Source organism: Schistocerca nitens, chromosome 6, assembly GCF_023898315.1.
Source record: "Schistocerca nitens isolate TAMUIC-IGC-003100 chromosome 6, iqSchNite1.1, whole genome shotgun sequence".
Lineage (NCBI taxonomy): Eukaryota > Metazoa > Arthropoda > Insecta > Orthoptera > Acrididae > Schistocerca > Schistocerca nitens.
The window spans coordinates 45,426,033-45,669,825 of NC_064619.1; the positions used below are offsets into that span (position 1 = coordinate 45,426,033).

Genomic DNA, 243,793 nt, shown 5'->3' on the forward strand with positions numbered 1-243,793 from the left:
CGCTATAAGTGTGCGTAAAGGGTTCACCAGAGCAACACCTTCCGTCTGTTCATAGAACTCTTCGTTCCATTTTAAAGACGTGGTTGTGAGGCAATATTTAAACAGTTCTGCAGCATCGGGAGGAAAAATCCGCTTCAGCTGGTGCAACGCTTTGGGTACAGTAAATAGCGACACCACATCAGAACTATGTCCTCCGGCTGTACCACTATGCGCCGGCCGGGGTGGCCGAGCGGTTCTAGGCGCTACAGTCTGGAACCGCGCGACCGCTACGGTCGCAGGTTCGAATCCTGCCTCGGGCATGGATGTGTGTGATGTCCTTAGGTTAGTTAGGTTTAAGTAGTTCTAAGTTCTAGGGGACTGATGACCTCAGATGTTAAGTCCCATAGAGCTCAGAGCCATTTTTTTGTACCACTATGCCGTTTAATTTACTGATAAAATGTGCCGAATTCTTGAGATACGAACCCTATCATCCCACATACGGTCGTAAAAATGTTGTCAAGAGCTTGGCAATCGAATAGGTGGGCGAACCTATAGCACTCACTATAGGCCTTAGAGGAACATATTATTTGTGCAACTTCGGCAATCCATAAAGCCTTGGTGCTAGCGCAACTGAATTGAGCAGACTTTTCTGGACGCTCTGTTCGATAAAAGACTTCTTTATCAACCGCGTAACAGTTGTAATAAGTTTGTCAGTGGGGTCTTTACTTAGTTTCTTATGTATTTGCCGGTCTGTTTGTTGTTGTTGTGGTCTTCAGTCCTGAGACTGGTTTGATGCAGCTCTCCATGCTACTCTATCCTGTGCAAGCTTCTTCATCTCCCAGTACCTACTGCAACCTACATCCTTCTGAATCTGCTTAGTGTATTGATCTCTTGGTCTCCCTCTACGATTTTTACCCTCCACGCTGCCCTCCAATGCTAAATTTGTGATTCCTTGATGCCTCAAAACATGTCCTACCAACCGATCCCTTCTTCTAGTCAAGTTGTGCCACAAACTTCTCTTCTCCCCAATCCTATTCAATACCTCCTCATTAGTTACGCGATCTACCCACCTTATCTTCAGCATTCTTCTGTAGCACCACATTTCGAAAGCTTCTATTCTGTTCTTGTCCAAACTGGTTATCGTCCATGTTTCACTTCCATACATGGCTACACTCCGTACAAATACTTTCAGAAACGGCTTCCTGACAAATTTATACTAGATGTTAACAAATTTCTCTTCTTCAGAAACGATTTCCTTGCCATTGCCAGTCTACATTTTATATCCTCTCTACTTCGACCATCGTCAGTTATTTTACTCCCTAAACAGCAAAACTCCTTTACTACTTTAAGTGTCTCATTTCCTAATCTAATCCCCTCAGCATCACCCGATTTAATTTGACTACATTCCATTATCCTCGGTTTGCTTTTGTTGATGTTCATCTTATATCCTCCTTTCAAGACACTGTCCACTCCGTTCAACTGCTCTTCCAAGTCCTTTGCTGTCTCTGACAGACTTACAATGTCATCGGCGAACCTCAAAGTTTTTATTTCTTCTCCATGAATTTTAATACCTACTCCGAATTTTTCTTTTGTTTCCTTTACTGCTTGCTCAATATACAGATTGAATAACATCGGGGAGAATTTGCCGGTCTAATAAGCTGTTAATCTTACTGTAATAGTCGGTCACATTAAAACGACCGTTGCATTTCCCTCGTCAGCGTGTAGAATGATAACACTACCGTCCTCAGGCAGGCGTTTTAAGGCAATCCTCTCACCCGCAGTTGAATTAGTTTTTGGAGATATTCAAAATGTCCTTCGCAGTTTAAAGTGAAACCCGTTCGACCACGGAATAATAGTTCGCAATATTTTATGAACTGTGACAACTCAGGCTGTGAAATTTCACATGTCACGGACGTCGACGTCGTTCGCAATATTTTATGAACTGTGACAACTCAGGCTGTGAAATTTCACATCTCACGGACGTCGACGTCGACAGCCTCCTGCCAAGTGAGTTTTGTCTGTGAAGCAGAGGGTACCGGTGCTTGAGCCTCGCGTGTGCTTTGTTGGTTGCGTGTGCGGATGAAGCTTCTGGGGCTGTCAGCCTCTGCGCACACAGCTACAGGGGCTTCCCTCCATGTTGCATCAAAACTATAACAAATTTACCATTTTACAGTGAAACTGTGACAAGCTGCTTTCCATGTTACAGCAGAACTGCAACAGCTTGCCCGAAACCTTATCAAGTTGCCCTCGATCTACAATCTTCCAGTGACCTACATTTACTCCTTTTAGAAGTGTCAATAAGTGAGCTACATGCATTTTAATATGTAATACAGACAATGTAGATGTGGAAATATTTGATTTTTCATTGTGCCTGCAAAGCCTGATATAAAAATTGAACCATGAACTTCACAGTTATTCTTTTGCCTACAAATTAAATCAAGAGTGCCAAGACGTATTTTTTAATGTTAAAGAACAGTAAAGTTATGATGGTAGTTATGTGTTTTGTACTCTAAAGCTTACATATTTTGAGAAATAATGCCGTTTCATTGTGATGCAAATTCGAATCTTCGTTGGCGACCAGAGATGTGTAATGGCCGTTGCAGACTGCAATAAGGAACCAGTGTGTGTGTGTGTGTATGTGTGGGCGCGCACGCGCGCGCTCGTGTGTGTGTGTGTGTGTTTGCATTTTAGTACCCAAAATTTTACTTATTTCAATAAATAATTTTATTTTTATCCTGAAGGTTGTATTTTTAAACGTTTCATTTCTGTCTCGTTGCACCTATGCTTTTGACTATGTTTCAGCACTATCTTGATCCACTAGTGTCTTTGGTTATGTTGTATGTAAACATTTCGTATTATGAAGGTCATCTTGTGTATAGCCAAAATAAGTAATTTAAGTGTTACAATACAAGAAAGATCTCATTAAATCACCTCTTTCCTTCCCTCATAAAATGATTTTTATCAGTTTCCTTTGTCATTTAGCTACCGGTATTTTGTGTGTTTCTAGATTGTGTATTTTGACTAGATTGTTAGTATTATTTGGTAATATTTGATTGTGGGAAATACAACACGTAAATATTTTAAACAGGTTTGGTACCTTGGTTCTGGTCCGTTAATATTGTAACTTCCTTGGAAAGTTCGGTTTGTACAAATCCTCAAGTAAGTGTAGTTAAACGAAAATAAAATGGACTATTAATGTGTTAATAACATGATCATGGGTAATTGAAGAAACAATGCAGTTGATCGGTGAATGAGGAGAGTGCCAAAATGTTGAGAGAAATTCACGAATAGAGAAATACAAGACGCTAATGAATGAAATAAATAGAAAGTGCTGAGAAGCTAAGGCGAAATGGCTGCAGGAAAAATGTGAAGAAATCGAGAAAGAAATGATTCTGGGAAGGACTGACTCACCATATAGGAAAGTCAAAACATCTTTCTGTGAAATAAAAATCAAGGGCCTTGACATTAAGCGTGTATTGGAAATTCTTCTGTTAAATACAGAGGGAAGAACGAATGGTTGGGAAGAGTACACTGACGGCCTCTATGAGGGGGAGGACTTGCCTCATCACGTGATAGAGGAAGAAACGGGAGTCGACAGGGAAGGGATAAAGGATCCAGTATTAAAAAGAGAATTTAAAAGAGATTTGGGAGACTTAAGATCAGATAGAGGAGAAGGGATAGATAATACCCCATCGGAATTCCTAAAATTGTTGGGCTAAGTGGCAACAAAATGACGGTTCACGCAGACTTTCAGAACAAAATCATCCAAAAAATTCCAAATATACCAAGAGCCAATAAGTGCAGATTAACAGGCGATGCATCCAAGTTGCTGAAAAAAGTAATATTTAGAAGAATGGAAAATAAAATTGGTGATCTGCTAGACAACGATTAGTTTGGCTCCAGGAAAGGTAAAGGCACGAGAAAGCAGTTCTGACGTTGCGGTTGATAACGGAAGCAAGACTAAAGGAAAATCAAGACAAGTTCGTGGGGTTTGTCGATCTGAAAAAGCATTCGACATTCTAAAATAGTGCAACATGTTCGAAATTCTGAGAAAAATAGGGGTAAGTTGTAGAGGAAGACGGGTAATACACAAAGAGCAAAACAGAAAACAATAACAGTGGAAGACCAAGAACGAAGTGCTGTGATTATAAAGCGTGTAAGACAGGGATGTGGCCTTCCGCCCGTACTGTGCAAACTATACATCGAAGATGCAATGACGGAAACAAAAGAAATGTTGAAGAGTGGGATTAAATTTCAGCGTGAAAGAATATCAATGGTAAGATTCGCTGAGGGCATTGCCATCTTCAGTGAAAGTGAAGAAGAGTTACAATACATGTCATAGAGAATCAAGTCTAATGAGTGCACGATATGGACTGAGAATAAATAAGAAAAGACGAAAGTAATGAGAAACAGCAGAAGCGAGAGCGCCGAGAAACTTAACATTATAATTAGTGATCACGAAGTAGATGAATTAAGGAATTCTACTACATAGCGGAAAAATATTCGTGAGAGACGGGACTAGGACGACATAAGAAGCAGATAAGCACAGGGAAGAAGGGAATTCCTGGCCAAGAGAAATCTACTAGAGTCAAACATAGGTCTTAATATGAGGAAGAAATTTTTGGGAATGTTCATTTGGAGCACAGTATTATGCGGTAGTCAAGCACAAACTGTGGGAAAAAAGGGACGAAAGAGAACCGAAGCATTTGAAATGTGGTGTTGCAGAATTATGTTGAAAATCAGGTGGACTGATAAAGTAAGGACGGAGGTGTGGCGGTTTTTGCGTATCATCAGCATGGACAAATGCAATGCATATGGATGATAAGATACTCTATGGTATTCTGCGGTTTGAATTCACTCTGTATTTTAGCAGTTGCATTGATTTGATTTTGTAAATGATACTGACAATATTATACACATGTATAATGCATTATTCATGCTACAAATTCTCTCGGATAATTATTTTGTTCAAATTGCACAAGAATTCCACCTGACATAATGTAATAATGTTGACTGTAAGTTGTGTTCATATCACTAAAATTACAGATCGTACATCAGAGCTTTTATAATTTTTGTCTTCGCTGGATTTAATTATTCTTAGTAAATTGATCATGAAAAGGAACCACAGAATACCACCCGCACACAACACTGACGTATGCTACCAGAAATATTTTTCTCTGCGATTCGTGCGTAGTTTAATTTTGGCCTCATACATCAGTAATGAAATCTTGTTCAACAATAAATACCGTCAGCACTGTTCTTAGAAAATGCAGTCTGATTCGATTAATTTTTTCTTTTATAAATAGAGTTCAGTACCACCGGTGCACATTTATTTCTTACACGTCGGAATATTGTTCGCAGTTTCAAGTAATTTAAATTTGCCGCTGTGATAAAAGTTCAGATGGCGGCCAACAAAAGATAGAGGATTTCTTTTTTAATTAAGATTTTCCTTTGCTCAATAAATAATTAATCATTTAAATTGATGCCACCAATAAAAATTATTAAATTGTTTTGCAAATTAGTTTAACACAAACCCATGCTATTTTCAACTAGAAGTACAGACGAAGTTGCTATATGATCGCAACCAGGAATGGCTGCGCTTCTTGCAGCTATGATAAAACAATTAATACAAAATTATAATTAAAAGAGGAAGTGATTTTTCAATAATTAATCATAAATAGTTTTAACGCATTTGGCTCTATCTGTTTTTTACCAGCAAATGAACATAAAAGTACAATAATTTTACATGAAATGTTTTTCATTCAACAGACCTGAAATCGATTCGCGTCTTACGTCAGCGACGTACATCAGAAGAAGCAGACAAAGGGATACAAAACAAAACAAAAGAATGACATAGATTAACAAAGACTGTGAGACAAATATTGTCTCTGTTTTACATAATAATCATCTTTTTAAGAAATAATTACATAATTGAATGAATATTATTGAGTTACGTAATTTTCCACACGTTCATATTCCACTCGTAATATATATATATATATATATATATATATATATATATATATATATATATATATATATATCGTGGATGTTATAGAGGGTGTTGCAGAATCTGCGAGGAAAGAATATATGGAAAACACTGAAAAGAAGAAGGGCAGGACGACAGGACGTTTGTTACGACATCTGGGAATAACTTCCGTGCTACCAGAGGGGTCTGTAGAGGTTAAAAATAACTTCCAAAGTGCGAGAGGGAGTTGCAGGGAGTAAAAACTGTAGAGGAAGACAGAGACTGGAATACGTCCAACAAATAATTGAGGACGTAGACAGCAAGCGCTGGTCTGAGACATAAAGGGTGGCACGGGGGAGGAGTTTGCTGTGTGTCGCATCTAACCGGTCAGAAGATTGATGAGCAAAAAATTGCATTGATTAAATTTTTCCAGCGTACAGCATTATCCATGAACTTCTACCCCCCCCCCCCCAAATAGTGCTTGCTGAAGTGAAGCATTACTGGAAAAATGTAAAAACTTTAGATGGTGTCAGTTCCATCTATAAACCATCATATTTACGTATTATAGTATGGGGACACCGTTGTCGCAAACTGACATAAAAATTATGTTGTAGTTGATTGGGTGGGTGGGTGTTGATGATACAGTTTTTTGTTTTTTGATAATAACAAGAAATAAAATAGGCATAAACAACATATTTTTCTACGCATTTTAATTGCAGAATTAACACTGTGAAATTAGAAATCATCACAGAATAATTTAGATGTGACAAATATTTAATTTGAGGGTCCAATGTGCGTTAGAGCAAGCGTAGGTCTAGAAATGGTATTAACTACAATCTTCCAGTAGCTAGTAGTAATTCAGGCTTTCTATTTCCTCGTATGATGTCATTTCTGCTACTGCCATCGTTGTATGTGAAATACTTTGAAATTACAAAACAATGTTCAGTGTTAAAATTAAACCTATGATCTGATTAGGCATGGGTTTTAATATTAACACTGGGGATTGTTTCGTAAGTGCAAAGTACTTGATATCTGAAGACAGCTGTTGCCTAGACGGTGTGACAAATAAAGGAATTTACTTACGGGTCAAGACGGTTTTATTCACAAAAAATTCATAATAATCCAGGACTGATATAGGAAATTTATTTCTTTTATTATTGTTTGTCTGTGTGCTTGCCCGCTTAGCATAGTATTTTAGTCAACATTTTCTTTGTGTAGTTATAGTCTCGGTCAGATCTATTTTGGTATATCATCTCATTAGGCCTAAACATGGACTGTCAACTGCCTGTAAAGCATATTATTTTTAGCTACATGTTTTGTGTAACTATTTAAGCATGAAAATAACATTCGGATACTAGCTCTGGAAGTTCACTAGCATGTGCTAAGGCCGGTATTACACTATCAAATTTCTTTGTCAAAGATTTGATCAAAGATGTGATCAAATATTCGATCAAATATATTTGACAAAGATCTTTTACGTAGCGCTAGAAGGGGTATTACACTGTCATGACATTTTTCGTCAAATTTCAAGATGGCTGACAACAAGAACTTGTTATTAACTGCAGCAGTTGCATGTACCACAACTGCGCTGTGTACACATGCGGAATAGAAGTGGGAGAAAAAGGAAACATACGAGGGTGAAGCCGTGGGTTTTACGACTACACGATAAAAGCATTCAACAAAACTTGTTACGTGAGCTTATAGTGGAGGACGTCAAGTCGTACATCAATTACTTAAGAGTGGATGGGCATACATTTCTGTATGTGTTCAGTGAAGTGTATCCTCATATCACAAAGCACAATATTCACTTAAGAACTGCTACATCTGCAGAAGACAGGCTCACTGTAACACTCCGATCCCTTGCTACAGGAGAGGGTTAGGTTAGGATAGGTTAGGTCAGGTCAGGTCAGGTCTCCAATCTTCTTAATCTATTTTTGTATTCAGGGTGCCTCAAGTTGTAAAGCGCCTCATCAGCTTCATACATCTCTATTAATTTTGTAGTTGTCGGCAAACACTAATTGTATTTACCGGTAATGTTTATAAAAACACTACAGACGACAGAGCGCTGCAGCGATGCTAGTGCTCCATGAGGTAACATGTCACATTGCAGTGAACAGAAGACAAGCGACTTCTTTGATCAAATCTACAGCGAGGTCCTAGATTTGATCAAATATTGGACGATATTTGACAAAGTTCCCTATTACACCATCAAATATCTTTGATAAAGATTTTTGTCAAAGATATTTGACAAAGAAATTTGATAGTGTAATACCGGCCTAAGCAATAATTGTGACCGGTGTGTGTGTGTGTGTGTGTGTGTGTGTGTGTGTGTGTTTTTTTTTTTTTTTTTTGCTGACGTTATTTAGATGTGGAAGTACTGTTTTGGACAAATACAGTTGAACATGGTAAAGGAAATTCAGATTGTTCAGATATTTCTGAGTATGGTCAAGATGGCTGCTCTGGGGCTGCATTGTGATTGGCTGATTCATTTCAATGGCCTTTAAAATATTGGGATGAGGTTTGTTTTTTCGTTTTAATGGCTTCTAGCATTCCAAGAAAAGAGGCATGTCTTCTGTGAATGTGAATGACGTCATAGCTAAGGCGGGTATGTTGCCACGTGACAGATAAGGTAGCCTTGGCTTGCTAGGGCCTTACATTGTGGAGTCGTTACCTTTGCAGGTAGACAACCCGCCATAGCTTTTTCAGTTGACGTTAGTGGTGTCACAAGGTGCAGTACTGCATTTCAGTAACCGTACATATTACTATTTGTGTGAACAGCTACGCTCAGTGTGTGTTCTATGCTAACATACTATCATAAATTTTACGAAGGGAGGGAAGGTGGATGGATTATGTCCTCTTCTTTCTGTGAAGGAGCATCATAACCGATACTATTGATATATAAGTTGTACAGTAATACAATTGTAACAGTCTTTATGCACAATTTGCAATAATAAAATAAAATGACATGATGCACAGTTATCAGCTTCCTTCTTAAAGACAGAACCATTAGACATTTTAAGATGAAATGATAAACTATGCAACTTCACATGACACTACCTTCACCCACGTTAGTATGACACCATATGTCATAAAAATACAGATCGAGTCTCCTTTAGACTTCAGAAATGGAAAAGTCAAGAGAGATCCTCTGAATAAAAGTGTCAAAAGTACGAAGATGAAACGTAAAATATATAAAAAATTGTATCAAGTATAAGGAATGTATAAAGACCTAAAACTAGAGGCTTATGAGGTTAACGACTTGGAGTAGTTTCTCTCGATTCTGTGTTCGTACATACATTACGTACTATCGACGTATAATTTTCTCCAGTTGCGCAATTTATATAACACCTCTTATCCATAGTTTTCAACAAAACTGAAGAAAAGTAGTCTACGGATCCTCAACTTTCTTCTTAAAGACAAAGCCACTGGGAGTACTAAACTATAACCATAAACAATGCAGCTACCATTTTCCTTTCTTCCAGTTAGCTGGTAATAAACACAGGTCAAGTTCAAGGCTGAGGAAACTGTTTGCAACTAAATCGCTTCAATCATACTTAACACAAACCAATGTGTTTCGAGAGACATTTCATCCTTCATCCTTTACTCATGCTGATGACGGAAGCACTGTCTCTCTAAACGTGTTGTTCATCTGTTTATTTTGAAAAATGGATAATGTGGATTCGATCTTTGTGATGTATGTACGTTAATCATTCTCTTTCAACCAAATATATTTATATACAGGGTGAATTATCTAAAAGTTGCACAGTAAATATTGCGGAAATGGAAAATGCTGTTGATGTGTGGTTTTCACAGAATGGGTTGGTAGGCAGGGGCTCGTATTGTTAGCAAGTCAACAGATTGTAATAATACTTAGGAAGTGTATTTTTTGTGCGAACATACCTTTTATAAATTGAACCATGCCTATTGACATTAAAAAACTAAAAGTACGGTAGGTTAGAATTTCAGTGTTGTTTGTTGCAATAGCCTAGTTTGAGTCGTTTTCGAGACGTCGTATTGTGCGAAGTTTCCATACCGACTCTTATTTGTGCCATTCAGTCTGCGTAGTTGCTAGGTACGTCTACATCTACATCTACATGGATAATCTGCAAATCACGTTCAAGTGCCTGGCAGAGGGTTCATCGAACCACCTTCACAATTCTCTATTATTCCAATCTCGTATAGCGCGCGGAAAAAATGAACACCTATATCTTTCCGTACGAGCTCTCATTTCCCTTATTTTATCGTGGTGATCGTTCCACCCTATGTAGGTCAGTGTCAATAAAATATTTTCGCATTCGGAGGAGGAAGTTGGTGATTGGAATTTCGTGAGAAGATTCCGTCGCAACGAAAGAAAAGAAAGGCGTTTTGCCTTTCTTTTAATGATTTCCAGCCCAAATCCTGTATCATTTCTGTGACACTCTCTCCCATATTTCGCGATAATACAAAACGTGCTGTCTTTCTTTGAACTTTTTCGATGTACTCCGTCAGTCCTACCTGGTAAGGATCCCACACCGCGCAGCAGTATTCTAAAAGAGGACGTAGAAGCGTAGTGCAGGCAGTCTCCTTAGTAGGTCTGTTACATTTTCTAAGTGTCCCGCCAATAAAACGCAGCCTTTGGTTAGCCTTTCCAACAACGTTTCCTATGTGTTCTTTCCAATTTAAGTTGTTCGTAATTGTAATACCTAGGTATTTAGCTGAATTTACGGCTTTTAGATTAGACTGATTTATCGTGTAACCGAAGTTTAACGAGTGCCTTTTAGCACTCATGTAGATGACTCACACTTTTCGTTATTTAGGGTCAACTGCCACTTTTCGCACCATTCAGATATTTTTTTCTAAATCGTTTTGCAGTTTGTTTTGATCTTCTGATGACTTTATTAGTCGATAAACGACAGCGCGTCACCTGCAAACAACCGAAGACGGCTGCTCAGATTGTCTCAATCGTTTATATCGATAAGGAACAGCAAAAGGCCGATAACACTACCTTGGGGAATGCCTGGGGTACGATCTTACTATATTTGTTTACAATTTGCTTGAATACATTGCGGCTTGTTAGTCAGTTAATGTCTGAGAGTCTAAGGATTTACCAATGAAGAAGCAGCTGACGGGCTCATGGTATCTGGAGAGTGTAGGAAGAATGCTGTTCGTTCTTGTACAGTATACGCGGCAAGAGACCCCAATAGAAGTCAGCCATATCGGCAATTATTTATCGACCTTTTAACCAGTTTCGTGAAAGTGGTAGTGTAAGACCTAGACAAGGTAAACGGGATATTAGTGTTCCTGCTCCTATTGCAGTTGATCCGCTCGTTAGCTCCCGCGCAATCGCACAAGGAAGTGTCTTGAGTCAGGCAAGTGCCCTATGCTTTCTCTCGACGTAGGTTCCATCCCTACCACATCTCTCTCCGTCAAAAGCTGCTTGGAAACGATTATGAGAACCGCGTTAACTTCTGTACATGGGCATTAAGACAGGATACTTCAGATGTATCTTGTATCTTGTTTAGAGATGAACCATGTTTACCAATCACTGGCCAGATAAACTGCCAAAACATGCGCTGTTTGTCTGTTGACAACCCCAGTTGACTTCGTCAGATGGGGTCAGCATCAGCGAAGAGTAAATGTGGCGTGTGGGATACAGAGTCATCAGCTCATAGACCCTTTTTCCATAAACGAAACACCAGTTTCGCAACCTCCTAACAGCCTATCTACCACGGATGCTAGAAGACGTTCCTCTGCAGAATAGGAGGAACCGATGGTACCAACATGATGGCTGTCCAGCCCATAGAGCACGAAGTACTACAAGATGTCTTCACGAATTGTTTCTTCATCGTTGGACTGGACACAGAGGACCTGTACCTTGGCCGACCCGTTCTGAGGATTTGACGCTTGAGGACATTTTTCTCTGGGATATCTGAAATATGCTGTCTAAAAGGACATACCTACTACATCCGATGATATGCAACAACATATGACTGCAGCCTGCTCGGATACCAGGTAGCCGGCCGGTGTGGCCTAGCGGTTCTAGGCGCTTCAGTCGGGAACCGCACGACCGCTACGATCGCAGGTTCGAATCCTGTCTCGGGCATGGCTGTGTGTGATGTCCTTAGGTTAGTTAGCTTTAAGTAGTTCTAAGTTGTAGGGGACTGATGACCTCAGATGTTAAATCCCATAGTGCTCAGAGCCATTTGAACCGTTTTTATTGGATACCAGGTGTAGACGTACGAAACCGGAATTTCCCTATAGATGGTGCTATACGTCCGTGGCGGGCCCGTGAGAGAGCGTCTGCAGTGCCTTCTGCTTCCTGTAAAGGCCGACGACAAATGTCAACTTAAAGTCACCCTAGTTCCATACATTGGTATCAATTTAAAACTCGCAAACATGTCGAGTTTTGCGCCTACGAACTACGATTTGCGGACAGCACTGATTTTCTGTTATCATTTGAAGAAAACAGCTGCAGAATCACACAGAATGCTTGTCGAAGCTTTCGGCGAACACGCTCTTCTGAAAACACAGTGTTTCGAGTGGTTTAAAAAATTAAAAAGTGGTGATTTTGAGGTGAGAAACGACGTGTGCGGGAAACCACCGAAAAAGTTCCAAGATAACGAATTGCAGGGCTTATTGGATGAAGATGATACTCGAACTCAAGAGGAACTCGCGGAACAATTGAATGCGACGCAGAAAGCCGTTTCTCTTCGGTTCAAAGCTATGGGAAAGGTGCAGAAAGTGGGAAAATACACTCCTGGAAATGGAAAAAAGAACACATTGACACCGGTGTGTCAGACCCACCATACTTGCTCCGGACACTGCGAGAGGGCTGTACAAGCAATGATCACACGCACGGCACAGCGGACACACCAGGAACCGCGGTGTTGGCCGTCGAATGGCGCTAGCTGCGCAGCATTTGTGCACCGCCGCCGTCAGTGTCAGCCAGTTTGCCGTGGCATACGGAGCTCCATCGCAGTCTTTAACACTGGTAGCATGCCGCGACAGCGTGGACGTGAACCGTATGTGCAGTTGACGGACTTTGAGCGAGGGCGTATAGTGGGCATGCGGGAGGCCGGGTGGACGTACCGCCGAATTGCTCAACACGTGGGGCGTGAGGTCTCCACAGTACATCGATGTTGTCGCCAGTGGTCGGCGGAAGGTGCACGTGCCCGTCGACCTGGGACCGGACCGCAGCGACGCACGGATGCACGCCAAGACCGTAGGATCCTACGCAGTGCCGTAGGGGACCGCACCGCCACTTCCCAGCAAATTAGGGACACTGTTGCTCCTGGGGTATCGGCGAGGACCATTCGCAACCGTCTCCATGAAGCTGGGCTACGGTCCCGCACACCGTTAGGCCGTCTCCCGCTCACGCCCCAACATCGTGCAGCCCGCCTCCAGTGGTGTCGCGACAGGCGTGAATGGAGGGACGAATGGAGACGTGTCGTCTTCAGCGATGAGAGTCGCTTCTGCCTTGGTGCCAATGATGGTCGTATGCGTGTTTGGCGCCGTGCAGGTGAGCGCCACAATCAGGACTGCATACGACCGAGGCACACAGGGCCAACACCCGGCATCATGGTGTGGGGAGCGATCTCCTACACTGGCCGTACACCACTGGTGATCGTCGAGGGGACACTGAATAGTGCACGGTACATCCAAACCGTCATCGAACCCATCGTTCTACCATTCCTAGACCGGCAAGGGAACTTGCTGTTCCAACAGGACAATGCACGTCCGCATGTATCCCGTGCCACCCAACGTGCTCTAGAAGGTGTAAGTCAACTACCCTGGCCAGCAAGATCTCCGGATCTGTCCCCCATTGAGCATGTTTGGGACTGGATGAAGCGTCGTCTCACGCGGTCTGCACGTCCAGCACGAACGCTGGTCCAACTGAGGCGCCAGGTGGAAATGGCATGGCAAGCCGTTCCACAGGACTACATCCAGCATCTCTACGATCGTCTCCATGGGAGAATAGCAGCCTGCATTGCTGCGAAAGGTGGATATACACTGTACTAGTGCCGACATTGTGCATGCTCTGTTGCCTGTGTCTATGTGCCTGTGGTTCTGTCAGTGTGATCATGTGATGTATCTGACCCCAGGAATGTGTCAATAAAGTTTCCCTTTCCTGGGACAATGAATTCACGGTGTTCTTATTTCAATTTCCAGGAGTGTAGGTTCGGCATGAACTGAATGAAAGACAGCAAGCAAATAGAAAGAAGTGAAATGCTGCTCGCCAGATACAAAAGAAAGTCGTTTCTCCGTCGAATAGTGACAGGTGATAAAAAATGGATCCTACGCATTGTAAATCATTGGTGAATCCAGGCAAACCAGCGACATCCACTGCAAGACCATATCGCATTGGAAAGAAGATAATGTTCTCTGTTTGGTGGGATCAGAAGGGTGTCATCTATTATGAGATGCTAAAACTCGTTGAAACCATTATCACTGATCACTGCCAACAGCAAATGATCCATTTAAAGCGAGCATTACGTGAAAAACGACCGGAATATGGAAAAAAGCAACGCAGAGTCATATTGCTCCATGATAACGCCCCATCACACACAGCAAAACGGCTCAGGGAAACGATTGAGGCGTTCAGTCGGGAAATACTACGGCTTGCGGCATATTCTCCAGACTTGGCTCCGTCCGATTATCATCTATTTGCATCACTGGGACACGCTTTCGCTGAAAAACGCTTCGATTCGTATGAAAATGTACGAAAATGGCGCGCTGACTGGTTCGCTTTTATGGCGTGGCATTCACAGCCTGCCGGAGACGTCGGAGAAATGTATAAATAGTGAATGAGATTATTTTAAATAAAATGTTGTTTACCAGTTTCTAACAGCAGACGTGTAATTATTGCAACCTAATTCCGGTTTCACACTTCTACACCGCGTATCTCCGCTGAAACTCTAGCACGTGTGCAGCAGTCATCCCATGGCAGGCTGGAAGCGTGCATTGCCGCTGGCCGGCCGAAGTGGCCGAGCGGTTCTAGGCGCTTCAGTCTGGAACCGCGCGACCGCTACGGTCGCAGGTTCGAATCCTGCCTCGGGCATGGATGTGTGTGATGTCCTTAGGTTAGTTAGGTTTAAGTCATTCTAGGTTCTAGGGGACTGATGACCTCAGAAGTTAAGTCCCATAGTGCTCAGAGCCATGTTTTATTACAATCTGTTTATTGGCTGACAGTACAAGCCTCTGATTACCAATGCAATCTCTGAAATCCGCACATCATAGCACTTTCCTTCTCCGCAATATTTGTGGTGCAAGTTTTAGAAGATTGACGAATTGAGTTATTATTATTTTTATTTTTGTTTTTAATTTATCTGATTATTTGTTTTCTTGGTTACAGCATGAATGTGTTTAAATATTTATTCAAAAAACGTTGTCATTCTTGTGCTAATTGTATGTCTGGTAAGAAAACACAAAGAATGAAAAAATTATTTGAAATTGTTTCCAGTGAAATTCCTGTAGTTTATCTTGATTCAAATCAATTGCAAGCGCCAATGTTCGAAACACTGATCCGCTATGCGCGGGTTGCTGCGAAATTATTGCCAGTGCATGAAATCTTCAGCAGTGTAAATGACGTTTCTTTCCTGAGTGAGATTCATACGAATAAATGAAGGGCTTTTTTCAATAGTGGTACAAGTCCATTACCTCCACTTTTCTCTCTATAATACTTCTGACATTAATGATCCAAACAAATAGAAAGAAAGGTTCATCTCTAGCAAGAAGCCATATGCTTGAATATTTCTGGTATCTCAACTGCAGATTTTTCAGCGGTCATTTAACTTTAGGACTCTGTATTTCAGAATGAACAAAAGTGGACTTGCACCACTATTGAAATAAGCCCTTCAAATGTCACTGTAGGAAACCTGCCTTCACGAGATACCATACACAGGTTGTGAGCGTGTGGGTGCTATTCTGTCATTCTGCGCAACGGATTAATCTGAGATGTACCCTTTACCCTGTGGCTCCTGCAAGATGCAATTTCCACCCCCACACTACTACAGAAGTCAGAAAGACGCTCCTAACGTTCTAAAGAGAAATGCCTCAAAAACTTTCAGCAATAAATATCTTCTGAAGTCGTCCGCTGTAAGGAAATGACACGCCTTGATGAAGTCAAGGACTCCTATTCGCTCCTAGTCTAACTATTGGCGTGGTACACCGATCAGATAACCAGTCCACAGCGATCTCTGTCCGTTCACACTGCACAATAAGTGTGGCGGCCAACACAGTGAACAACGCTTAATCACAAGGACTCAATATAGCGTCGCACTCCGATTCGCTCTCGACAGAGGCGCTCTCCCAGTGAAGTACTGAAGAGAGACTTGTTCCTCGCTCTTTGAGTACACGTACGAGCGCGCACGCTCTCGTTACGTGTTCTCGCTCCAAGAGCGACAACAGAATGGCGCCTCTGCACGCCAGACGTGAAGGGGTATATCTTTCGGTCTCTTCCATTACTCCTTCAGCTCAAGGCGTCAGAAATATCGTCTGCCAATCAGCATTGCTCTTCTAAAACGGGAGAATGACGTTTCGTTTAAGGCGACCAATCCGGAAATCTGTAGCATCGGCGTTTGGCGTTTGCTGTCTCCCTGTGAAAATCTCTGAAACTGCGTGCTATATTTGTAAAGAATGCGTTGGCTGGGCGCTCCCTCACAATGTAGCGGAATTTGCTTTTAAGCCGAACACCGGGTCGTCCTTTCACTCGGGCAAACACTATCTGCTCTACGGGCGGTCGCCGGCCGACGTAGATAGGTTGCGACTGGCCTCCTGGCGTGCGGATGCTCTCCCGAACTAAAAGCTTTAGTAACTATCGTGTCTTGAATGTGTGTGTGTACGCCAGCCTCGAGTATTTCAACCTCGGTGCGCAATTTATTCGTTATTTGCATGTCGTTTACATGAATTCATACACTGACTTTATCTTATCGAGTTTGGGTTAGAACGAAGCGTCTTGATGTGTGGAATATGATTGTGAGGGCGGAATATGTAAGAAATGAAGGTCAGGAGACCACGACGTCTTACAAGGTATGTTATGTAATAAATATATGATACTTGTAGTGAAACTCGTCTGTAATTTTACGATTAATATACTGTCATTGTATCCCATATGGCGGTAATCCTGTATTCGTATGCTATTTTGCCTTGGAGGCGGAGACTACATACTTGAGATAGACCTCCCAGTTGATGTGATGTGAGTCAACGTAGTATCCAAGCACCTTCCCAAATGTATTAAGCACTTTTTCAGTTCTTCCATTGGTTGTGGATGGACAGAACTTGTAGTTAACTTCTTCACCTTCCATAATTTACACATTTCCTTGAATAGATCTCACATGAAGTTCGCTGCCCGGTCTGTTACTATTGTTTCAGGCACTTCAGACTTCAATATCCAATTATTCACAAGTGCTTGTGCCACTGTTGCTGCCTGATGGTTTGGCATTGCGACCAGTTCTATGTATCTTGGAAAATGATCTGTGATTGTGAGTACAAACTTATCCCCTGCAGGTGTTTTATTGAATGTACCTAAAACATCAATCCCCAGAAACTCAAATGGTGCTAATGCTTTAGATAATCTGTGAAATGATGCTCTTCTTCGACGCAGATTTCCTCTCTCTGCACAGTGTATGCAATTCTGCACGTACTGGTTTGCGTGCGTCTGTCTATTCCTCCATAATACCCTTCTGCTACTCTTCCGTTGGTACACTACTGGCCATTAAAATTGCTACAACAAGAAGAAATGCTGATGATAAACGGGTATTCATTGGACAAATATATTATACTAGAACTGACATGTGATTACATTTTCACACAATTTGTGGGCATAGATCCTGAGAAATCAGTATCCAGGTCAACCACCTCTGGCCGTAATAACGGCCTTGAGACGCCTGGGCATTGAGTCAAACAGAGCTTGGACGGCGTGTACAGGTACAGCTGCCCATGCAGCTTCAACACGATACCACAGTTCATCAAGAGTACTGACTGGCCTATTGTGACGAGCCAGTTGCTCGGCCAGCATTGACCAGACGTTTTCAGTTGATGAGAGGTCTGGGGAATGTGCTGGCCAGGGCAGCAGTCGAACATTTTCTGTATCCAGAAGCGCCCGTACAGGACCTGCAACATGCGGTCGTGAATTATCCTGCTGAAATGTAGGGTTTCGCAGGGATCGAATGAAGGGTAGAGCCACGGGTCGTAACGTCCACTGTTCAAAGTGCCGTCAATGCGAACAAGAGGTGACCGAGACGTGTAACCAGTGGCGCCCCATACCATCACGCCGGGTGATACGCCAGTATGGCGATGACGAATACACGCTTCCAATGTGCGTTCACCGCGATGTCGCCAAACGCCGATGCGACCATCAAGATGCTGTAAACAGAACCTGGATTCATCCGAAAAAATGACGGTTTGCCATTCGTGCACCCAGGTTCGTCGTTGAGTACACCAACGCAGGCGCTCCTGTCGGTAATGCAGCGTCAAGGGTAACCGCAGCCATGGTCTCCGAGCTGATAGTTCATGCTGCTGCAAACGTCGTCGAACTGTTTGTGCAGATTGTTGTTGTCTTGCAAACTTCTCCATCTGTTGGTTCAGGGATCGAGACGTGGCTGCACGATCCGTTACAGCCATGCGGATAAGATGCCTGTCATCTCGACTGCTAGTGATACGAGGCCGTTGGGATCCAGCACGGCGTTCCGTATTACCCTCCTGTACCCACCGATTCCATATTCTGCTAACAGTCATTGGATCTCGACCAACGCGAGCAGCATTGTCGCGACACGATAAACCGCAATCGCGATAGGCTACAATCCGACCTTTATCAAAGTCGGTAACGTGTTGGTACGCATTTCTCCTCCTTACACGAGGCATCACAACAACGTTTCACCAGGCAACGCCGTTCAATTACTGTTTGTATATGAGAAATCGATTGGAAACTTTCCTCATGTGAGCACGTTGTAGGTGTCGCCACCGCCGCCAACCTTGTGTGAATGCTCTGAAAAGCTAATCATTTGCATATCACAGCATCTTCTTCCTGTCGGTTAAATTTCGCGTCTGTAGCACGTCATCTTCCTGTCGTAGCAATTTTAATGGCCAGTAGTGTATATGAGGGATTCAGCCCGAAGCACAGCAGCAGATACTTATACAAATGAAATGAAACAATTTGAGAAATTTACTGGTCTCATACAGACATGATTTCATGTATATAGATTGGAGAGTTCCAAACCACCCCCCCCCCCCCCCCCACTTCTTGGTAAACATTTTCACTCACCTTTTCAGGCTATACACGTAAAATCATATAATCATTTGTTTATTGTACATGTACATAAGATCTACCTTTTTGTCTTAAATTGTACGTACATGAACCCAAGTCCGCTGCTTCAATTGGTTTTCCTTATTGCGATGTAGAAAATGACCCGGCAGCATCACATTTTGATGCTGGTAGCGACGCAAATACACGCAGAAGATATCGTAAGTTTGTGCAGTAGTTCTTGTCACAAATATCAAAAACCAATATAAGATTAGCTGTGAAGACAGACTTTTCTTAATGACACAATTTCTCACACCATAACGTGTAATCTGCTTAAAGTTCGTTTTGCGATACCCTATTCAAAAACTAAACTTTCGGTTCGGATAGTTTATCGGAATTCTCGTAACGGCAGTTAGTGGGTACATCTACAGCTACATGGATACTCTGCAAATCACATTTAAGTGCCTGGCAGAGGGTTCATCGAACCACCTTCACAATTCTCTGTTATTACAATCTCGTACAGAGCCCAGAAAGAACGAACACCTGTATCTTCCCGTACGAGCTCTAATTTCCCTTATTTTATCGTGGTGATCGTTTCTCCCTATGTAGGTCGGTGTCAACAAAATATTTTCGCATTCGGAGGAGAAAGTTGGTCATTGGAATTTCGTGAGAAGATTCCGTCACATCGAAAAACGCCTTTCTTTTAATGATGTCCAGCCCAAATCCTGTATCATTTCTGTGACACTCTCTCCCATATTTCGCGATAATACAAAACGTGCTGCCTTTCTTTGAACTTTTTCGATGTACTCCGTCAGTCCTATCTGGTAAGGATCCCACACCGCGCAGCAGTATATTAAAAGAGGGCGGACAAGTGTAGTGTAGGCAGTTTCCTTAGTAGATCTGTTTGTTACATTTTCCAAGTGTCCTGCCAATCAAACACAGTCTTTGGTTAGCCTTCCCCACAACTAGGATAGATGTTTATCAGTGGAATCTCTGCCGAAAGAGCACAATGCTGGTGCACGCATGAGTGTTTTGGAGCACACCGTTCATCATACACTCCTGGCCATTAAAATTGCTACACCACGTATATGACGTGCTACAGACGCGAAATTTAATCGACAGGAAGAAGATGCTGTGATATGCAAATGATTAGCTTTTCAGAGCATTCAAACAAGGATGGCGCCGGTGGCGACACCTACAACGTGCTGACATGAGGAAAGTTTCCAACAGATTTCTCATATCCAGACAAAAGTCTATGTCCACCAATCCAATAGTGTGACATGTTTATTCTTTACACAAACAGCAGTTGACCGGCGTTGCCTGTGAAACGTTGTTGTGATGCCTCGTGTAAGGAGGAGAAATGCGTACCATCACGTTTCCGACTTTGATAAAGGTCGGATTGTAGCCTATCGCGATTGTGGTTTATCGTATCGCGACATTGCTGTTCGCGTTAGTCGTGATCCAATTACTCTTAGCACAATATGGAATCGGTGGGTTCAGGAGGGTAATACGGAACGCCGTGCTGGATCCCAACGGCTTCGTATCACTAGCCGTTGAGATGACAGGTATCCTATCCACATGGCTGTAACGGATCGTGCAGCCACGTCTCGATCCCTGAGTCAACATCTGCACGAACAGTTCGACGACGTTTCCAGCAGCATGGACCATCAGCTCGGGGACCATGGCTGCGGTTACCCTTGAGGCTGCATCGCAGACAGGAGGGCCTGCGATGGTGTACTCAACGACGAATCTGGGTGCACGAATGGCAAAACATCATTTTTCGGATGAATCCAGGTTCTGTTTACAGCATCATGATGGTCGCATCCGTGTTTGGCGATATCGCGGTGAACGCACATTGGAAGTGTGTATTCGTCATCGCCATACTGGCGTATCCCCCTGCATGATGGTATGGGGTGCCATTGGTTACAGGTCTCGGTCACCTCTTGTTCACATTGACAGCAGTTTGAACAGTGGACGTTACATTTCAGATGTGTTACGACCCAGGGCTCTACCCTCCATTCGATCCCTGCGAAACCCTACATTTCAGCAAGATAATGCACGACCGCATGTTGCAGGTACTGTAGGACATTTCTGGATACAGAAAATGTTCGACTGCTGCCCTGGCCAGCACATTCTCCAGATCTCTCCCCAATTGGAAACGTCTGGTCAATGGTAGCCGAGCAACTGGCTCGTCACAATACGCCAGTCACAACTCTTGATGAACTGTGGTATGTGCTGAAGCTGCAATGGCACATGTACCTCTACACACCATCCAAGCTCTGTTTGACTCAATGCCCAGGCGTATCAAGGCCGTTATTACGGCCAGAGGTGGTTGTTCTGGGTACAGATTTCTCAGGATCTATGCACGCAAATTAAGTGAAAATGTAATCACATGTCAGTTCTAGTATAATATATTTGTCCAATGAATACCCGTTTATCATCTGCATTTGTTCTTGGTGTAGCAATTTTAATGGCCAGTAGTGTACTTCGTTGAACATGGAGCTCCGCAGCAGACCGCCCGTACGTGTTAGCATGTTAACCCAACGACATCGTCAATTACGACTGCAGTGGGCACGGTACCATCGGAATTCGACCATCGGTCAAGGGAAACGTGTCGGCTCTTGGGGTGAATTACATTTTTGCTATACTAGGTCGATGGTCGTCTCCACGAACGCCGTCATCGAGGTGAATGGAGGCTCTAAACACGCAGCGCGCCACGAACGCGACTAGTGAGAGCAGTATTCTGCTGTGAGTGACATTCCTGCGCTTGAAACTTCCTGGCAAATTAAAACTGTGTGGCGAACCGAGACTCGAACTCGGGACCTTAGCAGGAGAGCTTCTGTAAAGTTTGGAAGGTAGGAGACGGGGTACTGGCAGAAGTAAAGCTGCGAGGAGGGGGCGTGAGTCGTGTTTGGGTAGCTCAGTGGTAGAGAACTTGCCCGCGAAAGGTAAAGGTCCCGAGTTCGAGTCTCGGTCTGGCACACAGTTTTAATTTGCCAGGAAGTTTAATACCAGCGCACACTCCGCTGCAGAGTGAAAATCTCATTCCTGCGCTTAGTTGGAGCCTGTGGGAGTGGTCTAAGAGACGCTGACAGCTGCGACCATCTGCATCCCCACATGCTTGATGTCTTCCCCCACGGCGATGTCATCTTTCAGCTGTATAAAAATCCGTGTCTCAACGACCAAATTTGCCTAATGTAAATCGTATTGAACCCCTATGGATCGCTGGAAGGGCGCCTCAGACCACTCGGCTACTCCGTGTGGCCTTGCCTATTTAATTTAATATTTTGATACTATATATATTGAAGCAGAGTGTCAACATTTTTCAGTCTTTGTTCGATTTTTACGTTTATTAATGGAAATAATAGGAACAAAAAACCGAAAATCGATTATTTCAGAAACCGATTATTTTCAGAGGTTTTAACAGTCAGGTTAAATTGGCGTGGAAAAAGACCGATATCAACGAAAACCGGTTATTTCAGTGATTACTGGCATTGTGGGTGGCAGTTTGAATCCTTGTGGAGGTAACGGTCTGTGTGCGTGGGTTTTCGGTAAACCGTGTGGCCCAGGCTACCGTCTTCTTTCTTGAAGCCCAGCACATCGAGCGAATTTAATCTTTCGCCTGTGTCCTCCTCCTTGGTAAACTGATTCTTCGGATTGATCACGCTCATGTGTTTGTGAAAACGATCCAGTTCCTCCCTGCCATGCCGCCACAAAACAAACGTATCATCCACGCAACGGAACCAAATATTCGGTTTCTTGTTCGCAGTTTCCAATGCCTGCTCCTCGAATTTTTCCATAAAGAAGTTCGCTATAAGTGTGCGTAAAGGGTTCCCCAGAGCAACACCTTCCGTCTGTTCATAGAACTCTTCGTTCCATTTTAAAGACGTGGTTGTGAGGCAATATTTAAACAGTTCTGCAGCATCGGGAGGAAACATCCTATTCATCTGCATTAATTTACATTTATCTATATTTAGAGCTTGCTGCCATTCTTTACACCAATCACAAGTTCTGTCCAAGTCATCTTGTATCCTACTACAGTCACTCAACGACGACACCTTCCCGTACACCACAGCATCATCGGCAAACAGCCGCACATTGCTATCCACTCTATCCCAAAGATCATTTACGTAGATAGAAAACAACAGCGGACCTACCACACTTCCCTGAGGCACTCCAGATGATACCCGCACCTACGATGAACACTCATCATCGAGGACAACGTACTGGGTTCTATTACTTGAGAAATCCATAACGACATTCTGCCCGTTTGGATCTGGGTCTGCTGTACGTGCCCTCTTCCGTGTTGGCAGGAGACTGGGCGACTTTTCTCGACGGTGCCCTGCATGCTGTATGTGGCGGCCGAGGACGTGCCGCTGGCAGGTGGCCGGTACACCGCAGCCCGAGGCACCACGGTGCTGATCGCCTACTACCTGATGCACCGCCACCCCAGGCTCTTCCCGGAGCCGCTCAAGTTCGACCCCGGCCGGTTCCTGGAGGGCGGCAGCGCCGAGTACAGAAAAGCCTACAGCTACATCCCATTCGGCATCGGTTCTCGCAAGTGCGTGGGAGAGCGGTACGCGGTTCTGCAGATGAAGGTCATCCTGGCGACGGTTCTGCGCCGCTACCGTATACTGCCGGGAACGAGCAGGGAGGAGCTGGAAGACAGTGTGATTTCAATAACATCCCAACCAGTCACTTGGTTTACAGTTACTTTCATCCCACGAGATAACATTCCTTCCAATTCGGTCTGAGAGAAGACTGCTGGAAAAGTTATTTAGCTGCAAACTTTCAGTTGTGCTTAAAAGTTTCACAGTCGATTCATACTGGACGTCAGCGGAACGGAAGGTGACACCCCTGTAGAAGGATGGTGTTTTCACACTAGACGGAACAGGAATATGATATGACAGTGCCTGTATTATTCTGAATTATGCTGCAAAGTTCTACATCTACATCCATACTCCGCAAGCCACCCGACGATGTGTGGCGGAGGGTACTTTGAGTACCTCTATCGGTTCTCGCTTCTATTCCAGTCTCGTATTGTTCGCGGAAAGAAAGACTGTCGGTATGCCTCTTTGTTGGCTCTAATCTTTCTGATTTTATCCTCATGGTCTCTCCGTGAGATATACGTAGGAGGGAGCAATATACAGGGTGTCCACAATGAGACCCCAACATTTGAACTCAGAAAATCTGATAGGAAACACAATTTATTGACGAACAAAAACAGGGAACACATACAGCAGCTCATCAAGTTTTCATACACAGGTTGACGGTTCAGTACACTTGAACATGGGCGCCACGGGTAGCGCGAAGAATATCAAGTCTATAATTGATTTCGCGCCATGTGTTGCGGAGCATCTGTTCTGTGACAGAGTTGATGAAAATTCTTATGCACTGTTTCAAGTCTTGCAGGTCCTTTACTGGTGTAGCGGTAGCGTATACCCGGTCTTTTACATAACCCCACAAGAAAAAATCGAGGCGGGTTACGTCGGGCGAACGTGGCGGCCAAGGAATTGGACCTCCACGGCCAATCCATCGTTGCGGGAATGTGTCATTCAAAAATTTTCGGACATCAAGGCTCCAATGGGGTGGTGCACCGTCCTGTTGAAACATCACATTTGGCTGCAGGTCTGTTATCTGTGGCACGGCAAATTGTTCCAACATGTCCAGGTAGATGGCTCCATCCACAGTCGGCTCCTGAAAGAAAAACGGCCCAACAAGCGATTTATCATCAAACCACACCACACATTAACTTTCGGACTGTCGCGCATGTGTTACCTAGGTGCATGTGGGTTTTCGGACCCCCAGATGCGCACATTGTTACGATTGACAGCCGCTGACACGTGAAAGGTTGCCTCGTCAGTAAACATCACGCGTGATAAAAATGTCTCGTCGGCAGCAATGCGACCTAACATGACACATGCAAATTCTTCTCGCTTTGGTCGATCATCAGGCTTGATTTCTTGCACAACCTGCACTTTATATGCGTACAAACGTAATCGCTGATGAAGCACTTTGTGCACTGTTGAACGTTTCATACGAAGTTCTCGTGCTGCCTGTCGCACTGACTTGTGTGGACTTTGTTCGAATGACGGCCGCACTTGTTCCACATGATGTTCGCTGATCCCAGACTTACCACCACCATGTCCTTTCGCAACACTCCCAGTAGCCAAAAACTGATCACACCACTTCCTTAGAGTCTTTAACGACGGGGGCGCTTTGTTGTAAACTCGACGAAAGTTTCTTTGCACTTGGGTCGCCGATTTTGTCTCTGCATACCACCAGAGCACTTGTGCACGCTCCTTCATATCCTCCATTTTGCTAAAACAATTGATTGCAGCTCCACTACGTCCACTTGGCGTATCAGTTTTGCACTCCACTAGCTTGTTGAGTTGCTCTGTCTGCCTCTTCAGGATTCACAGGTCCACCATCTGAAATGAGAAAGATATAGGATATTAAAATGTTGGAGTCTCATTGTGGATACCCTGCACTGCTTGACTCCTCGGTGAAGGTATGTTCTCGAAGCTTCAACAAAAGCCCGTACCGAGCTACTGAGCGTCTCTCCTGCAGAATCTTCCACTGGAGTTTATCTATCATCTCCGCTTTCGCGATTACTAAATGATCCTGTAACGAAGCGCGCTGCTCTCCGTTGGATTTTCTCCATCTCTTGTATCAACCCTATCTGGTACGGATCCCACACCGGTGAGCAGTATTCAAGCAGTGGGCGAACAAGTGTACTGTACCCTACTTCCTTTTTTTTCGGACTGCGTTTCCTTAGGATTCTTCCAATGAATCTCAGCCTGGCATCTGCTTTACCGACGGTTAATTTTGTATGCTCATACCATTTTAGATCACTCCTAATGCCTTCTCCCAGATAATTTATGGAATTAACTGCTTCCAGTTGCTGACCTGCTATATTGTGGCTAAATGATAAAGGATCTTTCTTTCTATGTATCCGTAGCACATTCACGCGGCTACATTTAGATTCAGTTGCCATTCCCTGCACCATGCGTCAATTCGTTGCAGATCCTCCTGCATTTCAGTACAATTTGCCATTATAACAACATCTCGATATACTACAGCATCATCCGAAAAAAGCCTCAGTGAACTTCCGATGTTATCCGCAAGGTCATTTGTATATATTGTGGGTAGCAACGGTCCTACGACAGTCCCCTGCGGCACACCTGAAATCACTCTTACTTCGGAAGACTTCTTTCCATTGAGAATGACATGCTGCGTTCTGTTGTCTAGGAACTCTTCAATCCAATCACACAAATGGTCTGGTAGTCCATACGCTTTTACTTTGTTCATTAAACAACTGTGGGGAAGTGTATCGAACGCCTTCCGGAAGTCAAAAAACACAGCATCTACCTGGGAACCCGTGTCTATGGCCCTCCGAGACTCGTGGACGAACAGTTCGAGCTGGTTTTCACATGATCGTCTTTTTCGAAACCCGTGCTGATTCCTACAGAGTAGATTTCTTTGGACGTGAAAGCATGTCCAAAGGAATAGGCACTGTGGCGACTACAACCGTTATGAAATACATTAATTTTGATCGAAATGGCGAATATGGACAATAATTTCCTTCAAAATGGATTGACGACAATGAAAATTTGTGCCGGAACGCGATTCGAACCCGGATTTCCCGCTTATCGCCTTACCATATCGTCATCCATGCGTGAGTCACTGCCAGACCCAAACTTCCGTGTGTCGTCAGCCACGTGTCCACAACCTGTACTCGTACATCTATTATATGTATATTCGGGTGAATGTGAGACATGTTACTTGAAGGCCGGTTGCCCGATGTCGGTGGATAAATACGATATTGCAGTGCCTGTGTTACTGTGAATTACGATGCGAAGCTCCTTTGGACACGCATGCATGTCCGAAGGAAAAGACACTGCAGCGTCTACAGCCGTTATGAAATACAGCAAACGTATTCGCAGTTGTGAAGAAATTTTGTAACCTATTTGGATTAACACAGGCACTTCAATATCGTATTTATCTGCCGTCACCCACCAAGCGACTTTCAAGTAGCACGTCTCACCTGTATGAGAATACACATAATGGATGCACAAGTACTCGTTGGTGACGTATGGAAAATTGGGTCTGGCCATGAATCGTGCACAGATAGCCAAATGATAAGGCGATCGCTCGCTATAGGCGAGAAATCCGGGTTCGAGTCGTGTTGTGGTACAAATATTCACTGTCGTCATTCCATTCTACAGCTCATCGTTGTCCATATTCGCATTCGCTTAGCACAATTACGAACAGTGAAAGTATGTTTATTACATATCGTGCGTGATACAAAACGACTGAATATAGTACCAGAATTAAAGACGTAGTTCTTTGTAATCTTGCTCCCTCCACAGCAAACAACAGAGCGCTTGAATTAATGCTACTTGCTCATGTGGTGGTGACACACATTCGCAATAGATAACTACTGATGATCGTTATATTTGGCTGTGCGGTGGTACTAGTTATTTACTGTGTGTTATGGAAGCGCGCGTGCGCTCGCACTCAGGCGCGCGCGTTTGTGTGTGTGCATTTTGTCTTTCTGTGTATGATGTACTATGGTTCTTGCTCAGACCAGCCCCACCACCAAGGTTCTAAATTGCTTTATGCAGCGCTCCATCATTGCATTTGTGTCTTGGAAATAACTGAGTGTCCACCTGTCAAAATATCGGTAGTGGTCGAAGACGTCACCGGATTGCATTCTCGCAAATCGTTTGAACGCTTTATACATTGAGAGAATCTGAAGTCTCAGAGTGGTAAAGTTTATTAAGGGCCAAAGGAAAATTCATAGCCGGTCAGGGTGACGGAGCGGTTCTAGGCGCTACAGTCTGGAACCGCGCGACCGCTACGGTCGCAGGTTCGAATCCTGCCTCGAGCCTTGATGTGTGTGATGTCCTCAGGTTAGTTAGGGTTAAGTAGTTCTAAGTTCTAGGGGACTGATGACCTCAGAAGTTAAGTCCCATAGTGCTCAGAGCCATTTGAACCATTTTTTAAAATTCATAACTTGTTTTCTTAACACGATTTGTACAATAAACTACCGAGAAATGAAACAGTAAGAAATCGTCAGAACTGAGATGCCCGCGACGACATTCTTGAATAAATGCTTCACGGATTTGTTTTCATGTCAGATTTGTGTAGAATTTCAAGCTTTCGGGTACTGGCTGTGTCGTCATCGTTATAAGTTACTGCTAGGCTGCGTTGTACTTTATTTAGTTCAGAGACGGCCAAGAATTCGGCTCACTAGCCGTGCTCTAAAACTGAAAGTGTGCCGTATTTGAACTGCAGTGCAGTCCCACTGCATATGACTTTGTTTTATATTTCATATTTCACAACAACATACATCACAGCAAAACAAATTTTCAGTATTATTTAAGTGTTACCAGCAGGCTCAAGACATAGCATAATTCTTACCCGTTACAAACTTTACGGACAGACACAGACAATTTCACAGATGTTCACACTCAACCTGCCACATAGTCGTGACTTATTTTGTTGTGTTATTGGAAAAAGGCCTTTCAAAAAAATATGTCTATCGAAATATTGTTGCACTTTCGCAACTTCATTATAGAGATATGGAAACCTCTACCCGAGGACAGCAACGTAGACATCCTGGACAGTTTAACGTAAAGGGATTTGTCATTAAAACGGGAATTACCCTGTCAGTCAATGGTGGCTTTGAGCACTACGGGACTTAACATCTATGGTCATCAGTCCCGTAGAACGTAGAACTACTTAAACCTAACTAACCTAAGGACAGCACACAACACCCAGCCATCACGAGGCAGAGAAAATCCCTGACCCCGCCGGGAATCGAACCCGAGAACCCGGGCGTGGGAAGCGAGAACGCTACCGCACGACCACGAGATGCGGGCCCCTGTCAGTCGATCAGTTACATATGCACATGCACAAGCGCGCTATGAACTGAAATGGCGGACGGTCCTGCAAACAGATGTAAGATTGGTAGTGTCCTCAAAACTATTAGGAAACTGTCCTTATAATTCTTTCAAGGCTACAATGATTTCATTAAATCTCCCCTCTCCTTTAGTAGCAGTGGGCTTAGGGATCTGTACTGTGTTTCTCAGAATCTCTCCCTTCTACACTGAAGAGCCAAAGAAACTAGTACACTTCTCTAATATCGTGTAGGGCCCCCGCGAGCACGCAAAAGTGCTGCAACACAACGTGGCATGGACTCGACTAATGCCTTAAGTAGTGCAGGACAGAACTGACGCCACGAATCCTGCGGGACTGTCCATAAATCTGTAAGAGTGAAGGGGTGGAGATCTCTTCTGAAGAGCACATTGCAAGGCATCCCAGATACGCTCAATAATGTTCATGTCTGGGGAGTTTGGTGGCCAGCGGAAGTGTTTAAACTCAAAAGAGTGTTCCTGGAGTCACTTTGTAGCAATCTTGGACTTGTAGGGTGTCGGATTGTCCTGCTGGAATTGCCCAAGTCCGTCGGAATGCACAATGAACATGAATGGATGCAGGTGATTAGACATGATCTAACGTACGTGTCCCCATCAGAGTCGTATCTAGACCTATCAGAGGTCTATTATCACTCCAACTGCACACGCCCCACACCATTGCAAAGTCTTCAGCAGCGTGAACAGTCCCCTGCTGATATGCAGGTTCCATGGATTCATGAGGTTGTCTCCATACACGTGCACGTCAGTCCACTCGATACAATTTGGAACGAGACTCGTCCGACCAGACAACATGTTTCCAGTTGTAAGGAGTGTATCAGAAATCTCCATTACATAAAACTATATATCCAACTTTACCAAATTCTTTGCATTGTGTAAGCACTCAATTATCGATGGTGACAATCTGAGGGTGAAACATGGGAGCGCGATTCTAAGCATTGTTGTGAGACGAGGTCTGCCTGCGAAAGTGAACGGGTAGTGTCGGTCGAGAGCTCGGAGACAGAAGACGTGTCACGCTGCCCTCACGTCGGTGATGTCAGAACTCAAGGCCTGACTTCATTTATATAGCCAGGAGAGGTTTAGATGGCTTAACTACGCTTGAAAATGGAATTCAAGGTAAAATTTGCAAGCATAAAGCAAAAGCAATTGCAGTATTAGGCTCGTGATTGTTAGACCGAATTTGCAGTAATCTCATGTGTTGCTTGTCAGTGAAAGAAGCCTCCTTATCCTCCGAATAATAATAATTATTCTCCACATCGAAGTAATATAATGTGGTTTTTAAATGTTAATGCAGTTTTGAAATTGAAATAATTTGTTAATCTGGCACTCAGCCATTATTGACACATATGCCAATTGCCATTGTCATTATTAACACTTGTTCATGATGATTCTGAAGTTTTAAATAGACTTAATTAATGAAATCCCTTCTCAAAAATTATTTAGTAGTTAACAGGACCCAAGCAAACTTCTTTTTATTAAATTCGTTCCTAGTAACAATAAACTTTAGCCGCTGCTGCTGCATGCTGCTGCGAATTGCTGTAAACCACATGGAAGAAGGCAGTCATCTAAAGAGGTGAGAGCAAAACTCAGGGCCAAAACAGAGAAACAGACACACCACAAAACGTCAAGTACTCTAATCCAGAAAATTCCATTGCTCAAGTTCAAAAAAGTAGTCAGATAGCTTAGGTACTCATTGTCACAGGTTAATTTGTTCCTGTAGTTTTTCATATTCAAATACACAGTCAGGCAGCTTATCCAAATGTTAGTTATAAGTTTGTCATGTAACGATCTGTTGACGGCTTAAATGACAGTGAAACTGACACTCATACAACACGCACTCAGTGTTATGCAGGTTAGATTCCGTTTACTGATAGGTCAGGTTGCTTATCGAGTCTAGTTTTACAGACGAGTATGTCTGCTAATTCAGCAAAAAGTGCTTCTTGATGTACAGAACAATGAATCCCGTCTGTTGAGCACTGTAATTTTTTACCCTTTCATTGTCAAGCGCATCGGTAAATTCTCTCTGGATGGTATTGTGATATTGTTCCATTGCAAATTTGCAGTGCACGTCACAGATGCGACTGCATAATACATATAGAGATTTCTCATCCCTCTCTTCTGTCATTCCCATTCATTTTTAAAGATTTGTCTCAATAGATCGCTTGACTGAATTTTTGGGAACAGATACTGGACGTGTTATTGTGCTTCATACCAAGAACAAATAGCGAAGGGTAAACAGCGCTGACATCACGATTCTGCAGAACTGAAGAGAATCGTGCCAACGGAAAAATGCTACCCCGCAATATTAATGAAATATCGCGCTGTAACGAGTTCTTTCGAGAAGGAACGAGCTAAGAGCAAACGGGTCGAACCTTGGCCCACACGTGGCCCGCACACCCGGGCTGCGTGAAGTTCGGTACGCTGTGGCCTACCGTATGCCATATAGTATGGCAATATGTCACCGATCTTCCCTATACCACCAGACATTATGTACAGGGTTTTGATGGGACAACATTGGTTCCGATGCTGATTTCTTTAGATGCTATTAACTTAGATTATTTCTCTGCAGCACGAAGCAGAAACGCACAGAAATCCACCACTGAACGAAACTAGTATCGCTACCGAAGTTATTTCATTACGTCTTACACTACGTCAAACGTTTTTTTTTCCTTTACCAGTGCAAAAAGTTTCACTGGTGGAACTACTTTCACCTAAAAAATATTTTTACTGATGTAAGTTAGTATTTACGCATGGTTTAGGCCTTTTCCTTGTCTCAGTATTGTATTGTAAAATGTAATTGTTCCCAAGAAACATTAACGTTGACGTTCCGTTCAGTGCCATTCCGCTGACGACCTGTGTGAATGCTGCCATTTGAAATCTGTTGTGTAATGTTTCAATGTTCCGTTCCATTCCGTCAACTGTGAATCGAGATTTACCCGATTGTTTTGCAGTAAGGAATGAGTCTCCAAATTGAAATACAGCTAAGTAATGTGCAAGACAAGTTTATTTATGCCTCCCCTACTCTTGGACAGATTGGTGTCAGTGCGCTGCCCGAAAAAAAAGACGTTTTTCCATACCCATATTGTCCGCAGCTCGTGGTCGTGCGGTAGCGTTCTCGCTTCCCGCGCCCGGGTTCCCGGGTTCGATTCCCGGCGGGGTCAGGGATTTTCCCTGCCTCGTGATGACTGGGTGTTGTGTGATGTCGTTAGATTAGTTAGGTTTAAGTAGTTCTAAGTTCTAGGGGACTGATGACCATAGATATTAAGTCCCATAGTGCTCAGAGCCATTTGAACCATTTTCATACCCATATTGCTAAAAGAGCAAGAAAAAAATTATTTATTTAACCTGGCAAGATTAGGGCATTCTATATATTTACATTAGATCCATTACAATATTTGCAAACTGCCATCACATAACAACGCAAAGCAAGTAACAGAATTTATATTATTTCATGGCAAGTACAACAGTAAAGACAAATTCTAAGCAAGCAGATTTAAATGAAGTGGCTAGTAACAATGGACACGAGGGAAGGAGTGGAGGGTGGAGGCACAGAAGAAAGCGATTGAAAAAATATGTAGATCGAAAGAAGTTTTGCATCAGCTCAGTTCCGAGAGCGGAATGAAAACCACACATTGCTTGTTGTACCACCATACAGCGAGACCTTCAGAGGTGGTGGTCCAGATTGCTTTAATACCCAGTAGCACGTCTTCTTGCATTGATGCATGCAAGTATTCGTCGTTCCATACTATCCACAATTTCATCAAGGCACTATTGGTCCAGATTGACCCACTCTTCAGCGGCGATTCGGCGTAGATCCCTTAGAGTGGATGGTGGGCCACGTCGTCCGTAAACGGCCTTTTTCAATCTATCCCAGGCATGTTCGATATGGTTCATGTCTGGAGAACATGCTGGCCACTCTAGACGAGTGATGTCGTTATACTGATGGAAGTCATTCACAAGACGGGGGCACGAATTGTCGTCCATGAAGACGAAAGCCTTGCCAATATGCTGCCAATATGGTTGCACTATTGGTCGGATGATTGCATTTACGTATGGTACAGCCGTTACGGCGCCTTCCATGACCACCAGCGGCGTACGTCTGCCCCACATAATGCCACCCTAAAACAGCAGGGAACCTCCATCTTGCAGCACCCGCTGGACAGAGTGTCTAAGGCGTTCAGCCTGACAGGGTTGCCTCCAAACACGTCTCCGACGATTGTCTGGTTGAAGGCATATGCGGCACTCATCGGTGAAGAGAACGTGATGCCAATCCTGAGCGGTCCATTCGGCATGTTGTTGGTCCCATCATGGTTGCAAAGATGGACCTCACCATGGAAATCGGGAATGAAGTTGCGTATCATGCAGCCTATTGCGCACAGTTTGAGTCGTAAAACGACGTCCTGTGGCTGTACAAAAGCATTATTGAACATGATGGCGTTGCTGTCAGTGTTCCGCCGAGTCATAATCCCTAGGTAGCGGTTATCCACTGGATTAGTACCCTTGGGCGGCCTGAGCGAGGCATGTCAACGACAGTTCTGTCTCTCTGTATCTCCTCCATGTCCGACCAACATCGCTTTGCTTCACTCCAAGACGCCTGGACAACTCCCTTGTTGAGGGCCCTTCCTGCCACAAAGTAACAATGCCTACGCGATCGAACCACGGTATTGACCGTCTAGGCATGGTTGAACTACAGACACGAGCCGTGTACCTCCTTCCTGGTTGGATGACTGGAAATGATCGGCTGTCTACCCCCTCCGTCTAATAGGAGCTGCTCATGCATGGTTGTTTACGTTTTTTTTGGGGGGGGGGGGGTTAGTGACATCTCTGAACAGTCAAAGGGACTGTGTCTGTGATACAATATCCACAGTGAACGTCTATCTTCAGGAGTTCTGGGAACCAGAGTGATGCAAAACTTTTTTTAATGTGTGTAAGTGCACCTGACGGAAGATGGGCGCATTTAAATTACTTTCTGACAGCCGAGAAGCGTTATTTTTTGGGTGATTGATATTCTGTTTGCAGCAGGTAGCGTTGTACCTGCTTCTTCAAAACAATACGGCATGGAAATTTGCACAGAACTCGTGCTAGCTTGTTCCAGAGTTGGACAGCACCAACAGAGAGGGAGTTTGCTAATGCTCTTGTTTTATGAACGGGCACGGCCATGATGAGTAAGACCTTATGTTTCGGTTATAATGATATGACATACTTTATCTCTGATGCGAAGTACTGGGGTGCACGCACATCAGGAAACCATTAAAGTAGACGTTGGTAAACGTTGGCCCAAATACTATATAAAGTAAGATTAGTGAAAGCAATAAAACTAATACAAAACCTGGAGTCGTTAATACACTTTTTTCCAGAATGGTTCAAATGTAGACCGCCATGCAGGTCATGTCATACGACTTTGGTATCCTAACAGGCAGGCAGACAACAGTCTACAGACCACTATGCAGCACTCTTGGATAGTTGAGTACCATAATTTAAAATGATCTTGCTCTTCGATTCCCATGAAGTAATGATTGTCATATTTAGAGACTGAGACAAGCACGAACTAGAATCTTAACGAACATTGCATCTTTTAGAAAATTACCCTCAAAGTGTAGCATAGATTTGGGGCGAAGTGGTATTCTGGCTGTGGGCTGTGCCGGCTGGAACTGATTTTACAAATAATTTTACTAAACATAACATACCCTTTTTGATAACTGGCAAATAGTAACATAAATCAATTGAATTTGTAGCCCTATCTTTTTTTTTCAATTTTTGGTTACATGCAAATATGATCCTGGAATATGCCCTAAATAAGATGTCCCCTTCTATACAAAGCTCAGATACATCAAATTACATCATCTGACTACACTTTTTAAAGTAACAGAAGAAGAGACGAAAAGCAGTAGCTTACTTTGCGCAACGTATGATTTTGGGCATAAGGAGACGCTTGACAGTTCCATGAATGTAGTAAGTTGTGAAAAGCACAAAAACTAGCATCATTAATGGGTAAGTGAGCCACCTTCTAGCTAAGTTAACGTGCAGAGGACGTGTTTGGACGAGACTGTTAGCCTAATCGTTCGACGAGAGTCAGCGTTCAATGCAACACGTTTCATTTTCTCGGCCAATTTCGGTAGGATGCGGAATTTCTTATTGGACATGCTGGAATATTCCCGCTTCAGCCCCTGTAGTTTATCCCCGATGTTATTCAATCTCTATATTGAGCAAGCAGTAAAGGAAACAAAAGAAAAATCCGGAGTAGGAATTAAAATCCATGGAGAAGAAATAAAAACTATGAGGTTCGCCGATGACATTGTAATTCTGTCAGAGACAGCAAAGGACCTGGAAGAGCAGTTGAACGGAATGGTCAGTGTCTTGAAAGGAGGCTATAAGATGAACATCAACAAAAGCAAAACGAGGATAATGGAATGTAGTCGAATTAAGACGGGTGATGCTGCGGGAATTAGATTAGGAAATGACATGCTTAAAGTAGTAAATGAGTTTTGCTATTTTGGGAGCAAAATAACTGATGATGGTCGAAGTAGAGAGGATATAAAATGTAGACTGGCAATGGCAAGGAAATCGTTTCTGAAGAAGAGAAATTTGTTAACATCGAGTATAGATTTAAGTGTCAGGAAGTCGTTTCTGAAAGTATTTGTATGGAGTGTAGCCATGTATGGAAGTGAAACGTGGACGATAAATAGTTTAGACAAGAAGAGAATAGAAGCTTTCGAAATGTGGTGCTACAGAAGAATGCTGAAATCTAATCTTCAGCAAATGAGGAGGTATTGAATAGAATTGTGGTGGAGTTTATGGCACAACTTGACTAGAAGAAGGGATCGGTTGGTAGGACATGTTCTGAGGCATCAAGGGATCACCAATTTGGTATTGGAGGGCAGTGTGGAGGGTAAAAATCGTAGAGGGAGGCTAGGAGATGAATACACTAAGCAGCTTCAGAAGGATGTAGGTTTCAGTAGTTACTGGGAGGTGAAGAAGCTTGCACAGGACAGAGTAGCATGGAGAGCTGCATCAAACCAGTCTCTGGACTGAAGACCACCACAACAACAGTTTGTTGAAGTTGCGGTAGGTGGCAGCACTACAAGTTGTCTTCAAAATAGTGTTCTTAACGGAGCTGCGTTAGAAGCAGAAATCGGTCACTGAGTTTCTTTTGGTGGAAAACCAAAGCATCCCAGATACTCACAGGCACTTGCAGAATGTCTACGGAGAACTGGCAGTGAACAAAAGTATTCTGAGTCGTTGGTTGAGGCGTCTGTCATCATCGCAGCAAGGTCGCTCAAACCTGTCAGAGATCCCGAGTGCCGGCCAGCCGCACGCAGCTGTGACTCTATCAGTGTTGGAACGTGCGGACACTCTCCTTCGAAGTGATCGATGGATCACAGTCAAACACCTCGCTGCTTAACTGGGCGTCTCTGTTGACAGTGCTGACACACTCTTTCACCAGTTGGTGTACTCACAGACCATAAAGAGGGTCTGTTACGATACTGATCGTGACAATTTTTTGGACCAGCGAATGATGCACCCTGCTGGAGGCAGAATGTGGTTGATGGAGAGATTATTGATGCTCCGACGTCGAGCAGTAGAGTGGTACCAAGTGGGGGTACTGGCTCTCCCGATATGGTGGCGTAAGGCTATCGCACTGAACGGCGATTATGTCGAAAAACTGGATTTTGTAGCAAGAAGAATGAGGAGAAATATGGTGTACAGGAATCCCGAATAAAATCAACCTGCTTCCTAAAAAAAAATGTTTTGCCTTACTTACTGAAAGCCCCTGGTACTTAGAAGTCTGAAATTTGAAGACACAAGGGAATCACGTCATACCTGAGTTGGCGAAGGAAGATCCAAGAGAGTTAAAGCGGACTTGCACAGCCAGCAGACTGTATAAACATCAAAAGGATTCCTCCTGTTCTGTGATGTGACTGCCTTTTGCCTTGTATCAAGGAATTTTTATAGCTGAGAGTTATCCGTTACACAAATACAGAGCTTAACATTATCTACTTGCCCCAGAGTGTCAAATCGTTTAGAGTTCCATGAATATTAATTGAGTATTAGCTCCAGTTTCTATCCTAAGGGGAAAACTGCCCATTAGAAATTTAATTAGTGAACTCCAGATCAACTTATGAGGGACTGCACATGACTGAACACTTGAAATAATTTACTCTCAGAGGGTATTTGAGGCTATATTTTGCAGGAGGAGGGAAGCTGTGCAGGTATGCACCTTGTGGCGAAGCTTAACGAACTAAGAAGCTGCATAATGAACATTTATGTAACAGATGGAGCACATTCCTGAAACTACACTTATATGAAAGATACATAAAAATACTTAACTTATGGTTCCATAGAAGCAAACGACAATGACGTACAGATTATTATCCGTCAGCGTAGATTTCTGGACTAAGTAAACGCAACATCGACGTGCAATTACTCATAAAAAACTCAAACTCACAGAGTAATCGAAATCTTCCATTAAAAATTGAATCGTCAAACCAGCTTGCGACTTTCAGCGCAAAGAATCGTGGAAGTTAACTGGGCACATGATACATGAAGTGAATCGTGAATAAATAAGAACCAGGTTCAGTCCCATCTGAATTTATATAAATCGGCACTAAACTCATTATTTGTGAGAATCCTATACTGCTCTAATCAACTGAGATTAATCATTATAGAGAATCCTAACTCAAACTGAACTAACTCTGATTCAATAATTACAGTTCACATGTGCACGGAAGCAGCACGCCATGGCTACTTGACTACGGAGCAATGAGTCGACTTGTTCGCGCTGCAGTCACTTCTATTCAAAAACCAAACTACCTCACCTCTGCGTGCAGACAGCGAAAATATTTCGTGGGAGCGCACTGACGAACCAAAAGACAAATTTTTCACGAGTCCCACGCGTTTCTTCCTGTCAAAACACAGGAGAGGAAGCGCCTGGTTCCTGCAGCCTAAAATTGTGCACCGGTTTAACCGCTGAAAATATGAAGACTCTGTCCCTACTCTTGAATTCGAAGTGACCAATCGCGAGACCGCACTTCTAGGGTCGTGCAGCCGAGTCTGGCCACCACAGCTGGCTCCAAAGATTACGTTCGACTGCTGCTGCGAAGTTAAGCTGAGAATTTCCACCTGAATTTACCCAGTTGCTTGCATTTGCAGTTACGTCCATATTTATTCGAAACGAGTGGTCACCCATGTTTAGGACAGGTAGCTGCAGAAACACGTTGAGCTGTCTGTTGTGTCGGCTACTGTGGGAGTCAGTACCGACACAAACAGGGAAAGAGGGAAGTTGCGATGGCTGGTGGCAGGAATCCACAATCACCTGTAAAAAACACCTTCTAATTATTGGGAGAGTTTACTTTTAAAAAGAAAAGAACCATTACTTAACTTGATTCCTGTACTTCCTGTGCCTCCTGCATACAAGTTCTTCGCTCCCTATTACTACTCGCAGAATGCAGATTAAACAACATCTCCCTATTACTCAGTACTGATGCTCTCGAAGTCTGCGACTGAAATGGGCCGACCAACAGTGTGCGGCGGTTGTACCACCGTCGACAATAGGCACTCACCTCTGTCTTGCTGGAGGTGTGGCGCTGCCCGCTATCTCCACAGCCGCACGAGTCACCGCCTTCTCGATGCTGTTTCGTGGCGCTGCGCTAGCCGGGTGCAGTCGCTGCTTTAAGACTGCCCACTATCAACTGCAACTACGTTGCGAATAAACATTTTCAACTTAAGTTGCCGGTGTGATCTTCCTGCTAGGCATGGGAAGTGTGAACAAAAGCGGTCAGAGAAAAAAATACTGAACTTGATCGAACAAAACGACACAAATACATGAGAAAAGGACAAACTGACGTCTTTCTATAAGTTACGGCTCAATGCACACTAGTGTGTACGAAAACGATAAAGAACTGAGGACGTAGAATCACTCACTGTAAAAACGTTTACAATAATATTCGCTTGCACAATGTATTTTTGATTATGCAAAGCTCGTCGCAATTAATTTCAAAAACTGATACAGAGAAAAGTGTGCGATAGATTAGATTAGATTAGATTAATACTAGTTCCATGGATCATGAATACGATATTTCGTAATGATGTGGAACGAGTCGAATTTTCCAATACATGACATAATTAGGTTAATTTAACAACATACTTAAGTTAATATAACAACTTTATTTTATTGTGTTTTTTTGTTTTTCTTTATTTTTTATTTTTATTTTTTAATTTTTTTATTTTTAATTTTTTTATATTTTTTGTTTTTTTTCTTAATTTATATCTAAAAATTCCTCTATGGAGTAGAAGGAGTTGTCATTCAGAAATTCTTTTAATTTCTTCTTAAATACTTGTTGGTTATCTGTCAGACTTTTGATACTATTTGGTAAGTGACCAAAGACTTTAGTGCCAGTATAATTCACCCCTATCTGTGCCAAAGTTAGATTTAATCTTGAATAGTGAAGATCATCCTTTCTCCTAGTATTGTAGTTATGCACACTGCTATTACTTTTGAATTGGGTTTGGTTGTTAATAACAAATTTCATAAGAGAGTATATATACTGAGAAGCTACTGTGAATATCCCTAGATCCTTAAATAAATGTCTGCAGGATGATCTTGGGTGGACTCCAGCTATTATTCTGATTACACGCTTTTGTGCAATAAATACTTTATTCCTCAGTGATGAATTACCCCAAAATATGATGCCATATGAAAGCAATGAGTGAAAATAGGCGTAGTAAGCTAATTTACTAAGATGTTTATCACCAAAATTTGCAATGACCCTTATTGCATAAGTAGCTGAACTCAAACGTTTCAGCAGATCATCAATGTGTTTCTTCCAATTTAATCTCTCATCAATGGACACACCTAAAAATTTGCAATATTCTACCTTAGCTATATGCTTCTGATTAAGGTCTATATTTATTAATGGTGTCATACCATTCACTGTACGGAACTGTATGTACTGTGTCTTATCAAAATTCAGTGAGAGTCCGTTTACAAGGAACCACTTAGTAATTTTCTGAAAGACAGTATTGACAATTTCATCAGTTAATTCTTGTTTGTCAGGTGTGATTACTATACTTGTATCATCAGCAAAGAGAACTAACTTTGCCTCTTCATGAATATAGAATGGCAAGTCATTAATATATAATAAGAACAACAAAGGACCCAAGACTGACCCTTGTGGAACCCCATTCTTGATAGTTCCCCAGTTTGAGGAATGTGGTGATCTTTGCATGTTACGAGAACTACTTATTTCTACTTTCTGCACTCTTCCAGTTAGGTACGAATTAAACCATTTGTGCACTGTCCCACTCATGCCACAATACTTGAGCTTGTCTAGCAGAATTTCATGATTTACACAATCAAAAGCCTTTGAGAGATCACAAAAAATCCCAATGGGTGGTGTTCGGTTATTCAGATCATTCAAAATTTGACTGGTGAAAGCATATATGGCATTTTCTGTTGAAAAACCTTTCTGGAAACCAAACTGACATTTTGTTAGTACTTCATTTTTACAGATATGTGAAGCTACTCTTGAATACATTACTTTCTCAAAAATTTTGGATAAAGCTGTTAGAAGGGAGATTGGACGGTAATTGTTGACATCAGATCTATCCCCCTTTTTATGCAAAGGTATAACAATAGCATATTTCAGTCTATCAGGGAAAATGCCCTGTTCCAGAGAGCTATTACACAGGTGGCTGAGAATCTTACTTATCTGTTGAGAACAAGCTTTTAGTATTTTGCTGGAAATGCCATCAATTCCATGTGAGTTTTTGCTTTTAAGCAAGTTTATTATTTTCCTAATTTCAGAGGGAGAAGTGGGTGAGATTTCAATTGTATCAAATTGCATAGGTATGGCCTCTTCCATTAACAGCCTAGCATCTTCTAATGAACACCTGGATCCTACTATATCCACAACATTTAGAAAATGATTATTAAAAATATTTTCAACTTCTGACTTTTTGTTCGTAAAGTTTTCATTCAATTTGATGGTAATACTGTCTTCCTCTGCTCTTGGTTGACCTGTTTCTCTTTTAATAATATTCCAAATTGTTTTAATTTTATTATCAGAGTTGCTGATTTCAGACATGATACACATACTCCTGGATTTTTAATAACTTTTCTTAATATAACACAGTAGTTTTTATAATTTTTGATAGTTTCTGGGTCACTACTCTTTCTTGCTGTCAGATACATTTCCCTTTTCCGGTTACAAGATATTTTTATACCCTTAGTAAGCCATGGTTTGTTACAAGGTTTCTTACGAGTATATTTAACTATTTTCTTGGGGAAGCAGTTTTCAAATGCATTTACAAAAATGTCATGAAATAAATTATATTTTAAATTGGCATCAGGTTCACGGTACACCTCATCCCAGTCTAACTGCTGTAGGCTTTCCCTGAAATTTGCAATTGTTAAATCGTTGACTGAACGTACTACTTTGGAGGACTGTTTAGTATTTCTGAATGGAGCTATGTCATATATTGTAACTAGCTGTGCACCATGATCAGAAAGACCATTCTCAACAGGCTGAGCATTTTTCTGGTTAAACTTATCTTGGTCTATAAAGAAGTTATCTATCAGTGAGCTGCTGTCCTTTACCACCCGAGTAGGAAAATCAATAACAGGTGTCAAATTGAAAGAACCGAGTAATACTTCAAGGTCATTTTTCCTATTACCCTCTTTCAGAGAATCTACATTGAAGTCCCCACAAATAATAATTTGCTTCCCCCTGTCTGACAGATAGCACAACAAGGAGTCCAAATATTTCAGAAATAGACGAAAATTTCCTGATGGGGACCTATATACAGTTACAATTATAAATGTGCCTTTATTTAATTTAAGCTCACAGGCACATGCTTCTATATGTTTCTCTACACACAACTTTTTTGTTTCTATACTTTTTGCACAATGATAACTTTTGACATATATGGCAACTCCTCCTTTCTCCATATTTTCTCTCATTACATGTGCAGAGAGCTTATATCCACTTACATTTAACTTATCCATATCAGTAACAATGTGATGCTCAGACAGGCATAGTATAGCTATTTCATTCTCAGCTTCTAAATCTTCTAAACAAACCAGAAGCTCATCTACTTTATTCTTTAAACTCCCAATATTTTGATGAAATATACTTACATTATTTTTAATTATACTTTTATGAGAACCTTTCCTTATTCTAACATTTGCAGTACTCTCCTGTCTGAGTTTCTCATTGTGCTTAGGCCTAGTTCCTATACCAGTGGTCACACGGTGTTCAGAGAGGCAGATTATGTCAACTGGGTTGGGTGACTTTAATTCATCAATGCAATTACCTAGGACTGAGATACAACTTGGTGGAGATAAAATTTCTGGTGATTGGTGAAAATTTATAATTGATAGCTGTGATTGGTGATCCAATGTGCTAGAATTATGCTGTTTAATTTCTTTCCTAAACTGAAGATTTGTTTCAATCCTGACCTCTCGTAGAACTTGACATCTTTCTGTCTTACCTATCCTAAAAAAGGTGCTGCTCCAACACCTGTAACCACTGGTATTTTACCATTCATGGCAGTGCCTCCCCCCCTTAAATTTCCTGCTATTACCCCAGCCAGTTTCCCCTTCCCTTTCCTGTTGAGATGTAGGCCGTGCCTGGTATAGTCCCACCTACTGAGATAATCAACAGGAACCACACCAATATGAGCCCCCGCACCCGACCCAAGCAGCCGTTCCAACTCCAAATTAACTCTACCAACAGAAGAGCTCAAATGAGGTCGGTCATGGCGTCTCAGGACAGATACAAATTCAACATTGGTGTGTCTCGATAATAACGTCCCAGTAAACATAGGTCCCATAAAGAGCCTTTGGCGAGATAACTACACGTTTGCGGTTATGAGGCGCCACTGATTTCGCATAAAGTATTGTCTGGGCTGTTACAAAGGAGTCGCGAATATACAGTATGTGACTAAAGTTTTATCTAATTGGGCTCAGATTTCGTACGTGTCCCTTTCACAGAATTAGAGAATGTGGTAGATGTATCATGAGGCCGTATCAATTTTTTCTGGTGCTGATGTAACACGACATCTAACGCATCAACATGTTCAAAGATACGTCAGTCACGCAGAGTGTTTACTTATGCAACCCACATCACATGACGTCAATCCTCTAGATTTTTCTGTCTGCAGTCATCTCAAAAGTGAGGTGTACAGAACTCCCCTTCATAATGCTGAACAGCTGGAGCCGCGATCTGTAGAGTCTTGTCAAGATTTACGAGATGATCCGGGGTTCTTTGAAAGAATTCGTAGCTCACTGAAGAGTCTAATGCACTATTCCATCCAAATTCGAGGACACTATGTTGAACCCCTCCTTTAACTGGTCCCAAGGTACAGCAACTTGTAACATGTAACGTGCTGATGAAGTGCTGCACTCTTTTGTAAGGTAGGCATTGCCTAAAATATGGGCCCAGCTATTAGAAACTTAAAAGAAAACTTTATGCACTCCAATACTTTTGTATTAAGTAGCACAAATGTTTACAATGAAGTCAGAGGTGTTTCGTAACCACACACTCGCAGCCGGCCGGATTGGCCGAGCGGTTAAAGGCGCTACAGTCTGGAACCGCACGACCGTTACGGTCGCAGGTTCGAATCCTGCCTCGGGCATGGATGTGTGTGATGTCCTTAGGTTAGTTAGGTTTAAGTAGTTCTAAGTTCTAGGGGACTTATGACCACAGCAGTTGAGTCCCATAGTGCTCAGAGCCATTTGAACCATTTGAACCACACACTCGCAATTATTTCACAACACGGCAGTTTTCGGGACCCATCTTCACTGGTATGTTTTTGCTTCTAGTATCGTATATTGTCATCCATGTTAGTTTTCGATACTAATTGTGATACACACTGTAGAAGCGTAAGACACCCTGTCCATTTTACAGAGCTGCAGCTGACGTCGACTATGCAAATGAGACAAAATTTAAACATTACCAAGCGATGAATGTAGTACAGAGCCTTTCGTTCGAGGCTGATAATCTACACCGCACTAATATTCTCTCTCCTTGTTCCATCCAAGAAGAAATATTTCGACGAGATTTTCGTCGAACAGAAATGCCAGAACTGCAGTTCATCCCAGTAACTTCCGTAATCCATTTACCTGGTTTCCTGTTTCCCCTAGTATTTCTCGACAAGCGTGCTGACTATCCTTCAGCTTTTTAGTTATATTTGCATTAAAAGCGCACAGTAATAATCTAACATCTCTAACTTCATGCAGTTGTGTGTAGAAGCTAGTATGATTTTGTACTTCATTAACTATATGTTATTATTCTACTATATGTATAGTTGTGTGTAAATATTAGTACGATTTTGAAATTTAGTTACCTATTATTTTGCTACTCCCCTTACATAGTAACTGTGTAATGTATTCATCTACGTATAGTTGTGTATAGAAGTTAGTGTGATTGTGTAATTTAGTGTCGTAGTCTTTTGCTACGGTAAGCCGCGTTTTGACCGATTTTCAGATTCAAATGTGATTATCATGACTCTTCCTTTAATTTCCGTGATATTTATGATGGTGAACGTAGGGGCTTGTATGAGAGGATTACGTCCTAATTAGTACAGCACATTTTTTAACGTGCAGAGGAAGCAATGGAAAAAATAATTTATTATTTTAGCTGGTCGAAGTTAGCATGAATTTGGAGATACGTTGACCAGCCTATACTTCCACCACAACTATCAACTACCATTCCATTTGTGGTCAATATTTTAAAAACACCATGAAGCTTTGGCCACCCGAAAGAAATAGTGACCTTAAGTTCCCTTGAGTGCTTTATTAAGCCTCATAAAAGAAAAACCTAGTATGGCACATAAATCAAACAGCATGATCCATCATCAACATGAAAGATATTAGGATGGAGCACCACATGCATAGCTCCAAATCTAATTGAGCATAATACCTTCAATTTCATCCGCCTTGAACCTAAATCCTTATTTCAAAACATCCGGAGGAGTTAGAAGATAGGTTCCGTACCTGTTCATCTATCGAGTCAGTATCTGACTCTTGTGGTCAAGCAAACGTCATTCCTTGCTTCTGGAGATATTTGACACACTGTTCATTTATCGAGTCAGTATCTGGCTCTTGTGGTCAAGCAAACGTCATTCCTTGCTTCTGGAGATATTTGACACACTGTTCATTTATCGAGTCAGTATCTGGCTCTTGTGGTCAAGCAAACGTCATTCCTTGCTTCTGGAGATATTTGACACACTGTTCATTTATCGAGTCAGTATCTGGCTCTTGTGGTCAAGCAAACGTCATTCCTTGCTTCTGGAGATATTTGACACACTGTTCATTTATCGAGTCAGTATCTGGCTCTTGTGGTCAAGCAAACGTCATTCCTTGCTTCTGGAGATATTTGACACTATACGTTACACGTGAATCACTGCGTCATCCACAACAACTTGAGGATGTCAAGTTAAACACCTTTCAGCCGTCAATTTTCAACCTTTTCCTAATAAAGTAAGGTTGCAAATCGATGGCTGAAAGGTGTTTAACTTGAAATCCTCAATCGAACAGCCGAGTCCCGCGACCATCGCTAAAAAGAAGGACATACAGAGACAACTTGAAATTTGAGCAGTATATGACTGACATTTGTTTTTCTTGGTTGTAGGCACATTAACAATTACAAATGAGCCTTTGCCTATATGCTAGAGGTTAATGTTTGTATTCTTTAATTCCACACTGGCATTGGCTTCAACACTGTTTAATAAATTGTGTATCTGTAATCCTGGAGTAACAATGAACACTGGTCAAAGTAACCCCAAAACAGGGAAATCATGCACGTGACCTCAGAAATCGAACTTCTGGCAGATATTCCGTACACATGTGAAGAAAAAACTAATCAGTGGTCTGTTTTGAGAATTAATCGAGTAACATACATGACGTAGTTGAAAACAGCGCCGGCTTTGCAGATAAATGACGTCGGTGGATTTTTCGCAAGCAGATTTTAACACTTTCTCCAGTATGCAATTATAAATCGCAACAGGTTGGCTAATTGCTTTGCAAAAAGTAGGCACTACATGGTGCCATCTAGTTTATATTGATAGAATTTTACCACCAAACGGTATATACTAAAAACCAAACGGAGAATCAGCAGAGTACTGTAAAGGTTTTGGTGTGTGAGTGGTGAAAGTAACCATGGTGGTCAAAGTACACCCTGAATGAGATTTTCACTCTGCAGCGGAATGTGCGCTGATATGAAACTTCCTGGCAGATTAAAACTGTGTGCCGGACCGAGACTCGAACTCGGGGCCTTTGCCTTTCGCGGGCAAGTGCTCTACCAACTGAGTCTCGGTCCAGCACACAGATTTAATCTGCCAGGAAGTTTCATATCAGCGCACACTCCGCTGCAGAGTGAAAATCTCATTCTGGAAACATCCCCCAGGCTGTGGCTAAGCCATGTCTCTGCAGTATCCTTTCTTTCAGGAGTGCTAGTTCTGCAAGGTTCGCAGAAGAGCTTCTCTAAAGTGTGGAAGGTAGGAGACGAAGTACTGGTGGAAGTAAAGCTGTGAGGACGGCGCGTGAGTCGTGCTTGGGTAGCTCAGTTGGTAGAGCACTTGCCCGCGAAAGGCAAAGGTCCCGAGTTCGAGTCTCGGTCGGGCACACAGTTTTAATCTGCCAGGAAGTTTCAAAGTACACCCTGTTTACGGTTACGTCATTTTCTTTATTTTTAAGCAGATCATCTGACGTGTTAAGAAGTTAAGTGTGCGTACAGAAGATTGGTGGAAGGAGGTCGCTAACGGATGGTATCGCTGTTGGCAGCTTTCAGCTGCGAAAGCGAAGTGTAAACGGCTGTAGGCGAAAGAGTAGCCGTCTATGAATCTGCGCCACCACTGAGGCGTTACCATAGAGACGTTCAAAAAATTACGCGAAGCAGCCGCGTCAAGCGTACTGCAGGAAACTTCTTTGGTCGACTCTGCTATAGTATACGAAAATTACTGCATTCTTCTCGGTGTGTTCATTGAACATAATTTTGTCGCATTATATATGTCGCATTTATATGTTTCGCACCTCTACGTTATGCACTTTTCCGATTTTGCAAGCAATGTTAGCCCACTTTCACATTTTCCAGGTATACGTTTCCACATTTTTATTCTATTATTTTTATTCGGGAGGAAGACAGTTCAAATCAGCGCCCGGCCATCCTAATTTAGGTTTTCCGTGATTTCCCCAAATCGCTTCAGGCAAATTCCAGGATCGTTCCCTTTAAAAGGCACAGCCAACGTCCTTCCCAATTCTTCATTAATCTGCTGGGACCGATGATTTCGCTGTTTGGTCCCCTCACCTGAATCAATTAACCAACGAAAGAGTGATATGCAATTGCAGCTGACGGTAGTGTGAGCAGGAACAGAGTACATTGAGCGAAACTAAATTTGTTTTTGCAAGAGGTGAACCAAGGGGTGAAGTCAGTTAATCTTTTTAGTGTAATTTCCAATTTTTGTGCATGATAAAATGATGAGATCACCACTGAAACGCCCTGCTAAACCCGCAGGACAAGACAGGTAGTTGGAATTGTGGAAAGGGGCCAAAATGAGCGGCTGTCAGTTGCACTCAAACACATAAAGCTTTATTTATTTGACCAAACATTACAGTACAAATTCTTGAGCTTAGTTATCGGCTGAACACGCCACACTATCTTATGCCTTAAGGGCAGAACAACTTTAATTAAAAAAAAAAACGGCTAAAGCCATTAACTCAAAATTCAGAGGCCAAAGACAATATTTAGAAGGCAGCAGGCCTCACGTTAAGAAAGTTCTGTAATTCGGCTGAGGGCCCAAAAATCTAACACTTGAAAAGTAACAACTTTAATTTAAAGATGGCTGAAGGCCCATGATTTACGACTCAAAAAAAAAAAAAAAAAAAAAAAAAAAAAAGGCACAAGGGCTTATCTTCAGTTAGGCTGAAGGCCCCAAAGTCTGATGCTCGAAAAAACAAAGATCCTTAATTCTGGTTCAAATGGCTCTGAGCACTATGGGACATAACTTCTGAGGTCATCAGTCCCCTAGAACTTAGACCTACTTAAACCTAACTAACCTAAGGACATCACCCACATCCATGCCCGAAGCAGGATTCGAACCTGCGACAGTAACGGATCCTTAATTTTAAAACGGCTGAAGGCACATGACTTAAAACACAACTAAAATAATTTTTAGCAGGCAGAAGGCCAAAGGCTTTATCTTTAAACAATATATTAACCAGGCTGAAGGCCCCTAACAATCTAACACTTGACAAGCAAGGAACTCTAATTTTAAAACGGCTGAAGGCTCTAGAATTAAAACACAACCTAAATAATTTTTGATAGGCAGAAGGCCCAAGGCTTTATCTTTAAACATTATATTAATCAGGCTGAAGGCCCAAACAATCTAACACCTGACAAACAAGAAACTTTTAATTTTAAAACGGCTGAAGGCCCATGACTCAAAACATAACTAAAATAATTTTTAGTAGGCAGAAGGCCCAAGGCTTTATCCTTAGAAAAAAATATTTTAATCAGACCGGAGGCCCAAACAATCTAACACTTGACAAGCAAGGAAATTTAACTTTAAAGCGCCTGCAGGCCCATGACTTAAAACACCACTAACAACAATTCAACTACAATTCAAAACCATCGGCTATGTGCCATACAAATACACACAACAGAAAATAAGAAAAGACAGTGCAGCTAACGGCGCTCAGAAGTTTTGGGGGTCGGCCAGCACTTGAAATATTAACGATCACTTAGGTGAGACAGGCAGTCAGCCCAACTAATCTCGATCCGACGACAACCCAACCAACAGACAGTCAACGGACCTACTGACAAGGTAACTTGCGCTCCACTCGACCAGCACACAACCAGGAGTTCAATGCAAAACGTAAAAGGCATGGACGCCCACAACCAAGCATACATTAAGCTGTCAGACTACACACCGTGCTGTACAGCGACAATACGGTGAGGAAAGGACAGTGCCTGAATTTAGGTCAATGGGCAGGGCAGGTTGCCGGAACGTTAACGGCCACACGGCAGAAAAATCCGCTGGTGCACTTCAATTGCAAATAACCAAATAAAGTTAGACTCCACCGGGCGGTGGATAAACCTGCGCCAACTCGAACACACATGTTGTTGCTCACGGGAATGTCCCAACGGTCAGCAACGAGAAACAGACGCACAATGTGAACAGTCTTGACTTGCTGATAAATTAAATCCAAACCCAACTTTCGTGTCCAGGGTCGGTGAGCCACAGACCTCGTAGCAATGGGTACAGACTCACACACTCCGAAACTGCGGAGAGACCACCAGCGGGCCCAGCCAAACTACGTCCCACGGAGATTTCCTCGCTGCTCCCTGCCGACCGACCGATTAGCACACATCAGGACGGAGACAGCAGTAAAATAACTGACCAGTCAACATCACAAGCTACACGCAGTTTCACGAACACTTGCACGAAGGACTAGACAATACTAATGGCAGCAACTGTGCAATAACAAGGATGAATCACAAGTCGGCACACGCAGACAACCCATAAGCGATCGCCGGCCAACATACACATCGGCCGACAAGATGACCGACCGACGACCAACCAAGGTGGTCCACACTCAAGTGATATGTATCGGCAACCGTCGGGCGAGTCATGGCTGTCTGGACCCCACTGCAGCCGCACCCTGACTGAACTTCACCCGTGTCCTAAGTCAAACACTGCCAGGTCCGAACTGCACTGCAACCGCCTCCCAACTCACTAGCAGATCCGAACTGACTCCCAGCACACGACAACCGGGAAGTAATAGCAGTTAGCAAAGATAATATGCCAGGGCTTATATCGATAAATGCCGCTGCTGCCACTCACGGGCAGGCAAGACGGCAACTCAGTGACACCAGTAATTGAAATTAACATAACGAGGTGGTAGTACAGTAAAAATAGGATGTCAAATGAGATATGGTAGGAACACGAGCCACACATGGCTCAGCCACAAAACAAAAGATGTCTTTCCATTCAGGACAAAATAAACAAAACTGAAAGAGTGTAAGAAGTCCTAGTGAATCCAAAGTGAGCAACACTAAGCATTCCAAAATCCCATTGCTACCTTAACTGCAAAGAAACACAGGTAATATCTAGTACTTCTAGCAGAAAATAAATAAGGTGAGGCTTCAGAATATTTGATGCATATAAATTAGGAGAGATCTGGAGCACATTTAACCCTCTAATTATGTATCTCTCAACACATGAACTAATACCACTTTCTTCCTATTAACCAGGGTGGCTTCTGTCCCAATTTCTGCTCTGATGACCAGCTTCTGCACCTCATCCATCACATATCCCGTCAAGTCAACTCCTGTAAACGTACTATTTTTATCTCTCTCGGCCTAGAAAAGACCTACGACGGTGTATGGCATTTCGGTCATCTTTTCAAGCTCTGGGCACTCGCATTTCCAATTAACTATGTCCGCCTTGTTGCATCCTTCCTCTCCAGTCATCCTCCATTGCCACTATTAACAACACCAATTCCCATACCTTCTATCCCACTGCAGGAGTGCCCCAAGGCTCTATCCTTTCTCCTCTCCTTTATCTCCTCTACACTGCTGACGTACCTAAACCACCTCCACCATTGAGGCTGCTTCAGTATGCTGATATCACCGCTTTTCTCACCGTCTACCCTACACTCCAGAAAACCCAACGATCCTCCAAAATCTGACACAAGCTGGTTACCTCCTGGTGTAACCAATGGCTCTTCAAGAGCAACCCCTCCAAAACCCAAGCAATTATCATAGGGTTAACCACTGGCACCTCCCAGCTCCATAACTTCTACCTCACAATTTACAACCGTCCTATCCAGATAACTAACACACTAAAATATCTTGGCCTTGCCTTCAACTGGGAATCTCACCTAGTAACCATCCAACAGAAATCCCACAAGAGACTGAAACTACTAACAGGCTGAACTTAGAGGTTACACCCCTCCACTGTGCTCCAGTCCTACAGAACCATGACCAAGCCCATCCTATGCTATGCAAAAGTTGCATGGATCTCTTTGCTACCAGACATGCACTCTGGCTTACTTCCTCCATGTTTTTACCCACCCCCATCCAGATACTCTACAATTACATCAAATTCCCACCCCTTCTCACCCACATGGAACACCTCTGCATCTCCTATATTGTCCACAAATTAAATTCCAATCACCCCATTGCCTCCCCTCTGATCACCAATCCTGGTGTACTATCCCAATGCAACTTCAGCCTACTCCCTCTCCCTGACAACGAGACCTGCCCTGAAGTTTATCCCTCTTCCCAGCCTTAACTCTTCCCACCTATTCCATTGCAAATTAGGGCTGCTCTCTCCTTTTCTTTTAAAACCACTGTCCTTCCCACACAACACACCACTCATCACCCTCTGTCTCTCCAACTGACTATATTTCCCACTACCCACCTCAGCTCCTACCACTCATCTTCACAGTTTTTCATATCTGACAGACCCCTGTCTTCCTACCCACACCCCTCAACCCTCGGGACTGTGCTCTTTCCTCTAGCAATACCTCTCACCCTATTGCAGGTCCCTCAGTTTTTAAGTGAAAGAGCAGTACTTCACTGTTTTTTCAGAATTTCACTTTTGTGAAATGTTTTTAAAATGTATATATTTCCGTTTTTTAACTGTCCATCTTTGATTTTTAATTTAAAACAGGAAAAACCTCAAGGCCTTTTTTTATTTTCTCATTGAACAGTTTTTTTTTATTTGGTTGGCTGAAGAGCAGAAAATTGTACTGCTGACACCCCACCCCCGCCCATATGGGACGAGAGGGATGAAAGAACAATAAAGGAAGAAAAAGCACGTTTACTCTCTGACGCCTTCACCATCCCAGAAGACCCCCACTGTAATTACTCCTTATTGTCGACAGTCCATGACCATACCAATACCTCCGCACCACCCATTGCTTCTGGCTACCAGTACCTCGACAACTTCTGACAGACAGAGCTCTAAACTCTAATGACAAGATACTCAACAGATACTCCACCACACACGGAACACACTCCCAGTCGCAGCTGCATCACCCACAGAAACTTGAAAGACTGACTGCTCTCCATCCTGGAAATCCTAGTCACCTTCACAATACAATCCTACAAAAGGGTTCATATCCTGAGCCACAGAAAACCTCTCGAATGTTCCTCTCCCTCAAACCTAATAAACTTGCCTCTGACACCTCCTCTTACCGTCCCACCAGCCAGTCCTCCGCTTTTAGCAAGATCTTTGAGTCAACCATATCCCTCTGTATGTGTAAACACATACAAGAACACCTACCCATTTCTGTCCATCAATGTGGCTTCCTTCCCAGGTTTTCCTCTGATGACCAACTCCTGCACCTTACTCATACCCTATCACTCCCAATCACTAACCGCAAATTCACCATACTTTTCTCCCTCGATTTTGAAAACGCTTATGTCCATGTATGGCATTCTGGACTGCTCTTTAAACTGCAGACTTACACACTTCCCATAAATTATGTCCACCTCATCACCCCCTATCTCTCTAACTGCCCATCTTATGTCACTGTCAATCTCGATATCTTCCATCCCACGGCAAATGTGTCCAAAGTGTCTGCCCTCTCGCCTCTCCTGTGTGCTCTCTACATTGCTGATATGCCAAAGCCTAAGCCTCCTTTCGCTGTTCATCTCATTCAGTATGCTGATGGCGCCACCTTCCTTGCCCTCTACCCTACTCTCTAGACATTCCAACGATCCCTCCAGTCCATCTCAATCAGGTCATGTCCTGATGGAATCAGTGTCTCCGCAAAATCAATCCTACCAAAACCCAGGCAATAATTATAGGCCAAACAGCCTACAGTTCCGCCCCCAGGACTTTTACCTTACCGATACGACCGTCATATCCAGTTAACTAACACACTAAAATACCTCAGACTAACACTTGAACCATTCAACAGAAAGCCCATAACAGACTAAAATTACTGAAACTACTAACCAGCCGAACATGGGTATTGCACGCTTCCACAACTCTCCACACCTCTAAAGCCCTGATCCGAACCATCTTCTTCTATGCCAATGTGGCATGGACATCTGCTCCTTCCTCCTTTTATCACACCCAACATATCCTTGAATACCATGCACTCTGCCTAGCCTTTCAGATCTGCTTACCTTCCACCACCAGCATTCACAAACGAATTATAAAATTCTCCAGTGTACCTTCCATCTTGAACATATCCTAGTATCCTATGTTACTTGTAAACTTGACAGTTCCCACCCCCCAGTTTCCTGCCCTTCGCACTGATCCTGGTACTTTGCTGCGCCTCTACCATGAGATTCCACCAACACTATACCTCCACATCTTCCACATCCTTTCCCAAAGAAACTTTAGTCTCCTTCCCTTACCTGACCATGAAATCCACTCTGATGCAACCCCATCTAGGAGGTCCCAACTACCCTTCCCTGCCAGGGCTCCCTTCCCCTTCAATCCTCTCCACCCACTTCCTATGTATTGGTCCGGAACTGCATCCCTCTCCATTCTTCTCCCGTGCCTTGTCGAAACATCCACCCACGCAAACCCACTCCTATACACTACCTTTAAATACTGTGTTCCCATAATACTCTTATCCCTGGCAGTCTACATCCACTTATTTCCTCACTCGTCTACATATCTATTTCAACTTTCTAAGTAGTCACCGGATTGGCCTTTTCGTTTTACTTTGTGTAACTGTCTATCTGTTTTTATATGTTAGTCTGCGACATTCATTTTACATTCATCTGTGTGTGTATGGTAACCATTCACCAAACCAACCTTTTATATTTTAACTTATGCAAGCGACGATTTGTCTTTGGCTGAAAGGTGGCAAATTGTATCCACTGACAGTCCACCCCCTGCCCATATGAGGAGGAAGGGATGAAATAACAACAAAGAAAAAAAGAGCATGTTCTGACCTTTGTGTTTGGAAGTATATCACGTTTTTCGCGTTTCAAATGATGTTCAAATGGTTCAAATGGCTCTGAGCACTATGGGACTTAACATCTATGGTCATCAGTCCCATAGAACTTAGAGCTACTTAAACCTAACTAACCTAATGACATCACACAACACCCAGTCATCACGATGATCAAATGATGTCCTAACGCGCTAGAAGTACTAGAATAGGTATACTCTCCAATTATCTAACTAGGGGAGAAAATCTCTGGCTGATTTACTAATGTAAAAGCAGTCACAGTTCCTGCATTGTATCTTATGCACTCCAGGTTTACCAGACGTATTAAGTTCTTCTGCCCGACATCATGTCTCAAATGCGTGTATGTTTTCCATTGCATGTTGAAGGAAACATTAATTTTCTCCTTTTTTTATTTTTTAAGACGTTAGCATTTTTTTCGCAATGGGGGACAAGTTAGTAAGTGCATGCTCCATACTAATCGGCGCAGGGTTACACCGCAGGGTTACGTATTTTCCTAATTGCTTAGTTACTATTTTAGTTACTATGAATTTCAAATGTAACTTTTGTTGTCTATCTGTTTTTAGTCTTTTATGACTTAACATTGCAAGCATTGATTCTGTTCAGAAGCTGTCCTAATTTACAACTTGTCACTCTTGTTACCTTTGGCGATGCTTAGCTAATATCTTCTTAATTGACATTTGTGTCATCAATTTGATTCGACACTAACCATTGTGCAATTCTGTCGTGTTAGATGGTTTTACGTTTAGTAGTTGATAATACTCTGTAACGCCTTAACTATGTACGCAGTTGTGGTCCTTGTGGCTTGACGTTAGGCCAGTGCATTAGAAATGGCCTTGTTCGTCTTGTGTTGTACGTACGTCGACATAGACAATGTAATTCCTATGATTCTTTGGTTCCTACTTTTAGCATTTACTCTGACGCAATCTTGTGGCTACTCGGTCATCACTGCTGGTATTATGTTTATTTTATTCGCTGATTATATGGATGATACAATATGTATCTCATTTCATGGCACTGTGACCTTATTACTTATACTTGGCCCTGGTAAGCAACATTTCCTGTTGTTAAGTTGGGTTCAGCATAAGAGCATCTTAACGGTATTATTATAGCGTGGCCTGCAGTTTCAACAATCTACCTGTCAATTTATTCTCTGTCATTTATTGTCTGTCCTTCCTTTTACTTTATGACAGTACCTCGTCTAACACACGAGAAATCCAATCTGTTACTTTTGCCTACATTGTAATTAGTTTTCAGACAATTTTTTTCTATGCATAAATTGTAATTTGTATGATGCAATGTCTCATTTTGTGCCCACATTGTAATAGTTATGAACAAAAGTCACATTCCAGAATAATATTTTCACTCTGCAGCGGAATGTGCGCTGATATGAAACTTCCTGGCAGATTAAAACTGTGTGCCGGACCGAGACTCGAACTCGGGACCTTTGTCTTACGCGGGCAAGTGCTCTACCAGTTGAGCTACCCAAGCACGACTCACGCCCCGTCCTCACAGCTTTACTTCTGCCAGTACCTCGTCTCCTACCTTCCAAACTTAACAGAAGCTCTCCTGCGAACCTTGCAGAACTAGCACTCCTGAAAGAAAGGATATAGCGGAGACATGGCTTAACCACAGCCTGGGGGATGTTTCCAGAATGAGATTTTCACTCTGCAGCGGAATGTGCGCTGATATGAAACTTCCTGGCAGATTAAAACTGTGTGCTGGACCGAGACTCAGTTGGTAGAGCACTTGCCCGCGAAAGGCAAAGGCTCCGAGTTCGAGTCTTGGTCCGGCACACAGTTTTAATCTGCCAGGAAGTTTCATAAGTCACATTATTTCTGTGTTTTACAATTTGCATGCTGTTATAGTTTACTTCATAATTGATAACTGCTCTATGTTTAATAATTGAACTTCGTTATATTTATATTCTGTGTATTAAGTATTTTTTAAAATACTATGCCTGCATGGTTCCTGCGTGGTTTTCAAATTGTGTACCACACAATCGATGTTCTGTGTATCACCTCCTATTGGTTGCATTTTTCCAAAGTCTTTAATGTGATCTATTAGTGGCCAAGGCCGTCTGATGATGGCAGTTGTTTTTCTCACCATTAGTTGTCTATGTACTTTCAGTCTGACACTGAGCTTCATATACATACGAGCTATTTACAGAACCTCATGTGTACGCTGCTGTATGACTGCATGGCTCGTTCTTGTATTTCTTTGTAAGTGTCGATGCAACGGCTGACCACTGTGTGTGCAATTGTCCTGCGGCATTTCACATTGTAATACCTTCGTTTTCTTTCTAAAACAACTATCAATAAATTTAACTGCGACCAAATCATTAAGTGCCAATTTTGAATAGTCGGATACCCCATAGATGTAAGCTTTTATATATCAAGTGAAGAAAACGGTACTCTTTACCCGAAATGTAGATGGTTCAGATAAATTGCGACAACTAGTGATTGGGAAGTCAACGAAGCCTTTATGCTCCCAGAGAGTAAAATCATATCCCACCGAGATTAGTAACATGGCATAGATTACAACCTCCTTCGAGAGTCACCGCAAAGCTTGGTGTCCACATGCAGCATGAGAAGAGAAATCCAGTTTGCTTCTGGACAATTGTTCGACTCGTCCCCAGGCACTATAGTTGAGCAACATAGAACTGGTATTTTTACCAGAAAACTGCAACAGACATCTTAGCCCCTAGACTGCCACAATGAAAACCACACGGAAAAAAGGGGTTAAGTCCATTTTTTAGATTTTTCAGGAGAGCAATTTTAAAGTTTAAAACGTTACAGTTTCTTTGGTTACTGAAATATGCTTTTGCAATTTATAAAGTACATTCAACGTCCTTTTCTTGAGGATTCCTTAAAAGTGGAAAAAATATATTTTTAAAAATCGGACTCTATATATCTTTTTATCTGATTGTTTATTTTTTAATTTCTTTGTATAATGCATTAATTATATTGTAAAAGTCGGAATGTAATGTGATACTGGGATGATACTTCACCATAAAACTTCCCTCTAACTCCTTTGACAAAGGTCTATTCATCTTATAGTCTAGTCATTATTGTACAGGATGTTAATGACAAATCAGGTTTAAGGACCAATACTGTTTATCAATATTCTGTTTTTATTTTCACTCAACTCATGCAAATTATTATGATTATGTCTCAACTTTTGTATCTTTAAATCACCTGGTATACAACTACCAGTAATTAATCAATAAATGGTTACAACACATGCATTAAAAATATAGTTAATAGGACGTAATTTCAGCTATCAGCATAAATCACAGTTTTTATAACCCACAGTCTTCATTTCTCACTTTTTACTTATTACGAACAAATAACACAAAACGTGTCTGTAAATTCACTACTGGAAAAGAATATTTGTATAGCATTCTTGGGCCCTGTGTCACAGAACACCTTCAGTTCTTTCAGATCACTATACTTCTCCTTGATGATAGGTAGCAGTCCTGAAACATCGGACATGCGACCTCTTATTAGCATGGTATGTCAGTAGGTTTGTTATAATAAAGTGAAACCTGCTGTTTCACACACTGACACGATCTAGTTTCATTTAATTATTGTGACTGAAGTCTTTTAGCACCCTACCTTCGTAACAGGATGAAGGGAACAAAACCCTCCTTCTGCAAGTTCTGGTTCCTCTTCCATTCGTCCTGCAGGAGCTGTAACAACTGATGTGATCCAAGATCCATTGTAAATGTCACGATGTATGATAAGCCGTGGATGGTGACGTTCTATCTTCACTTCCTTAATAATTCGGAATGGGAAATGACATTTTTGTCGGTATCTTGGTTGCAAGAAATCAGTCCAGTCACGTGTCATTGAGCCATGAGCTTCAACAACCTGAAAAGAAGTGGGTTTCGGACGTGCATTTTTAATTATGTCTGTCCAGTCCTTTGGGGGCTCAGCTTTCGTTATACATCTGATGAGGCCCATGTCTTTGTCGCTTTCCAGGTATGAATGTCCTCTTTCTGGGAATGTCCTACGAATTGATTCAAATCGCTTTGCATGATGGACAAGATAATGGATGAACGTCGAAAGGGTATAATTTTTGTTTTGACCACCACATGATTCACAGAATATTTCCAAATTTTTAATCTCAGGATCCAAAACGAGGTAACATAATGATTCAGGAAAGTAGCACCTTCGTTTGAACCTTTCTTCCCTACAGTTTCAGGATATATAGAAAACACTGCATTACTGTCTGAGAGTCGATGCGTGTTAAATAGACCTAAAGAAAGCTGTCACTTATAACATAATGTGTTGGTGCTGATGTTTTCACATGGAAGAATGGTTGCAAATCCATACATATTGATTCTGTGTTTGTAAACTTTCTGTTTCTCTGTCGAGATTGTCTTTTCGCTGATTGAATGCATCATCTTTACGGTGGTGCAGTTCATATTTTATCTTCTCTCTCTCAATATTACTTTGAACGTCTGATCTTTCCTTTCCCTCTATTACATCTGTGAGTTGTGCCTCCAGAGCTTTGAAAGTAACAGAAAACATATTACAAATACTGCAGGTATCACTTCAAAGGAAACCGAATGAGATATTAAATTTTGTATTAAATATTTTACCATAAGTTTCATATGATGTGCAACAAGTAGATGTGTCTCTTGAAACATATTGAACATCTTCTTGATTGTGAGTTCTTCAGGAAAATACTGTTTCTGTGTTTTATTTATGCTGTAAGGACTGGATCGTCCTTTAAATGACTTGATGTGAGCGCAGATGTTTAGCTCTGTTTCTGTTGAAAGTTAATGAACTTGGTTTCTATGTTTTGGACTCGCATTCGGGAGGACAATGGTTCAATCCTGCATCTGGCCATCCTGATTTAGGTTTTCCATGATTTCCCCAAATCGCTCCAGGTAAATACCGGGATGGTTTCTTTGAAAGGGCACTGCTGAATTCCTTCCCCATCTGTTCCTAATCCGTTGAGACCAATGACCTTGCTGGTTTGTCTCCTCCCCCAAACAACCCAATCTATGATAGTTTCTAATCTTTTCTTTGAAATACCATTCAGTGATGTAAAGGCCTTTTGAGAAACAGACAATTCTGTCGCAGTAATGTCTCTCATTATTCTGAACTTATAATGAAATGTATAATCACGCTAAGTAGCTACTGTCTCATCTCTCCGAGGCCTTCGGCATTGTACATTGTCAACAAAAATCAGTCCTGTCAGGTGATAGTTTTGCTCATTCAGTCCTTCTGCAAACTGAAATTAGATATTAATGTAGATTTCTCTGCATCAGGTAGCAAATCAGTACAATTCTTCTTGCAGTTACAATGCTCTCCTATTTATGTGACATTGTCCTTAGCTTTTTAGATACTTCAGATTGCCAACCATTGCTCTGTCAGTTTCTAGACTTACCGCTGCAGCTTGACTCTGGATATTCCATCACCAGTTGAAACACCGACCTCAGTTGGATTTTACACGAAATGCAATTCTATCTACCACACCACAAAACGATGAAGCGATTGTCAAGGCTGCTCTATGTTAGCACAAATCACGGCACGAAATTCATTTATACCACAGCACAAAGTAAAGAAGCTAAAGTAAAACTGCTCCGTGTTAGCTTCGATAATACGTAAGAAAGATCAACAATGACACTGCATTTAACAGAGTCAACAATGAGACTTCCATAAAAGCAGACAAAAAATCAATACAGCTCAGAAATCCGCACCTGCCGGATTTCACCGTTTCTGTCCGTGTATAGGACGGACTTGACCCGTTTTCTCCATGTATCTGGCTACAACTCGGTGACTATACCCATCATATTCATTTAAGCTCACCCAACTGAAAGTCCATCTGATGAGCTTCATAATGATACCACTAACTCATTTTCGTGAGATTTGGACTTAGCTCCTTCTTTCCATTTAGTCTTCAAATGTAAAGTACAGACTTGCTGGGTTATTCATAACAGTGAACTCTTGTTAAGACCTGTTGCACTATTTTTATAAAAGTATGGACCTCTGGCTGAGACCTGAGATACTGTCTCAGTCCTACTATGAGCGACTATTCACTCAACGGTGTATGGTCACTGATACGCTAGGTTGGATGTGTGTTTATTGCTGCCCTGTGCTGCCACCCCCATTCCGATACTGCCACCCCGTGTGCCAAACCACCTGTGTCCACATGCCTCGCATCGGCTGCAGGACCTCAACATGTCCAGACTGCTACACCACTGCCAGCCCATGTGCTCTGCAGCCAGCATCTCACCTGCAACCCTCTCCACAGAATTATCACTAAGTCCACTACTCTCCCCATCTGTCTGACATTTAAGTATACATGCTCATATTTCAGTAGTTTTAGTGAGCTCATCCTTATAAAAGGACACTTGCAGTGTAGATGTCTCTGAACACTGCAAACAAATTTGAACAATTTATGCAGCTGTATCTGCTTAAATTGAAGTGTAAAGCAACCCATCCTTAACGAAAGGAGATACAAAGAGGTAGATGTAATTACACATTGCAAACAAGTACATATATGACTGGACTGAATGGAAGAAAACAAATGACTAGAATTAATGCATCTCTCCTTATCCAAAGGAAATGTAGACTGCAGATGTGTTTATCTGTAGTAAAAAAAATTGAACACTTTACATAGATGTCTCTGTCTATAGTAAAAGAACTGCAATGCAAATGTAACTGCACATTGTAAGCATTTATTTATATATATGTATCACATGGTAGAATGAAAGAAAACGAATGACTAGAGTTTAACACATAGATTTATGTACTCATTAAAATAAATGGCATAAATGCTTTTTATCTTACAAAATGATGTTCCACACTCATATTGCATTATTTTATTTGTTTTCCTTAACAATACATTTATTGTGAACACAGTGCAGCGACCAGTGCATCGACACGGCGCAGAACAAGAGATTTACGACGGTTGTTATAGGTACCAATTGAAGAAACGGGCCGCTCCTCCAACAAATGATTTAATTATTAGTATGTCTATTTGTATATCTTGGTCATCAAGCAAAGGCGAATAACAATATACATCTTTGCAGTGCGACTACAAAACATTTACCAGTAACTACTGACTACGAAGTGCAAAATATGATGAAAATCAATAATTACAGTTACTATACCTTCTTACAAAAATATTGGAATATTTCACATAATTTTTGGCATAGAGAAATGATATGCTTACACTCTTTTTCATAATACACAGAAAAAGAAGGTACAAAACAAAAACTGTATACAACCTTCAAAAAGGAGCTTGACAATTTATGGGAATACACACACACACCACACACACGTACGCACACACACACACACACACACACACACACACACACACACACACACACACACACCTCACAGGTTACATTCTCAAACAGCATATATATATATATATATATATATATATATATATATATATATATATATAAGTAATCGAATCAACTACATTACCATCAAATTCAATTTTTATAAATTTTGAAGTGAATTAATTGTTTTTCAGTCTTAATTTACAAATCTTGTACATTTTAAGTCAGTAGTAGCGTAAACTTACATCGATTTTGCTTTCCTTACGCCATTGAGATTTACATAAATTAGTTATACATGTATTTCTACACCCGCCCTAAGTTCTTCCCATTTTTGACCTTGAATACAATGCTGATTTTTATCGGACTTACTCTTCAGATGCAGGCAACTACAGTGACATGACGTTAGCATAATGCGCAGAAGGAAATGAAAACTTTCGTGGTTTTCCACTAATAAGAATCCTCACACTTCATACTTCCATAAAAATTATTATTCAGACCACACAATGTAAGCTACACATTTCTCACAAAAAATACTTCTTCTCCCTACGAGGACTAAAGACAGAGTCTTTGTGATAATTGACAAAAAATGAACGAAGTTTTTACCATTTGTCATTCGCCTTCCGGCGTGGCAAAATACATCTTTTCCGACGCTTGCAATGGAGGCGCACAGTGTTTTATGTACAGCTTAAATTTAAATTTTTGCCGGAAGGGGTACAATAACCTTTATTTGTCAACGTATTTTTCTTTGTACATTTGGTTGGAGATGTCAGCTTGTGTTGCTTACACGTTCTTACAGGAAATACATAACTTACATACGGAATGATAATTTGCTAACAAGGGGACCTCCACATCGCACCCCCCTCAGATTTGGTTATAAGTTGGCACAGTGGATAGGCCTTGAAAAACTGAACACAGATCAATCGAGAAAACAAGAAGAAGTTGTGTGGAACTATGAAAAAAATAAGCTAAATATACAAACTAAGTAGTCCATGCGCAAGATAAGCAACGTCAAGGAGAACCTGAGCTCAGGAGCGCAGTGGTCCCATGGTTAGCGTGAGCAGCTGCAGGACGAGAGATCCTTGGTTCAAGTCTTCCTTCGAGCGAAAAGTTTAGTTTTTTATTTTCAGACAATTATCAAAGTTCAGGCACTCACACACAATCAACTTCGCTCTCCAAAATTCTAGGACATGTTCAGATTTGCATGGACATATGCAGGATTTGACGGTCTTCACACGGAAAAATTTGAAAACTTTAAAAACAAATGTTTTTACAGAGCACAGGGAAAAGTGTGCGACTGTGAAACTGTTGGATTCATTTGTTGCAGTTTATGTGACAAACTCTTATGTATTCATCACTTTTTTGGGAGTAATTATCACATACACATGAAAACCTAAATCGGGCAACGTAGAAGAATTTTTTTACCCATTCGCCAAGTGTACAAGTTAGGTGGGTCGACAACATGTTCCTGTCATGTGACGCTCATGCCGTCACCAGTGTCGTATAGAATATATCAGATGTGTTTTCCTGTGGAGGAATCGGTTGATCTATGACATTGCGATCAAATGTTTTCGGTTCTCATTGGAGAGGCACGTCCTTTCGTCTACTAATCGCACGGTTTTGCGGTGCGGTCGCAAAACACAGGCACTAAACTTATTACAGTGAACAGAGACGTCAATGAACGAATGGACAGATCATAACTTTGCGAAAATAAAGAAAAATTTTTCACTCGAGGGGAGATTTGAACCAAGGACCTCTCGTTCGGCAGCTGCTCACGCTAACCACGGGACCACGGCGCTCCTGAACTTAGATTATTCTTGATATTGCCTATCTTGGCATGGACTACTCAGTTTGTATATTTTGCTTATTTTTTCATAGTTCCACACAACTTCTTCCTGTTTTCTCGATTGATCTGTGTTCAGTTTTTCAAGGCCTATCTACTGTACCAACTTATAACTAAATCTGAGGGGGGTGCGATGGGGAGGTTCCCTTGTGAGTGTGGAAGACATGGCGCTGGTACTTCGGATGTTCTGTCTTGCAATTGTACGCCATCTTGGCTCATTGCGTTTTCGCCATTGTCAACAATAATGGAAACTGATTTTGTACCATTTTGACTGAATATTAAAATTAAAATTTTGAGCCTCGTGGGATTAGCCGAGCGGTCTAAAGGCCTGGCCAGACAGAATGCGGCCTGGCCGTCCGGCGTGTGGCCTTGAACCGCAGCCGGCAGGCCGCACTGTTCAGTCGCTCGTTACTGTATGGCGCACTCGACTGCTCTGTGCATGAGGCGGTTTTTGTCTTGCAGCTCGTAGTGCATGCATCATGGATACAGAAACATTTACAGAGGAGGTGAGACAATACAACTTTTTGTATGATACACTGGATCCTGATTTGGAGGTAGAATACTTTTGCCCTCGATATACTCTTGATATAAAGCTGAATTCCCAAAAATAGCGTTGTCACTGTGACGTCCATAACGTCCAATATAAACTACTGTAAACTTGTAGTATGGATCAACGATCGCCAGGAGACGTAGCGAAAAGAATTGTTTATAACAGAAGAACTGGGATCCACTATCCTTCGGGAATTTTAACCTGATATGCTTTCCGTCTATGCTTCCAAGGCAGTTCGGAAACCCCCAGAGTTCTAGAAATCCTGCTTCACATTTCTTCCACATCTGTGTTATAGGAGTATGTAAATACTTGGGCTGTAGAACAGTCCGTATTGCCTGGTACACTTCTTTCACAATTTCTGAGACTGTTGAACGTCCTAAGCGAAAAGAAAAAGCTATGGTCTGGTGACTGTCGCCTGTAGCCAAGTATCTGGAAAAGATTAAAATCAATTATGCCGATAGAACGAATAAAGTTAACGACCAAACATATGTTGGTTTAAATGGAATGACAATGTTATGAATACATTGAAACAAAACAATCTATTTAGTAGAAAATTCTCTCTAGCGGAACATACGGAACTACATGCTATTATCGTTTGCTCCATTCGTAAACACTGCAGACAAATTTATCACTACACTCGTAACTACGTTGTGGGATAGCACTTCCTTCCGCCGAACCTTTCATATGATACAGCAAAATTGAAATGGAATAATTTATATGACTTCGGTATGAAGCACAGAGAGGCCACAAATGGCAAAACTTACCTCAAACAAACGGCTAGTCTGTGCCTTGTATCAATTGGCTTTCTCCAGTTCGTTGTGCACTTCTAGGTGCTACATTTTTATCAGGCGATGCAGTTTCACGAAACATTCTCGCAACATACGAAAATATTTGAAGAACCTAAACCTATCTTCGTCAGACGCCAGTTCAATACACAGAGGACGGTATTCTAAGCTTTCTGTCTTGCTATTAAGCCCAACATCTACTCTTCTTGGTGCCATTTCGTATCGCTAGTGCGAGGACGAGTTCTTCCTCGTCCGAGCTACTCATTTCTGCACTTAAGAAAAAGAAAGGGGGTTCGGCCCCTTCCACAGTGTAACAGCTGACCGTTGCCTGTGTGGCCGTGGCCGCCGACTGGCCCGGCCACCCGCTGCGCCATCCGTCGCAGCGGCTGGCCGGCTTCTGTCTGGCCAGGCCTTCAGGCGCTGCAGTCATCGACTGTGCGGCTGGTCCTGGCGGAGGTTCGAGTCCTCCCTCGGGCAAGGGTATGTGTGTGTTTGTCCTTAGGATATTCTAGGTTAAGTAGTGTGTAAGCTTAGGGACTGATGACCTTAGCAGTTAAGTCCCATAAGATCTCACACACATTTGAACATTTTTTTTTTTAATTTTGAAATATAGGAAATCGAAACATGTTATTTTTGGAGAGTTGAACATACGATTTACGTGTCGTCAAACGTTAATTGGCTACTTTTATGACGCACGAAATGTTGTGATACAAAAAACTTCAAACTTTCCTCTCGCTAATCGTTACGTAAAATTTCTGATAAATTCACTACAATACATTTAGGAAGGGAAATTAAGGAAAGGGATGTCTAATTACTACACAGGAGACGCTACCAAGCATAACTAAGGAAGCGGTTGCGTAGCGGTCCTACCTTTGCTGCGATGAAACGAACAGCGTATTTTCAAAATTTTCCGTAAATTCCGGTTTTATTTTTGATTCCTTTTTGAATTGGTTACTTCATCCACAAAAATTTTTGGTTCTGGTTATTTTGCTCCCAGTCGTGATGTTGCACATGAAAAGTTAAAAATATTTAGTACATGCAAAAAATTTCATACTATGTCATAAATAATTTTGAATAACTTTCTTTATACACAACTGTTCAACTAGTTTCATGGCTTTCTCAATGTCATGTCACCAGGTCGCCATTTGTGCATATATGTTATTAATCGAATTAACCACAATACCATCAACTGTCTTTCAGTCTTAATTTACAAATCTTGTAAATTGTAAGTCAGTAGTTGCGTGAACTTACGTCGATTTTGCTTTCTTTACGCTGTTGAGATTTACGTAAATTATATATATTCTTCTTCCACCCTAAGTACTTCTCCTTTTTGACCGTGAATACAATGCTGATTTTTATCGGACTTCCTCTTCAGATACAGGCAGCTACAATGACATGACGTTAGCATAATGCGCAGAAGGAAATGAAAACTTTCGTGGTTTTGCACTAATAAGAATCCTCACACTTCATACTTCCATGAAAATTATTATTCAGACAACACAATGTACACTACACATTTCTCACAAAAGATACGTCTTCTCCCTACGAGGACGAAAGACAGAGTCTATGTAATAATTGACAAAGGAAAAAAAAATGAGTGAAGTTTTATCATTTGTCATTTGCCTTCCGGCGTAGCAAAATACTTCTTTTCCGACGCTTACAGAGGTCGCGCTAGCGTATATTATCATTGTTTTTTAGCTTTTGTCGTAAGCCCAATAAAGGGCTTTTCCTTAAATACCTACACACCTCCACAGTTTACAAACAGTTATATTCTTCTAACAATGTGGAATACTCATGACACAGCTGGAAGAGTTACACATTTTAATTACACTTGACATTATTGGAATACTGCTGGAACAGTTGATTGTAGCTACACTTTGTATGGAATATTTGTTTACAGCTCCACCTGTTGGACATAGCACTATACTAAATGTGAGCTATTTGGTAAGGCCAACACCAGTGAAATTTCCAGAATGAGATTTTCACTCTGCAGCGGAGTGTGCGCTGATATCAAACTTTCCTGGCAGATTAAAACTGTGTGCCGGACGGAGACTCGAACTCGGGACCTTTGCCTTTCACGGGAAAGTGCTCTACCAACTGAGCTACCCAAGCACGACTCACGTCCTGTCCTCACAGCTTTACTTCAGCCAGTACCTCTCGAAAGACAAAGGTCCCGAGTTCGAGTCTCGGTCCGGCACACAGTTTTAATCTGCCAGGAAAGTTTCATAGCAGTGAAACTTAGCCCCCTGTACAGATAATACACACACAGTGTGCAGAAAACAGGTTAACTTGGATACATGACGTGCACTCGCACATATGGTGTGCAGAATAAGATATGCCTCACACAAATGACTTGGAAAAAGATATCATTCACACACACGTGTGCACAGCACACACACACACACACACACACACACACACACACACACACACACACAAACTCACACGAATCTGCACATGTACGCATGTGTAGCTACACCTATTTAAACTGTGACAAGTGTCATACTATTCAACAGCTGCAAACACATTTTTTCTCCATCTATACAGTACATGCGCACACTCTATCGCCAAGGTAAAGAGTGGTTTCGATCCCGTCACCTTTTTCTGCATGTCATGTATGTGTGATATGTACAGTAGGTTAAGTTTTCCTGCTGCTGGCCATACCAAAAGAGACTACATTTAATTTAGTGTTCTGTCTCACTGGAAGAAATGGTCAAGGGAAATGTCCGATTCCACTTTTTGGAGTGTTGCTGTTTTGGAATTGAGGGATTCGTTTGAGCTATACAAGTCAAGGGAAATGGCCGCTTTTTGGAATTGCGAATGTCAGTTTTTTGGTATCGTCAGATTGGTTTGATCTATACAAGTCGAGTGAAGTGTACGATACTTGCTGGTTTTGTGGTTGTATTGTTAAGTCGTAAGTTGAGGATTTATATTTTATTTACTTAGTTATCAATTTATTTATTTTCTAATGTGCAGTGTTTTGCGTTGTTATATGTTTAGCTTGCCCACGCCATAAACCTCGTATTTCCCACGGTTGTCCCATTACTTTCATTTTGTCTTTGGAGTGAGACGTTCTTGTGTCGTTTTTAGGTTTGTTCGCGTTTTTTAGCATGTGTATGTAGTGACGATATCGTCGCCACCTTCTATACGCTGGACATAGACGTTCCCTCATAATGATGACGTCATTCGTCAAAGTGGATGAGTGGAACTGGATTCTTCCCTGCAGACTTTATGTGTGATATGTTTCATGATCAGTTTTACAGATGCACCTTTTTAAATAATATTGTTTATTATGGCTTTGTTAGGAATGATGACAAATGTAGATTCCGCCTCAAAATCTGGTGGAACACTGATCTCATGGCCACAAAAATCCGCCAGTATGTCTAGTAAACTCTACAGTGGGTTAATTGCTATAAACAGACTTTATGTGAGTTACATTTAAAAGTTTTACATTGAGTTGACAGTTTGGATGGCAAAATATTTCCAATTTTTAGGTATATATTTTAAATACAAAGCTCTCAGTAATTTTTAGATTTTTGTAGTGAAATGAAAGGTGTTTAATTTAACGGTAGTTCAGTTACTTCTTTCTTGACTTATGGCCAAACTATTTAGTAAAAGAGTTCCTACCAATAATTGAGAGATGAAATTAAACATAGAATTTCGTGATTTAGGCAAAATTTATGTATCTGAGCTCACCACGAATTGTGCAGTTTCAACACATTAACTTCTTTCTGTAGCTTTGAACACATGAAAAGCTTAAGAACATTTAATAGAAATACATTTGGGTTATTGTTGCATTGAATGTCACAGAAGTAATGTTTGATAAAATTACGTTGCACCACTCAATGTTTGTGATTACTTTTTTATGATTTACAAAAGAGCCAGATAATCCTATTCATTACCACCAATGTGAGCAGTACATTTGAATGCATAGACGTTATTATATAGTTATTATTTTCATAACATTTCCCTAATTTGTGACTATTACGTTTAGCTGTTTTGTGTTACTGCCTTTTGGTACTGTTTGCATCTACATTTACATGTATTTACTAATAAATTCAGTATATATATATATATATATATATATATATATATATATATATATATCAGACCTAGACATCAGTATTTGGTAAATCAATATTCTATACGTCACTTCGATTATGGTAGAAATCAGCTGTTATACTTCAGCTACCAGTGGCTAGAAGCAAGATTCGTATGTGAAATGATTTATCGTTTCCATCATATTAATGTATAACCAATGCAGACACTTTAAACAAACAATTTGTTGAATAATAGGCGACTACTTTGCTCCATGAGACAGTAAGATGCACAAACTATACTGTCTTTAGTAGCTGTAACGACTTTGTGTTGAAGAGTAATATGAATTTAACTGTACATAATAGCTAATAGTTCTATGCACCATAATGCTGAGTAAACTTCAATATGCCCAGTGAATACACATGACGTGAACATTTATGGCACGCTGAAGAGATTTTCTTTATGTAAACATTTTACACTGAAACAGTATTTTAAATGTATATATTTTGCTCTTCCAGTACTCCATGTAAGAAACTTCAAACCCTAGTTAAGGTAACATTCTGACATCTTTATGTAGAAGAAGAAACTAGTAGTGTCTAGTGGACGAAAGTGTTGGTGAAGCTAATTGTACGTACACTGTCCAGTGATGCTCCATGTTTGAACTTTTCTTTGCATTGATTCAGCGTATGTGCGATTTAAACACGTTTTCGGTTTTTCTTGCACTGCCGTGGAGGATGTTTCTTGCTTAATATAGGGTAAGCCTTATTCTGAAACTGAAATAGTGTAGCACCGGTATTTTAACGAATGTTCAGAACACCAGATTGGCCTAGCTGCTATTTACTTGCCCTTGCCTGACGTAATGAGATACAAATTAAACTCTCTTGTAAAGGACAAGAATAGACTCCAAAATGCAAAAGGAAACTGTTTATATTTCTAAGCAGAACATACCGGATAAAGAAATCTATTTCTTGATGAGATACAAAGGGACAAAAATTTGAAGTGTTATAGTACCATGTAAAAACTATGATAAACTACAACGTGAAAGTACTATATGGGAACTCGAGTGAAAACTATGGGAAACCATTTTGTGAAAGTGTGTCTGTCGTGATGTGGTTGTGAAAGTAAAGATTTTAACATAGACAGGGTCGAGTGTTTGGTGTAAGATGCTACCAGTGAATGAACTACTTCACTGAAACTCAAAGAAAGAAAGAACATTTTTCTTACTTGACCTACATCCAGTGAGCAGTTGACTACTTGTAGTCTATGGTGCGGGATTCTAGGTGCGAATGGGCTCTTTGTAGTGGTATCATCTTGTACTGGTCACAGGGGGACATATTACACACTCTGCAGCTACACTCAACTCACTGTAACGCCACATGTACGTGCCTGGTGACAATCGTAACTATGTACCACAAATCTGATTGTTGAGCTGACTGTAGCGCAAGTAGTGCTATCGCAGAATTTCAAATGGTATAAGGCGTCAATGAACATAAAGAGAATGAATAACGTGGACACTAATACATAATGTATGTTATGAATATTTATTGTGAACTGAGATGACAGAGACTGAATTGTATTGTACAGCAACCACAAAATTTATACAGCTACACTGTACTGAAAAGTATTAAACAAAATATGGCAAATAAACTTTAAGAAAAGTCATGTTCCTTGGGAGAAAACTTAACAGTTCTTGAAAATAAATACAAGAAACATTTTAACTCTGTATCCCTGAACTTGATGTTAGGAACGGCAGTTTTGTATTTCTATCATCTACATTTTTCTTTCAGCACAAACATCATGAGTTGTGATGAAGTGTTACTGATTCTGTTGTGTGATTGTTCCACGATTCGTCAAACTGTTGAGGACCTGAGACCTACCTGAATGTCATCCTGGTCATCCTACAACGCCATGTGTCAGTCTGGACAGACAACTCTTTGGCTGGATCCTACTCCCTGGGCTGGTACCACTCGTCATCCTGTGTCAACACTTGCCACATGTGCTCACTATGCTGACAACGTTTCTATGTCTAAGCAAATAATATACGATGGTACAGGAACAGTGAAGAATCTAAAACTGCAACCCTTATTCTCTATATAGCAATGCCATGACTATGTGTTGAAAGCGCTATTCTAAAACGAACAAGACAATGCAGCTCTAAAGTGAGAAAAAGACAATAACCATGTAAATAAAAGAAAAACTGGCGTTTGTTATCTTTGACCTAACATACATGTAAAATGAAATTCTGTACAACGTTTTGTAAGTAGATGATAGAATCGTTAGTATCAGTATGTGTTAGTAAGAAACCACTATGTGTGTTACCGACAGTAACCATCTCACTACACGTTGAATGAAGTCACCAAGTGAGGCATAACTGTGTTTACACTGTCCAGAGAGATTGTATGATACCACCTTTTTTTCTAAATAAATTAGACAATGGATAGGAGTGACACAATATCGTAAAACTTAAATGTAATCTGTGAAATAAACGATAATGGTTTCCTTAGGAAGGGATCTTGTCTCCTTCACGCACCTTCTCTCTTCTTTTACACGCTGTAATTAGGAGCTGCAGTGTTTTTCATAATTGTACCTTGTTTGACAACGTTAAAATTAAATGACCTTGTTTACTAAAATGTTTGTAAGTACCTTGACGTAATGCATTTCTTATCCGTATCAGGTTTAACAAGAGACGAGGCCATGTGGAAGTATTGATATGGTGATGTGAAATTTATTTTTTCAAACCAAGGAAGGACTATCACACTTCGATAACCACTGATATATGAACAGACTGACATAATTTTTTCAAGGTATAATTACAGTGACAGAGCACCATGCAAGGAAATTTAAACTCACTGTGGGCAGGACTACATCTAGCAAGAACCGTAATACGTCAAATGTAGAAAAACAAACTACACATTCACAGTAAACTACTAGTGCCATCACAGAATCAATGATAACCATCGTCGGCAGTTATCGATGGTAAATATTTATTACTACATATCATTAACTCTGTTCCTCTGTTGTTTGAGCTCAGCAAGAGCAGGGTTCCAAACAACAGAGTATGAGGGGAATGTGAGGGATGGAGAAAGAACGACATAGCCTATGCATCTAGAGGGTCATGACAGGGGGAGTGGTTACTTTTTTTTAATGAGGAATACAACAGGGTTCCAAACAGAGGGACACAGTTAATGCTACTTGCTCACTTGTTAGTAATTAACATTCACTATCGATAACTTCTGACATTATCTTAATTGTGTGGTTGGCGTTAGTTCTTTATTGTGTGTGTGTGTGTGTGTGTGTATGCATGCATGTGTTGGCTTTCTGTATACTATGATGATAAACATTTGATCATGGTTTTAAGGAAGATGACCAGCATCTGACCATCATTTTAAGCGATGTTTAAGGGAGATTTAGTCACAGTAAATTTCAGCTGCGCAACTACATCGCTTTTTCTTGGAATGGATGATTACAGAGTCATAAATATAATACGAACTGGAGTAATTTGCTTACCTCTATCCTGTTATATAATGCGGTATTATATTTTGGAATAATTCCACAAACGGAGAGAAAATTTTTAGACTCCAAAAACATGTAGTAAGACTCATTTGTCTTGTTAATTCAAGAACAGTATGCCGAAAACTATACAAAGAGAATTCTCTCATTGTTGGGTATATGGAATGAAAAATGAATCTAATCTCATCTAAACAAAATAATGTATTTTCCATAGCATGAATTACACAAAAATAACCATAATAATATTTAACAAATTTGCTCATATACGTTACGATTATCCTACGAGTATGTATATACAGAAACTGCAGAACTGTTTTCTGTACAATCTATCAGTACTGGTTCTTTCAAACCTTTGTGAAATTTTGTGCTGTGTGAGTCAATTGAGAAACAAATAACGTAATGTATATGTTTGAACATGAACGTATCGGTGAGCCACTTTCATGATTCCTTGTTACTTCCATGTGTTATTTACACAATAGGTGCTGACAAGTAAGTGGCAAGAGCATCCACAGTTGCCAGTACTGGCTGAGAAACAAGCAAACATTCCCCCTGTCATGAGTCTTCTAGAAGCATAGCCAATGTCATTCTTTTTCCGCTCCTCATACTCCCTTCAGACAAACTGTCTTCTTCCCATATAAGCACGAACAGAAAAAAGACTCTTTGTTGTCTGTACTATTGATAATTATACGAAAACTATTCCAGATCTGTCTGTCGGGGAATTTAAACTGTCAATAGTAGCTAGTGGGATTAATACGAGGTGTGGCTAGAAAAAAAACCGTCTAGTACTGGTGAAACAATAAAACGAATGCAATAAGGCTGAAAGTCGCGTGGCCTGTCACGTGACTCTCGCTCCGCCTACTGCTCGAGTTTCATCTGCCTCCTGCACTCAGTCTGCCCGTGGCGTCTGTTTTAAGTAGTTGACGTTTTGTCTGTGCGTCGGAAAATGTTGAGTGTACAGAAAGAACAGCGTGTTAACATCAAATTTTGTTTCAAACTAGGAAAATCTGCAAGTGAAACGTTTGTAATGTTACAACAAGTGTACGGCGATGATTGTTTATCGCGAACACAAGTGTTTGAGTGGTTTAAACGATTTAAAGATGGCCGCGAAGACACCAGTGATGACACTCGCACTGGCAGACCATTGTCAGCAAAAACTGATGCAAACATTGAAAAAATCGGTAAACTTGTTCGACAAGATCGCCGTTTAACAATCAGAGCAGTGTCTGAGTTAACAGGAGATGACAAGGAAAGTGTTAGGCAGATTCTTCATGAAAGTTTCAACATGAACAAAGTGTGTTCAAAAATGGTTCCAAAGTGTCTCACAATTGAACAGAAGGAACGCCGAAGAATGATTTGTTCTGACATCCTGGAAAACATTGAAGTGATCCCACCTTCTTACAAAATGTTATTACTTGCGATGAATCGTGGTTTTTTACTTACGATCCCGAAACTAAACGCCAATCGATGCATTGGAAAACTCCTGGTTCTCCACGACAAAAAAAAGCACGAATGTCAAAATCGAAATTCAAGGCAATGATGATTGTTTTTTTTTTTTTTTGACATCAAAGGGATTGTGCACATTGATTGGGTATCAGAGGGACAAACAGTGAATCAGCATTACTACATTAGCGTCCTGGCTACCCTACGTGAGCGAGTACGGAGAAAACGGAACGATTTGTGGAGAAAAAAGTCATGGATCCTTCACCAAGACAATGCCCCAGCTCACAGTGCGTTGTCAGTGAAGACGTTTTTGGCAAAACACAACATTCCCATCTTAGATCATCCACCCTACTCACCTGATTTGGCGCCCTGTGACTTTTTTCTTTTCCCTAAAGTCAAGTCAGCTTTGAAAGGAACTAGATTTGAGACTGTTGAAGCAGTAAAAGAAAAAGCGACGGAAGTAATGTATGGACTTACCGAAAATGATCTGCAGCATTGCTATGAACAGTGGAAAATTCGTATGGAGCGGTGTAGAGACCGAGGAGGAGAGTACATTGAAGGAGATAACATGAAATTGTAAATAATTGTAAATAAATGTTTTTTCCAGCATCAGTCCGATTTTTTTCTAGCCGCACCTCGTATTTATAACAATGGTCAGTGATGAAATATATGGGAACAGGTAGTTAACAAGAGAGATGGAAGGATTAAAAGAAACTGCTATAATATAGGAGAGCCCAGGAAATATGGAAGAATTGGTCACCTTGCTGTATACGCTGTATTATGGTTGTTGGCTGTTGCATTTTACACCATGAAGAGGGCTGCATTCCCGTAAGTTGTTTGAATAAATTTCCTTAATTCTGGTACTATATTCCCTTTTGTTCTATCACAGGTGGTGTCTCATAACATCACTTTCACCATTCCACATCCAGCTAAGTGAAATGACCTAATTGTAATATTCTATCTAGTGTGAATATACCATCCACTGAATCATCCCTGTGATGCAAATGGTGCATAATGTCACATTCCCTTCTGTTCCAGTGACGTCGACTGTGAAAACTTAAAGGGCAGCTGTAAGTTTGCAGCTACATAATTTTCCAGCACCTGTGGATGTGGAGTAGTGTCCTTGATTGGTCCTCAAAACGTCCTCGGTCCCAGGTTCGAACCACGCCGCCACTTAAATTTTGAATAAAAGTCGTCAGAAACGGTGGCTGAAGACTTCCATCATAAGAAGAGATCCTCATGCTGCCAACCGTCTTGTCAAAGAGGACAGAGGAGTGGATAGAGGTTCAGGGCACTCTCTTGCCCTTGCGGTGTTAAATTCCCCGCGGAGGCGGAAGAATCAGCAATGATCAACAGCATGAAAATGCAGAAGCTAATGGAAACCATGGCGTTAAAGGCACATAATCTGTATGCACTGGACATGCGATTTGTAATTGAAAAAGAGTCATAATGATGTCTCCGTTGGCAAAAGATTCTTGACTAGGCCCCCATTCAGATCTCCGGGAGGGGACTGCCAAGGAGGAGGTGACCCTGAAAGAGAAATCGAATAATCGACGAAAGGATAACGGTCGGTGAGTCGGGGCATGGAATATCAGAAGTTAGAACGTTTTATGGAAGCTAGAATCTGTAAAGATAAACGCTGAGTTTCAATCTAGATGTAGTTGGGATCAGAGGAGTGAAATGTAAAGAAGACAAGGACATCTGGTCAGATTGGTATAGAGTGTTGTCAACAGCAGCAGAAAATGTTATGATGGGAGTGGGATTCGTTATGAACAGGAAGGTACAAAAGAGAGTGAGTTACTTTGAACAGTTCAGTGAGAGGGTTATTCTCATCAGAATCGACAGCAAACCAACCCAAACAATGGTATTTCAGGTATACATGTCGAATTTGCAAGCTGAAGATGAAGAAATAAACGATATGAGGATACTAAAAGGGTAATTCAGTACTTAAATGGAGATGAAAATATAATAGTCATGGGGTTTTGCAAAGTGATTGTAGGGGAAGGAGTAGAAGAAACGATTATTGGAAAATGTGGACTTGCAATAGGAATGAGAGCGGAGAAAGACTAACTGAGTTCTGCAATAAATTTCAGCTATTTATAGCGAATATTCTGGGCAAGAATCACAAGAGGAGGAGATATACTTGGGAAAGGCCGGGAGGTATGGGAAGAGCTACGTTAGATTGCATCGTGATAAGGGAGAGATTCCAGAATCAGATACTGGATTGTAAGGCATACCCAGGAGCAGATATATACTCAGATCACAGTTAAATAGTGATGAGGAGTAGTCGTAAGATTAAGAGACTAGTCAGGAAGAAACAAGACACAAAGAAATTTGATACGGAATTACTAAGGAATGAAGAGATAGGCTTGAATTTCGTTAATGTTCAGATATTCCGATAAGAAATAGCTCTGTAGGCACTAGGTAGGCCAGTTCTGAAGGAATGGAAATCTGTAAAAAGGGCTATCACGGAAGTCGGAAAGAAAACCATAGGTACCAAGAAGGTAACTGCGAATAATTCATGGGTAATAGAAGAAATACTTCATTTGATCAATGCAAGGAGGTAGTACAAAAATGTTCAGGGATAGTCAAGAATACCAGAAATTCAAGTTACTTAGGAATGAAATAAATAGGTAGTGACATCAGAAAAGCTAACGAGAAACAGCTGCTTCAAAATTGTGAAAAAATCGAAAAAGAAATGACTGTTAGAAGGACTGAGTCAGCATATAGAAAAGTCAAAACGACCGTTGGTGAAATTAAAAGAAATTATGGTAATGCTGAGAGTGCGGTGGGAGTTCCACTGCTAAATGCAAGGCAGAGAGCAGATAGGTGGAAAGAGTACATTGAGGGCCTCTATGAGGGGGAAGACGCGTCTGATGACGTAACAGAAGAAAAAAACAGGAGTCAATGTAGAAGAGATAGGGGATCCAGTATTAGAGTCAGAATTTAAAACATCTCTGGAAGACTTAAGATCGAATAAGGCAGAAAGGGTGGATAATATTCTATCAGAATTTCTAAAACCATTGGGGGAGGTGACAAAAAAACGACTATTCACGTTGATGCGTAGAATGTATGAGTCTGGCAATATATCATCTGACTTTCGGAAGAACATCATCCACACAATTCCGAAGACTGCAAGAGCCGACAAGTGTGAGAAATGTTGGACAATCAGCTTAACAGCTGATGCATCGAAGTAGCTGACAAGAATAATATAGACAAAGATGGAAAAGAATTTTGACGATCTGTTAGATTACTATCAGTTTGGCTTCAGGAAAGGCAAAGGCTCCAGAGAGACGATTCTGACGTTGCGGTTGGTAATGAAAAAAGAAAAATTAACACAGGAAAATGAAGACACTGTCATAGGATTTATCGACCTGCAAAAAGCGTTCGTCAGTGTCAAATGGAGCAAGATTTTCGAAATTCTGAGAAAAACAGGAGAAAGCTACAGGGAAGGAAGTGTAACATACAATATTGTACAAGAGCGAAGAGGAAACTATAAAACTGGAAGACTAAATGGTTGGTAATGGAAAATACACAGGAAACTGAAGACGCTGTCATAGGGTTTATCAATCTGGAAAAAGCGTTCGACAATGTCAAATGGAGCAAGATTTTAGAAATTCTGAAAAAAAAAAACAGGAGAAAGCTACAGGGAAGGAAGGGTAATATACAATATTGTACAAGAACCAAGAGGGAACTATAAAACTGCAAGACCAAGAACGAAGTGCTAGGATTAAACGAGTGTGAGACTGGGATGTACTCTTTCACCCCTAGTGTTAAATCTACACGTTGAAGCAGCAACGACGGAAATAACAGAAAGATTCAAGAGTGGAATAAATAATTCAAGGAGAAAGGATACCAGTGTTAAGATTTCCTGATGACATCATTATCCTCGCTGAAAGTGAAGAAGAACTATAGAATGGTTTGACTGGAATGAACAGTCTAATAAGTACAGAATATAGACTGAGAGTAAATCGAAGAAAGACGAAAGCAGTGGGAAGTAGCAGAAATGAGAACAGCGAGAAACTTAACATCAAGATTGGTGGTGATGAAGTAAATAAGTAAGTGGATGAAGTTAAGGAATTCTGCTCCCTAGGAAGAAAAATAGCCAAGGATGGACGGAGCAAGGACAAAAAACGCTGACTAGCAGTGGCATAAAATGCATTCCCGGCCCAAAGAAGTCTACTGGTATCAAACGAAGGCCTTAGTTTGAGGAAGAAATTTCTGAGATGGTACGTTTGAAACACAGCGTTGTATGTTAGTGAAACATGGATTGTTAGAAAGCTGAAACAGAAGAGAATAAAATAATTTGAGATGTGGCGCTACAGGTGAACGTTGAAAATAATTTGTAGAGCATAAAAACAGAGAGTGGAATACATCCAGAAACTAATTGAGGGTGTAGTTGCAAGTACAAGTACTACTCTGACAAGAAGAGACTGGCACAGGAGGGGAATTGGTGGTGGGTTGCATAAAAAAAAACCAACACAGTCTTCTCTCACACTGAATTGGAGGGTACTTTTTCCCGTGGGACACAAGTGACTCTAAAGCCAGTGATTGGGTGAGATGATATTGAGATCACACTCTCTTCCAGTTGCCCCCTGCTCGTTCCGGGAAGTATTCGGTAGCGCCGCAGAATCGTCGCTAGGACGACTTTCATCTGCAGTACTGCGTATCGGTTGCCAATACACTTGCGCGCGCCGATGCCAAAAGGGCTGTAGCTGTAGGCTTTTCTAGATTTGGCGCTGCCGCCCTCCAGGAACCGGCCGGGGTCGAACTTGTCTGGCTCCGGGAAGAGCTCGGGGTGGCGGTGCATCAGGTAGTAGGCTATGAGCACCGTGCTGCGCTGGGGCGCGACGTGCCGGCCGCCTGACAGCGGTGTGTCCTCAGTCACCAGGTACGGCATGCAGGGCACCGTCGTGAACAGCCGCCCAGTCTCCTGCCAGCACAGCAGAGGGTACATGCAGCAGGCACTGATCAAAGGCTGGGGAGGCGTTCACTGGGATCATCACCTCCCCTCAATAATATTTCTAGAGGGTGGACTAAATGCAACTAGCTATAAAATTATTTCATGTAGTCTAGATAGGCAACCCCCTTACAACAAATGCACATGATGCAATATTTACACTACTGGCCATTAAAATTGCTACACCAAGAAGAAGTGCAGATGATAAACGGGCATTCATTGGACAAATATATTATACTAGAACTGACATGCGATTACATTTTCACACAATTTGGGTGCATAGATCCTGAGGAATCAGTACCCAGAACAACCACCTCTGGCCGTAATAACGGCCTTGATACGCCTCGGCATTGAGTCAAACAGAGCTTGGATGGCGTGTACAGGTACAGCTGCCCATGCAGCTTCAACACGATACCACAGTTCATCAAGAGTAGTGACTGGCGTATTGTGACGAGCCAGTTACTCGGCCACCATTGACAAGACGTTTTCAATTGGTGAGAGATCTGGAGAATGTGCTGGCCAGGGCAGCAGTCCAACATTTTCTGTGTCCAGAAAGGCCTGTACAGAACCTGCAACATGCGGTCGTGCATTATCCTGCTAAAATGTAGAGTTTCGCAGGGATCGAATAAAGGGTAGAGCCACGGGTCGTAGCACATCTGAAATGTAACGTCCACTGTTCAAAGTGCCGTCAATGCGAACAAGAGGTGACCGAGACGTGTAACCAATGGCACCCCATACCACCACGCCGGGTGATACGCCAGTATGGCAATGACGAATAAACGCTTCCAATGTGCGTTCACCGCGATGTCACCAAACACGGATGCGACCATCTTGATGCTGTAAACAAAATCTGGATTCATCCGAAAAAATGACGTCGTTGATTACACCATCGCAGGCGCTCCTGTCTGTCATGCAGCGTCAGGGGTAACCGCAGCCACGGTCTCTGAGCTGATAGTCCATGCTGCTGCAAACGTTGTCGAACTGTTCGTGCAGATGGTTGTTGTCTTGCAAACGTCCCCATCTGTTGACTCAGGGATCGAGACGTGGCTGCACGATCCGCTACAGCCATGCGGATAAGATGCCTGTCATCTCGACTGCTAGAGATACGAGGCCGTTGGAATCCAGCACGGCGTTCCGTATTACCCTCCTAAACCCACCGATTCCATATTCTGCTAACAGTCATTGGATCTCGACCAACGGGAGCAGCATTGTCGCGATACGATAAACCGGAATCGCGTTAGGCTACAATCCGACCTTTATCAAAGTTGGAAACGTGATGGTACGCATTTCTCCTCCTTACACGAGGCATCACAACAACGTTTCACCAGGCAACGCTGGTAAACTGCTGTTTGTGTATGAGAAATCGGTTGGAAACTTTCCTCATGTCATTACGTTGTAGGTGCCGTCACCGGCGCCAGCCTTGTGTGAATGCTCTGAAAAGCTAATCATTTGCATATCACAGCATCTTCTTCCTGTCGGTTAAATTTCGCGTCTGTAGCAATTCATCTTCGTGGTGTAGCAATTTTAATGGCCAGTAGTGTATTTGTAAAGTTAGACAAACAAGTTACAGCCTGATGTGTAGGCGCTTTTATAAAGGATACCCACAACTTTTACGATTATTTGTAATGAATAGGCCTACAGACAGTTTTATTCTGAGGTGTTAAAATTTGTTGCAAAAATTCCCATTGTTCTAGATTCTGGTCCATTGCATAATTTCAGGTTTTTGTGTGTGTGTATGCTAAGTTGTTTACTTGACCAGTTCCTCCCACGTAAGCCACACAAAATTGTGATACTCGGCACATACGCCAGTGCTCGGACTCCCTCCTGCAGGTACCATGCAGCACACATAGTTCGGCTCGACATTACAGTTCTAGGTCAATGCCTGTTTGTTTCCTTTTGGCATTAAGTTTTTAATTGATGAAACTTAAGCTTCAGTTGACGATGAATGACTGATACGTCAAAGTCATGTTGTAGCTACATACTCTCTGGTATGTATTGGAAGTCTAAATTTCATTGCTCTTGACTGTTGTTTTATTGTAATTAACATTGTTAGACTATTGTAACGTCTAACATATGTAAAAAAATTTTTTGTTTATTTATAAGGTAATCAGATGGTGAAATAATCCCAAAAGACGTCATGGCAAGAAACAATAAGGAAAGTCTCAAAAATTCTGTGAATATTTTTCAGCAAAATTCAGCTTTTCCAAAGTCTACGTCATAACTGCAGGAAAAAAAGTTTGCATTTTTGCAGTTCTGTGGCTCCGAGTGGGGTAAGGTAAGTGCCTAGCCGGAAAGATACAACATAAAATCGATAAATCGATCATCAGGCATCCACCGGAAATCTTGCAATTACAAAGGCTAGTTAAAGACGTGCCAGAAGTTTACAAAATAACCTGTACGTGTAGAAATCTTACATCATACTACAGTGCACAATGTTAAACAATGCGGGTTGGAGCATGAGATATTTGATTCCTGTACTACCCCATAAAAATTGCATTAGCTGAGCATGCCCTAGTGCAGGGGCTCCCAACAAAATTTTCTCGATGACCCCCTCATCGACATGACTGGTAGTCATATCACAGTATCAAGTACCTAAAAAAGCCAAATTAAGAGTCTTTTTATACTTTTTCTATTTTTGGTACTTAGAAAAATCATTGACATACTCGTTATTGAAAAATCAGCTGCAAAGAGGCAGGGCGCGCAGTCTAACGGCATACTGCAGAACTATTTGCCTCTATCTAATTCTAGTTTTGCGCTAGAGTGTGCTAGTGTCAGTTGGCTCTAGGAAGACGCTAGACGCAAAAGTTAGCGTTCGCTAAAGCTCTGCTCATGCAGGAAGCGGCCAAAACTAAAAATCTGTTATCATACGAAATATATTTATTTTTTATTCTAATAGCACCTTGCGGTCCCCTCTGGCATAGCTCGCGGACCACCTGTTGGTAACCACTGGTCTAGTGAACGGTTACGAGAGGGGTTTGGTGATATCTCTCTCGTCGCTTGCACTAATAGCTACAACTCAGCCAATGTGAGGCGAAGCGGAGGCTCCAAACACGAAGTTAACGGCACCAAGAGCACCAGTGATGTCACAGCCCACATGTGGAGTCTATAAGGACGTGCCAGCAGCTGAGCAGCAGTCATTCCACTAGACAGTGTTTGAGGAGTACTTGCTCGAAAGCTCGTGGCTTTTTGATCGCTTGATACGGCTGGAAGACCGAGAACATTTTATTCTACACGCCGTATGTTTGTCTAAAAATAGAAACAAAGCAAAATTGGTGTCTTCATAATTTTGTACTGGATATTAACACCAGTTCGCAGAAAGCTGTAACTGTCTGCCTTGTTTGGAAATCTTGTATAAATTTATATGATGAACAGAAGAAGACACTTACATGCTGTACTGCATTTACACAGTGACGATACTTTGCGGCTCGTTGTTCTTGTCTTCTTCGGAACTTTTTATTATCTTCACTGTAATTTGCTCATTTTTAAAATTGTGTACGATAATTAACAGACAGTCCACTCACTACAAACCAATCTTCTTACAAAATCAAAACTGTAGTAACTTTTGTTAACAGCATTTAACTAATCGTAATCTTTGGCTTTATTAATGACTTGCCTTAATACATACTTGAAATTCTATGGCTAATATGTTATTCCATCGTGCTGTCTCAGTATGTGGCTGCCATTATAGTTTTTCTGTGTCCAGGTCAAATTCTACACAGATTTCAATCACATTTTACATCGTAATGTCAAAATCTTCCCCTACAGATACAGCGACTGTGAATGTCGTTTCTTCTCTTAGATTTCTTCTAGAGAAGCAAATGTTTAATGAAAAGAAAATCCGTCCGAACAGCTTCACGTTTCAAAATTTAAATGCAAAATTTTTCTTACCAGAAGCCAATCAATATGTATGTAATATACACTGAAGAGCCAAAGAAACTGGCACACCTTCCTAATATTGTGTAGGGCCCCAGCAAGCACACGGAAGTGCCACAACACGGCGTGGCGTGCACTCGACTAATGTCTGACGTAGTGCTGGAGAGAACTGACACCATGAATCCTGCAAGACTGTCCATTGTCCATAAATCCGTAAGAGTACGAGGGGGAGGGGGGGGGGGGAGAGATCTCTTCTGAACAGCACGCTGCAAGGCATCACAGACATGCTAATTGAGGTTCATGACAGGGTGTTTGGTGGCAGCCGGAGTGTTTAAACTCAGATGAATAATCCTGGAGCCACTCTGTAGCAAATCTGGACGTGTGGGGTGTCGCATTGTCCTGCTGGAATTGTCCAAGTCCGTCGGAATGCACAACGGACATGAATGGGTGCAGGTGATCAGACAGGATGCTTATGTACGTGTAACCTGTGAGAGTCCTATCTATACGTATCAGGGGTCCCATATAACTCCAACTGCATACGCTCCACACCATTATGGAGCCTCCGCCGGCTTGAACAGTCCCCTGCTGACATGCAGGGTCCATGGATTCACCAGGCTTTTTCCACACCCATACACATCCATCCGCTCGATACAATTTGAAGTGAGACCCGTCCGACCAGGCAACATGTTTCTAATCGTCAACAGTTCAATGTAGGTGTTGACTGGCCCTGGCGATGAGTAAAGCCTTGTGTCGTGCAGTCATCAAGGGTACACGAGTAGGCCTTTGGCTCCAAAAGTCCATATCGATGCTGTTTCGTTGACTGGTTCGCACGCTAACACTTGTTGATGGCTCAGCATTGAAATCTGCAGCAATATGCAGAAGAGTTACACTTGTGTCACGTTGGACGACTCTCTTCAGTCTTTTTCCGGCCACAGGGATGTCGGAGATTTGACGTTTTACTGGATTCCTAATATTCTCTATACACTCGTGAAATGGTCGTGTGGGAAAATCCCCACTTCACCTCTACCTCGGAGATGCTGTGTTCCATAGCTCGTGTGCCGACTATAACACCACATTCAAACTCACTTAAATCTTGATAACCTGCCACTGTAACAGCAGTAACCGATCTAGCAACTGTGTGAAAAACTTGTCTTAAACAGGCGTTGCCGACAGCAGCGCAGTACCCTGCCTGTTTACATATCTCTGTATTTGAATACGCATGCCTATACCAGTTTCTTTAGCGTTTCCATGTAGTAAAGCATTCAGGCTCACTATTAGAGGCAGCTTGTTTCACAGAGGGACCATTTGTCGTGGGGCTGTGTCTTTTATATGTTGTTGTTCCAGTACAATACTGAATGCAGTGGTAGGTGAGGAGGTGAAGGCTCATGTGCACCTGAACAGTCGTTCGTGGCTGGCACTTGAGAGACATGTTTGGACCATTTCTCGAGTGGTTGTTGTAACTGATACATAGATTGTAGACATGGTACAGCGCCAGGTGCTGCTGCGGATATCATGGGCAGCTGTAGCATGAGCTGGACAGCAAAGCCAAGAGTGGTGGTGGTAGATCAGCAAGAGATTCGTCATTGATACGCAATTCTGCTGGTGGGGTAGGAAGCTGCAACATGTTTCGGTTGACTGTAGTCTTGACCAAATTGTCGACTTTGGGAGGTGGCCGGCCGCGGTGGTCTCGCGGTTCTAGGCGCGCAGTCCGGAACCGTGCGACTGCTACGGTCGCAGGTTCGAATCCTGCCTCGGGCATGGATGTGTGTGATGTCCTTAGGTTAGTTAGGTTTAAGTAGTTCTAAGTTCTAGGGGACTGATGACCTAAGATGTTAAGTCCCATAGTGCTCAGAGCCATTTGAACCATTTTTTTGGGAGGTGATGTGAGCACGTTGTAGGACCCAGTAGGCTTCAGGTGGGAGAGCGAGACTCATGAACTTGCTGCGAGATAATATAATAAATGTCTGTGGTCTGCATTGGAGAACCCAGTATGGCCCAGTGTATGGCAGCTGCAGGGCTGCCAGAACCATGCCATTCCTCACTGTGACGAATTCAGCCCTAGAGAGCTCTTTGTGTATCAATACCTTGGGGATTGTGTGGTGAGCTAGATGTGGCGAGTGCATCATCTGAATGTGCTGACAAATGCGATGTGTGAGTGCCTCAAAGTCCTGTTGATGGCCAGTGGTAATATGAGTGCAAATTCAAATGTTAGGACTAGTGGTTCCCTATACACTAGCCCTGCCAGGTAGGCACTTAAGTCTTCTTTATATGAGGCGCAGATGTTGAGGAGAATCCAGGGCAGCGCTTCAGTCCATGAACCAGTGTTGCACATTAGGGCTATCTTCATGGGGCTGTGCCACGTCTCTACGATGCCATTTCTCTGCAGATGATACGCTGCTGTCTATGTGTGTGTAACCCTGTACAGACAGCACAGGACGTTGGACAGACCTGACTAGAACTGTCGGCGATGATTAGTCACGAGCAGCTCAGGCATGGTAAGATGAATGATACAGGTCTCCAAAAAGGTCTATGGAACTGATTCGGGGGTGATGTCATGTAGGGGAGTTGCTTCAACTCAATGAGACATTCTACAGATAACTGAAAGTAGGTAAAGGAATCCCTCAGGATCTGTAAGTGGTTCAACAATTTCCAATTGGACATGGTAGAATCTTGTCTTGAGAATTAGGAGTTATCTGAGTTGTTGTTGGCTGTGGTCAATACTTTTCGAAAGCTGGCATGCGAGGCAACTCTGCGCACAGTGACATCAGCCAGGCTTGATGTCAGGCCACACTAACTTGCCTGTCACTAATCATAGTGATACTTTGAAGCCTGGGTCTCTAAGGTTGTGTAGTTTGTGAAACACCACTTTGTGCATGATGAGCAGAACTATGGGCTGTGGTCTTTCTTGAGAAACATCACACAACAGTGCCTTATTAGTGGAGGGCAGACTGCAATGTTCGATCTGCAGCTTTGTAGTAATATCGTTGAGAAAGTCCATGATAATGGAGTCTTTCGCTTATTCGGCTGCGTTAAGTTTATAATCGCATCTCAGGGAGATTACACTGATTCAGGACAGATAATCAGGGACGATATTATCTGTGCTGTGAATGTGACTGATGTCAGTAATAAACTGCATGAAGAGGTCTGTGTGTTTGCACCGCTGAGAGCTGGAATCTTGGGAGGGTCGGCCGGTGTGGCCGAGTGGTTCTAGGCGCTTCAGTTTGGAACCGCGCGACCAATACAGTAGCAGGTTCGAATCTTGCCTCGGGCATGGATGTGTGTGATGTCCTTAGGTTAGTTAGATTTAAGTAGTTATAAGTTCTAGGGGACTGATGACCTCAGAAGTTAAGTCCCATAGTGCTCAGAGCCCATCTTGGGAGGGATTTCTAATGGCATTGACCGGGGGCTTGTAGCCAGTGTAAATTGTCACCTGATGTCTTTCGATGTCTTCTCGAAAATGTCTGGCAGCAGTGTACACCATGAAAAAACTTGGGGTCGAAGGCTGACCATTTACACTTGAGAAAGGCTCTTTGAGAAGAATCATAACAGTTGAGGCAAACTGTCAACAACCTGTTCTGCAGAGTCGCTAGCATCAGTGGAGTGTATGAGGTGAGCTTCCAACTTGGGGCAAGAGAGAGAGAGAGAGAAAGAGAGATGTCTTGTGCCAAACTGTTCTGTGCTTTACCGAATGCCTTAAACATCTAGGCTGTCCAGTCGATTTTCCTCTTACTCTGCTGATAAGGCATCTGTAAGAGGACTGAAGCTCGGCAACATGTGAGAGATGTCTGTGATAAAAATTAAGAATCTCAAGGAAACAACATAAGTGACCAAGAAATGTTACTTCCAACTGATGCTGCTGTGACTTGTAATCATTGATGATAACACCACCTTGCTGCAATGCGAAGTGTGTACTCCTCTGAGGAATGCGAGGAAACCAAAATATTACGGTTGCGTCAAGTCAACCTCAGCTGAGGCATGTCTCATTTTGAGACTGGGCATGGCCCTTATCCCTCGCACTTGCAGCGCATGTCGCCTTTGAAAAGCGATCACTGCTGCAGAAAAATTGGTTCCTTGGAACGCTTCCTTTTGAATTGCATTTGATACAGGCACTTGCGTAATAATATAGAACATGTAACGGAAACAGCACTATACACGATGAACTGAGGAATCCAAGTACGTGGACGCAGTTGAATGCAATGCCAACAGCATCTCAAAAGCAGAACATGACACATACAAACAGATTCATTAATACTGAAGGTACAAAAGGCAAAGACAGGCCAACATACGTAGATAGCTCGAGTAGCTCCATTACTGACGACGATATGAGTATGTTGTCACATCACACAAAAAATACGTAACGTAAAACATGCACAACTACCCACATGAATATTAATCAAAGATTGCAATTCATATCTTATTATCAATGGATCTAATTAAAATTAGAGTAATTAGAATAGTTCATGCATAAATATTGTTCTAGAATCCATGTTAAACCTGTACCTAACTTTGTTAGGTACTTACATAAATGAACACTTTTTTGTAAATGTAATAACATGTATGTAATATAAATTTTATATAAAATAAGCAAGCAAAATCAAGCAGTGAAATACACAACAGAAACAGATCATGCATATTACATAAATATACAAAATCAATGGGTCTTCTACTGAGAAATGTCTAATTTTATTCTACAGAAAAGTTTTTGCAAGAGTAATAATAGGTTAGTTGTGGTTTGTTATTTCTCCTTCAGCTGTGTAGGAACAGTACATAACTTAACTAGGTTACAGTGAGGAGGGATTTTGTGCACATGGTTTTTTTTTTAGGCTATGCAGTAGTGCGAGGTGTCCTGATGAACACTCACCAGTCGACGTGCAGGCAGGGGAATCAGGACGCGCTCACAATAAAGACAATTCAGTTATCAAGATATTAGCAGTAAATTTTCGGAGTGTTCGGAATAAAGTTCCTGAATTTACTGTCCTCCAGGAAGCGTGTGGCGCGCAAATTATTCTCGGGACTGAGACCTGGCTGAACCCTGAGATAGGAAGTTCTGAAATATTTAGTGAGGGCTGGAACGTGTATCGGAAAGACAGATTAGACACCGTAGGAGGTGGTGTCTTTATTGCAGTTGACAAAAATATTGTGTCTACTGAGGTCGAAGTAGAGTGTGATTGTGAAGTTATCTGGATACGTTTAACACGGCTAGGAGAAATAAAGTCAATTGTTGGGTGTTATTACTGGCCACCAGGTTCCACCATGACAGTTCTAGAATCATTCAAAGGGAGTCTACATTCTGTATCGCAGAAGTACTCGGATCATGCTATATTAGTCGAAGGCGACTTCAACCTACCTAGTATAGACTGGGATGTCTATGGATTCATTACAGGTGGTACAGACAAGCCGTCGTGTGAATTACTTTTGAACACATTATCCGAAAACTGTCTTGAGCTGCTAAATCGACAGCCAACACGTAATGGAAATATTTTAGATCTGGTAGCCACGAACAGACCAGATCTCATCGACGGTGTCAGTGTTGAGACAGGGATTAGTGATCATGATGTTGTCATTACGACTATGGTTACGAAAGTTAAAAAGTCGGTCAAGAAGGCTAGGAGAGTATTCTTACTAGAAAGAGCAGATAAGCAGTAGTTAGCGTCCCACTTAGTAAATGAATAGACTTCATTTACTTCCGGTACGACGCACGTGGAAGAATTATGGGCAAATTTTGAACACATTGTAAATCACGCATTGGACAGGTATGTGCCGAAAAAGTGGGTTACGGACGGAAAAGACCCACCGTGGTTTAACAGCGCAATCCGGAGAATGCTCAGGAAGCAAAGGCAGTTGCACTCGCGGCACAAGAAAGATCGGGAGAATGAGGACAGGCAAAAGTTAGTAGAGATTCGTGTTGCTGTAAAAAGAGCGATGCGCGAAGCATTCAATCACTACCACCGTCATATCTTAGCAAAAGATCTTGCTGAAAACCCAAGGAAATTCTGGTCTTACGTAAAATCGGTAAGCGGGTCGAAGGCTTCCATCCAGTCACTCACTGATCAGTCTGGCCTGGAAACGGAAGACAGCAAAACAAAAGCGGAAATTTTAAATTTAGCATTTGAGAAATCTTTCACGCAGGAGGATCGTACAAACATACCGCCTTTGGAGTCTCGTACAGATTCCCGTATGGAGGACATAGTGATAGACATCCATGGGGTTGTGAAGCAGCTGAATGGGTTGAAAATGAATAAATCGCCAGGTCCTGATGGGATTCCAATTCGATTTTACAGAGAGTACTCTACTGTATTGGCTCCTTACACAGCTCCTTATCGCGAATCTCTTGCCCAACGTAAAGTCCCGAGCGACTGGAAAAAAACGCAGGTGACTCCTGTATATAAGAAGGGTAGAAGGACGAATCCTCAAAATTACAGACCAATACCCTTAACATCGGTTTGTTGCAGGATTCTCGAACATATTCTCAGTTCGAATATAATGAATTTCCTTGAGACAGAGAAGTTGCTGTCCATGCATCAGCACGGCTTTAGAAAGCATCGCTCCTGCGAAACGCAACTCGCCCTTTTCACACATGATATCTTGCGAACCATGGATGAAGGGTATCAGACAGATGCTATATTCCTTGACTTCCGGAAAGCGTTTAACTCGGTGCCCCACTGCAGACTCCTGACTAAGGTACGAGCATATGGGATTGGTTCCCAAGTATGTGAGTGGCTCGAAGACTTCTTAAGTAATAGAACCCAGTATGTTGTCCTCGATGGTGAGTGTTCATCGGAGGTGAGGGTATCATCTGGAGTGCCCCAGGGAAGTGTGGTAAGTCCGCTGTTGTTTTCTATCTACATAAATGATCTTTTGGATAGGGGGGACAGCAATGTACGGCTGTTTGCTGATGATGCTGTGGTGTACGGGAATGTGTCGTCGTTGAGTGACTGTAGGAGGATACAAGATGACTTGGACAGGATTTGTGATTGGTGTAAAGAATGGCAGCTAACTCTAAATATAGATAAATGTAAATTAATGCAGATGAATAGGAAAAAGAATCCCGTAATGTTTGAATACTCCATCAGTAGTGTAGCGCTTGACACAGTCACGTCGATTAAATATTTGGGCGTAACATTGTAGAGCGATATGAAGTGGGACAAGCATGTAATGGCAGTTGTGGGGAAGGTGGATAGTCGTCTTCGGTTCATTGGTAGAATTTTGCGAAGATGTGGTTCATCTGTAAAGGAGACCGCTTATAAAACACTCATACGACCTATTCTTGAGTACTGCTCGAGCGTTTGGGATCCCTATCAGGTAGGATTGAGGGAGGACATAGAAGCAATTCAGAGGCGGGCTGCTAGATTTGTTACTGGTAGGTTTGATCATCACGCGAGTGTTACGTAAATGCTTCAGGAACTCGGGTGGAGTCTCTAGAGGAAAGGAGGCGTTCTTTTCGTGAATCACTACTGAGGAAATTTAGAGAACCAGCATTTGAGGCTGACTGCAGTACAATTTTACTGCCGCCAACTTACATTTCGCGGAAAGACCACAAAGATAAGATAAGAGAGATTAGGGCTCGTACAGAGGCATATAGGCAGTCATTTTTCGCTCGTTCTATTTGGGAGTGGAACAGGGAGAGAAGATGCTAGTTGTGGTACGAGGTACCCTCCGCCACGCACCGTATGGTGGGTTGCGGAGTATGTATGTAGATGTATGTAGATGTTCCAAAACCATGCATAATTTGTTTACTAACGAACCTAATAGTAGTAGTTGCTATATAACCTTACAGACATCAGCTGACACAGCACTCAAACAACCACCTCTGACATAGGTTAGATCTGCATGGACTGAACAAATCGAGTTTTCCGAAGAGGGATGTTCTTGTGGATAATTGACATAATGGGCAGGACCACATGCAAACACTGATCTTGGAGTTCAGTGACAAGTCCCTTTTCTCAGGTGGTGTTGGTGAACGGGTATCTATATCTATTCTTTCCTGTCTTGCTTTATTCCCTTCTTCAATTATACTACACTCCTGGAAATTGAAATAAGAACACCGTGAATTCATTGTCCCAGGAAGGGGAAACTTTATTGACACATTCCTGGGGTCAGATACATCACATGATCACACTGACAGAACCACAGGCACATAGACACAGGCAACAGAGCATGCACAATGTCGGCACTAGTACAGTGTATATCCACCTTTCGCAGCAATGCAGGCTGCTATTCTCCCATGGAGACGATCGTAGAGATGCTGGATGTAGTCCTGTGGAACGGCTTGCCATGCCATTTCCACCTGGCGCCTCAGTTGGACCAGCGTTCGTGCTGGACGTGCAGACCGCGTGAGACGACGCTTCATCCAGTCCCAAACATGCTCAATGGGGGACAGATCCGGAGATCTTGCTGGCCAGGGTAGTTGACTTACACCTTCTAGAGCACGTTGGGTGGCACGGGATACATGCGGAAGTGCATTGACCTGTTGGAACAGCAAGTTCCCTTGCCGGTCTAGGAATGGTAGAACGATGGGTTCGATGACGGTTTGGATGTACCGTGCACTATTCAGTGTCCCCTCGACGATCACCAGTGGTGTACGGCCAGTGTAGGAGATCGCTCCCCACACCATGATGCCGGGTGTTGGCCCTGTGTGCCTCGGTCGTATGCAGTCCTGATTGTGGCGCTCACCTGCACGGCGCCAAACACGCATACGACCATCGTTGGCACCAAGGCAGAAGCGACTCTCATCGCTGAAGACGACACGTCTCCATTCGTCCCTCCATTCACGCCTGTCGCGACACCACTGGAGGCGGGCTGCACGATGTTGGGGCGTGAGCGGAAGACGGCCTAACGGTGTGCGGGACCGTAGCCCAGCTTCATGGAGACGGTTGCGAATGGTCCTCGCCGATACCCCAGGAGCAACAGTGTCCCTAATTTGCTGGGAAGTGGCGGTGCGGTCCCCTACGGCACTGCGTAGGATCCTATGGTCTTGGCGTGCATCCGTGCGTCGCTGCGGTCCGGTCCCAGGTCGACGAGCACGTGCACCTTCCGCCGACCACTGGCGACAACATCGATGTACTGTGGAGACCTCACGCCCCACGTGTTGAGCAATTCGGCGGTACCTCCACCCGGCCTCCCGCATGCCCACTATACGCCCTCGCTCAAAGTCCGTCAACTGCACATACGGTTCACGTCCACGCTGTCGCGGCATGCTACCAGTGTTAAAGACTGCAATGGAGCTCCGTATGCCACGGCAAACTGGCTGACACTGACGGTGGCGGTGCACAAATGCTGCGCAGCTAGCGCCATTCGACGGCCAACACCGCGGTTCCTGGTGTGTCCGCTGTGCCGTGCGTGTGATCATTGCTTGTACAGCCCTCTCGCAGTGTCCGGAGCAAGTATGGTGGGTCTGACACACCGGTGTCAATGTGTTCTTTTTTCCATTTCCAGGAGTGTATAAATTTACAATTTACTACTTCCAAATTCCTGTCTTTTCTGCAAAAAAAAAAAAGTATAATTGATGTACGTAAATAAAAGATGATACCAAAGTGCAGTCAAAAGAACTCTACGCAGACTCACCTCCACGTGATGCTGCATGGGCAACTGTGCACAAGGCCACAACTGCTAGTGCAATTATGCTGTGAGTGGTGGCCATGGGTACAATCTAATAGGTTTGTGTGGAGCAAAAAAAAAAAAAAAAAAAAAATTGTTCAAATGGCTCTGAGCACTATGGGACTCAACTGCTGTGGTCATAAGTACCCTAGAACTTAGAACTACTTAAACCTAACTAACCTAAGGACAGCACACAACACCCAGCTATCACGAGGCAGAGAAAATCCCTGACCCCGCCGGGAATCGAACCCGGGAACCCGGGCGTGGGAAGCGAGAACGCTACCGCACGACCACGAGATGCGGGCTTGTGTGGAGCACTACGGTCTATATAAAGTATTAGGATGGCAGGCCTTAACAGTAATAATGTAGCTTAAAGAAGGGAAAAATTGCAGCTTGTGGCAAGTGTCACACTGAGACCACTGTGGGAGGGAGGGGGGCGGGGATGCACTGCGCCACCTAGCCATGTCACGAGTGGAAGACGAGCTGTCATACAAACGCTACAGCAGTGACTTATGAACTGAAATGTTTTGCTTGCATTGAACGTGTGTATACCGAAGGACCTTGATTATTTTCATGTCGCCATTTGCTTGCAACATACCTTTGTGAATACACAAAGTTAAGTATTATCAATTCCACTTACTGTAATAAACTCCATTAACATGATTCGCTTGAATTGTTGTCTAGCGATCCGAGGAAACAGTTTCCTAGGCACGCTATATTAGGTTAGTGGGCAGGATACTACACTGGCGATGAGTTATAAGAAGAATCCAATGCTTCGCAGCCACGGAATTTTCTTTTGAGTTCTGCTGGCGCCTTAATTCTCTCTTGCCTTTTTTTGCAGAGGTGTTTACTTGCAGTCTCTGATTGTGTTCTTGCTAATCAGTGGTTTCAGGTGGCTGTTGTTCAACATGCTGACCTCACCTATCCGAGCCCCTGCTCAGGCTCCACAGCTGCGAGTATTAGATGCAATGCAGCTAATGCAGATATTTCAGTTCCAGACCAAGTAAATATCTTTTCGCCAGTTTCATGAACAAGACAAGGGATGGCTTGAGTGGTTGTGGTTGCAAAAGTTTTAAGCCTATATAATTGCTCACAATGTACCAGGTACTGTGAAACTCCCCCATTTCTCGTGTACAGTACGAAGTGAAGTGTTCCACCTCCTACAGAAGTTATTACCTAACGCCATCCAAGTGAGCTTTCGTATGATCAGGTTGTAGATTCGCTAGCTAACTATTATGACCAACAAGTGAATATGGTAGCAGCCAGGTATCAATTCTTTAATTGCAAAAAAACGGTCAGAACAAACTTAATGCGAGTGGGTAAAAGCTTTTCAGGGTATTACGAGGAAATGCAAATTCAAATGTGCATGTGGTACTTTGTATTCAGATGTTACGTTGCATGATGCCATCGTGTACAATGTAACTGATGTGAAACTCAGAGAACAGATTTTGAAACTGTCTGATCCATTATTTGAGCAAGTAGTGAAAATACTAGATCAATAAGGTTCAGGTGCCCTGTCGGATGATAAATCTGAGCAGCCAGCAATTTGTTGGGTTGAGCCCTTGTTTGCGACTGGCCCATTTGGCGGCGGCAGCCTGCTCTCGCCACACCACGTAATAACTCTCCATGCCGTGTAAGCAGCTCGCTAAACAGGTAGCTACACAGGCGAACGGAAGTACGTCATGCCCTCGGTGTTATTTACAGCACAAATGCCAAGACTGCCCCTCCCTACAAGCACAGTGTTATACTTGTGGCAAGAAAGGACATGTACAATCCGTATGTTTGAAGTGGAACAACCATAGGAATTTGTCCCACTCACAAAAATCTAGTCACAAGGTCCATGACGTTAATGCAGTATCTTCAAAGTCTGCAACAGGCATTAGCAAAACTAGCAAGCGAGCAATTTCGTCAGTGCTGCGCCAGTCCAACAAACATTTGCTTCTTTGTGAGAAACGTGTTAAATTTCAGTTGGACATGGGTGCCTCTGTTACACTGCTGAATCGTCTCTCACAAGAAATGTTAGGCTCCCCATGCCTTTCTAAAACTGGCATGTACCTGACGGCTTACAATGAACAAGACATTCCCATTCTTGGAAAATACACTTTACCTGCCATGTATTGCTCGCATACATGAACAGTGACTTTTATGGTGCTACAATCACGCGATTGTGAGAACATATTTCGTCTTGTTTCATTTGATTTGTTGGGCTTTAGCATTCGGGACAATGTGTTGTCAGTGTCTACATTCCATACAAAAGCTTACTGAAAGAATTCCTGGAACTCTTTTCTGAAGGTTGAGACAAGGCTAACAATTTTGTTGCACATATTACTGTGAAAGACAATGCTCAGCCGAAATATTACCGGTCCATAACTGTTCCAATTGCATTATGGGACGAAGTCGGAATTGCAAGACATCGGGGCTATTGCACCCATACAAGCTTGTCAGGTGGCAAGTCCACTGGTTTTGGATCCCAAACCTTCAGGTCGCATTCTCCTCTGTATTGACTTTAAGTCTATGGTCAACCCACAAACTGTAATTGATACTTACGTATTGCCATGCCCAGAGGATCTCATGGACAGATCAGGCACTGGTCGCTACATCTCAAAAATTGATTTGGGCGAAGTGTGTCTTCAAACACCGATCGGTGAATAATCTCAAAAAGTGTGTGTAGTAATACTCATTAAGGCTTGTTTAAAGATTTGCGTTTGCCGTTTGGTAGTGCTTCCGCACCCTCCATTTTCCAACGGTACGAGGTGCGGCTAGAAAAAAACCGGACTGATGCTGGAAAAAACATTTATTTACAATTTCATGTTATCTCCTTCAATGTACTCTCCTCCTCGGTCTCTACACCGCTCCATACGAATTTTCCACTGTTCATAGCAATGCTGCAGATCATTTTCGGTAAGTCCATACATTACTTCCGTCGCTTTTTCTTTTACTGCTTCAACAGTCTCAAATCTAGTTCGTTTCAAAGCTGACTTGACTTTAGGGAAAAGAAAAAAAGTCACAGGGGGCCAAATCAGGTGAGTAGGGTGGATGATCTAAGATGGGAATGTTGTGTTTTGCCAAAAACGTCTTCACTGACAACGCACTGTGAGCTGGGGCATTACCTTGGTGAAGGATCCATGACTTTTTTCTCCACAAATCGTTCCGTTTTCTCCGTACTCGCTCACGTAGGGTAGCCAGGACGCTAATGTAGTAATGCTGATTCACTGTTTGTCCCTCTGGTACCCAATCAATGTGCACAATCCCTTTGATGTCAAAAACAACAATCATCATTGCCTTGAATTTCGATTTTGACATTCGTGCTTTTTTTTGTCGTGGAGAACCAGGAGTTTTCCAAAGCATCGATTGGCGTTTAGTTTCGGGATCGTAAGTAAAAAACCACGATTCATCGCAAGTAATAACATTTTGTAAGAAGGTGGGATCACTTTCAATGTTTTCCAGGATGTCAGAACAAATCATTCTTCGGCGTTCCTTCTGTTCAATTGTGAGACACTTTGGAACCATTTTGGAACACACTTTGTTCATGTTGAAACTTTCATGAAGAATCTGCCTAACACTTTCCTTGTCAACTCCTGTTAACTCAGACACTGCTCTGATTGTTAAACGGCGATCTTGTCGAACAAGTTTACCGATTTTTTCAATGTTTGCATCAGTTTTTGCTGACAATGGTCTGCCAGTGCGAGTGTCATCACTGGTGTCTTCGCGGCCATCTTTAAATCGTTTAAACCACTCAAACACTTGTGTTCGCGATAAACAATCATCGCCGTACACTTGTTGTAACATTACAGACGTTTCACTTGCAGATTTTCCTAGTTTGAAACAAAATTTGATGTTAACACGCTGTTCTTTCTGTACACTCAACATTTTCCGACGCACAGACAAAACGTCAACTACTTAAAACAGACGCCACGGGCAGACTGAGTGCAGGAGGCAGATGAAACTCGAGCAGTAGGCGGAGCGAGAGTCACGTGACAGGCCACGCGACTTTCAGCCTTATTGCGTTCGTTTTATTGTTTCACCAGTACTAGTCCGGTTTTTTTCTAGCCACACCTCGTATTTGCATCAGCTGACTCCTCAAGTGCCACACTGTTAAAGCTATTTGGACGGTATTGTCTCAGCAGGTCGTACACCTAAAGATCATATTGCAAATTTGTGTACTTTGTTTCGTGTGTTATCTGATGCAGGACTAAAGTGTAGACTAGACAAATGTGATCTTTTTAAACCTGAGTTGCAGTATCTTCGGCAAGTCAAATACGGTCAAGGTGTACATCCTCTTCAGTCGTATTTGTTAGCCATACGAGATTTGCCAGTTCCTCGCAATGTCCCATAATTGCAGCCAGTCTTAGGGAAAATGAACTACTATATTAGGTTCCTGTCGAGCGCTGCACAAATCGCAGCTCCATCGTATCGCTTGTGCAGCAAGAATGTCCCCTTTGGTGCAGAGATGAGAGCCAAGCACCGATTCAAAAAAAGATGAATTACTCAGTGGTCGACGCTTAGTTTACTTTGATCCTGACAAACCAGTTGTATTGCAAATTAACGCTTCCTCTTACGGAATCAGTGCAGTTTTTTCGCACAGAATTGGTGATAAATACAGGCCTCTTGCTTTCGCAACAAAAGTGCTGTGCAAAGCTCAGTGTAACTATTCACAAATTGAGAAAGAGGCTTTGGCTATCAAGTATGGTGTTACCAAATTCCTCCACTGTTTGTATGGTAGAAGATCCTACTGACAAGGGAACCTCCCCATCGCACCCCCCTCAGATTTAGTTATAAGTTGGCACAGTGGATAGGCCTTGAAAAACTGAACACAGATCAATTGAGAAAACAGGAAGAAGTTGTGTGGAACTGTGAAAAAATAAGCAAAATATACAAACTGAGTAGCTCATGGGAAGGTAGGCAACATCAAGGACACTAGGAACGCAGGAGCGCTGTGGTCTCGTGGTAACGTGAGCAGCTGCAGAACGAAAGGTCCTTGGTTCAAATCTTCCATCGAGTAAAAACTTTAATTTTTTATTTTCAGTTTATGTGACAAACTCTTATGTTTTCATCACTTTTTTGGGAGTGATTATCACATCCACAAGAAAACATAAATCGGGCAAGGTAGAAGAATCTTTTTACCCATTCGCCAAGTGTACAAGTTAGGTGGGTCGACAACATATTCCTGTCATGTGACGCACATGCCGTCACCAGTGTCGTATAGAATATATCAGATGTGTTTTCCTGTGGAGGAATCGGTTGATCTATGACCTTGCGATCAAATGTTTTCGGTTCCAATTGAAGAGGCACGTCCTTTCGTCTACTAATCGCACGGTTTTGCGATGCGGTCGCAAAACACAGACACTAAACTTATTACAGTGAACAGAGACGTCAATGAACGAACGGACAGATAATAACTATGCAAAAATAAAGAAAGTAAAATTTTCACTCGTGGGAAGACTTGAACCAAGGACCTCTCCTTCTGCAGCTGCTGACGCTACCATGGGACCACGGCGCTCCTGAGCTCACATTCTCCTTGATGTTGACCTATGTAGCCCATGGACTACTCAGTTTGTATATTTTGCTTATTTTTTCACAGTTCCACACAACTTCTTCCTGTTTTCTCAATTGATCTGTGTTCAGTTTTTCAAGGCCTATCCACTGTGCCAACTTATAACTAAATCTGAGGGGGGTGCGATGGGGAGGTTCCCTTGTTAGTAGCGGATCACAAGCCATTGCAGTCCCTGTTTCATCTGACGAAACCGGTTCCTGTACGAACTGCATAACAATTGCAAAGATGGGCTTTATTGTAGTCTCAATTCCAGTACGAGATTATGTATCGTCTGACAGCTCAACATGGTAATGCGGATGCACTTTCACGTCTTCTGATTGACCCTGATACAGACTTCAACGCTTCTGCTGCATCTTGTTGTCACATCGATACTCAAGATTCTGAATTGCTTCAATCTTTTCCGCTGAACTATAAGAAAATTGCACAGGCCGCGCAAGCTGATTGGTATTTGAACATTTTGTTAAGATACATTCGCACCTCTTGGCCTCGTTCCTTGCATAGCATAAAGAACTCTGTACTGCGCCGATGCTTTGCACTTCGGCATAGCCTCGCTGTACAGACGGGTGTGATTCTTGTTAAAAATTAAAGTGAACAGTCATGGGTGTTGATCACTAAAGTTTGCAAAAGGAAGTGTTGCAGTTACACCAAGGACACTGGGGGGTCCATACGAAACAGTTAGCGCGTCGACACTGTACTTATCGGGGCATGGAACCCAAATAGAACAGATGACGTCACAGTGTAACGCAGTTGGGGAAAACCAGTCCGCTCCTCCACAAACATTCTCTGCTCGGCCAAAGTCGCAATCACGACGGCAATGTGTGCACAGAGACTTTGCGGGATCTTTTTGGAATACTCGTTGGTTGATTGTGGTTGACTCGTATAGCAAGTTTCCTTTTTCTGTGCAATGCGGATTCCTTCCTGGGAAGTCAACTATAGATCAAATATTCACCTTAAGACAAATCCTGGAAAAAACAAACGAATACGGAGTTGGCACGCATCACCTCTTTATAGATTTCAAAGCAGCTTGTGATAGCATAAATAGGGAGCTGTTATATCAAGCTTTAGATGAACTGGGGATCTCTAGAAAGTTGGTAAGGGTGGTGAGAATGACAATGAGCGAAACACAAGGTAGTGTAAGAATAGGAGGAATGATGTCCAATACATTGAGTATCAAAAATGGAGTCGCGACAAGGCGATGCATTGGCATGCCTTCTCTCTAATGCCGCCCTGGAGAAAAAAATGTTCAAATGTGTGTGAAACATTATGGGACTTAACTGCTAAGGTCATTAGTCCCTAAGTTTACACACTACTTAACCGAAATTATCCTAAGGACAAACATACACACCCATGCCCGAGGGAGGACTCGAACCTCCGCCGGGACCAACCGAACAGTGCGCGACTGCAGCGCCTAAGACCGCTCGGTTAAAGCCGCACGACCCGCCCTGGAGAAGGTGATGACAAAAGCAAACCTTCTGAATAGGGGAATGATCTTCTATAAATCAGTGCAGATACTGGCCTACGCAGATGACATAGATATAATAGCAAGAACCCAAAAAGCAATGGAAGAGACATTTACAGCTCTCGAACAGGCCAGTAGGAACATGGGGTTAATTATTAATGAACAAAACACAAAATATATGGCAGCTGGAAAAGCACATAGACAAAATATTCCAAATGCAATAACAATGAGCAATTATACATTTGAAGGAGTTGAACATTTCAAGTACCTGGGCTCGACAGTAACACATCCAAATGATACCTCCTATGAAATTAAGCAGAGATTAATATTAGCCAACAGAGCCTATTTTGCCCTAACAAGACTTCTAACCTCAAGGTTCCTGACTCGTACTACGAAATTAAGTATGTATAAATCACTTATACGACCGGTGCTTACATATGCCTCTGAAGCCTGGACATTAACAACTAAAGATATTGAAACACTGGGTGCATTTGAAAGAAAGGTACTTAAAAGAATTATCGGCCCAATCTGTGAAAGAGGAAGATGGAGGAGGAGATACGATCTTGAGTTGTATATCATATACAAAGACCAACCCATCAGAAGGATAGTGAAATCATCCAGACTGAGGTGGGAGGGACATGTGGCTCGCATGAATGATACAGAAGTACCAAAAAGAATATTACAAGGAAGCTAGGAGGGCAGAGAGGACATGGTCGACCAAGAGCCAGGTGGGAAGATGGAGTAATCGAAGATCTTAGGAAGATGGGCTACAGAAACTGGAGAGTGTTGGCAAAGGACCGAGAGAGACGGAGGGAAATTGTAGAAGAGGCCAGGGCTCATCATGAGCTGTAGAGCCAAGAAAGAAGAAGACGAAGAACTCGACAACGTCACGTAGCACAATTCAGGTGTTGTCCTCTATTTTTTGCCTCGAAGGTTTACCTGAAGTCTTAGTGTCAAGCAACGGCCTTCAGTTCACGTCAAATGAATTTGAAACATTCTATGAACGCAATGGCATACAATGTCTAACTAGTGCATCGTACCATCTACAATCAAACGGCGAAGCGGAAGGTTTTGTCTGAACCTTTAAGCAGCAGATGGCCAAACTTCGTTCCGCACACACCAGGCATCAAGCACAGCAACTTGTAACATTCACGAGATAAATTTTAGCTACAGTGCGACGAGAGGAAATTATGCCTCTAACAGTTATAAACATTATCTATCCGACATATGAAAAAACAATGAAATAAAACGATAATAAATATTAATTATTTATATAATATTTTATGATGTCATTGGACATATCGATGTGTATCATACAAAGACAATGATAATTGTAAATTCCTTTTATGACCTGCTTTTGTCTTCCTTTGTTTTTACGTTTTGTTGGTTGGCTTTTGTAGGCTGCGGACGCAAGACGCAGATCAAACTGAGGTCTGTTAAGAAATTGTAATTATTTGTTAATTATTACTTGAGAATAAATTTCATTATTATTACAAATGTAAGTGAGTAATTACTTGTAACTTTAATTCCTCTCTCAATAAGCATTATCTGTGTTAATTATTTCTTTCCGCTGCAAGGAGCACAGCCATTGATGACAGCGATTTGTATCACGTTTTTATCTGTTTTTCTTATGAAAATGTCACAGGTTTGCTTGATGAAAATTAGTCTAAATTGTGCATAATATGAAAGTAAAGTTTAATAAGCAGTTCAAATACTTATCATGATAAAAGGAAATTTACTCTAACAATAGAAAGTCTCTATCAATTGTCTGCCACCATCTTAACAATTATCTCAGCGGCAAATTCAAATTACGCAACTCTGCAGACATAAATGGCGAAGGTAATAAAAATAAAAAGGTGGGAATTTAAGGAGATGGGACCTGGATAAACTGACTAAACCAGAGGTTGTACAGAGTTTCAGGGAGAGCATAAGGGAACAATTGACAGGAATGGGGGAAAGAAATACAGTAGAAGAAGAATGGGTTGCTCTCAGGGATGAAGTAGTGAAGGCAGCAGAGGATCAAGTAGGTAAAAAGACGAGGGCTAGTAGAAATCCTTGGGTAACAGAAGAAATATTGAATTTAATTGATGAAAGGAGAAAATATAAAACCGCAATAAATGAAGCAGGCAAAAGGAAATACAAACGTCTCAAAAATGAGATCGACAGGAAGTGCAAGGACAAATGTAAGGATGTAGAGGCTTATCTCACTATGGTAAGATAGATACTGCCAACAGGAAAATTAAAGAGACCTTTGGAGAAAAGAGAGCCACTTGTATGAATATCAAGAGCTCAGATGGAAACCCAATTCTAAGCAAAGAAGGGAAGGCAGAAACGTGGAAGGAGTATATAGAGGGTCTATACAAGGGCGATGTACTTGAGGACAACATTATGGAAATGGAAGAGGATGTAGATGAAGATGAAATGGGAGATACGATACTGCGTGAAAACTTTGACAGAGCACTGAAAGACCTGAGTCGAAACAAGGCCCCGGGAGTAGACAACATTCCATTCGAACTACTGACGGCCTTGGGAGAGCCGGTCCTGGCAAAACTCTACCATCTGGTGAGCAAGATGTATGAGACAGGCGAAATACCCTCAGACTTCAAGAAGAATATAATAATTCCAATCCCAAGAAAAGCAGGTGTTGACAGATGTGAAAATTACCGAACTATCAGTTTAATAAGTCACGGCTGCAAAATACTAACGCGAACTCTTTACAGACGAATGGAAAAACTGGTAGAAGCCGACCTCGGGGAAGATCAGTTTGGATTCTGCAGAAATGTTGGAACACGTGAGGCAATACTGACCCTACGACTTATCTTAGAAAATAGATTAAGGAAAGGCAAACCTACATTTCTAGCATTTGTAGACTTAGAGAAAGCTTTTGACAATGTTGACTGGAATACTCTCTTTCAAATTCTGAAGGTGGCAGGGGTTAAATACAGGGAGCGAAAGGCTATTTACAATTTGTACAGAAACCAGATGGCAGTTATAAGAGTCGAGGGGCATGAAAGGGAAGCAGTGGTTGGGAAGGGAGTGAGACAGGGTTGTAAACTGTCCCCGATGTTATTCAATCTGTATATTGAGCAAGCAGTAAAGGAAAAAAAGGAAAAATTCGGAGTAGGTATTAAAGTCCATGGAGAAGAAATAAAGACGTTGAGGTTCGCCGATGACTTTGTAATTCTGTCAGAGACAGCAAAGGACTTGGAAGAGCAGTTGAACGGAATGGACAGTGTCTTGAAAGGAGGATATAAGATGAACATCAACAAAAGCAAAACGAGGATAATGGAATGTAGTCGAATTAAGTCGGGCGATGCTGAGGGAATTATATTAGGAAATGTGACACTTAAAGTAAAGGAGTTTTGCTATTTGGGGAGCAAAATAACTGATGATGGTCGAAGTAGAGAGGATATAAAATGTAGACTGGCAATGGCAAGGAAAGCGTTTCTGAAGAAGAGAAATTTGTTAACATCGCTATAGATTTTAGTGTCAGGAAGTCGTTTCTGAAAGTATTTGTATGGAGTGTAGCCATGTATGGAAGTGAAACGTGGACGATAAATAGTTTGGACAAGAAGAGAATAGAAGCTTTCGAAATGTGGTGCTACAGAAGAATGCTGAAGATTAGATGGGTAGATCACAAAACTAATGAGGAGGTATTGAATAGAATAGGGGAGAAGAGGAGTTTGTGGCACAACTTGACTAGAAGAAGGGATCGGTTGGTAGGACATGTTTTGAGGCATCAAGGGATCGCAAATTTAGCATTGGAGGGCAGCGTGGAGGGTAAAAATCGTAGAGGGAGACCAAGAGATGAATACACTGAGCAGATTCAGAAGGATGTAGGTTGCAGTAGGTACTGGGAGATGAAGAAGGTTTCACAGGATAGAGTAGCGTGGAGAGCTGCATCAAACCAGTATCAGGACTGAAGACAACAACAACAATAAAAATGTGTAAAAATAAATGTGCACCGGTGGTCCCGAACTCATTTTAATGAAAATAATTCGAATCAGATTGGTTCTTTAAAAACAGTGCTCATAGCACGATCCATATAACAATCTTTTCTAGCTGATGTATGGAGCCGAAATTAATTACGCACGAGTTGTGTTTCAGGTAACATACGTCAGTGTTGTGCGCGGCTGATATTCGGTGATTTTAATGATCATTTTGCTGAATATAACTGTTTCCATCATAATCAACAGTTGTATAGAATCTGTTGTATGACCTGTGATTTAGTGACACACAACTTACAGACAACACTTTAACACAACGTTAAGTTGTAGTTCTTTAGCAACTTGACCAAATCTTTAGCTGGGAGAAAAATTATTTAGTAATTACTCACTGTAATAAAGTAAGGTTATCATTTTCGTTTACAAATTAGTTAAATACCAAACCACTGAATAACACAGCGAACGCCACAAACTGTTTCTCGCCCCCTATCATTCACACCCACGAGATGGACCATCGCCGGCAGGATTGCTTCACGGCCGCAGCCTTCGGACAATGCTCCACCCTCCTCAACCCCCGCTCCGGCGCCCAAGGAAGGCCGCAAGTATCGCTCCACAGCGCAGGGTTTTTAGTGGCAGCAGTCGGTGGGTGCGGGGCGAGATCGTCTGTCGACTTGGCGCTTGCCTGTATCTCATTTCAGGTCCAGACGGAATGCAGCGCCATCACAATCAACATCGCCACTGCCATGTGCACGGTGATCCTTCTGTGTCTCTTCCCCCAGATTCATGGAATCCGGGGACACCGCGGGCACAGCAGCAGACAGAGGGAGTCACCACGACACCACGGGATGACCCCATGGTGACGGAGCCTTCGCCTCCTCTCGTCCTACCGGTGGAGCTGGGCCCGCCCACACTGCAGCAGCCGACGCCTTCCACATCTGGTTGTTGACCTCAGGAGGTGCACGCCTACCCTTCTGGTCTTATTTCGGGGGGCTTTTGCGCCAGAACGAAAGCCGCTTGGCGTGGTACGGCCGGAAGCTTGAAGTCCCTTGCAGCCACGGCTTCCAGCTCATCGAAGCTCCCACACTCCTGCCTACTCCGCCGGTGTCGCTCTCCCTACACGACGACGGGACTGTCCGTCGCATGGGGGGTGGGGGGGGGGGGAGGAGAGGAAAAGGGGTGGGAGGGGGGGGAGGAATGTTCCGCCGTAACGACAAGCGCCGGCACGACGATGAAGAACTGAAGAGCAGAGAAGGCTGTGAGGCGACGTCAGCCGAGACAAGACAAGAACGGCATCTACCTGAAGAGAATATAAGCGCCACGCCGCCTAACCGCGGCCGGAGTGGAAGACGAGTCTTCATACAAGCGGTACAGCAGTGAGTTATGAACTGAATTATTTTGCTTTCATTGAACTTGCATACAGGGTGGTCCATTGGTAGTGACCGGGCCAAATTTGTCATTAAATAGGCGTCAAACGAAAAAACTACAAAGAACGAAACTCGTCTAGCTTGAAGGGGGAAACCAGATGGCGCTATGGCTGGCCCGCTAGATGGCGCTGCCATTGGTCAAACGGATATAAACTCCTTTTTTTAAAATAGGAATCCCCATTTTTTATTACATATTCGTGTAGTACGTCAAGAAATATGAATGTTTTAGTTGGACCACTTTTTCCGCTTTGTGATAGATGGCGCTGTAATAGTCACAAACGTATAAGTACGTGGTATCACGTAACATTCCGCCGGTGCGTAAATTATTTGCTTCGTAATACATTACCCGTGTTAAAATGGTCCGTTTACCAATTGCGGAAAAGGTCGATATCGTGTTGATGTATGGCTATTGTAATCAAAATGCCCAACGGGCGTGTGCTATGTATGTTGCTCGGTATCCTGGACGTCATCATTCAAATGTCTGGGCCGTTCGCTGGATAGTTACGTTATTTAAGGAAAGAGGAAGTGTTCAGCCGCATGTGAAACGTCAGCCACGAGCTGTAACAAATGATGATGCCCAAGTAGGTGTTTTAGCTGCTGTCGCGGCTAATCCGCACATCAGTAGCAGACAAATTTCGCGATAATCGGGAATCTCAAAAACGTCGGTGTTGCGAATGTTACATCAACATCGATTGCACCCGTACCACATTTCTATGCACCAGGAATTGCATGGCGACGACTTTGAACGTCGTGTACAGTTCTGCCATGGGGCACAAGAGAAATTACGGGACGATGACAGATTTTTTGCCCGCTTTCTGTTTAGCGACGAAGCGTCATTCACCAACAGCGGTAACATAAACTGGCATAATATGCGCTATTGGGCAACGGAAAATCCACGATGGCTGCGACAAGTGGAACATCAGCGACCTTGGAGGGTTAATGTATGGTGCGGCATTATGGGAGGAAGGATAATTAGCCCCAGTTTTATCGATGACAATTTAAATGGGGCATTTTATGCTGACTCTCTGTGGGGAAAGTTGAAGAATATTTGCTATCGTGATCCACCAACAACGCCTGACAACATGCGTCAGCGCATTGTCAATGCATGTGCGAACATTACGGAAGCCGAACTACTCGCTGTTGAGAGGAATGTCGTTACACGTATTGCCAAATGCATTGAGGTTTACGGACATCATTTTGAGCATTTATTGCATTAATGTGGTGTTTACAGGCAATCACGCTGTAACAGCATGCGTTCTCAGAAATGATTACTTTGAAACGTACCTATGTTCTGTATTTCAATTTAAAAACCTACCTGTTAGCAACTGTTCGTCTAAAATTGTGAGCCATATGTTTGTGACTATTATAGCAGCACCTATCACAAAGAGAAGAAAGTGGTCCAACTAAAACATTCATATTCCCTTACGTACTACACGAATATGTAATAAAAATGGGGGATGCTATTTAAAAAAAACGTTTGGCCTATGACAGCGCCATCTAGCGGGCCAACCATAGCGCCATCTGGTTTCCCCCTTCAAGGTAGACAAGTTTTGTTCTTTGTAGTTTTTCCGTTTGACGCTTATTTGGTGAGATATTTGGCCCAGTCACGATCAATGGACCACCTTGTATACCTAAGGACATTGATTATTTGCATATCACCATTTGCTTGCCACATATCTTTGTGAGTAGGGAAAGTATTGCCAATTCAACTTACTATAATAAACTCCGTTAATATGATTTGCTTGAAATGTTGTCTAGCGATCCGAGAAAACAACTTCCTAGGCACCGTATATTAGACGAGTGGGCAGGATACTACACAACTGCCTGGGACCAAGACTCAGATCGCACTACACTCTCTCTGCGCCTTCCAAAGATTATTCTCTTCTCGTGGTAGAAGGTCTCTGGAAACTGTGACGAGGCCGATACTTCCACACGTGATTTGAAGTTAAGAGATTTTCCCATCATACAGTATTCTCAAAGTGAAACATCATTTACGGTTGACTCATTATAGTTATTTGTATACTGTAGAATAGTTAATATATGATATAGGCTACAGTCATAGCATTCTCCATGAAGTTGTGATTTTATTAAATGACAGAAAATTTAATAATTAGTCACACTTCATTGCATCATTAAGAATTTCATTTTTTGTTTATCTGAATGCTAACATAAGAACAAGTACGGTTTTGTGACGATAAGTGAATAAACTGCTTAATTTTGTATGGTTGAGATATGGTAAAATCGACAGTAAAATATATTCTCCAGAATTGTAGGAAACTCACCCTGAAATTAACTATGAAATTAATAAGGAAAGAATCGTTAAAATCAAGGAAATTAAATCCATAAATACCTTCATAATGGCGTCGATAGCTTTAAGATTGGCGACGTCTGCTGGGGTCACAGATCGTAAATAGTCGCCCCCAGTTCCAAAATAGTCATCCAGCTCGCTCTGTGCCAGGTCCTGCCACTCTGGGTAGAGTCCCAGCGCACACAGCACGTAGCCCATAGCGCAAGAAGTCGTCTCGACGCCAGAAACGGCAAGTGTTACTACCTGCGAAAAAACCCATCCCTCTTGACGTTGAGTATAGTTACAAATTGACAAATACTCTTCTGCCTCATATAACAGTGATACCACAGTGAATATATACTAGATTTCTGAACTCACTTGCTTACAATAGACTGAGGAACAAGAGTGCTAGAAATTCTTGTGGCCTACTGTAAAAGTCTCATCTAATTGTGTGAGGAGGAAATGTTGTTAAGCAAAGGAGTCTTCATTCAATGTTGTATACCTCACAGCTGGGCCCCAACATTTACTTGAGAAATATTTTTATGTATAATCGTTTCGAAGATATTCCCTGTAAACGTAATATGACAAATTATGTTTTGAGATGTGTTTTACACTTAAAATTGAAATTGGGCAGAAACAAAAAAATAAGTATTGTATCATTTTGCCCCTTCTACACACTCACCAGATTTCATTAAGATCATTTATTGACACTTTTGAATGTTCACTTATTAGAATCGCTACAGCTATGGAACCGAATGTCACGATTTGCAGTACAGCCAAGATAAGGAAATGGCATACTTCACATCATCCCACATGCATCTTTGTTTGACTGACTCTGACACCCAGAGGGGATGAAACTTTTTCGATTCTTCATTGAGTGTTTCAATTTTGCGTCGGAAACAAGGAAATTTACTTTGAAATAAGTTTCCACCAGTTTGTATCTAACCTAAAGCAATTCCTGTCCACACAGTTGCTTTTCCAAGGATACAGCTTGTAGCTTTGCAGAGGTAGCATGGAAGTCTCGTATTTGTAAATGTTGCACATGGTTCAAGACATGGCTGATTAGCCCTTTTGATTTGGACTGCCAGAATTCTGCATTTTCATATACTTGTACATAAACGACCGACATATACATCAAACGTTTACAAGGGATTTAGAAATAATTTCTGATGAATTGTATGAGTGCTTGTATAGAAAAATGTCCTATGATAGTTCATATGGATGTGGCTCAGTTGGTAGAGTACCAGTGGTTGTAGTAGTACAAGTAGTAGATTCAATAGGTTCAAGCAGTGGACCCACTTGGTGAATTCAGTATGTTAGATTCATACTATATATATTGCAGTAGTTTCCCATCTATGTGTAGCGAAGATTCATAACAATGGATTCCCTACCAGCTGTACCAGAGTAACCACACACTCTTTTGGTGGGAGCCTATTATTCTCATCTAACAAATATCGATTTCCACTACAGGTATACCTTGGTGAGATGGAAATATGTTAAACATTAAATTCGAACTATCCTTCCTATAAAAAGAATGTGACCTATTGCCGAGACTAGCACTGAATTTTTAAGTACTACCTCACATAAATATAACTGTCTTATGTTGAACATAGGAAGTTTAACATTTCCAGAAGAATCCGTTTCCCCTCACTCATCCTAACACTGAGACTTACTAGTCATGAAGCACATACTGGACCAGAATGCACGACTGTTTCCGGACAAACTCTGTGATCCATTGGAGTGGGACTCACAGAATTGTTTCTAGCCTTTGAGTTTCCACTATTTCCAAAGTCTGTACTGTAGCATCGCATAGTGCACCAATGAAAGAGATGGTACTCCCTGTAACGTTAAATGTGATGTTATGGGATAGTCATCAGATCAATAGTTCAAGGTAACGACAATTTATGAAAATCCATGACTTTGATATGAAGGTAGTGCTGTCAGATTGTGATTGATACCAGTCCTACCACTACCCAGTAATATAACTGTACTGTTCAACTCTCAAACGCTGACAGTTGCATCCCCTCTAGACATCAGAGTCTATTAAATGAAGAGGCATGTGAGATGGTGTGAAATACGCCTTTCCCTTGTCATATCTTGGCTCTACTGTAAATCGAGCCATTCAGTTTCATGGCTGTAGCGATTCTATCAGTGACAGGATGTGGTGACATATCAGCTCCATGCACACGTTTCTCTAGTCATGTTCTGGGCAGTTATTGTGTGCGAGAGAGATTGGTGTCTTATAGTTAGTGCAATATCAGCGCACATTGTTGAGTTCAAACTAAAACTCTGCTGTCCTACACAAGTATGTTTTTGTCAAGGAGTTCACTTTCATTGCATTGGTTTCATAATGTGGGGAATTATTATACTGAATGGCAATTCATTTGCTATATGGTGGCTAACTTGAATAGTTTCCTGACTTCATCAAGGACAGAAATAGTGGATGGAAGACTTAGATTTTCTGGAATGGTTCTCAGAAAATGACAGGCATTGTAAACGACTACACTAGTGTGATTAGTTCTAGAGTCCATGACAAAAGTTATCAAAGGATAGCAGAGACTTGCTGCTAGGATCACAATTATGAATGACCCATATGAATGTGTAATGGTATGACGCAAAACTCACTTCCTTAGGTGCAAATTTTATTGACTTTAGCACAAAACTGAACAGTTTTGATGTACTTTTAATGGTTTATTGTATATATGTCAACTGTCTCCATTCAGAAATTCTGCGTGGATGTCTTATGTTATGTGTGCAATGTAAACATGTAGTAACATAGGAACCTTTAGATACGAAATTCTGTAGCTTTCATGTGTTGTTTGCTGAGGAAATAACTATATTTAATTTCGACGTATATGTTCAATGGTAGGAGGTTAAAGTTGACGTGGAAATTCTCTTATGTATGTGAAAAGTTGATTACTTTTATAGTATATTCGATGATTTCAATGGAAACTTTAATGTAGCTGGTACAACACTGGTTGTGAAAAGCATATGACTACATCTGGAGAGGGACTTTACGCTTCTTTAGACTTAAATTACATTCGCTTAGTTGCAACATTCTTTCACTTCAGCATAAAACTGATGTGAAATTTAAGACTTGCTCTGGGTATGACACCTGTCTTCATTTCGAAATCCTATGCAGATGTCTGATGTTAAGTATAAATAAGCTCATAGTTCACATATTGAAGCATGAACCCTTAGATGTAAAAGCTCCATGGCATAGTTGGCGTCATGTGCCATTTGCTGAATGAGTAAGTACATTTGGCGTACATGTTCAATGGTAGAGGAGGAGATTTGATAAATAAATTTCGTTTATGACCATGATTAATAATGTCTGCCAGCTGCAAGCTGTTGCTGGCCGGCAATGCACATAATGCTGGCCAGTAGGTGGCCATGCAGTGCCCCCTAACACGTGACTGCAGTGTATTTAGCGAGGCACATCACTTTCTCCAGTGCTTGTAGCGCAAGGGGTTGTGTCATCCCCTATTATATGGCTGGTAATGTGGGCTCTCGATTATATCTTTTGCCTATTTGTCTACTAGATGATGGCGTTTGCTGCTGCTGATGGCAGTTCAGTTGTTTCGCTCTGAAATGTAGTGTACAAGTAGGTTATCGAGTACTGCTCTCATGAAGTATACTACAATTTCATCGTAATATGTATTTGCAATGTTTTTGATGGTTACTATGATACTTGTAAATATGTATAAACGTGCATCGTTCTGAGACGTGTTTGAGACATGTTTGCATGTAAGAATGACTAGTTCATGGACGAAATGTAGGTTTGCTAGGAATACTGCAGCTTACTGCTTGTTTTAATAGCTGTCATCCATGCTGCACATTCGCACTGTAAAAGCGCTGCCCACAGGACGAGAATGCTTCATTGTCCCCTCCACCCTGCCCCCCCCCCCCTTCCTTCGACTTTCAAATTCCATCTATGGAGCGTTTGTGTGGATTACAGGTATTTTTGAATATCCTACCATTTTTCAGTATGATTAAACCATATGTGTGATGCTTGCACTTCGAATTTCGCATTTGTTTTTCTCTTAGGTCATATTGGGCTCTGGCTGTAGCACCATCACAGACAGCATGTTAGTGTGACAAAGTGGCTGTCAGCAATAGCGAGATGTTTGGGACTCAGGGTCATCTGCTTGGCAGGTGTGGATGAGTCCAGTGCAGGGTTCCATGTGTGTGCATTGTGATTCAAGGCCTCGAGAGCAGCTGCAGGAGTAGTGGTGCAAAGGCCCATTCCCTCCAGTCTGGTGTTAAATAAAGACTCAATATTGTTCCTACTATGCATGATGGTAGTGACTACTACACACTTTTAAAGTAAGTTTGAATACAACTCGTTTAAATTGTGGTGTCAGAATGTCAGCTGTTTAAACTTAGGGGAAGTGGGCTTGGAACACCCTCAAATTTTGTAAGTGATCTGATTGCTTTAAATAGCTGTGCAAGTCAGAATGAGTGCTGCACCAGTATCCTGGGGGGGGGAGGGAGGGGCGGTTCTATAGTTAGAACAAGTGACCTAATTCCAGAGTGATATCAGGAAAAACTTGGCGTCCATACTGAATTCTATTTTTAGGATATGTGACCTATGCCCACCAGCATGACAATGCACCATCTCGGATTTTTTAATTTCCCAGCAGTTCATACTGAGGACAATAGCCACACTTCTGTAGCGACATAATAGGAGTGGTGGGTGGGAAAACCCTCGCTGTTTTCGAATTTCCCCCCCACTTTATACATATGGTAATTGACCTATATCAGAAACATGGAGGGGGAAGGGTGTGAAAATCTGATGACTTATTGATGACATCATACATGAACAACTTTGCTCTAGAACCCTCCCAGTCTACCTACTATTTACTTCTCTGTGAAGAAAAAATTCGAATTTGGAACTGGACCAGGGAGAAAACCAGTCTTCAAGAATCGAACCATTGTGAATACCATGATAGTGCTTTACGCCCTCTAATTTGCCTAGACTTATATGCAGGGACAAAACACAGTAACTACACTTGGCTAATTGGACATTTTGTGCAGTTTGTCATAGTGCATAAAACACCTACTCTAGAGAACTTTATATTCTATGTTAATTGAGGGTATCGCAGGATTCAGAACCATCCCTAATTTAAGACTCGTTTTCAAAACTTCTTAAGGTTTCCATAGTCATAAACGAACACCTAGGACAAGTGATATGAGCCACCTAATGTGTGTGGCATCTGTGGTTTGATTATTAATGTCTTATTCGACATCTGACGAACGACATCAAAACCAGGATTTTGAATTTAACTTATATGTCAGCAGAAGTTTATAGCAGTTATTCTACCATTTTTTTTTCTAGAGTGCAAAAGCAAAACATCACAAAGCAGTCATGAAGAGAATGAGAGTCACAAGACATTCACTCTGCTTGAAAATGAATTTCTTTTTCTCCTTCACTTTAGTTTAATTGTAATATATCTATTAAGATTACAACTCAGGAACACAAGGTAAGGTGCTTTACAACTACAGACGACACATGAGCTTTCTTCTTTGATTGATCAGTACCAACCTGTTTTCCTGGACACCCAAAGTCACAGTTTTTGTTTAATTTCCAGAGCTTCATTGCACATCAGGGAATAACATTAATGAAAATGAAGCCAAGTTGAGCTAAGAATAGGACTGATGGGGAGGAAGAAGACGCTAATAAAATGAAATTAGATAAAAAACAAAAATAGCGGTAATGCAACCGTAGAAAAAAACGGGAAATCCAGACTTAAACCCTGGTCTAGCACAAATTTTCAGATGTCACTATCGAGTAGTAAATCTATACCTAACAAAGCTGATGTCAAGGAATTCGTGGCGGTGAATTACGTTCGAAGTATTTGGTACATCTTTCAGTGGCAAGCAACGGAAAAACAATTTGTTTTTTATTGATACTATTATTTGTTATTGGATTGGAATAGGGTGAGAGGAGTGGTACCCTAAACGACGAACCAAAATCGCATTGCTTGTGAGTTGTTACTTTGCCATCTGTCTCATCTACCATGTAAGTGAAATTTATTTAATTTCTGTCTCTGTCTCTAATCTCATCTATGGACCATGAGATTTAGCGAATAGCTGAAATTTCGATTTTTTTAACTTGGTTAGAATAGGCAGCCACACCTTGATTCTTCACCCACGCGTTTGGTGACTTTTTCTGCTGCCATGGACAGTCCCACAGACATCGTTCGTACAAACACTGGCTGCCGGCCTTTTTATTTGCGTCCTACAACGTATTTCGCAGTCACTTCACCCAGTTGAGCCCACTACCGAAATACTTCACACAGTATTTACACTTTACCTGCTCACTATTAAAATTGTTTGATATGTGTCCCTAAGGCCGGTATTACACTATCAAATTTCTTTGTCAAAGATTGGATCAACGATGTGATCAAATATTCCGTCAAATATATTTGACAAAGATCTTTGACGTAGTGCTAGAGGGGGTATTACACTGCCATCATATTTTTCGTCAAATTTGGAGATGGATGACAACAACAACTTGTTATTAACTGCAGCAGTTGCATGTACCACAATTGCACTGTGTGTACATGCGAAAGAGAACCGGGGGGAAAAAAGGAAACGTACCTGGGTGAAAACGTGGGTTTTACAACGACACGATAAAAGCATTCAACAAAACTTGTTAGTGAGCTTATAGTGGAGAACATCAAGTCGTACATCAATTACTTAAGAATGGATGAGCATACATTTCTGTATGTGAAGTGTATCCTCATATCACAAAGCACAATAGTCACTTAAGAACTGCTATATCTGCAGAAGACAGGCTCACTGTAACACTCAGATTCCTTGCTACAGGAGAGAGTTAGGTGAGTTAGGTTAGGTTAGGTTAGGTTAGGTCTCCAATCTTCTTAATCTATTTTTGTGTTCAGGGTGCCTCACGTTGTAAAGTGCCTCATCAGCTTTATACATTTCTATTAATTTTGTAGTTGTCGGTACAACCAATTCTATTTACCGGCAATGTTTATAAAAACACTACAAATGACAGAACGCTGCAGCGATGCTAGCACTCCAGATGGTAACATTTCACATTGTAGTGAACAGAAGACAAGCGACTTCTTTGATCAAATCTACAGTGAGGCCCTAGATTTGATCAAATATTTGATGACATTTGACAAAGTTCCCTATTTCACCATCATATTTCTTTGACAAAGATATTTGACAAGGAAATCTGGTAGTGTAATACTGGCCTAAAGTAGATATCAAATCTGGATAATGCACAAAATGTATGGTTAATCGATCTTTTGTCATCGAAGGACAATGTTGATTGGGGGTATAGAAAGAACACTGCCTTTCTTTTTCTATACATACACTTCCTACCTTAGTCACACTGCTGTGTGTTTTGGATTACTATCAGCAAGGACATAGCCAAAACATAACTGAAATTCCACATGACTAGTTGCCATGGTGTGAAATTGAAAGACATTTTAAGTCACATGTCGAGAAGGGAGACAAAACATCCTAATCTCTGTCTTGTGGAGAAGATCTTGAGGAAGTAGGAGATAAAGTGCATATTAAATGTTTGGGTTTTGATTATTCACTTAATAGTAAGGTATATAACAATAAAATCATTTGACAAAAATTATTTATATATAAATGAAATTTGTTATAAAAATTTAAAATCTTTTGCTATTGATTTCAGTGTTAATAATGCTTATTCTTTTATTAATTAAGATAGACTACAATTTGATAGTAATAAAAGTGATATGTGGTGAGAATTATTTGAAAACCTTTAGTGTGAGTTAACTGAATCGAATGATGGATTTTGTGAGCCTAGTGTATTAGATGTACTCGTATATAACAATTGTTATTAATGTTACATAAAATTTAAATATGAAAAGAGTAATTGTAGTTTCACTTTTATTGATGAAGACTCATTATGTGATTCATGACTTCTTGTGTGTAGCCATCCATAAGATTAAAATAATGGTGCCAACAAATAATATTGAATATTGATCTCATTCTCTGGTACAAGTTTACTGTGTTGGGATTATAATTAAGTCTTAACATTTCTTCAAAATTTCGATAATTACCTCTAGTACTGTTGAAGTGCATTTTGCTAATTTCTTCCTTGTATTCTAACGAGCTAATAATTATACTTGCAGTTATCAGTGAATAATCTTAAATGAACAAACATTGGTCTTAAATTTTGATTACTTATTCCAGGTACAAGATGTCATTGTCTGTCTATTTGTCTGTTTCTTTTGCTTATTGCCTCTAAAGCAGTATTAACTGTTTCTCTCAAATTTTCTATTTGTTTCTCCTCCAATTTGATTATTCCTTCATTATTTTTATTTATTTCTTGTAGATATTCTATAAAATAATTTTAATGTTCTATTTTGTTTCTGTAGGAATCTATAATTTCATTTCTTATCTTATACTCACCATGTTCACGAAATGATGGGAAAATTTCTTCAGGTACCCAGTTTTCAAATCGTTCAGCTAATTTCATTTTTTTATATCATAATTTATGGACATAAACCTGATGCATTGATAAAATATGTGTCTCTACATAAGGTTAGCGATTTTCTACCCTTCAGATCTTTATAACTTTTCTATATTTTACTCTAACTTAATACAGGATTGTTTCATTTGTATTTTTATATTCTAATACTTCAACTGCATCTTTGGTTTTAAGCAAAGGACAACTATACGCTTGCTTGCTATCATATATAAGCTAATTGAAGAGGAGGTCTATATTCGACTCCATTTATGTAGAATAAAAATATATTAGATAAAATATTTTTGGGCAAATTGTATAACAAGGACAGTCAAAATTTCATCATTTTATTTTATCAAGAGTATCACTGGATTTGCCACATAATTTCTCAACAAAATAAGATAGACTGTTGAAGGGAATATCGTACATTTCTTTACTTTCATCTACTGTGTACGCCAAAATAAATATTAAGTGTATGTTCTGTTAATTTATAATCTGTATATTCACATTTTCTAACACAAAATATTCTTTTCTTGTCATTCACTTCTATAAACAGATATTCTTCCTAAAAGATGATGGTTAGACACTACACCACCAGCTTTAAAATAATTTTTGTTGGCCTACTGCTCGGATGTGGCAAAGTAAATAATTTATTTCTTTGTCTGTACTACATCAGAAATTATATGTTTTAGGTATACACATTGTTTATCTTAATATTTTGATTATTGCTGATTTTCTTTATCCTTTAATTTTATAAATTCTTTTCATTAATATTCACCATATTTTCTAATGAACTGTAAAACTTCATGCATAACCTGGTTTTTTAATAATTTAGCTTCTTCCTTTTTAGAGCCTTGAGCAGCCGCTGGTGAAGTATCAGTGCAGCAGCAGTGCAGCAGCGAGTCGCATATTTAGCTTTCATATTTGTTTTGTAGTTTGATTCTTAATTTCTTTCCGAGTGTTTGTGCACTTGCATATTTACTTACTTAAAATCCTTGCGTATTCTCGTATTTGAGAGGAGTAATATTGCTTATTGATAGCTGTAGAGTATAAATTCGCGGCGTCGTTAGTCAGTTGTTTGTATTGGACAGCCAGTGCGCTTTTCACACAGTTCAGTGAGCCTTGAGCAGCCGCTGGTGAAGTATCAGTTCAGCAGCAGTGCAGTAGCGAGTCACATATTTAGCTTTCATATTTGTTTTGTAGTTTGATTCTTAATTTCTTTCCGAGTGTTTGTGCACTTGCATATTTAATTACATAAAATAATATCGCTTACTGATACTCGCAGAGTATAAATTCGCGGAGTCGTAGGATATTAGCAGTAGGATGGATAGGGTGTGTGCGTGCTGTGTGCGGGCGCAGGAGGAACTGGCCGCGGCTCGCGAGCGTCTGAGCGTGCTGTTGGCCACGGTCAGCCACCTTCAGGCTGCTGCCTCAAGTCGCTTGAGACACCCCAGGTGTCTCATGTTGCGTCCACTGACTCAACCGCCAAGGCACCTTCTAGTGTACCCGGCGCGTTTCGGCCGCCCTCACCTCAGGGTGAGTGGCGGACTGCAACGCGTTCGCGTCGCTCTAGGCGGAGGGTCAATGTGGAGGCCGGCCGGTTGGACTCGCCCATTCATACCATCAGTGGGCTGGTGGTTGCTCCTTCAGCAGGGCCCGAGCAGGCACATGGGGGCAAAGGCTTGCTGGTTATTGGGGCTCCAACGTTAGGCGGGTGATGGAGCCTCTTAGGGAAATAGCGTACAGGGCTGGAAAGTAATCCAACGTGCACTCGGTGTGTCTGCTGGGGGGCCTCATCCAAGATATGGAGGCAGCCTCGCCTGCAGACATCGAGCATACGGGGTGCAGTCATCGGCAAGTAGTTGCTCACGTCGGCACCAATGATGCCTGTCGCTTGGGTTCTGAGGTGATTCTCAGTTCGTACAGGTGGCTGGCGGACTTGGTGAAGACCGCTGGCCTCGCACACAGAGTGCAAGCACAGCTCTCTATTTGCAGCATCATTCCCAGAGTGGATCAGGGTCCTTTGGTTTGGAGCCGAGTGGAGGGCCTCAACCAGAGGCTTCGTCGACTCTGCGACGGTCTTGGTTGCAAATTTCTAGACTTGCGCTATTGGGTGAGGAATTGTAGGACGCCCCTAGATAGGTCAGGGGTGCACTACACAAAGGAAGCAGCTACTCGGGTAGTAGAGTACTTTTGGTGTGCACATGGGGGTTTTTTATGCTAGGCAGTAGTGCGAAGTGTCCTGATGAACACTCACCAGTCGACGTGAAGGCAGGGAAATCAGGACGCGCTCACAATAAAGACAATTCAGCTATCAAGATATTAGCAGTAAATTTTCAGAGTGTTCGGAATAAAGTTACTGAATTTACTGCGCTCCAGGAAGCGTGTGGCGCGCAAATTATTCTCGGGACTGAGACCTGGCTGAACCCTGAGATAGGAAGTTCTGAAATATTTAGTCAGGGTTGAAACGTGTATCGGAAAGACAAATTACACACTGTAGGAGGTGGTGTCTTCATTGCATTTGACAAAAATATTGTGTCTACTGAGGTCGAAGTAGAGTTATCTGGACACGTTTAACAGGTCTAGGGGAAATAAAGTTAATTATGGGGTGTTATTACAGGCCACCAGGTTCCACCGTGACAGTTCTAGAATCATTCAGAGGAGTCTACATTCTGTATCGCAGAAGTATCTGGATCATGCTATATTAGTCGTAGGCGACTTCAACCTACCTAGTATAGACTGGGATGTCTATGGATTCATTACAGGTGGTACAGACAAGCCGTCATGTGAATTACTATTGAACACATTATCCGAAAACTGTCTTGAGCTGCTAAATCGACAGCCAACACATAATGGAAATATTTTAGATCTGGTAACCACGAACGGACCAGACCTCATCGACGGTGTCAGTGTTGAGACAGGGGTTAGTAGTGACCATGATGTTGTCATTACGACTATGGTTAAGAAAGGTAAAAAGTCGGTCAAGAAGGCTAGGAGAGTATTCTTATTAGAAAGAGCAGATAAGCAGTTGTTAGCATCCCACTTAGTAAATGAATCGACTTCATTTACTTCTGGTACGATGGACGTGGTAGAATTATGGGCAAATTTTAAACACATTGTAAATCACGCATTGGACAAGTATGTGCCGAAAAAGTGCGTTACGGACGGAAAAGACCCACCGTGGTTCAACGGAGCAATTCGGAGAATACTCAGGAAGCAAAGACAGTTGCACTCATGGTACAAGAAATATCGGGGGAATGAGGACAGGCAAAAGTTAGTAGAGATTCGGGCTGCTGTAAAAAGAGCGATGCGGGAAGCATACAACCACTACCACCGTCATACCTGAGAAAAAGATCGTGCTGAAAACCCAAGGAAATTCTGGTCTTACGTAAAATCGGTAAGCTGATCGAAGGCTTCCATCCAGTCACTCACTGATCAGTCTGGCCTGGAAACGGAAGATAGCAAAACGAAAGCGGAAATTTTAAATTTAGCATTTGAGAAATCTTTCACGCAGGAGGATCGTACAAGCATACCGCCGTTTGAGTCTCGTACAGATTCCCGTATGAAGGACATAGTGATAGACATCCCTGGGGTTGTGAAGCAGCTGAATGGGTTGAAAATAAATAAATCGCCAGGTGCTGATGGGATTCCAATTCGGTTTTACAGAGAGTACTCTACTGCATTGACTCCTTACTTAGCTTGCATTTATCGCGAATCCCTTGCCCAATGTAAAGTCCCGAACGACTGGAAAAAAACACAGGTGACGCCTGTATATAAGAAGGGTAGAAGGACGGATCCTCAAAATTACAGACTAATATCCTTAACATCCGTTTGTTGCAGGATTCTCGAACATATTCTCAGTTCGAATATAATGAATTTCCTTGAGACAGAGAAGTTGCTGTCCATGCATCAGCACGGCTTTAGAAAGCATCGCTCCTGCGAAAAGCAACTCGCCCTATTTTCACATGATATCTTGCGAACCATGGATGAAGGGTGTCAGACGGATGCCATATTCCTTGACTTCCGGAAAGCGTTTGACTCGGTGCCCCACTGCAGACTCCTAACTAAGATACGAGCATATGGGATTGGTTCCCAAGTATGTGAGTGGCTCGAAGACTTCTTAAGTAGTAGAACCCAGTACGTTGTCCTCGATGGTGAGTGTTCATCGGAGGTGAGGGTGTCATCTGGAGTGCCCCAGGGAAGTGTGTTAGGTCCGCTGTTGTTTTCTATCTACATAAATTATCTTTTGGATAGGGTGGATAGCAATGTGCGGCTGTTTGCTGATGATGCTGTGGTGTATGGGAAGGTGTCGTCGTTGAGTGACTTGGAAAGGATTTGTGATTGGTGTAAAGAATGGCAGCTAACTCTAAATATAGATAAATGTAAATTAATGCAGATGAACAGCAAAAAGAATCCTGTAACGTTTGAATACTCAATCAGTAGTGTAGTGCTTGACACAGTCACATCGATTAAATATTTGGGCGTAACATTGCAGAGCGATATGAAGTGGGACAAGCATGTAATGGCAGTATTGGGGAAGGTGGATAGTCGTCTTCGGTTCATTGGTAGAATTTTGGGAAGATGCGGTTCATCTGTAAAGGACACCACTTATAAAACACTAATACGACCTATTCTTGAGTACTGCTCGAGCGTTTGGTATCCCTATCAGGTCGGATTGAGGGAGGACATAGAAGCAATTCAGGGGCGGGCTGCTAGATTTGTTACTGGTAGGTTTGATCATCACGCGAGTGTTACGGAAATGCTTCAGGAACTAGGGTGGGAGTCTCTAGAGGAAAGGAGGTGTTCTTTTCGTGAATCGCTACTGAGGAAATTTAGAGAACCAGCATTTGAGGCTGACTGCAGTACATATTTACTGCCGACAACTTACATTTCGCGGAAAGATCACAAAGATAAGAGAGATTAGGGCTTGTACAAAGTCATATAGGCAGTCATTTTTCCCTCGTTCTGTTTGGGAGTGGAACAGGGAGAGAAGATGCTAGTTGTGGTATGAGGTACCCTTCACCATGCACCGTATGGTGGATTGCGAAGTATGTATGTAGATGTAGATGTAGATGTACTTCAGCTTCAGCTATAATTAGTTCACCACCATTAAGAGTATGCTGAATATTATTAATGTTTAACCTGTTTAACCAAGCTATGGCTTCCTTACTATAATTTTCTTTCTGTTCTATATTCATTACAGTTATTCTCCCTTCAGGCAAATATTTAGATCTCTATACAACTTTACAAACTCTGGCAGAGATTAAATAACATAATGGATTTATGTTAGCTATTTCTAAGAACTGTTTCCTTACTTCTAACCAGCTGCATCTCAACATATCTACACCAGAATTGCAAGTTTATTAATTTATTGATTGATATTGAACAGATATTTTTCTTTAGATTTTTGACTGTGCCATTTGGGAACTACTTCTCTTTCTTTTTTATTTCATAATATCAACATAACAATGTTGGATATCAGGAATTGGCCTTATGTAATTTTTATTTTTGTGTTTATTGAGCAAATGTAAAATTATTACAATTCAGATAATTTTTGGGAGGCTGGTAAGTGGCCCTTGTACAAAATTGCTGCTACCTATAATTTTTAGTTCTAAATGATTTATTTCCAGTAACATCAGTTACATCCTATGTAGATAGTATATAGTTTTATTGTTTGTCCAACTCATTGCTTCAGAATGAATTGGAAATCATAACCTTTAGCGTAATGAGCTATAAATGTATAATTCTCATGTTTGTCAGATATCATCCACCTGCAGAATTCATGATTTGTCTTATATTTATAAGAACTGTGAGTTATGAGATTTGGACCACACATACCAGATTTCTGTTGAGCTTCATAATCAAACCACATGTATCTTTCTGTGTAGGTGCAAGGAATTCTCTTTGGTATTTCCTTTTCACAGCATGTAAACTGTTTTCCTGTAACCCTTTTATTGCATTCCCAGCATTGGAAACATAATAATCTTTGAATTTCCATTAATATAAGAATTGTGTTTATTACAATTTTGACAACTATTGACTGTGAAATCCTCACAAAACTTTCTTTGACAAATATCACCCTTTTGCAATTTGTATTATACATAATGTTTAAGATTTTTAATTTTTATGTTTACTTACAGTGTCTATAAAATTCAAAGCAACATTTATGTTCTTTAGATCTCATACAAATGTGCTTCCATTCTTTACATTTATAAAGTGTATCACAAATTTCTTGGTGATTTTTAACCATTCTTCATTGTAACAATAACTGTTACAGTTTTCACACTGTAACTTATTTTTCACTGTATTGTGTTCTGTACCATTATGTGGTATATAGATTTTTTTCTCTATTTTACAGCTTTGCTTGTTCTTCTTGTTATATGGTTTGTAACAAATACTACAATAATATGGTGAAACTAAGAAAGCTGACATACAGTTAATTACACCAAAATGGTTGTGATTTTTATAGAGCTATATGTTTATAGCTTTCTCAGGACCACAATAGATAACTGAATTTCATAGCATATACAATTTTTATTTGGATATCTAGTAGCTTCACAACTTTTTTAATATCGACTTGTAAATAATATATTTCAGCTATCGGTCGTCCTTTTTAAATTTTATTGGCAGATCTAGACTTCATTGTATTCTAATAATTGGTTGCATATTGTGTTAGTTAACTCTTTTTGTAACTTGTATTTATCTCCTCTGATTTTCTTATTCTAACCTGTAGTCAGTTCTCTTCCAAAGATTTTATGTGTGTAATATGAATGTCACTGTTATTGATCTAGGACAACACAAATTATCATTTTTATTACTGCACATAAACATTTTTCTTTTTGTCATCACATAAATTTATTATTTGTTTACCTCCACCAATACTTCTAAGGAATGCTAACATTTGAATATTAAATGGTGTATCTACTACATCAGTAGACTCTTCAGATGATAATATATCACTTATTTTACTGCAGAAAACTTGAACAGCTTGTTTAGTATTATCTGACACCTTACATCCTGTAGAATTTGATTAAAATTTTTTGAATTTGCAGCTGTTATATTCAACATACCTCCTTTTCTAAAGTTAGTTTTCTTGTTAGCTACTTATACCATAGAATTGAGTGCTTTCATTACATAATCTGCTTTAAAGACAATTTTATAGTCAAAAGTCCAAGCTTTAAATGTTTCACTCATTGTAGATCTTATTGGTTCAATCTATAACAAATATTTCTTAGACAATTTGTGCTTTTTCCTTGCTCATAGAGGTTAATACTGATAGGATAAATTTCATCTAGTCTCATTATTTTTTCTTGTCTCAGTGGTCGATCTTTTTCAAAGACATCATTCTCAAATCTGTGGAAATAATTTATAACAGGTTCACGTTTCGGCCTTGATCTAATCTTTTGGAATAAATTTTGATGAAATGGACATTCTAGTAACACATCTGAATTAGTTAATTCTGTATTCTTTAATTTGTAGTAGTCTCTAATATTAATATTTTAACTAGGGTTTTAAGTTCAAATACTATCATACTGTTTGAAGAGTTCTTGGGTGTCCAGCCAGATACGTCATCGAATGCCCACGATATTTCGGCAAATAACTGTTCTGTCATCATTGTGTGGTGCTGATGCCACCTGATGATGGCAGAACGGTTATTCACTGAAATATTGTACCAGCACCACCTGATGATGCCAGAACAGTAATTCACTGAAATATCATTGACATTTGATGATCGTATCTGGCTGGACACCTGAGAGCTGTTCAGAGTATATACACTGAGAAAACCTCAGATCACACATATTATTAAGATTTCTTGGAGGGATAGGTAAATTATGTGATGTAATTAAATTAATTAAATCATCTTTGTTTAACCTACTGTATGTAGTTAACTTATTTCTTCTTCATTGATAATGAAGATGAGTAACTGTAAACATACTCAACAAAGCTTCTCTAATGGTTTCTTCTGTTTATATAAATACATTTTTATGATGTTTGTCAAAAAGAAGCATTCAAGAAATTCTACACAACAATTTTAGAAAATAGCAAGTAATGATTACTTAAATTTCATTTTTATTTCTTTTATTTAACTTCCATATTTGTTTATAATTATTCTGAAGAAAAGTCTTTCATTTACTTGTAAGCAGGTGTAACATATAACAAAATGGGAACTTTGTCATGGAATCTTGTTTGTAATCTTTAATTTTATCCTCAAAAAAGGAAGAAGCTAAATTATTCAAAAACCAGATTATGCATGAAGTTTTACAGTTCATTAGAAAATATGGTGAATATGTAGATAGTAGATGACTTTGATAACGAAACCAACACTGTTTATCACCATCATGGCTGTTTTTGTTGTGGTTATAAGAAATATTTTAAAGGTGAGACAATTAATAACAAAACTGAAGAAACAATGGATGACCTATATCAGAAGACATCAATAAGAAGTAGTGAAGTAGGAAATTCTGGCTGGCCGTAGTGGCCGAGCTATTCTAGGCACTACAGTCTGGAACTGCGCGACCACTACAGTTGCAGGTTCGAATCCTGCCTAGGGCATGGATGTGTGTGATGTCCTTAGGTTAGTTAGGTTTAAGTAGTTCTAAGTTCTAGGGGACTGATGACCTTAGAAGTTAAGTCTCATAGTGCTCAGAGCTATTTGAACGATTTTAGGAAATTCTGGATATGATTTAGTAGAAGTTTAAGAATGTGACTGGATCAACTCAGCATAATATAAAAAATTTAAGAAATTCAATTTGTTACCTGAAGTTCTTGAACCTTTCAATCCAAGAGATGCTTTTGATGGTGGTCAAACGAAGACAATAAAATTGAGAGAAAAAGCAGATGGCGTTAACACAAAAGTAAGATACGATTATGTGTGTAGGTAGTCCTTCTCTGACTGTAATTATTACCTTGAGAAACACCATATGTAAATATATAGACCAAGACATTATTCTAAGAAATAATATGGTTTCAAGCAGTGTATTGGCACCAAGAGGATTGTATCGTCCACTTTTGCCCGTGAGAATGAAGACTAATGAAAATGAAAAACTGTTGTTGCCCTTGTGTGTAAAATGCACAGGAGAGAAAATAAATGAATGTAATCCGTATTATGATGACAAAAGTGTAATTGGAAGATGGGTAACTGATAAGTGAGGAATACTGTAGAAAAAGAATATAAAATTTTAGATGTCTGTGAGGTATGGGACTGTACAAATAAAAGCAACATGTTGTTTAAAAATTATATAAAAGACTTCACAAAAATGATATTAGAAATCAGTCCTCATGATTTTGAAACCAATGAGATGTAAATCAAAACAGTTAAAGAAAAATTGATTACTGAATAAGGCCCTGAATAAGGCCCACGAAAACTGGCTGTTTGCTAAGATATATCTAAATTCACTATGAGGAAAACTTGCATAATGACCAAATATGAGTATAACTGAGTATGTGAAAGATTTACAACAATTTCATGAGATAGTATCAGATGATCCATTAGACAATATATATATAAATTTCATTAATGCACATATGGTACAGATGAAGTACAAGTATTATTATGTAAAAAATAATACATTTATAAATATTTTTATAGTAACATCGACCACATCAATTGTAAAGCTTAGATTGTATGAAAGTTTACAGAAGCTAGGAAAATATGATACATATTTTGAGGCAGACACTGTAGTATAAATTGATGATGGCAAAAGCTCTGTAGAAAATGATGTATGTTTGTTAAATGGACTGATGAGTTAGGAAATAATAAACAGATTTCAATTTGGGCTTCACCTGCACCTGAATGTTATTAATTTGAGAAAAATGATAAAATCACAGCAATGAAGGTGAACAGCTTCAATTTAAATTATTAAAATACTGAAACATTGAATGGTGAATCTATGATGAGACTAACTGAGAGTGAAGTGAAAGAAAAGATACAGCTAGAGCTCAATCAGGTAACAAGAGGTGTAGACACCAAAAACTTAATAAATCAACAAGATAGGACACAATTTTCATTTCAGTATGATAAAAAATAGCTCTAGAAAATCATGATACAGTGCCTTATGGATATTAAAATAAGTTTTCACTATCTTCTAATATAAAAGTAAACTCTATATTAGCTATTTGATTATAACAATGGAATAAATTTATTAGTTACTTTTCATTGTATTCTGTGTTTTCTAAATCTGTAGATATAGCTTCTTTGCTTATTGACTGTAAAACTTTTAAAAATAATACTTAAGCTATAATATAATTTTTTAATATTATTAGTTAATAATTTAATGGTAAATAATAATCATCAACTTGATAATTTGTTACTTCTTTTTACAGTTATATAAAAGAGACACTTAATTTTTGTATTTCTTCCCATTGTTCTATATCAGTTTCCCCAAATGTCTCTTCATCTCCTTAAGCTTTTTTTATAGTTCTCAAATATTTTATAACTGAATATTGTTTAAAATAATATTTGAAAATATTACATGTAACTTTCTTATCTTTTGCTTTAATATTTCTCTTGACAAAAATATTTTGGTCAAATTTAAATTCGTGAATCACATTTGTCCTCATTTAAAAGATCAATAATTTTTAAGTTTAATAAATTACTAATTTATATAAATACAAGCTGTGCTGAAGAGGCTTAATAACACAAACTGTTTAAATATGTTTCACAAGATTAGTGAGTTAGAAGTCAGTACCTTATATTACAATACTGGTTGTGAATATTTACCAGTTAGACATGGTGAAACAAATTGTATGGAGTTTGATAATAAATTTAAAATTGTTTTGCCAAACACATACAGTAAATTAACTACTGGTTGGGATTTTCAATTTTCTGAAGATGGTAGTATTAAACTGAGATATAAGAAGATGAAGAAGCAGAAAAGTAATGATAATGAACTCCTTGATACTGAGTTTTAAATTTAATATTTTCTATATGTTATGCTTCTTTTTAGTTTGTGGAAGTTCCAGTGGAGTGGTTTACGAAATGACCCCCAAGTGCACTGAACAGGCCCACTTAGAAGTGAAGTAATCCACCTGTGTACCTTCTAGCTCTTCCATATATACTGAGGTGACAAAAATTATAGGATAGCAATATGCATATATACAGATAGCAGCGCCTCTCCTGGGCTCATGTCCATCACTTGAACCCTAGACGACTAGAAAACTGTGACCTGGTCAAATGAGTCCCAATTTCTGTTGATAAGGGCTGACTGTATGGTTCGAATGTGGCACATGCCCCATGAAGCTATGGACCCAAGTTGTCAACAAGGCACTGTACAAGCTAGTGGGGCTCCATAACAGTGTGGGCTGTGTTTAAGTGGTATGGAGGGGTCCTCTGGTCCGAGTGAACCGATCATTGACTGAAACTGATTATGTTGGGCTACATGGAGACCATTTGCAGCTATCTGAGGACTTCATGTTAGCAAACAACAACGGGATTTTTATGGATGAATGTGTGCACTGTCACTGGTCTGCAATCGTTACTGACAGGTTTGAAGAACATTTGAGCAAAATGATTTGGGGATCGAGTTTGGCTTACATGAATCCCTTCAAACATTTATAGGACATAATCGAGAGGTCAGCTCTTGTGCAAAATGCTGCACTGACAAAACTTTCGAAATTATGTAAGGCTATAGAAGAGCGTTGATCAAAATTTCTACAGCGGCTTCCAACGACTTTTTGAGTGCATGTCATGTCGAGTAGCTGCACTACATTGGGCAAAAGGAGATCCGGCACAACTTTAGGAGTTATCCCATGACTTTTTTTACTAGTGTGCAAAACACCCTAATTTTATTCTTCTCTACTACGCATATTGGCTTCTTCTCACGTTTATTTAATATTCTTTGTTTACCTATTTCCCTTACTTCTCATTTTTAAAAGATTTCACTGTTCTGTCCATTCCTTCCAGCTTTCCTTTCTTTTCCAGTGCTCCTAATTCCTCACGTAGTTTACTCATTCAGTCTTTTCTAGACCGATCAGTTAAACTTTGTAATTCATGGTTGAATTTTATGTACTGTCTTAAATCTTCTTCAGATCTGTCGTTTTTCCATTTCATGTGCTCTCCCACTTTTGTCCAATATACCACCTCTTATCCACTCTTTCTTGTTGCCTCTCCTTTTCACTCCCGCATTTTCTATCTTTATTCCCTACAACACAGTACTTCTAAAAGTATTCCACTCTTCAGCGATTCCTGCACTTCGCCTTACACGTTCCAAATTAGTCACTTTTTCTTAAAGTTTTCGCTCTTTAATATCCCAGCATCCCAGTTCTTTATTTGTTTTTTTATCTTAGTATGCTTTAATTTTGTCCTAATATCTGCTATGACTAAATAATGATGTGCATCGGCGTCTGTTCCTGGAAACCTTTTCCGATCTAAATACCTTTTAGGAACCTTTAGTTCATTGTAATACAGTTTATTTCATATCTAGCAACATCACCTGAAGCTTTCCATGTCTGCGAATTTCGTTGATAGCTCTTAAACGAATTGTCAGAAATCCATAGATCAAGTCAATCACTGAAGGCATCAGTTTTTTCCCCTTTCGTTGGTCTTCCTTGGTCCATAGTCTCCAGCTATGTTCTCTGTTCTTCCCTTTCCCACTACAGTATTCCCCCATCACCACAGTCGTTACTCGTTATTTCCAATTTTCTTCCTAGACTTTTTCAGTCTTCTCATAATGTTCACTTCCTTTCCGTTTGCATATCATGTGGCATGTAAAGTTGAATAATTAATGTATCTATAGGGCTGCTCTTTAATTTCACTGATGACTCCTTGTCACTAGATGGAACAATCCTCCCTCTGTTATTGTCTAGATTTTTATCGTATAAAACTCCAACCCCATTTTCGTTTCTTTCCGATCTTTCGTAAATTCTGTCGTACTCTCCAGATTCAAATTCTCCTTCACTTGCCATCGAACATTGCTTAAACGTACAAGACTGATATTATGTGCCTCCATTTCTTCCCTCAAGTTCTCTAATTTTCCTTTCTTATTCAGTGACTTCGCATTACATGCAGAAATCCTCAACAGAGATGTTTCCCGTTTCCTCTTCTTATCTTACGTTAATCAGTGCAGCGTTCTTCTCGATAGTACCCACATGGAGGTCCAGTTACGACCCTATTCCCAGAATAGGTGACCATACGTCTGTAGCTATCTGTGAGACATTTGTGTTTCAAGCGGAAATTGTATGTGAACACAGATAAATGTAAGGCCGTGACAGAGTGGTAAAAAGGGACAACCCTATTTGGCCATGCCCATGGGCATACGGAGTATAAAGTTGATGGATGTTTGGTGTTTAGTGGCGGACTCTTCAGTGTGTCTACAAGCAATGGTGTATACACTTGGTCGCGAAACACGACGTCAGAATTGCGGTCGGAAAAGGACCCTGACTGAGAGGAACTGCAGACGTGTTCCGTGGTTTTTGCATCAAAATCGCCTCCAAGTCCGACAGTAATTACTGCAATCAGTGAATGAAGGTCTAGCCAAACCTGTTAGCGGGGGAACATTGAGCCTTGTACGACATGCAATTAACATTTGGAATCGGTCACCTCGCCAGAGGCCATTGCTGACACAGGCACATAAAGACAAAACAGCGAAGTTCATTGGGTTGTAATAATATGTGACTGGTTTTCTGAACACTTCCTCGCCCTATTACATCTCGACTGACTCGCGAAATCACCTGTCTTGAACTCGCAATTTGATGGAATTGTGCAATCAAACTGGCTTAACTTGGATGTGACGTACAAGCACAAAGTTATGAACCCACTTCCTAAACTAACCCAGGCTGTTATCAAGTCCAGGTGCGGAGTTGCGCGGCATTATATTATGCTTGTATTGGTTTCTCTAGGGGTGAATAATTGTTTGCCCATTGAGCTTTCTTTTCCTGCAGTAGCGCTGCAAACCTCGCCACGGTCCACTTGGAAACGCGCGTATGAACGGTACGTCCATATGGGTTTGAGCATGTTTGACATAAGGGTTGCATTTGATCAACAAAGTGTAGCTGTCCATAGGGACAACGACCAGCAATTCCCGTAACATTATTAATAAAACAGAAAACACAAGTTGTAGAATTCTTTTACACAGCAGATCGTACTAATAGAAACGTGAGAGCATCACAAGTTCTGTTCACAGTGGTGTCTCGTTCCGGTAGGCAGAAATCGACAAACTCGGAAGACTTCTCTCAGATAGCGTTTTTGCATCAGTAGTCGCTCGTCGACCGACCTTTGAGATGCTACGGTATCACAGCAATATGGTAAAAGGAATTCTATTGTCAAGCATAAGCGAGTTATGTATCGGCAGCTGTGTAAAGTAAGCGCACTGTTGCCGCATAAACCTAATGTTAACAATAGCTACACAGCCCTGTCACATTAATGTGACCACCGCCTATGTTGGGCGGCAATATTTAATAACGACTCACAGACGGTAGATGGCAGAACTAGCAATGGAGGTTATACACTACTGGCCATTAAAATTGCTACACCAAGAAGAAATGCAGATGATAAACGGGTATTCATTCGACAAATATATTATATTAGAACTGACATGTGATTACATTTTCACGCAATTTCGGTGCATAGATCCTGAGAAATCAGTACCCAGAACAAACACCTCTGGCCATAATAACGGCCTTGATACCACTGGGCATTGAGTCAAACAGAGCTTCGATGGCGTGTACAGGTACAGTTGCCCATGCAACTTCAACATGATACCACAGTTCATCAAGAGTAGTGACTGGCGTATTGTGACGGGCCAGTTGCTCGGCCACCATTGACCAGACGTTTTCAATTGGTGAGAGATCTGGAGAATGTGCTGGCCAGGGCAGCAGTCGAACATTTTCTGTATCCAGAAAGGCCCGTACAGGACCTGTAACATGCAGAGGTGCATTATCATGCTGAAATGTAACGTCCACTGTTCAAAGTGCCGTCAATGTGAACAAGAGGTGACCGACACGTGTTATCAATGGCAGCCCATACCATCACGCCGGGTGATACGCCAGTATGGCGAAGACGAATACACGCTTCCAATGTGCGTTCACCGCGATGTCGCCAAACACGGATGCGACCATCATGATGCTGTAAACAGAACCTGGGTTCATCCGAAAAAATGACGTTTTGCCATTCGTGCACCCAGCTTCGTCGTTGAGTACACCATCGCAGGCGCTCCTGTCTGTGATGCAGCGTCAAGGGTAACCGCAGCCACGGTCTCAGAGCTGATAGTCCATGCTGCTGCAAACGTCGTCGAACTGTTCGTGAAGATGATTGTTGTCTTACAAACGTCCCCATCTGTTGACTCAGGGATCGAGACGTGGCTGCACGATCCGTTACAGCTATGCGGATAAGATGGCTGTCATCTCGACTACTAGTGATACGAGGCCGTTGGGATCCAGCACAGCGTTTCGTATTACCCTCCTGAACCCACCGATTCCATATTCTGCTACGACTGTTCAGCTACCGTTGCTGCATATGGGCCTGCACAGTTCCTGCTAACTGATGTTCGACGCCGGCCTGGGTGACCATCGGTTCTAGGCGCTACAGTCTGGAGCCGCGCGACCGCTACGGTCGCAGGTTCGAATCCTGCTTCGGGCATGGATGTGTGTGATGTCCTTAGGTTAGTTAGGTTTAAGTAGTTCTAAGTTCTAGGGGACTGATGATCTCAGAAGTTAAGTCGCATAGTGCTCAGAGCCATTTGAATTTGAACATTTTATGCTCCATCGGAGAAATGGACGTTAGCGCTTACGGCGTGCCAATTGTCGTAAAGGCCCAGAATGGAGAAGGGAGCGTTCTGGTACGGGGAATGCTCTCCCGGTATTCCCTGGGGAAGCTCGTCATTCTAAAAGACCCACTGGACCAACTCAAGTATATATTTATTCTTGAGAACTACGTCCACCCCTACATGAGACTTGTTTTTTCTCAGACCAATGATATCTACCAGCAGGACAATGAAACTTGTCACGCAGCTCACCGTGTATGAGCGTGGTTCAGAGAGCACCAGGATGAGTGTATTGTACTCCCCTCGCCAACAAACTCCCCAGATTTAAAACGAATCAAAAATCTATGGGACCATCTCGATCGGGCTGTTCATGTCATGGACTGTCAACCAAAAAAGCATAGCGCAGCTTACAACGGCTCTGCGTGCCTGCCAGTACATTTGGAAACCTCACTGACTCTCTTCCTGCACACCTCGCAGTGGTCCACACTACAGGAGGTGGTTATTTGGGCTTTTGACAAGTGGTCACATTAATGCCATGGGACCGTGTGTCTGGTAGCAGTCGTTTCTCTGTGATGCTGCTTGGTGCCACTTCACGAAAGTGACTACGTGTCACTGAAGGCCAAAGGAGAGACTTCGTCTCGTTGGCACAAGACAGGGACACAAGGAATAGGGAAACGTGTTAATTCTTAAATCGTCTTCCTTTTTTTGTTTCTTTGTTTGTTTTGTTTTTGCGCCCACACTGTGCCCGCACCTTGGGCGTGGGCATGTCTCTCCACCACCTCAGTACAGCCTGGTTGCTCGAATGTTAGTAATGCTGTTGGCGACAAAAATTTCCAATCAGTGACATATACTGTCACAAATGGGACGTGCTACGCTTTGAACACGTTGACAGACTGGAACCAAACGGTAACTCTAGTATATCAGTGCCAGTGGGATATGAAGTTGTAAGTAGGCTGTTTAGGTTTTTGTGTTGGTAACGCCACATAGCGCTCTGTATGAAAATCACTGACTGTGCTGTGTGCAGTCTGTGTCTAATTTACATTGTTGGAATATTCTCTATTGTAGCGTTGCGCGGTTGGAGGTGAGCCGCCAGCAGTGGTGGATGTGGGGAGAGAGATGGCAGAACTTTGTGATCGGACGATCTGGACGTGTGTCTGTCAGGAAAAGGAAATTTGTAAGACTGGATGTCATGAACTGATATATATATATATATATATATATATATATATATATATATATATATATATATATATATATATATATTACGACTTTTGAACACTATTAAGGTAAATACATTGTTTGTTCTCTATCAAAACCTTTCATTTGCTAACTATGCTTATCAGTAGTCAGTGCCTTCAGTAGTTAGAATCTTTTATTCAGCTGGCAGTATTGGCGCTCGCTGTATTGCAGTAGTTCCAGTAACGAAGATTTTTGTGAGGCAAGTGATTCATGAAAGGTATAGGTTATTGTTAGTCAGGGCCATTCTTTTGTAGGGATTATTGAAAGTCAGATTGCGTTGCGCTAAAAATATTGTGTGTCAGTTTAGTGTTGATCAGAATAAGTAAAGAGAGAAATGTCTGAGTACGTTCAGTTTTGCTCAGCTGTTTGAAAATCAGATAACGTAAGAGGTTTACCAGCAGTGTCATCCTTAACTTTTCTGAGGGGATGTTTCAAAGTTTACGATTTTTTCCTTGTGTGAGCGTATTTGGAATAAGAAATATGTCGTTCCTACAGACGCAGTAAGATGTGTGTACATGACGGCTATAGGGTTGTATCTAACAGCAATGCAACTTCATTGGTGAATATCACAACACTGAACGCCCAGAGAATAAGCATGTGTAACTTCTATCGTTAAGGCTTAGAGAGGTCGAATAACTGGTATGAGGGACTTGGGACCGTCATACCGATAGATCACAAAGGGCTCAAGGTGACAGTGTAGCAAGAAGACTGCGCACAGATCGATCCAGAAGAACAGGAACAAGGGTGTATCGCAGTAAAATTCGCTGCCTCTGATGAACAGATGAATGGCAACCGTTTTATCCTGACGGTGCTTACAGGCAGTGCGTGACCATATTACACAAATCGGGTGACCACTGCAAGTTGCGAAAGTGCTGTTTACCGCTGAGACCATACCAAAGGCAACACAGACGTTAATCGTGTGAAGGCAAGGTCAACTGAGACATTCTATGGTGGTGAGTGGTGAGTGTCGTTTACCAATCCGCGTCTTGGAATCCTGGTGTGAGGATATGAGAAACAGGACGATTTGGTAGTTATTAAAGGGAGTGAGCCATGATGGTATACCTTATATACACTCAGACGGAAAAAAATCGCAACACCAAAATATAATTAATGCAGAGTAATGAAATTTCGGGAATACATTTGTCTTACAAGGGGAGGCCGCCAATTGTGAAATTCAGATTCGATTCATACTGCGCATAATAAAAGCTCATGGCCAGAGGTGTAACGTGGCAAAGCACCAAAATGCACTTCTCAGCCGTTGTCGAGAAAATCGACAGTTAAAAGAAACCGTTGCGGTGAAATACTCTCTATGATTAATAGTTTTCTACAGCGTCGTGGTGCAGCGGTAAGCGACCGGGTTCGTAATCCGAAGGTCGCCGGATCGAACCTCGCGCCATGCAACCTTTTTTTTTAGTATTTGTTTTTTGTAATTCAAATGTATATACACGCACAAACATTATATATATATATATATATATATATATATATATATATATATATATATATATATATAATTCCCGGCAATCAGTTGCAGCAATTATGCATATAATAAGTTGTTGAAAGTCGTTTGTCGTGGAAAAACTAGCGACTTCGAACATCATTATGTTTTCCGCAAACAAAGTTGTATTTCACAAATGTTATTAATTGCCTTCATAATGTTATCCACGTATAGTTAACGGAAGACGTAGAAACGATATTCCGATACGAATACATATAGCATAAGTCAAACGCTCGAATTAGAATAGAGACCCCACGAACACAAATTTGCTGTGGCAGGTATGAAATATAAACTCCGTTACTCGGTCGTTACACTTGAAGGACAGATGTTGAATGGGCCGAAACGAGCCGCCGCATAACAGCGTAGTTGCCTGCTAACTTCGAAAGAAGGTAGATGCGGTCCCTAGCGCAACTTATAACATCGTCGAAAATCAGTGCGGACGGGAGAGCTTTGGTACACCCTGTTAAACAAACGGAAAAATGGAGGCGGTACAATTGGAGAGCGATCCGCCTTCACCAACATGCATAAGCAATTCATTAATAGTTTTTATATATATATATATATTTGAATTACAAAAAACTAATAATAAAAAAAAATTGCATAGCGCGAGATTCGATCCGGCGACCTACGGATTACGAACCCGAGCGCTTACCGCTGCGCCACGCCGCTGGAGGAAATTATTAAACGTAGAGAGTATTTCACTGCAACGGTTTCTTTTAACTGTCGATTTTCTCGACAATGGCTGAGAAGTGCATCTTGGTGCTTTGCCACATTGCACCTCTGGCCATGAGCTTTTATTATGCGCAGTATGAATCGAATCTGAATTTCACAATTGGCGGCCTCCCCTTGTTAGTACATATTTAAGTGATTAACAGCGCAAGATCGAAGGTTAATGATGGTGCGAGATAAGCCATTGCAAATGTGAAATGCTGGTACATTAATAACCAGAGTAACCGCCAGAATGTTGAATGCTAGCGTGCAAACGTGAGTGCATTGTGTTGTACAGGTGCTGGACGCTAATTTGTAGGATGGAGTTACAGGCCTATTTCACTTGGTCGGTCAATACAGGGACGGTTAATTCTGGTTGCAGATGACACTGGAGTTGTCGTCCGATGTTGTCTCAAATGTGTTCGGTTGGAGACAGATCTGGTGATCGAGCAGGTCAAGGAAATATGTCGACACTGTAGAGCATGTCGGATTACAACAGCGGTGTGTGGACGAGTGTTACCTTGTTGGAAAACACCTCCTGGAAAGGTGTTCATGAATGGTAGCACAACAGGTCGATTCACCAGACTGATGTACAAATTTGCAGTCATGGTGCTGCTGCAGTCATACGAAATCACACCACAGATCATAATTCCAGGCGTGGGTCCAATGTGTCTAGCAATCAAACAGGTTGTCTGCAAGCCCTTAACATGCCTCCTTCCAACCAACAAACCACCATCACTGGCACCGAGGTAGAACCAGCTTTCAACAGAAAACACAACAGACCTCCACCCTGCAGTCCAATGAGCTCTCGCTTGACACCACTGAAGCCACACATGGCGGTGATTTGGAATTAGTTTATTTACACGTCAAGTTCCGTAGGACCAAACTGAAGAGCAAATCTCCAAGATCATGGAACGTGTCAGTACATGAAATTACATCATAAAAGTAATAACAGATAAAAATAAAATGTTTATGAACCCCAAAAAGTCAACCCATACGTTTAAGTAAACGCAATCAACAATACAATAAGAATCAGCTTAATTTTCAAGGAACTCCTCAATAGAATAGAAGGAGTGACACATGAGGAAACTCCTCAGTTTCGATTTGAAAGCGCATGGATTACTGTTAAGATTTTTGAATTCGAGTGGTTGTTGTTGTTGTGGTCTTCAGTCCTGAGACTGGTTTGATGCAGCTCTCCATGCTACTCTATCCTGTGCAAGCTTCTTCATCTCCCAGTACCTCTGCAACCTACATCCTTCTGAATCTGCTTAGTGTATTGATCTCTTGGTCTCCCTCTACGATTTTTACCCTCCACACTGCCCTCCAATGCTAAATTTGTGATCCCTTGATGCCTCAAAACATGTCCTACCAACCGATCCCTTCTTCTAGTCAAGTTGTGCCACAAACTTCTCTTCTCCCCAATCCTATTCAATACCTCCTCATTAGTTACGTGATCTACCCACCTTATCTTCAGCATTCTTCTGTAGCACCACATTTCGAAAGCTTCTATTCTCTTCTTGTCCAAACTGGTTATCGTCCATGTTTCACTTCCATACATGGCTACACTCCATACAAATACTTTCAGAAACGACTTCCTGACACTTAAAACTATACTCGATGTTAACAAATTTCTCTTCTTCAGAAACGATTTCCTTGCCATTGACAGTCTACATTTTATATCCTCTCTACTTCGACCATCATCCGTTATTTTGCTCCCCAAATAGCAAAACTCCTTAACTACTTTAAGTGTCTCATTTCCTAATCTAATTCCCTCAGCATCACCCGATTTAATTCGACTTCATTCCATTATCCTCGTTTTGCTTTTGTTGATGTTGATGTTCATCTTATATCCTCCTTTCAAGACACTGTCCATTCCGTTCAACTGCTCTTCCAAGTCATTTGCCGTCTCTGACAGAATTACAATGTCATCGGCGAACCTCAAAGTTTTTACTTCTTCTCCATGAATTTTAATACCTACTCCGAATTTTTCTTTTGTTTCCTTTACTGCTTGCTCAATATACAGATTGAATAACATCGGGGAGAGGCTACAACCCTGTCTCACTCCTTTCCCAACCACTGCTTCCCTTTCATGCCCCTCGACTCTTATAACTGCCATCTGGTTTCTGTACAAATTGTAAATAGCTTTTCGCTCCATGTATTTTACCCCTGCCACCTTCAGAATTTGAAAGAGAGTATTCCAGTTAACGTTGTCAAAAGCTTTCTCTAAGTCTACAAATGCTAGAAACGTAGGTTTGCCTTTTCTTAATCTTTCTTTTAAGATAAGTCGTAAGGTTAGTATTGCCTCACGTGTTCCAACATTTCTACGGAATCCAAACTGATCTTCCCCGAGGTCCGCTTCTACCAGTTTTTCCATTCGTCTGTAAAGAATTCGCGTTAGTATTTTGCAGCTGTGACTTATTAAACTGATAGTTCGGTAATTTTCACATCTGTCAACACCTGCTTTCTTTGGTATTGGAATTATTATATTCTTCTTGAAGTCTGTGGGTATTTCGCCTGTCTCATACATCTTGCTCACCAGATGGTAGAGTTTTGTCATGACTGGCTCTCCCAAGGCCGTCAGTAGTTCCAATGGAATGTTGTCTACTCCGGGGGCCTTGTTTCGACTCAGGTCTTTCAGTGCTCTGTCAAACTCTTCACGCAGTATCTTATCTCCCATTTCATCTTCATCTACATCCTCTTCCATTTCCATAATACTGTCCTCAAGTACATCGCCCTTGTATAAACCCTCTATATACTCCTTCCACCTTTCTGCTTTCCCTTCTTTGCTTAGAACTGGGTTTCCATCTGAGCTCTGGATATTCATGCAAGTGGTTCTCTTATCTCCAAAGGTCTCTTTAATTTTCCTGTAGGCAGTATCTATCTTACCATAGTGAGATAAGCCTCTATATCCTTACCTTTGTCCTTGCACTTTCTGTCGATCTCATTTTTGAGACGTTTGCATTCCTTTTTGTCTGCTTCATTAACTGCATTTTTATATTTTCTCCTTTCATCAATTAAATTCAATATTTCTTCTGTTACCCAAGGATTTCTATTAGCCCTCCTCTCTTCTTGATCCTCTGCTGCCTTCACTACTTCATCCCTCAGAGCTACCCATTCTTCTTCTACTGTATTTCTTTCCCCCATTCCTGTCAATTGTTCCCTTATGCTCTCCCTGAAACTCTCTACAACCTCTGGTTCTTTCAGTTTATCCAGGTCCTATCTCCTTAAATTCCGACCTTTTTGCAGTTTCTTCAGTTTCAATCTGCAATTAATAACCAATAGATTGTGGTCAGAATCCACATCTGCCCCTGGAAATGTCTTACAATTTAAAACCTGGTTCCTAAATCTCTGTCTTACCATTAGATAATCTATCTGAAACCTGTCAGTATCTCCAGGCTTCTTCCATGTATACAGCCTTCTTTTATGATTCTTGAACCAAGTGTTAGCTATGCTTAAGTTGTGCTCTGTGCAAAATTCTACCATGCGGCTTCCTCTTTCATTTCTTAGCCCCAATCCATATTCACCTACTACGTTTCTTCTTTTCCTACTACCGAATTCCAGTCACTCATTACTATTAAATTTTCGTCACCTTTCACTATCTGAATAATTTCTTTTATTTCATCATACATTTCTTCAATTTCTTCGTCATCTGCAGAGTTAGTTGGCATATAAACTTGTACTACTGTAGTAGGCTTGGGTTTCGTATCTCTCTTGGCCACAATAATGCGTTCACTATGCTGTTTGTAGTAGCTTACCCGCATTCCTATTTTCCTATTCATTATTAAACCTACTCCTGCATTACCCCTATTTGATTTTGTATTTATAACCCTGTAATCACCTGACCAAAAGTCTTGTTCCTCCTACCACCGAACTTCACTAATTCCCACTATATCTAACTTTAACCTATCCATTTCCCTTTTTAAATTTTCTAACCTACCTGCCCGATTAAGGGATCTGACATTCCACACTCTGATCCGTAGAATGCCAGTTTCCTTTCTCCTGATAACGACGTCCTCTTGAGTAGTCCCCGCCCGGAGATCCGAATGGGGGACTATTTTACCTCCGGAATATTTTACCCAAGAGGACGCCATCATCATTTAATCATACAGTAAAGCTGCATGTCCTCGGGAAAAATTACGGCTGTAGTTTCCCCTTGCTTTCAGCCGTTCGCAGTACCAGCACAGCAAGGCCGTTTTGGTTAATGTTACAAGGCCAGATCAGTCAATCATCCAGACTGTTGCCCCTGCAACTACTGAAAAGGCTGCTGCCCCTCTTCAGGAACCACATGTTTGTCTGGCCTCTCAACAGATACCCCTCCGTTGTGGTTGCACCTACGGTACGGCCATCTGTATCGCTGAGGCACGCAAGCCTCCCCATCAACGGCAAGGTCCATGGTTCATGGAGGAAGAGTGGTAGCTTATTGAAAATGGATGCAGCAGTATACTGTACACCTTTCTGCACAACAGTTAAGGAAGTCCGATTCAGATGCAGGTTTGATTTCTGCTGAGTATCAACTGAGTGTAAGCTGCTTATTCTTGTGAATAAGCTAATACTGTTAAGAAGAAATGTCAGTAAGGAATATACATATTGAGAGGCCAATGTCAAATTACCCAGAATTTTGAACGGGGATCGACAAGAGGTTCGTGAACTTACACCACTTATTGCCCGAACCGCCCGTTTCTGAGCAAAAAATATCCTTTTAGAATGGGAAGAGTTACCCCAAAATATAATACCATACGACATAAGCGAATGAAAGTAAGCAAAGTAGACTAATTTTCGTGTTGAACGATCACTCACTTCAGATACCGTTCAAATAGTAAAAATGGAAGCATTACGTCTTTGGAGAACATCCTGAACGTGGGCTTTCCCCGACAGTTTACTATCTATCTGAACACCTAGAAATCTGAACTGTTCAGTTTCACTAATCATACGCCCGTTCTGTGAAATTAAAACGTCAGGTTTTGTTGAGTTGTGTGTTAGAAACTGTAAAAACTGAGTCTTACTGTCATTTAGGGTTAGTTTATTTTCTACAAGCCATCAACTTAGGTTATGAAATGCACTATATGAAACCGAGCCAATGCTGCACAAAACATCCTTTACTACCAAGGTAATGTCATCAGCAAACAGAAATATTTTAGAGTTATCTGCAACACTAGAGGTCATATCATTTATATAAATAAGGAACAGGAGTGCCTCCAACACTGATCCCTGGGGCACCCCCCATTTGACGGTACCCCATTCAGAGTCCACACCACAGCCATTCTCAATGCTGTGAATAATGACCTTTCGCTGCCTGTTGCTAAAGCAAGAGGTGAACCAGTTTTGAGCTACTCCCTGTATTCCGTAATGATCCTATTTCTGGAGCAATATTGTGTGATTAACAAAATCAAATGCCTTAATTAAATCAAAAACATGCCTAGCGCTCGAAACCTTTTGTTTAATCCATCCAGTACCTCACACAGAAAAGAGAATATAGCATTTGCAGTTGTTAAACGACTTCTAAAGCCGAAATGTATCATTTGATAGTAAATTGTGTGAAGTAAAATGATCAATTATCCTTACATATACAGCCTTTTCAATAACTTTAGCAAACATTGATGGAACAGAACGAGGTTCACAACTGTCTACATTAGCCCTTTCTCCCTTTTTATAAAGCATCTTTAGTACTGAGTACTTTAATCGTTCAGGAATCTGACCATTCCTAAAGGAAAAATTACAAATATTTCTAAGTACAGGGCTAACATGTGCAGCACAATACTTTAAAATTCTGTTAGGCACTCTATCATATCCTTGAGAATCCTTAGTCTTCAGTGATTTAATTATTGACACAATCTCCCCTTGTATCACAGAGGAATATTTCGAGTATCTATCTTAGAAAGTCATTTACCAATAAAGTTGTATGATTCCCTGTAGAAACTAAATTTTTACTTATTTCACCAGCAAAGCTAAGAAAATGATTGTTAAATGCTGTACATATATCTGATTTACCAGTAACAGAAATATTTTTACTACAAACTGCCTTTATATCATCGACCTTGTGCGGCTTACCAAACACTTCCTTCAAAATTGCCCATACAATTTTAATTTTATCCTATGAATTAGCTATTCTATTTGCATACCACATACTGTTTGCCTTCCTAATAACATATTTAAGCACCTTACAGTAGTGTCTGTAATGGGCTACCGTAGCTTGATTGTGATGACCTGTAACATTTTGATATAATTCCCACTTTGTTCTACATGATATCCTTATCCCACTAGTCAGCTACCCAGGCTGCCTATTGCTGCAAGTACCGCATTTAGAACATTCTAATGGAAAGAAACCCCCAAAGATCACGAGAATGTGTTAAGGAAAGCATTAAATGTGTCATCTATGTTATTGGCACTATAAACATCCTGTCACTCTTGTTCCTTGACAAGGTTTAAAAAACTCTCAATTGCTGTTCGACTTACATTAATACATAGTTTGTAATTATATATGACATTTGTTTGAGTACAAAAGCCTTTTAGTGTTAAAATTTGTACATCATGGTCTGAAATGCCATTCACCCTTTTACGAACAGAATGCCCATATAGTAATGAAGAATGAATAAAAATATTGTCTATGGCTGTGCTACTGTTCGCCAGCACCCTATTTGGAAACACCACAGTCTGCTTCAGATCAAATGAATTCTGGAGATCTACCAACATCCTTTTTCTTGCACAGTCATATGCAAAATTAATATTGAATTCACCATACATAACTAATTTCTGGTACTTCCTGTAAAGCGAATCAAGAACCCTCTCTAGCTTGAGCAGAAGTGCTCTGAAGTCAGAGTTAGGGGACATACAATCCACAAAAATTAGAAGTTTAGTTTCACTAAATTCAACTGCCCCTACAGAAGATTCAAATATCTGTTCAGTGCAGTGCCGTGACACGTCTATGGACTCAAAGGGAATAATGTTTTTTACATACATGCCCACTCCTCCACCCTGCAAGGAACTCCTTCAAAAACAGTCATCCACTCTGTATCCTGGTAAAGGAAGCTTCTGAATTGTCAAATTATGTGGTGCTCCGACGTACCAATAATTTCAGAGTCAACATCTATAAGCAGTTCACTAACTTTGTCTCTAATACCTCTTATATTTTGATGAAATATGCTAATTCTTTCTCTACTTGGAAACATGACGTCCTCTATAGGTGAGCCCTTAGTTAGAGGGACTTCCTTGAAGCAGGTATACTTATCAGCTGACTTCAGTCTAAAAAAGGTACATCTCTAACACCAACTACTACACGAATTTTTCCATGAGTGATCCCACCACCACCCACTACAATGTCATGTATAAGCTTTGCCAGCCTCCCCTTCCCATACCTGTTGAGGTGCAGGCCATGCCTAGTGAAGCTCGATCTGCTGATAGACCCAAATGGCACCACTGAAATGTGACCCATGCCCTCTGCCATCAGCGCCCTCTCCAGCCCAGTGTTAATGCGCCTAACAGCTGCATTAAGGTGCGGCCGATCATGACGCTGAAACAGTTGCATGAAATGCACATTAGTGCCACCATTTGAGTAGCTATCTTTACCATGTCACCACCTACATCATATTATCCGTCCCTATCAAGACTATTCCCCGCTCCACCCACTATCACTACATGATCCTCCTTCGTAAAATTCCTACGTAACTCCCCTATGCTGTCAGTCACTTGGGCCCACCTGCACTAGGCTTCGCAATGCTGGTGACCTGATACTCACTCCCCAACACTTCCTGCAACTGCTGGCCCACACCTCTACCGTTAGAACTACCTAGCATCAGAACCTTCTTCTTTCTGTTAGACTTTGCAAATGACCAGGCCTCCTAACTGCTGAGGACTGCTGTATGTTCCCTCCATCTACAGCTACAAGAGGCTCCTCTCCACTCAACTCTGACGGTTGGTCAAATCTATTGCATATACGGAATGTATAACGGTCTCAATACCTCCTTCCTCCTAGCTGCCTTTTTGCCAGCTGCTAGTTCCCAGTCCCCACCACGCTTCACCCTCCTCAACCTATCTACGAAGGCCGTTCAGAAAGTAACCTCCGGTTGATTTAAAAAAATACACCAAGTTAAATAAAAATATTTTAATATATACATCTTACAACTACATCTTTGCACTATTTTTCTACATAGTCTCCATAGCGATTGAGGCACTTATCGTATCTCTTCACAAACTTTGAAATTCCTTCTGCATAAAAATCACCCGCTTGTGCCTGGAGCCAGCCTGTGACCGCATCTTTGGGCTCTTCGTCGTCATCAAACCGCTGTGACCCGAGCCATTTCTTCAAATGCATGAAGATGTGATAATCACTTGGCGCCAGATCTGGGCTGTAAGGTGGATGGTTGATAACGTCCCACTTGAAGGACTCAAGAAGGGCCGTTGTTCTGCGAGCAGAGTGAGGACGGGCGTTATCGTGCAAAAAAACGATACCGGAAGTCAGCATACCACGGCGTTTGTTCTGTATAGCCCGTCGTAACTTTTTTATTGTTTCACAGTACACGTCTTGATTAATGGTCGTACCACGTTCCATGAATTCAACCAACAACACCCCTTTGGCATCCCAAAACACCGTTGCCATCAGTTTTCTGGCAGAAAAATCTTGCGAGGCTTTTCTTGGTTTGGTAGGCGAATTTGAATGTGCCCACATCTTTGATTGTTCTTTTGTCTCAGGGTTCACGTACTTAATCCAGGTTTCGTCACCGGTCACGATTCTGTTTAACAATGGTTCTCCTTCGTCCTCATAACGTGACAGAAAGTCTAATGCAGAGGCCATTCTTTGAGTTTTGTGGTGGTCGGTAAGAATTTTGGGCACCCATCGTGCACAGAACTTACGGTAACCCAATCTTGCTGTCACTATCTCGTACAAGAGAGTCTTAGAAATCTGTGGAAAACCAGTAGACAACTCCGACATTGAGAAACGTCGATTTTCACGAACTTTTGCATCAACTGTCTGAACGAGTTCGTCAGTCACCAACGATGGTCTACCACTCCTCTCTTCATCATGAACGTTTTCTCGTCCACTTTTAAATAAACGTACCCATTCACGGACAACTCCTTCACTCATAACTCTTGGTCCGTACACGGCACAAAGCTCACGATGAATAGCTGCTGCAGAATATCCTTTGGCTGTAAAAAACCTTATGACAGCACGCACTTCACATTTGGCGGGGTTTTCTATTGCAGCACACATTTCAAACTGCCACAAAAACTAAACTAGCGCAGGTACGACGTTCACTCGACCACGGCTTGATGCCGACTGACCTGTTGAGTGTGTGAACGCACAGATGGCGTCGCTACTCCCCCCACAACCCGCACTGTGACCAATCGGAGGTTACTTTCTGAACCGCCCTCGTAGTTCCTCCTATATGCGTTGTAACTGCACCTGAAGGGCACAGATCTTACGATCCTGCTCCTCTATCGACTTATTGCTACTACAGATTTTGCATTCCCAGGAGAGGATCTCACTCGAATGCCCACTGACTTCCCCACTGCATTCCCCCCAATAGAAATACTTTGATCAAATGTGTGGAATGTACGCTACAGGGAATGTGGCTCGGAGCTATCCTTGAAGCAACCGATTTATAACAGTTCGTGGTGTCACTCTGGTGCCAACTGCTGCTCAAATTGCAGCTGAAGACGTAGTACGATACGACAGAGTCATACGCCGAAAACGATGGTCTTCCCTCTCGGTTGAGTCACGTGGCCATCCGAAGCCCGGTCGTCTTGCGGCTGTACATTCTCGTGATCACCTCTGCTAGCAGTCATGTACGGTGACTACATTCCTACCAAGCTTTTCATCACAGAAGGAATATCCAGCTTCTCGTAGCCCTATTAGACGGTCTCGTTCAAACTCAGTGAGGTACTGATAATGGCGTCCTTGTCGCCTTAAAGGCATTCAGCTCTACACATCCAATCTCAAAGGTAACTAACGCTCAGGACGTTTACAGTGTGTATTTGAAAGCAAACTTGAGTTGCATCTTGTAATGGTGCTACCAGTGCGACTGGCACAAAATCTGAATACACATCATTTTTCAGACCTAGAACACGACTACCAGCTCTCACTTATGTCGCACAACTCCATCTTGGTGCTTCGATTGCTTTTTCCGCCATTATATATAACAAGGCAAAGACAGGGGTTCGGTGGTGTGAGAAATTGTAACTTACGATAAGAAAGGAATGTTTTCAGAGAGAAACGTCAGCAGCAAATATATGTGTCTTTTAAAGGGGGGAAAATGTGGCGTTATGGAATTCAACAGCTATGAAAATTAATGGTGAAGAATACTGGCCGAAACGACGTAATAAATAGAGAAACATATTAAGCAATCCAGACGAATAAAATTCATAACACAATATGAACACACTGCAGCCTAGAAAATTAGCTAAATGTTTCAAGACGATTTAGTTTACAGGGGAATGGCAGGGTGTAAGTGTCCTACAGGTACAATATGTTGCCAAGCGACCACATCGCCATCATCAGTTCAGCCGAAGAACTGGTTGCCTAAGACGTAACGCAGGGCTTACATTTCGTACCCTCTCCGTCATAGACGGTGCTCGGTGCGCACTCCGCACCCAGCACCGCCTCCGGCCACTTATCCCCCCCCCCCCCCCCCCTTCTCTCGATCCGTGGTTCGTGCCCACCGAGCGAGGTAGAGCAGTGGTTAACAAATTGGACTCGCATCTCGGAGAATGAGCGTTCAAACCCATATCTGGTCTTCCAGATGTAGGTTATCCATGATATCCCTAAAACGCCCCAAGAAAATGGCGGGACTATTCCTTTGAATGGGCGCGGTCGATTTGCTTCCCCATCCTTGACACCATCCGATCTTGTGCCCCACCTCTAATGACCCCGACGTCGACGGGACACGAAACTCTATCTTCCTTCCTTCCGGTTAGTGCCCAGGGAATCGTGCTGGCAACATATCGGCTGTTACGTCAGTCGTGATTACACTACTGGCCATTTAAATTGCTACACCAAAAGGAAATGCAGATGATAAACGGGTATTCATTGGACAAATATATTATACTAGAACTGACATGTGATTACATTTTCACGCAATTTGGATGCATAGATCCTGAGGAATCAGTACCCAGAACAACAACCTCTGGCCGTAATAACGATCTTGATACGCCTGGGTATTGACTCAGAGACCCCATACCATCACGCCGGGTGATACTCCAGTATGGCGATGACGAATACACGCTTCCAATGTGCGTTCACCGCGATGTCGCCGAACACGGATGCGACCATCATGATGCTGTAAACAGAACCTGGATTCATACCAAAAAATGACGTTTTGCCATTCGTGCACCCAGGTTCGTCGCTGACTACACCATCGCAGGCGCTCCTGTCTGTGATGCAGCGTCAAGGGTAACCGCAGCTACGGTCTCCGAGCTGATAGTCCATGCTGCTGTAAACGTCGTCGAACTGTTCGTGCAGACGGTTGTTGTCTTGCAAACGTCCCCATCTGTTGGCTCAGAGATCGAGACGTGGCTGCACGATCCGTTACAGCCATGCGGATAAGATGCCTGTCATCTCGACTGCTAGTGATACGAGGCCGTTGGGACCCATCACGGCGTTTCGTATTACCCTCCTGAACCCACCGATTCCATATTCTGCTAACAGTCATTGGATCTCGACCAACGCGAGCAGCAGTGCCGCTTTACGATAAACCGCAATCGCTATAGGCTACAATCCGACCTTTATCAAAGTGGGAAACGTGATGGTAGGCATTTCTCCTCCTTACACGAGGCATCACAACAACGTTTCATCAGGCAACGGCGGTCAACTGCTGTTTGTGTATGAGAAATCGGTTGGAAACTTTCCTCATGTCAGCACGTTGTAGGTGTCGCCACCGGCGCCAAGCTTGTGTGAATGCTCTGAGAAGCTAATCATTTGCATATCACAGCATCTTCTTCCTGTCGGTTAAATTTCGCGTCTGTAGCAAGTCATCTTCGTGTTGTAGCAATTGTAATAGCCAGTAGTGTAGTAGGAGGAAGGAGGTAAACTGAGATGGCAAAAGTCGTGTGACAGCGGTGTCCTCATATATCGATGGCGGCAGTATCGCGTACAAAAGGGCAGTGCATTGGCAGAGCTGTCAGCCGTACCCAGGTGATCCATGTGGAAAGGTTTCCACGTGATTAAGGCCGTACACAGGTAACTAACAGACGTTGAACGTGGAATGGTGGTGGTAGCTAGACCAATCGGACATTCAGTTTCGTAAATCTTTAAGTAATTCAATGTTCCGGTATCTACAGTGTGAAGAATGTGCCGAGACTACCAAATTTCAGGCATTACTTCTCACCACGAACGACGTAGTGGCCGGTGGTCTTCACTTAACGACCGAGAGCAGTGGAATTTACATAGGATTTTCAGTGCTATCAGACAAGTAGTGAGCTTGAAATAACTGCAGAAGTCAATGTGGGACGTACGACGAACGTGTCCATTAGGACAGGGCGGCGAAATTTGGCGTTAATGGATTACAGCAGCAGACGATCGACGTGAGTGACTTTGTTAACAACACGACATCACCTGAAGCGCCTCTCCTTCGCTCTTAGCCATATAGGCTGGACCATAGACAACCGTGGCCTAGTCAGATGAGTCCCATTTTCAGTTGGCAACGGCTGATAGTAGGGTTTGAGTGTGGCGCAGATCCCACGAAGTCATGAACCCAAGTTGTCAACAAGGCACTGTGCTAGCTGGTGTTTGTTCAGTAATGGTGGAGGCTGTGTTTACTTGGTATGGACTGGTCCTCTGATCCAACTGAACTGATCATTGACTGGAAATGGTTATGTTCCGCTATTTGGATACTATTTGTTCTGACACAACGATAGAATTTTTACGATGACAGTACGCTATGTCGTCGGGCCACAATTGTTCGCGACTGGTTTGTAGAATATTCTGGACAATTCGAGCGAAAGATTCTTCCATTCAGTTCGCCCGAGTTGAACCTCACCGAATATCTATGGGACATAATCTAGAGGTCAGTAGGTGAACTTCGTGTGGGGACTTCCACCAACTTGAGTCCATGCCACGTCGAGTTGTTGCACTACGCCGGTCAAAAGTAGACACGACACGATATTAGGAGGTATTCCATGACTTTTATCACCTTAGCGTATACCACAGTTAACTCATTTCAGGGCAGGCAGAGCAAATGGTTTCTGATTTCGTTCTCGCATCCCATTTAAATATCTGAGACAGCGTTTTCTCTGGTGGACTGCCTGCTATACATCTCGGTAAGAGAGCAATTGCAGTCTCCCATCATTGGAACACGTGAGGCAATACTAACCTTACGACTTATCTTAGAAGAAAGATTAAGAAAAGGCAAACCTACGTTTCTAGCATTTGTAGACTTAGAGAAAGCTTTTGACAACGTTAACTGGAATACTCTCTTTCAAATTCTGAAGGTGGCAGGGGTAAAATACAGGGAGCGAAAAGCTATTTACAATTTGTACAGAAACCAGATGGCAGTTATAAGAGTCGAGGGGCATGAAAGGGAAGCAGTGGTTGGGAAAGGAGTGAGACAGGGTTGTAGCCTCTCCCCGATGTTATTCAATCTGTATATTGAGCAAGCAGTAAAGGAAACAAAAGAAAAATTCGGAGTAGGTATTAAAATTCATGGAGAAGAAGTAAAAACTTTGAGGTTCGCCGATGACATTGTAATTCTGTCAGAGACGGCAAATGACTTGGAAGAGCAGTTGAACGGAATGGACAGTGTCTTGAAAGGAGGATATAAGATGAACATCAACAAAAGCAAAACGAGGATAATGGAATGAAGTCAAATTAAATCGGGTGATGCTGAGGGGATTAGATTAGGAAATGAGACACTTAAAGTAGTAAAGGAGTTTTGCTATTTAGGGAGTAAAATAACTGATGATGGTCGAAGTAGAGAGGATATAAAATGTAGACTGGCAATGGCAAGGAAATCGTTTCTGAAGAAGAGAAATTTCAGTATTTTAAACATAGCTGCGCTACAGCAACGGTTCCACGTGTTAAGATTAGAAGCAGCCGACCAGTTGCAAAGGATAAAGTACTCTTTACCTAGGTTTCGATAGATTTAAATCTATCTTCTTCAGAAGACGGCAGTATTACATTAACATGGAGTGATATGTCCTTGTCGTTTTTACAAACATCTGCATAACTCCATTAGTCAAATCGAGTATAGATTTAAGTGCCAGGAAGTCGTTTCTGAAAGTATTTGTATGGAGTGTAGCCATGTATGGAAGTGAAACATGGACGATAACCAGTTTGGACAAGAAGAGAATAGAAGCTTTCGAAATGTGGTGCTACAGAAGAATGCTGAAGATAAGGTGGGTAGATCACGTAACTAATGAGGAGGTATTGAATAGGATTGGGGAGAAGAGAAGTTTGTGGCACAACTTGACTAGAAGAAGGGATCGGTTGGTAGGACATGTTTTGAGGCATCAAGGGATCACAAATTTAGCATTGGAGGGCAGCGTGGAGGGTAAAAATCGTAGAGGGAGACCAAGAGATCAATACACTAAGCAGATTCAGAAGGATGTAGGTTGCAGTAGGTACTGGGAGATGAAGAAGCTTGCACAGGATAGAGTAGCATGGAGAGCTGCATCAAACCAGTCTCAGGACTGAAGACCACAACAACAACATCATTAGATCGTACAGCGGCCCTGACGTCGTCTTTCCATGACTTTGATGTCGAAGCACTCACAGTTTCCTTCATTGACACCACCCAAATGTTCAGGGAAAAATTCAACGTGACTGTTCAAACAGTGACTGACAGCGCTCATCAGACACATTAAGTTCTTGAAACTTTTTAAGATATTGGCTATAGCGTAAATGTACTGGCCGAAAAAAACTGACAACACCAAAGAATAATTACGGTAATGAAACTTCGGAAATATATTTGCCTAGGTAACAAGTTTCACTGATTAGCATTGCAAGATCACAGGGTCATGCAAGCGCGAGACGAGCCGTTGCCATACGCTGACCTCTCGGTGGTACCACGTGACCGTTCAGATCCCTGTCTTCCTGTGACCGTACTTTCACGTGACCACCGCTGCCAGCTGTCGTGTACAATGGCTACATTCCTGTCAAGTCTTTCTGCAGTATTGCAGAAGGAACAACCAGCTTCTCGTAGCCCAGTTACGCGAACTCGTTCAAACTCAATCAGGTGTTTATAATGGCGTCTCTGTCGTCTTAAAGGCTTTCTTGACCAACATAAACTCACCACGTCCAGTCTCAAAGGTAACTAACGCCCACTGCCGGTACAGCGTGTATTAAAAACAAACCTGATTTGCACTCTCGTAGTGGTACTAATAGCACGACTCTTATGTGACTGCCACGGAATTTGAGTAGACATCATCTTGCAGATGTACACTACTGGCCATTAAAATTGCTACACCACGAAGGTGACGTGCTACAGACGCGAAATTTAGCCGACAGGAAGAAGATGCTGTGATATCCAACAGATTAGCTTTCCAGAGCATTCACACAAGATCGGCGCCGGTGGCGACACCTACAACGTGCTCACATGAGGAAAATTTCCAACCGATATCTCATACACAAACAGCAGTTGACCGGCGTTCCCTGGTGAAACGTTGTTGTGATGCCTCGTGTAGGGAGGAGAAATGCGTACTCTCACGTCCCCGACTTTGATAAAGGTCGGATTGTAGCCTATAGCGATTGCGGTTTATCGTATCGCGACATTGCTGCTCGCGTTGGTCGAGATCCAATTACTCTTAGCCGAATATGGAATCGGTGGGTTCAGGAGGGTAATACGGAACGCCGTGCTGGATCCCAACGGCCTCTTATCACTAGCAGTCGAGATGACAGGCATCTTATCCGCATGGCTGTAACGGATCGTGCTGCCACGTCTCGATCCCTGAGTCAACAGATGGGGACGTTTGCAAGACAACAACCGTCTGCACGAACAGTTCGACGACGTTTGCAGCAGCATGGACTATCAGCTCGGGGACCATGACTGCGGTTACCCTTGACGCTGCATCACAGACAGGAGCGCCTGCGATGGTGTACTCAACGACGAACCTGGGTGCACGAATGTCAAAACGTCATTTTTTCGGATGAATCCAGGTTCTGTTTACAGCATCATGATGGTCGCATCCGTGTTTGGCGACATTGGAAGCGTGTATTTTTCATGGCCATACTGGCGTATCACCCGGCGTGATGGTATGGGGTGCCATTCGTTACTCGTCTCGGTCACCTCTTGTTCGCATTGACGGCACTTTGAACAGTGGACGTTACATTTTAGATGTGTTACGACCCGCGGCTCTACCCTTCATTCGATCCCTGCAAAACCCTACATTTCAGCAGGATAACGCACGACCACATGTTGCAGGTCCTGTACGGGCCTTTCTGGATACAGAAAATGTTCGAGATCTCTCACCAATTGAAAACGTCTGGTCAATGGTGGCCGAGCAACTGGCTCATCACAATACACCAGTCACTACTCCTGATGAACTGTGGTATTGTGTTGAAGCTGCATGGGCAGCTGCACCTGTACACGCCATCCAAGCTCTGTTTGACTCAATACCCAGGCGTATCAAGGCCGTTATTACGGCCAGAGGTGGTTGTTCTGGGTACTGATTTCTCAGGATCTATGCACCCAAATTGTGTGAAAATGTAATCACATGTCAGTTCTAGTATAATATATCTGCCCAATGAATATCCGTTTATGATCTGCATTTCTTCTTGGTGTAGCAATTTTAATGGCCAGTAGTGTACATCTGCAATTTGTTTTTCTGTCTGTGTACAATGCAGGTCCTTTTCCTTCTCTAAGAGCTCATTAGTAATACCTTTGAATGGTACTCAAGCCTCCCTCTCATTCATTGCCATGATTGATTGCAACCAGGAATCGAACATCATTTTTCAGTTTTACTTCCCGTAGATAAGGACGTTTCTTATATCTGAAATATTCTGTACCTGTTGGTAAAGGTTTGACAGCGTTTCCATTGGACCAATTTATGTCTAGTAATAGTTACCTTTGATAATAGACAATCCAGAGAAGGGCAGCACTAATGGGCACAGGTTTGTTTGATCCGTGGGAGAGTGTCGCAAAGATCCTGGAGAAACTGAACTGAGCGACTCTTGAAGACAGACAAACTACTCTGAGAGAGCCTACTTAGAGTTTCAAGAACCAACTCTAAACGATGACTGTAGGCACTATCCACAACCCTCTAAGTATGGATCCCATAGGAATCGTGAGGATAAGATTAGATCCATTACAGCATGGGCGGAGGCGTTTAAACAATCATTCTTGCAGCACTCTATACGTGAATGGAACAGGAAAAAACTCTAATAGTTGGTACAGTGGATTTACTTCATACTGGTTTGCGGAGTATAGATGAAGACGTAGATGTTCTCGTCCAAGAATAAAAAGAGCCGAACAGTTTGACATATCAGTTACGATACTTACTAACCGGAGAAACTACTTCCACTGCAACTTCAAATTTATTAAAACAAATATTATATGGAATATGTTTCAATTAAAATCTCCAAAAATGCACTTTTCTACTATCGAGTGTTAATTGTAAATATTAGTTCAATGAGTTTTTCCATCGTTGGTCTGTGGTATTCGACTGGCGATATGAAGAACCATGGCTGGCCATTCAGATGCCTGAACACCCTCTCATAACGCTAGGGGAAATTTCCTGCCAGGAGTGTGAACACATTGGTGCCTTCATGCGAAACACTCCATTTCTAAGCCTGAAATGAAGCAGTTCAGTGTTTGCTCAGAGGTCGCACAGGACTTTGCGATGAGCATTTGGGACTAACAGGTAATTGTTGTGAGTTCTGTTCCAACTGGGCGCGACCAGTTTCGTCGCCCACAGCCTTCATTCATACTGCCTGAAAATTTGCTATCGTCCACTGTGCTCGCATTTCATGTATTCTCCTTTCCAGCGTATTATGTGCACTGGCTGGTAATAAAGTTCATAACGCCCTTCCAACATAGTTTGCATGTCAGTGCTCTGTTTGCTTCACAGAAACAATAAATAACTGCTTTAATATGATCCTGAAATATTTTTATTAAGATACTGGACATATTATTGTTTCCCCATATTAATCACAGTGATGTTATCTGATCATACATTATAAAATGTAAATAACCGAATAGCAATTGTCCACATAGAATATTTTAGGCATAAAATTGTTGTAATGTGTAGTGTTGACATCCCTGCCTCTAGCATATCTAATCTCTTTGTTTATGAATTTCACTTCAAATGCCAAAGTCATGTGCTATTATCTCATAACTAATAAAAATAATTAAACTTCACAAGCAGAATGCCTTAGCTTTTCCAAAAGTCTGTAGTTGCAAGTGTATCAAAAAGAATTTTTGATATTAAATTAACTTCCCTAGATGATAAATATTGTATAATCATGACATCAAGGAGCCAATCATGTAACACCTATAACAATTCTGGAAAACACATGTGACACCTATAATAATTCTGGAAAATTTATTTACATCTCTGGAAATAGTATACTCACTTCATCACGAAATTCCTTGTCAGCAAATATCGACCCTGAATGTTCTTCCTTAAGAAGAAAGGTGAGGAGTGTTCTATCACTGGCCTTTAGGCCATCTAGATTTTTACTGGACAAGGCGATGCCACGATCAGCTATGTATTTGAGAACAGTAATAAATCTTTTCAGTTTCCGACCTTCTGCAGTCATCCACCTCATCATGTTGACTGTTGTCCATGGACGGAATATAATTGTCTGTTAATGAATGTACAAGAGATTTAGTATTATGAAATATATATGAGATTAGCCAACCATATTACATATAAGTTACCAGGCAAACAACTATAGCTTCAAGTGATTAATGATTCTCATTACTTCAATGTTTAAATGGAAATGTCTGAAATGTTCAGTATTACAGGGAGTATAAAACGGAAAACAAATATAAACTATTAACAGCTACCATAATAAAATGTGTAATTACGTATAAAAAATAATTGAAAATTATATTCTACTTGCCAGAGAATTTTGTAATGATACAGAATGGATTGTGGAAACACGTGCTTCTGAAAAGAAATAAATATTATGGAAATAACAATATAGAAGGTACACATCAAATGAATTCGCAATTGCGAATAAGGACTGCCATCAGCTGTAGAATGGTATGACGACCACTAAAATTCGTGCCAGACTGGACTCGGACCCGAATTTCTCGCTTATCGCCAGCGGTCGCCTTACCATTTGGCTATCCATGCAAGACTCACAGCCAGACCCAAACTTCCATATATCGTCAACCATGTGTCTACGAATTGTACTTGTACATCCATTATGTATATTCCCTTACAGGCTTGAAAGTCACTTGCCTGGTATTGGCAGACAAATACGATATTACAGTGACAGTGTTATTCTGATTACAATGCAAAGTTCATTTGGACATGCATCGTAATCAGAACAACACATGCACTGCAGTATCGTATTTATCTGCTGATACCGGGCAAGTGACTTTCAAGTACAACATCTGATCTGTATGAGAATATACATAGTGGATGTACGACGCACAGTTGACGACATAATGAAGTTAGAGTCTGGCCATGAGTCGTGCGCGGATGGTCAAATGGTAAGGCGACCGCTCGAGATAAGAGGGAAATCCGAGTTCGAGTCCCGGTCTGGCACAAATTTTCGTGGTTGTCATACCATTCTACATCTGATGGTAATCTTTACTCGCAGTTGCGAATTCGTTTGATGTGTATCGTAACGGCTGTGGTCGCCACAGTGCCTGTGCCTTTGGACACACATGCATGCGCAGAGAAACTTTGCATCATAATCAGAATATCATGTTTATAATATCATATATAGAAGATATGCTGACAAAGATGCCACTGTTTTTCCCATATCATACTACTCCAATAGCTTTTATTTTGGTTAAAACTGGGTCACAACAAGGTACTGGTTTAAATTAAGTGATATGTAGGCATAACCTGTATTTGAGGCCTCTCAGATTCAGTACTTGATTTTTTAAAAAGTAACCGTATATAGACCAATGAAATAGGTAACTCAAGTGATATGTGATACATTTATGCAGTACACTTATAATTACTTATTTTGTCATATTAACATTTTTTCAATGTAATCACATTGTAAGTCGCCTGCAATACCTTTCAACAAAGTTACAAAGTTAATCTTTGTGATTCATGAGATGCTGTAATTTGTCTGTATCTATGACTAAATCTTAAATATTTGTAATTGCTGGACTGGCACTATGTCGATCATAAACAGAAAAAATAATAATATTTGCATCAAACACATACATTTAAGTGATTATGTAAATTTACTGAAACTAATGGGAGTGCTAAACAAATAACGCCTGGATGCTTTTGTATCTAAATAAGAGAAACTCAAGTGGAAGACTACACTCAGATTCTTCAAAAAAGAATATATTTCATTAAATTTTACAATCAAAGAATCATAATCAAATAAAAATAATAATTACATAAATCATAATATAAAAGTCATCTGAAGATGTTTCAGTGTAGGTTGATTTAATTTTCTAAATTAATATAATGAAATACAATTTTGCTTATGTAGTGATATGATGCCTGGGGTACTAGATATCTGATTTCTTTTTCATAAACAGCATCTTACAAAGTTACTTATCTTGTATGAGTTAATTAATTCTCATTTTGTGCGCCATGTAAAATCTAACAAACAATTTATAATTTAAAAGAAATCTCTATTGAGTCAAAAGTTCTGCAACATCCTTTTGTCTAAAACTCGTAATACACTTATTATTTCCTATGTTTTAGTGCAGTTTATTTAACTTTTTATTTATGAATGTTAATTAATTTTCCACCAGCAGGAAATAGCACTTAACAAAGGATAAGTGTCCCCAAAAGTAACTGGCTTTTTATTCCTGTGTCTTCTGAATTATTTTGTAGAAAATAGTATGTAACTATTTATGATACATATCTGTGTGAAAATACATCCTACATGTTTCTATTATGATTAACTGCAGTATATTCATAGTTTCACACTTCATTGTATTGATTTGTTGTTTATTAACTCCTTGCAATGTGATTCAGTCAGATATTTTAAAATGTTCCATAGCCCCTCTTGTATATAGTTCACTTTTTCTCTTTCTCCAACTGTCGGCCATTTTAAGCATTGAAATGATCTTCATGAATAAATGTTTGTGAAGCACACATGGTTTCTCATGTCCACTGCTAACTAATGTAGAGCACTACAATCAGAAAATAAGAAATGTAGAAACGCTGCTTCTTTTCTATTATTCAACTTTTTGGCTCTCTTAGCATCTTGGCTTCACCACTTACCAGTTTCAGTCATGCAATTATGTTCCATCTTTTCATAGTTACTACTGCTAAATTATATTATTTGTAACCCTTTGTATCTATACATTTTCTCTCTGGGTTCTCTTAGAGAAAGATTAACTAGATCTGGATTACATTCCACTGTCCTGTGACGTGACATTGAAAAAAGCGTCATGACGACCTATTTATCGAAAAAAGGATGCCATATCACTCCCTTATTTGTATCCCTGGGAGGGGGCCGGCCGGAGTGGCCGAGCGGTTCTAGGCGCTACAATTTGGAACCACGCGACCGCTACGGTCACAGGTTCGAATCCTGCCTCGGGCATGGATGTGTGTGATGTCCTTAGGTTGGTTAGGTTTAAGTACTTCTAAGTTCTTGGGGACTGATGACCTCAGAAGTTAAGTCCCATAGTGCTCAGAGCCATTTGAACCATTTTTGAACCCTGGGAGGGGACTGCTAAGGGAGAGGCGACCATCAGAAAACACTGAAAACCATCGAAACATTAACATCCTGCGAGTCTGAGCATGGAGTTTCAGAGGAATGAATGTGGAAGGGATGCTAGTAATCGATTTAGACACAGCAGGATTCGGTGAAGTGTAACAAAAAGGTCATTTGATTTCCAGTCAAACGGATACAGGGCAGTATCAACAGGGTCAATACATGGAACAGTAGGAGTCGGGTTCATTGCGAATACGAAGGCAGGGAAAACACTAAATTACTGTGATAAGTTTGGTGATAGGATTATTCTCATCAGAATCAACAACCAACCAACATCGAAGTCAGTTCACAAGATGCTTGTGAGAGAAAGAAATTTTATACGCTTTTCCGTGTTGCTACATGTCTACATTAGTTGTTAAATGCTGTAAGTAAACTTCCGTATTTGCTACATGCATTTTATTACTATTACTATCAGTTTCAGAGAATTAATTCTCCATATTCAGGCAGTCGTTAGTCAAAATCACTTTGTTGAAAAGGCTCAGTCATAAATGTAATGACGTAATCAAAATTAAAATTAATACGATAGGAGTACAAGTTTTCCATGGGAATATAACTAAATTCAACTTTGACAATAAGTGCTGTATGGAAATGGGCAAACTACTATCCTCCCATTTTAGTTGGCCCATGGCAGCTACCAAGAACTGTTACCTGCGCCATACTTATCAATTCAATGCACAGAGTAACACTTAATTATAAGGCATCAATTTCTGTGTTACTACACATCGTAAATACAGTGCCATATTAACGAAAACATAAAAATGGCAAATCCACAGCCCCTATATGCAAGGTATAAACAATAATTGTTTATAACGTACCACAGTGGTTTAGAGGGAACGAAAATTTGGTAAGGGGCACTTATGACGTATCAATTGGGAAATTACCACAAGTTCGTCTACAAAACCACCTACGCTACTGTGCGTGCACGATGCACGAGATTTTTAATATTCTCTCGCCATATGCGTGCCAAGTAAGGGTCGTAAAAATTAATAAGACATTTTGTAGGAAACTTAATGTAATTTCACTTTGTGCTGCGTTATGCTTTCCCCAGAGGCCGGTCAGTACCTTTAGATCTTTAATTTGTTGTTCATGACACTCCCTCCTGTCACTGTACCAAAATTTGCGACTACACGATTTATTTCCCATGTTAGACGTTTTTTGGTTTTCATTTTCTCGGCTGTCATTACGCCCCTTACAAATAGTGAAATTGACGTTTGTGTAATTCTTACCTTATAATTTTGTGTATTTCGATAGCATACATTAACAAATAAATCGTTTTGTTTGCCTAGCCTTCTTGCTCCGATACCATTGTGCTTGTAGGGGTTAAGTGTGATAATGGTAGTTAGCTCTAAATATAGAAAAATGTAAGGTAATGCAGATGAGTAGGAAGAACAAACTTGTAATGTTCGAATACAGTGTTAGTAGTGTGTCTGTGACTAAGTCACATCCTTTAAATATCTAGGTGTAACACTGCAAAGTGATATGAAATGGAAAGGCCATGTAAAGATTGTAATAGGGAAAGCGAATGGTCGACTTTGGTGTACTGGGAGAATTTTAGGAATGTGTGAGACCCATATGGGACGCTAGTGTGACCCATTCTTGAATATTACTTGAGTGTTTGGGATTCGCACTAAGTCGTATTAAATGAAGACATCGAAGCAATTTAGAGGCAGGTTGCTAGATTTAGTTATCTGCAGATTCGAACAACAGGTAAGTAATAAGGAGATGCTTTGGGAAATCGAAAGGGAATTCCTGGTAGGAAGGCGACGTTCTTTTCAAGGAAAGCTATTGAGAAGATTTAGAGAAACGGTATTTGAAGCTGACTGCAGAACTACTCTGCTGCCGCCAACGTACATGTTGGACGAGGTCCATGAAGACAAGAGAAATTTAGGTCTCTATGTAGGCATACAGACAATCGTTTCTTCTTCGCCCTGTTTACAAGTGGCAAAGGAAAGAGATGACATGTTGTGGCACACGCACCCTACTGTGGCTTGCGGAGTATACAGGGTGGTCCATTGATAGTGACCGGACCAAATATCTCACGAAATAAGCATAAAACGAAAAAACTACAAAGAACGTAACTCGTCTAGCTCGAAGGGGGAAACCAGATGGCGCTATGGTTGGCCCGCTAGATGGCGCTGCCATAGGTCAAACGGATCTGACCTGCGTTTTTTTAAAAATAGGAACCCCCATTTTTTATTACATATTCGTGTAGCACGTAAAGAAGTATGAATGTTTTAGTTGGACCACTTTTTTCGCTGTGTGATAGATGGCCCTGTAATAGTCACAAACGTATAAGTATGTGGTATCACGTAACATTCCGGCAGTGCAGACGGTATTTGCTTCGTGATACATCACCCGTGTTAAAATGGACAGTTTACCAATTGCGGAAAGGGTCTATATCGTGTTGATGTTATGGCTATTGTGATCAAAATGCCCAACGAGCGTGTGCTATGTATGCTGCTCGGTGTCCTGGACGACGTCATCCAAGTGTCCGGACCGTTCGCCGGATAGTTACGTTATTTAAGGAAACATGAAGTGTTCAGCCACATGTGAAACGTCAACCACGACCTGAAACAAATGATGATGATGCCCAAGTAGGTGTTTTAGCTGCTGTCGCGGCTAATCCACACATCAGTAGCAGACAAACTGCGCGAGAATCTGGGAATCTCAAAAACGTCGGTGTTGAGAATGCACCCGTACCATATTTCTATGCACCAGGAATTGCATGGCGACGACTTTGAACAAATTTGTTTCGTTCCACTGGTAGTTAAATTGTATGTAGAACAAAAAAGCACGGGTACTTTCAATGCCTTCTTATCCACAGCATCTGCACTCTGTACCTGAGCTAGCACAGGTATGTTCACCTGGGATGGGTCATATGTTGGTGATCAGTATTGTCGTCCATCTTGATGTTGTTTAGGACCACCAGCTTCGTTTGAGGTGTTAGGAGCAGATTGCGTGTCCTCATCATACAAATCGATGAGTGGGACAGACTACAACAGCTCCTCGTCTTGCTCCAGCAAGTGAGCTATGTGCGCTACAGGATCCCACGTGGTCGCTACAAGTTCAGACATGCTGGAGGCTGTTGCTGCCGCACTAGACGTCACTGCAGGTCTCGACAAGATAGCAGCCAAGGTTGATACAGGTCTGTACACAGCAGAGATCGACATATTGGCGCACAACCCTGAGGGCTTCGACGCGTCGAGGGCTACTGCTGGACAAAGACAAGGAAGCGATACATATGGGACAAAACGCGAAAACAACCAATAATAATAATGCTAACCACAGACAGAGATGTGATAGGGGGTACTTACTTTTCCATTTCTTCCCGTTCTGCAGGGCTGTGTTGGATTGCGACTGCTGTTGATGCTTCATGGCTCTTCTTCTCCTGCTACTTCTCCTGCTACTGCTGCTGCTGCTGCTGCTGGCTGACTGAGAGAGACTGAGGTCCCAGACCTGCTGAGCCTGCCCTATATCCCCTCCAATGACGTTACCAGATTCCACCATCCTACTGGCTGAAGTGCAACACGTGACTGGATTAAGGGCTTGTATTGGTTCCCACCAATTTTTCCCTAGACTTTCATCTTGGATTATGTCATGGAAGGGACGACAGTGGCAGTTCTGTGTACTAGGTCACTTTGACCCTGGTCCTCATGGTGAACACACTGGACGGAGCTACTACCTCAAATAAAGACTGAAAATACTTACGTCCATCCTATCCAGCAAACTCTGAGTCCTTTCCCCGCCAACTCCTAGGAAGAGGTTGTGATCAGATGACAGGTTAGTGGAGGTAGCCCAATTGACCTATTTTCCTGACAAAATTTGAACTTCCCCCCATGACGTCATTGCGACATTGCCATATCTATCGCCGATATCTTGGATCCGCCATCTTGAATAAATTTGGCAACAATGGAGACTGGGGTGATGCTCTGTTGCCCTACTACTCACGTTGCCTAGATCCTCCAGATGCCATTACTCATTGGCGTTCTGATACTTCATGATGGCAGGGGCCCTTTTCAAGGCCCTCTACTTTAATTTTTCTTTTTATTTCCACGTCAAGTTCCGCAGTACTAAATTGAAGATCAAATCTCCAAGGTCACAGAACATATCAGTATATGAAATTACTACATAAAAGTAATAACAGATAACAAGAAAATATTTATGAACCCGAAAACAGTTTAAGTAAATGCAATCAACAATACAACAAGAATCAGCTTAATTTTTCAAGGAACTCCTCGATAGAATAGAAGGAGTGACCAATGAAGATACTCTTCAGTTTCGATTTGAAAGTGCGTGGATTACTGCTAAGGTTTTTGAATTCGAGTGGTAGCTTATTGACAATGGATTCAGCAGTATACTGCACATCTTTCTGCACAAGAGTTAAGGTAGTGCGATCCAAATGCAGGTTTGATTTCTACCGAGTATTAACTGAGTGAAAGCTGCTTATTCTTGGGAAAAAGCTGATATTGTTAACAAGAAATGACTGTAATCAATATATATATATTGAGAGGCCAATGTCAAAATACCCAGACTCTTGAACAGGGGTCGACAAGAGGTTTGTGAACTTACACCCCTTATCGGCCAAACCACCCGTTTCTGAGCCAAAAGTATCTTTTTAGAATGGTAAGAGTTACCCCAAAATATAATACCATAAGATATTGTAATATGGCAAGAACTATGCCCCTTACATGAAGTCATTAAAGATCACCTAACTCACGTTGAGCGAACAGTAAGACTGAACAAAAATGACTGACATGAAAACTTTGTGGAAACGTGTCGATTTATTGGAGGCTAGTTTATCCCAGGGAAGTATACAGAGTTGACCGTGGCCGGTTGGGGAGCGGCGCAGGGAAGCGACAATAGGCAGCTTAGGGCGGCTCAAGCTCTGAGAAAGCGGTAACGGGGCGCGGCCTCCAGCTGCCTTAAGATGAGTGACAGTGAGTGGGTGGTTGATCCCATGCTGGTGTACCGGGAAGCAGACGGAGAACTTGTACGCCTGTTGATAAATGTCCGTCGTTCCGTTTACAGTGAAACATGCGAGTAAGCCGCGCAAAGCTACGGTGGAGCGGTCAACAGAGGCCAAAATATGCGTATTTGTGACTATAGCAACTTCACGCTGAATTCACGGTCCGCAGAGTCTGAAGTAAATCACGTGAAGAGCGACAGAATGAAATATGCCGGCCTCCGATGGGAACATAGGACCGAGGAATTGGAAGTACCCTCCTGGGGGTCAGAATTCCGGAAAAATTGGTGTTTTGTGCAGACGCTAACCTTGATGGGTGGCCTGGGAGGAGGTAAATAGCAGAAGTTGTGAGGAAGGGCATTGGTCGGCGCTGGGAAGCGACGCATAATTAACGCGACTTGCATTGCAATTGGCGTAAGTGATTTTGCTGGAGGGGAAACCGAGGCGAAGAGCGGACTGGGAGAAGTCCCCGTAGAGGTCTTCCATTCCCAGCTTGCCTAGAGTGCGGACGTGGCGTTCTTTACTCAGCTTGCCTGAGAGAGAATGAGCATCTCTGCTGTTTAGGACTTAGCAAACGGAACGATTGAGCTTGGAGATAGAAAGTTTTCGTTCAGCTATGTACTGAGCAAGATAGCTAGAAGTGAATAGACGAGCGCAGCCTTGCAGCACCACGAGGTCGGCCGACGTCTGCACAACGACGCTGTATTTGGTGATATTGCACCCTCTCTGGCCACTGATTAATTTGTTGGATCACATCAGCAAAGTTTCCATGAGGGTTTCATGGGCCGTGTATTGTAGAATTCTTCTCGCACTTCGCATTACGCCTGGGTCAGTCGATAGGAATTACTTTTGATTTATCGCGCTTTACTCCACGCAAAAGCAATTTATTACCACTGCCTGTTAGGAGAGTCATGTAATGTGATGATTGAAGGTCGTAAGTTAAAATAAATCTGTGCTAATCGACTGCATCTGTTTTCAATCAAGTAGTTGAAATCTCAAGTCACTTTCTTAATTAATTTTATGTTCAACATTTGCATCTGGTGTTCAATAGCTGAATATAACATCAATGTGCACCCCTTTTTAATTAAAAGGGATCAATTGTGAATCAATTAATGTCAACACTGCCACCGCAGTTCAATCAGGAGTCACAGGGCCTTATTACTTTCTTTGCGTTATCCGACATTGCGTCAGTTTTGCACTCTCTGTTGATCTGTTAGACAATTACCTGGGGTGAACACACACCAAAACCAGATAAGTGACGGGTGGGGTGTTACAGTATAAGCGAATGAAAATAAGCAAAGTAAACTAATTTTCGTGTCGAACGTTCACTCACTTCAGATACCGATCGAATAGAAAAAATGCAGCATTAAGTCTTTGAACAACATCCTGAACGTGGGCCTTCCACGATAGTTTGCTGTCTATCTGAGCACCTTGAAATTTGAACTGTTTAGTTTCACTATTCATATGCCCATTCTGCGAAATTAAAACGTCAGGTTTTGTTGAATTGTGTGTTAGAAACTGTAAAAACTGAGTCTTACTGTCATTTAGCGTTAGTTTATTTTCTACAAACCATGAACTTAGGTCATGAACTGCACTATTTGAAACTGAGCCAATGTTGCACACAACATCCTTTACTACGAAGCTAGTGTCATCAGCAAACAGAAATATTTTAGAGTTACTAGTAATACTAGAGGGCATATCATTTATGTAAATAAGGGACAAGAGTGGCCCCAACACTGAGTGCACGTCAGTCACAGACAAATAAATTTATGTTACAACTAAACTAAAAGAAATGATTATTAATAAAGGAAATAAATTCCCTGGATGGGTCAGAGATCATTGTGGATATTTTGTGAATAAAGCCATCTATACTACTTATTTCCATATTCATAACGTCGTTTTAAGTACTGTCATCACTAAATAAAAACCTAAAAGTTGTAAAACAACTTTTACTGTCAGTGCCAACAAAACATATGTCCCCTTTTATTCACAAAAATCATGTTGTTGATGGATACGACACATTCTGACTCCTTAATGAATGGTTAAGTGGGCTGTAAAGGGAAGTGTCTGTTTCTGTGTTCGTGGAGGGCCGAGGGAGGGGTAAAACTCTAAGGACAGACCAAGGTTTGACCACAGTATGTAGTTTCAAATGCTCTTAGGTTGCAGTAATTATGCAGAGACTGTAAGCTGTCTGCTCTTCGTTTTCTCATTTTTTCACAAACTATTTTATCTTTTATAAGTTCTGTGATAGTTATTTTGTAACTATCTCTGAGATATTAAGATAGCCAGCTTCACCACAAATCGATTTTTGTCACTTGTAAACTCTTTGCCTGACCGCTGCATCAGAAACTTTTTCTTTGAGATTTCGTAGGCTCTCAGCAAAACACATAGTAGTGTATATCACGTGTTTTTAGTTCGAAAAGGAAGTCATCCGTTCTTTTCTGAGTCTTCTTCTAGTCATTAGTGTTGCTTGGAGTAATGAGACATGCTTTGATCTGGAAGCATATTGGGAAGAACATGATGCTATGATGAATTTATTTGCTGAAGGTTTAAGCCTTAAGCCATGACGAAGAATAATTGTATGATGCATCAATTACCAGCATCAATTGGGATCCAGCACGGCGTTCCGTATTATCCTCCTGAACCCACCGATTCCATATTCTGCTAACAGTCATTGGATCTCGATCAACGCGTGCAGCAATGTCGCGATACGATAAACCGCAATCGCGATAGGCTACAATCCGACGTTTATCAAAGTCGGAAATGTGATGGTACGCATTTCTCCTCCTTACACGACGCATCACAACAACGTCTCACCAGGCAAACTTTCCTCATGTCAGCACGTTGTAGGTGTCGCCACCGGCGCCAGCCTTGTATGGATGCTCTGAAAAGCTAATCATTTGCATATCACAACATCTCCTTCCTGTCGGTTAAATATCGCGTCTGTAGCACGTCAAGTTCGTGGTGTGGCAATTTTAATGGCCAGTAGTGTAGATTTTGAGGTTAATTAATTTACTTATTTTCAAATCAAAAATATGCACAAAATTACAGTTTCTTATAACCACAGGAAAGAAACATTTATACAATGATATTGAGTGATTTAAACGTGTTATTATCTAATGCTGTTGACAGTTAGTTTTTGCCTTAAATAAACAACCATTCAGAATGACAGTGTGTGTGTCACACTCCAGCGGCGTCTCACGTTTATGCGTGAGAAAAAAAAGTCAAAATCTTATATATTGAACTTGCTAACATATTATTCTAAAAGGCAGTTGTTAGCACGTTGTCGATAAGTAAAGCAAAAGTTTTAGGTATGAGGTGACTTATCTTTATTCTTTATGTGAACAGGTACATCTGAAGATGAGGCTAGAAGTCTCGAAACCGATTATCTTAAAAAAAATGCGGACCATTTAATTACCGTCTGAGGATAATTCATTCTCACAGTTTATCATACAACTGCGTTCCTGCAGTTCTGTCAACAATGGAAAATTAAATGTAAGTCACAGTATATTTCATCAACTTACCGATAAAGTTTTTCCGAAATCCGTCACTAGATCAACCACCTCAGCCTGCCGGAACCGACCTGGTAAAATCCACTCCAAGTCGACGCCTACAATAGTGGCTACAACCGAACGAAGAGCAGTGTGCATGAGTGGGTGGTACAGTTCCACCTCTGTTCCTTTCTTTTCTGCCAGCAGCTCGCACAAAAAGCGCCCAGCGTCGTTGAACTTGTCCATGAATTTCTCCAACTCCTGTGGGGAAGGACCAAAAGCGTCTGAAATTCTAATGCAATATAGTTTTCAACGATTCAAATTCGTAATTTTTCATATTTACGTGAAGTTATATCGTTACCCTGCTCCACGTATTTTTCCTGCTAAAATTTGTTTCATGTTGCACAGATATCGTAAAACATACACAATTCGCTATTTCCGTAGATCTGACATTACACGCATGCCCTAGAACGCAGTGCATTATGTTTTACAATGGTGGTGAATGTTCGTTTACAAAAACTACTCTATATTTCTCTTGAATCTTGATGAAAAGCATACTGTGTGTATAACAGAACAGTCCAGGGGCATGTGAGGAATGGTAGTACATAGTTCCTTGGTGGGTTACGTGTTACCACCTCTCGTCATATAGGATGATTGAGGAGGAATGCGACATAACTTGTAAGATGACTCTACAAGTGAAAATAAACCAAAATGTCCTATGAACATGTGTCAGATTTTCGTTCATTAAGGAACTGGAGCGGACTGAAGACTACACACATACATAAACGAGTATGAAGACAAGTGTGAATATTACATATTGAAATGCTGTGTAGGCGCTGTGTTGGACAGGTAAATCATGGAACATATGACTGATCCATCCTACAAGAGATGTGGGGGTTCTTCAACAGATGGCAGCACTGTGATACCACACCAAGGCAACAGCTGCAAGTATATACAGTGGGTTGGAACAGGGAGCAGTCGTAAGGCTGTGTGAGAGTCGTGTTTGAGTATTGTTTAACCGAGCAAGTCCATTGTGTCGGTGAATACCAACATGCCAAAGACGTTCACCGGTGCAGAATATGCAGGTACGGAAATGTCAATGCCTGTGTGGCTATGACAGAATACCAGAGACGTTTCCCTGATCAAAGAACTCCCCGTGTCAGGACATTTTCCAAGATTTTTCAAACAATATGTGAATTCAGAACACTACCCAGTGTAAACGTAGCACCAGAACGTGAAGCTATCCAGTCAGCTGAGGAAACGGACGACATTATTGCAATGGTACAACGGAGTCTCACCACTAATACATGGCGCATTAGCCATCAGGTCGATAGTCCACAAAGGTGAGTGCGGCATACATTATGTTCTGAGGGCTTGCACGCACTGCATGTGCAGCATGTGTAACATCTGCATCCAGGTGACTCAGTAAGCAGGTAACAATTTTGTGAATGGTTGGCTGTACACAGAGACGTAATGCAAAATGCTTTATTTACAGATGAAGCTATATTTACATGCAATGCTATTATGAATACCTTTAATTTTCATACATGGGCAATCGAGAACTCCCATGACACTAGGAAAACTAGATTCCTAGTTAGGTTCTCAGTGAACGTCTGGTGTGGTAAGAGTGATGATCTGGTGTTAGGCCCTGTGTTCCCGCAAAAACGCATGACAGCCGCAGCATACACACATTTACTGACAGAGCACTTAACTGAAATTTTGGGAGACATGGCACTAGAGTTACGATGGCAAATATACTTGCAGCATGGTGGATCACCGATTCACTATATCAGACAGGTATCACAGTATCTGAATAACACCTTTCCTGAATGGCAGATTGGCCATGGTGGATCCATTAAGCGGCCTACTAGATCACCAGACCTAGGCCCATTAGACATCTGTCAATGGGGCTGGTTATAGGTGGATGTGTATCGTATGAAGGTGGGTACATGTGGAGAACTATATGAAAATGGTATCTGTTATTTTGGACGTGTCCGAAAGAACACATACCATCTTCAGATATTTAAGGCTAACAAGCCAATGATCTTCAGTGTGGATGCACTCACATTGCCCAAACTCTTACGGGAATCGGTAGATTGACTGCCGCGAGTAATGAGTACAGTGGGCAGGGGCACTACAAATGTAGTGTGTGGACATTAAACTGGGAATGTGAGTCTCATGGGGAGCGTGCCAGAGATAAGTCCCTGCAGTCGCACTATCCTCTGTGCCCTGGGTGGCTTAGACAGATAGAGCGTCTGCCATGTAAGCAGGAGATCCTGTGTTCGAGTCCCGCTCGGGGCACACATTTTCAGCTGTCCCCGTTGATATTTATCAATGCCTGTAAGCAGCCAAAGGTCTGGATTTCATTGTAATTTCATTCATGTGGAGAACTTGTTATTCGCATCACCGACCCTGTTGCCCACATTAAAGTCCGCTGACATGATGTTCTTGAAGAGATGGAGGGAGAGAGAGGAGGGGGGGGGGGAAATGTGCTGACAAATGAACTGAGATGGGTGAGGGACTTTTGGAACACCTCTTTTAGGATGTATCAGTCATCTGTCCCACCATTATTCTGTCCACCACAGCGCCTACACAGCATTTCGGTAAGTGATAATCATACTTGCCTTCATGGGTGTGTGTACTCTTCAACCCACTCCAGTTCCAAAACGATCGAAAACGGACACCTGTTCATATGACTTTTTCGGTTTTTTTTTCACTTGTAGAATCACCTCAGAATTTATGTGACATACCACCTAAATTATCGCGTACGACTGTCCGTCCAGCATTGTTGATTGTTTTTGTGGTCCTGGTCTTATGGTGTAGGGAGGCATAATGTTGCGTGGGCATACTGGCCTCCAAATCTATGAACACAGTACACTCATCTGCAAATGTTGCTGTGACGTTATACTCCTTCCCCATTTGCATTTTTTTCAGAGATACATTCAGCCCGACTTCATTTTTATGGATGACAGTGCATGGCCACATAGAATAGCACATGTGAACGAACTATTGGTGCAAGAGGACATACAGTGAACGGACAGGCGTGCCCATTTCTCCGACTTTAATCCCATCAAGCGTATGTTGGATGTGGTGGTGAAACATATGTCCACATGCATCAACGATCATCCAACAGATGTCAACCGCAATGGTGAAGGAATTGAATGTCCTACATAAAAACTCCTTAGCAGCTTTGTGACCAGCATGGAAGCACGTTTCAGAGCATGCACTGCCATGGTGATCACACATCCTATTAAGAACCAAATCCCCCTTCTGTAACGTTCAGGGGACCTTCATGAGTGACGGTGATTTCGGTGTAATTATGTCTTTCAATAAACGTCTCATTTCTGTTTTCCTCACTGCGTGATTCTTTCATTTACCTCCTGTACAACAGTGTAGCAATTCTTTCAATATGCGTTCAAATTTTTATCGAACTACCTCATTTGGCAGGGATACATCATACAAAAGCTTCTTTCAGAGTTAAGCTGTGCACACCAGTACAGAAGGAAAACCAGCCTTTGGGGAGTTGTGACAGTTATTGTACTAAAAAGAACTCAATTGGTGGTAAGCCTTTAGATGCTGTCGTAACTATCACACAGGGAAATCGTACAAACATACAGTTGTTTGATAATCGCACGGACTTCTGTACGAAGGACATAGTAATATGCATTCCTGAAAAACAGAAGCGGATGAAAAAGCTGAAAACAAATGTATCTCCAGGTCTAGATGGAATCCCAAATCGGTTTTGCAGTACGCGCAAAATCTCAAGTGATTGGAAGAAAGCTGTATATATGAAGGGTAAGATAACAGACCCACAAAATTAAATGTATATCCCTCACATCGATTTGTTGCAGAATTGTTCAACGTATTCACGTTTATAATATAATGAATTTCACTGAGATGGGAAAGCTGCTGTTCACAAATCAACTCTGTTTCCGAAAGCATCACTTGAGCAAAACTCAGGTTGACCATTTCTCACATGATATCCTGCGAAGCACACATGAAGGACAATATGAAGAGTCCATATCCCCAAATATCTTAAATGCTTTTGAAACTGCAGATTATTAACCTAGGTACAAGAAAATGGAATAGCTTTGCAGATATGTGAGTGGACTGAGGACTTACTAAGTGGCAGAACCAAGTACGTTGTTCTCGTCGGCGAGTGCTAATCAGAGGACAGAACATCATCAGGAGAGCCACAGGGAAGTGTGGCAGGTCTGCTGTTATTCTTTACAAACATAAATGATCTGACAGACAGTGTGAGTACCAGTCTGCAGTTGGTGTGATGAATGGCAGTTAGGTCTAAATGTAAAACAGTGTAAGTTAATGCAGATTAGTAGGAAAACAATCCTATACGGCTCAAATAAGGCTTTAGTAGTGCTCCAATTCTTCCAGTACCTCGGCTTCTACCTTCCGAACTTCACAGAAGCTCTTCTGCGAATCTTGCAGAACTAGCACTCCTGGAAGAAAGGATATTGCGGAGACATGGCTTAGACACAGCCTGGGGGATGTTTCCAGAATGAGATTTTCACTCTGCAGCGAAGTGTACGCTGATATGAATTGAAGCTGTGAGGACGGGTCATGAGTCGTGCTTGGGTAGCTCGTTGGTAGAGCACTTGCCCGCGATAGGCAAAGGTCCCGGGTTCGAGTCTCGGTCCGGCACACAGTTTTAATCTGCCAGGAAGTTTCATATCAGCGCACACTCCGCTGCACAGTGAAAATCTCATTCAGCATTAGTAGTCCTGTTTGACACAGTGACATCGATTACATGTCTAGGCATAACAGTGCAAAGTGTTATGAAATGGAACGAGCATGTAAGTATTGTAGTAGGGAAGAGGAATGACTGACTTCAGTTTATTGGGAGAATTTTAGGAAAGTGTGGTTCATCTGTGAAGGAGACTGTAGGGAAGCAGCCTACTCATGCCGTAGTAAATTCACATCAGTCTTTCCATTGTGTGCCAGCCAGTCCGCTGTAACTAGCTCTGATGTCATAAATGTTGCGCAATACTTTAAAAATCAAATAAATAACCTAAAATGTTTCTAGCATGTCAGGAGTAATACTAAATTAATATGTGTTGAATATCAGTTCGATAACTTTAGCCATTTTCGAAATTTGGACGTTTTTCTGTAAAAATCATTGGCGCAACAGAAAAGAGTTAGAGACTTCAAAATTTATAATCAGATTCCTTTTTCATAAATATTTAATATAAACAGTCTTCTGGATCTCACAATTTAAGATTTTAGTTGAAATTCAATATTTTCTGGTTTTTGTCTTAAAACTTCAGGAAGCAAGATAGATTAAGTAGGCTAATAAATAAGGCTAGGATGTTTATATTTAAGTAGATTGGAGATCCGCTATAACTTTGAAGATGTGAGAAGTTTCATTTGAATACCTATAAAACTATAGCGATAGCGTATCTCCAAAGGGCCAGTTCAGAGCTCGTCTACTGCGTGCAGTGTAATTAAATTAATTCTCTCGCCCACAATATTTAACATAGCCACGTCAAACTTTTATTATGATTACTTACCTGTGTGTTGAATGCACATTTAAATTGAGAGCTTCATCGGCCATCAGCAAAAGAAGCTATGATTTATTCAATGACTTAAAGTGGTGCATTACTAGCCCAGCGGCTAGTCGGGAGAGCCGATTTGATCAGGCGTTCCCTTAGCCGTCCGCACCGCGGCTTTATATATAAGAACGCTGCGCGAGGAAGCAAGGCCCCAGTTCTCTCCAGACGCTGAATAACACGCCATCTGTGTCGGGAGTCGCGTCGCGTCGCGTCGGTATCATTGCTACAAACAGCCTCGGATGCCGTATTACGTCACTCGAGATACGCGTAACCATGAAATCAGTTTAGAGTGAAGTGCTAATTCTGGGTTGACTTTAATTATCGATCTTCAGTTTGCGTATGTCGTATTTTCACGTGCCGCCGCGGGACAAACATTCTACCATTATTTAGCTTGGCGTTTGATGAACCTTATCATCAAATTATGGCGAGCATTCATTTAAACAGTTAATTTGGGCAGTTATAGTTGCATCAGCGCATTAGACTCTGAACTGCTCTGTTAGTTAGATTGTGTGGATTCTTTTGTTTTCATCTGTGACTTTCAGAATACAGAACGTTTTTTCACGACCGTTTTTGATTATAAATCCCAGACAATCTCCTAATTCCTCAGAGCTATAAGCAGCAACTATAAGTGTATTCTCAGATGAAGTGGACACTAGGAATTCTAATTACAGGCTTCACGTTTTGCTAATCACTTTCTGGTTGCCAATATTGTAGTTAGAGAGCCAGTGTTGAGAACGGCAAAAGACAGAATAAATAATAGGAACATTTTAAACAACATATTCCACCCGCCGCCGCACATATGGTTAATCGGTCGGGAAATGCAGTGTTTCAACATTCAAACATATTTATACAACCAACAATTTAATTCCTACCAGCCGCCCCACATATGGTGCATCGGCCGGGAAATAAACTGAGTAAAAGTGAACGTGATTTTTAAGTATTCGGATTCGCGAGTGAAATGCGACACGCAGCTGAGTAATAGAACAGTGAAAGTGTTACGTGTGCATGTGGACGACGCAATTGGATTAACAACGCATCTGGATTGACGGAGCTGGCACTGAGTCTAGCGGCGCTGCCGGCATCTCGATAAGCCAGTTTCGCCTCACCGCAGTCATCCGCCAGAGCAACCGGAGCCGCGCCTGCAATTGCGGGCCACGCAAACACATAACAGCCGTCGGAGTGCCGTCTGCAGTTCAGCGCGCTGCGTCGCGTCAGTAATCCTGGTACGCCGCGCCAGCAACGCCATACGTCGTGCAGAAGCAACTAAGTTAAGTGAAAAGCTGTTAAAAATTTTACTAACCTGCACTAAAAGACTGTCGGCGATGGAACCGCCAAAAGACACTGAGGTTAAACTTACATCAGAACCTATGTCTGTTGAGGGAACTGTAAATCCAGACAACGGTTCAAGTGTAAATATGCATGAAAGTAATAATGTTAAAGTGAAATATGATGTATTGTCTCCTGACAGTAGTGTAAAAAGGGGCAATGATTCAATAATAGAGACCCCTTTAGTAAAGCAGAAATCAGAAATTGTTAATTTATTGGATGATAGTTTATCTGATGAGTTAAAAACGAAACAGTCATCAGAAATGGTAGAGTTTAAACAGGAGAAGTTAGATATGACTAACCAATCAGAAGTTTCGTTTAGTTTTGATGATTCTGGTGTTGGAGCTAGTTTTTCGTCACCTGAGTGTGATAAAAAGCCAGCTAGTGAGCAACCCAAAGATACTGGGGCTATTGATTTAAATGTTATATTACAAGCAATAGCTACCAGCAATGCTGAATTAAAGTATAAGATTGTGGCCAGCCAAACCAATTTTAATAAACGGTTTGAGGCAATGGGCAATAAATTAGAATCCAATAAAGCTGAATTAGAAAATTCTTTCAAGGCTAGTTGAATAAGTTGAAAGAGGATCTGGACAGTTTGAATTATAAAATTGATTACAACCATGAGGACATTAAGAAAAAGGTTGCTCAACAATTTTCTGAAATGTATAAAACAGTAAAATCCGAAGTTGCTGAGGTTCACAAGGACTTCCAAATGGAAGATGCGAAGCTGGAGCACAAGTTAACAGAAAAGATCGAGGCAGAATCTGAACTGTGCTCAGATAGGTTTAAAGATGTTAATATAAAAATAAACATATGTCAAGCAGACGTAGATGCAATCAAAACTGATACTACTCATATTGTACAAAGAGTAGATAATGTTGAAATGAGAGTAGAAAATATCAGTACTAACATTGCTAACATTGAGAGTAAAGTAGCTTCAGTAACTTCTGGTAATGGTAGTATACAACAAGTTGTAGCTGCAAACGCCGCTTTTATCGGGTGTCGGCAGTTCTTGCGGTTCGATCCAGATAAAAATATCCACCCCCTAGATTTCTGGAACGATTTTGAAGATGTGATTCTACCAGCTTGGTCTGAACGAGAGAAAATCTCATTTATTAGAAGCCATTTAGCAGGTGACGCCATGCGTTGGTCAGCTGATATTATGTTGAAGTGTAAAACATTAGCGGAATTTAAAACAGCTTTCATTAATGAGTATTGTTCTAGTAATAAGCAAAATGAAGTATTGAGAGAATTTTGGAGTGGAAAACGCTTCAATTCAGGCAAGGAATCTATTAAAGAGTTTGCTAGGTCATGGATCTCACGTTTGTCACATTTGGGCGAAAAGCTAAAACCGGAAATGATTATACTAGGTCTTGAAGCCAAACTGCCATGGTATTGGCAAACTAGAATTATATCTGCCCCTAGAGACAATCTGGATCGTTTCATTGAATATTTGGAACGTGTAGAACGTGTTGCGGCCAATGAGGAGCAAGCACGTAATAACAGAAATGCTAATAACAATAATAGTAATTTTAAGAACGAGCAGAATGGCAATGTAAACATAAGAACAGTAGGTGTTCGTCATCCTAAGAGAGGTAGGAATTGGAGAAATAATTATCAGAACCAACAATGGCATCCAAGTGATAATAATTTTGTTCCAAACAAAATTATGCATGTAAACAACAGTACGGAAAGCAATGCTATGTCAGTTAACTATAATGAAAATAAAGGAAACAACAGTACGCCGAGGCAGGAAAACTAGTTCCCGTCTATGAGGACACTGGCACTCACCAGGCGGTTACTTTTCCTAAGCCAGTAGTTACGGGAATTGGTAAGACAGATCAGAATACTCAAACTGAACAGGTGGATGAAGTGTCGGTAGCACCTAAGGATACAACAGAAATATTACATCACTCACAGTATTTGATAGATACCGTGTTAGAGACGCTTTCTAAGTGGGAAGAGAAAGAGAAGGCGCAGCAGAGTAATGGTAGGGAAGAGCTACAACATACTGAATTGTCAGGTGAAGAAGCAGAAGAAATTCATGCTTATATTTACGATGAAGATGATGTGCTCTTATCTAAAGTGCCTGTGCAGGATGTTGATAATGTACTAACAGATTTAGGACAGGAGATAAGTGAGAATGTAGAGGGTAGCCTGTTGGGGGTCGATGAACCCAGTAGCTGTGACCAGTTGTCACTTGAGAAGGAAACCGACGATAATGGTGAAAGTGGTTTAGCTGTAACTAGTGTTATGCCCGGTCTGGAAGCGCAGAATCGCCCAGACTACAGTAATTTGGGTTATGTTCAGCAAACTAAATGTAATGAAGTCGTGCGGTGTTTCGATTTAAAATTAATAGACCGACTGGAAAAGGCAGCTGAAAATGTAATTCAGGAAACCCCTACACACTGTGACCTAAATTTAATGAAGACAGATGTCGATCACTTTAGTTGGAGACAAATCAAAAAGGAACTATTGGATGAGTTTGAGAAACCACCTGTACAAACTAGAATAAGTCACCCTATAATAATAGTGAATATGTTGGGTATCAAAGTAAGTTGTCTCTTAGACAGTGGAAGTGAGGTGAGTGCGATATCTCAGTCCTTCTTTGATGCATTACCTGGTAAAGACAAGCTTACAGTAATGAGGGTATCAGGACTAAGAATAATTGGTGCTACTAGCAAGGTGTCAAAAACGGTAAAGCAAGAAGCTTTGCTGCCCTTTAACATTAATGGTAATTTAATTGATCATCCATTCTTAATGGTAAACAATCTCAGTATTGAGGTTTTAATTGGCATAGATTTCTTGTCAAAATATCAGAGTGTTGTTGACTTTGAAAGAAGCCAGTTAAAGATGGTCTTGCCAATAACCGGAGTAATTACAGTACCTTTTAGTGATAAACATGTAGTAACTAATGATGAAACTTGGGAGCTGCCTATACGAGTTCTGAAAAATAGGAGATATTGGGACGAAGGTGTTAATCTTAGTACAAGTAAGCTAAACACAGAAGAAGAAGAAGCAATTATTTTGGACAAAATAGAAGCTAAATTGCAGGAAATCGATAAAATTTCAGCTAATCAGAAGGAAGAACTGAGACAGGTTTTAAAAAAGCATCATAAGGTATTTTCAGATCGACCTGGCGTGGTCAAAGGTTATGAATGTCAATTAAAGGTGAAACCTGGCCAAGTGTTTTTCAGGAAGCCATACCAAATACATGTAGCTAGGAAGGAGGCAGTTCGAAAGGAGATACACAGAATGCTAGAGTGGGGTGTGATTGAAAAAGCGGTCAGTGAGTACAATAATCCTCTTGTTGTTGTACCAAAAAGAGACGGGAGTGTCAGATTGGTCTTGGACGCTCGTTGGTTGAATGAAATAGTGGTTAGGGAAAGTGATAGACCGCAGAACATGGACGAGTTATTGCAAAAGTTCCGGGGTGTAAAATTCTTAACTTCTATGGACATCACGTGTGGATATTGAAATTTGCCACTGGCGGAAAGTTCAAGGAAGTACACAGCTTTCTTGTACGAAGGAGTTTGTTACCAATACCGTGTGGTACCTTTCGGACTTAATATCTCTGTTTGTGCCTTCGTACGTGTGATGTGCCATGTTTTAGGACCAGCCTTAAGTAATAAAATAACAGTCTACGTAGATGATCTGTTAATAGCAACTCCTACCTGGGAAGAACACATAGCTTTATTAGAGGAAGTGTTAGAGGTTATTGAGAGAGGTGGCATGAAACTAAAGATTGAAAAGACAGAGTGTGTTAAAGAGGAAATAGGTTTCTTGGGATATATGATAAGTAGAAAAGGTATTCTGCCTGACCCTGGAAAGCTAGCAGTCATTGAAAAATTTGAGGCTGCCAGAAACAAGAAGCAGTTGAGATCGATGTTCGGTCTTTTCGGCTTCTATAGGCGTTTTGTTAGTGAACAGGCTTTTAATGCACCCTGTCTTCACCTCCTGCTGAAAAAGAATACCCCTTGGGTTTGGACAGCAGAATGTCAACAGGCGTTTGAGGTGCTTAAACAATCTTTAATTAATAGTCCTATTTTACATCATCCTGATTTTGAAAAACCATTCTGTATGTCTGTTGATGCTAGTGGCTATGGTATAGCTGTGGAAATATTCCAAGTAGGAATAGAGAACGAACAAGAAGTGCACAAGACTATAGCTTTCGCAAGTCGATCTTTGCAGGCAGCAGAGAGAAATTATGGCATCTCAGAACTGGAAGCATTGGCAATTGTATTTGGGGTACAGAAGTTTGAGCAGTATCTATTAGGTCACAAGATAATTGTATACAGTGACCATAAGGCGTTGACCTTTTTAAAGACCTGTAAGTTGAGGAATGCTCGTTTGGTAAGATGGTCATTGTATCTCCAGCAGTTTGACCTTGAGGTTAGATATATTCAAGGGAAAGACAATCTGGTAGCTGATGGGTTATCTAGAAGTGCGGAGCTCTGTGATGACGCGGGAATTACAGCAACAGACCTAAATGAAGTTCGAATGTTTGCACTGCACGAAGTAAAGGAAGAAAGTGCATTAAAGAGAGTAATTGAGACGTGAGCAGAATGCAGATGACCAGCTGAAATTAGTGAAGAGCTATTTAGGAGATGCGAACTATCCAAAGGTTTCGCAATACTGTTGTCTGCATAAAGGTATTCTGTTTAGGAGGAAAAAGGTAGGTGTTTCTGAGTGGAAGCTGTGCTTTCCCTCACAACTTGTAGACTTACTAATCGACTATGTACACCTGAGGTATGGCCACTACGGTGCAAAGAAGTGCATTGCAAAATTAAAAGAGAATGTTGTGTTTGACAACATGTACCGCCGTGTGGCCAAGCGTCTAGCATCTTGTGTAGTGTGCCAGAAAGTCCGTGCTGCTAACACCAGAATAGAAGGGGATATGCATTCAGTAGAGCCAACTGAAACCTAGAATTACTGGCTTGTGATTTGTTGGCCCTCATCCTGTTTCGAGAGGTGGTTGCACCCATGTTTTTGTTGTTGTGGATGGATTCAGTAAATATGTTAAGCTATACCCAATTAAAAGAGCAAATGCAAAAACATTGGTAGAAAAATTGGAAAAGGATTTCTTCGTGAACGTTGGCGTTCCGAAGAATTTGCTGCCAGACAATGGGCCTCAGTTTACTTCTGATAGATTTAAAGAATGTCTGGCTAAGGCCGGAGTGAAACATCTGAAAATATCTGCGTATTTCCCCCAAGGAAATATGAGTGAACGTATTATGAGAGAATTGAATAGGCTTTGCAGGACTTATTGTGCTCGGAAACACTCAAGTTGGGCAAAGCACATTAAGTATTTTGAGAATGTAATTAACAACTTAAGGCATGATGCAACTGGTTTTGCGCCTTGCGAATTAATGTTTGGCCAAGAACCGCACAATGTGATTGCAGATATGGTAGAATTCCCTATTCTAACGCAAATATCCACAGACGAGAAGAAATTAAAGGCTAGGGCAAATATAAGAAGAAGAGCGTTGGAAAGGAAGAAGCGTCATGACGCAAAAGCTGTACCTACTAGTTTTGAAATAGGTCAGTTAGTCCTTGTCAAAACCAAGGAAACATCAAAGAAAATAAATGCAGAAACAAAGAAATTCATGTTCGTATACCAAGGACCTTTCAGGATCATAGGAAAACCACATGCCAATGCATATAGGCTAGAGTACCCTAAAAGTAAAAAGCTATTAGGTCTCAGGAACGTGATCGACCTAAAGAAATTCATAGGTAGTGAATGAATGCTGTAGGGAGGAGGTTGTTCTGTAACCTCTACACAGTGTGGCAGCTGTGCAGTGCCAGCTGTGTGAGATCTTCTTTCCATTTCAGGTCTCACTCATTCTTCATCTTTCCTGTCCACAAAAATTTCGACCCCTTCTTTCCATTGTGAAAAATTTCTGAAGCGAATGAATGCTGTAGGGAGGAGGTTGTTCTGTAACCTCTACACAGTGTGGCAGCTGTGCAGTCCCAGCTGTGTGAGATCTCCTTTCCATTTCAGGTCTCACTCATTCTTCATCTTTCCTGTCCACAAAAATTTCGACCCCTTCTTTCCATTGTGAAAAATTTCTGAAGCGAATGAATGCTGTAGGGAGGAGGTTGTTCTGTAACCTCTACACAGTGTGGCAGCTGTGCAGTCCCAGGTGTGTGAGATCTTCTTTCCCATTTCAGGTCTCACTCAATCTTCATCTTTCCTGTCCCCAAAAATTTCGACCTCTTCTTTCCAACACATTAAATTTTCTGTTATGATTATCAAGCCAATAATAAACTAATGAATGCTGTAGGGAGGAGGTTGTTCTGTAACCTCTACACAGTGTGGCAGCTGTGCAGTCCCAGGTGTGTGAGATCTTCTTTCCCATTTCAGGTCTCACTCAATCTTCATCTTTCCTGTCCCCAAAAATTTCGACCTCTTCTTTCCAACACATTAAATTTTCTGTTATGATTATCAAGCCAATAATAAACTAATGAATGCTGTAGGGAGGAGGTTGTTCTGTAACCTCTACACAGTGTGGCAGCTGTGCAGTCCCAGCTGTGTGAGATCTTCTTTCCTTTTCAGGTCTCACTCATTCTTCATCTTTCCTATCCACCTAAAATTTCGACCTCTTCTTTCCAACACATGAAAATTTTCCGTCATGGCTATCAAGCCATGAGTTCTGTAGCCATTATATCCACCGATTAGTGAAGAAAATACCTAATGTGACAAACCTAACAGTGACAAACAATAGAGAAGTATGACGTAATTAAGATAAAATGTATTTGAGTAACGATTATGTATAGAACCCTGGTAATATTATAAGTACAAAGTTGTTGTTTTATTGGAGATGGTCCCACAATAGTAATTTAAAAAGATATACGAATTCATGTACAAGCAGGATCTGAAGTGGCAGTGAAACCTATTGTATGCTGTAGAGCTAACTAATAAATAGTAAGAGAGAGTGCTTAGTGTTATGAAAAATATGCAGACAAGTTGTAAGAATAAACTCACCTTGTGTAGCAAGGAATGGCAGTGTAATAGAATTGAGCAGTGTTTGTGGTTGAGACGTGAAGGACACGTCCCTGAAGTATTTATAAGGTTGGAGCTGGCCATTATTTTGGTGTAGTGTGTGACAGGACACACCTACACGTACTGAGGTTATGAGTTGGAGGCGTGAATGCGACCATAGGTACCCGTATGTTAGATGAGACAAAGCAGCTCATGGTGTCCTATAGGTTTAAGGAATTTAGCATTACGCTCGTCCATAATTACTTGATGCATTTTAGTGGTAGGTCGAGAGAGACTGCCTGTGGTTTCAGCGTCCGATCGAGTGGAAATGGATTGCCACGTGAGCAAACTGATCAGCTGCAATACACTACAGATATGAAATAAATGTGCTATCCTGTGCTTTAAATGTTAATGGAGTGAGTATTACTTAAGTACATACACTAACAACATAATTGAGTAACATAATGACAGACGTGAAACATTATTTATAGCTCAGCATAAATACACTTCAAAGTAAGTAAGTACATAATTGCAGATGTGGAACTGACACAGCAGCAGAGGACCAATAAGTGGATTTAGTCGTCAACTAAACGTAGTGTGTTTTGAACACTCAGAACTGTACTATTACCAAAAGTTACTCACATGTACAAAGAAGCTGAGAAAGCAACTACAAATATACTCATACTATCTCTAAGAATAAGGTAATCGAAGATGAGTCAGCTAAATAAATAAAATACAAATGTATCAGGAATGTACCGAGCATTGGTTCAGTGTTCCGGCCCAGAAATAATAAATTGAAATTAAATAGGATTCATGATTGTATGCCTTGAGCATAAATTTTCTCTAGTAAGTGACTAACGGCGTTTGAGCCATTTGTTTACCGATTTTATGACAGTCAAGTAACCGTGATAAAATTAAAAAGGTTCTGTTAACTTTGTTCCAGCAACATATTGAAGGATAAAATGTATATATCCCCATTTCATTGTGACCCACCCTTAGATATTAAGTGAACAGAGTCTGAGGCACTCTTTTTGTTTGTTCTACAGGACAAACCAGATAATGGCAGCCTGGTAGCTGCGTGAAAGCGTGGAGTGACTTGGACACAACTCACAGTGACCCCTCCCCTTTCCCCATGTAATTTAGAGTGAACGTGAAGGATGCACACCATAGCAACTTCCCCTCCTCTACCCTTGTGAATGGAAGTGTAGGATGCCAGCCAAAGCGGCTACAACCACGTGTGAAAAAATGATTTGTGAAAATTTCTTTCAGGTTTAGAAAAGACTGCTAAGAGATAATCATCTGTTTATGTATCATGTTATTTTATTTGAGTCTGTGTATGTAAAAATGTATTTAATGGCTGTAAGATTATCATAATTTTACATATTTTATGTGTTTGTTTGTCTAAGGCAATATGTATGCCAAAGTGTTACATTGACTTTGCTTGAATTTTGAGTAATAATGATGCTTAAGAGGCAGTGAACATGCCCGCAATTTAAATAATTAATGTAGGTAATCAGTTTTTTTTAATGTTTCTACATGTTTACATCTTAATTTTAATTTTTCATAGGAAGTTCATTAATTAACAATCATAAACAAAAATTTAAGTAGAGGGTGATGTAGGGAAGCAGCTTACTCATACCGTGGTAAATTCACATCAGTCTTTCCATTGTGTGCCAGCCAGTCCGCTGTAACTAGCTCTGATGTCATAAATGTTGCGCAATACTTTAAAAATCAAATAAATAACCTAAAATGTTTCTAGCATGTCAGGAGTAATACTAAATTAATATGTGTTGAATATCAGTTCGATAACTTTATCCATTTTCGAATTTTGGACGTTTTTCTGTAAAAATCATTGGCGCAACAGAAAAGAGCTAGAGACTTCAAAATTTATAATCAGATTCCTTTTTCATAAATATTTAATATAAACAGTCTTCTGGATCTCACAATTTAAGATTTTAGTTGAAATTCAATATTTTCTGGTTTTTGTCTTAAAACTTAAGGAAGCAAGATAGATTAAGTAGGCTAATAAATAAGGCTAGGATGTTTATATTTAAGTAGGTTGGAGATCCGCTATACCTTTGAAGATGTGAGAAGTTTCATTTGAATACCTATAAAACTATAGCGATAGCGTATCTCCAAAGGGCCAGTTCAGAGCTCGTCTACTGCGTGCAGTGTAATTAAATTAATTCTCTCGCCCACAATATTTAACATAGCCACGTCAAACTTTTATTATGATTACTTACCTGTGTGTTGAATGCACATTTAAATTGAGAGCTTCATCGGCCATCAGCAAAAGAAGCTATGATTTATTCAATGACTTAAAGTGGTGCATTACTAGCCCAGCGGCTAGTCGGGAGAGCCGATTTGATCAGGCGTTCCCTTAGCCGTCCGCACCGCGGCTTTATATACAAGAACGCAGCGCGAGGAAGCAAGGCCCCAGTTCTCTCCAGACGCTGAAAAGCACGCCATCTGTGTCGGGAGTCGCGTCGCGTCGCGTCGGTATCATTGCTACAAACAGCCTCGGATGCCGTATTACGTTACTCGAGATACGCGTAACCATGAAATCAGTTTAGAGTGAAGTATTAATTCTGGGTTGACTTTAACTATCGATCTTCAGTTTACGTATGTCGTATTTTCACGTGCCGCCGCGGGACAAACACTCTACCATTATTTAGCGTGGCGTTTGATGAACCTTATCATCAAATTATGGCGAGCATTCATTTAAACAGTTAATTTGGACAGTTATAGTTGCATCAGCGCATTAGACTCTGAACTGCTCTGTTAGTTAGATTGTGTGGATTCTTTTGTTTTCATCTGTGACTTTCAGAATACAGAACGGTTTTTCACGACCGTTTTTGATTATAAATCCCAGATAATCTCCTAATTCCTCAGAGCTATAAGCTGTAACTATAAGTGTATTCTCAGATGAAGTGGGCACTAGGAATTCTAATTACAGGCTTCACGTTTTGCTAATCACTTTCTGGTTGCCAATATTGTAGTTAGAGAGCCAGTGTTGAGAACGGCAAAAGACAGCATAAATAATAGGAACATTTTAAACAACATATTCCACCCGCCGCCGCACATATGGTTAATCGGTCAGGAAATGCAGTTTTTCAACATTCAAACATATTTATATAACCAACAATTTAATTCCTACCAGCCGCCCCACAAGACGGCATATAGAAAACTAGCGCAACCCATTCTTGAGTACTGTCTGTTGTTTGCGATCCCCACCAGACTGGATTATAAGGAAGACTTCGAAACAATTTAGAGAAGGACTGCTAGATTTGTTACTGATAGTTTCGAACATCACACAAGTATTATAGAGATGCTTTGAGAACTTAAATAGGAATCCCTGGAGGGAAGGCGATGTTCTTTTCAAGGAACAATATTGAAAAAACTTTGGAGAACTGGCATTTGAAGCTGACAGCAGAACAATTCTACTGCCATCGATGTACATTTCGCATAGGGACCACAAAGATAAGAAAAATTATGGATTGCACAGAGGCATATAGATAGTCGTTTTTCCCTGACTCTGTTTGTGGTTGGGACAGGAAAGTAAGTGACAAGTAGTGGTACAATGTACCCTCCACCACACACTGTATGTTGGTTTGTGGACTATGAAAGTAGATGTAACTATAGACATGTGAATCAGCTTAAAATCCGAGATGAGAACCTATGCTGCAAATCACAAAGACCTGGGATAACATGGGCCATGTCGACATTTTATCACTATAGATATGCACGGTGAGCACTGGACAATGTTTTGTGAGTAACTCTGAAATTACCTTGTAGGCTTATCAGTTACAACTGCACAAGCAAAGGGGCACTTTCAACTGAAACGGCAAAACGTCTCGAATCAGATGTAAGATTTGTGGTGCCCTCAAAATCTTTATGAAACCATCATTGTAATTTTTGCAAGGCCACAATGAATTCTTCAAACCTCGCACTCTCTTTAACGCTAGCGAGCTTAGGGAACTGGATTGTCTTTGGCAGAATGTGTCCCTTCTACAGCGCGAATTTCTTTTTAAATGCATTCCCATCAACTCAAAACGACACTACCTTTCAATGTCTTTCTGTGGGCGGTGACTAGTCAAGCGCACTTAAAACGCTAAGTCTCCAATCCTATCTAGATGTTCCTAATTTTCGTTCCTGCTCTCCTTTTCCCTTCATAAATTTAATAATAGCGAGATTTATATCGGAAAATCTTTCCAGGCGTGCCCCTCGACTTAACGAAGGTACTTTGCAGTAATGCATGAAATCTCCACACTCTTCATTTAATTACATTGAAAATCGTTCCTCTGATAATGGAATAATAGGTGCGACTTCAGAAATTTTACTATTCGTAGTACTAGTTCGATCAATAACTTCATACCTGCAAATTTAGCACAAAGTGCTTCTTGATGTACATAACAATGAATCCCATCTGTCGAGCATTGTAATCTTTGTTCCTCATTGTGATTTAAAAGTTTAAATTCTTTCTGCGCCGCACTATAATGTCGCTTTCTAGGACGTTAGCAGTACCTGTCGATTATGCGAATAGAGAATTCCCATCCCTCCCTTCTGTCATTCCCATTCATTTTAAAGGATTGAGACGATAGATCGCTAGACTGCCTCTTTTTGTACAAACAGCCACTGGACCTGTCAACGCCCTTCATGCCACGAACAAACAGCGAAGGATGAACATCTACATCTACATATATACTCCTCTAGCCACCAAGCGGTGTGTGGCGGAGGCACAAGTCTCACCAAAGTCATATCCCCCCCCTCTGTTCCACTCGCGGATCGCGTGAGGGAAAAACGATTGTCTGAACGCCTCAGTACGAGCTCTAATTTCCCTTATCTTTGAATGGTGATCATTGCGCTATTTGAAAGTTGATGGCAATAACATGTGCGCTGACCCAACGATTATGCCGAACTCAGAAAGTTGAGCCGACCGCAAAATGCCGCACCACAATGCTAAATGAAATGTCGCGCTGCACCGAGTACTTCCGGAAAGGACCGAGCAAAGCCGAGTGAAAGGCCCGCACACTGCCCGCACACGCCGCACGCGTGAAGTGTGGCAGGCCGTGGCCGTCTCTGGGCCATTACCACACCCGACACAGAAACAGCGTACATCGTTGAAAAAAATCTCGGGCTTGCAGCCGGTGGTCGTTTAATTCATCGCCACAGAATATGCGACAAGGATATTTCTTTGGCACTAATTGGCAAAAAGTTTCAGGCGAACATTAATGCTTCGTTCTGTCATGCTCTACCTTTCACCTAGTTGACGTTCAACCAAGAACATTTTGAACAGACTGACGGCGTCGTCGTGAGCAGCCCTCTGTCTCCCTTGGTGGTCAATCTTACCGTGAAAGATTTCGAGGAGAGAGCGCTTGAATCAGTTGCCCTTAAACAAACTGTATTTTTTAGGTATGGGGACGGTACTGCCACAATGTGGCCTTATGGAGAAGATGAATTGAAGGAGTCTCTCCGCCACCTTAACTTCAAACAGCATTCTGTTCACTGCGGAAATAGAGAAAGATGGTTGTCTGCCATTCTTGGACGTCTTGAGTAAACGAAAGAAGCGTCAAGCTGTCGTTACCCGTCGCAAACTATGAGCGTGCTTAAAATATTTGTACACAGAGCTCACACGGTCTCAGATCTAGATTTTTGCGAACACACCTAAATAACGTGTACAGAAAAAATGGATGTTCCACCCAGAAAACTAACAGAGCACTTTCTGTTAAGGGGACCACACCGTGGTTCAGGTAAAAAAAAATCGATTTTCGGTTTTCATCATATTTCGATAGGTTAAGGTTTTATTTAAGTTCTGTGCAAAGGATTTTGCTGAAAAAAATTTCTTTCGATCATTTAAAGAGCATTTTCCTACTACGTGAGTTTATGTGCCAAACCCACTTTTTTGTCACCCACTTTTCTGCGTATATTTTAGATCTTTATATCCCCTTCATTGCACGTTAGGGATTTGTTTACTCCCGAGTGTGTTGGCTATCCCTGGAATGCAACGGTCGGTATTCTTTTGTTTCTGCTGTTTATAAACAACACGCTTTCAAACACGCGGTTAGTTTTTTTCAAGTGTGATTGCGAGTAGTTGTTATACTTACGTTTGCAGTGCTTGTTTACATGTGTTTTGTTGTGTTTATTGAAGATGACAAAACGTAAAGGCATTTTGAAGAAACGACAATTTAGAGGAAACACGTTTAGAAAGCTTTCTGTACAAGATGTTACGTCATGGATGGTGTCCATCAGGAAAAAATTCATGGTGCAAATACAATAGGCCTCAGGCAACTGGAGAATCTTATTCTCACCAGCATTCTCTTCCTGCTGCTGTTATTACTGCAGAGACTTGGCTCATCCTGACCTAAGGAAATGTCTGTATGGGCAGACACAGAACCCAAATGAATGTTTCAACAGCATAATTTGGAGCCGCCTTCCTAAAACTGTATTTGAAGGCATGCGTACAATGAAACTAGGAGCTCATGATGCTGTTATTACATTCAGTTGTGGTAATATTGGAAAGTGTTGGGTACTGAAAAAGTTGGGAATTAATCCTGGTGAAAATATGATCACTGGGCTGCAACATTGCGATAAAATGAGGATAGCCGATGCAGACAGGTCTGCATCTACACTCCTGGAAATTGAAATAAGAACACCGTGAATTCATTGTCTCAGGAAGGGGAAACTTTATTGACACATTCCTGGGGTCAGATACATCACATGATCACACTGACAGAACCACAGGCACATAGACACAGGCAACAGAGCATGCACAATGTCGGCACTAGTACAGTGTATATCCACCTTTCGCAGCAATGCAGGCTGCTATTCTCCCATGGAGACGATCGTAGAGATGCTGGATGTAGTCCTGTGGAACGGCTTGCCATGCCATTTCCACCTGGCGCCTCAGTTGGACCAGCGTTCGTGCTGGACGTGCAGACCGCGTGAGGCGACGCTTCATCCAGTCCCAAACATGCTCAATGGGGGACAGATCCGGAGATCTTGCTGGCCTGGGTAGTTGACTTACACCTTCTAGAGCACGTTGGGTGGCACGGGATACATGCGGACGTGCATTGTCCTGTTGGAACAGCAAGTTCCCTTGCCGGTCTAGGAATGGTAGAACGATGGGTTCGATGACGGTTTGGATGTACCGTGCACTATTCAGTGTCCCCTCGACGATTACCAGTGGTGTACGGCCAATGTAGGAGATCGCTCCCCACACCATGATGCCGGGTGTTGGCCCTGTGTGCCTCGGTCGTATGCAGTCCTGATTGTGGCGCTCACCTGCACGGCGCCAAACACGCATACGACCATCATTGGCACCAAGGCAGAAGCGACTCTCATCGCTGAAGACGACACGTCTCCATTCGTCCCTCCATTCACGCCTGTCGCGACACCACTGGAGGCGGGCTGCACGATGTTGGGGCGTGAGCGGAAGACGGCCTAACGGTGTGCGGGAGCGTAGCCCAGCTTCATGGAGACGGTTGCGAATGGTCCTCGCCGATAGCCCAGGAGCAACAGTGTCCCTAATTTGCTGGGAAGTGGCGGTGCGGTCCCCTACGGCACTGCGTAGGATCCTACGGTCTTGGCGTGCATCCGTGCGTCGCTGCGGTCCGGTCCCAGGTCGACGGGCACGTGCACCTTCCGCCGACCACTGGCGACAACATCGATGTACTGTGGAGACCTCACGCCCCACGTGTTGAGCAATTCGGCGGTACGTCCACCCGGCCTCCCGCATGCCCACTATACGCCCTCGCTCAAAGTCCGTCAACTGCACATACGGTTCACGTCCACGCTGTCGCGGCATGCTACCAGTGTTAAAGACTGCGATGGAGCTCCGTATGCCACGGTAAACTGGCTGACACTGACGGCGGCGGTGCACAAATGCTGCGCAGCTAGCGCCATTCGACGGCCAACACCGCGGTTCCTGGTGTGTCCGCTGTGCCGTGCGTGTGATCATTGCTTGTACAGCCCTCTCGCAGTGTCCGGAGCAAGTATGGTGGGTCTGACACACCGGTGTCAATGTGTTCTTTTTTTCCATTTCCAGGAGTGTAATATGGCCAAGAAAGCAAGACAAGCATCCAGAAAGGTGAAAAAGAAGCTGTAAGACCTGCTAGAGGCCAAAGAAGGGCCATCATATGCAGCAGGACAATTTTAATTAACTGTAGTAACAAATTTCAAAAGTTTTTTTTGTATACAATCAATTTCCCGCAAACTAAAATTTTCAGTACATATGCCCCATTATATCAGAAACTATCATAGATAAATGAATGAAATTTTCAGATACTCTGCATAACATAGAAAGCCACCTCTGGTACTACATTCATTAATATTCCCCCATTACAAAGTTGCCAAAAAAATATTTTCTGCAGAAAAAACTTAATATTTTTTGTTAATAAATTTAAAAAAGTATTTCTTAAAAACTATAAAATGGATAAAGTAGATTTTAATACAGTTGACTCTATTAGCATCATGTAACATACAGTAGAAATGGTAAGGTCCTCCATCAAATAGTTTTTTCAGAAATGTGTCAGATACTTGCCCAAATTATCATGGGTTAGATAGGCAGGGTGTGGTCCCCTTAAAACCAGGAATCAGAAAATGGACAGAAAGTAGAACACGCCAGCAAAATATGTAGCTTTTCTTTCTTTCGTGGACGACATTTCGTTTAAAATAGCAAGACTTCTCTATAAATTTCAGATCGTTTTTTCGTCCACCATCTAAGATTGCAGACTTTTTCGGATCATTAATGGAGGACTTGTCATTGCAGAAGGCCGGAACTCACAAAATTCATTGTCAGTGCCCCTGTACATAGGTCAGACCACATGCTACGTGAAGGAACGCTGCACTAAACGTCAACGTTGCACTCGCCTGATGCAACCAAGCAAATCTGCTATTGACGAATACTGTATTTCCAGTGGACATTCAATGGATTATGACAGAACAATGATTATGACCGCAACAACTTGTTTTTGGAACTCCATTGTTAAAGGCTCAGTGTAAATACGCCTGGCGGAAAATCTGACGAAGCGCGGTAGAGGCTACCAATTGGACAGTGCATGGGACCCCATCATCTCCACGATTTGTTCTAATCGAAGACGACAGAGTGCGCCAACGGCCACGGCGAGCGGTAACGCAAGGACAGCTGAATTCCGCAGTTCCACCAGCGAGGGCGCTGCTGCCAGGAAGTGTGGTCCGTCTGTCAATTTGATTATGCTGCATGCAGGTTATAACTGCAGCGCGCTATATATTGCGGAACAGAGCAGCTCTTCGTCATTTTTCTGTGGCTCACCTGAATATGACTCGCACGTTCTCTTGCATTGATGCATGCTTGTATTCGTCGTGGCATACTACCCACAAGTTCATCAAGGCACTGTTGCTCCAAAAATGTTCCACTCCTCAACGGCGATTCGGCGTAGATCGCTCAGAGTAGTTGGTGGATCACGTCGTCCATAAACAGCCCTTTCCGATCTATACCAGGCATGTTCGATAGGGTTCATGTCTGGAGAACATGCTGGCCACTCTAGTCGAGCGATGTCGCTATCCTGAAGGAAGTCAGTCACAAGATGTGCACGGTGGCGACGCGAATTGTCGTCCATGAAGACGAACGCCTCGCCAGTATGCTGCCGATATGGTTGCACTATCGGTCGGAGGATGGCATTCGCGTATCGTAAAGCCGTTACAGCGCCTTCCGTAACCACCAGCGGCGTACGTCGGCCGCACAAAACGCCACCCCAAAACAGCAGGGAACCTTGCTGCACTCCCTGGACAGTGTGTCTAAAGCGTTCAGCCTGTCCGGGTTGCCTTCCGCCAGGAGTGAAGTTGCGCATCATGCAGCCTATTGCGCATAGTTTGAGTCGTAACATTACGTCCTGTGGCTGCACAAAAAGCATTATTAAACATGCTGGCGTTGCTGTCAGGGTTCCTCCGAACCTTAATCCGTAGGTAACAGTCATCCACTGCAATAGTAGCCCTTGGGCGGCCAGAGCGAGGCATGTCATCGACAGTTCCTGTCTCTCTGTGTCTCCTCCATGTCCGAACAACATCGCTTTGGTTCACTCCGCGATGCCTGGACACTTCCCTTGTTGAGAGCCCTTCCTGGCACAAAGTAACTATACGGACGCGATCGAACCGCGGTATTGACCGTCTAGGCTTGGTTGAACTACAGACAACACGAGCCGTGTACCATCTTCCTAGTGGAATGATTGGAACTGATTCCTAGTGAAATGACTGGAACTGATCGGCTGTCGGACCCCCTCCGTCTAATAGGCGCTGCTTATCCATGGTTGTTTACATCTTTGGGCGGGTTTAGTGACATCTCTGAACAGTCAAAGGGACTGTGTCTGTGATACAATATCCGTAGTCAACGCGTATCATCAGGAGCTCTGTGAACCGGGATGATCCAAAACTTTTTCAAATAATGGTTCAAATGGCTCTGAACACTATGGGACTTAACTTCTGAAGTCATCAGTCCCCTAGAACTTAGAACTACTTAAACCTAACTAATCTAAGGACATCGCACACACCCATGCCCGAGGCAGGATTCGAACCTGCGACCGTATCGGTCGCGCGGTTCCAGACTGTAGCGCCTAGAACCGCTCGGCCACACCAGCCGGCAAAACTTTTTCTATGTGTGTATATTAGTAAAACGAATACCTCATTAGACTAATTTGGGGTCACTTTATCGAATGTGCACGTAAAATTAGACCTTAAAGTCATTTTGGTTGTAACGGGGCAAAAAACTGACTTTCTGCTTTGACACCGATCGCCGATGAAACATATGAATGAGCAGTATTCGTTTGACTTGATTCCATCTATAGATGGCAAAAAAAAAATTGCAGATATCTGATGAACACCGGACAAAATGGGCCTGACGACTCTTAGGAGAGACGCTGGTGACCTAAAAAAGTGTAGAACACAAAGACATGGTCAGATGTCAACGTAACTTCGTACATGTACACGCCCTCGTTGGGTATGTAAATGATTAACATTCCAATCCAACAGATTGGATTAATGTTGGTTGTGTTTAGTGTTGTTACCAGGCCTGGTAGGGTAGATTAGAGACGTGAACAGCGTCAGATGCTACGCAAACACAGAGATGGAGGTGTACTTCTGTGAGACAGTGGTATCGTTGCCTGACAGAGATCAAAAGGAGCCTCATAGTGGGTCTTCATTTGATAGGCTGTTCGAATCGAATAGTATCAAGATTTGTAGGGCATTCTGATGCAACAATGGCCTGACGTTGCACTGTTTGGGAATATAAGGACAGGTATACTCATCGTCAATGTTTCGTTGGACTTCATCTAACCGTCAAAAGGAAGGATCGTCGTATTGTGCACCATGCACTTCGAAACCTCTTTACACCTGTGGCTGCCATCTAAGAACAAATAATGGACACCCTACAAGATTCTGTAACCGTAGTGTGTGCTGCCGTTAATAACACAACGCACGCGGGTGCATTTGGGGTGTTGCCATGACCGGGATGCACGGACTGCCGATGATTATCGTGGCCTTGTGTTCAGCTATGAATCACAGTTATACACTGCTTCACATGATCATCATCATCGAGTATGGCGGCAGCGTAAGGCAAGATACTACTCTTCCAATGTTCTGCAGAATCTCAGCGGTGTTACTCCTGACCTCACGGTGTGGGGAGCCATCTCTTATGACATCAGACCAGAGGTGATAGTGCTTGAAGTAACTAACAGAAGTAACTAACTGGCACGTCACTGACACATTGCGTACTCATGCGTTACTTCTCATGTGACATTGCCATGGTGCCATTTTCAACAGGACAATACTCGTCCACTCATGGCACATGCCTGCTAACTGAGCGGAACCCAAGTGGCCGGCAAGCTCTAGCAGCGAGATCCCTGGATCTGTCTCGGCAAGACGTGTGTGGGACCAGCTCGGACGTCAGTTCCGTCCCACGTGATGTACAGAAGCCAACATTTAGTCAGTAAATCTACCCACAGTACTGTGGTGTATCACTGTTAACATGCAGCTAACACCACCGAACTGCTAAACCCTACACAGAACAGAGCAGTACTGAATACAAACTTGAGAACAATGAAGTAAGTAGGGCATCAACGTTGTCAACAAAACGTAACGTGAGTGAATGGTAACAAGACATACAACACACACTGTCGACATTTGTACTGTTATGCACTAATTTCAGGGCATTATAGATAAAAAGCTAACTGGGGCAAGAAAGCAAACGAAATACGAGGGCTGCCCAGAAAGTAATGCACCACAGTTTTCTTCAACAGTTCTTTATTGAACATAATGAGAATTACATACACGAAACAATGGTATTTTATCTACACACCCTGTTTTTCCGCGTAATCTCCATCCTATTCTATCGCCTTCCTCCAGTGCGAAACAAGAGCATGTGTGACCTGTCGGTACCAATCCTTGTCCTGGTGATGCAGCCAGTGCTTCAATGTGTGAATCACTTCCTCATCGTCCTCAAAATGCCTTCCACGAATCTCATCTTTTAATGGCGAATGACAACATCAGCTTGTTACAACACGTCCAGACTGACAGCCATGGATGGTCTCCCCAACTGCTGCAAATCGTAGAGCTCCGCCGAACCGCCTTATACTAGAACTGACATGTCATTACATTTTCACGCAATTTGGGTGCATAGATCCTGAGAAATCAGTACCCAGAACAACCACCTCTGGCCGTAATAACGGCCTTGATACGCCTGTCCATTGAGTCAGAGTTTGGATAGCGCGTACAGGTACAGCTGCCCATGCAGCTTCAATACGATACCACAGTTCATCAAGAGTAGTGACTGGCGATTGTGATGAGCCAGTTGCTCGGCCACCATTGACGAGACGTTTTCAGTTGGTGAGAGATCTGGAGAATGTGTTGGCCAGGGCAGCGGTCGAACATTTTCTGTATCCAGAGAGGCCCGTACAGGACCTGCGACATGCGGTCGTGCATTATCCTGCTGAAATGTAGGGTTTCGCAGGGATCGAATGAAGGGTAGAGGTACGGGTCTTAACACATCTGAAATGTAACGTCCATTGTTCAAAGTGCCGTCAATGCGAACAAGAGGTGACCAAGACGTGTAAACAATGGCAACCCATACCATCACGCCGGGTGATACGCCAGTATGGCGATAACGAATACACGCTTCCAAAGTGCGTTCACCGCGATGTCGCCAAACACGGATGCGACCATCATGATGCTGTAAACATAACCTGGATTCATCCGAAAAAATGACGTTTTGCCATTCGTGCACTCACGTTCGTCGTTGAGTACACCATCGCAGGTGCTCCTGTCTGTGATGCAGCGTCAAGGCTAACCGCAGCCATGGTCTACGAGCTGATAGTCCATGCTGCTGGAAACGTCGTCGAACTGTTCGTGCAGATTGTTGTTGTCTTGCAAACGTCCCCATCTGTTGACTCAGGGATCGAGACGTGGCTGCACGTTCCGCTACAGCCATGCGGATAAGATGGCTGTCATCTCGACTGCTAGTGATACGAGGCCATTGGGATCCAGCACGGCGTTCCGTATTACCCTCCTGAACCCACCGATTCCATATTCTGCTAACAGTCATTGGATCTCGACCAACGCGAGCAGCAATGTCGCGATACGATAAACCGCAGTCGCGATAGGCTACAATCCGACCTTTATCAAAGTCGGAAACGTGATGGTACGCATTTGTCCTCGTTACACGAGGCATCACAACAACGTTTCACCAGGCAACGCCAGTCAACTGCTGTTTGTGTATGAGAAATTGGTTGGAAACTTTCCTCATGTCAGCACGTTGTCGGTGTCGCCACCGGCGCCAACCTTATGTGAATGCTCTGAAAAGCCAATCATTTGCATATCACAGCATCTTCTTCCTGTCGGTTAAATTTCACGTCTGTAGCACGTCATCTTCGTGTTGTAGCAATTTTAATGGCCAGTAGTGTACATGCGTAACGTTTCCCATTCGTAGCGTTGTTTTCGGCTGAGAAAAATAATGCAGTGCATTATTTTCTGGGCAACCCTCGTACGTTTATTGTGTAACGGACCATCAGAGACTGTAGGTCCGTTATATCAAAATATTTTGAAAGTGTGCCTAAGCAACGTATGAAACTTTGTCGGCGGATTTAACTTCTATATCAGTATATGCACAAACTGTAATCAACTATTACGTCTAAGTTAATCTATGAAGCTTACAGTGAATGGATATTTCATATACCTCAGTACTCAATAAGCACTCTTACTGTGGCTGATGGTTGGACGAGATTTCGCCCTAACTAGCTCGAACTTAAGTAATCATGATCTGAAGTACCTAATTTCAACTCGTCTGAACCAGCAGTTCAGACAACTGCAAGAAAATGTCTCAACGCAACATCTTTTTCACTAGACTGGAGAGTGGAGGGGAAGAGTGAGGATCTATAGCGTAACCTGGTACATGAGCATTCACACTGCTGCACTTCCCCTAAAAGCAATTACAGGTTGGCTCAAATGGCTCTGAGCACTATGGGACTTAACATCTATGGTCATCAGTCCCCTAGAACTTAGAACTACTTAAACCTGACTAACCTAAGGAGAGCACACAACACCCAGCCATCACGAGGCAGAGAAAATCCCTGACCCGCCGGGAATCGAACCCGGGAACCCGGGCGTGGGAAGCGAGAACGCTACCGCACGACCACGAGATGCGGGCCAATTACAGGTGAGTAGACTTGATAGTGCATCATTTTTAGGTAGAAGAATCTTACACTAAATTCGACTCACTTCTATATGGAACGCCGGTTCGAGGTTCTTTCGGTGTCTTTTCCAAGTTCCGCCGTTGATGCTGAGTAGCCCGTCTCCCATAAATGTACGGAGTACGTCCGCAACGTATGGTTCGCGTTGTCGCGGTTTGCTGCCCAAAAGGACACACTTGACGTCTTCCGGCTGTGTCAGCACGATCACCAGCTTCGGGCCCACGTAGAATCTGCAACATGGTGTTTTGTAAGCAATGAACTAGAGTGTATTAGAAAACTGTAATGCATCGTTGTAAACCTCAGCCAACGGAGATTAATAAAGACTTTGTAGGTCGTGCATATTTATATTGTCTATTGGTTAAAAAATGGTTCAAATGGCTCTGAGCACTATGGGACTTAACTGCTTAGGTCATCAGTCCCCTAGAACTTAGAACTACTTAAACCTAACTAACCTAAGGACAGCACACACATCCATGCCCGAGGCAGGATTCGAACCTGCGACCGTAGCAGTCGCGCGGTTCCTGACTGAGCGCCTAGAACCGCTAGACCACCGCGGCCGGCTGTCTATTGTCAAACCACAATTTATGAAAGATGTTTATATTTTATTAATAGGATTAAGTAGGAATAATTAATATATGACTTTTTGGAAATAATTGTGGTAGCAGGGAATGTCTGTACCAAAGTATTGTTGGCGGGAGAGACCGCACAATATCATTTTAAAAAGGACGGGAGAGTCCGCGTATAGATACATTTTAAGAAAAGAGCGGGAAAGACCGCGTATTGACACATTTTGTAATGGTAGCAGGGATTGTCTGCACCAGAAAGCATTGTTGGCGGGAGAGACCGCACTTTAGCGTTCGTAGGAAGTCAGTAGTAAGCGAGATGTGAAGCGAGTCGGTAGCAGGTCTGAAGCGAGAGGTTGAGAGGAGCGGTGTGCCTGCCAGCCACCAGCTATGATTTACAAGAGATTATAAACGGATGTACAGAGACATGAGCTAACTATTATCATAAGAGGAACTAATATTATTGAATAATTTTTTTTGAGAAACTCAAGACTACTGAAGGTATGTTTGCGCAATGTTAGTTGTAAGATTATTGTAAAAAGTAAGTTCCATTTGAACGTTTGTAAAATCATTTCATTACCAACAGTAAATATTTGAAGAATCGTTTTCAGAATATAATTAATTTTTGTCAGCAATATTGCATTACTGATTATAATCCATCCCAAAAACCATCAACGTAAAACTTTGCAAAATTTTATTGTTGTCAAGAAAAGTTTAACTATGAATTACGTAACTTAAGTCAAATTAATTTAAGAATAACGTCAGCTTTGCTGTTAAAGAATAACGTCAGCTTTGGTAATAAATACAGCCACTTATTATGCTGGTCCTTTTAATCCCACCAACCAACCAACCAACCAACCAACCAACTTATTATGACAGCCCATTAGCAGCTAATAGAGTATAGTAAAACAGAGTAAGTATATTCATGTCGCAGTTCGATGTAGCAGTCAGATGGCGATCCAGTAACAGTAAAAAAGGTAAGGAACAGTTTTGGGTTCTTGCAAATAACGACTGAGGGCCACGATGGCGACACATTCTATGTTTCGTCGAAATAATCAGCAAATCACTTTTAATAAGCAGCATTTAAATTTGTATGCGAAGATTGCACTTATTATTATTGAGAAATGGAATTAATTTCAAAGGGGAGCTTTCATTTGTTTTTATTAAGCAAGAGATAATAATAATAATGGCGTGTGACAAGGGCCTCCCGTCGGTTAGACCGCTCGCCTGATGCAAGTCTTTCGATTTGACGCCACTTTGGCGACTTGCGCGTCGATGATGATTAGGACAACACAATACCCAGTCCCTGAGTGGAGAAAATCTCCGACCCAGCCGGGAATCGAACCCGGGCCCTTACGATTTACAGTCTGTCGCGCTGACCACTCAGCTACGGGGGGCGGACAAGCAAGAGATAGATATCCTAAGGGAAGGTTTCATAGGTTATTGTAGAAGGGAAGGTTGCGTAACGAAAGAGATATAGAAGAGACGGGAAGGTTTCAACTTGGAAATGATAATTACCGCCAATGACCTGATTTCTAGTGTTCATTTCCTGGGCAGACCAGTACAAGGCAGCGGAACATTTACAGATAACGTGTCTGTAGGTGAACACTCGTATTGCGAAAGAATTGTTTCCCAAACAGTCAGATGGGTTCCGATTCAGCGGATAATATTCTTGTTGTTCTTATTATATGCTGTTATTATTTGTGTTTGTAATTACATTGTTCTCAGTTAATTACTTAGATGTACATGATTCAACGAGCAGTATGGCATAAAAATAGAGAAAGTTTTTCTAAAATTTTTTGGTGTGTGTTTTTTCCGGTCCGCTGTAAAATAGCGTCTTACGGCGCTAATCGAGCCTTACTAAACAATACATAAAATGGATAAATAAATTATTTGCGTTAAATTATCACAACTGCTATTAATAACAACAATGGCTATTTGCATTAACTATTCTGCTTGGAATTCTGTTTCTGTATTGTCTGCAAATACAGAGAGAAATGAATAAAGGGAACAACATTTTTTGGATTTATTGTCGTTATTATACACAAGAGGAATTTTTAAAGAATTTAAACGGTACACTGTATCCTCGGTGGTTGTAAGTAAAGTGCACCTACTCACAGAGGTCCAGAATCGGCTGTAATTACCGTACAATGTATTTACCTTAATAGTGTTCAAAAGTCATTATATATATATATATATATATATATATATATATATATATATATATATATATATAAATGACTTTTGAACACTATTAAGGTAAATACATTGTTTGTTCTCCATCAAAATCTTTCATTTGCTAACTATGCCTATCAGTAGTTGGTGCCTTCAGTAGTTAGAATCTTTTATTCAGTTGGCAGTATTGGCGCACGCTGTATTGCAGTAGTTCGAGTAACGAAGATTTTTGTGAGGTAAGTGATTCATGAAAGGTATAGGTTATTGTTAGTCAGGGCCATTCTTTTGTAGGGATTTTTGAAAGTCAGATTGCGTTGCGCTAAAAATGTTGTGTATCAGTTTAAGCACAGTAATTTATAATTTTTCTAAGGGGACGTTTCAAAACGCATAGAAATGTTTCCGTATGTAATGGATTAGTAGCAGGACATTAGCAGAAAAGGTGAAACAGATGAGAGAGAAATAATGTTACTTTATTATTAACTGAGCCCGCCGAAGTGGCCGTGCGGTTAAAGGCGCTGCAGTCTGGAACCGCAAGACCGCTACGGTCGCAGGTTCGAATCCTGCCTCGGGCATGGATGTTTGTGATGTCCTTAGGTTAGTTAGGTTTAACTAGTTCTAAGTTCTAGGGGACTAATGACCTCAGCAGTTGAGTCCCATAGTGCTCAGAGCCATTTGAACCATTTATTAACTGATATTTACACAGAGTGTGCAATACGAACACCGAAGACGTCGACAGGATGTTGCACAGCTCCAGATTTGTATCTGGTGGTCAAAATTAGATGTTGTACAGCTCCAGATTTGTACCTGGTGGCCAAAATTAGAACTTTTTCACAGTGTAAATAGGTTATGCATTAACGCTTCAACACATCTACCCCCCCTGAGTAGCAGCACTTTTCCGGCCGCGGTGGTCTAGCGGTTCTAGGCGCCCAGTCCGCAACCGCGCGACTGCTACGGTCGCAGGTTCGAATCCTGCCTCGGGCATGGATGTGTGTGATGTCCTTAGGTTAGTTAGGTTTAAGTAGTTCTAAGTTCTAGGGGACTGATGACCACAGATGTTAAGTCCCATAATGCTCAGAGCCATTTGAAGCAGCACTTTAATTATAAACAACGAGTAAATCGTCAGTGAGAACTTTTTCTCCTGAATTTTTGTGGTATACAAAAACTTCCAGATCCTCGATCTACCGCTGGTAGTGATTTCTGGAGGGAATGGTATAGCCTAAGGTCTTCTATTGCCACAGCTGCAGGCGTTGGAAAAACATCGACTATGATGAATGAAATGAAAAAGATATAAATATTTACCTAGTAGTGAATAGACTTCTTATCCTTTATCCCATAATGAGAGGTCCGCTGTTTTCATGATTCTGCAAATTTATTTTCTTTGATTTTGTGCTTGGATACCCTTCTTGTCACCACCGTCGTCTGTTAACTTAATGGACAGAAAGTGGAACAGGACAGTGCCCATCCACTGCACGGACATAATCCACCACAGCAATGGCTGAGATCGCGAAAGAGCTTCCTGAGAACATCCGAGAAGCTCACCATTTCACCAGAGAAGGCAAGGCTGGAGTTATGGAAGAAGTCGACGCCTCACCTGCAGACGCCAGAAGCTGAAGAACTACCACCTGGACACAACGAGAGCTGGCTGGTGTGGAAATCTTTAAACAGGTTACGATCAGGAGTTGGACGATCCAGAGACAACCTGAAGAGATGGGGCTTCATAACAGAAGATACGTCCTGTGATTGTGGACAAGAACAAACCACAAGCCACATGCTCCAGTGCCTTTTGTGCCCTACATCCTGCACAAAAATTGATCTCCTGAAAGCCACTCCAAGCTCCTTGGGGGTTGCAAAGTACTGGGCACATATAATATAAATACAATTTATATATATATATATATATATATATATATATAATTTATTTATTGATGTGTATGGCTACTGTAAATTTGTATGTTTCTGACTCGAGAATAAAAAAAAATGGACGGAATCCGTGTGCCGGCTGTCTGTGGATCGTGCAAAATTTGTTCTGAGTGTTATCGTATACTGAAGAGCCAAAGAAACTGGTTCACTTTGTGGGGCGGCAGGTGGAATTTTGTCAATTTTACGTTGTTTATATAAATGTTTGGTTTGTAGAATGTAAAACCAGTTCCTGTTATTTAGAATGTTATTTATGCTGTCTTGCGCCGTTCTCAACACTGGCTCTCTAACTACAATATTGGCAACCAGAAAGTGATTAGCAAAACGTGAAGCCTGTAATTAGAATTCCTAGTGCCCACTTCATCTGAGAATACACTTATAGTTACAGCTTATAGGTCTGAGGAATTAGGAGATTGTCTGGGATTTATAATCAAAAACGGTCGTGAAAAAACGTTCTGTATTCTGAAAGTCACAGATGAAAACAAAAGAATCCACACAACCTAACTAACAGAGCAGTTCAGAGTCTAATGCGCTGATGCAACTATAAATGTCCAAATTAAATGTTAAAATGAATGCTCGCCATAATTTGATGATAAGGTTTATCAAACGCCACGCTAAATAATGGTAGAATGTTTGTCCCGCGGCAGCACGTGAAAATACGACATACGCAAACTAAAGATAGATAGTTAAAGTCAACCCAGAATTAACACTTCACTCAAAAATGATTTCATGGTTACGCGTATCCCGAGTAACTTAATACGGCATCCGAGGCTGTTTGTAGTAGACTTGGCCACTGTTTCTATGTTTCGATACAGTGTATCGATACGTGGAACTGTTTCAGTGTTTCGGAACGGCTGTGGTTCACTGTTTCGAAACAGTGGTGTTTCATTCCGCCCCTGTCTCGGACCAGATTCGATCTCGAGCCAAACACAGATACTGTATCGTTGTTTCAAAATAAGGCTGTTTCAGTCCACCTGTGCTTGGAACGGACTGATTGTACCGAAACAGTGATGTTTCATTCCGCTCTGTGTCGGACGAGATTCGGGCTCGGCATAGATACTGAAACACAACATACCACTTCATGAAACACTTTCAAGAGTGTCGAAATCTTTTTGACAAGCAATAGCATGAAGCTTAAGATATCCGAAAATAAAGCTTCGTTTCTAGCTGACTGTCCTATTTCGAAATGGCGTGACATCTACTTTATAAACACTAACCAACAATAAAACAACGCATACTATTCACATTCAAAATAATGAATATGTGAAAATCATTAAGTTAAATTATACTTTTTTTTATAACATACGCTTCTCTGTTCATGTACAGTAATCATATTAAGAAACGCAAGTAAGCCTACAACATTTTGAATAAAAAAAGGCGTTATTAGACATACACATAAATTTGATGTAGGTATAATTGCAAGCAATCTGTTTGACATATCACTGATAGTGTAATGGTGAACGGGAAGGGTTGGGAAGCATGATGAATTTATAGGAACGGTTCGAAACACCTTGAAAGACCAATTTTTTTGTTATATTTTGTTATTTATTCGAATTATTTGTCGTTATTTGTGAGTCTACAGTCACTGTGCCTATTATCCACAATGATTCCCTTGTGTGCATGGAAATTAGCAGGATGGGTATATTACCCATACTAACGGAATGTGGGAATCCCAGTAGCATATGCGTTGTTTCTGCAGTTTGCTCCCATCTCCAGTTCCGTTCGTGGTGGCTCTTCTGTCTTCAGCTATGCCTGTCCTCAGCCAATTGAAAAGTATGAAAGTCACAGGACACGAACGCAGCGCATTTGCTGCAGGAAATACGAAACTGCCAAGACGCCTAAATGATAGTTTCACTCTTTCTGCGATATGATTATCGCTCTCGCACCTCATTTGTGCTTATATGGACATCTTATACAGTAGACATTCAAGATGATAAAATATTTAGGTTTCTTAGATTACAAAATACGAACTGTTTCACTGTTTCGAAACTGCGTATCGAAACATTACATTGTACTTTTCATTTGTTTCGAAACAGTTACGTGTTTCAGTTTGCCCATCTCTAGTTTGTAGCAATGGTACCGACGCGACGCGACGCGACTCCCGACACAGATGGCGTGCTATTCAGCGTCTGGAGAGAACTGGGGCGTTGCTTCCTCGCGCAGCGTTCTTATATATAAAGCCGCGGTGCGGACGGCTAAGGGAACGCCTGATCAAATCGGCTTTCCCGACTAGCCGCTGGGCTAGTAATGCACCACATTAAGTTATTGAATAAATCATAGCTTCTTTTGCTGATGGCCGATGAAGCTCTCAATTTAAATGTGCATTCAACACACAGGTAAGTAATCATAATAAAAGTTTGACGTGGCTAAGTTAAATATTTTGCGCGAGAGAATTAATTTAATTACACTGCACGCAGTAGACGAGCTCTGAACTTGCCCTTTGGAGATACGCTATCGCTATAGTTTTATAGTTATTCAAATGAAACTTCTCACATCTTTATGATTATAGCGGATATCCATTATACTTAAATATAAACATCCTAGCCTTATTTATTAGCCTACTTAATCTATCTTGCTTCCTTAATTTTTAATACAAAAACCAGAAAATCATGAATTTCAACTAAAATCTTAATTTGTGAGATCCAAAGTACTGTTTCTATTAAATTATTATGGAAAAGGAATCTAAATATAAATTTTTAATTCTCTAGCTCTTTTCTGTTGCGCCAATGATTTTTACAGAAAAACGTCCAAATTTTGAAAATGGTTAAAGTTATCGAACTGATATTCAACACATATTTATTTAGTATTACTCCTGACATGCTAGAACCGTTTCAGGTTATTTATTTAATTTTAAAAGTATTGCGCAACATTTATGACGTCAGAGCTAGTTACAGCGGACTGGCTGGCACACAATGGAAAGACTGATGTGAATTTACTATGGCGTGAGTAGGCTGCTTCCCTACAACTTGCTTAATATCGTGTAGGTCCCCTGTATAAAATAAGCATATAGCATCGTTGGCCAGAGGCCTCTATTCGGGGAAGTTCGGCCGCCAAGTGCAAGTCTTGTTTGATTCGACGCCACATGGGGCGAACTGCGCGCCGGTGAGGAGGATGAAATGGTGATGAGGACAACACAACACCCAGTCCCCGAGCGGAGAAAATCTCCAACCCGGCCGGGAATCGCACCCGGGCCCGCTTGCTTGGGAGGCGAGCACGTTACCACCCGGCTAAGCAGGCCGCGGGCACGCTGAAGTTCCGCAACACGACGTGGCATGGACTCGACTAATGTCTGAATGGAACTGACACCATGAATCCTGCAGGGCTATCCGTAAATCCGTAAGACTGCGAGGGACGGAGATCTCTTCTGGACAGTACGTTGCAAGGCATCCCAGATACGCTCAATAATGTTCATGTCTGGGGATTTTGGTGGCGAACGGAAGTGTTTAAACTCAGAAGAGTGTTCCTGGAGCTACTCTGTAGCAATTCTGAACGTTTGGGGAATCGCATTGTCCTGCTGGTATTGCCCAAGTCCGTCAGAATGCACAATGGACACGAATAGATGCAGGTGATTAGACAGGATGTTTATGTACCTGTCACCTGTCAGAGTCGTATCCAGACTTGCCAGGGGTCCCATATCACTCCAACTGCACACGCCCCACACCATTACAGAGCCTCCACCAGCTTGAACAGCCCCTGCTGACATGCAGGGACCATAGATTCATGAGGTTGTCTCCATACCCGTACACGCCCATCCACTCGATACAATTTGAAACGAGACTCGGCCGACTAGGCAAAATGTCTCCAGTCATCAAAAGTCCAGTATTGGTGTTGACGGGCCCAGGCGAGGCGTAAAGCTTTGTGTTATGCAGTCATCAAGGGTACACGAGTAGGCCTTCGGCTCCGAAAGTCCATATCGATGATGTTCCGTTGAATGGTTCGCACGCTGACACTTTTTGATGAATCAGGATTTAAATCTGCGGCAATTTGCGGAAGGGTTGCACTTCTATCACGTTGAACGATTATCTTCAGTCGTCGTTGGTCCCGTTCTTGCAGGATCCTTTCCCGGCCGCAGCGATATCGGAGATTTGATGTTTTACCGGATTTCTGATATTCACGGTACACTCGTGAAATAATCGTACGGGAAATCCTCACTTCATCGCTACTTCGGATATGCTGTGTCCCATCGCTCGTGCGCCGACTATAACACCACGTTCAAACGCACTTAAATCTTGATAACCATTGTAGCTGCCGTAACCGATCTAACAACTGCGCCAGACATTTTTTCGCTTTGTGATAGATGGCGCTGTAATAGTCACAAACATATGGTTCACAATTTTAGACGAACAGTTGGTAACAGGTAGGATTTTTAAATTAAAATACAGAACTTAGGTACGTTTGAACATTTTATTTCGGTTGTTCCAGTGTGATACATGTACCTTTATGAACTTATCATTTTTGAGAACGCATGCTGTTACAGCCTGATTACCTGTAAATACCGCGTTAATGCAATAAATGCTCAAAATTATGTCCGTCAACCTCATTGAATTTGGCAATACGTGTAATGACATTCCTCTCAACAGCGAGTAGTTCTTCTTCCGTAATGTTCGCACATGCATTGACAATGCGCTGACGCATGTTGTCAGGCGTTGTCGGTGGATCACGATGGCAAATATCCTTCAACTTTCCCCACAGAAAGAAATCCGGGGACGTCAGATCCGCTGAACGTGCGTCGACGACGAATCCACCTTTCATGAAATATACTATTCAATACCGCTTCAACCGCACGCGAGCTATGTGCTGGACATCCATCATGTTGGATGTACATCGCCATTCTGTCATGCAGTGAAACATCTTGTGGTAACATCGGTAGAACATTACGTAGGAAATCATCATACATTGCACCATTTAGATTGCTATCTATAAAATATGGGCCTATTATCCATCCTCCCATAATGCCGCACCATACATTCACCCGCCAAGGTCGCTGATGTTCCACTTGTCGCAGCAATCGTGGATTTTCCGTTGCCCAATAGTGCATATTATGCCGGTTTGCGTTACCGCTGTTGGTGAATGACGCTTCGTCGCTAAACAGAACACGTGCAAAATATCTGTCATTGTTCCGTAATTTCTCTTGTACCCAGTGGCAGAACTGTACACGATGTTCAAAGTCGTCGCCATGCACTTCCTAGTGCGTAGAAATATGGTACGGGTGCAATCGATGTTACTGTAGCATTCTCAACACCGAAGTTTTTGAGATTCCCGATTCTCGCGCAATTTGTTTGCTACTGATGTGCGGATTAGCCGCGACAGCAGCTAAAACACCTACTTGGTCATCATTCGTTGCAGTTCGTGGTTGACGTTTCAGATGTGGCTGAACACTTCTTGTTTCCTTAAATAACGTAACTATCCGCCGAACGGTCCGGACACTTGGATGATGTCGTCCAGGATACCGAGCAGCATACATAGCACACACCCGTTGGGCATTTTGATCACAATAGCCATACACCAACACGATATCGACCTTTTCTGCAATTGGTAAACGGTCCATTTTAACACAGCGTATCACGAAGCAAATACAGTCCGCACCGGCGGAATGTTACGTGATACTTTATACGTGATACGAATATACTTATACGTTTGTGACTATTACAGCGCCATCTATCACAAAACGAAAAAAGTGGTCCAACTAAAACATTCATATTTCTTTACGTACTACACGAATATGTTATAAAAAATTGGGGCTCCTATTTTAAAAAAAGCTGTTGATATCCGTTTGACCTATGGCAGCGCCATCTAGCGGGCCAACCATAGCACCATCTGGTTTCCCCCTTCAAGCTAGACAAGTTTTTGTTCTTTGTAGTTTTTTCGTTTGATGCTTATTTCGTGAGATATTTGGCCCGGTCACTATCAATGGAACACCCTGTATATACGTTGCCGGCCGCAGTGGCGTATTCTGGCTGTCTACATATCTTCGTATTTGCATGTGCGCGCCTACACCAGTTTATTTGGCGCTTCAGTGTATTTGAACTGTTAGCACTTCGTATTTTCTAAGGCGCAGTTTGGGTACCTCCTCACAAGGTGTGAATCGTGGTTCACCGATTCTGAACAAATATTGCAAGTGCGACCCACATTCAAAGCAAAGTGACAGATGTTTCGCCCACTTGCTAGATACTCCCTAGTTTTTTGGGAAAATTGATGTCAAAGTTTGCGATGGAAAATCGTACTTTCAGTGCCATATATCGAAATAATGTCTAAAAAGAAACATTTTTTTGTTAATATAATATGAGGCCCAAAGTTAATAATGATCTACTTAACGTTTATGTGTTTCCGTGTTGTGTGTTTAGGATTTGTCACTTGATGTGTCCAGTAGGGCGAGGTCGGCGGTCGAGCAGTGTGGCTTGAGAAGCCGAGCGGCGCGGACTCGCGCCGTGTTTCCGCCTGCGACGCGCACAGCCTCCCTCGTTTACTTTGTGGACTTCGACTCCGCTTGATAGCGAGCAGGAACATGGCTTATGAAAGCAACACTTCGATTCGCCTTTATTAATGAATGCACACGACCAAATGCGCTGGAAGTAGAACGCTTCCTCCTTGATGAGGCAAGGCTACCAGCATCGGACGTACTGGGTATACATCTTCATAGTAGTCTTCCTGGGGTTAGCACCATATCTAACTTCCCTATCTTAAACTGTGGTGCCGCTACAGTACATACACTCCTGGAAATGGAAAAAAGAACACATTGACAACGGTGTGTCAGACCCACCATGCTTGCTCCGGACACTGCGAGAGGGCTGTACAAGCAATGATCACACGCACGGCACAGCGGACACACCAGGAACCGCGGTGTTGGCCGTCGAATGGCGCTAGCTCCGCAGCATTTGTGCACCGCCGCCGTCAGTGTCAGCCAGTTTGCCGTGGCATACGGAGCTCCATCGCAGTCTTTAACACTGGTAGCATGCCGCGACAGCGTGGACGTGAACCGTATGTGCAGTTGACGGACTTTGAGCGACGGCGTATAGTGGGCATGCGGGAGGCCGGGTGGACGTACCGCCGAATTGCTCAACACGTGGGGCGTGAGGTCTCCACAGTACATCGATGTTGTCGCCAGTGGTCGGCGGAAGGTGCACGTGCCCGTCGACCTGGGACCGGAACGCAGCGACGCACGGATGCACGCCAAGACCGTAGGATCCTACGCAGTGCCGTAGGGGACCGCACCGCCACTTCCCAGCAAATTAGGGACACTGTTGCTCCTGGGGTATCGGCGAGGACCATTCGCAACCGTCTCCATGAAGCTGGGCTACGGTCCCGCACACCGTTAGGCCACCTTCCGCTCACGCCCCAACATCGTGCAGCCCGCCTCCAGTGGTGTCGCGACAGGCGTGAATGGAGGGACGAATGGAGACGTGTCGTCTTCAGCGATGAGAGTCGCTTCTGCCTTGGTGCCAATGATGATCGTATGCGTGTTTGGCGCCGTGCAGGTGAGCGCCACAATCAGGACTGCATACAACCGAGGCACACAGGGCCAACACCCGGCATCATGGTGTGGGGAGCGATCTCCTACACTGGCCGTACACCACTGGTGATCGTCGAGGGGACACTGAATAGTGCACGGTACATCCAAACCGTCATCGAACCCATCGTTCTACCATTCCTAGACCGGCAAGGGAACTTGCTGTTCCAACAGGACAATGCACGTCCGCATGTATCCCGTGCCACCCAACGTGCTCTAGAAGGTGTAAGTCAACTACCCTGGCCAGCAAGATCTCCGGATCTGTCCCCCATTGAGCATGTTTGGGACTGGATGAAGCGTCGTCTCACGCGGTCTGCACGTCCAGCACGAACGCTGGTCCAGCTGAGGCGCCAGGCGGAAATGGCATGGCAAGCCGTTCCACAGGACTACATCCAGCATCTCTACGATCGTCTCCATGGGAGAATAGCAGCCTGCATTGCTGCGAAAGGTGGATATACACTGTACTAGTGCCGACATTGTGCATGCTCTGTTGCCTGTGTCTATGTGCCTGTGGTTCTGTCAGTGTGATCATGTTATGTATCTGACCCCAGGAATGTGTCAATAAAGTTTCCCCTTCCTGGGACAACGAATTCATGGTGTTCTTATTTCAATTTCCAGGAGTGTATATTGAAATCCTTGTCTCCCAGCGCTAAGCGACGGTAGAGCCGCCTAGCGGCGGCCCGCTTGATAGCGAGCAGGAACATGGCTTATGAAAGCAACACTTCGATTCGCCTTTATTAATGAATACACACGACCAAATGCGCTGGAAGTAGAACGCTTCCTCCTTGACGAGGCAAGGGTACCAGCATCGGACGTACTGGGTATACATCTTCATAGTAGTCTTCCTGGGGTTAGCACCATATCTAACTTCCCTATCTTAAACTGTGGTGCCGCTACAGTACGTATATTGAAATCTTTGTCTCCCAGCGCTAAGCGATGGTAGAGCCGCCTAGCGGCAGGCCCGCGGAAACATGTAAAGTGCCTACACTTTTTCTTCTAGACGATATGCTACGCTATATTTGTGTTTGGTTGGGAAGCCCAGTCGCTGCCGGCAGGGTACCTCAGCGTGTTCAGTCAGAGGGTTAGCTGCCCTCTGTAATAGAAAACTGAGTTAATGGATCAATGATGAACTTGAACAAGCGTCATGGGACGTCCGCCCCGAACAAACAGAACGAACAATAAAGAAACAAAAAAAGTCGGTAGAGCACTTGCCCCTGAAAGGCAAAGATCACTAGTTCGAATCTCGGTCCGGCACAAAGTTTCACATCAGCGTACACTCCGCTGCAGTGTGAAAGAAAATACCATTCGCAAACATACCCCAGGCTGTGGCTAAGCCATATCCTGCCTTCCACGTGTGTTAGATCTGCAAGTTTCGCAGGGGAGCTCCTGTGAAGTTTGGAAGGTAGGACACGAGGTACTGGCGGAATTAAAGCTATGGGGACGGGTGGCGATTCGTGCTTGCGTAGGTCAGTCGGTTCCAGCACGGCGCGGCAGCTCAGCGTGTTCGGTCAGAGACCCTGGCTGGCCTCTGTAATAGAAAAACTGAGTAAAGGAACCAACGATCAACTTGAACGGAAGTACTGTGACGTCCGCCCAGATCAAACGCAACGAACAATGCCGAACAAAATAAATAGACGTTTTAAAAAAAGTCGGCAGAGCAATTACCCGCGAAAGGCAAAGGTCCCGGGTTCGAGTCTTGGCCCGGCACACAGTTTTAATCTGCCAGGAAGTTTCAAAAGCAAAAAGCTTCCTGGGGCTCAAAACAGAAAAAGGCCTAAAGATAAAATTGAAGAAGTAAATAAACAGGCTTCTAAGACGAGAAGAAGGCTTCACAAAGCAGCCGTGTCATTAAGCTCTACTGATACCTCCGTTTATTACGGTTCCAGGTATTTCAAATAATTCTTCTAATTTGGCCGTTCAAGATAACTCGACTGAACAGTCAACACTTCAAGGCTCAGATGATGGTAAACAGTCCTCATCGTCGGTATTATCTCAGAAGAAAGATGACAACAATCTAGCATCTAGTGACTTGCAGCAGTTGAGTAGAAAAGAAAAAAACAATACTATAGATCTAAAGGCGGGAATTTAAAGAGATGGGACCTGGATAAACTGACTAAACCAGATTTTGTACAGAGTTGGCTAGAGGACAAATGTAAGGATGTAGAGGCTTATCTCACTATGGTAAGATAGATACTGCCTACAGGAAAATTAAAGAGACCTTCGGAGAAAAGAGAACCACTTGTATGAATATCAAGAGCTCAGACGGAAACCCAGTTCTAAGCAAAGTAGGGAAAGCAGAAAGGTGGAAGGAGTATATAGAGAGTCTATACAAGGGCAAGGTACTTGAGGGCAATATTATGGAAATGGAAAAGGATGTAGATGAAGATGAAATGGGCGATATGATACTGCGTGAAGAGTTTGACAGAGCACTCAAAGACCTAAGTCGAAACAAGGCCCCGGGAGTAGACAACATTCCATTAGAACTACTGACACCCTTGGGAGAGCCAGTCTTGACAAAATCCTACCATCTTACCATCTGGTGAGAAAAATGTATGAGACATTCGAAATACCCTCAGACTTCAAGAAGAATATAATAATTTCAATTCCAAAGAAAGCAGGTGTTGACAGATGTGAAAATTACCGAACTACCAGTTTAATAAGTCACAGCTGCAAAATACTAACGCGAATTCTTTACAGACGAATGGAAAAACTGGTAGAAGCCGACCTCGGGGAAGATCAGTTTGGATTCCGTAGAAATAATGGAACACGTGAGGCAATACTGGCCCTGCGACTTATCTTAGAAGCTAGATTAAGAAAAGGTAAACCTACGTTTCTAACATTTGTAGACTTAAAGAAAGCTTTTGACAATGTTGACTGGAATATTCTCTTTCAAATTCTGAAGGTGGCAGGGATAAAATACAGGGAGCGAAAGGCTATTTACAATTTTTACAGAAACCAGATGGTAGTTATAAGAGTCGAGGGACATGAAAGGGAAGCAGTGGTTGGGAAGGGGGTGAGACAGGGTTGTAGCCTCTCCCCGATGTTATTCAATCCGTATATTGAGCAAGCAATAAAGGAAACAAAAGAAAAATTCGGAGTAGGTATTAAAATCCATGGAGAAGAAATAAAAACTTTAATGTTCGCCGATGACATTGTAATTCTGTCAGAGACAGCAAAGGACTGGGAAGAGCAGTTGAACGGAATGGACAGTATCTTGAAAGGAGGATATAAGATGAAAATCAACAGAAGCACAACGAGGATAATGGAATGTAGTCGAATTAAGTCGCGTGATGCTGACGGAATTAGATTTGGTAATGAGACACTTAAAATAGTAAAGGAGTTTTGCTATTTGGGGAGCAAAATAACTGATGATGGTCGAAGTAGAGAGGATATAAAATGTAGACTGGCAATGGGAAGGAAAGCGTTTCTGAAGAAGAGAAATTTGTTAACATCGAGTATAGATTTAAGTGTCAGGAAGTCGTTTCTGAAAGTATTTATGTAGAGTGTAGCCATGTATGGAAGTGAAACATGGACGATAAATAGTTTGGACGAGAAGAGAATAGAAGCTTTCGGAATATGGTGCTACGGAAGAATGCTGAAGATTAGATGGGTAGATTACATAACTAATGAAGAGATGTTGAATAGAATTGGGGAGAAGAGAAATTTGTGGCACTACTTGTCTAGAAAAGGGGATCAGTTGATAGAGCACATTCTGAGGCATCAAGGGATCACCAATTTAGTATTGGAGGGCAGCGTGGAGGATAAATATCGTAGAGGGAGACCAAGAGATTGATACACTAAGCAAATTCAGGATGTAGGTTGCAGTAGGTACTGGGAGATGAAGCAGCTTGCACAGGATAGAGTAGCATGGAGAGCTGCATCAAACCAGTCTCACGACTGAAGACAACAACAACAACAACAACAACAACAACATATCCAATGAATCATCCAATACATGGATGGACCAGAAGAAATACCGATCAACGAAGGTTATTCTTCAGCAGACAAGCTGGGTTACTAAATGATAAACATCCAAATAACGCAAAGGTCGGCAGTTTGACACGTCACATGTGGTTTGGAACATTGGCAAATAAGAAAAATATTAAAATATCCTGGCTTGTTTATTGTAAAACAGAAAACGCAGTTTGCTGTGGCAGGTATAGAGCAGCACTCCTACATAGTTCTTTTGAAAGAAATTTCCGCCATTTGACTGTTAATCGTTCTTTTATTTCATACAATCATGATTTCGGCTTTGTGGCCATACTCAAGTGCATGTTGGAATATTAAAAAATGTCTGACCTGTCTGTGACATGTCATCGTCGTAAACACGTATTTCTTGTCTTATAGAGCAGTTGTCGTATTAGATGATGCGAGCACATATCCAAGGTACAAAATATGGCAGACATTATGCATAATGAAAGCATAATGAGCAACCATTAACATACAGTATGGCGTATTCGACGCCTAATGTATTCCTGCAACCTGCATTCGTCACTTTTGTTCTTCAGTTGATAGTGGAAAGCCCGTTTGCAGTAAATGAAATCATGTCAAGGCATCGATCTCGAGATCGAGCGATTAATTCACTCGGAAAAAGAAAAATGGAGACATATTCTACATATAGTAAATTACATTATCATGTACCTTGCCACAAACTATCTTTTCGAGGTTTTAAAGAAACGCTGAGGGATCTCACCGGAAATTTTCCTCGACTTAGTCAAGGAAATTTTTTTCATTCGATAATAATGCTCGACAAAGACAGTCCTACAATCAAGTAAAACAAAGGACAATTATCCTATTTGTCTAAGACATTACAGTATGAAACCATCAACGAAATAGCAAACAAATTTGGAAATACGCGGACGATTATCAGTGAGAACATCACCATCATGTCTGACGACACTCCAGATTTATCTCATACAGTACAAGTGAGCTGCGTGATTCGTTACATAAGAACAGAAACTGAATATGAACTAAAAGAAAACTTTATTGATTTTATAGAAGTTGACAGCAAGACTGGAGAATACATCACTCAGCTAATTATAGAAAAACTTGAAGCTGATGATTGGGATGTGTAAAAATGTCGTGGACAATCTCCGGGGCTGTGCTTGAAGGCAGAAGACGACTTTTTTTTTCTTTTTTTTTTCGAGTCATCAGTCTTCCGACTGGCTTGAAGCGGGCGGCGACGAATACCTCCTCTGTGCCAACTTCATCCCAGAGTAGCACTTGCAACCTCAAGTCCTCAGTTATTTACTGGATGTATTCCAATCTCTGCCGTCCTCTACAATTTTTGCCTCCACAACTCCCTCCAGTACCATGGAGGTCATTCCATCATGTCTTAACAGATGTCCTATCATCCTGTCCCTTCTCCTTGTCAGTGTTTTCCACGTATTCCTTTCCTCTACGATTCTGCGCAGAACCTGCACGTTCCTTACCTTATCAATCCATTTAATTTTCAACATTCGTCTGTATCAAGGCATCTCAAAAGCTTCGATTCTCTTCTGCTCCGGATTTCCCACAGCCCATACAACGCTGTGCTCCAAACGTACATTCTCAGAAATTTCTTCCTCAAATCAAGGCTATGTTTTGCACTACTAGACTTTTTTTGGCCAGGAATGCCCTTTTTGCCAGCGCTAGTCTGCTGTTGATGTCATCACTGCTCTGTCCATCATTGGTTATTTTGCTGCCTAGATAGTAGAATTCCTTAAGTTTGTAAGTAGGCTGTTTAGGTTTTTATGTTGGTAACGCCACGAAGCGCTCTGTATGAAGATCACTGACTGAGCTGTGTGCAGTCTGTGGATGATTGGACTCATTGTTGGAATATTCGCTTGTGTTGTGTTGGGCAATTCGATGTGAACATCGCGTAGCGTTGCGCAGTTGGAGGTGAGCCGCCAGCAGTGCTGGATGTGGGGAGAGAGATGGCAGAGTTTTGAGAGCGGACGATCTGGACGTGTGTCCGTCAGAAAAAGGAAATTTGTAAGACTGGATGTCATGAACTGATATATATATTATGACTTTTGAACACTATTAAGGTAAATACATTGTTTGTTCTCTATCAAAATCTTTCATTTGCTGACTATGCCTATCAGTAGTTAGTGCCTTCAGTCGTTAGAATCTTTCATTTAGCTGGTAGTATTGGCGCTCGCTGTATTGCAGTAGTTCGAGTAACGAAGATTTTTGTGAGGTAAGTGATTCGTGAAAGGTATAGGCCATTGTTAGTCAGGGCCATTCTTTTGTAGGGATTATTGAAAGTCAGATTGCGTTGCGCCAAAAAAAAAAAAAAAAAAAAAAAAAAAAAAAAAAAAAAAATTGTGTCAGTTTAGTGATTATCAGAGTAAGTAAAGAGAGAAATGTCTGAGTACGTTCAATTTTGCTCAGCTGTTTGAAAATCAAATAACGTAAGAGGTTTATCAGCACAGTCATTTATAATTTTTCTAAGGGGACGTTACAAGTTCATCTACTTCGTTACCATCAGTCCTGATGTTAAGTTTCTCGCTGTTCTCAATTCTGCTACTTCTCATTACTTTCGTCTTTCTTCGATATTTGTCTTTCAAGCTGTACTCGTTAGGCTGTTCGTTCCATTCAGCAGATCATGTGATTCATCAGCGAATCGTATAATTGATATCCTTTCACCTTGAATTTTAATCCCACTCCTGAACCTTTCATTTATTTCCATCTTTGCTTCTTCGATGTACAGACTGAACAGTAGGGGCGAAGGACTACGTCCCTGTCTTACAGTCTTTTTAATACGAGCACTTCATTCTTGGTCGTCCACTCTTATTATTCCTTCTTGGCTCTTGTACATTTTCTATATTACACGTCTCTCGCCATAGCTAACCCCTATTTTTTTCAGAATTTCGCATATCTTGCACCATTCTACATTGTCGAACGCTTTTTCCATGTCGACAAACAGAAGTCGACTACCCCGTGAAAATCCTGTAACAAAATTGAGTGAAGAAACCAGAAATTTTGTCCATCCTTCTATACATCGTTCTCGCAGGGACCGTGAACGTAAAGTTAGACTAATTACAGCAAGCAGAGATGCCTTAATAGTCATTCTTCCCGCGTTACACTTGCGATCGGGACCGGAAGAAATCGCAACACGTAGCACCGCACTATGTACACTTTGCCACACACGTCACATTTGTTTGGGAATATGTGTGTAGACGGAGATATATACGATTTTGAGCTGCATAGTCTTGGTCGTGGACCTGTTTGCATTAGACGCATGACGATATATTGGTAGCAGTTAGTATGTAGCACTAATTCACATTCTTTGCAAGTCAGAGATTTTGCCTACGGTCTATGTCTTCCAACCTTTATTTACACGTATTTCCTGCTAGAAAGACTACATTATATTGCAGAATTCCATCACAATATTATAAGCAGTGAGCACAACACCAACACTAGTTGTAACGTTCTCGCTCCAGCTTCCTCCTCCCCCGCATACACACACTCTGTAATCCCTTTTTTCCCTAAAACATATTTTCTCACAAGAAGCGACTTCGTAAAGACTATGGCTGACATATTTAACTTCATATGCAAGCAACAGAATACGCCTGATGATGATGATGAGCAAAACATACACAAAAGGCGCATCAATGTAACAAATTAAACAATAAATATGGTTACTGGTAGCACAACATAACTTATTCAACACACTCGTGGCACCAACGCTTAGCGACTCTGGCCATCGTTAGCATTAGGAAACAGTGAAAATGTCTCAATAGCGATCTGATGATTCGTGGATACTGTTGCGAACCCGTGTCTACTTTCTAAATGCGTAACGGAGTCCGTAGGAAAGAATTACAACGCAAGTGGTCGTCAATAACACCGTAGTTAGCGTTCCTAAGAGACAGTATACACTCTATCCAATATGAATATGTACGTGTAGACCAAATGTGGCTTAAATTCAAGGAAGCAGTACTGAGAGACTTGTTGTTGTTGTTGTGGTCTTCAGTCCTGAGACTGGTTTGATGCAGCTCTCCATGCTACCCTATCCTGTGAAAGCTTCTTCATCTCCCAATACTTACTACAACCCACATCCTTCTGAATCTGCTTAGTGCATTCATCTCTTGGTCTCCCTCTACGATTTTTACCCTCCACGCTGCCCTCCAATGCTAAATTTGTAATCCCTTGAAGCCTCAGAACATGTCCTACTAACCGGTCCCTTCTTTTTGTCAAGTTGTGCCACATACTCCTCTTCTCCCCAATTCTATTCAATAGTTCATCATTAGTTATGTGATCTATCCATCTAATCTTCAGCATTCTTCTGTAGCACCACATTTCGAAAGCTTCTATTCTCTTCTTGTCCAAACTATTTATCGTCCATGTTTCACTCCCATACGTGGCTCCACTCCATACAAACACTTTCAGAAACGACTTCCTGACACTTAAACCTATACTCGATGTTAACAAATTTATCTTCTTCAGAAACGCTTTCCTTCCCATTGCCAGTCTACATTTTATACCTTCTCTACTTCGACCATCATCAGTTATTTTGCTCCCCAAATAGCAAAACTCCTCTACTACTTTAAGCGTCCCATTTCCTAATCTAATATTCGCAGCATCACCCGACTTAATTCGTCTACATTCCATTATCCTCGTTTTGCTTTTGTTGATGTTCATCTTATATCCTCCTTTCAAGACACTTTCTATTCCATTCAACTGCTCTTTCAAGTCCTTTGCTGTCTCTGATAGAATTACAATTTCATCGGCGAACCTCAAAGTTTTTATTTCTTCTCCATGGATTTTAATACCTACTCCGAATTTTTCTTTTGTTTCCTTTACTGCTTGCTCAATATACAGATTGAATAATAGTCCCCCATTCGGATCTCCGGGCGGGGACTACACAAGAGGCTGTCGTTATCAGGAGAAAGAAAACTGGCGTTCTACGGATCGGAGCGTGGAATGTCAGATCCCTTAATCGGGCAGGTAGGTTAGAAAATTTAAAAAGGGAAATGGATAGGTTAAAGTTAGATATAGTGGGAATTAGTGAAGTTCGGTGGCAGGAGGAACAAGACTTCTGGTCAGGTGACTACAGGGTTATAAATTCAAAATCGAATAGGGGTAATGCAGGAGTAGGTTTAATAATGAATAGGAAAATAGGAATGCGGGTAAGCTACTACAAACAGCATAGTGAACGCATTATTGTGGCCAAGAGAGATACGAAACCCAAGCCTACTACAGTAGTACAAGTTTATATGCCAACTAGCTCTGCAGATGACGAAGAAATTGAAGAAATGTATGATGAAATAAAAGAAATTATTCAGATAGTGAAGGGTGACGAAAATTTAATAGTCATGAGTGACTGGAATTCGGTAGTAGGAAAAGGGAGAGAAGGAAACGTAGTAGGTGAATATGGATTGGGGCTAAGAAATGAAAGAGGAAGCCGCATGGTAGAATTTTGCACAGAGCACAACTTAATCATAGCTAACACTTGGTTCAAGAATCATAAAAGAAGGCTGTATACATGGAAGAAGCCTGGAGATACTGACAGATTTCAGATAGATTATATAATGGTAAGACAGAGATTTAGGAACTAGGTTTTAAATTGTAAGACATTTCCAGGGGCAGATGTGGACTCTGACCACAATCTATTGGATGTGAACTGTAGATTAAAACTGAAGAAACTGCAAAAAGGTGGGAATTTAAGGAGATGGGACCTGGATAAACTGAAAGAACCAGAGGTTGTAGAGAGTTTCAGGGAGAGCATAAGGGAACAATTGACAGGAATGGGGGAAAGAAATACAGTAGAAGAAGAATGGGTAGCTTTGAGGGATGAAGTAGTGAAGGCAGCAGAGGATCAAGTAGGTAAAAAGACGAGGGCTAGTAGAAATCCTCTGGTAACAGAAGAAATATTGAATTTACTTGATGAAAGGAGAAAATATAAAATGCGGTTAATGAAGCAGACAAAAAGGAATACAAACGTCTCAAAAATGAGATCGACAGGAAGTGCAAAATGGCTAAGCAGGGATGGCTAGAGGACAAATGTAAAGATGTAGAGGCTTATCTCACTAGGGGTAAGATAGATACTGCCTACAGGAAAATTAAAGAGACCTTTGGAGATAAGAGAACCACTTGTATGAACATCAAGAGCTCAGATGGAAACCCAGTTCTAAGCAAAGAAGGGAAGGCAGAAAGGTGGAAGGAGTATATAGAGGGTCTATACAAGAGCGATGTACTTGAGGACAATATTATGGAAATGGAAGAGGATGTAGATGAAGATGAAATTGGAGATACGATACTGCGTGAAGAGTTTGACAGAGTACTGAAAGACCTGAGTCGAAACAAGGCCCCCGGAGTAGACAACATACCATTGGAACTACTGACGGCCTTGGGAGAGCCAGTCTTGACAAAACTCTACCATCTGGTGAGCAAGATGTATGAAACAGACGAAATACCCTCAGACTTCAAGAAGAATATAATAATTCGAATCCCAAAGAAAGCAGGTGTTGACAGATGTGAAATTTACAGAACAATCAGTTTAATAAGCCACAGCTGCAAAATACTAACACGAATTCTTTACAGACGAATGGAAAAACTAGTAGAAGCCGACCTCGGGGAAGATCAGTTTGGATTCCGTAGAAATACTGGAACACGTGAGGCAATACTGACCTTACGACTTATCTTAGAAGAAACATTAAGGAAAGGCAAACTTACGTTTCTAGCATTTGTAGACTTAGAGAAAGGTTTTGATAATGTTGACTGCAATACTCTCTTTCAAATTCTAAAGGTGGCAGGGGTAAAATACAGGGAGCGAAAGGCTATTTACAATTTGTACAGAAACCAGATGGCAGTTATAAGAGTCGTGGGACATGAAAGGGAAACAGTGGTTGGGAAGGGAGTGAGACAGGATTGTAGCCTCTCCCCGATGTTATTCAATCTGTATATTGAGCAAACAGTAAAGGAAACAAAAGAAAAATTCGGAGTAGGTATTAAAATCCATGGAGAAGAAATAAAAACTTTGAGGTTCGCCGATGACATTGTAATTCTGTCAGAGACAGCAAAGGACTTAGAAGAGCAGTTGAATGGAATGGACGGTGTCTTGAAAGGAGGATATAAGATGAACATCAACAAAAGCAAAAGAGGAGAATGGAATGTCGAATTAAGTCGGATGATGCTGACGGAATTAGATCAGGAAATGAGACACTTAAAGTAGTAAAGGTGTTTTGCTATTTGGGGAGCAAAATAACTGATGATGGTCGAAGTAGAGAGGATATAAAATGTAGACTGGCAATGGGAAGGAAAGCGTTTCTGAAGAAGAGAAATTTGTTAACATCGACTATAGATTTAAGTGTCAGGAAGACATTTCTGAAAGTGTTTGTATGGAGTGTAGCCATGTATGGAAGTGAAACATGGACGATAAATAGTTTGGACAAGAAGAGAATAGAAGCTTTCGAAATGTGGTGCTACAGAAGAATGCTGAAGATTAGATGGGTAGATCACATAACTAATGAGGAAGTATTGAATCGGATTGGGGAGAAGAGAAGTTTGTGGCACAAGTTGACCAGAAGAAGGGACCGGTTGGTAGGACATGTTCTGAGACATCAAGGGGTCACCAATTTAGTATTGGAGGGCAGCGTGGAGGGTAAAAAACGTAGAGGGAGACCAAGACATGAATACACTAAGCTGATTCAGAAGGATGTAGGTTGCAGTAGGTACTGGGAGATGAAGTAGTTTGCACAGGATAGAGTAGCATGGAGAGCTGCATCAAACCAGTCTCAGGACTGAAGACCACAACAACAACATGCATATTCCAGAATTCGAACCGAGAAAAACTGCCAACATGAAGTAGATACTCTAGGCTATCTTAAACCACTTAATAAAAGCAAGGCATCCGGCCGTGATTATACAGGGTGGTCCATTGATCGTGACCGGGCCAAATCTCTCACGAAAAGCCACAAAGAACGAAACTTGTCTAGCTTGAAGGGGGACACCAGATGGTGCTATGGTTGGCCCGCTAGATGGCGCTGCCATAGGTCAAATGGATATCAACTACGTTTTTTTAAATAGGAACCCCCATTTTTTTATTACATATTCGTGTAGTCCGTAAAGAAATATGAATGTTTTAGTTGGACCACTTTTTTCGCTTTGTGATAGATGGCGCTGTAATAGTCACAAACATATGGCTTACATTTTTAGACCAACAGTTGGTAGCAGGTAGGTTTTTTAAATTAAAATACAGAACGTAGGTACGTTTGAACATTTTATTTCGGTTGTTCCAATGTGATACATGTACCTTTGTGAACTTATCATTTCTGAGAATGCATGCTGTCACAGCGTTATTACCTGTAAATACCACATTAATGCAATAAATGGTCAAAATGATGTCCGTCCACATCAATGTATTTGGCAGTGCGTGTAACGACACTCCTCTCAACAGCGAGTAGTTCGCCTTCCGTAATGTTCGCACATGCATTGACAACGCGCTGACGCATGTTGTCAAGCGTTGTCGGTGGATCACGATGGCAAATATCCTTCAACTTACCCACAGAAAGAAATCCGGGGACCTCAGATCCGGTGAACGTGCGGGCCATGGTATGGTGCTTCGACGACCAATCCACCTGTCATGAAATATGCTATTCAATACCGCTTCAACCGCACGCGAGCTATGTGCCGGACATCCATCATGTTGGAAGTAGATCGCCATTCTGTCATGCAGTGAAATATCTTGTAGTAACATCGGTAGAACATTACGTAGGGAATCAGCATACATAGCACCATTTAGATTGCCATCGATGAAATGGGGGTCAATTCTTCTTCCTCCCATAATGCTGCACCATACATCAAACCGCCAATGTCGCTGATGTTCCATTTGTCGCAGGCATCCTGATTTTCCGTCGCTCAGTAGTGCATATTATGCCGGTTTACGTTACCGCTGTTGGTGAATGACGCTTCGTCGCTAAATAGAACGCGTGCAAAAAATCTGTCATCGTCCCGTAATTTCTCTTGTGTCCAGTGGCAGAACTGTACACGACGTTCAAAGTCGTCGCCATGCAATTCCTGGTGCATAGAAATATGGTACGGGTGCAATCGATGTTGATGTAGCATTCTCAACACCGACATTTTTGAGTTTCCCGATTCTCGCGCAATTTGTCTGCGACTGATGTGCGGATTAGCCGCAACAGCAGCTAAAACACCTACTTTGGTATCATCATTTGTTGCAAGTCGTGTTTGACGTTTCACATGTGGCTGAACGCTTCCTGTTTCCTTAAATAACGAAACAATCCGGCGAACGGTCCGTACACTTGGATGCTGTCGTCTAGGATGCCGAGCAGCATACATAGCACACGCCCGTTGGGCATTTTGATCACAATAGCCATACATCAATACGATATCGCCCTTTTCCGCAATTGGTAAACGGTTCATTTTAAGACGGGTAATGTATCACGAAACAAATACCGTCGGCACTGGCGGAATGTTACGTGATACCACGTAGTTATACGTTTGTGACTATTACAGTGCCATCTATCACAATGCGAAAAAAGTGGTCCAACTAAAACATTCATATTTCTTTACATACTACATGTGTGGTGTCACCGCCAGACACCACACTTGCTAGGTGGTAGCTTTAAATCGGCCGCGGTCCATTAGTACATGTCGGACCCGCGTGTCGCCACTGGCAGTGATCGCAGACCGAGCGCCACCACACGGCAGGTCTCGAGAGACGTACTAGCACTCGCCCCAGTTGTACGGACGACATTGCTAGCGACTACACGTACGAAGCCTTTCTCTCATTTGCCGAGAGACAGATAGAATAGCCTTCAGCTAAGTTAATGGCTACGACCTAGCAAGGCGCCATTTGTACCATTGCATGTATCTCAAGATAGTCTCACTTGTATCATCAAGAATGCTGTATACCAAAGGACGATATAAAAGTTAAGTGTTCTAGTAGCTACGTTCTTTTCTTTATCACATTCATCACGTATCCTGTTCCAGACTTCGCGCCAGTCGGCGTGTGTGTACGTGTGCCCTTTCGGCTACCCGTCTCTGTGGACTGGCTGCCTAAACAGTCCACTACAACATGAATATGTAATAAAAAATGGGGGTTCCTATTTTTAAAAAACGCAGTTGATATCCGTTTGACCTATGGCTTCGCCATCTATCGGGCTAACCATACCGCCATCTGGTTTCCCCCTTCAAGCTAGACAAATTTCGTTCTTCGTAGTTTTTTCGTTTGACGCTTATTTCGTAAGATATTTGGCCCGGTCACTATCAATGGACCGCCTTGTATACCAGCCAAGTTCCTCTCAGAGTACGCTGATACAACAACTCCACATTTAGCAGTCATATACAACCGATCGCTCGTAAAAACATCCGTACTTAAAGACTGGGAAGCTGCACAAGTCACACCAATACCCAAGGAAAGAAACAGGACTAATCCGCTGGATTACAGACCCAGGATTTTGAAACATATGCTGTATTCGTACATTAAGAATTACGTCGAAGAAAATGATTTATTGACAAGCGGCCAACACGGATTCAGAAATTATCGTTTTTGTGAACCACAACATACCCTTTATTCTCGCGAAGTAAGAGTGCTATTGACAGAGAACGTTAAACTGATTTCATGTTTTTAGATTTACACACCGTACTGCGCAAGCGACTTCTAATTAAACTGCGTGCCTATGGAATATCTTATCAGTTGGGTGACTGGTTCCGTGATTACCTGTCCGTATGGTCACAGTTTATAGTAATGGATGGAAAGTTATCGTATCAGACAGAACTAATATCTGACGTTCCCCAACGAAGTGTTACAGGCCCTCTGTTGTCCCTGATCTAGATAAACAAATTTGGACACAATCTGAGTCAAATGGCTCAAATGGCTCTGAGCACTATGGGACTCAACTTCTGAGGTCATTAGTCCCCTAGAACTTAGAACTAGTTAAACCTAACTAACCTAAGGACATCACACACATCCATGCCCGAGGCAGGATTCGAACCTGCGACCGTAGCGGTCTCGCGGTTCCAGGCTGCAGCGCCTAGAACCGCACGGCCACTTAGGTCGGCCACAATCTGAGTCACCTTCTTAGATTGTTTGAAGATGATGCTGTAATCCACCATCTTATACAGTCATCAGATGACCAAAACAAATTTCAAAACGATTTAGACAAGATATCTGTATTGCGCGAAAACTGCCAAATTACTCTAAATGATGAAAAGTGTGAACTCGTCCATACGAGTATCAAAAGCAATCGCCTAATGTTCGGTTACACGATAATTAACACAAATCTAAAGGCAGTAAATTCAATTAAATACGTAGGGATTACAATTGTTAATAACATAAGTTGCAACGGTTACATAGGTAATGTTGTGGGTAAGGCAAACCAAAGACTACGATTTATTGACAGCACGCTGAGATAATACAATGAAGCGCCAAAGAAACTGGTGTAGGCATGCGTATTCAAAAACAGCGATATCTTAACAGGCGCCGGTCGGAGTGGCCGTGCGGTTCTAGGCGCTACAGTCTGGAGCCGAGCGACCGCTACGGTCGCAGGTTCGAATCCTGCCTCGGGCATGGGTGTGTGTGATGTCCTTAGGTTAGTTAGGTTTAATTAGTTCTAAGGTCTAGGCCACTGATGACCTCAGAAGTTAAGTCGCATAGTGCTCAGAGCCATTTGAACCGTCTAAACAGGCCGAATACGGCGCTGTGCTGGGCAACGCCTCTGTAAGACAACAAGTGTCTGGCGCAGCTGTTAGATCGGCTACTGCTGCTACGATGGCAGGTTATCAAAATTTAAGCCAGTCTGAACGTGGTGCTGTAGTCGTCGTGCGAGCGATGGGACACAGCATATCCGAGGTAGCGATAAAGTGCGGATTTTCTAATACGACCATTACACAAGTTTACCGTGAATATCAGGAATCCGCTAAAACATCAAATCTCCGACATCACTGAGGCCGAAAAAAGGTCCTGCAAGAACGGGACCCACGACGACTGAAGAGAATCGTTCAACGTGAGAGAAGTGCCACTCTTCCGCAAACTGCTGCAGATTTCAGTGCTGGGCCATCAACAACTGTCAGCGTGCGAACCATTCAACGGAACATCATCAATATGGGCTTTCAGAGCGAAAGGCTCACTCGTATACCCTTGATGAGTGCACGACACAAGGCTTTACGCCTCGATTTGGCGCTTCAACACGACATTGGAATGTTGATGACTGGGAACGTGTTGCCTGGACGGACGAATCTCATTTCAAATTGTATCGAACGGATGGATGTGTACGGGTATCAAGACAACCTCATGAATTCATGGACCCTGCTTGTCACCAGGGGGCTGTTCAAGCTGGTGGATGTTCTGTAATGGTGTGGGGCATTTGGAGTTGGAGTGATATGGGACCCCTGATACGTCTAGATACGACTCTGACAGGTGACACGTACGTAAGCATCCTGTGTGCTCACCTGCATCTATTCATACCTGTTGTGCATTCCTACGTATTTGGGAAACTCCAGCAGGACAATGTGGCACCCCACATGTCCAGAGTGATTCCAGAAATACTCTTCTGGGATTAGACACTTCCGCTGGCCACTAAACTCCGCAGACGTGAATATCATTGAGCATATCTGGGATACCTTGCAACGTGCTGTTCAGAAGAGACCTCTAACGGATTTATAGACAGCCCTGCAGGATTCACTATGTCAGTTCCCACCCCCTCGTACTCTTACGGATTGATGGACAGTCCTGCAGGATTTATTGCGTCAATTCCCTCCAGCACTACTTCAGACATTAGTCGAGTCCATGCCACGTCTTGTTGCGGCACTTCTGCGTGCACGCGAGGGCGCTACACGATTTTAGGCAGGTGTACTAGTTTCTTTGGCTCTTCAGTGTATAATAGGTCTTCTAAAGTGACTGCCTACGCTATGCTTGTACGTCCTCATCTGGAGTGTTGCTGTGCGGTGTGGAATCCGCATCAGATTTGATCGACGGGGGACATCGAAAAGCTTATTATGTACTATGGTGATTTAGGGGAGAGAGCGCCACGGAAATGATATTTGAAGTGGGGTGTCTATCATTAAAACAATGCTGTTTTTCGTTGCGACAGGACGTTCTCATAAAATTTCAATAACCATTTTTCTCCTCAGTGTGTGCAAGTATTTTGTTGACATCCCCAGATCATCACAAAAATACAAGACAAACCAGAGCTTGCACAGAAAAATTTACGTGTTCGTTTATTCCGCGCTGTGTTCAAGAGGGGAACGGTAGAGAAATAGCTTGAAGATGGTTCGATGAATCCTCTGCTAGGCACTTAATTTTGGACTGCAGAGTAATCATGGACACGTAGACGTAAACGGAGACGTAGTATTGGGTCCCAGCAGTGCTCCAGATGGATGGATGATTTGGAGGAGGGAGGGAGGAGGAGATTAGTGTTTAACGTCCCGTCGACAACGAGGTCATTAGAGACGGAGTGCCGGCCGCGGTGGTCTAGCGGTTCTAGGCGCTCAGTCAGGAACCGCGCGACTGCTACGGTCGCAGGTTCGAATCCTGCCTCGGGCATGGATGTGTGTGATGTCCTTAGGTTAGTTAGGTTTAAGTAGTTCTAAGTTCTAGGGGACTTATGACCACAGATGTTGAGTCCCATAGTGCTCAGAGCCATTTGAACCATTTTTTAGAGACGGAGCGCAAGCTCGGGTTAGGGAAGGACGGGGAAGGAAATCGGCCGTGCCCTTTCAAAGGAACCATCCCGGCATTTGCCTGAAAGGATTTAGGGAAATCACAGAAAACCTAAATCAGGATGGCCGGAGACGGGATTGAACCGTCGTCATCCCGAATGCGAGTCCAGTGTGATAACCACTGCGCCACCTCGCTCGGTGGGATGATTTGGGGGAGGGGCCCAAACAGTGACGTCATCGGTCCCATCGGCTTAGGGAAGGATGGGGAAGGAAGTCGGCCGTGCCCTTTCAAATGAATCATCCCGGCATTCGCCTGAAACGATTTGGGGAAATCACGAAAGACCTAAATCAGGACGGCCGGGCGCGGGATTTAAACAGTCGTCCTCCCGAATGCGAGTCCAGTGTGCTAACTGCTGCACCACCTCGCTCGGTAGTGCGCCAGAGTACAAGACGCCGAACTAACCTGAAGATGTCCCCGTAGCGACTGTGCAGCTCCGCGAGGCGGTCCCACAGTACGGGCAGCTTGTAGAAGATGAGCGCGTTTCCCAGCAGCGGCAGTGTCGGGGGTCCTGGGATCGACGTTCGACGGCGGGTTGCCCACAGCCACGCCGCGACTGCCAGCAGCCCGGCAGACAGCGAGACCAGTACCACACAGGCGGCGAGCGCCACACTCATCATTCAGCGGGGTAAGAAAGAAGTGGGCCACCCGTCCCTCCTCTATTTATACGCCGACAATGCGCAATGCGCTCCACCCCCCCCCCCCCCTGCCACCCACATTGAAATGTCATTCCAGAACATCTCCGGCAGCTGATTGCATACAAGTGCAGAACAGGTTGCAACGAAGTTGCATAATTTTCAGCACAATGTTGAAGGTCGCCTTCTCTCGACCGTGAGAACAGATCGCACAGATATAGGAGTTCCGGAAAGTTGAACTGAGTGAATGCGCAACCAGACGCGACAGGCCACTTCTTTCATGGATGAGTTACATTTCGTTAAGATTCTTCCAACGAATCTGAGCGTGGCATCTGCTTTTCCTACAGTTTAAGTCGTTGTGCATAGTTATTCGTAGGCTTCTTTTTTTCTCACGATCGTGTAATCGAACAGTGGTGGATTTGTTCGCCTATAGTAGATGTAATACTTTATATATCTTCACACTCAGGGTGAAATGCCAGTGTCTGCACCATGCGTCGATCCTCTGGACGGCTTCTAGCAATCCGCTACGGTCCTAAGCTCTTCGTGCAGACAACCGTATTATTCCAGAATGAGATTTTCACTCTGCAGCGGAGTGTGCGCTGATATGAAACTTTCTGGCAGATTAAAACCATGTGCCCGACCGTGACTCGAACTCGGGACCTTTGTCTTTCGTGGGCAAAAGCTCTACCATCTGAGCTACCGAAGCACGACTCACGCCCGGACCTCACAGCTTTATTTCTGCCAGTATCTCGTCTCCTACCTTCCAAACTTTACAGAAGCTCTCCTGCGAACATTGCAGAACTAGCACTCCTGAAAGAAAGGATACTGCGGAGACATGGTAGCTCAGATGGTAGAGCACTTGCCCGCGAAAGGCAAAGGTCCCGAGTTCGAGTCTCGGTCGGGCACACAGTTTTAATCTGCCAGGAAGTTTCATATCAGCGCACACTCCGCTGCAGAGTGAAAATCTCATTCTGGAAACATCCCCCAGGCTGTGGCTAAGCCATGTCTCCGCAATATCCTTTCTTTCAGGAGTGCTGGTTCTGCAAGGTTCGCAGGAGAGCTTCTGTAAAGTTTGGAAGGTAGGAGTCGAGGTACTGGCAGAAGTAAAGCTGTGAGGACGGGGCGTGAGTCATGCTTGGGTAGCTCAGATGGTAGAGCACTTGCCTGTGAAAGGCAAAGGTCCCGAGTTCGAGTCTCGGTCGGGCACACAGTTTTAACCTGCCAGGAAGTTTCATATCAGCGCACACTCCGCTGCAGAGTGAAAATCTCATTCTGGAAACATCCCCCAGGCTGTGGCTAAGCCATGTCTCCGCAGTATCCTTTCTTTCAGGAGTGCTAGTTCTGCATAGTTCGCAGGAAAGCTTCTGTAAAGTTTGGGAGGTAGGAGTCGAGGTACTGGCAGAAGTAAAGCTGTGAGGACGGGGCGTGAGTCGTGCTTGGGTAGTTCAGATGGTAGAGCACTTGCCCGCTAAAGGCAAAGGTCCCGAATTCGAGTCTCGGTCGGGCACACAGTTTTAATCTGCCAGGAAGTTTCATATCAGCGCACACTCCGCTGCAGAGTGAAAATCTCATTCTGGAAACATCCCCCAGGCTGTGGCTAAGCCATGTCTCCGCAGTATCCTTTCTTTCAGGGGTGCTAGTTTTGCAAGGTTCGCAGAAGAACTTCTGTAAAGTTTGGGAGGTACGAGACAAGATACTGGCAGAAGGAAAGCTGTGAGGACCGGGCGTGAGTCGTGCTTCGGTAGCTCAGATGGTAGAGCACTTGCCCGCTAAAGGCAAAGGTCCCGAGTTCTAGTCTCGGTCGGGCACACAGTTTTAATCTGCCAGGAAGTTTCAACCGTATTATTAGCAAACTCTCTCATGGAGCTTCTGACATTATCCACTAGAACATACAATGAAGCGCCAAAGCAACTGGTATAGGCATGTCTATTCAAATACAGAGATATTTAAACAGACAGAATACGACGCTGCGGTCGGTAACGCCTATGTAAGGCAACTAGTGTCTGGCGCAGTTGTTAGATCAGTTACTGCTGCTACGGTGGCAGGTTGTCAAGATTTATGTAACTCTGAACGCGATGTTATAGTCAGCGAACGAGTGATCGAGCACAGCATCTCCGAGAACGTGATGAAGTGGAGATATACTCGTACGACCATTTCACGAGTGTATCAGGAAATCGGTAAAATATCAAATCTCCGACATCGCTGCGGCCGGAAAAAGATCCTGTAAGAACGGGACCAACGACGACTGAAGAGAATCGTACAACGTGACAGAAGTGCAATCCTTCCGCAAATTGCAATAGATTACGGTGCTGGGCCAACAACCAGTGTTAGCGTGCGAACCATTCAGCGAAACTTCATCGGTAAGGGATTACGGAGCCGAAAGCCCACTCGGGTACCTTTGATGACTGCACGACACAAAGCTTTGTGCCTCGCCTGGGCCCGTCAACACCGACGTTGGTCTGTAGTTGACTGGAAACACGTTGCCTGGTCGGACGAGTCTCGTTTCAAATTGTATCGAGCAAATGGACGTGTATGGGTGTGGAGACAACTTCATGAATCCATGCCACCTGCAAGTCAGCAGGGGACTGTTCAAGCTGGTGAAGGAGCTGTAATGGGGTGCGGTGTGTGCAGTTGGGGCGAAATGGTATCCCTGATACGTCTAAATACGACTCTGACAGGTGACACGTACCCTGTCTGATCCCCTGCATACATACATGTCCATGGTGCATTCCGACGAATTTGAGAAATTCCAGCAGGACAATGCGACACACCACACGTCCAGGATTGCCACAGAGGGGCTCCAGAAACATTCTTCTGAATGTAATCACTTCCACTGGCCGCCATACTCCCCATAAATGTACAGTTGTGCTCAGAAGTATCCGAACGACCTGAATTGCATTTCGCCTGATCCGCATTTCAACCCACGTAACGCAGCTGTCGAGCAGATCCTCTAATCGCTCCTCGGTACAGTCGTTTGACTATTGAAAATGGTTCCAACACGGCACCACTAGAAAACACTCCTCTGTATCGCAATGACCAAGAAGTAAAGTAATACCATGATACTACAAATATCAGGGAACACCTTATCACAGATAAGACTGTCCTTAAGGCTTGTAAGCCCACATTTATTACAATAAATGACATACCTGAAATGTTACCACTCTCATTACGTCAGATAGGTAATACACGAAGTAAGTTCGTGGTACTCATGATTACCTCTTCAAAGTAACATACCGTACTTATTATTTAACACAAAATGACATTAAAAATTTAAGTTATTCACGAGCAGCTACTTTAGAATATGTATGAACTTCAAAGGACACGACGAACCGTCGTGATGGGGTTGTCAGGTTCGGTAGATGCTGCTATGGATTACCTTAGACCAGACATTTCAAGTAACTTCCATAATATGAATTTGACCCTCACTACTCCAACAGAAATAATGTCCATCATAAAATCTTTAAAATCAAAAACATCTAGTGGATATGATGAAATATCAACAAAGTTAATTAAAGAATGTGATTATGAGCTAAGTAACATATTAAGCTATCTGTGTAACCAGTCGTTGATCAGTGGAATATTTCCTGAATGGCTGAAATATGCTGAAGTTAAGCCACTGTTTAAGAAGGGAGATAAAGAAATAGCATCAAATTTCCGTCCAATTTCACTGTTGCCAGCATTCTCAAAAATTTTCGAAAAAGTAATGTACAGTCGTCTTTATTACCATCTTATCTCAAATAACATACTGTCAAAGTCACAGTTTGGATTTCTAAAAGGTTCTGATATTGAGAAGGCTATCTATATTTACAGTGAAAATGTGCTTAATTCATTAGACAAAAAATTGCAGGCAACTGGTATATTATGTGATCTGTTAAAGGCATTTGACTGTGTAAATCACAATATCCTTTTAAGTAAACTAGAATATTATAGTGTAACAGGAAACACTGCAAAATGGTTCAAATCTTATATCTCCGGCAGGAAACAAAGGGTGTTATTAGGAAAGAGACATGTATCAAGCTATCAGGCATCATCCAACTGGGAACTAATTACATGTGGGGTCCCACAAGGTTCCATTTTGGGGCCCTTACTTTTTCTTGTGTATATCAATGACCTTTCATCAGTAACATTACCAGATGCCAAGTTTGTTTTGTTTGCCTATGATACAAACATTGCAATAAATAGCAAATCAAGTGTAGTCCTAGAAAAATCAGCCAATAAAATATTTGTGGACATTAATCACTGGTTCCTAGGCAATTCTTTGTCACTAAACTTTGAAAAAACACACTACATGTAGTTCAGAACTTGTAAGGGGTGTCCCAAGAGTATATGCCTAACATACGATGACAAGAAGATAGAAGAAGTGGACAGTGTTAAATTCTTGGGATTACAGCTTGATAATAAATTCAACTGGGAGGAGCACACCACAGAACTGCTGAAGCGTCTTAACAAATCTCTGTTTGCAATGCGAATTTTGTCAGACACAGGGGATATAAAAATGAAAAAGCTGGCATACAATGCTTACTTTCATTCCATAATGTCATATGGGATTATTTTTTGGGGCAATTCATCAAGCCAAGCTAAAGTTTTCTGGGCACAAAAACGTGCAGTAAGAATTATATGTGGTGTGAACTCAAGAACATCCTGCAGAAGCCTCTTTAGGGAACTAGGGATACTAACTACTGCTTCCCAATATATTTATTCCTTAATGAAATTTGTCATTAAAAATATATCACTTTTTCAAACCAACAGCTCAATTCATGGAATCAATACTAGGAATAAGAATAATCTTCACAAGGATTTAAAGTCACTTAGTCTAGTACAAAAAGGTGTGCATTATTCAGGAACACACATTTTCAATAACTTGCCAGCAGCCATAAAAAGCTTAGCAACCAATGAAATTCAGTTTAAGAGAAGCCTAAAGGATTTATTGGTGACCAACTCCTTCTACTCCATTGATGAATTTCTTAGTAAAACCAACTGATTTGTATATAAGTACAACATAACTTCTGCACAATTTCAGTGCAGTAATGTGTTCATTGAAAATTTGTGTGTGTGTGTGTGTGTAAGTATAATCTAACTTCTGCACCATTTCAGTGCAGTAATGTGTTCATTGTAAATAAGTATTACAGTAGTTGTATTACATGTTTATTACCTTATAAATAAATAAAAAACTTTTTTATTTTAAATTCAGTGCATTAGTATTTGTAAAATGACTCTTAGTGTTCATTAAAAAATGACGATCATTCCACTTGGGACCTGTGGAATGGTACATTAGCTTATTTGTTTTAGTTGTAAATATTTGTCATGTATTGTTGTTTTTCTGACATGTTCCACATCCTGGAGGACCTCCTCACTACGGATCAATTGGAATGAAAGTAAATCTAATCTAATCTAATCTCGTTCTGCATATGGATTCAAACCCAGGTCATGCAGGCTAAGCAAATATTTCGTGACTGGAGGAAACTAACAGTCATTCCTAACTAGGCACACAGAGAGTGATATACCTAAATTTTAGACAGTATCAGTTAGTAAATATCATCTTTAATTTACATAATGTAAACATTTTTAACAGATGCGAATTCCTACCCAGCATCTATTGTCCCTGTTAACGAAATACGAGAGATGTTAAATATTGCTTCTTCACAAGTAACTACTTGAAATGCCGTGAGGTAAAACTTTGTGTTGGACAGGGATTCGAACCCAGAACCTAATCGGATTGTCGTCGAAGCACAATCAACTGCGACATATGGGATTCTTTCGGCAGTAGCTAGAAGTTTTAACTGAAATGACGAGACGAAACATTAATTTTTTCCTTCCCAGAACTCCAACCCGGTACTTATCACTGTTGTATTCTAGAGAAAACGAACGTTAAATATAGGTTTGTTGCACCAGCAGCGACATGTGAGCATGTTTGAACTAGAAATAATATGACGAAGAGTTCAGTGCTGACTGGGAATCGAACCCCACACATACCGTTGTTGACTACACACAAACAGACATCAGCTACTGAATTTTTCTCCACCAGCAGCTCGGAATAACATTCTTGAACTTACAGTGATCTCGCAAATAGTTCAGAACCAATTTTATCGACATACAGAAGCTCAAATAAAAGATGGAATAAGTGTCCTGTGACCCTACATAGCGTTTGTTTCATCACTAGAAATAAAAAACTAGTATAAAATGGTTCAAATGGCTCTGAGCTCTATGGGACTTAACTTCTGAGGTCATCAGTCCCTAGAACTCAGAACCACTTAAACCTAACTAACCTAAGGACAACAAACACATCCCATGCCCGAGGCAGGATTCAAACCTGCGACCGTAGCGGTCGCGCGGTTCCAGACTGAAGCGCCTAGAACCGCTCGGCCACACCGGCCGGCCAAATAACTAGTATACGAAAGGTTACTGGTGATAAGAGTTTCTACATGTCGCCACTCCTGATTTTATTGTAGTTCGACCTAACGTCTACTTGGTAGAGAAGGAATATCATGTTTAATGTGAATTTCAGACCACAATGCCATTATACCTTCTTCACTTGGCGTAGCCGGAAGAGGATAGAATCTGTCTCTCCCTATCAAAAATCATCAGCAGAAGTTGGAATCTAACCCAGACCATAAGTATCTGAATCTATCATCAATCCAACTGACCACCAAAGCACCTTCTCTCTGACTCATTATTCTATCATAACGCCGTTGCGCCACACTGGATGAGAATTCTGACACACAGGCTCCCTGTAGTGGTATGCAGCATGTTCAGTACATTCATTTACTTAGTTGACTGAATCGCCATGAACTAGCTGCCTCGGCTACCCAGTGCATACATTCGACTCTATTTTGTAATCACCGAAATAAAATCACGTAATTGCAACCTACACGTAATTGCCAACAGTGTAGGATGCAGAAATGTAATAGGAAGTGTTCCTTTCTACTTGAGTAACTCTATTGCACTATCTGTTTGTTGAACACGCCGTGCAGTGCAAAAGAAAAGCTGTTAACTGTCTGTCTCTCAGAAGTCTAGATCCGGCATTATCTCACAGCACTGTAGAATGCAGAAGTTCTGGAGGAATTGTTATTGACTTCTGAAGCTGCTGTAGCTACGTGTCAGTTAGTGGCATAACGGTAAGTGTCACGCACTGTAGATAAGACGCTGAGCGTTCGAGAACATTCACTGCTACATTTCTTAAAACGCAATTCTGCTGTCTACTGAAGTTATCAATCTAATGGAACTTTGAACATAATTCCCTTCACTTCTCACCCCAAAATAGTCGCATATGGAAAAAGGGCTAACTTCTGCGACATTTTGTTCTTTTCAGGTTTAATAGACCGCCAGGCAGAAGATGCATCTCGAAACTTTTGTATTATGTATGGGGAGAGCGCATCATGCCAAAATACGTCAGAAAAGTATTTTCTACATCAGCTGTCGTGTGGTAGTGGCATTTTATTCTTCTTCAAACCTTATTTGACAGCTTTAACTCAGAACAAGTTTTCTACATGCATGTAATCAATAAAATGCATGTGCATTGTCAGAATGTTACAGATAACATCAGAGAATTCGCATATATCGTTGATGATTTATTTCTCTCTCATGTTTACTATTTTTTTAACAACACAAAAAAAACCTCACGAAAATAGTGCACTGTATTATAAGAAATGAAATAAAAATACCCAAGATAACCTTACGACGAAAGTCTGTTTTAATAAAACTGATTATCTGTACACAAGGGTGCCTCTATCGGCACGAATTAGTAAAGTACTACTCACTTAGATTTCGATTGGGTCTGTGTTCAATTTGTATGCTGTGTCATACTCAAGAGGTATGCAAATGTGGCATTTCATAAACAAAGTTATGCATTCCTAGAAACCCAAAATGTGCTTGTCAGCAGCGGAAAGAGGCGCTACCTGTTGTGCAGCATTGTAAGGTTTTCGCCATTGCATTATGAGCCGAAAGTATTTTCATGCGATTTCCTTATTGATGTTTGATGTGACTGCTTGTAGCTCTTCCACAGAAGGGATAAAAACGTTACAGTAAGCGAGACTGGAACCACGAACCATAACAGGCGCTTTTTCAGAGGTCACCATGTTACCACAAACCTAGAGAAGAGGTATGTGTCTTGGCTTTCTCCTACGATACCAATACTGGTTAGAATGCGTAAACCACTATTTAAAGGACGAGATTAGTTGCGATTTCCACGTGCAACGACTTTCCTGGGCTGAAAACCGTAAATTTACAATCTTTTGTTACACCTCAAGCGATAATAACTCAGATTATTCACTGGAAATGACAGGAAAAATCAAGTGAGTTTTGAGGCTTCATTCCGTGCACACCAGGACGTAACTCATCGATCACAGAGTTCCCAAACATACCTTGCCTTGTTGCTAAATCTCAGTTACGGTACCAGCAGGAAGAAAACGAACTAATGTGTTCCTACAGCGGGCTGGGAAATGAACATAGCTGGTGTCTCAAAGACGCGGCTGCCACGGCCTGGAAGACGTAATGCGTCTGACTCGCATTTCTGTAACTATGTTTAGGGGCTGGATGGTAGTTACTAATAATACTCAGAACTGACTGCAAACTATCATAAATCAGTAACTCTAATAGTTGTTTTTATATTTCTTTCGTAAGTGTACTCAAAACTAAGCGACTCATTCAAGGACGTTTTCATGCCTGGCTGATAGTCGAACACAACAAGCAAATTAAAATAAAAAAAGAATCTATGTGTGTGTGTTAGTGTGTGTGAGCGAAGAGAGAGAGAGAGAGAGAAATGTAAAAAAGAATGAGAGAGAGAGTAATAAATTGTTGTAAAGTAATTGAATCATGGTATGTAAAGAAATCTTTCATTAAAATGACACGTTCCACATCATTACAAAATGTTGTATTCATGATCTATGGAACAAGTATTAATCTAATCAGATCTAATCTATTCTAATGTAATCATATTGCTGACTAGCCATGAAGAGTCATGAATTACCGAAATTTTCGCTAATATCAGCAACAAAATCTAAACTTGAAAATAAAGGATGACAGTTTTTGCAATAAACCGGGACTCCTATCGAGCCCCATTCGTCCCTGTTAACTAACTACGAAAGATGTCTGATACACCTCCATTCAGAAGTAACAAAGTGTGCATGCATTTACAGATGATGCACATGATGTGAAGTTCTGTGAGTGAGATGCAAACCAAACAAGTAATCGGATTGTTAACTAAGTTCAAAAATGACTCTGAGCACTATGGGACTTAACATCTATGGTCATCAGTCCCCTATAACTTAGAACTACTTAAACCTAACTAACCTAAGGACATCACACAACACCCAGTCATCACGAGGCAGAGAAAATCCCTGACCCCGCCGGGAATCGAACCCGGGAACCCGGGCGCGGGAAGCGAGAACGCTACCGCACGACCACGAGCTGCGGACGTTAACTACGTAAAATCAAATGTTACGTATCGGTTTTTTTTACCAGCTGCTAGGTGTTTGAGTCTAAAATTAGGATACAAATTTTTGTGCCTGAGCAACAATCGAACCACACACCTACCGTCCTTCTTTATATCATCCACGAAAATAGCTTAAGTATCAATTGCTTACTCACCAACAGTAATACGTGTGCGTGTTTGACCAAAAATAACGACACCTATTGCGATTGTTGGCAACTCATGAACAAAAATTAAAAACGCATGTTAATTTTCACTAGCACTTGATAGGGCTTGAAATCAAATCATGAATATTTTTGTACTGGATCAGGATTCGGACCCACATACTTACCTTTGGAGGAGACCTATAGAAGATTGCAGTCTTGGGAAAAGGAACGATACTGTTCCGAGAGATTCAGATCCTCGAAAGAGGAGATACGAATTCAAAACACAGTCCAGCACCAAATTTTTCAGCGTCTTTAATTCAATCAAGTACAAATAAAATAAGAACCCTGTTCCTTTAAATGGCTATCGGTTCAGCAAATAAAATAAAATTTTCTAATGTAAGTAAGTTTACTGGCGACGGTATTTCTGTTTACCATGACTTCCGCCTATGTCATTTCCGAACGTAAACCGGCTCTGCCCAGTTGGTAATGAAGGAACGTGATGTTTAATGCGGATTTTGGATTATAGCGTCTTTCTTTTGAGGTTACCAGAGGTAAAGTAAATCTGTTTGTGCCTCTTAAAAGTAAACGCCTGAACCCACGCATTGCACCTGTGATAGTTCTTTCCACCAGACCATTGTGGCCTCATTTCCCAGCCCCAGGAGTGTGCTGTAACGGATGATGTGCTTAGCTTACAAAATTAGTCATGGTGAAAATAATGGGAGTCTGTTAAATGGTTAAGTAGAAGCAAGCTTCTGACGCGGAGATTGTGCTATTCTCATGTCAACTGGATTTAAAGACTCCTCTAGGCATCACAGCCTCGATGTGAAGCCATTTTGAAATTTTCACTAATTCAGCAAATTTCTTAGTTCGAGAAAATCCACTGTGAAGTGTGAAGTTACCGGATAATTCGATTATTACCGTCTTTATTAGTATCATTTTCTTCATACACCTGCTGGAGCACATGTGCCTGAAGATCATTTAATGCCTTTTGGTCATTATAGAAGTAGTTGCCCAAGAACAGGTTCTTTCCCTGTCTACGGAATCCTTTTCATGTTAATATCGATCATCAGCAATTACTCGTAGATTATACTAAATTTAAAGTAACTGATGAAGACGTCACTTGATAACAAAAACGTGCTGTCTTTCTTCATTTACTTGTGCCTAGAAATGGCTGTCGAATACTGCCATACGAAAAGCCAAGGGATCTTACTGCCTTCCGATATACGTCGCTGTCAGTTCTTCCATATGATTTGGTCGACGTGACCTGTTTCAAGTTGTGTATGACAGAGAATGTTTTAGAAAATCAATTGTTTTCCTTTGCAATAAACAGAAAGATCTTCATTCTAAGCTATATACAAGTTCAAAATTTTCGCAATATTAGTTCAAATTTAATATTCGCTTCTATAATGTAGGAAAGTATTTCACAGTTGCAAAACCCGCATCCGACTCATTGACCTTACACTTAGTCGCTGACCATAAATTCTAGCTGAGTGACACCAGTTTAAGTAACCTAATGTAGCGAAGACAGTTTGCTAGTGCTCTTTCTCGCCAGAAAATACGCAATTCACTCATTGGGCTCCATAAGTACACTGTAGCAGTAATTTCTGTGTGTATGCAATGCATACGGATTGTAGAATTTAGTGGTGCTCTCTCTTCCACTTCTGTATACAATATGCCTGACCTAAACGGGCCCTTTATCATTACAGGTCCTGGGCAGTGCAACATCATACTGACAACAGTAATGTGCTTATACTGACAACCTCACTGTTCGTTTAACCTGATTTTGTAACCATTTAAATAAAACATCACCTTCCAGTGGGAGACATTTCGTTCCCCTTTTCCTTCAGTGAAATTTGTCACTAAGCTTCTTGCCGTCCAACCAGCAAAATGCGGCAGAGTATGGCCGGTAAACGATTCACAAACCATGATTTAGTGCAGTTAAGACGATTTCTTTAAGCATTGTCGTAGCTGAAGGAATTTAGTTTCTTCTTAAATCGTCTTATGTAGCAACGTTCACAGATATCTCAAATAGGAAAAGCTCTTTATCCAGGTACGAAGGTTGTAAAACAAACTTTGCACAGTTTGTGTCAGATTGATCTTTTCGTCTGATAGCAGTGCGTAAGTATTTTGTCTAAGAGGTATCACAAGCAGTGTTCCTGTAGCTGTGGGAATCATTGGTTGAAAATGAGTTTAACACGAATGGGTACAGTACTGCTAAATATTCAAAATGATTATCAACCTAAGTCTGTGTTCATCCAAAAACTGAGGCGTATTTATAACATTTAAGCTAGATTGTGTATCCTTGTCTTCCTTGAGTGGGCATTGCAAGGCGTTTACACACACACACGTGTACAATACTATGAATACTTCAAACGCTATAGTTAACGTTGCTCTCATAAACTAATTTTGTTTTTTTAAATTCTTCTCTGTTTTCAGTGTGCACTATGTGTTGTAGATACAGTCTTAAACAAAAAATTGACCGCCAAGTCGTTCATGTAAGGTGGACAATACAGTCATGCTCCCCTCAGATTTCTGTCTGGCAATATGCTCGATCTGGCAACATTGTAGATTGCCGCACTTCCTGGAAGAAGTCTTAACTGCAGTCTGAGTACATCACTCTTGACTATGACCGTAGTCTTGTGGTAAAACGCGAAACTAGCTAATACGACATCTGGCAACTGAAAGCACACGTCGACAAAACTTTTATCGCCCCTTTTCTCTAGGTGCTGAAGCTATGAGTGTAATTCAAGCGAATCTACAATATATTTCGCTTTCTGTCACATTGGTAGTAACAGTTTGGTTCAACAATATTTTAGAGAGAGATTTCTTGGCCGACATCTGCCTCTGAACACCGCATGCATCTGAGTTCTCTAGGACCCATTTGCTGCCTACCGGCAGGGGCTGAGGCACTGCGCTGCCTCGCCTTCTGCCGACAGCGTCTGCTCCACTCCTCAATCTCGACGATGTAAAATGCTTTAATGTTGTTGAGTGGTGACCCATAAAATCTGTCTACGATTTGTGTTTCACACTCGATAGCAACGAAGGCACAAAACCGTTTTTATTTCATGAGTATTTTACTACATTTTATGCAGTACATCAATGTGGCACAGAATTAATTTCATTGTTTCTGATCTAGTGCGCTATAATTAAAGTGTCACACCCTGTTCTTCTTCCTTTCGCAGGAGATTCTTCAAATAATTTATTTTTGTCATGGATTCATATGTGGTAGTCAAGGCACAGAGAGTAAATGCAATGTAATGTGTTTGGTTTCTTCCTTTGATTCCCTATGGTAAATGGATGCGAAACATTGTGTCAAACCTTTTAGAACCTGCTCTACAGCTACTCAGGCAAATTGCTTGTTTTGAGGTCCATACATTAATTAATGGAGAAGCTCAAAAGTGATATTTAAAATATTCATTTGGATTTAAGGCGACAAAATTGCCCATATTTGAAGCTACCCATCATTGATGGTTGATTCGAATTTCTTCACAGGCGCTTGTATTGTGAAGCAGCTTGGCAGTCAGAAAGCCGAGATCTATGACCATTAACACAACTGGCGACCTGTGACATGACATTGAGAAATCCATGAGACCAGTTGTGTAAATAATTCAAAATTATTTATGACATGGTATGAGATTTTTTGGCATGTACTAATTATTTTCAAATTTTCATGTGCAACATCACGACTGGGAGCAAAATAACCAGAACAAAAAATTCTTATGGATAAAGTAACCAATTCAAAAGTGAAATCGGTATTTATGGAAAATTTTGGAAATACGCTGTTTGTTTCATCACAGCAAAGGTAGGGCCGCTATGCAACCGCTTGCTTAGCTACGCTTTGCAGCGTCTCCTGCGTAGTAATTAGAGATCCCTTTCCTCAATTTCCCTTCCTAAAGGTATTTTAATGAATTTTTCATTACTTTATGTAATGATTGGCGAGAGAAAAGTTTGAAGTTTTGTTTCATAACATTTCGTGTGTCATAAAAGTAGCTATTTAACACTTGACAACACGTAAATCGTATGCTTAAATTTCCAAAAATAATATATTTCAGTTTTCTATTTTTCAAAATTATATATATATATATATATATATATATATATATATATATATATATATATATATATTGATTGTACTATTGTCATATGTGACTTTTTATGAATTTTGCAGCGAATAAATTGTTTTTTTCACATTTAATTCACAAATCCAGTAAATTGTGAGCCAGTGGTGTCATGAACTTACATCTGGTATCCTTTGTTATATTCGCTTTCTTCCGCCATACGTATTTATCTCTTGACCGTGTGTTTAACATTAATTCTTGAACAGACTTCCTCTTCCGATGCAGGCCGCTTCTTGACCTGACATTGAGATAATGCGCGGAAGAAGCGAAAACTTTCATGGTTTAGCACAAAAAGGAACTTACAGACTTAGTATTTTCATAAGATTATTATTTAGACAACACATTGATTCACAAGAAAAACGTCTTCTCGCCACGAGAACTAAAGAGTCTCCCTAATGATTGACAAAAATGACTGAAGTTTTTATCATTTGTTATTCGCCTACCGGCGTAGCAAAATATACCTTTATCGACACTTACGGCGGACGCGCTAATGATTATTATCACTGGTTTTAAATTTTTGTCATAGCTTGTTGGGGCTTTTTCTTATGTACCTATTCACTAGGACCATAAGGTTTTGCACGGGACGAGGTGTAGCAGCCACCTTACACGATAAATACCAGAACTGTTAATTTGTAGTGAGAACTTAAGAAAACGTACCGTTTTTGTTGTTTATTTTCGTATTGACGTAATGCCAGAACATTAACTTGTTCGCCTTTCTCTCGGGAAAGGACACATTTATAGGTTGAAAATTTATGTCACGTACCAAGTATCTTCGTTCTGTACCAAATAGAAGCTTCTAAATAAATGCAATTGACAAGTATGCCATTTTACAGGTTTATGTTTTGGCTTTCGAAGACTCAATTATTGACCGGTGTAAGTGCCTTGCAATTGACCTAGGACCTTAAGTTTTGGCACGAGACGAGATGTAGCCACCACGATACACGAGAAAATGCGAGAAGCATTAATTCGTAGTAAAAACTTAAGAAAATGTACCGTTTTTGTCATTTGTTTTCATACTGACGTAATGCCAGGACGCCCCTTGCGGGTTTGGGGAAAGGATAGGCCTGAGGTATTCCTGCCTGTCGTAAGAGGCGACTAAACGGAGTCTCACAGGTTTTGGCCTTCATGTGATGATCTCCTATAGGGTTTGACCTCCATATTTCATAATTCTTCCGATGAGCGACCCAATTGGGGTAGGGTGCCTTACATGGTGCATTGTGTCCATTGTGCATTTAGATCTTTATCCCTCTTTCTAGTCATCGCATTGCAGTCCTGCTCACTCTCCATCTCTTGGACGAGGATACATTTCCGGGTGCAGTTTCCGCCATCCACTATGCTGTGTCGCTTTCTGCGCCGACGACGACCATGAACTACTTGTCTCCTGATATCGAGCACGGTAGCCAGTCCGTTCCGGTGGGGACGCCATGCATCCTGTTGGTTGCTGCCCACTGACAACACAGGGATCGCTCTGGTGATGCATGCGCCGTTAACTCCCCACGTGTGTCATGGAGTAGATGCCAATCTCCCTGGGGCATCGGGACTCCTGGCAATGACCATCCTGCCAGGTGGCCCTAGCTGAGTCTGGGTGGCGCCCGTGGGGCGTGCCCTTGGTCGGAGTTGGTGGTATCAGGGTGGATGACTGGCAATGAAGCAGTCTCTAAGCATTCGAGTGTTCAATTTAATGCAAACATGTATGACCCCAAATCGTTCCCCTTCCTGGCCACACAATGGGAGGAACGAAAGTCTAAGGATGGCAGTGTAGCTTATTCACCCAGCTACCTTGTATGTACAAGAGTTGATGGGGAATCCTTTGTGTCCATGAAGCCTCAGTTCTTTTTAGAGTATTTGGAGGACAAGTTTTGGGAGGTGGAGGGCTTGTCCAAAATGTGCTCTGCGTCAGTTTTGATAGAAACAGCATCCTCTGCCCAGTCACGAAGGTTACTCACTTGTGACAAGTTGGGGGATGTTTCAGTTAGCATCACGCTCCATAAGAGGTTAAATATGGTCCAGGGTATTATATTCCATAGGGACCTTCTTTTGCAGTCTGATGACGAGCTGCACGCCAATTTACAGCGGCGAGGCGTTCGTTTCGTCCGGTGCATTCATCGGGGTCCGAGAGATAATCAGGTTGCCACCAGTGCCTTCATCTTGTTCTTCAAGGGTGATACATTACCTGAGAAGGTCAAGGTGATGGTCTACCGCTGTGACGTCAAGCCCTATATCCCTCCCCTGATCTGATGCTTTAAGAGCTGGAAGTTTGGCCATATGTCTTCCCACTGTACTTCCAGCCTCACATGTCGAGATTGTGGACGCTCATTACATCCCAATACTCCATGTGCCCCGCCTCCCATCTGTGTCAACTGTGGAGAGCATCATTCACCTTGCTCCCCAGACTGCAGGATCTTACAGAAAGAATGGAAAATCATGGAATGTAAGAACCTGGACCACCTCACCTACACTGAGGCTAAGCAGAAGTTTGGACTCATCCATCCTGTTTGCATGACTACCTCTTACGCTGCCGCTACCACTGTTCTAGCGCCATCAGCTCCATCTCCAACAGTCACCTCTCACCTCTCAGAGGCGGAAGACTACACCTGCCCATTGATTGTGGGGGGGCACTACCCTTCCTGTTGCTCCTACGCCATCTACTTTGGTAGCAACAGGCACTCCCCCCCCCCCCCCCTCCACACACTCATTGGAGATATTCGTCCACAATTATAATCTGAGAAGCGTCCAACGTCTTTGGCTCCAATCGCTTTTAAGGGGTCCCTTGGGTCCCTCCCTTTCCAGGTTTCCACCAGCGGTAAGGATGACGCCTGCCAGTGGCGTAAGTGCCCACAAGCAGCTGGTCATAGGGCTTCATGATCCTCCTTAGTCCCGGAGACTGAATCAGTGAAGCCCTCCCAGCCAGTGAAACCCAAGGAGCAGCAGGAAAAGTCAAAGAAGAAGACCTCAAAGACCAAGGAACTTGCGGTGGCACCCACTCCACTGCAACCTACAAGCTCTGCGTCTGAGGATGAGGTGGAGATTCTGGCATCTGCTGAGGACCTAGATCTTGCCGGTTCCTCACACACCATGGAAGTCACTCTCATGTGTACTCAATCAGTGGCAGCTGGTGACCCTGAGGTGTAACCTGCCTCCTTGAGCGCTTTATGCCTTTCCAGCCTAATAATGACATCATCCTCCAGTGGAACTGTGGCAGTTTTTTTCAGCACTTGGCTGAACTAAGACAGATTCTAATCTCAACACCTGCTCTCTGTATTGCCCTACAAGAAACCTGGTTCCCAGCAATGCACACCCCTGCCCTTCATGGCTATCGGATTTTTTATAAAAAACGGACTGAATGTAACAGGGCGTCAGGTGGAGTATGTCTGTCTGTCTTTACCTCTATATATTCTGAATCTGTGCCTCTTCATACAGCTCTAGAGGCTGTTGCTGTGAGGATAAGGACGACCTTGGATCCTACCATCTGCAATGTCTACCTTCCTACAGATGGTGACGTGCCTCTTAATGAATTGGTTGCTCTGATCTCCCAACTCCCCCACCATTCCTAGTTTTGGGGGACTTCAACACCCTTAACACCTTGTGGGATTGTGCCGTGATTACTGGCCAGGGTAGAGATGTCGAGAATCTTCTCTCTCAGCTCGACCTATGCCTCTTAAATACAGGAGACCCCACACACTTCAGTGTGGTTCACGGCTCTTATCCGGCCATCGACCTATCGCTTTGCAGCCCAGGACTTTCACCATCTGTCCACTTCAGGATTCATGATGACTAGTGTGGTAGTGACCACTTGCCGATCTTCCTGTCACTGCCCTAGTGTCACACTTCTGGACATCTGCCGCAATGGGCCCTTAATAGGGTCGATTGGCTGGTTTTCACATCTGCTGTCACTGTTGACACTGCAGCAGATGGCACTATTAATGTGGTGGTCGAGCGGGTCACTGCGTCGATCGCATCGGCTGCAGAACGCATGGTTCCTCTTTCTTCTGAGTGCCCTCGGCATAAAACTGTGCCTTGGTGGTCGCCGGACATTGCTGAAGCCATCAAAGAGTGTAGGCGGACCCTCCAGTGACATAAGCGGCATCCATCGTTGGAGATGATCATTTTTTTTAAGTGGCCCCATGCCCATGCCCACCACCTGATGCAAAGATGGAAGCAAGAGTGCTGGGAAAGATATGTCTCCTCCATTGGTTCTCATACCCCTGCCTCCCAGGTGTGGACTCAGATTCGCTATCTTTATGATTACCCAACCCCGCTAGGAGTGCGTGGAATTTCAGTAAATGGGGCAGTGTGCACCGACCTAGATGAAATTGCCAAGCATTTTACTCAGAGTTCTGCATCTGCAAACTATTAACCGGCTTTTTGGTCCTTGTAAGAGTGGGCAAAACGACAGCATTTGTCTTTTACATTGCGCCGCCTTGAGTTGTACAGTGCTCCTTTTAGTGAGTGGGAATGTCCGCCCCCAGTAGCGTGACAGACTGTCAATCCTAAGGGCCCGGGTTCGATTCCCAGCTGAGTCAGAGATTTTCTCCACTCAGGGACTGGGTATTGTGTTGTCCTACTCATAATCATTTCATCCCCATCGATGCGCAGGTCGCCGAAGTGGCGTCAGATCGAAAGACTTGCTTGCACCATGCGAGTGGTGTGTCCAACGGGAGACCCTCTTGACATGACATTCTTTTACTGAGTGGGAATTCCTTACCATTGCCCTGGCACAGCTACAAGCCCTGACCCAATTCACTCCCAATTACTCAAACATCTGTCTGTGGCCTCGATGCCTCAGATTCTGTCTATCTTGAATCGCATCTGGGCGAGGGAGGGTTCCTGTCCCAGTGGAAAGACAGCATCATCATCCCAGTGTTGAAACCTGGGAAGAACCCTGCAGTGTTGGACAGCTACCATCCCATTAGCCTCACTGACATTCTCTGCAGATTACTTGAACAAATGGTGAACCAGAGGTTGTGTTGGCTCCTGGAGTCTTACGGCCTTCTGGCTCCATCCTAGGGTTGTTTCCGCTGAGGCCGCTCAACGACAGATAATTTGGTGTGCGTTGAGTCTGCCATCCGATCATCTGGTAGCCACCTTTTTTTATTTACGGAGGGCCTATGACACGACCTGGCGCCACCACATCCTTGCGACGCTGCATGAGGGCGGCCTCCATGGCTCGCTCCTGATTTTTATACGGAACTTATAACACTACAACAGAGTATTTACGTAGCTTATACTATGAAATACCAGGTTTGGTTCATTACGTAGTATGCCCCAACAGAACAAATAGTCCTGTCACGGAAAAGCCACGTATAACACTCCCTGTCTGCTACTGTTATACCATAACCTTAAAGTAGGAGTCAGTTCGCAAAACGGAATTATTTAGTTATAGCAATTATGGTATAAAGCAGCTGAGCAGTGTTACCCTCTGAGAGGAATTTTTGTTGTTTGACCGTGTTGTACCTAACGGAGGTAGCTTATCGGAAGTGAAAGTCAGAATTACGTAAATATTCGAAAAGTAACAAACATTACTTTTGCCTATCTGCAATGTTTAATTGATAAAGAAAACGGTCGCCAGCCTAACTAGGCAAGAGAATGATTAACATTCTCATTCAAGAAAATAGTTATTAGTAACTCTAATGGGTAAACACAACCTATACTTGACCACAAGCGAGTGCAATGAACTATGACACACTCATATGTTTACGGTAAGAATCCAACTAACAGTTGGAACAGCACAAACTATTTGCAACATTATAACAAGTACAGAAAAACACTATCACTTTCAGGGCTTACACAAACTGAGTGGTCTTTATACTGTTAATATGCACACAAGAGAGACAAACACTTAGCAAACAAGAGTGTATAACGTTTCACAACTACAGCTTTCTCACTTTTACTACATCGAAACACAATGTTAACAAAATTGCAAGAAACTGGCTGACCTTTTAGAATTTACTACAGATATCAAGGTGATCATAGCTAAGCAAAACTTTAGAAGCCTCAGCCTTAAGGACTTTTAATTTTGCATTTGGCAACAGCACTTTAATAAGCAGTTTTAATAGTAAAATTATTTTCAGCAAACAACATTTACTTTAACTCACTCTCTTGCCACATTAACTTTAACTTTCTTTTTACTAAGTTCAAGAGGCATTAATTAGCATAACATTGGTCATAAAAGTTCTTTCAGTAGGGACACTCGGTGATTACTTTAGTTCAAACGGAAAGGAACCTGAGAGGTGTTATGATGAGGAGAAAATCAAGGTTGGTACATAAATTTAGATATAAATTACCTTATATTTGAGCATAATAATACATCCATTAAGCTGATCCTTCACTGTACATCATTATAGTATTACGTTACAGTGATTGCGCAACGTGGTGGCAACTGCATGTTGGTAGGTGGATTCGCAGACTGAATTGCTGGACTCTGTCATTTCTTGGTGGCGACGACAGATACAAATTCCAGAGTCCCAGCTACTTATCCATCCATCAGAGGCCTTGGAAAGTAGCAGGAAAAACCTCTCTCGGAACCAGCACCATATGCGTCTTTTACATGGCAGTGCACGGACTCGTAGCTCATCTC

The 243,793-nt window shown here is 42.0% G+C and overlaps 1 protein-coding gene across 1 annotated transcript; it reads right to left on the reverse strand.

Moving 5' to 3' along the window:
- Nucleotides 1–78,005: 78,005 nt before the first annotated feature.
- LOC126262785 (cytochrome P450 4C1-like) lies at nucleotides 78,006–223,507 on the reverse strand. The gene is made up of 5 exons (XM_049959606.1): nucleotides 223,296–223,507; nucleotides 193,092–193,293; nucleotides 164,508–164,735; nucleotides 106,675–106,875; nucleotides 78,006–78,446 (listed from the first exon to the last, which is right to left on the reverse strand). The coding sequence occupies exons 1-5, from the start codon at nucleotides 223,505–223,507 to the stop codon at nucleotides 78,006–78,008; spliced, it is 1,284 nt and encodes a 427-aa protein (XP_049815563.1).
- Between the last annotated feature and the right edge of the window lie 20,286 nt (nucleotides 223,508–243,793).

Bases quoted from the DNA above. Each gene is read 5' to 3' on its own strand.
- LOC126262785 (XM_049959606.1), bottom strand. From the start codon at position 223,507: ATGAGTGTGGCGCTCGCCGCCTGTGTGGTACTGGTCTCGCTGTCTGCC. The intron at 164,736-193,091 runs GTGAGTCGAATT...CCTTCCCCACAG, and splicing joins AACCGGCGTTCCATATAGAA to GAGTTGGAGAAATTCATGGA. The intron at 78,447-106,674 runs GTATTTATGGAT...CTGTGCTGGCAG, and splicing joins CTATCGACGCCATTATGAAG to GAGACTGGGCGGCTGTTCAC.